Genomic DNA, 288,358 nt, shown 5'->3' on the forward strand with positions numbered 1-288,358 from the left:
CCCTGTACATAGATTATGGGTGCCCAGTATCCAAACATGCATTACTGTCCTTGCACCACACGGTCAGGTCTCTGACCTCCTCCCTATAGGCTGTCTCATCGATCGTTGTCAGTGATCAGGCTGTTGTGCCATCGACAAACTTAATGATGGTGTTGGATTCGTGCCTGGCCGTGCAGTCATGAGTGAACAGGGAGTACACGAGGGGACTTAGCACGCACACCTGACCCCCCATGTTGAGGATCAGCGTGGCGGATGTGTTATTACCTACTCTTACCACCTGGGGGCGGCTCGTCAGATAGTCCAGGATCCAGTTGCAGAGGGAGGTGTTTAGTCCCAGGGTCCTTAGCTTAGTGATGAGCGTTGAGGGAACTATGGTGTTGAATGCTGAGCTGTAGTCTATGAATAGCATTCTCACGTAGGTGTTCCTTTTGTCCAGGTGGGAAAGGGCAGTGTGAAGTGCAATAGAGACTGTGGACCTATTTGGGCGGTATGTGAATTGGAGTGGGAATTGTTGAAATTCTTACACAGGGACACTCAAAGTGAATCTTAAATGAATCATCCTTCATTTGTCAGCGTGCTGGAGGTTCCAACCAACTCAATGCACCGTAGTACACATGTCAATCATGAGCTCTCCATGGGCAGTCCGTCTTATATACGGTGCGGTGTACAGCAGGTCAGCCACCAGGGGGAGACTCATCGAGGCCTGGTGACAGACAGAGTATACATCACGAGGCGATGGCTCCATCTGCTGGACGTGCCAGGTCTCGACGGGCTCTCCGCCCAGGACTAATTGGGGCTGATTGCTCACCAGCTGTACAAGCCCCATAAAGCTGCCAGAAGGGCAGCACACAGGAGAGAACTGGGGGAAGTACGGTGACTTCCGTGTAGTTGGAGACGGTGCCCGAGCTAAGACGAGGGAGTTTGAGTTTGTGTGCCAAACAGGATACAGCAAGACACTGAGCCCAGAAGACGGTATCCCGGAGAGGGTCTCATGGGGGAGACCTATCCTTTTCTTTTGATTTATTATTTAATAAACACCCTTGAAACCTAGCTAATCATACTCTGTCCGTGCCTGATCTGTGTAAACGTCTTGACCCAACCCCCTGGTCTGCCACAAGTGGTGGAGAATGTGGGCATTCTGATAACGTGGTCAGATCAGGGTTGACGTTTACGCAGCATCAGCATGGACGAGTTAATAGCTCAGTTCATCTGGGCCCAACAAGCACAACAGGAAATCAGGAAGCTGCAAGGAGGCGCGTCTCCTGAATCACATCCCAACCAGTTCTTACTCAAACTGACGGAAGACGATGACGTCAAAACCTACCTCTGTACGTTTGAACGGACAGCTCTACGGGAAGCATGGCCAAGGCCGAAGTGGGCCAGTCTGCTAATTACGACGGACTCAAATGGAAGATACTGTGCCGCTACGGGCACAGCCTGGCCCATCAGGCTCAACGGTTCCACGACTGGAGGTTCGTAGCCGACGCATCCCTCCGTGCACAGATGAGTGACCTACTGCGCGTCACCAGGGCATGGCTCCAAACCGACGTATCCACCCTCTCCATCCTTGACAAAGTGGTCCTGGATCGCTTCTTACGGGCGCTACCCTACGACATGAAGAGGGCAGCGAGTCTATGCGCACCCCAGTCCTTGGAGAGCCTCCTGGAAGCAGTGAAGACGCATCATAACATGCAGGCCCTGCTGAGTGGGAGCTGGGATGAGTCGGCGACCCGTCCGAGGGGACGGAAGGACAGCCCCACCGTGGTGTACCCCGAACTGACAGCCGGCAGGGCCAAAGAACCGCAAACCCGTGGAGAAACGGCTGGGGTAGGGCTGACCCGTCCCCAACGATCCCAGGTAGATGGAGACCAAAGGAGGTGTTTTGAGTGTGGCGCCCGGGGGCACATTGCCTGGAATTGCCCAGCTCGAGAGGAGTCGATGGCGGCGAGGTAGTTCACAACGTGACCATGTCACCTCCTGTTGGGCGCACCCCGAATCAACTGCACCCATGGTCCCGGTGAAGGTTGACAGACACGACACGGAAGCGCTATTGGACTCCGGAAGTATGTTTACGCTCGTAACCACGAGCATGCTGAACCAGGAGACCGAAAGGGTTAGGCAGATGTCCATTTCCTGTGTTCACGGTAACACAAAGCGGTATCCAACCGTATGGACCACCATCGTGACGCCACAAGGGAGCTGCCAGATGACAGTGGGTGCAGTGCCAGAGCTGCTGGTACCTCTCCTAGTGGGATGGGATTGTCCACTGTTGCAGGCCCTATGGGGGCATGAGTTGAGGAAGAAGGTACGAGCCGGCCGAAGAAGAGAGCGGGGACGACCAATAGCCTGTGCAGCCCGGAAGCAACCGGCATGGGTCTATGGCTCCGGAGTCGGAGGGGGCGCCGGAACCCGAACCCTCTGGGGAACCCCTGGAGGAGAAGCCCATCCTCCCCCTCCTCGATTTTGAGGGGCCAGTCGAGACCCCCGCTGGGGGCCAACTGAGGGGACAATTCGGGACGACCCAGTGGGAGGATCTGAACTTGAAAGCCGCCCTAGCCCAAGTGATAGCGGTGGATGGACAGCTACTTCCGGGGATGAGTGACTGGCGATACCCCCATTTCCAAATCAAGAATAACCTTTTGTAAACAAAACAGATATGATAGAAAATAGCCTCAAATAAAAGGTGACATTCTGTACTGTCACCTCATAGATGGCTGCAAACTTTCTACTTTTAAACTCGGACAAAACAGAGATGCTTGTTCTAGGTCCCAAGAAACAAAGATCTTCTGTTGAATCTGACAATTAATCTGGATGGTTGTACAGTCGTCTCAAATAAAACTGAAGGACCTCAGCGTTACTCTGGACCCTGAGCTCTCTTTTGAAGAACATATCAAGACTGTTTCAAGGACAGCTTTTTTCCATCTACGTAACATTGCAAAAATCAGAAACTTTCTGTCCAAAAATGATGCAGAAAAATTAATCCATGCTTTTGTTACTTCTAGGCTGGACTACTGCAATGCTCTACTTTCCGGCTACCCGGATAAAGCACCAAACAAACATCAGTTAGTGCTAAATACGGCTGCTAGAATCCTGACTAGAACCAAAAAATTTGATCATATTACTCCAGTGCTAGCCTCCCTACACTGGCTTCCTGTTAAGGCAAGGGCTGATTTCAAGGTTTTACTGCTAACCTACAAAGCATTACATGGGCTTGCTCCTACCTATCTTTCCGATTTGGTCCTGCCGTACATACCTACACGTACGCTACGGTCACAAGACGCAGGCCTCCTAATTGTCCCTAGAATTTCTAAGCAAACGGCTGGAGGTAGGGCTTTCTCCTATAGAGCTCCATTTTTATGGAATGGTCTGCCTACCCATGTGAGAGACGCAGACTCAGTCTCAACCTTTAAGTCTTTACTGAAGACTTATCTCTTCAGTAGGTCCTATGATTAAGTATAGTCTGGCCCAGGAGTGTGAAGGTGAACGGAAAGGCTGGAGCAACGAACCGCCCTTGCTGTCTCTGCCTTGCCGGTTCCCCTCTCTCGACTGGGATTCACTGCCTCTAACCCTATTACAGGGGCTGAGTCACTGGCTTACTGGTGTTCTTCCATGCCATCCATGGGAGGGGTGCGTCACTTGAGTGGGTTGAGTCACTGACGTGGTCTTCCTGTCTGGGTTGGCGCCCCCCCCCCTTGGGTTGTGCCATGGCGGAGATCTTTGTGGGCTATACTCGGCCTTGTCTTAGGACGGTAAGTTGGTGGTTGGAGACATCCCTCTAGTGGTGTGGGGGCTGTGCTTTGGCAAAGTGGGTGGGGTTATATCCTGCCTGTTTGGCCCTGTCCGGGGGTATCATCGGATGGGGCCACAGTGTCTTCTGATCCCTCCTGTCTCAGCCTCCAGTATTTATGCTGCAGTAGTTTATGTGTCGGGGGGCTAGGGTCAGTCTGTTACATCTGGAGTATTTCTCTTGTCTTATCCGGTGTCCTGTGTGAATTTAAATATGCTCTCTCTAATTCTCTCTTTCTGTCTTTCTCTCGGAGGACCTGAGCCCTAGGACCATGCCTCAGGACTACCTGGCATGATGACTCCTTGCTGTCCCCAGTCCACCTGGCCGTGCTGCTGCTCCAGTTTCAACTGTTCTGCCTGCGGCTATGGAACCCTGACCTATAAATACATTTGATTTGATTTGATCAGGTGTCACGCCAATAGGGGGAACTTCTTCGAGAGGTATTGTTGCTGCCTCGACGGTACGTGGGAACCATTCTTCAGCTGGCCCACACCCACCTGTTGGGTGCACACCTGGGAATGGAGAAGACCTGGGAACGAATCGCCGCCCGGTTCCACTGGCCGGGGATGAGGAGGGCCGTGGAAGACTACTGTCGCAGCTACCCAGAGTGTCAACTCACTACCCCGAAAGCCCACTTCCGAAGCCCATTGGTCGCCCTACCGATCATCAGGGTGCCCTTTGAACGCATCGCCATGGACATAGTGGGACCCCTGGTAAAAACAACAAAGTACTTCGACCCCACCAGCAGTACGCAGCGGCCTATTTGGATGACATCATCATCCACGCCAAGGTTGGGAAGAGCACTTGATGCGCCTCCAGGCGGTGCTGGACGCGCTCAGACAAGCCGGGTTGACCGCGAACCCCAAGAAGTGCAAACCACGATTCGAGGAGGTGGAGTACCTGGGGTATTTGATTGGATGTGGGAACGTCAAGCCCCAGGAGAGGAAGGTAAACGCCGTGCGTGACTGGCCCGTTCCACGCACCAAGACACAGGTCAAGTCTTTCCTGGGACTGGCAGGATACTATAGCCGATTTATCCCCAACATTGCGGCTATAGCTTCCCCCCTCACCGATCTAACTAGGGCCCGCCTCCCAAAAACAGTGAAATGGACGAACGAGACAGATAAGGCGTTCAGCCGTCTGAAGGAAGCGCTGTGCTCCCATCCGATTCTCTCCCAATTTCCAGGTGCCGATGGTGGTCCAGACAGATGGGTGTGATAAGGGACTAGGCGCCATTCTGTCCCAGATACACGATGGGGAGGAGCACCCCATCATGTACATCAGCAGAAAGCTGGTTCCTAGAGAGAAAAAGTACTTCATTGTGGAGAAAGAGTGTCTAGCGGTGAAGTGGGCGCTAAACACTCAAGTATTACCTGTTGAGTACCCACTTCACCCTGGTCACGGACCATGGTCCCCTGGTCTGGATTGCCAGGGGAAAGGACACAAATGATCGGGTTACCAGGTGGTTCTTGTCCCTTCAACGCTTCTCTTTTTCTGTTGTGCACAGGTCAGGGGTGAAGCATGGAAACGCGGATGCCCTATCGAGAAGGGAGACACGTCGCACTGACGACAGTCCCCTCCCCAACAGAGCTAAGGGGGGGTGTGGCGTACAGCAGGTCAGCCACCAGTGGGAGACTCGTCGAGGCCTGGTCCGCCACAATATATACTGCTCAAAAAAATGAAAGGAACACTTAAACAACACAATGTAACTCCAAGTCAATCACACTTCTGTGAAATCAAACTGTCCACTTAGGAAGCAACACTGATTGACAATAAATTTCACATGCTGTTGTGCAAGACACCCCCAATAAAGGAGTGGTTCTGCAGGTGGTGACCACAGACCACTTCTCAGTTCCTATGCTTCCTGGCTGATGTTTTGGTCACTTTTGAATGCTGGCGGTGCTTTCACTCTAGTGGTAGCATGAGACGGAGTCTACAACCCACACAAGTGGCTCAGGTAGTGCAGCTCATCCAGGATGGCACATCAATGCGAGCTGTGGCAAGAAGGTTTGCTGTGTCTGTCAGCGTAGTGTCCAGAGCATGCAGGCGCTACCAGGAGACAGGCCAGTACATCAGGAGACGTGGAGGAGGCCGTAGGAGGGCAACAACCCAGCAGCAGGACCGCTACCTCCACCTTTGTGTAAGGAGGACCAGGAGGAGCACTGCCAGAGCCCTGCAAAATGACCTCCAGCAGGCCACAAATGTGCATGTGTCTGCTCAAATGGTCAGAAACAGACTCCATGAGGGTGGTATGATGGCCCGACGTCCACAGGTGGAGGTTGTGCTTACAGCCCAACACCGTGCAGGACGTTTGGCATTTGCCAGAGAACACCAAGATTGGCAAATTCGCCACTGGCGCCCTGTGCTCTTCACAGATGAAAGCAGGTTCACACTGAGCACACGTGACAGTCTGGAGACGCCGTGGAGAACGTTCTACTACCTGCAACATCCTCCAGCATGACCGGTTTGGCGGTGGGACAGTCATGGTGTGGGGTGGCATTTCTTTGGGGGGGCCGCACAGCCCTCCATGTGCTCGCCAGAGGTAGCCTGACTGCCATTAGGTACCGAGATGAGATCCTCAGACCCCTTGTGAGACCATATGCTGGTGCGGTTGGTCCTGGGTTCCTCCTAATGCAAGACAATGCTAGACCTCATGTGGCTGGAGTGTGTCAGCAGTTCCTGCAAGAGGAAGGCATTGATGCTATGGACTGGTCCGCCCGTTCCCCAGACCTGAATCCAATTGAGCACATCTGGGACATCATGTCTCGCTCCATCCACCAACGCCATTTTGCACCACAGACTGTCCAGGAGTTGGCGTCTGCTTTAGTCCAGGTCTGGGAGGAGATCCCTCAGGAGACCACCCGTCACCTCATCAGGAGCATGTCCAGGCGTTGTAGGGAGGTCATACAGGCACATGGAGGCCACACACACTACTGAGCCTCATTTTGACTTGTTTTAAGGACATTACATCAAAGTTGGATCAGCCTGTACTGTGGTTTTCCACTTTAATTTTGAGTGTGACTCCAAATCCAGACCTCCATGGGTTGATAAATTGGATTTCCATTGATTATTTTTGTGTGATTTTGTTGTCAGCACATTCAACTATGTAAAGAAAAAAGTATTTAATAAGATTATTTCATTCATTCAGATCTAGGATGTGTTATTTTAGTGTTCCCTTTATTTTTTTGAGCAGTGTATATATTTTACCTTTATTTAACTAGGCAAGTCAGTTAAGAACAAAATCATATTTTCAATGACGGCCTAGGAACAGTGGGTTAACTGCCTTGTTCGGGGGTAGAATGACAGATTTTTATCTTGTCAGCTCGGGGATTTGATCTTGCAACCTTTTGGTTATAAGTCCAACGCTCTAACCACTAGGCTACCCCTGCCGTCCCAGATTTCTTTGTAGGTGACATTTTTCCTGTTGTCCTTTCGTCATTATATGCAGTAACACTTTATTTGGTTAGTCCATGTTACCTTATATTCTTTAAGTCCTGAATAGTGTTATTCTCTTGTCCTTTCCTTCATGATCGCTGATCTGAAGGGTATCTGATAGTTACAAGCAACATACTAGAACCTATGTCCCTTTCCTTGAATGACCAATCAACAGATCTGGATGAAAGGCCACAAGTTAAAGGACAGGCTTCCATCCTTCTACTGTATGTCCATAACTTGTGTAAAGTCTTGGACGCATCACGGCCCTGTCAGTAACACATAGGCCTACTGGTACACAACTCAGTCTGTCAACAGAATGTCAACGCCACACGGCCAGCTGCGACCTTTTGCTTGTTACTCATCCACCTCCAACCACCCAGTCAGCAGTGTGGGATCCCACCTTCTGTCTCAAACTGGCACCAAATATCAACCGTATCAACTGACATGTATCAGCACCCATGCGTTATTAAATACTACTGGATGATTTGAAATGGGAACCAAGTGCACAGTGTTCGTATTAGGACAGCCTCAGGTTAACATAACGTATATAATAATCTAAGCACCATTTTAAGATTTACAGAGAGCAATCTCCAAAATAAAGAAATAGCACGTCTGAAATGGATGAGCGTCTCAGGTGGACGGCAGTGGATTTGAAAGCAAACATTCTTTGTCACTGACAGGAAACCAGATATTTTGACTCCTGGATGAGAAACTTAGCTTTGGTATATAAAAGACTTTACAATCGCAGTCCATTCTGGGCCACAGTATTCTCATTAGGCAACTGCGTCATGCAAGAATGATTGTCAGAGTTCAGTGTCTCAGCCATCCTCAAATTAAACACAAGCTTTACCTTTGCCATGGTTTAGAAATGTCACCACTGAAACGAGACAGACCCAGATCTCTAATCTCAATAAGTTTACCCTGTTTCTCTGCGAGAGAAAACAAAATCAACACGCAAGCGAGTGGCTTGCCTGCTCGACAGAAGAACCGCGGCTAACACATTGAACAAACTAATTTAAAACAAATCTATTCATGTACTATGAATGCACGAATGTGCAAATTGCAGAAAGAAACAAGTTTGTGTGTATGCCTGGGGGAGGTAATAATTTCAATATCTTCAAATAACAACTGCAAGTGGGACAAAGAGGGCCACATGAAGCCTGTTTTGTTCCAAGTTAGGCCTGTGTCTGAAGAGATGGATTAAATTGGCACTGGCTATAGTCAACGTTGTGTGCTGCTCCTCTGTGATAACATGGAGTTAGAGGGAAGACACATGTTGATAGATATTACCATCCACTGTTGGTTTGAAAGGAAAGGATGGGGTATGAATAACTCTGCAATTCAATCCAAAGAGCTCAACTCTGATGCTAGTGTATGTACTGTATTAGAAATGAAGACTGTACTTCCAACTGTCTCTCTAAATTGCACTCAGTGGAGTCTAACCAACCAAGTGGCAGAGTAAGGTCTTTCAAAAGGTCCCCAAACTACAGGAAATGTCCTCTTTTGGGTTGGCCCTAATGAACTGTGAGTCAATGAGCTTGTGTAAAACTTGAGATTTTGGCGAGTTTCAGTTCCAAAACTCGGTTGGAATAGACTTGAATTTGTCGTAACTTTTACGGTTCCAGGTAACTCTATTTTCCCTGAGTTTTGTTTTTGTATTAGCTTCTACTTTCTATCCAGTCCTTCTAATTTTTCAATGGGTTTGACACTTTGATGCTTGTTTTGAAGTTCCAAGGGTGTCTTAATCACGTCCTACTGTAAATAGGGAGCTGGGCTGATCCCTTTTAAGGGGCCTAGATGGCTGTGTTTAGAATCCTCAAAGTCCTCTTTGGCACTCTCTCCATTGCTGAGGCCAAAAGACGGAAACAGCACTGCTGGAATTAATCAGCAGTGGGAAAATGCTGCCACTTGACCAAGGCTGAACATTATTTGTAGTACAACTAACTGGCAACCTCATTTGGGATGGCTGGAAGTTCTCTTTCCATGCTCTGTGAATTGTCCATCCAAGAGGATTTTATGCTTGATGGTGAGGTAAATTGAGCCAGTAGCTAAATAGTTATGTTTCCCATTTTGAGGCCCAATGACAGTGTAAGAGGTTTTCTCCAAACAGCCCCAAGTCCAGTGTGTCTTCCTGTAAGGGGACAACTACCATGTGTATTCTACTCCCTTCCATACTGAATCATGGTTCGTCACAGAGAGCTCTCCAAGGACATTGCACGTCATTACAAAACCACTCGAGAACCCGACACACTCTAGCTAAAAAGAAATTGAAGACAGGTAATCCTATGCTCAGGGGCATAGCACTGCATGGCCATTTCCAAAGAGCAGGGCCGTTGGGGAATGAATGTGTCAGCGTTATTCAAGATAAGCAACAAGGAAATGGCAATAATACATGCTTCTTCACCTGCAAGGATATAGATATTATGGTGAGAGCGGAGAAACGGCTAGACAGGGCAGAGCCTAGACCGATTGCTATGAGTAAATCTTAAAGGTGAGCGGAGAAAGTCCATCTTTGGGAAAAATACCATCTAATGCCACTGCTAGCACAATGGCCGCCGATGGCAAATCCCCTTGAAATGGGCTGAGAAAAGGTATCTTATCACCACAGAGACAGACATGGCCCAATGACACGAGGGGAAGGAGGGGGAATTATGTCCAGAAAATATATTATTTATTAATTGAAAATCCACAGGAGAGGTCTCAGACCGTCTCAGACACATTGTACTGTGTGTGTATATATATATGTATGTATGTATGTATGTATGTATGTATGTATGTATGTATAGATAGATAGATAGATAGATAGATAGATAGATAGATAGATAGATAGATATAGATTTTTTGTGGACTGATGGCCTGCATCTGATGGGCAGTCTGAGGGGAGGGAGGTAGCAGCGGTGGGGCTGCCTCTCACCTGACAAACCGTCCCTCCGCTCTCCCTCCCTCCATTGAGAAATGGAACACCGGCTGCATTCCAAACACTTAAAAGACACACCCTATCCCCTCAGCCCTGAAATTAAGTGGACACTTCTGATGATGTATCATGACATCTGACGAGTATACACTTGCAGGGAAATTCGTCACTCGTTCATCCCGCGATGATTGTGTTTTCTGCCACCGGTAGCTTGTGGGTGCTTTATATGCGCTACAGTCAATTATGATTGCAGGTCTACTTACATAAACTATATAATTAATAACATACGCCTACTGTATGATAGCTAGAAAATGAATTAGCTAACTAACATTAGCCTGCCTAGCTGGAACTTCTGAAGAAGGAAAATTTTTTTATTTCTACAATTTCCAAAAGCTAACCAAACAAAAACATCATTACTTTTAGGGGATGTGTTTGTGCCGTCATGTACATTAGTAGCACCATTTCTAACCTTTTTACATTAGTTTTGACTTATCCATATTGACATGATTTTAAGTTTCGGCTGACTTTTCTTAGCGGATGTACAATCCTCATAAATTGAATTATGGGGTGTTTCAAGCCCCGAAGTGAACATAATTGTACACGCAAACTCGATCAAAAACGAGGGCTGAGGGGCTTACGTTGCGAACTTCCCTTGTTTGGCTATTCGTTTGGACCGACATCCAAGATGGTGACGGGGATTCCCCCAAGGGCATAAGGCGAGGGTAAGTGGACAAGGTAGTGTCTTTTATGAGTTTGAAACACAGCCACCGTCTTCCAGCTGATGGTGAAGCTCAAGTCGTACTGCATTATTTCTGCCTCAAGCACCAATTCATGTTGTTACTCCTATGATCAGAGAAAGTTAAATATTCCTTGATATTAAAAAAGACACACGCCACTAATAATAACAAGCTTATCGGAACACTTTGCTATACTCATTCATTGCAGCTGCAGTGCTGGTTGTAGGGGGAACACGCATTTTATGGCTTATAAAAGTGTTGAACAAATTGTTGTCAGTGCTGAATAACAACTTAAACATGAACTTACTCATAAAAACAGCAACTCTTTGTGGAATTAGTTGACTCGCTCTCTAGTCATGGTTTTAAAAAATCTTTGAAATCTCACAGTATCAACTTTGATGTGCGTTCGAGGCTTCTTTTTACAGTCTATGGCTCGAGGAAACTGGGCAAACACGGTGATCTGAACTATCTAATTGACCAGCGGTAGGCCTATAGGTGCACTTAATTTGCTCTCTTGGCCTGCCGGGTATGCAGAGTTCTACCTTCAGATACATGAAATGGTTCAAAATGGGAACACTTTGCCTTCCCGGCACTAAGGCTGCTGAACCAAGTGCATCTATAGCCAACAGCGCAAAATGAATACAAAAAATAGAAACGTTAGGCTTTATCGTTTTTTATTGAAATGTTTGATGATCGATTAGGAATGCCTTGGAGATTGACCAGTAGATCAATATCGACAGGTTGGTGAACACTTCTATTGTCATTCACAGCCGACACAGATACTGTACCTATCAGCATTTTGTCTAGTGGTACATGTTAGTCGTTATCCCTTCGTATAGTGTCCCATATAAGACAGTCCCCTGACATGTTTGAAGAATACACAGGGTATCACCACAGGGTATCAAGTATTTTAGGCAGGGGACTCCATGACAAACCATCTCTCCTGTCCTCCATCTGTAGAAAATCAAGGTTGATACACACAGCACTGTTTACATTATCAATGGTTGTTAGGTGAATTCCAAGACTATGACCAGATCAAATGTGACCAACCTGAAGTGGGACTGGTGGCTGGCCACATACTGCCTCTGCCTTCTGCTCCTGATTGTAGGAGGGTTCCCACAATGCTGCTGAACAACAAATCCACCAGGTTTTGTAAGTATCCTGTGAATTGTACTGAACAAAAATATAAATGCAACATGTAAAATGTTGGTGCCATGTTTCATGAGATGAAATAAAAGATCCATACACACAAATTTTGTTGACAGATTTGTTTATATCCCTGTTATTGAGCATTTCTCCTTTGCCAATATAATCCATCCACCGGACCGGTGTGGCACATCAAGAAGCTGATTAAACAGCATGATCATTACACAGGTGCACCTTGTGCTAGAAACAACAAAAAGCCACTCTAAAATGTGCAGTTTTGTCACACAACACAATCTTACAGATGTCTCAAGTTTTGAGAGAGCGTGCAATTGGCACGCCAGGGCCTGAGTTATCGAGAGCAAGTGCTAAGTAACCCAAACAACATGCCTATTCTCATAAAAGTAGCTTGCTACCAAACTTGCAAATCAGCAATAGTTATCAATTTCTGTCATTTCAATTTTTTTCCGAGTTGAAATTAATTGGCTAGCTAGTTAACGTTAGCTCGCAGAAATTTTCTTAGCAAGCCAGTTCGAGTTGAAACATTATCGATAGCAAGCTGGGTAACGTTACATCTTATCAAACCTTCTCGTCAGGTGCAACGTTAGCTATACAAATCTTCGTCTCTATCACATTCCATCTCATTACACATTAGGGAGAGGATACAATATGTATTTATCTAGTTGCATCACAGTATCATAGTATCATAGCTAGCTAACTAGCTAGCTACTCAACACACACCAGTCACAGCCATCATGTCATATGTTTATTGTATGTAATCCATTCCTTGCCATCTTGCACAATATTGTTGAAGCCCATTTTCACTCCTATACCAAGCAAGTGTGCGTGCGTTGCAGACGGGACAACATGTTCACAGCACATGGCAGCTGGGGGCAGGCCACATCTTTTTCTCTGGGCATTCGTACGTCATTGGCAAAGTGGGCATGTAAGTAATCCATACCCAACCCATCCATACCCATCGTGACGCACGCATACTCACTCGTTTTGGACGAGACTAACTTTATGACAGACATTTTTCTATTAAACTGAGCAAAAATATACACGCAACATGTAAAGTGTTGGTCCCATGTTCATGAGCTGAAATAAAAGATCCCAGAAATGTTGCAGTTCGGCGTCGTAACCATCTTCAGTGGACAAATCCATACCCAACCTTCGATGGCCACGCCCCTTCGATGGCCACTGGCATTCTGGAGAAGAGTGATATCTTCACGGATGAATACTGGTTTCAACAATCCTGGTTTCACATGAGTGCCCCATGGTGGAAATGGGATTATGATATGGGCAGGCATAAGCTACGGACAACGAACAAAGTTGCATTTTATCGATGCCTATTTGAATGCACAGAGATACCATGACGAGATCCTGAGGCCCATTGTCGTGCCATTCATCCAGCAACATCACCTCATGTTTTAGCATGATAATGCACGGCCCCATGTTGCAAGGATCTGTACACAATTCCTGGATGCTGAAAATGTACCTAGCCTGCATAATAACCAGGCCTGTCACCCATTGAGCATGTTTGGGATGCTCTGGATCGACGTGTACGACAGCATGTTCCAGTTCCTGCTAATATCAAGCAACTTCGCACAGCCATTGAAAATGATGGGGACAACATTCCACAGGCCACAATCAACAGCCTGATCAACTCTATATGAAGGAGATGAGTCTCGCTGTATGAGGCAAATGGTGGTCACACCAGATACTGACTGGTTTTCTGATTCACGCCCCTACTTTTTTTTAAAGGTATTTGTGACCCACATATGCATATTTGTATTCCCAGTCATGTGAAATCCATAGATGAAGGCTTAATGAATATATTTAAATTGACTGATTTCCTTATATGAACTGTATAACTCAGTATAATCTTTGAAATTGTTTCATGTTGAGTTTATATTTTTGTTCAGTGTAGCACTTCGTACTCAATTTTGACACAAATTCATGTTTCTGACTCATAACGATGCCACATAGGGTGTTTATAACCAGAGAAGTTGGCTCAAGGAGGCAGTTTCCATTGAAGGGTTCAGTTTCTCATGTATTCAATCAGTATAGAAAGTTGTAAAAACGTCACTTATCCGATATGTAGCTGGCTTCTGTGCTTTGGCAGTAAGGCCAATTCACTTTGCCTGTAAATTCAGCTTATTCTTGCACTGCAGTCCCTTGAATTCAGCCCCACTATAGGCATATTCACTGATCATTCCTTTGTGATGAAACCATTTGAAAGGCAATGCAGTATTTCATACATCCTCTGCTGGCACAGCCAAGCAATTACACTGCTGTAGTGATGGAGGGGAAAATACATTGGGGAATAGGAATACATACAGAGCATAGAGTGCCTTCGGGAAAGTATTCAGACCCCTTGACTTTTTCCACATTTTGTTATGTTAATCCCTTACTCTAAAATCGATTAAATTGATTTTCTTTCTCAGCAATCTACACACAATACCTCATAATGACAAAGAGAAAACCGGTTTTTAGATTATTTTTTGTTTGTTGCATTATTTACCATAAATTAGTGTGGAAGTACCAGGTTTGTCCACTAGATGACACTGTTCCTGTTACTGCCGCTACACCCTTTTACACAGAGACACACATACACAGACACAGCCACAAGGCAGTGCACAGACTTCAGGCGGCAGGTGCCAAACATATATATAAAAAATAAAGAGTACCCACCATTTTTGAACATAGGCCTATTTATTTCTGCAACAACACACTCATCACTGATTGTGATCTACGATGCTCTTAAATACAAGTTTCATAATATAGTATTCTGAATCTTCTAACTCATTATACAGAGCCTTTGGAAAGTATTCAGACCCCTTGACTTTTTCCCCACCAAGTTTGCCCACGACTGGTGCTTTGGGCCTCATCAAGCAGAGCTTTAGAAAGACCAGAGTGAACACTTTGTCTGAGATTGCTGGTGTTGTGAAAGACAGCCCTGTGACAGGGGTCAACATCCCACAGCTGATTTGACTGGAGAATGGTATGGTGCTGGTGGAAAGCTATGGCTGGCAACAACACCTGACTCCGTATTTCAGGCCGCTGCCACAATTCAAGCAGTACCAGCACTTCAAGTGAAAATCATTTTCATTGCATTGTATGAGGGTATTTTGCTTATCTAAACTTGGGAGGTGAATTGATGTTGTGCAAGGTTGTAATGTCTTAATTTTTTGCGTTATTTCCTGTTTTACAGCTTCGAGCCTGGTGTTGTTGCCGCCAGGAAGCGTTCGGACACAGTCGGGACCAAGTTTCAGCTGCTGCGCATCGCTGACATCCTTCATCCCATAGATGGTCTGCCGGTACAAGCACCGCCTGGACTGAACACAGCTAGACAGAATTATGTTTTTGAGAAGGTCAGGGAGTTTTGTAACGACGAGGCTATGGACATCACATGCCCTGCACCAAAGTAAAGCGCTCTCCGAATATAGATTCCCTTGTTCATGCATGCTTCAGACAGACCAGTCATCAGCACTATCTGCAGTGCCTCTTTTCAAATGACTCTCTTCTAACACACACCCCACACATTGCTGCTACTTTTTTTTATCCTGCTGCTCAGCTAATTTACCCCTGATTGTATGCATATAACTACCTCATCTTTCACTGACAGTGTTATTGATATTGTTCTTGTACATGCTGTATATTATTTTATTTATATTGACACTATCTATTTCTGATATTGCTACTATGCAAGTAATCATTTGGCGGTACTGTTTTCACCTTCTTTAGAGACCCATCCACTAAGCAATATATGATTGGGGGTTATAGCGTTTCTTTCACATGACCCATGTCACAGGTGTCAAAGTGAGTAGACCAAGGTGCAGCGTGGAATATGTTCATCTTACCGTTTAATGCAAAAGAATGAACACTTTACAAATTAAACAGAAAATGACAGCAGACAGTTCCGTCAGGTACTTACAACTAAAAGGAAAATAACTACCCACAAAAAACAAAGGAAAAACAGGCTGCCTAAGTATGGCTTCCAATCAGAGACAACGAAAAACACCTGCCTCTGATTGGAAACCATACCCGGCACCAACATAGAACAACAATCTAGACCACCCACATAGAAAACAGAAAACCCAAAATACACGCCCTGACCAATCTACTATAGAAGAATGACCTCATACTAAGGTCAGAACGTGACAACCCACCATTTTACATTTTAGTAGATGCTCTTATCCAGAGCGACTTACAGTAGTGAATGCATACATTTCATGCATTTTAATTTTTTTATTGTACTGGCCCCCCGTGGGAATCGAACCCACAACCCTGGCGTTGCACACACCATGCTCTACCAACTGAGCCACAGGGAAGGCCGAGTTTAGACAAGTGTGTCTGTGTAAGCGTCATATAATATTTATAGAATAATTTTTCTGGACACTTTCTGTTTAGCTGGAATTTTTCCTTATTGTAGGCTACTACTTTTACCACTTTTAGTCTTAATCTTTACTACACTACTCACTGTTTAGCACATGACCTCACATGTGAATCCTTAACTAGATGGGTGGGCTGGCTTAAGAGGGTGTGAACAATGCTGAATGTGTGTAGACAAAGGAGAGCGCACCAGTAGGTAACAAAACATTCGAAGGCGATTTTCTCAAAAGTGAGTTTACAAGTTTGTCACCTTTCAAAGCAGAATTACTTTCCCATTATTCCTCAAATGCAGTGCATGATATATCATTTTGTAGCTCTGAGTCTCTACTTTTATCCAATGTTAAAAACACAATTTCTAATTTTGGTACATAAGACCGATTTGAGCAGGTCGGTCACATTTTGTTACGTTAAAGCCTCATTCTAAAATTGATTAAATCCAAAAATATCCTCGGCAATCTACACACAATACCACAGAATGACAAAGAGAACAAAGGTTTTTAGAATGTTTGCACATTTATTAAAACATAAAAAACAGAATTACCTCATTTGCATAAGTATTCAGACCCTTTGCTATGAGACTCAAAATTGAGCTCAGGTGCATCCTGTTTCCATTGATCATCCTTGAGATGTTTCTACAACTTGATTGGAGTCCACCTGTGGTAAATTCAATTGATTGGACATGATTTGGAAAGGCACACACCTGTCTATATAAGGTCCCACAGTTGACAGTGCATGTCAGAACAAAAATCAAGCCATGAGGTTGAAGGAATTGTCCGTGGAGCTCCAAGACAGGATTGTGTTGAGGCACAGATCTGGGGAAGGGTAGCAAAACATTTCTGCAGCATTGAAGGTCCCCAAGAACACAGTGGCCTCCATCATTCTTAAATGGAAAAAGTTTGGAACCACCAAGACTCTTCCTAGAGCTGGCCGCCCAGCCAAACTGAGCAATCGGGGGAGAAGGGCCTTGGTCAGGGAGGTGACCAAGAACCCGATGGTCACTCTGACAGAGCTCTAGAGTTCCTCTGTGGAGATGGGAGAATCTTCCAGAAGGACAACCATCTCTGCAGCACTCCACCAATCAGGCCTTTATGGTAGTGGCCAGATGGAAGCCACTCCTCAGTAAAAGGCAGCCTGCTTAGAGTTTGCCAAAAGGCACCTAAATACTATCAGACCATGAGAAACAAGATTCTCTGGTCTGATGAAACCAAGATTGAACTCTTTGGCCTGAATGCCAAGCGTCACGTCTGGAGGAAACCTGGCAAAATCCCTACAGTGGAGCATGGTGGAGGCAGCGTCATGCTGTGGGGATGTTTTTCAGCGGCAGGGACTGGGAGACTAGTCAGGATCGAGGCAAAGATGAACGGAGCAAAGTACAGAGAGATCCTTGATGAAACCTGCTCCAGAGCGCTCAGGACTTCAGACTGGGGTAAAGGTTCACCTTCCAACAGGACAACAACCCTAAGCACACAACCAAGACAGCGCAGGGGAGGCTTTGGGACAAGTCTCTGAACGGCCTTGAGTGGCTCAGCCAGAGACTTGAACCCATTCAAACATCTCTGAAGAGACCTGAAAAGAGCTTGAGAGGATCTGCAGAGAGGAATGGAAGAAACTCCCCAAATACAAGTGTGCCAAGCTTGCAGCGTCATACCCAAGAACACTTGATGCTGTAATCGCTGCCAAAGGTGCTTTAACAAAGTGTTGCGTAAAAGGCCTGAATTCTTATGTAAATGTGATATTGCCGTTTAAGTTGAATAAATTAGCCAACATTTCTACAAACCTGTTTTTGCTTTGTCATTATTGGGTAATGTGTGTAGATTAATGAGGAAAAAATCTATTTAATACATTTCAGAATAAGGCTGTAACTTAACATTTTTGGGAAAAAGTCAAGGGGTCTGAATACTTTCCGAAGGCACTGTATAGTAGGCCTATGTACAGTGAAGAGGGAGTAGAGGACATGGTTGGATATCTGTTACCCTATGCATGTAGCACGGAGGCAGTTGAGACTCAACATAGACCTATGACAGTTTGAGATTGCCATACATTTGTATATCCTCTCATGAGCTCCTCAAGCCAGAATGTTGAATACAATTTAATTTCAACTTACTCTACCAGTTTTCTGTGCAGTTTGTCCTTTTGTGGGTAGGAATCTGAGAATAAATATCCACAGGAAAGTATTGTCAAACCGACTTTGCATGCATTCCATGTATGTACCCCCGTCTTGTGTGTGTGTGTGCTTCAGGTGATGAGCAAACAAATCATGACAGTCACACACAGAGAACCGCGTTTTGAAGAGGTTTAATAATACTTTCCTATGTCAAATGTCTACCCACAAAAGGGCTAAATCAGCTGACAACCGATAAAGTCAGTTCAAATGGAATTTGGGGTTTTCGTCAATACAAATTAAAGTGATTATGTTGTCCAAGGGGCAATGCAGGCTAGCCTCGACGTACCTATGTTATGAGCAGGTGTAACATCAAAATCATATGCATTTTATGCATTCTTGAGTTATCCCTTATGGTTACTGCGCCAATGTTAAAAAGTATGTTGACTAGTATGGCCTTATTACAAGACATCCCTCTCTGTCAATCTCAAAGACAGCTCTATTTAAAAAAGGTATTGGGGTTGGAAACTTAAGCATTAAATACATTGTTGATACTGACACACATATTTCTAGCTGAGTGGAGAGAATTCCAATCTTCCGTGCAGATATTGGCTTTCCTCCTGTTCAAACAGAGAGAGATATTATTGTCACGATCGTTATATAAATAATCAGACCAAGGCGCAGCGTGAGTAGAGTTCCACATATTTATTACAGTGAAACTTCAAAACAACACAGAATTAACGAATGTGCAATACGTAGCGCACATAGGCACTCATAAAAACAATATCCCACAACAACGCAGGTGGGAAAAGGGACACACTAAGTATGATCCCCAATTAGAGGCAACGATATTCAGCGGCCTCCAATTGGGAACCATACTCACACACTGACATAGAACTATAATAACTAGAAACCCCCCCTAGTCACGCTCTGACCTATTACACCATAGAGAACCCTGAGGGCTCTCTATGGTCAGGGCGTGACAGTGGGTACCGGTGCAGAGGAAAGCTCCAGCCATGGAGCAGGACTGGATGCCGTGCCTAGACTGGGTACCGGCGCAGAGGAAGGCTCCAGCCATGGAGCGGGACTGGACGCCGTGCCTGGACTGAGCACCGGCACAGAGGAAGGCTCCAGCCATGGAGCGGGACTGGACGCCGTGCCTAGACTGGGTACCGGCGCAGAGGAAGGCTCCAGCCATGGAGCGGGACTGGATGCCGTGCCTGGACTGGGCAACTCCCAGACTCCCAGACGGTCTCTGGCTCTCTCCTCTCCTCGGCCGACTGCCCCTTGTGCCCCCCCGCAAAAAAAAATCTTGGGGTTGCCCTTGGGCTGTTTGTGGCCGTGGACCCCGGCGTCGTCGCTGTCCTCCTATACTCCTTGGCGACTCCCGCCAAGGAAGGGTCTCGCATCCACCCAGTCTTTCCTCCCATGTCCAACTCTCCTTTGCCTCCTGGGCACGCTGCTTGGTCCTGTAATGGTGGGATATTCTGTTGGGAATTGGGAACCATACTCACACACCAACATAGAACTATAATAACTAGAAAAAAACCCTGGTCACGCTCTGACCTATTACACCATAGAGAACCCCGAGGGCTCTCTATGGTCAGGCTGTGACAATTATAAACAATTAACAAGGAGACATCACTTTGTCATGCACTTGGATAAAATTATCTAATAAAGTCCAACGACAGCTTTACATTAGGTTTACCCCTCCACCCCAAAATAGAAAGCTTAAATCCTCTTTCAGCGTGTTTCAACAGCTTTTTATGATCACTGATATTTGCCAAGTGATAGATCACGACCCAGGCTTACCAGTGCTAACCTCCCTACCCATGATTCCCCAGATTACTGCTTTCTAATATTCTGCAGTAAACATAAAGAAGCCCTTTAACTCTGATGGGGGAGAAGGTTGGGGTGGCCGTTTTTTTCCAGTTGTCCTTTTTGGAGAAGTGCTTGAAGCCAAAAAAGACAGAGTCAGGCTCTCTACACTGTTGTTTTGGCTTCTCTGGGTATGATGAACGAGGTAGAGATCAATGTATTTGTTAGACTGATTCTTTGAGGGAATTACCACTGACAATAGAGTGCACCTAGTTGCAATATTCATGATACTATATCCCATCCAAAGGCATCTCAACATAGTCAGAAATATCATGAGTAGCCTACAATGTTACAAATAAATAGACCTACTCTCTATAGACGGGTTGGTTGTGCCCAACTATAGGGAAACACAGACTGGGTTGGCTTAGATTGTTGACAACATGTAAGCTATATTTTGTCTCCAAATGTTTATTGAAAACATAAATACATTTGCACAATGAGCGCTTGTCTCTCAAATACATTGTTACATTTGTTTGATAGTTAGGTAGCACATTTTTGCCATATTAGCATAGACGTGACATGAGTCAAAACAATTCAAGCAAGGCCTTGTGATCAATTACACAATGTAATTTCTGAAACTAGCCACCTACTAATCAAATCAAATTGAATGAATCACATGCTTCGTAAACAACAGGCTTGGACTAAGAGTGAAATGCTTACTTATGGGCCCTTCCCAACAATGCAGAGCGAAAGAAAATAGAGAAATAATAGAAAAGTAAAACCCGAAATAATAAAGGTAATTACAGATAAACAATTACTAATGATAACTTGGAAATAAACAAGGGGTACCAGTACCAAGTTGATGTGAAGGGGTACGAGCTAATTGAGATAGTATTCATATCCCTTGACTTATTCCACACATTGTTGTTCAAAATTGATTAAATATATTTATTTCTCACCCATCTACACACAATACCCCATTATGACAAAGTGAAAACATGTTTTTAGAAATATTCCAAATGAGTCAATACTTTATTGAAGCACCTTTGGCTGCGATTACAGCTTTGAGTCATATTGTGTTGGAAGTTGGATGGGGAGTGGCGGTGAAGCGCAATCTTCAGGTCTTTCCACAGATTTTAAATGGGATTCAAGTCCGGGCTTTGGCTGGGCCACTCAAGGACCTTCACATTTTTGTTCTGAAGCCATTCCAGCGTTGCTTTGGCTGCATGTTTAGGGTCATTGTCCTGTTGGAATGTATATCTTCCCCCCAGTCTGTAGTTTGCACTGTAAAGCAGGTTCTCATCAAGGATCTCTCTGTACTTTGCTGCTTTCATTTTTCCCTTGATCCTGACTAGTCTCCCAGTCCCTCCATCTGAAAAACATACCCACAGCATGATGTTGCCACCACCATGCTTCACTGGTGCCAGGTTTCCTCCAGACGTGACTCTTGGCATTCAGGCCAAAGAGTTCAATCTTGGTTTCATCACACCAGAGAATCTTGTTTCTGATGGTCTGAGAGTCCTTTAGGTGCCTTTTGGCAAACTCCAAGTGGGCTGTCATGTGCCCTTTACTGAGGAGAGGCTTCCGTTGGCCACTCTACCATAAAGGCCCTTTTGGTGGAGTGCTGCAGAAATGGTTGTCCTTCTGGAAAGTTCTCCCATCTCCACAGAGGAACTCTGGAGCTCTGTAAAAGTGACCAAGGCCCTTCTCCCCCGATTGCTCAGTTTGGCCGGCAACCAGCTCTAGGAGGAATCTTGGTTGTTCCAAACTTCTTCCATTTAAGAATGATGGAGGCCGCTGTGTTCTTGGGGACCTTCAATGCTGCAGAAATGTTTTGGTACCCTTCCCCAGATCTGTGCCTCAACACAATCCTGTCTCGGAGCTCTACAGACAATTCCTTCGACCGCATCGCTTGGTTTTTGCTCTGACATGCACTGTCAACTGTGGGACCTTATATAGACAGGTGTGTGCCTTTCCAAATCATGTCCAATCAATTACATTTACCACAGGTGGACTCTAATCAAGTTGTAGAAACATCTCAAGGACTATCAATGGAAACAGGATGCACCTGAGCTCAATTTCAATTCCCATAGGAAAGTGTCTGAATACTTATGCAAATATGATATTTCAGTTTTTTATATTTTTTATATTTCAGTTTTTTATATATAGAAAATAAATTTCTAAACCTTTCTAAACACCTGTTCTCGCTTTGTCATTTGAGGGTAATGTGTGTAGATACATTTTCGAATAAGGCTGTGACATAACAAAACGTGGAAAAATATACTTTCCGAATGCACTGTACATATGACTAGTAATAATGTGACAGTAAACAGTAGCAGCAGCAAATGAGATGAGTCAAAGTTAGTGCAAAAAGGGTCAATGCAAATAGTCTGGGTAACTATTTGGTTAACTATTTAACTTACTATTTAGCAGTCTTATGGCTTGGGGGTAGAAGCTGTTCAGGGTCCTGTTGGTTCCATACTTGATGCATCGGTACCGTGCGGTAACAGAGAGAACAGTCTATAGCTAGGTTTTCCTCAAATTGGTGACAGATTTTTATGCAAATGTTTTAATATCTGCGTAATATCTGTGCATTTTCCTACCAGCGGTGAGTTTACATTAAATTGACTTGTTGCGGATAAATGGCTGTGCGTGACGACATAGTGCACATAGAAATTCCTAGCGCGGTTAAATTCCCATCTGCTGAATAAAAAATTGTTACAGAAAAAATAATTAGTTAAAGTTAAATGGGTTTCCATTGTATTTTCAACTATAATGATGGTTTTCTCACTAAATAAATGGTGTTATACATCTGCTCTTTCCATGACATAGACTGACCAGGTGAATCCAGGTGAAAGCTGTGATCCCTTATTGATGTCACTTGTTAAATCCACGTTTGAGTGTGTCAAGAACTGCAAAGCTGCTGGGGTTTTCACTCTTAACAGTTTCCCGTGTGTATCAAGAATGGTCCACCGCCCAAAGGACATCCAGCCAACTTGATGCAACTGTGGGAAGCATTGGAGTCAACATGGGCCAGCATCCCTGTGGAACGCTTTTGACACCTTGTAGAGTCCATACCCCGACGCATTGAGGCTGTTCTGAAGACAAAAGGGAATACAACTCAATATGTTTTGTCCATTCAGTGTCTAGCGGGTGTGCCCACTCTGGTATTGGCACATGCACTCTAGCTAACAGCTCGCATATACAGTGTGGGTATAGCCTACATTAGAATATTATGGACAAAAGCAAGATTATTTTATTTGTCAAATGGCAGCCAAGCATCGATGATCATGTCACCAGAATAAGACCCTCGAAATTTATTGGAGCATCAAGCTCATCACCTTGCACTTTCACCACCCTGTGAAGTTCATCATAACTTATTCCACCTGTAGCCTAATGAACGAGTCCTAGTCAGAGGACCACACAACATGTCATCACGTAACTCCAAGTTTACGTCAATATGATGGTTATTATATCAATATTTGCGCATAAAAGCATTTCCACCGACATTTCTTGCATAACTAATTTTATAGAAACCTAAAGATCCCACCTTATCTTGCATAATTCGTTTTGACAACATTGGGAAAGTTTACAGACACATCTTCTGTTTCCATCCGGCCTGTCATGACATGTACTTTACTTGCATAAAAAGGATAGATGGAAACCTGGTTGGTGATATGGCAGTTTCTTGTCATTATTGCTAGCTATCTGACCATTCAGAATCATAACACCACACATCCTTCTGCCTCATCGATGCACGCATATCATTTTTGTGATGATGTCAGCCAACCCAAAATACCCCACGTTAACATATGTAGCTTAAGAAACAAGGTTCATGAAATTAATAACTTGCTAGTAACAGATGACATTCATATTCTGACTATCTCTGAAACTCACTTAGATAATAACTATGATACAGTGGTAGCAATACAATGTTATAACATTTACAGACAAGACAAAAATGCCAATGGTGGAGGTGTTTCTGTTTATATTCAGAACCACATTCCTGTAAAGATTAGAGAGGATCTCATGTTAAATACTGTTAAAGTAATATGGCTACAGGTTCATCTGCTTCACCTAAAGCCCGTTCTGGTGGGAAGCTGCTATAGACCACCAAGTGCTAACAGTCAGTATCTGGATAACATATGTGAAATGCTTGATAATGTATGTGATATCAACAGAGAGGTATATTTTCTGGGTGATTAAAATATTGACTAGCTTTCTTCAAGCTGCCCACTCAAGAAAAAGTTTCAAACTGTAGTGCCAGCAACCAGTGCCTGCAACCTGGTTCAGGTTATCAGTCAACCTACCAGGGAAGTTAAAAACAGCACAGGAATTAAATCATCAACATGTATTGATCACATCTTTACTAATACACAGAAATTAGCTTGAAAGCAGTATCTAGATCCATTGGATGTAGTGATCACAATATAGTAGCCATATCTAGGAAAACCAAAGTTCCAAAGGCTGGACCTAATATAGTGTATAAGAGGTCATACAATAAGTTTTGTAGTGAATCCTATGTTGTTTTTGTTAAGAATATGTGTTGGTCCGTGGTGTGTAATCAGGAGCAAACAGATGCTGCACTTGACACATTTATAAAATTGCTTATCCCAGTTACTAATAAGCATGCACCCATTAAGAAAATTACTGAAACAACTGTTAAATCCCTGTGGATTGATGAGGAATTGAAAAATGGTATGGTTGAGAAGGATGAGGCAAAAGGAATGGCAAATAAGTTTGGCTGCACAACCGATTGGCAAACATACTGCAAATTGAGAAATCATGTGACTAAACTGAATAAAAAGAAGAAGAAACTACACTATGAAACAAAGATAAATGACAAAGAAAGACAGTAAAAATCTTTGGAGCACCTTAAATGAAATTTTGGGGAAAAAGGAAAACTCAGCTCCATCATTCATTGAATCAATGGCTCATTCATCACAAAACCCACTGATATTGTAACTACTTGAATTATTTTTTCTTTGGCAAGATTAGTAAGTTTAGGCATGACATTCCAGCAACAAACGCTGACACTACACATCCAAGTATATCGGACCAAATTATGAAAGACAGGCCTTGTACTTTTGAATTCTGTAAAGTGAGTGTGGAAGCGATGAACAAATTATTGTTGTCTATCAATAATGACAAGCCACCGGGGTCTGACAACTTGGATGGGAAACTACTGTGGATAATAGCGAACAATATTGCCACTCCTATTTGCTATATCTTCAATTTAAGCCTGCTAGAAAGTGTGTGCCCTCAGGCCTGGAAGGAAGTAAAAGTCATTCCGCTACCTAAGAATAGTAAAGCCCCCTTTACTGGCTCAAATAGCCGACCAATAAGCCTGTTGCCAACCATTAGTAAACTTCTGGAAAAAATTGTGTTTGACCAGATACAATGCTATTTTAGTGTAAACGAATTGACAAGACTTTCAGCACGCTTATAGGGAAGGACATTCAATAAGCACAGCACTTACACAAATGACTGATGATTGGCTGAGAGAAATTGATGATAAAATTGTGGGGGCTGTTTTGTTAGACTTCAGTGCAGCTTTTGACATTATCGATCATAGTCTGCTGCTGGAAAAACATATGTGTTATGGCTTTACACCCCCTGCTATATTGTGGATAAAGAGTTACCTGTCGAACATAACACAGAGGGTGTTCTTTAATGGAAACCTCTCCAACATTATCCATGTTGAATCAGGAATTCCCCCGGGCAGCTGTGTATGCCCCTTGCTTTTTTCCATCTTTACTAACAACATGCCACTGACTTTGAGTAAAGCCAGTGTGTATGCGGATGACTCAACACTATACATATCAGCTACTACTCAACACTTAACAAAGAGCTGCAGTTAGTTTCAGAATGGGTGGCAAGGAATAAGTTAGTTGTCACAGGAGTCGAAAGGATGAGACCAAGGCGCAGCGTGTTGAGTGCTCATTCTTTACTTTTAATGAGTAACACTTCACAAGAAAAAACAAACGACAGCCAACAGTTCCGTAAGGTACACAGACTATGCGGAAAACAACCACCCACAAAACCCAAAGGAAAACAGGCTGCCTAAGTATGGCTTGGGGTATACTTAGGCAGACAATGAAAGACACCTGCCTCTGATTGGAAACCATACTCGGCCAAACCTGGAAAACGAAACATAGAAAATGAAAACTAGAACACATTCCCCTAGAAACTAACAAACCCCAAAACACACAAAACAACCCCCCTGCCACGCCCTGACCATACTACTATGGCAAATGACCCTTTTCACTGGTCAGGACGTGACATTAGTCCTAAATATTTCAAAAAATAAAACCATTGTATTTGGAACAAATCATTCACTAAACCCTAAACCTCAAGTAAATCTTGTAATAAGTAATGTGGAATTTGAGCAAGTTGAGGTGACTAAACTGCTTGGAGTAAGCCTGGATTGTAAACTGTCATGATCAAAACATGTTGATACAACAGTAGCTAAGATGAGAAGTCTGTCCATAATAAAGTGCTGCTCTGCCATCTTAACAACACTATCAACAAGGCAGGTCCTACAGACCCTAGTTTTGTAGCACCTGGACTACTGTTCAGTCGTGTGGTTAGGTGCCACAAAGAGGGACTTTTCATTTGTCTCAAAACAGGGCAGCACGGCTCGCCTGTGGATGTAAACAGAGAGCTAACATTAATAGTAAGCATGTCAATCTCTCCTGACTCAAAGTGGAAGAGAGATTGACTTCATCACTACTTGTATTTGTGAGAGGTATTGACATGTTGAATGCACTGAGCTGTCTGTTTGAACTACTGGCACACAGCTCACCCATGCATACCCCACAAGATATGCTACCAGAGGTCTCTTCACAGTCCCCAAATCCAGAACAGACAATGGGAGGCACACAGTACTACATAGAGCCATGAATACATGGAACTCTATTCTACATCAAGTAACTGATGCATGCAGTAAAATTTGATTTAAAAAAAACAGATCAAATACACCTTATGGAACAGCGGGCAATGCAAACATAGGCACAGACACATGCATACACACAAATGATAACATACGCACTATACACACACGTACACACAGCTTTTGTGTTGTAGGTATGTGGTAGTGGAGTAGGGGCCAGAGGGCACACTTAGTGTGTTGTGAAATCTGTTGTGAATGTATTGTAATGTTTTTAAAATTGTATAACTGCCTTAATTTTGCCGGACCCCAGGAAGAGTAGCTGCTGCCTTGGCATGGGGATCCATAATGATTACAAATAAAAATACAAACCTGTCTATGTATTGTTACATGTTTAGCAGAAGGCAGTGAAACGTGCATACACCGCCACGCCGTATTCAAATTACCACAAAATGAATGTCCATGTAAATGGACAATAAAATATATTGTATCGTATTACACTTTAAATCTATCGTGGCCTCTATTCATTCGATTTATTTTGTTAACGTTGCTCCCATTGATTTTCCAACAGCCCTGCTAAAGAGCTCTCCTCTGGTGTTAAAAGAGATGAGGGGAGCGTTCACATTTCTATTTCATAGGCCTTTTTCTCCTTGGTGTGAGGTCACAAGAGAGATGTTATCATGTTCTGCCCCAGATTCCGCGCTTTAGGCTTTCATGAGGTAATCGCACTGCTTTATGCTTGCCAACCCCCTTCCTCTCTCTTTATGCCCTCTCTCTCTCCCTCTCGCTCACTTTCTGTCTCTGTCCTCTCCCTCCCCCTCTCTCCCTCTCTGTCTCTGACTTTTCTTCCCCCTTTCTCTCTTGCTCTATATTGCAGCCTCCCACGCACGTGTGCTCTCTATCTCAGCCCCCAACTCTCGCTCTCCTCTCTTTGTCCCCTCTCTCTCTCTTTCCTCTCTCAGCCCCCCTCTCTGTTCCCCCCTCTCTCTTTCTGCGTCTGACTTTTTATCCCCTTCAATGTGTCTACAGGCCCCTCTCTCTCACTTCCCCTCTTTCATGTTTCTGTGGCTCAGCATTTTTTGCGTTTAAAGATCCCTTCCTAAATAAACTCCAATTAGTGGTGCCTCCTCCAATAAATATATATAGGCCAGTGAGCTGGGAACCACCCATTAATCTTGGACTGGTGACAGCTCACTTCGTCCTGCAGCTGCTTCGTATAGTGCTCAGGCCAGGGGTGGGGAGTGGAAGTGTGGGTGGGGTGGGAAGTGTGTGTGTGGCGGTTATGGGTGGGAGTGTCAACAGAGAGACTAACGCTGCACTTCTCTAGCACAATGGCCACAAAAACAGGGAGGGACTACCTGGACTTGTCCAATAAGAAACACTAATTTCCGTTTCCTTTTGCAAAACGCTTTTAATCATTTTCCGTTGCTTGTCCTAATGAACATGACCCTGGTCTACTCTCCATCATGACCACTGATCTGAAAGCACCTGATGACTGACAGCTCTATGGTTAAAACCTATCTGCTTCTTTCATTTAACAGTGGATTTGATATCAGTGGATTCAATACAAGGAGAGCAGGATTGTCCAGAGGATTAATTTTACATTGGGTTATTCTCTAGAGTCTCCTGTTGTGCTATTCCCTGATACAGTAACAAGCTAGCTGAGAATTTGTAGGGTAAATAACAGCTTGCTTTTCCCATAAGGGTAAGAGACTGCCGAGATATACTTTTCCAAAGGCTTCTGTCACGCAGTGTATTATTTCCATGTGAGCAGGTAAAGGAGGCCTGTGCAGAAGTGACATTGACATCCCTCCCTGTGCACTTTATCTCCCCTGAGCCATCATGTACAGTGCCTTCAGAAAGTATTCACACCCCTTGACTTTTTACACATTTTGTTGTTACAGCCTGAATTTAAAATTTATAACATTTAGATTGTGTGTCACTAGCCTACACACAATACCCCATAATGTCAAAGGGGAATTATGTTTTTATAAAATTTTATAAATTAATAAAAAATAAAAGCTGAAATGTCTTGAGTCAAGTATTCAACCCCTTTGTTATGGCAAGCCTAAATAAGTTCAAGAGGAAAACTTTGCTTAACAAGTCACGTAAGTTGCATGGACTCTGTGTGCAGTAATAGGTTTTCCAATGCCTAGCAAAGAAGGCACCTATTGGTAGATGGGCATGGTGAAGTTATTAATTACACTTTGGATGGTGTATCAATACACCCAGTCACTACAAAGATACAGGCGTCCTTCATAGCTCAGTTGCTGGAGAGGAAGGAAACCGCTCAGGGATTTCACCATGAGGCCAATTGTGACGTTAAAACAGTTACAGAGTTTAACTTGTTATGGATAGGGGGCAGTATTTTCACGGCCGGATCAAAAACGTACCCGATTTAATCTGGTTATTACTCCTGCCCAGAAACTAGAATATGCATATAATTAGTAGCTTTGGATAGAAAACACTCCAATGTTTCTAAAACTGTTTGAATGGTGTCTGTGAGTATAACAGAACTCAAATGGCAGGCCAAAACCTGAGAAGATTCTGTACAGGAAGTACCCTGTCTGACCATTTCTTGGCCTTCTTTGTCATTTCTATCCAAAACAGAGGATCTCTGCTGTAACGTGACACTTTCTAAGGCTCCCATAGGCTCTCAGAAGGCGCCAGAACGTTGAATGATGACTCTGCAGTCTCTGGCTGAAAAACAGTAGCGCATTTGGATAGTGGTCGATCTGAGAACAATGAGACGAGCGCGCGTGCACGTGAAGAGGCCATTTTACATTTTCAGTCTTTGAACAAAAACAACGACTCCCGGTCGGAATATTATCGCTTTATTACAAGAAAAATCGCATAAAAATTGATTTTAAACAGCGTTTGACATGCTTCGAAGTACGGTAATGGAATATTTTGACATTTTTTGTCACGAAACGCGCCGGCGCGTCACCCTTCGTTACCCTTCGGATAGTGTCTTGAACGCAATAACAAAACGCTGCTATTTGGATATAATTATGGATTATTTGGAACCAAACCAACATTTGTTGTTGAAGTAGAAGTCCTGGGAGTGCATTCTGATGAAGAACAGCAAAGGTAATCCAATTTTTCTTATAGTAAATCTGAGTTTGGTGAGTACTAAACTTGGTGGGTGTCAAAATAGCTAGCCTGTGATGGCCGGGCTAAAAACTCAGAATATTGCAAAATGCGCTTTCACCGAAAAGCAATTTTAAAATCGGACACCGCGATTGCATAAAGGAGTTCTGTATCTATAATTCTTAAAATAATTGTTATGTTTTTTGTGAACGTTTATCGTGAGTAATTTAGTAAATTCACCGGAAGTGTTCGGTGGGAATGCTAGTTCTGAACGTCACATGCTAATGTAAAAAGCTGGTTTTTGATATAAATATGAACTTGATTGAACAAAACATGCATGTATTGTATAACATAATGTCCTAGGTGTGTCATCTGATGAAGATCATCAAAGGTTGGTGCTGCATTTAGCTGTGGTTTTGTTTTTTGTGACATTATATGCTAGCTTGAAAAATGGGTGTCTGATTATTTCTGGCTGGGTACTCTGCTGACATAATCTAATGTTTTGCTTTCGTTGTAAAGCCTTTTTGAAATCGGACAGTGTGGTTAGATAAAGGAGAGTCTTGTCTTTAAAATGGTGTAAAATAGTCATATGTTTGAAAAATTGAAGTTTTCGGATTTTCGAGGAGTTTGTATTTCGCGCCACGCCCTATCATTGGATATTGGAGTGGTGTTCCGCTAGCGGAACGTCTAGATGTAATTAAGGAGAAAACTGAGGATAGATCAACATTGTAGTTACTTCACAAAACTAACCTAATTGTCAGAGTGAAAAGAAGGAAGCCTGTATAAAATACACACATTCCAAAACTTGCATTCTGTTTGCAATAAGGCATTAAAGTAAAACTGCAAAAAATGTGGCAGAGAAATTAACTTTATGTCCTGTATTCCGCCATAAGCAAATCAAGACAAAGGAGATGATTGTGGACTACAGGAAAAAGAGGACCGAGCACACACCCATTCTCATCGACGGGGCTGCAGTGGAGCAGGTTGAGAGTTTCAAGTTCCTTGGTGTCCATATCACCAACACATGAACATGGTCCAAGCACACCAAGACAGTTGTGAAGAGGGCACGACAAAACCCTTTCCCCCTCAGGAGACTGAAAACATTTGGCATGGGTCCTCAGATCCTCAAAAGGTTCTATAGCTGCACCTTTGAGAGCATCCTGACTGGTTGCATCACCGCCTGGTATGGCAACTGCTCGGCCTCTGACCGCAAGGCACTCTAGAGGGTTGTGCAAACGGCCCAGTACATCACTGGGGCCAAGCTTCCTGCCATCCAGGAACTCTATACCAGGTGGTGTCAGAGGAAGGCCCTAAAAATTGTCAAAGACTCCAGCCACCCTAGTCACAGACTGTTCTCTCTGCTACCACATGCCAAGCGGTACCAGAGCGCCAAGTCTAGGTCCAAGAGGCTTCTAAACAGCTTCTACCCCTAAGCCATAAGACTGCTGAACATCTAGTCAAATGGTTACCCAGACAATTTTCAGTGCCCCTCATCCCCTCTAACCCCCTCTTTACACCACTGCTACTCTCTGTTGTCATCTATGCATAGTCACTTTAATAACTCTACCTACATGTACATACTACCTCAAATAACCGGTGCCCCCGCACATTGACTGTATCGGTACTGTTATTTCACTGCTGCTCTTTAATTACTTGTTACTTTTATCTCTTATTTGTATCTGTATTTTTTAGAAACTGCATTGTTGGTTAGGGGCTCATAAGTAAGCATTTCACCTTAAGGTCTACACCTGTTGTATTCGGCACATGTGACCAATAACATTTCATTTGATTTGAATACAAAGCGTTATGTTTGGGGCAAATCCAACAGTACACATCACTGAGTACTACTCTTCATATTTTCAAGCATAGTGGAGGCTGCATCATGTTATGGCTATGCTTGTAATCGTTAGGGACTGGGGAGTTTTTCAGGATAAAAAAGAAACGGAATGGAGCTAAGCATAGGCAAAATCCTAGAGGAAAACCTGGTTCAGTCTGCTTTCCACCAGACACTGACATATTCACCTTTCAGCAGGGCAATTACCTAAAACACAAGGCCAAATCTACTCTGGAGTTGCTTACCAAGACGACATTGAATGTTCCTGAGTGGCCTAGTTACAGTTTTGAATAAGTCAAGGGGTATGAATACTTTCTGAAGGCACTGTATATGGTTTGTATACTGTATGTATACTCACATACAGCTTTCTCACTCTGTCTCTCACACACACACACACACACACACACGAGAGAGACACTCAAGGCTGTTAAGCAGTTTATACTCTGTCACGATACGTGTTCCCACGCACGCACACACACGCAAGCACACACACACAAACACACACTAAGAACATGCACCCAAGCATATGCGAACAGTCATGCAATACCCACACGACAACCCTCTATTCCAGTCATCTGCTTGTACAGTAATGGCTTGGCCCACAATCTGTTGTCACGAACAGATAGTCCTCTTTTCACTTGTCATTGTGACTTAACACAACATGATGCAGTGATGCTCAGGAAACCTCCAGCCCACATAAAACAAACCTGGGTCAAAATACTATTCACCCCATTTCACAAGAACCAAGCATTTTTACAGAATCCTTTGGGCCGTTTTCCCAGACACATGGTCTAGTCCTGGACTAAGAAGAGCTTGCTTTTTAGTCCAGGACTAAGCTTAATCTCTGTCCAGGAAACCGGCCCACTATGTCTTTCTTGTTCACTATCTGTAGCTGGCTTCTGTGCTTTAGCCAACTCCTGTGACTATTGTGGCTAAAGCACACACGGTTCTAGGACCAGTGGTGTCCTAATAGCTCTGCCTTGGATGGTCTTCGGGACATAATATCTGTTCTGTCAGGTTGCGGGAGAGTGATGAGACCAGGGTGTTGTTTTTATGTCTAGACTGATGAAAATAGATTTTTGTCATATCTAGACTAAGTTTGTGCTGTTCCAACATGGTCTTTTAGCATTTTGCATTATTCTGTAAGTAAATCCGAGACACTCCACTCAGTATGATATGTTAGGTTTCATATGGTATGTATTCATTTGTGAATGTCCATCACTCATTTCGTACGATATGTTACGAATTACAATTAATATTATATGTTACAAATATGCAAAACGTACAATATCGCAAAACGTATATGTTACGAGTAAGTAACCACCTGTCTTATGTAACCATACCAAACGTAACATATGATACTAATTTGACTGTGATAGATTTACATGTACTATGTTACGTCTAGTCTATGAGACCAGGCTGGCTGTTCTACATTGTGGATTACTTTTGACTGGGACCAAAGGGCTCTGTTCCAAAGGAGTGCACTATATAGGGGATAGGGTGCCATTTGGTATGCCGACACTGTTGTAAAAACAGACAGTAGTGTCTGTGAGAAGGGATAGGAGGCCTTTTTGACAGAACACTGGGTTCTATGATCACTAAGCACACAGACAGACACCAAGATGGACACACTAGATCCATTCCTTCTGTTCATCCATACATTTGCATTTGTAGAAATTCATGCATCATTTCAAAGAGCCGGGCATGCATAGTGAGTGGACATGCATATGTAAACTGTACACGCTAGGTTTGAATATTTTTCCGGTATTTTACAAATGTCCCATCCCGATAATAAATCACTTTTCTCCCAGGTAACCCAATATTTCCCGCCAAAACCGTAAGTGTCATTCAAAAGCATTATAAAGCATATAAATATGTCCGGATTTGATGCAGAGCTTTGATCAGCATGAAAATTCTAACCTAATGCTACCTGAGCCTGATGAGCCATATATTAAATACATTTTATGTGCCCTACATTAACAACATTTATTGAGCCCAAGCCCAAAAAAGCCCAAATGATTGTGCTGTTATCCAATACATATATGATATAGGTTACTGCACATTATGCACAACAGAAATAGCTACAGATAGCTACATGCTCTCTTTGGGTAAATGAATGAAACTAGCTCTGGTAAGCTAATCTTTTTGAGTATGAACTGTATTACTGTACTGTATTTTATTATACTCGTTCAAACCATGATAAAGCAGAAGAGAACATGTGATTCTGGTGTAGAATGTGCGGCCTACAAAGTTACAAGTATAGGCTATTTTATTTTAATTTTGAAATATAACACGACTTATTTGTATAGGCTATTTAGTAGGCTGACACATATATCCCTTTCATAATATTTCCCCTAATGTTATTAGCCTACTGTCACAACGTCCACAGAAGGTGGCGCCTCTCCTCGGTCGGGCGGTGCTCACCGTTCGTCGTCGCCGGCCTACTAGCTGCCACCGATCTGTGTTTCAGTGTCTGTTAGTTATGTCTGTTTTTTGATTGCACCTGTTTCGTGTTTGTCATTAGTGGGGGGGTATTTAGTCTGTCTGTGTTTAGTTAGGATTCGTGCGGGATTGTTCTTTGTTACGTGTGGTGTTGTTCTTTGTTACTTGTGGTGTTATAGTGTTTGGGTTACGACTTATTGTATAGGCATTAGGGTTGCCGGGCTGCGCCCCGTCTGCCCTTTTTGAGCGGAGCTTCTTTTAGTCTTTTTGACTGTTGTGCTCCCAGCCGTATATGGATTTTGCCTTTGGATTTATTAAATCAAGTTTGTTCCAACGGACCTCAGTCTCCTGCGCTTGACTCACCCTAAACAGTTCAATCCGCTCGTGACACCTACCTCATCTTTCTCTCTCTATTGTTGCTATCATTCCTTCCTAGCTTTCAACAGTTAAATGAAATACGTTTCATTGTCCTTATCTATTAGCTAAATATAAGGCTAAATATTAGGATAATAAGGCTAATACGGCATTGCATTTATTTTCTGAAAGAGATAGGCTAGGACATATATATATATATATATATTAGAGTATATATCAATCTAGAACAGGATTATCTATTTTGGATGCAAGTTGAAGGGAATTGATGGAGAGAGAAAGACTGTGAGAGTGCTCGTGTGTGCACCGATTTAAAGAAATGATATTCAAGTGATAGGCTGTTTTAAAACTCTGCAGCTGCAATTAAAAACCGAGGTGACCCCAAAAAGCCAAATGAAGATGGGTAAATTTGACACTTATTCGTTTTTCATATTACTGTAGCATAGGCTGTGCTGCAGCAAATGTAAGCCTACCTGTCACAAGAAGAAAAAAAGTTACCATCTTGAGAAGATACTGTAGGTCTACATGCATTGTGAACTGCGCTCCATACTGAGATGGGCTGTCTGTCCCCAACCTGAGCAGTAGTGCACCGGGAACATTTGCATTATGGACAAATGACATAGATAAGAGAAAAATAGACAAATCACCTTGGATGCTGTGGCCTTGAATGGCTGTCTCTTATTCGCTGGTGTGTTGAGTCAATTGAGTGATATCAGCAGTGTTCTGAGTGACAGCTTGTGGATTGGGAAGTGACGTGGATACATTTTACAGCTTTGGGCCTTTGATTGATTTGTCAATGCACACAATCAATAGTGTCAATCAATTGATTGTGTGTGGTTGCACCATTGACTGAATATAGTTTGTGTCTTGTGATTTAAGTCACATAAGGAGCCATCGAATGAGACTAAAGTGATTAATTGGCCTTCACCTTGGCTCAGCATGGCTCGGGGTATAAAGTAGTTCAAAATGTGCAAATGATTATAAGATCTAGGATGTTATTGATCCCGGCCATTGGTTGCATGCATCGGCAATATTATCAGATGTCATAATCAACCAATGCTAGTTAATTACAACAGAGTTCAGCTTGTGAGTTAGCCGACCTTCTAGCTATGAGCTAGCTTGCCAACTGCTGAATTTGACCATATCAGTGTAAGTAGTCCATTTGACCTATGCTGACACGGTTATGATATGACATCTGTTTTCTCTGTAAGCTTATGACCGCGTAAAGAAGACAAAGGATTCAAAACAAGTGAACAGCCTATTTGGATATGGTAGGTGGAGGATAGAGAGAAGTTCCCCTTTGGCATGGTGCCTGTCCGAAAGCCCAGTGGCTTGGATGTCTGGAGCTCAGTGAGACTGAAGGAGAGTGATAGATGGAGAAAGAGGCCAATGTTTGGTGCTTGTATTTGTTGCTCTTTCACTCCTAGTTTCTTTAGTTCTGTCTTTGTTTCTTGTTCTCTTTTTTAAATTATTTTCCTAAACTATTCAATTGTCACGCATCGTGCTGACAGAAACAAGCATCTCCTGGTTTTGTCAGGAAAATAACCTCACACTAAATGTCAACAAAACAAAGGAGATGATCGTGGACTTCAGGAAACAGCAGAGGGAGCAGACCCCTATCCACATCGACGGGACAGTAGTGGAGAGGGTGGAAAGTTTTAAGTTCCTCGGCGTACACATCACGGACAAACTGAAATGGCGCGTGGTGAAGAAGGCGCAGCAGCGCCTCTTCAACCTCAGGAGGCTTAAGAAATTTGTCTCGTCACCAAAAACACTCACAACCTTTTACAGATGCACAATCGAGAGCATCCTGTCGGGCTGTATCACCGCCTGGTACGGTAACTGCTCCGCCCACAACCATAAGGCTCTCCAGAGGGTAGTGAGGTCTGCACAACGCATCACCGGGGGCAAACTACCTGCCCTCCAGGACACCTACACCACCCGATGTCACAGGAAGGCCAAAAAGATCATCAAGGACAACAACCACCCGAGCCACTGCCTGTTCACCCCGCTATCATCCAGAAGGCGAGGTCAGTACATGTGCATCAAAGTACAGGTGCATCAAAGCGGGGAACAGACACTGAAAAACAGCTTATATCTCAAGGCCATCAGACTGTTAAACAGCCCTCACTAACATTGAGTGGCTACTGCCAACATACTGACTCAACTCTAGCCACTTTATTAATGGAAAAATTGCTGTAATACATGTATCACTAGCCACTTTAAACAATGCCACTTTATATAATGTTTTCATACCCTACATCGCTCATCTCATATGTATATACTGTACTCTATACCATCTACTGCATCTTGCCTATGCCGTTCAGCCATCACTCATTCATATATTTTTATGTACATATTCTTATTCATTCCTTTACACTTGTGTGTATAAGGTAGTTGTTGTGAAATTGTTAGGTTAGATTACTTGTTAGATACTACTGCATGGTCGGAACTAGAAGCACAAGCGTTTCGCTTAAAATTTGATTCTCTCTCTCTCTCTCTCTCTCTCTCTCTCTCTCTCTCTCTCGCTCTCTCTCAATGCAGCACGAGACGCATCAGTCAGCCAAGACTAGGAACTAACCGACACGTCAAAACATGGCATGTCAAATGCTGACAGAGAAATCAGAGCTTTAAATGTAGCTTTGCACCCCACACAGTGCTCCAAGACCAATCTGGCTCACTTCAGAGCCCAGTAGACAGACAGATAGTCATGGAGCACTGTTAAAAAACAGGACTCTCAATGTTTCCTAACAGACATAGCCGTGTACTGTACTAAATTCCTAAATGCAGTGGCTTGGATTGTTGATTGTTGACGTGTACTAAACCAGACTATGTGGATGTCCCAATCAATTCAGATTTGAATTGGTTGAACTGGTGAACTGAACTGATGAACTAAGTTGCACTTGTCCAATGTGCACTTATCAGGAGTGGAGTCATTGTGCTCAAAGCACTGAATTCCCAATGTTTCCCAACAGAGTGTATTAATCCAAAAGCTTCATTGGTGGGTAGGTGGCACACACACTCACCACCCCCACACCTCTCGACCCAGGCAACCCAGAGGGGGTAGGAGTGTGAGCCTAGCCCACTCTCTATTTGACCTATTTAACTCACTCCCCCCCTAAAACAATCCAGTGCCACACAATGAGTGTTTCATGCCAGTCTATCCCTGGGTACAAAGAAAAGGGGGGTTGGGGGGGTGCAGCTGTGCCAGGCGAATGCAGAGCAAAGTCAGCCATCAGCTATGCAATTATTTGTTCAGCCCCAGACAGAATGAAGGGGGATTACTCAGGTTTGGCTTGTTCGTTTGAAAAGTTTCTAAAAGGTGCCCTTTGTGTTTTCGGACAGAGCAAGAGATACCTGTTGAAAAGTCACAAGGCGTGACAGTACATCAACTGACACCCTGAGATTTTCAGATTTATTACAATAAATCTTTAAAGGGTTACATGTATTTTAAATTTTTTTACCCCCTTTTTCTCCCTAATTCTGTGAATACTGTCTTGTGTCATCACTGCAACTCCCCAACGGGCTCGGAAGAGGAAACGGTCAAGTCAAGCGTCCTCCGGAACATGACCTGCCAAGCCACGCTTCTTAACACCCGCTCGCTGACCCAGAAGTCAGCTGCACCAATGTGTCGGAGGAAACACCTTTCAACTGATGACCGAAGTCAGCCTGCAGGCGCAAGGGTTACATTTTTGCAATTAAAAAGGTTACGTGGCAGGACATAATCTCCCCAAATGTCTCCCCTAAAAAGACGTCCTTACGTCCTTGCAAAACGTCCTTACACAACAGCTGTATACAACTAGTATACAACCAGACCATCGTGTCATAAAATAAGTCATAATGGCATCATTGCAACCAGTTTTTCCCACTTTAGCATGGGAATAAACTTTGTTCATCGCAAACATTGCATTGGGCCTTCTTGGAATACATGTGTTTATTGTGAGCTCCCTGCTGTGAGAAGTGGCTAGTGGAAGCAGCTTTAACATACGGCTAGAAGCACGCATTCCAGAAAAAGATCAATGTTCTTTCCCCCCCAGCAGAATTTCTGCTGCATTTTGTCAATACGCTCCTAAAATGGTGCCAACACAGCACTCTCAAATTCCACAGCTCCTGTCTTCTCACAACAGTTTCCCCAGTAGTCCAAAATGCTAGACATTGAACTTGTGATTTTGCTGAAAGAGGTAGGTGAGGGTAAAAACATTTGAAAGCACAACTGTAATATGGCTTGGCTGTGATGCCTGTGTGGATGTTATTTAATTAAGCAATAAGGCACAAGAGGCAGTGCTGTATCATGAGTAGCGGAGTGCCAGTCAACCCATTTGCCTGTGACTGTATTCATGATACAAGGGCCTGTTCAGAGTACAAACAATGGCACCTGTAGCGTAATGACTCATTCAATAAGAGAAAGTCCTCCAAAAATTACATTTATAATGGTCCAATGTCATATTATGTAATCCTGAAATTCAAGAAGTCTTCCTCTCTAACACACAAGGTGTACACAAGGTACCAGCTGAACTCGAAAAATGTCAGAATGAGAATTGTATTTGTTTTCTTTATCACAGATCAATGCCGTCAGCCACGTGGGCTGGTTTAGATCAATTTGTCATTTTTCTCTCTGAACGGTGCTGGGATTGTTGAGGAGTAACTCAAATAGAATGTTAACAGACATAGAGAGAGAACAGACAGGCTGAACTGAAGGTAGAGACAGTCTGGACTGTAGGCAAACTTCATTGCATCAGAACCCAAACTGCAGGGATTCAGGGAACCCCATCTACCTCAATCAGAGGAATGCTGTTGTATTCCTGTTGTAACAGATTCCCTTGTAGCCAAGGAAGCACTGGGCTTAGCTTCAACCAGCTAGCCGGCAAGCTGTTTATGGCCCTCCCTTTATACAGTGCATTCGGAAAGTATTCAGACCCCTTGACCTTTTCCACATTTTGAAACGTTACAGCCTTATTCTAAAATGGATTAAATCATCAATCTACACACAATATCCCATAATGACAAAGCACTTTTGGCAGCAATTATTGCCGTGAGTATTCTTGGGTAAGACTCTACAAGCTTGTGTCGTGACTTGACTTTCATTAATCTGATGACTGTTATTTATTTAATCCACTAACTATGTTTAATTGTTACCTGATGTAACGGCTGTCTGAAGAGAGAGTAGACCAAGGTGCAGCGGAGGATGTGTTCATCTTTAATTTTAATTGAAAAAGAGAACACTACAAAAATAAACAAAAGACGACAGCAAAACAGTCCTGTCAGGATACACACTAAACAGAAAACAATCACCCACAAAAACCCAAAGGAAAACCAGGCTACTTATGTGTGACTCCCAATCAGCAACAACAAACTACAGCTGTGCCTGATTGGGAGCCACACACACACGGCCCAAAACAAAGAAATACAAAAACATAGAAAAATGAACATAGAACACCCACCCAATGTAACACCCTGGCCTAACCAAAATAAAGAACAAAAACCCCTCTCTATGGCCAGGGCGTTACACCTGATTAAATGAATCATGTAACAATTAACTCATTAGGAATTTGGGGCACCACGGAAGAAGTTGTTTAATGGGTTACCATCTCCCGAATTAAACTCTAGAAGATATATATATATATATACCCGATAACAGTCACTTATTAATCAATACCTCGTATCAGTCTCATTCTGAACAGTCGTAACCTTCTTGGATCTGCAAGAACCCCAACTGTTACTCATCATTCAGTACTACACAAATTGATTCAATTATTTATTTACTAACTAACTAAATAATAACACAGAATACACATACACACTTACATGAGACAAAAGTCCCTAGTGGACTGACAAGATATGACGGCTTATTACACAGAGATGGAGAAGGGTGTGGGGAAAATAGAGAGAGAGAAAAAGGGACATTTATCAAGGATACATTATATAACTATTCTCACATTAATAATATACCATGCACATAAACCACCGCCCGTTTGGGGTAAGAAAATAACGAATGTATTTACGTGTTGAATGCTTTCGTTTGTCGTCTATCTCGGTCAGAACCAAACCCTCTCGGAAGGTTGTTTCAGGGGGCTCTCCCACGGGTTTAAGGCTCTGATTGTCCGCCAGAGGTCACACTGTTTTCAGAGCAGATATTCAGATGCACCAACGATTATCTGAGATGGGATTTTCTCCTTCCCACCTCGTGTCTTTAATCACTTTGAAGCACTTTAAATGCACAGCTGCAGACTGGCAATGTTCAGGTCTAGTCTGGGAGTTATCACCTCGGGTTGAGGTTAAGTTCTACTTATAATCATTTCCAAAATGTAGCTAATGCTCCACGCTTTCCTGGTCTGGTATGTTAATTCTTAGCGAGTCCTTTTAAGCACTCTGGACAAAGGGGGTGTTCCGTCATGCTGACACAAACTCTGAACTCACGCAGGGCTTGGCTAGTCACTGTGCATAGTTTACATGAAAAACAATTATCTCATTAGAAACTAAAATCACATTCCTATCTGGTTTAATCCATTTTCATATCACATAGACAACGTATTGGATGGAAACTTGACGGATAAAATGTGTACACTTTCCGAGTAACAGTATTTTCTTGATACCATTCTTAATGATGTCACAAAATAATAAACAATGTGACATGATTATTCTTTAGATCCCCACTGACCATTCCAAACATTCGGATGTTAGAAATATTGTGCCAGTGTTTACTTTTTGGACGTTATAGTTTTGGCGGCAAAGGTCTTCTGTAGACAAAGGAACATTCCTTTACCAATACTGAGGAGCAAGAGGGAGATTCCCCTCCTGCCTAATTTATGGCAGAGTGTTAACCTCTCTAGGACCAGTGGGACGATTTCGTCCCACCTACGTAACAGCCAGTGGAATCCCGTGGCGCTTTATTCAAATACCTTAGAAATGCTATTACTTCAATTTCTCAAACATATGACTATTTTACACCATTTTAAAGACAAGACTCTCGTTAATCTAACCACACTGTCCGATTTCAAAAGCATATAATGTCACATAAACCCAAACCACAGCTAAATGCAGCACTAACCTTTGATGATCTTCATCAGATGACACACCTAGGACATTATGTTATACAATACATGCATGTTTTGTTCAATCAAGTTCATATTTATATCAAAAACCAGCTTTTTACATTAGCATGTGACGTTCAGAACTAGCATATCCCCCGCAAACTTCCGGTGAATTTACTAAATTACTCACGATAAACGTTCACAAAAAACATAACAATTATTTTAAGAATTATAGATACAGAACTCCTCTATGCACTCGCTATGTCCGATTTTAAAATAGCTTTTCGGTGAAAGCACATTTTGCAATTGTCACGTCCTGGCCAGTATAAGGGTTAATTGTCATTGTAGTTTGGTCAGGACGTGCCAGAGGGTATTTGGTTTATGTGGTTAGGGGTGGTGTTTTTGTAGTAAGGGCATTTGATTGAAGTATTCCGGGGTTTTTGGGCACTGTTTGAGATTCATGTAATTCTATGTTTAGTCTAGGTAGTCTGGTTCTATGTTTAGTTAATTGGGGTGGGGACTCTCAATTGAAGGCAGGTGTGGTCTATTTGCCTTTGATTGAGAGTCCCATATATTAGGGTGTGTTTGTGTTTGTCATTTGTGGGAGATTGTTTCTTGTCTAGCGTATGTGAGCCTGAGAAGACTGTCTGTAAATCATGAGTTCGTTTTGTATGTTTATTTTGAGTTTATTAAATGTTCAAGATGAACAATCTCAAACCTGCTGCATATTGGTCCTCCTTTACCGACGATAACCGTGACAGCAATATTCTGAGTAGATAGCCCGGCATCACAGGGCTAGCTATTTAGACACCCACCAAGTTTAGCCCTCACCAAAGTCAGATTTACTATAAGAAAAATGTTATTACCTTTGATGTTCTTCGTCAGAATGCACTCCCAGGACTTCTACTTCAATAACAAATGTTGGTTTGGTTCAAAATAATCCATAGTTATATCCAAATAGCGGCGTTTTGTTCGTGCGTTCAAGACACTATCCGAAAGGGTAAAGAAGGGTGATGCGCCCGACGCGTTTCGTGACAAAAAAAAATCTAAATATTCCATTACCGTACTTCGAAGCATGTCAACCGCTGTTTAAAATCAATTTTTATGCCATTTTTCTCGTAAAAAAGCGATCATATTCCGACCGGGAAACCGTGTTTTAGTACAAAGAGAGAGAAAATAAAAACATGGGGTCGCCTCGTGCACGCGCCTCAGTCTCATTGTCCTCTGATAGACCACTTACCAAAGGCGCTAATGTTTTTCAGCTAGGGGCTGCCTCGACATCATTCAGCTTTTTCCTGGGTTCTGAGAGCCTATGGGAGCCGTAGGAAGTGTCACGTTACAGCAAAGATCCTAAGTTTTCAATAAAAAGAGTCAAGAAGCCCAAGGAATGGTCAGAGAGGGCACTTCCTGTACAGAATCTTCTCAGGTTTTTGCCTGCCATATGAGTTCTGTTATACTCACAGACACCATTCAAACAGTTTTAGAAACTTTAGGGTATTTTCTATCCAAAGCCAATAATTATATGCATATTCTAGTTTCTGGGTAGTATTAATAACCAGATTAAATCGGGTACGTTTTTTATCCGGCCGTGCAAATACTGCCCCCTACCCTCAACAGGTTAAGGTGTCAAAACTGGGACCACACCCCCTTCCCCTCTTTTGTGGGTAAGAGGGTCTGGTTGTTTACCAAGCTGATCTGAGGCCATTGATCCTCACCCAGGAGAGTCATGGCACTTGGCACACCTGTATTTGGAGAGTTTCTCCCACTCTTCTCTACAGATCCTCTCAAGCTCTGTCAGGTTGGATGGGGAGCATCACTGCACAGCTATTTTCAGGTCTCTCCAGAGATGTTGGATCGGATTCAAGTCCTGGCTCTGGATGGGCCACTCAAGGACATTCAGAGACTTGTCCCGAAGACACTCCTGTGTTGTCTTGGCTGTGTGCTTAGGATCATTGTCCTGTTGGTAGGTGAACCATTGCCACCCTCTAGAGCAGGTTTTCATCAAGGTTCTCTCTATACTTTGCTCAGTTCATCTTTCCATCTGGCCACTAGCATAAAGGCCTGATTGGTGGAGTGCTGCAGAGATGGTTATCCTTCTGGAAGGTTCTCCCATCACCACAGAGGAACTCTGGAACTCTGTCAGAGTGACTATCAGGTTCTTGGTCACCTCCCTGACCTAGGCCCTTCTCCCCCGATTTCTTAGTTTGTCCGGGTGGCCAGCTCTAGGAAGAGTCTTGGTGGTTCCAAACTTCCATTTAAGAATGATGGAGGCCACTGTGTTCTTGGGGACCGTCAATGCTGCAGCCATTATTTGGTACCCTTCCCCAGATCTGTGCCTCGACACAATCCTGTCTCGGAGCTCTAAGGACAATTCCTTCAACCTAATGGCTTCGTTTTTGCTCTGACCTTATATAGACAGGTGTGTGCCTTTCCAAATCATGTCCAATCAATTGAATTTACCACAGGTGGACTCCAATCAAGTTGTAGAAACATCTCAAGGATGATCAATGGGAACAGGATGCACCTGAGCTCAATTTCGAGTCTGATAGTAAAGGGTCTGAATACTTATAGTACCAGTCAAAAATTTGGACAGGGTTTTTCTTTATTTGATGAAGACATCAAAACTATGAAATAACACATATGGAATCACGTAGTAACCAAAAAAAGTGTGAAACAAATCAAAATAGATTTTAGATTTTTCAAAGTCTCTCAACCAGCTTCATATGGAATGCTTTTGCAACAGTCTTGAAGGAGTTCCCACATACGCTGAGCACTTTTTGGCTGCTTTTCCTTCACTCTGCGGTCCAACTCATCCCAAACCATCTCAATTGGGTTGAGGTCGGGGGATTGTGGAGGCCAGGTCATCTGATGCAGCACTCCATCACTCTCCTTCTTGGTCAAATATCCCTTACACAGTCTAGAGGTGTCCTGTTGAGGTGTCCTGTTGAAAAACAAATGATAGTCCCACTAAGCACAAACCAAATGGGATGGTGTGTTGTTGCAGAATGTAATGGTAGCATGAAAGAGAGGAGGATGGCATTGGCGTTTCTCTTCAAGTAGGGTGAGTCAACACTTTTTTCTACTTGCACGAACGTGCGAGCACACACACAAGCATGCAAACCGAAATCAAAATCATAGATAGCCACATCATATTTAGCTTATATTGATTGAACACATTTTTGGGGGGTATCTTTTAGTTGTTAGTTGTCACTGTAATAGACTAAGCAGAGTTGATTTGATGATGATGAAATGTTGAAGTTGAAATGGTGGTGGAATAGAGGAGGCAGCTCCTGTTTTCTTCGCGACTTGCTGTAACTCTCTGTGGTTCTAAATCAATAGTTGTTTAGTCGCGTGGACTTCACCGGACAGAGGTTGCTATCCAGTTTTGTGACAAAACAAAGGTGTGGTTTAATTTATTCTGCCACTGTCTTCTTGTCTTTGACTTTAGGCCTATATATCACTGGCTTCCCCAGCGATTTTACCCACACACCGCTACTGCATTTCGCGAGGCACAGGTCGGCCCAAATGGATCCCTTAGCATGGATAAGTGACGGAGTCGTGCAAGAGACTCATTTGCTGTCATTTTGAAATATGAAAATCCTCTCATAGTGCGGAAAAACACAGAACTTCGATCTATTGTACATGAAGAGACAAACGTTTTTTACATCTCCTCCTCCGTCACTTCTGAATTGGCCCATTACCCGTGGGGGCTTCGTAGATCTGTATTTGTGATGTATGTACGTATTAAAGCCTTAACTTATTTTATCGTAATGCTAACATGAAGGTCATCGTTATAGGTTTATGTTTGGAGTACTCATTTTACCAACATGAGAAAATACTATGGCGAAATGCTAAAGCAGTATGAGAATGTTTAAGCTCCAACTGTCACGACTTCCGCCGAAGTTGGCTTGACGAATTGTCACGAATTGTCCCTGCTGTATGACACAGAGGAGCGGCCCCTGGTTCCCACTCCCATACTCCCCGCCTCCTGCCTGGTGGCGCCGGTAGTGTGGGAGCTGGACACGGACATTGAGCAGGCGTTACGTGCAGAGCCCGCTCCCGTCCAGTGTCCTGCTGGGCGTCTGTACGTCCCGTCTGCTGTCCGTGACTGGTTGATCTATTGGGCCCACACGTCAGCCTCCTCTGGTCATCCTGGGATCGGTCGGACAGTGCGCTGTTTGAGCGGGAGGTACTGGTGGCCTACCTTGGCTAAGGACGTGAGGGTTTATGTTTCCTCCTGCGCAGTGTGCGCCCAGTGTAAGGCTCCTAGGCACCTGCCCAGAGGTAAGCTACACCCCTTGCCTGTTCCACAGCGGCCTTGGTCACACCTGTTGGTGGATTTTCTTACTGACCTTCCACTCTCACAGGGTAACACCGCGATCCTGGTCGTTGTGGATCGTTTCTCTAAGTCCTGTCGTCTACTCCCTCTGCCCGGTCTCCCTACGGCCCTACAGACTGCGGAGGCCTTGTTTACACACGTCTTCCGGCACAACGGGGTGCCTGAGGATATAGTGTCTGATCGGGGTCCCCAGTTCACGTCTAGGGTCTAGAAGGCGTTCATGGAACGTCTGGGGGTCTCGATCAGCCTTACTTCAGGGTTTCACCCCGAGAGTAATGGGCAGGTGGAGAGAGTGAACCAGGATGTGGGCAGGTTTCTGCGGTCCTATTGCCAGGACCGGCCGGTGGAGTGGGCGGAGTTCATGCCCTGGGCCGAGATGGCACAGAACTTGCTCCGCCACTCCTCCACTAACATCTCTCCCTTCCAGTGCATACTGGGGTACCAGCCGGTTCTGGCGCCTTGGCATCAGGGTCAGACCGATTCCTGCGGTGGATGACTGGTTCAGGCGCGTACTACGGCGTACTACGTTCGCTCCATACTGGATTCGAGGCGCCGGGCGAGGGGCCTTCAGTATCTCGTAGAGTGGGAGGGGTACGGTCCGGAGGAGAGGTGCTGGGTTCCGGTCGAGGACGTGTTGGACCCATCCATTCTGCAGGAGTTCCACCGTCTTCGTCCGGATCGCCCTGCGCCTCGCCCTCCGGGTCGTCCCCGAGGCCGGTGTCGATGCGCTGCTGGAGCCGCACGTCAGGGGCGATACTGTCACGACTTCCGCCGAAGTTGGTCCCTCTCCTTGTTCGGGCGGCGTTTGGCGGTCGAGGTCGCCAACCTTCTAGCCATCGCTGATCCTCTTTTAATTTTCCTTTGGTTTTGTCTTGTCTTGTATCACACCTGGTTCCAATCCCATTCATTACATGTTGTGTATTTAACCCTCTGTTCCCCCCCATTGTCCTTGTCGGTGATTGTTTGTTTGTAAGCTATGTTCTGGTGTGCGACGGGTTTTGTACCCACTTGTATTATTTTGTATATTTTGGTTTCCTGAGTTTTTGAGCACTTATTAAACTGCTCCGTTTTATACCAAGTTCGATCTCCTGCGCCTGACTTCCCTGCCACCAGCACGCACCCTTACACCAACAGACATATTATGTTATGCAGGGCGAATATATCCAATACCTTGAAATCACAGTTATGTATTTTTTTTTAAAGACAAACCTTTGTATAAATTGACCTGAAAAAGGTATCCCCTCTCAAGGGCAAAGTACTATACGCTTCTCTTTCTTATGGGCCTCCCATGTGCGTGAAACTCCAGATTGGGGTTGAGGTGAGCAATCTGGATTGTCTGCTGGCTCTCTCCCCCTGGCCAGCCCAAAACCCAGGAGAGCAGAGGATCCAGCTGGCAAGAGGCCGCGGCGAGGTACCCCCACTCCCCTATGGCCCACTGCGGTGAGAGCACAGACTGAACAGCAGCTAACGCACACACGCACACAAACACACACACAGACACATACACAGATTCCAGGTCACACACACACAAACACACACAGACACACAGATTCCAGGTCACACACAAACACAACTATGGCATGGTGACACATTCCTATGACAGACACAGGGATTAATTTCCACTCAGCCTCCCTATGTTGAGAGCAAACATAAGACATGGCCTGATTTCACATCCTCTGAACCTAGAGCCATATACAGTATATGGCTCATGGCTGAAGCTTGAGTTTATGAGCAAGTACAAAACCTGGTCTGTGGATCCTGTTTTGTAAGGGAGTAAACATTATTTATAATAAGGGTTACATGGAGATAATAAGGGTTACCATTTACCTTCACTTCTTGGACAGACCAGAGCCTTAGATATGCAGTTTTAGAAACTGTCCTTCGTCCTGTAAGCATTACATGGCAACAAAGGAATTTTGATAGCACACAGGGCTACGGGACAGAAGGTTGTGGGTTCGCAGACCACCTTGGACACATCGATATACTATATAGCCTAATAAGCAACTAATTCTAAAACAGCGAGAAATATTTAATTTCATCAATTTCAAATTACATGACCCTCCCCTGAACTAGATAAAAAAAATTACATTAAACCCTGCCCTTGACTAAAATTGAAAAAGTATGACCCTCAGCCATTTTCCTCCAGGTCCCCATAATGTTCATTTCAATCCATCCCAAATGATGACAGAGTATTGGTCCACACATATTTGTTGTCTCCCATGTTCTGTCTCGTACATTTACACACAAGGCTAAGCAGTCAGGCTGTAGTTACAGTCCCATTTGAAGACAATGGCTCAGCTCACAGTCAAGCACTTTGTAAGGAACACAATCTCCAAAATATGACCGTTGAACTAGTGTCTGTTGAAGCGGCTCATATGTTTTGGGTCTTTTTGGCATTCCATTTTCAACACGCTCAGCTACGGCTGAATAGACTTGGATGTGAAGTTAGGACTTATTTGTCTGGCACCTGGGAGGTGGGGACGTGAGCTGTGTTGTCCTGATGAATTGTGTCAATGTTTCAGACTCTGTGTCTAGAGTTCTTGTTAACCATAATGTACTGGGGGTTTGGGCTCACGGAGATGAAATTAAGGGCTGTAATATTACTGCCATTACCTACAGGGTTGTCAGGGGAACGAGATTGTAGAGCGCCACTCAAAAAGAAAAAAGGAAATGCTTTTTGCAAGTACTCTCCCACTTCAACTGCATGCAGATACAGTACAGAGACTTAGGCATGGGTGGAATAGCAAGAATTGTGTTTTCATGGACTCCTATGTTTTTCAGGCTGTGTAACTGTACATCCTGATGTTGAGTCATTTTCAACTGTGTAAACCCATCCCCAAAACAATGCTTTTTAACCTTGGCTATTGCGATATCCCTAATGAACTGTTGGAATTTACCATCTCTCACTTTGGCAAATGCCAACCATGTCACTGTGCATATTTATTATGACTATTCATATTATTATCTATGTCATCTATTTGTATAGCATACAATGATAAATAATGAGTATGACTGTTAATAGAGGTGGGATGCAAAAACATCAAGTGAACAGTTGAAGCCAAACTCATGACTTTAAAAAATGTAAATTAAGGACAAGTTACAGATGTAGAATCTTAATCTGAACTCACTGTTGCAGGAGCACTTTCCTGCAATACAGGACTTTTTAAACAATTGTACAATTGTACAACCAACTGTGCTATTTTGTTAGTTTTTTCACATTGTTTGTAACTTATTTTGTACATAATGTTGCTGCTACCAACTCTTATGACCGAAAAGAGCTTCTTGACATCAGAACAGCGATTACTCACCTCGAACTGGACAAAGATTTCTTCTTTAACCTGTTATGGCTAGGGGGCAGTACTTTCACGGCCGGATAAAAAACGTACCCGATTTAATCTGATTATTACTCCTGCCCAGAAACTAGAATATGCATATAATTATTAGCTTTGGATAGAAAACACTCCAAAGATTCTAAAACTGTTTGAATGGTGTCTGTGAGTATAACAGAACTCATTTGGCAGGCCAAAACCTGAGAAGATTCCATGCAGGAAGTGCCCTGTCTGACAATTTCTTGCCCTTCTTAATTATCTCTATCCAATACAGGGGATCTCTGCTGTTACGTGACACTTCCTACGGCTCCCATGGGCTCTCAGAAGGCGGCAAAAAGCTGAATCGTGGCTTTGCAGGCTCTGGCTGAAAAAAAGTAGCGCGTTTGGATAGTGGCTGGTCACAGTACTGTGAGACTCAGGCTCGTGCACGAGGGGATCCCATGCTTTTATTTTCTCTCTCTTTGTACGTATACACGCTTTCCCGGTCGGAATATTATCGCTTTTTTACGAGAAAAATGGCATAAAAATTGATTTTAAACAGCGGTTGACATGCTTCGAAGTACGGTAATGGAACATTTAGAAATCTTTTGTCACGAAATGCGCCATGCTCGTGACCCTTATTTACACTTCGGATAGTGTCTTGAACGCACGAACAAAACACCGCTATTTGGATATAACAATGGATAATTTTGAACCAAACCAACATTTGTTATTGAAGTAGCAGTCCTGGGAGTGCATTCTGACGAAGAACACCAAAGGTAATCAAACTTTTCTAATACTAAATCGGAGTTTGGTCAGGGCTAAACTTGGTGGGTGTCTAAATAGCTAGCCGTGATGGCTGGGCTATCTACTCAGAATATTGCAAAATGTGCTTTCACCGAAAAGCTATTTTAAAATCGGACACCTCGATTGCACAAAGGAGTTCTGTATCTATAATTCTTAAAATAATTGTTATGTATTTTGTGAACGTTTATCATGAGTAATTTAGTAAATTCACCGGAAGTTTGCGGTGGGTATGCTAGTTCTGAACATCACATGCTAATGTAAAAAGCTGTTTTTTGATATAAATATGAACTTGATTGAACAAAACATGCATGTATTGTATAACATAATGTCCTAGGTGTGTCATCTGATGAAGATCATCAAAGGTTGGTGCTGCATTTAGCTGTGGTTTTGTTTTTTGTGACATTATATGCTAGCTTGAAAAATGGGTGTCTGATAATTTCTGGCTGGGTACTCTGCTGACATAATCTAATGTTTTGCTTTTGCTGTAAAGCCTTTTTGAAATCGGACAGTGTGGTTAGATAAAGGAGAGTCTTGTCTTTAAAATGCTGTAAAATAGTCATATGTTTGAAAAATTGAAGTTTTTGTATTTTTGAGGAATTTGTAATTCGCGCCACGCCTATCATTGGATATTGGAGCAGGTGTTCCGCTAGCGGAACGTCTAGATGTAAGAGGTTAATGAATCCGACCCAAAATATATACTGCTTTCCCGAGCAGGCACAAATCCCCATCATTTACATGTAGAAAATACAGATACCGTGGGGGGGTGCCTTGTGAAAATTTCTTGGTTAGCGGGTAAACCGCCACTACCCTCTGTACTATTAGCCAACTTGCAATCACTGGAAAATAAACTGGATGATCTACGATCAAGACTATCCTACCAACGGGACTTTAAAAACTGTAATGGCTTATGTTTCACAAGTCGTGGCTGAATGACGACACAGATAATATAGAGCTGGCTGGCTTCTCCGTGGGGCGGGGGTGTGTGTCTATTTGTCAATACAGCTGGTGCGCGATGTCTAAAAAGTCTCAAGGTATTACTCACCTGAGGTAGAGTACCTCATGATAAACTGTAGACCACACTATCTACCGAGAGATCTGTATTATTCGTAGCTGTCTATTTACCACCACAAACCGATGCTGGCACTAGGACCGCACTCAACGAGCTGTATAAGGCCATAATCAAACAAGAAAATGCTTATCCAGAAGCGGCGCTCCTAGTGGCCGGGGACTTTAATGCAGGCAAACTTAAATCCATTTTACCTCATTTTTACCAGCATGTTACATGTGCAACCACAGGGGAAAAAAACTCTAGACCACATTTACTCCACACACAGACGCACACCATTTGGCAAATCTGACCATAATTCTATCCTCCTGATTCCTGCTTACAAGCAAAAACTAAAGCAAGAAGTATCAGTGTCTCGCTCAATACGGAAGTGGTCAGATGACACGGATGCTACGCTACAGTACTGATTTGCTAGCACAGGCTGGAATATCTTCCGGGATTCATCCAATGGCATTGAGGAGTATACCACCTCAGTCACTAATCCGGACGCTTATTAGTAATTCCGCTATGCCCTCCAACGAACTATCAAACAGGCAAAGCATCAATACAGGACTAAGATTGAATCCTACTACACCGGCTTGTGGCAGGGCTTGCAAACTATTACAGACTACAAAGGGAAACCCAGCCGCGAGCTGTCCAATGACGCGAGCCTACAAGACAAGCTAAATCCCTTTTATGCTTGCTTCAAGGCAAGCAACACTGAAGCATGCATGAGAGCACCAGCTGTTCCAGACGACTGTGTGATCACGCTCTCTGTTGCCGATGTGAGCAAGACTTTTAAACAGGTCAACATTCATAAGGCTGCGGAGCCAGATGGATTACCAGGACGTGTACTCAGAGTATGCGTGAACCAACTGGCAAGTGTCTTCACTGACGTTTTCAACTTCTCTCTGACCGAGTCTGTAATACCTACATGTTTCAAGCAGATCACCATAGTCCCTGTGCCCAAGAACACTAAGGTAACCTGCCTAAATGACTACCGACCCGTAGCACTCACATCAGTAGCCATGAAGTGCTTTGAAAGGCTGGTCATAGCTCACATCAACACCATCATCCCGGAAACCCTGGACCCACTCCAATTTGCATACCGCCCCAACAGACCCACAGATGATGCAATCTCAATCGCACTCCCCACTGCCCTTTCCCACCTGGACAAAATGAACACTTATGTGAGAATGCTGTTCATTGACTACAGCTCAGCGTTCAACACCATATTGCCCACAAAGCTCATCACTAAGCTAAGGACCCTGGGACTTAACACCTCCCTCTGCAACTGGATCTTGGACTTCCTGACGGGCCGCCCCCAGGTGGTAAAGGTAGGCAACAACACATCTGCCATGCTGATCCTCAACACTGGGGCCCCTCAGGGGTGTGTACTTAGTCCCCGCCTGTACTCCCTGTTCCCCCACAACTGCGTGGCCAAGCACGACTCCAACACCATCGTTATGTTTGCCTGACGACACAACAGTGGTAGGCCTGATCACCGACAACGATGAAACAGCCTATAGGGAGGAGGTCAGCATGGTGCCAAGACAACAACCTCACTCTCAATGTGAGCAAGACAAAGGAGCTGATTGTGGACTACAGGAAAAGGAGAGCCGAACAGGCCCCCATTAACATCGACTGGGCTGTACTGGAGTGGGTCGAGAGTTTCAAGTTCCTTGGTGCCCACATCACCAACAAACTATCATGGTCCAAACACACCAGGCACGACAACACCGTTTCCCCCTCAGGAGACTGAAAAGATTTGGCATGGATCCCCAGATACTCAAGAAGTTATACAGCTGCACCCTCGAGAGCATCCTGACCGGTTGCATCACCACCTGGTAAGGCAACTGCTCGGCATTCGGCCTTAAGGCGTTGTAGAGGGTAGTGTGTGCGGCCCAGTACATCACAGGACCTATATACAAGGCTACCGCACAGCATACCGGAGCGCCAAATCTAGGTCCAAAAGGCTCCTTAATAGCTTTTACCCCCAAGCTATAAGACTGCTGAACAATAAATCAAATGGCCACCTGGACTATTTACATTGACACTCCCCCCCTTTGTTTTTACACTGCTGCTACTCACTGTTTATTATCTATGCATAGTCACTTTACCCCTACTTACAGGTACAAATTACTTCGACTAACCTGTACCTCTGCACATTGACTCAGTACCGGTACCCCCTCTAGAAAACCTTGTTATTGTTATTTAATTGTGTTACTTTTTATTAAATTGTTTACTTTAGTTTATTTAGTCAATATTTTCTTAACTCTATTTCTTGAATTGCATTGTTGGTTAAGGGCTTGTAAGGTTGTATTCAGCGCATGTGACAAATACAATTTAATTTGATTTAAACGTGTAGTGTAATTAAGGTATTAAAAGGCTTAATTTTCCCTTACGAAAAATCTATCAACCCTACAACAATGTCTATTCATTATAATCCACATAATAATTCACATTTCCTGCTGTTGCAGGATTATTTTCCTGGTGTAGCAAACTGGCTCAAATTAAGATCCGTCATCTTTAGACGTAGCTCATTAGGCTACCAGCAGAGTATGAATCATTCCTTTAAAAGTTATGGCTTTGTATCTTGAGCTTGTTAAATGGCTATATACTGTATAATCAATCACGTTCGGCTAACAGTGTGCGAAAATAAATCTTACATTATGACATGTTTACATTGATTAGGCAAAATATTTAGTTTTGAAAGGGCTGTAGTTGTATAGGCCAATACAAATGTATTATATATTGTTATGCATTCAACTTTATTTGCAGAGTGCATTTTGATGCCAAATAACTCTTGGGCCCAGCTCGTAGAAATAAACATTGAAGATGAGAGATACAGTGCATCTTAAGTGTCACCTGAGTGCTGCCCAGCTGTAAAATGTCATATAGAGGCTGGCATATTGAGCGTCAGAAAGCATTGGCAGTCCACCACTACTTCCATTAAAAACATTGGCTGAAATGGATTGCATAGCAAACCATTCCCACTGTAGGCCTAGTAGCCATGGAAGAAAGATGCCACAATTACCACTGAAGTAATGTGTATTTAGGGATGATTTTTTATTGTTGTTTCCACAGAACTCCTTTGCAAATTATACACAAGTTACTTTCCTACTTATTGTTTTAACAACTGTTAAATCCCAATTGTTTTTAAATGGTCTATTTTGTGGTTTAAAATCCATCCAGTGAACTAAACAAATATCCTTTACATTCTCTTATGATGGTATTTAAACCCTCACGAGTTAAAAAAAGACAATTACTTCAGATTAGTTGGCACGTGCTAACGTTTCAAAGTGTGTTCTGCATGTAGGCTACATTAAAGCCTTGTACACACTGCAGGCCTTAATGCTCAAATCTGTTAGTAAACAATTAAAAAGCTAATTAGCTACCACATGTTCTTGTCAAACTGTCAACGGAGTAGCTAGCAAGCAACACTTGAGGGCAAATACATTTGTTTTGACCATTCAGACACAAGTCACATGGCCAGGAACCAGATTTGTATCTGACTTTAAATCAACTACTAAGGTGGTTTGAAATGTGGCTTGAAATATCCTATTCCATGTGCTTTTTGACTGTTCAGACTGCAGGGAAAAGAACAGATTCTAATCGGATATGCAAATAAGATTTGAGTCACTTCAAACTGCCAATGTGAACATGATTTAAGACTCCTGAAATCTTCTCTCCACTTTGTGAACACATTAGGCTAGGTATGCATTCATAAAGCCTTTCTAACTGCCTACATAGGACATTAACCAATCATATTGTACACACTATAGTGCCTATACATAACACTATCAAAATCTCATCGAATACATGTTGTTATTGCACCAATGGTTAATAACTTATTACACAAGCTAATACTATGCCTGGTGGGATAAATATTAATAGATATAATAACTATTATCTTGTCAACGATGTATGGTTGGGCGCAATGACAATTCGAACAATGGAAAAGAGAACTATCCTCAGAAAACATAAACCTACGAGATCAACTATAGAGACTCTTCTTCACGGACGTGAGGGCAGCCAGCATCGTCGGACGTCGGTTTATTATTGACACTAACATTAAGGCTAGATCAGGATGACGGATGTCGCATTTCGTTTGATGGCAATATTGAATGTGTAGGTCCATGTTGGAAATAATCAATATTCCTGAACGCCAAGTATCATTAGAAACTATTTCAATTAAATCTGTCAATAACGGATTACCGGTAGGTTAATATTATAAAGTACCCTATGCAGGATCGCTCACGTACACGAGTGTATGCGCGCGCGCTCAGGTTGCACCTGCAAGATGCTCAAAGTGTTTTTGCATAAAGTCCTGTGAAGATAGAATACATATTTGATAATCCTAATATGTGACTGCAATTTGGGTTTGAGATGGTTCCTTGTAACGAAGATGTCATTGCGGCTCCGATGCAACTTCACGCTCCAACTCACCTTGAAACAGGGCTTGTCTGGTTGTGCGTCCAAAGCGACAGTGGAGAAACCAATCCACGCCCCAAAGCCTCCTACACTCACCAATGAAAAGAGTGCGGAGGCGGATCTAAAATCTAAAGTGTCATGCCTGGTTTCATGTTGGATTTACCATCTGACGTCATCTGCTCTCCTCTCACTGGTGCAGGTGCTCTGTCTCAGCGAGAGAGGATGCGAAGGAGAGCAGGGGAGGGATAAAGCGAAGGGCGCCGGTGAAAAAGTGTGCAGGGCATGATTTAAAGGATATCAACCGCAACAGATTGCGCGTTTATCGACCCGGGGACTCAGTAATGAAAGGTTTATTGAAAGGGGCACTTTGAGATATGATGAGGTTTCTTTCTGGTTGGCAATAGTACTATGATTTGGTATGTGGCCACTTTGATAGCAAGTGTATTCAGCACCCGAGGAACGGCAGCTCAAGGTGAGTTGAAGTGCAATATTTTATACTGCTTCCTGCTGAAGTTTTATTGTGGCTATGTTTACTAGGCTATATGGCTTTCGGATCATTGGTTGTTTGCCTGTCCACAAATGTCTGACAAAAGTAGGCAAAATTGAGTTTATTCAATTCGGTATCCATTGTGTTTGAATTGCTTGCACCTGTTTCAAAGTGTAATGATAAGACGAGCACAAATTAGGAGGAAAAGTAATAAAAATGCATTTTATTATGAAGAATATCCACCCCATGCCCTGTATGTACATTGGCATAAGGGGGTGGATAATAAGAAATTAAGAGCACTAATCCTGATTTACTACTGTATCTAATAATACGGTTTGGGAATGGATTGTCATGCTGCTATAAACTAATTTGAATAACCTTTAGGTAGCTGCAGAGGCGCGTGCAAAACACCATCCTGATTCTCAGTAGTGCTGTTAGCTATATTCGTGACTCGACAATAGCGTTTTGTATGTTTAAAAACGCAACTGAAATTCTTAGTGGTTTTGTAAATGGTTTGTTCGTGTTTTACCTTAAAAAACACTTGTCGTAGAGTTTTCTTTTGACACTTTACTTTCTTAATCGCGAAAGGCAGGCCTACTTATATGTTTGTGCCACCAACTATGGTTATACATAGTGTCTTGCAATACAGGTGCGGTGATAAACATACGTTTTCATCCCAATTTAAAACTGTCTCATATTATGGATTCAGTTAGCCCATACTTCCATCTATGTCCACTGGGTGGAGTTTATTATTATTTTTTTTTAATAGTGTCACTGCTGCAACATGGTACAGTATGTTCAAGAATGGTCAAATATGCTCAGTTAAGTTTATACTGCATATATCCATTGATAGTTCATTTGGATTGATAATCAAGGGGTTGAGTTTACATTGATAGTTAGTCTTTGCTGCTATGTGCAGAATAGTTGTGCGTAGCCTACAGTATATACTACAGTAGTAGTACAAAAATTCTTATTTTTCCACATTTTGTTGTGTTACAGCCTGAATATAAAATGGTTTAAATATAGATTAATTTTTACAAATGGGAAAAAAAGGAAAAGCTGAAATCTCTTGAGTAAATAAGTATTCAATCCCTTTGTTATGGCAGCCTAAATGTGTTCAGGTGTAAGAATTTGCTAAACAAGTCACATAAGTTTCATGGACTCACTCTGTGTGCAATAATACTGTTTTTGAGTGACAACCTCATCTCTGTACCCCACACATACAATTATCTGTAAGGTCCCTCATTTGAGCAGTGAATTTCAAACATAGATTCAACCACAAAGACCAGGGAGGTTTTCCAATGCCTCAGAAAGAAGGGCCCTTATTGGTAGAAGGGTAAAAAAAAAAAGCAGACATTGAATATCCCTTTGAGCATGCTGATGTTATTAATTACACTTTGGATGGTGTATCAATACACCCAGTTACTACAAAGATACAGGCGTCCTTCCTAACTCATTTGCCAGAGAGGAAGGAAACCGCTCAGGGATTTCACCATGAGGCCAACGGTAACTTTAAAACAGTTATAGAGTGTAATGGCTGTGATAGGAGGTAACTGAGGATGGATCAACAACATTGTAGTTACTCCACAATACTAACCTAATTGACAGAGTGAAAAGAAGGAAGCCTGTACCGAATACAAATATTCCCAAACATGCATCCTGTTTGCAACCAGGCACTAAAGTTATACTGCAAAAAATGTGGCAAAGCAATTAACATTTTGTCCTGAATATCAAATAAAATTGTATTTGTCACATGCTCCGAATAGAACATGTGTAGACCTTACAGTGAAATGCTTACTTCCAAGCCCTTAGCCAACAATGCATTTTAAAGAAAAATAAGTGTTACGTAAAAAATAGATAAATTAAAAATAACATAGTTAAAGAGCAGCAGTAAAATAACAGTAGCAAGTCTATATACAGGGGATACCGGTACAGAGTCAATGTGCGGGGGCACAGGTTAGTTGAGGTAATTGAGGTAATATGTACATGTAGGTAGAGTTATTAAAGTGACTATGCATAGATGATAACCAAAGAGTAGCAGCAGCGTTCTGGGGTGGGGGGGTGGCAATGATTAGCTGTTCAGGAGTCTGATGGCTTGGGGGTAGAAGCTGTTCAGAAGCCTTTTTGACCTAGACTTGGCGCTCCTGTACCGCTTGCTGTGCGGTAGCAGAGAGAACAGTCTATGACTTGGGTGGCTGGAATCTTTGACAATTTCCAGGGCCTTCTTCTGACAACACCTGGTATAGAGGTCCTGGATGGCAGGAACCTTGGCCCCAGTGATGTACTGGGCTGTATGCACTACCCTCTGTTGTGCCTTGCGGTCGGATTTTTCCATACCAGGCAGTGATACAACCAGTCAGGATGCTCTTGATGGTACAGCTGTAGAACATTTTGAGCATCTGAGGACCCATGCCAAATCTTTTCAGTCTCCTACGTGTGGATAGGCTTTGTCGTGCCCTTCACAACTGTCTTGGTGTGTTTGTTGGTGATGTGGAGACCAAGGAACTTGAAGCTCACAACCTGCTCCACTACAGCCCTGTCGATGAGAATGGGGGTTGACTCGGTCCTCCTTTTCCTGTAGTCCACAATCATCTCCTTTGTCTTGATCACATTGAGGGAGAGGTTGTTATCCTGGCACCACACAGCCAGGTCTCTGACCTCCTCCGCATAGGCTTCCTCATCATTGTCATTGATTAGACACTTTTATGTCGTCGGCAAACTTAATGATGGTGTTGGAGTTGTACCTGGCTATGCAGTCATGGGTGAACAGGGAGTACAGGAGGGGACTGAGCACTCACCCCTGAGGGGCCCCCTTGTATTGAGGAATAGTGTGGCAGATGTGTTGTTACCTACCCTTACCACCTGGGGGCGGGCCATCAGGAAGTCCAGGATCCAGTTGCAGAGGGAGGTGTTTAGTCCCTGGGTCCGTAGCTTAGTGATGAGCTCATCTCATATGTATACACTGTATTTTTACCATCTATTGCATCTTGCCTATGCCGCTCGGTATTCCATTCCTTTACTTAGATTTGTGTGTATTAGGTAGGTGTTGTGGAATTGTTAGATTACTTGTTAGATATTGCTGCACTGTCGGAACTAGAAGCACAAGCATTTCGCTACACTCACAATAATGTCTGCTAACCATGTGTATTTGACCAATAAAATTTGATTTCATTTGAGCTTTGAGGGCACTATGGTGTTGAACGCTGAGCTGTAGTCAATGAATAGTGTTCTCACATAGGTGTTCCTTTAGTCTAGGTGGGAAAGGGCAGTGTGAAGTGCAATAGAGATTGCATCATATGTGGATCTGTCGGGGTGGTATTCGAATTGGAGTGGGTCTAGGGTTTCTGGGATAATGGTGTTGATGTGAGCCATGAACATCCTTTCAAAGCACTTCATGGCTACAGAGGTGAGTGCTACGGGTTGATAGTCATTTAGGCCGGTTACCTTAGTGTTCTTGGGCACAGGGACTATGGTGGTCTGCTTGAAACATGTTAGTATTACAGACTCCGTCAGGGACAGGTTGAAAATGTCAGTGAAGACACTTGCCAGTTGGTCAGCGCATGCTCAGAGTACATGTCCTGGTAATCCATCTGGCCCCGAGGCCTTGTGAATGTTGAACGAGCTGCAACAAACACACACTGGACAGTTTTATCTCAATCTCTTCATTCAAAGACTCAATCATGGACACTCGTACTGACAGTTGTGACTGCTTTGCGTGATGTATTGTTGTCTCTACCTTCTTGCCCTTTGTGCTGTTGTCTGTGCCCAATAATGTTTGTACTATGTTTTGTGCTGCTACCATGTTGTTGTCATGTTCATGCTGTTTTCAACTCTCTAGAGACAGCAGGAGCGGTAGAGATACTCTCAAAGATCGGCTATGAAAAAGCCAACTGACACTTACTCTTGTGTTACTGACTTGTTGCACCCTCGACAACTACTATGATTATTATTATTTGACAATGCTGGTCATTTATGAACATTTGAACATCTAGGCCATGTGCTGTTATAATCTCCACCCGGCACAGCCAGAAGAGGACTGGCCACCCCTCATAGCCTGGTTCCTCTCTAGGTTTCTTCCTAGGTTTTGGCTTTTCTAGGGAGTTTTTCCTAGCCACCGTGCTTCTACACCTGCATTGCTGGCTGTTTGGGGTTTTAGGCTGGGTTTCTGTACAGCACTTTGTGATATCAGCTGATGTAAGAAGGGCTCTGCCCGAGGGAGATATCCAACTGGCCCCTCCGTCGCGACGTAACCTGAACGCCCATCTGCGGCCCGCTAATCGTTAGCTGTCTTATCGGCTGCCATCTGAATAGGTCTATCGGACAATTTTCTTGGGCCACTAGAACTATTTTGCCAATTGGACTGGTCCCCCCCTACCACACGGAACCCCACTAATCTACAGACGGAAACGCACGAGGTGGCTAAATACAGACCTTCCTCCATCTTCTGCCAGCTTGCTACCTATGGCCCGGCTAGCTGTCTGAATCTCACTGGACCCTTATGATCACTCGGCTAAGCATGCCTCTCCTTAATGTCAATATGCCTTGTCCATTGCTGTTCTGGTTAGTGTTTATTGGCTTATTTCACTGTAGAGCCTCTAGCCCTGCTCATTATACCTTATCCAACCTTTCAGTTCCACCACCCACACATGCTATGACATCTTCTGGTTTCAATGATGTTTCTAGAGATAATATCTCTCTCATTATCACTCAATGCCTAGGTTTACCTCCACTGTATTCACATCCTACCATACCTTTGTCTGTACATTATACCTTGAAGCTATTTTATCGCCCCCAGAAACCTGCTCCTTTTACTCTCTATTCCGGACGTCATAGACGACCAATTCTCATAGCTTTTAGCCATACCCTTATCCTACTCCTCCTCTGTTCCTCTGGTGATGTAGAGGTGAATCCAGGCCCTGCAGTGCCTAGCTCCACTCCTATTCCTCAGGCGCTCTCTTTTGATGACTTCTGTAACAGTAATAGCCTTGGTTTCATTCATGTTAACATTAGAAGCCTCCTCCTTAAGTTTGTTTTATTCACTGCTTTAGCACACTCTGCCAACCCGGATGTCCTAGCCGTGTCTGAATCCTGGCTTAGGAAGTCCACAAAAACTCTGAAATCTTCATCCCTAACTATAACATTTTCAGACAAGATAGAACGGCCAAAGGGGGTGGTGTAGCCTGCAGAGTTATGTCCTATTATCCAGGTCTGTACCCAAACTATTTGAACTTCTACTTTTAAAAATCCATCTCTCTAAAAACAAGTCTCTCACCGTTGCCGCCTGCTATAGACCACCCTCTGCCCCCAGCTGTGCTCTTGACACCATATGTGAACTGATTGCCCCCCATCTATCTTCAGAGCTTGTGCTGCTAGGTGACCTAAACTGGGACATGCTTAACTTCTATGGGCTATGTGGGACACAGCCAGTGAAATTTCAAAACAACAAAATGTCATAATTCAGATTTCCTCAAACATACAACTATTTTACACCATTTTAAAGATACACCTCTCCTTATTCCAACCACATTGTCTGATTTCAAAAAGGCTTTACGGCGAAAGCATAAAGTTAGATTATGTTAGGACAGTACCAACACAAGAAAAACCACACAGCCATTTTCCAAGCAGGAGAGGGGTCACAAAAACCAGAAATACAGCTAAAATTATGCACTAACCTTTGACGATCTTCATCAGATGACACTCCTAGGACGTCATGTTACACAATACATGTATGTTTTGTTCGATAAAGTTCATATTTATATCCAAAAACCCCATTTTACTTTGGCGCGTGATGTTCAGAAAATATTTTGCCTCCAAAACTGCCGGTGAATCAGCACAACAATTTACAAAAAATACTCATCATAAACGTTGATAAAATATTAAACGGTTATTCAAAGAATTATAGATAAACATCTCCTTAACCTCTCTAGGGGAGGTGGGATGATATCGTCCCACACTATTCAACAGCCAGTGACAAATCAGAGCGCCAAATTTAAAACCACAAAATGTCATAATTCAAAGTTCTCAAACATAGGACTATTTTACACCATTTTATAGATACACTTCTCCTGAATCGAACCACGTTGTCCGATTACCAAAAGGCTTTACAGCGAAAGCAAAACATTAGATTATGTTAGGAGAGTACATGGACACAAAAAAACACACAGCCATTTCCAAGCAACTAGCATGCATCACAAATACCCAAAACACAGCTAAATGCAGCACTAACCTTTGATCTTCATCACCCCCACCCCTTGTCTTACCGGAGGCAGCTGTTCTATCTTGCCGATGCAGCATAAAACCTGGCAGCTGTATTTTATCCATGTCGTCGTTCAGTCACGACTCCGTGAAACACGATATTACAATTTAATGTCCGGTTGGTAGGATATTCGTGATCGTAGCTCGACTATTTTGTTATCCAATGATTGTATGTTGGCTAATAGGACTGATGGTAGATGCAGATCACCCACTCGCTGTCGGATCCTTACAAGACACCCCGACATCCATCCCCGATATCTCTGTCTCTTTCTCCTGCGAATGACGGGGATGTTGGCTTTGTCAGGTGTCTGTAATAAATCCTTCGCTTCCGACTCGTTATAGAAAAATTCTTCGTCCAGTACGAGGTGAGTAATCACTATCCTGATATCCAGAAGCTCTTTTCGTTCATAAGAGATGATGACAGAAACACACACATTAGCGCAATTGGTTAAGAATCCATAAAACGGCAGCCATCTCTTCCGGCGCCATTCAATCAATACACTTCAATATGAAGTGTATTGGATTTGCCCCAAACATAACAACACATTACTGAGTACCATTCTCCATATTTTCAAGCATAGTGTAGGCTGCAACATGTTATGGGTATGCTTGTAATCGTTAGGGACTGGTTAGTTTTTCAGGATAAAAAAGAAACAGAATGGAGCTAAGCGTAGGCAAAATCCTAAAGGAAAACCTGGTTTGGCTGTTTAGCAATGATCAACAGCCAATTTGACAGAGCTTGAAGAATTTAAAAAAGAATAATGTGCAAATATTGTACAATCCAGGTGTGCAAAGCTCTTAGAGACTTACCCAGATATACTCACAGCTGTAATTGATGCCAAAGGTGATTCTGACATGTATTGACTCAGGGGTGTGAATGCTTATGTAAATGAGATATTTCTGTATTCTAAATAAATTTGCTAACATTTCTAAAAACATGTTTTCACTTCGTCAGTATGGGGTATTGTGTGTAAATGTGTGAGAAACAACATATATGTAACCAATTTAGAATTCAGGCTGTAACACACCAAAATGTGCAATACGTCAAGGGGTATGAATACTTTCCAAAGGCACTGTATATCCTCCTCAAAATATGTAGTCCCATTCAGCCAGGAGGGCAGCAGACTGTTGTTATTGCCAAGGAGACGAGGACAGTACACTGAGTGATGCTGTGATGCTGGTGTCATATGCCTCTGGGCGACTGAGAACTGACTGTCACCTTGCTCTGCCACTCATGTGCTCCTCTGCATATGTTCCCTATCTCCGACGTTACGGACGGACATCACAGAGCTCTAGAGCCCATATACACACACACCCACAGAAACTGCTCTGTACTCTGTCCTCCTGCCTGAATGCTGCTGTCTCAAGCTGTCAGCTGGCAAACGCCTCGACTCTGGCCAGCGATAACCCTGGACACGAGCCAGAGTGCTCTCTGTTCTTGTCTCGGTCTCTCTCTCTCTCTGCCCTCTGTCTTCCCTCTCTCCCCGTCTTAACTCTCATCTTCTGTTTTTGTCTGCTTCTCTTTCTGTGTGTGCATCCTCTTTCTACCCTCCATCTCTCTCCGACCTTTGGTCTCAGGTCCTTTCTCTAATGTCTTGCTCGCCACACAAACTCAACACCCCCACCACCATTTAAATTGGCTCTTAGCAATATGGGATAGCAGAGTGGGGGGCATGGGAGCATGGAGAGCGACGTTAATGGAGGCCTGGAGGGGTGCGCGGCAACCGTCTGCTCCCATCCACACTCCACTTGTTACACCCCCCCCTCCCCCGGGAATAGTGCGTCTTTAAACATGATATGAGCATATGCCCACTAACAGGAAGGCGCTCTCCCCCTGTTAAACTGATTATGACTAAGCTGTGCGTTAAATGCCACTCTGGTGCCTGACCGTAATGCACATGGCACGGGTACAGAGCGGGCAGGTTGTGTTGGGGCAAGGGGTGGGTTTTAACATCATTGCCCCCCAGGATAGTTTGTCAGGACTGTGTGTCTGTGCGTGTGGGCGTGTGTGCATGTATGTGCGAGTGCATGAGTACGCTATATGTTTTTTGTGTGTGGATCGTGGAGGGAAAATAATGAAAACAACAAGGAAAATATTTAGTTAAAGGCATAGAGATTTCAGTAATACTTTTTCTGCCTCAAAACATTTTGGTGGTATACATATTACAAAAGAGCAGGTTGGCGACTGTTGATGACCACACTGAAACCTGCAGAGTAGTTACTAACTAACCACAGATAGGAATGCTGAGACAGCCAATTCAAAGCAATCGATTTCATTGTCAAGGTTCCAAGTATTTGTGGTGTGTGTGTGTGAGAGAGAGTGTGAATTTGTGTTTGCATGTGTGATTGTGTGTGTGTGTGTGTCTGTGTCTGTGTGCGCACATTTAGTACATTCTACATAAAGATGAACACTGCTGACTGGTCTTAATCATAATATTTTTGGTGTGGGTCACTTTGTCAGTGGTCCACATACACACAACAAATCACATAACATACATTGTATTTCATACTGCTGTATTTTTTTGTATAATTAACTAATATGTATATAGTCCAGCAGTATAGCTTCTTCCCCATTAGTATATGGCAGCACAGCTCCTCACTTTGTAATATGTTGGATGGGCTAGGCTATCTTGTCTGGCCCCAATTCCATTTCTATGCTCTCAGCACTTCAAAGATGGCTTCCTGTCTGCAATGTACTTCCTACAGAATGCTCTCTCTAGCCCTCAGACTGGTATCATTGCCAGGAGTGTGTGTGTGTGTGCATGTCAGAGAGTGAGGATCCTTACTGGATATGAGGGTGGGAAATTGGGATGAGGAAAAGTGTCTCAGAAGTGTCCCTGTTGCCTCAGATAAAGTATTCCTCTAATACCTTCCTTCAACTGCCCTGGTTTTGAGGTCACACTTAACAGTAGCTCTCAAAGAGTGAGATCTTGGCCAGTATTTGAACCTGCATAGGTTTATAGGTTATTCAAACCTTTTATTACAGTCATTTTTGCATGTGGTTCTTTATTATGCTATCTAATGGGTGTCTTTTCTAGTAGTTAACCAGTACACTGTTAAAAAAAAAGGTGCAATCTAGAACCTAAAAGGGTTCTTCTGTTGTCCCCATAGGATAACCCTTTTTGGCTCCAGGTTGAACCTTTTTGGTGCCAGTTTGAACCTTTCCACAGAGTGTTCTACATGGACCCAAAAAGGGTTCTACATGGAACCAAAAATGGTGCTCCTATGGGGACAGCCGAATGATAAAGAAGTCAGTTATGGAGAGACGTGTGTCACTGCTCATTAAGATATTCTTGAAATTGTTCTTAAATAAAATGCATTAAGTAAGACGTAAAGCTTTAGTTTTAATCTGTCCTCTGCTTCATGGTGTGCTCGTCGGCATGGTAATCTTCTCGCCCGGGGCAAATGGCACGCTCCATAAGTCACCAACCTTCATACGTCAATCAGCTGGTATTTGGACTAGGAAGGATTGACTCAGGGGTCCATCTTTCACCAGGGCTCTGATGCGAGAGAACGCTGGTGAAAGATGCTCCAGATATACATGGATGGGGGCCTTGTTGAACATCTTCAATTATGCATTCTACTCCACAAAGCTTTAGTTTAGAAGTAAGGTCAGTGTGTTACTATTTCAGTCTTGTCAACACTGAAAAATACCCAGTTCATGTTGGCAACATAGTAAATGGCTGTTTTATTCATGTTGCAGGAGTTGATACCACCCCCTTTTTCCTGTCTGTTTAGTCTCTACATGTCTGCTTAGATGTCTAACCATTTTGAGTAGAAAATTGCTAATTGATCGATCTAGTACCCAGTGGGGATTTTTATGTATATCTTGGCGGGGCAAACTCCCCCAATTTGTTTTAGATGCAGGCCAGCAAAGCCACAACACTAAACAATACATGAATTGCACTATAACAGTGACAAACAGTGCCCACAAACTGTTAGGGCCTATATAAAGCTGTCCCAACAGCAGTCCCAACACCTTACCACTGCTACACCTGGTTATCAGCGGAGCCTTGTCTTGCAGCGAAATAGTTAATTCAGCCTCATTTACAGCTCTAGAAAGAGGCCAGAGTTCCAGACTTGGAATTCAGAGTTGGATGACCGTTCAAAATGTATTTTCCCAGTCGGAGCTCGTTTTTTCATAGTTCCCAGTTGTCTTGAACTCAATGAAGTCTGAGTTTCCAGTTCTTTTGAAAGCGGCAGAAATCATGCTGGATTGACAGCATGGCCAATGTTGAATGTTTATCCTTTAAGCTTGGAAAAGAGACCCTTAAACCCAGACTTGGACCAAACATACACTCCACTGAATAGCAGGCTAGTGATTGCTTTGCAATGCTTGTAGTTAAATCAAATCAAATTTTATTTGTTACATACGCCAAAAACAACAGACCTTACAGTAGACCTTATAATGAAATGCTTACTTACAAGCCCTTAACCAACCATGCTTTAAGAAGTAAAGATGTTTTTTAAATAAGTGTTAATTAAAAAATGTAAAATAAAAGTAACATAAATAAACAGCAGCAGTAAAATAACAAGCGAGGGTATATACGCAACAACACGTCTGCCACGCTGATCCTCAACACTGGGTCCCTCAGGGGTGTGTACTTAGTCCCCTCCTGTACTCCCTGTTCACCCACGACTCTGTGGCCAAACACGACTCCAACACCATCATTAAGTTTGCTGATGACACAACAGTGGTAGACCTGATCACCGACAACGATGAGACAGCCTATAGGGAGGAGGTCAGAGAACTGGCAGTGTGGTGCCAGGACAACAACCTCTCCCTCAATGTAAGCAAGACAAAGGAGCTGATCGTGGACTACAGGAAAAGGCGGGCCGAACAGGCCCCCATTAACATCGACGGGGCTATAGTGGAGCAGGTTGAGAGTTTCAAATTCCTTGCTGTCCACATGATCAACGAACTATCATGGTCCAAACACACCAAGACAGTCGTGAAGCGGGCACGACAAAACCTATTCCCCCTCAGGAGACTGAATAGATTTGGCATGGTCCCCAGATCCTCAAAAAGTTCTACAGCTGCATCATTGAGAGCATCCTGACAGGTTGCATCACCGCCTGGTATAGAAACTGCTCGGCATCTGACCATAAAGCACTACAGAGGGTAGTGCGTATGGCCCAGTACATCACTGGGGCCAAGCTTCCTGCCATCCAGGACCTATATAATAGGCAGTGTCAGAGGAAAGCCCATAAAATTTTCAGACACTCCAGTCACCCTAGTCATAGACGGTTTTCTCTGCTACCGCACAGCAAGCAGTACCGGAGCGCCAAGTCTAGCACCAAAAGGCTCCTACCCCCAGGAGCAGCTTCTACCCCCAAGCCATAAGACTGCTGGCCCACCCCCCTCCATTTGTTTTGTACACTGCTGATACTCGCTATTTATTATCTATGCATAGTCACTTCACCCCTACATACATGTACAAATTACCTCAACTAACCTGTACCGCTGCATGCTGACTCGGTACCCCCTGTATATAGCCTTGTTATTGTGTTTAAAAAATATATATATATATTATTTTTTCTTTTATTTGGTCAAATATTCCTAACTCTTCTTGAACTGCACTGTTGGTTAAGGGCTTGTAAGTAAGCATTTCACGGTATCGTCTACACTTGTTGTATTCAACGCATGTGACAAAGTTTGATTTGATATACAGGGGGTACCGGTACAGAGTCATTGTAGGCACTATGGTGTTGAACGCTGAGCTGTTGTCAATGAATAGCGTTCTCACATAGGTGTTCCTTTTGTCCAGGTGGGAAAGGGCAGAGTGGAGTGCAATACAGATTGCATCATCTGTGGATCTGTTGGGGCGGTATGTAAATTGGTGTGGGTTGAGGGTTTCTGCGATAATGGTGTTGATGTGAGTCATGACTAGCCTTTCAAAGCACTTAATGGCTACAGACGTGAGTGCTACAGGTCTGTAGTCATTTAGGCAGGTTACCTTAGTGTTCTTGGGCACAGGGACTATGGTGGTCTGCTTGAAACATGTTGGTATTACAGACTCCGTCAGGGACGGGCTGAAAATGTCAGTGAAGACACTTGCCAGTGGCGGTTCTAGCTTGTATGGCCAATGGACCCCCCCCCCAAAAAAGCTCCATTCTGCACTACCTGTTATTTTTATTCCGACATTCGGAACAACACAAATAAATAATCTTAACATTTAAAACTATAGAAAAATATATAGAAAAATAAGACTCAGAAATTTCAAAAAGGAAGTAACAAATAGAAACAAATTGTAGTATATAAATACAATTAAAAGATAATGGAATTATTACAATATTACCCTATTGCTAACAAAAAACACATATAAAACCAAATTGCACAAATCCTATATCACAAAAACATACAAATAGAATAACACACTTATAAAGAAGAGAACGTGATTATTACACTATTGTACTTCAAACAAGAAACACACAAACTAAATTGCACAACTTATTGCATTACTAATTGCATTAGTTCTGTACAAAGTCACAGAACTATTTGATAGATTCCCCTGCTACCCCTACCTTGGGCTTCCAGTTGGGGAGACCTGAGGTCAACCTACCCACGCCCCCCTCCCCATCTTGTCCTTCTGAGTGAGATACCTTCCCAAGCAGTAGCCTGTCCAGCTCACAAGCTACAATCAGGTCGCCCACTCCGACAAGGTTAGTTGACACACAGTCTCACACGGTGACATGATATCATTGATGCGACGTGCAAATGAGCGATTGAAAACTGATTGCGCAAATGTCACTATTCCGAATCGTTTGTTTTATTTTTTGTTTTTTGTGCGGGTGCACCATTCCACCCCTGGCAAGATGCCGCCCTGGGCGGCTGCCCATGTCGCCTATGCCTAAATCCGCCACTGCTCGGAGTACACGTTCTGGTAATCCGTCTGGCCCTGCGGCCTTGTGAATGTTGACCTGTTTAAAGGTCTTACTCACATAGGCTACGGAAAGCGGGATCACACAGTCGTCCGGAACAGCTGGCGCTCTCATGCATGTTTCAGTGTTACTTGCCTCGAAGCGAGCTTAAAGTAATTTAGCTCATCTGGTAGGTTTGTGTCACTGGGCAGCTCATGGTTGTGCTTCCCTTTTGTAGTCTAATAGTTTGCAAACCCTGCCACATCCGACGAACGTCGGAGCCGGTGTAGTACGATTCGATCTTAGTCCTGTGTTGACGCTTTGCTTGTTTGATGGTTCGTCGGAGGGCATAGCGGGATTTCTTATAAGTTTCCGGGTTAGTCCCACTCTTTGAAAAAGGCAGCTCTACCCTTTAGCTCAATGCAGATGTTGCCTGTAATCAATGGCTTCTGGTTGGGGTGTGTACGTACAGTCACTGTGGGGACGATGTCACAGATGCACTTATTGATGAAGCCAGTGACTGATGTGGTGTACTCCTCAATGCCATCGGAAGAATCCTGGAACATATTCCAGTCTGTGCTAGCAAAACAGTCCTGTAGCTTAGCATCTGCTTCATCTGACCAGTTTCTTATTGACCGAGTTACTGATGCATCCTGCTTTACTTTTTGCTTGTAAGCCGCCTCTGTATGAGCGTTTTCCTGTTTGCTTATGGCCGTATACAGCTCATTGAGTGCGGTCTTAGTGCCAGCATCGGTCTGCAGTGGTATATAGACAGCTACGGAAAATATAGATGTAAACTCTCTTGGTAAATAGTGTGGTCTACAGCTTATCATGAGATACTCAACCTCAGGCAAATATGCATAGGCCACCACCCCTTGTCTTACCAGAGGCCGCTGTTCTATCCTGCGAAAAAGCTTAAAACCCGTCAGCTGTATGTTAATCATGTCATCGTTCAGTTATGACTCGGTGAAGCATAAGATATTACCGTTTTTAATGTCCCATTGGTAGAATATATGTGCTCGTAGTTAGTCTATTTTATTATCGATTGATTGTACGTTGGCTAATAGGACCGATGGTAAAGGTAGATTACCCTCTCGGTGACCGATCCTTACAAGGCACCCGGACTGTCGTCCACGATACCTCCGTCTTTTCCTCCTGTGAATGATGGGAATGAGGGCCTTGTCAGGTGTCTGGACTAAATCCTTCCCATCTGACTCATTGAAGAAGAATACCTTCAGTGCGGGACGTGTAATTGCTGTCCTGATATCAAGAAGCTCTTTTCGGGTCATAAGACACGGTGGCAGAAACATTATGTACAAAATACGTTACAAATAACGCAAGAAAACATGCACAATTGGTAGCCATGCTGGTTGCTGGTTAAGTGTGCCTTGAATTCTAAGTAAATCACAGACAGCGTCACCAGCAAAGCATCCCCACACCATCACACCTCCTTCTCCATGCTTCACGGTCGTAACTACACATGCGGAGAGCATCCGTTAACCTACTCTGCGTCTCACAAAGACACAGCGGTTGCAACCAAAAATCGCAAATTTGGACTCATCAGACCAAAGGACAGATTTCCACCGGTCTAATGTCCATTGCTTGTGGTTCTTGGCTCAAGCATGTCTCTTCTTCTTATTGGCGTCCTTTAGTAGTGGTTTCTTTGCAGCAATTCGACCATGAATGCCTGATTCACGCAGTCTCCTCTGAACAGTTGATGTTGAGATGTGTCTGTTACTTGAGCTCTGTGAAGCATTTATTTGGGCTGCAATTTCTGAGGCTGGTAACTCTAATGAACTTATCCTCTGCAGCAGAGGTAACTCTGGGTCTTCCTTTCCTGTGGCGGTCCTCATGAGAACCAGTTTCATCATAGGCCTTGATGCTTTTTGCGACTGCACTTGAAGAAACTTTCCGTTATTGAAATTCTCTGCATTGACTGACTTTCATGTCTTAAAGTAATGGCGAACTGTCATTTCTCTCTGCTTATTTGAGCTGTTCTTGCCATAATATGGACTTAGCCCTATTTGGTAAAAGACCATCTTCTGTATACCACCCCTTTCTTGTCAGAACACAACTTATTGGCTCAAACGCATTAAGGAAAGAAATTCCACAAATTAACTTTTAACAAGGCACACCTGTTAATTGAAATGCATTCCAGATGACTACCTCATAAAGCTGGTTGAGAGAATGCCACGAGTGTGCAAAGCTGTCATCAAGGCTACTTTGAAGAATCTCAAATAAAATATATGTTTGATTTGTTTAACACTTTTATACAGTACCGGTCAAAAGTTTGGACACACCTACTTATCCAAGGGACTTTCTTAATTTTTACTATTTTCTACATCGTAGAATAATAGTGAAGACATCAAAACTATGAAATAACATATATGGAATCATGTAGTAACCAAAAAAGTGTTAAACAAGTGAAAATATATTTGAGATTCTTCAAAGTAGCCACCCTTTGCATTTGCCCACTGAAGTCAGTTACGATGCCGAACCTCAGTCAGGTTAAGACTGGTGAGGACAACGAGCACACAGATGCGCTTCCTTGAAGGTTTCTGATAGTTTGTTCAGAAATTCTTCACTTGAACAAGCCCACAGGTGGTGGATATTCCTGCAGTATGCATGCCAATTGCACACTCCCTCAAAACTTGAGACATCAGTGGCCTCCCAGACAGACTAAACAACTTCTTTGCTCGCTTTGAGGACAATGCAGTGCCACTGACACGGCCCGCAACCAAAACCTGCGGGCTCTCCTTCACTGCAGCCGACGTGAGCAAAACATTTAAAATTGTCAACCCTCGCAAGGCTGCAGGCCCAGACGGCATCCCCAGCCGCGTCCTCAGAGCATGCGCAGACCTAAATGACTACCGCCCCGTAGCACTCACTTCCGTCATCATGAAGTGCTTTGAGAGACTAGTCAAGGACCATATCACCTCCACCCTACCTGACACCCTAGACCCATTCCAATTTGCTTACTGCCTCAATAGGTCCACAGACGATGCAATCACACTGCCCTAACCCATCTGGACAAGAGGAATACCTATGTAAGAATGCTGTTCATCGACTACAGCTCAGCATTTAACACATTAGTACCCTCCAAACTCGTCTTAAGCTCGAGACCCTGGGTCTCGACCCCGCCCTGTGCAACTGGGTCCTGGACTTCCTGATGGGCCGCCCCCAGGTGGTGAGGGTAGGTAACAACATCTCCACCCCGCTGATCCTCAACACTTGGGCCCCACAAGGGTGCGTTCTCAGCCCTCTCCTGTACTCCCTGTTCACCCACGACTGCGTGGCCATGCACGCCTCCAACTCAATCATCAAGTTTGCAGACGACACTACAGTGGTAGGCTTGATTACCAACAACGACAAGACGGCCTACAGGGAGGAGGTGAGCGCCCTCGGAGTGTGGTGTCAGCAAAATAACCTCACACTCAACGTCAACAAAACAAAGGAGATGATCGTGGACTTCAGGAAACAGCAGAGGTAGCAGCCCCCTATCTACATTGACGGGAGTAGTGGAGAGGGTAGAAAGTTTTAAGTTCCTCTTCGTACACATCATGGACAAACTGAAATGGTCCAACCACACAGACAGCGTGGTAAAGAAGGCGCAGCAGCGCCTCTTCAACCTCAGGAGGCTTGTCACCAAAAACACTCACACACTTTTACAGATGCACAATCGAGAGCATCCTGTCGGGCAGTATCACCGCCTGGTACGGCAGCTGCTCCACCCATAACCGTAAGGCTCTCCAGAGGGTAGTGAGGTCTGCACAACGCATCACCGGGGGCAAACTATCTGCCGTCCAGGACACCTACACCACCCGATGTCACAGGGAGGCCAAAAAGATCATCAAGGACAACAACCATCCGAGCCACTGCCTGTTTACCCCGCTATCATCCAGAAAGCGAGGTCAGTACAGGTGCATCAAAGCAGGGACCGAGAGACTGAAAAGCAGCTTCTATCTCAAGAAGATCAGACTGTTAAACAGCCATCACTAACATTGAGTGGCTGCTGCCAACATACTGACTCAACTCCAGCCACTTTAATAATGGAAAAATTGATGTAATAAATGTATCACTAGCCACTTTAAACAATGCCACTTCATATAATGTTTACATACCCTACATTACTCATCTCATATGTATATACTGTACTCTATACCATCTACTGCATCTTGCCATCTTGATGTAATGTATCACTAGCCACTTTAAACAATGCCACTTTTATATGTTTACAGATCCTACATTACTCATCTCATATGTATATACTGTACTCTATACCATCCACTGCATCTTGCCTATGCCGTTCTTGTAACGGTCGTCGTAGTGAATGGACCAAGGCGCAATGGGTTGAGTGCTCATCTTAACTTTTATTGTGAACACGACTAATAAGCAAAACAATAAACAAACGAACAGTCTTGTAGGCTCACACAGCAGTACAAAGAACAACTTCCCACAAACCCCAAACAAAACACACCCCTCTATATAGGACCTTCAATCAGAGCCAACGTGGAGTAGCTGCCTCCAATTGAAGGCCAAATCAATAAACTAAACATAGAACTACAAAGACTAGACTAGAACATAGAAATATACTAACATAGAACAAAGCCCAAAAACCCCGGAAAACACTAACCAAACACCCCTCTACATAAACACACACCCCGAACCACATAAAACAAATACCCCCCTGCCACGTCCTGAGCAAACTATAATAAAAAATGACCCCTTTACTGGTCAGAACGTGACAGTTCTATACCATCACTCATTCATATATTTTTTTTATGTACATATTCTTATTCATTCCTTTACACTTGTGTGTATTAGGTAATTGTTGTGAAATTGTTAGGTTAGATTACTCTTTGGATATTACTGCATTGTCGGAACTAGAAGCACAAGCATTTCGCTACACTCGCATTAACATCTGCTAACATGTGTATTTGACCTGTCAGGTGGATGGATTATCTTGGCAAAGGAGAAATGCTTACTAACAGGGATGTAAACAAACTTCTGCACAAAATTTGAGAGGAATACGTTTTTGTGCGTATGGAACATTTCTGGGATCCTTTATTTCATCTCATGAAACATGGGCCTGACACTTTACATGCTCCAATTATATTTTTGTTTAGTATAGTTACCACCACAACCGAAGCCCGGAGTAAACGAAGCACACAGGCCAATTAGGTAGAGAACACTAGCGTGAAATTCCAAACACGGCCCTTCAAATCGCGGGCATGGAGGATAAGATGTCTTAATCTCCTTATTCAGCGTGTGGACAGCTGCCGCAGAGTTGGCCCAAGCTGCCAAATAACCCCAGGCTAGAGGTACTGGTGGTGCTTGGCTGCACATACAGTGCCGTGAAAAAGTGTTTGCCTCCTTTTTGATTTTTCTCTATTTTTGCATATTTTTTTACACTGAATGTTTTCAGATCTTCAACCAAAACCTAATATTAGTTAATGGGAACGAATAACAAACATTGGATACTTATTTAATTGTTTGAATAAACAACGTTATGCAACACCCAATGTCCCTGTGTTGAAAAGTAATTGCCTTCTTACATTCAATAACTGCTTGTGCCACCTTTAGCTGCAATGACTGCAACCAAACACTTCCTGTAGTTGTTGATCAGTCTCTCACATCACTGTGGAGGAATTTTGGCCCACACTTCAATGCAGAAGTGATTTAACATTAGTTGGTGTAAGAGCATGAACTGCTTGTTTCAGGTCCTGCCACAACATCTTAAATCAGGTTTAGGTCTGGACTTTGATTAGACCATTCCTCCACAGCGATGTTAGAGACTGATCAACAACTACAGGAAGTGTTTGGTTACAGTCATTGCAGCAAAAGGTGGTGAAAACAGTTATTGAGTGTAAGGGGCCAAACACTTTTTTACACAGGGGAAATTGGTGTTATAAACAAAGTTTTGTAAAAAAATCTAAATTGTTGTATTATTTGTTCAATCAGGTTCCCTTTATCTAATATTCGTTTTTGGTTAAGGATCTGATAACATTCAGTGTAAAAAATATCCACAAATGGAGAAAATCAGAAAGAGGGCAAATACTTTTTCACAGCACTGTACATACTCCCAAAAACAGGTAGTGTGTGGAAATGCATGTACAGTATTACGAGTAATACATGGTTCTGGATAGAGGCGAGGCCGCTGCCAAAGAGGTGTAGATTACAGGCAGTTAGTGGGCTGCCATGCTTGGGGCCCTGGATTTCTATCTGTGGTGCATATGCCAGCCTCCACAAAATGCAGATGGAGGCTTAAAGTTGAGGCTTTCCATCGCCATGGATGCATATGAACCCTCACACATATGCTCTAAAACACATGCTTCACGAAGGCATATGCAATACAAACAAATCTACAACAGTCACTCCTCCACACACAAACCCAGGTACCCACTTTCGCATATACCAACACTCATGTACACATTTTTGTATGCACACGTCATAAAAACACATGCACACACCAACCGAAACACATTGGGACAAGTGCACACACAGTCAACACATTCTTGCAATCCCTGGACTGTGTCCTCTATTATTCATCCAATACGGCAGATCATAGACAAAGAACTTGGCTGAGGGACCGACGGACAGAATATAGAGAACTAGGCTTATCAGTTACTGGCCAGACATTTCAGCTATATTACATCCAGCTCCATTACCTAGACTATTTGCTTGTATTAAATACTTTAGTCTTAATCAGCAGATGTGCTTTTGACACTAAATGGGTCCAATTCATCCCAGCTGTTCCTGCCAGGTACTATTAATCATTTTCACCTATCTTTTTGAGTGGGTTATAGCACTGATCAATGGCATATTGTAATTCATTTAACATATTGGAATGAATCTAACATTAAAGGGATACTTTGGGATTTTGGAAAATCTACTTCCCCAGAGTCAGATGAACTTGTGGATCCCATTGTTATGTATCTGTGTCCAGTATGAAGGAAGTTAGAGGTAGTTTTGTGAGACAATGCTAACTAGCGTTAGCCAATGGCTGGAAGTCAGCAGATACCATAGACATCCAGTCATTGCGCTAGCACTAGATATTAACTACCTTCAAAACTTGTATCCACGAGTTCATCTGACTCTGGGGAAGTAGATAAAGGGCATTGCCAAAATTCCTAAATATCCTTTTAACAGGACTATAAACGGTAATTTATGCCATTAAACACATTGCAGTACAGTGATGAAACTCAAGATGTGGTCTATTTTGATCTCTGCTGGAGAACATCTCAATATTTTAACCCATGCACTTCTCTGACACTCAGTTTCTGGTACTGTGTAGGCAAATACTATTCACTTGGGTCTATGGCACCAACAGAGACAATGAATCAATTATCACCTTTGTGTAATCGACAAGTCAGTCAGACGAGCGGTACCCTACCAACCTGGCCCTCAATGGGAGCCCTGGGGGCCTGGGGAGTAATCTCATGGGTCAAACAAATCACTACAGCACAGGCAGGATGGCCAACCACCAGCGGGCATGGCGTTTAACCGCATCAAGCTTGTGTCCATCAAGACAGGGCAGTTCAGCAGGAGTGGAGAGCCATCCTCACGCCATCAACAGCCAAGCTGTGAACTGAAAAGCTAGGAAAGACGTTTAGTTCAAACAGCGTGTGGGACTTCTCACCATTGGAAAAAGCCTCTGCCACAACAATTGATATTCTGGACAATCTGCCTGATTTGTATTCTCCCTTTGCAGCCTTTGACCCAAGTGATTACAAGCTTGGACAGCTCAAAGGTGACTGAGCTGTGACAAGAGGACATGCTTCGCAAACATATGAGGGCACAATTGCTCCTCTAAACAACACCTTTACAGTCGACTGCGAGTCAGGTAATAGGCCGGAAGCAACCGTGGCTCAGAGTGTGATCCTTCCGCAGGTATCGGTGGGCTATGCAACAGGCCGGTTGATGCGTATTAGGACAAGTATAGCGTGAACACGCTGATCAATGGCTACAAACTGTCTCCATCCTTTAGGAGATCAGAGTGGCTGCAGCTGTGGGGGTGTTCCACTGTGGCAGAGTAGGAAGCAGACATGTTGTTTGTACACAGGCCAATAGACTACTCGAACACTACCGCGTCTCCCTCCACACAAAAAAAGGCCAGCAAAGGGCTGAGCGATATGGCCAAATTATCATATCACAATATTTTTCACATTTTGGACAGTAGGACTGTATTTAACAGTATAAAAGTTCTAAATGTGCTTTATGAGTAGTTAATGACCCTAAGGTGGAAACACAAATTATAAGTGATTTAAATGGGGCTTTCACCATTCTGAATGTTTTATACTGTTCAATCCAACTTAATTTTCAGCGTTTTCATACATTTCTGCGTTTCTACAATGTGCCGCATAGAGCTACATAATATGGGCAAAATATCTAGGCCTAGGTAATTGGTGAACTGTTGGAATCATGGAAATAGAATAGAAGTCATTGCAAAATGTTAGAATTGCTGCAGAAAATTCAAGCTTTTTGGGCCGCAACCATCACAACATAATGCTGCGGAATCCTGGAAGGACTGAAAATGATATCGGATAACTAAGGTATCTGATGGACAAGTCAGTAACGTCCCATAGAACACTGGTCCTGGGTGCCGCAACAGTCAAATGTACTGCACCGCAGTGCTGAGGCACCACTACCCCAGGCTGTGTCACAACTGGCCGTGACCGGCAGCCCCATAGGACGGGCCACAATTGGCCCAGTGCCGTCTGGGGTAGGGAAGGGTTTAGCCAGTGGGGCTTTCATTGGCTCATCGTGCTTTAGCAACAACTTGTGGCAGGCCCGGGCGCCTGCAAGCTGACTCCGGTTGTCAGTCGAACAGTGTTTCCTTTGACCCATTGGTGCGGCTGACATCCGGGTTAAGCGAGCAGTGTGATAAGAAGTATGCAGCTAGGCGGGTCATGTTTTGGAGGATGCATGACTCGACCTTTGCCTCTCCCGAGCCCATTGAGGAGTTGCAGAGATGAGCCAAGGGACGTATTTCGGGGAGAAAAATTGTGTAACATCTTTTTGGGGGCCATACCACCCTGAACACGCCTGGTTAGTACTGGGACGGGAGACTGCCTGGGAATACCAGGTGCCGTAAGCTAAAAAAAAAAAAAGGGCACTGTTACTGGTCCATGTACAGGAGGGTTTAGAAACACTGTCATAATTATAAAAAATAGAATATTTTGTATTTATTTTCCAGTTTTATTGATAGGGATACCCTAGACAGAAATGAACTGGGAGAAAGAGGGAACATAGTGTAAAGACCAAAGGACGGGGATCATATTAGCCTCAACCAACCTCAGGCATGACGCTGTCATGATTTTAGACATTTGTCATTCAACACTCCAGACTGTGACTCCAGACTGTGAATCTCCTCAATGCTGAACTTTTGTCAGTGGGAAGCAGACAGTTTGTTCCTCAATACACGGTGTCCTCCTTTGAAAGGTTGACAGATGCTGGAGGCTTCTGTCTCAAGCACTTTTTTGCTCAGAGGAAGCACTTTGCCTGGGTTGTCAGTGTTCTTGTTCCCATCAGAGCCCTGGCCAGACACAAGGAGAGAACACTGCAACGCTGCTTGCTCTGTCATCACTCTATGAGCCCAGCCACTGTCAGTCACTCACAGAGACAGAAACACAGGCAGGCAAAGCGGTTAGAAGGGCCTCTGAACTGCCTTGCACTCACTCACACTCCGATAAATGCTCGAATCCATTTGTTAGGCAGAGCAATGCACAGTCTTTGGTGTGTGTGTGTGTGTGTGTGTGTGTGTGTGTGTGTGTGTGTGTGTGTGTGTGTGTGTGTGTGAGCCCTGAGTGTATCTGCATGTTTGCACTGTAAACTATCTGTGCTAGTTTGTAGCTTGCACAGTGCATTTTGGTACTGTGTCTTCCCATAGGCAGAGCGTGTGCTTGCACAGAGTGCTGTGCCTCCCCCTCTGCACCTAACCCCCCTCTGGCGGGCCCACTTCCTCCCCCGTCTCATCTTACAGCCGGCCACTGATGCAGTGCAGTCAGCTTCCTCCGCGCCGGCTCCTCCAGCCCCATTAAACATTCATGGGACCCAGGCCATGAGATACTGTGGCCCATCCCAGCTGCACCGCACTCAGCCCGAGAAATTAGCTCCCCTCCCTCCCATCAGCAAAGTACCGGAACCAATCCACCCGTAGACACAGTCTGGATTGAAGAGACGGTTCTGTGTTCCAGAAAGAGACACTATTTGATGGGCCATCGTAGAATTTGGCCCACAGGTGGTTTTATTTAGCCCACCAAGTTTTCTGAGCCAGAAAATCAGCTCCAATTGATTAAAATTTTGGAAATGTATTCCCACGCATTATAGAGAGACACGTGATCGTATACAAATATAAGCAAGTTTGAAATTATTGTTTTAGTCAATAATTATATCTATTTGTAGTTATGTTCCGGCCCCCGATCATCTGCTCAAGAAAAAAATGACCCGCGGCTGAATCTACACTGAACAAAAATATATACGCAACATGTGAAGTGTTGGTCCCATGTTTCATGAGCTGAAATAAAATATCCCAGAAATGTTCCAAATGTTCAAAAAGCTTATTTCTCTCAAATTTGGTTTACATCCCTGTTAGTGAGCATTTCTCCTTTGCCAAGATAATCCATCCACCTGACAGGTGTGGCAAATCAAGAAGCTGATTAAACAGCATGATCATTACACAGGGGAACCTTGTGCTGGGGACAATAAAAGGCTGCTCTAAAATGTCTCAAGTTTTGAGGAAGTATGCAATTGGCATGCTGTCTGCAGGAATGTCCACCAGAGCTGTTGCCAGAAAATTTAATGTTAATTTATCTACCATAAGCCACCTCCAATGCCGTTTTAGAGAATTTGGCAGTATGTCCAACCGGCCTCACAACCGCAGAGCACTTGTATGGAGCAGTTTGCTGATGTCAACATTGTGAACAGAGTGCCCCATGGTGGCAGTGGGGTTATGGTATGGGCAAGCATAAGCTACGGACAATGAACACAATTGCATTTTATCTATGGCAATTTGAATGCACAGAGATACCGTGATGAGATCCTGCAGCCCATTGTCGTGCCGTTCATCTGCCGCCATCACCTCATGTTTCATCGTGATAAATAACGGCCCCATGCCGCAAGGATCTTTACACATTTCCTGGAAGCTGAAAATGTCCCAGTTCTTCTATGTTCTGCATACTCAACAGATGCATATCTGTATTCCCAGTCATGTAAAATCCATAGATTAGGGCCTAATTTATTTATTTAAATTGACTGATTTCCTTATATGAACTATAACTCAGTAAAATCTTTGAAATTGTTGCATGTTGCGTTTTATATTTTTGTTCAGTATATTTGTTGATCCCTGTTCTACAGTTTAGAAGCTGTAGTAGAATAGCACTTAGATTGATTCACCTTGCAGCGCATTGGTGAATTAATGTGTGCAGTAAGCAATGCACATCTTCATTTCATCCATCCGTGCTATAGGCTCAGTAGTTGAATGCAGAGCCTCCTCTGGTCCACGTGCTGAATGAGAGTGAGAGTACACAATAACATCATCAGTCGTTCCCAGCCCCGTCACCGGCCGTGACGCACTCCAGACGCTCCCCGTCACTCGCAGAAGGGCACCGCTGATAGATCAGCCCCTCACATCCTGTCTATCCCTCCTCTTCTCCCTCCCTCCCTCCCTCCCTCCCTCCCTCCCTCCCTCCCTCCCTCCCTCCCTCCCTCCCTCCTTTGTCTTTCTTTGCTTCCTCTGTCCATTTCAATCTCCTCTCTTGACTTCACCATCTCTGCTCTCTGTATTGAAAGCACTACGTCTGTGGCCAGCTGTCTGTCTGTCTGTCTGTCTGTCTGTCTGTCTGTCTGTCTGTCTGTCTGTCTGTCTGTCTGTCTGTCTGTCTGTCTGTCTGTCTGTCTGTCTGTCTGTCTGTCTGTCTGTCTGTCTGTCTGTCTGTCTGTCTGTCTGTCTGTCTGTCTGTCTGTCTGTCTGTCTGTCTGTCTGTCTGTCTGTCGTCTTCTCAGGTCCCTAACCTCTTTGGCACATCGCTTAACTGGACCTAACTGCACACACATACACCATAGCTTTTGGACACGCGAGCACGCGCACACACACACCACACACACCCCTGTGGAAGTGCAGGTTGGCTTTTGGATACATGAGCTACTCTATCACACTGCGATAAGTCCCAGAGCACCAACAGGAGCAGACCTCTCATTCTGTTTACACGGACCCTCAACAAGCTCACAGCTAGGGTCAGAGCCAAAGTTAGAGGAGTATGTGTATGTTGGGCTTGGTTTTATGGGTGCCGTTGGACATGGCCAGTTATCGTTTTATTTCAGAGTGCTTTACTTAGTCAAAATCCAGGGCAACCTTTTCATGGTAAGGTCTACATCTGTTCTGTTCAGCGCATGTGACAAATAAAATGTATTTCATTTGCTCCGGCCTTGAGTATAACAATGTAAGGCAACTTTTAGAATGATAGGCTGATGTCTGGTTTGTGGTGCTGATTTTGATTGCTTTAATTGGGATGCTATCCTCAGTACTAGTATCAGTTTGCCTTAATCGTTTTGATTACCCTGAACCAAAAAGGTGGAGAATGATCGGCCCGAATCCAAATGAACCTTAGATCCTACGCCCTATGCGCTTATGGAGATCAGAGAGGTTTTGATTGGTAGAGGCAATATGGTGGAACTTCCACTTACCCTATCAGAGAGCAAGGTGGAGCTATTACCATATTGATTACACCTGTCAAATCACAGGTGCATAGGGCCCCGGCTTAGGGGTGTATTTGGGATTGGGCCAAAGAGTTCCACGCCTACTCAGAGACATCCCTTCCCCTAGCAGTAGAAGGGAAACTTAGTGGCGGCTAACAGAAGAAAACAATGTGCCACTGGAGGTATGGGCACACCAGTAAGTGCTGCTACGAGATGGCTGGAGCCAGCTCCATATCACTGAGCAGCTGCAATGGCCTAAAGGCTAAATAACAGCCGTTTGAAATAAAGATATGGAGAGGGCAAGAGAGATAATCCTTTGCCATGTTAGTTAGGGCTGGGAATTGCCAGGGATATCCCAATATTTACGTGCCGATACACTATGTACTGGGCTTCTCAACATTCTCCATGTATTGCGATTCGATACTGCGATTGTATTGTCTTTTGACGTTTCAAACATATTGCACACTATATACACTGAGTGTACAAAACATTAGGAACACCTTCCTAATATTAAATTGCACCCCTTCTGCCCTCAGAACAGCCTCAATTTGTCGGGGCATGGACTCTACAAGGTATCAAAAGTGTTCCACAGAGATGCTTGCCCATGTTGACCTGATTGCTTCCCACAGTTGTGTCAAGTTGGCTGGATGTCCTTTGGGTGGTGGACCATTCTTGATACACACGGGAAACTGTTGAGTGTGAAAACACAGCAGCATTGCAGTTCTAGACACAAACCGGTGCGCTTGGCACCTACTACAATACCCCGTTCATAGGCACTCAAATCTTTTGTCTTGCCCATTCACCCTCTGAATGGCACACACACAATCCATGTCTCAATTGTCTCGAGGTTTAAAAATCCTTCTTTAATTAACCAGTCTCCTCCCCTTCATCTACACTGATTTGAAGTGGATTTAACAAGTGACATCAATAAGGGATCGTAGCTTTCATCTGGATTCACCTGGTCAGTCTGTCATGGAAAGAGCAGGTGTTCCTAATGTTTTTTACACTCAGTGTATGTCTGCTGCAGAGAGACGAGAGCGCATGAGAAAATGTGTTTTGATCAGTCATGGAAATAAAAATGCTGAAAAATGATATCCAAAATGATATCACAATATGTAACTGTATTGATTTTCTCCCCTATTAACATTAGTGATGTAGTCCAGCCAATGCGCTTAAAGGCCATTTTTACTTCCTGGATGATTATTATATTTTGATAAAGCCATGGTCAGACTGGGTGAATCAGGGTTGCACAGTAAAAAGGTGGAACTGAGGCAAACGAGGGAATAACTGTCAGTTATAAATAGGGAGATGTATTACCTGGAAAGGAAACTGCAACTTTCGGACATATGGACTTTACTGAGAGTTTGGGTTTTTGAATCACAGCTATTTAGGATTATACAGCAGTGCTCTATCTACCAGAACCAAAGAGTGTATATTACTGATGTGAAATGACACACATTCTTCACAAGTTGCTAGTACCTGATATTACATATTGTACCCCCATGTTGCTCTAGTACTGCAGTTGGCCTGCTATATGACCGTATGGAGTGGCAGACCATCAGTAACACTTTAGATTCAAATAACAAAGATAGAGGAGAGTTCGCCATAGAAAAGGAGGGGGTTGGGAGGGGTAATAGTTATGATTGGGTTCTACTTCTTTTATTACAGACAACCAGTAACACATCAGCTTCATGATGTTCTTTTCTCTCCAGAACCCTCCTCTATCCTCTATCATTGTTTCTGTCTGTCCATCTCTGGGCGGTGTTGTCTGACCTCAGGCGTGCTGATTATGTGGTCCATGTATCTGCAGGGCCTACTGCTATTGCTGCCGAGCTAAAGTTAGAAAAGTTGTGGCCGTGGGCCACGTGGGGGGAGGATTAAGAACGAGCTCCTCTTCCTCCAAGCAAAAGTTGCAGACTAAGAGGATTGGACACTGTCAACATTTTGCGAGCAATAATGTATTTGTGTTTTTCGTCTGACATAGATGTTTTACAATCTCATTTATGAGATCGTGTTTTATCTCTGCCGTTGTGAGGTTTGCAATCCCCTCCTCCCTTGACGCTGGCCGAGAGTGCATGCTGATGAGGCACACTTTTAGCTGTTTATGACTGGGAAGTAGGCTCGGCGTGTGACATGGTGTGTGCGTATCGACTGAGTTTTTGACTTGAAGTGAAAGAGATGAAGCCAGCGAGGAAGAGTCTGAAATGAACAGAGAGAGTTAGAGAATGAAGTCACGCTTCAACCGGGCTCTCCATTTAGGCTCCCACTGTTTCCAGACTGCCTCTCTTCCCGCGTCTCGTTCCGCCCACTGACGTGACCTTCACAAAGGCGCAACAGGTACTCCATTATGGCCCAATCAAAAGCCGTGACCAGCCAAGCTCATGTCCTTGAGTGGGAGACCCCTTTCGCTATCGTTACGGAGACCGCTGGCCACGGGCAGCGTGATTGATATGACCCGTGTGTCCCTGCTGCCCGCTCTTGCAACGCCATGTCTTGATATACTGTCTAGATTCTGGGCTGAACAAATACTAGTGATTTCTGAAGAGAAGGGTTGCACTTGGGTTGCCATACAGATTAATATTTTCCCTCTTCCCTTACAGTAGAAACGCTCAGCCAGCAAATTTTGTGGTTGACCACCTAAATTGCTCAAATGGCTTGTTAGAAGGGTATTGCTGTTAAATTACAGGTTTTTGATGGTGATGTATTAGCATGGCAACCACAATTTATGTGGTGCCCCTCTCTCTATATTGACAGTCATATGCACTTCCGTGGTTGACAGTGACAGTGCAATATTTGAAATTCCTTTTCATGTTTTTCTAAGAAAAATTATTTCCTCACTAAACTCATCTGCTAATCAATTGACCATTTGACATGAAAAACATGTGTACCCTTCAAAATGGTTGAACAGTAATGTTGGAATACTGGCCTTGTCTCTAAATTTGTTGATGACTTCATGCACAAGGCCTTGCGTTACTCTTTAATACAGTGAACTCAAGGGACACATGTCCATTGGTTTCCAATTGCATCGACATCAATTCAGCATCTGTTACCTCCATTCGCACAGGCCTGGTCCTTTTAATTAAGCACAGTGCAATGCACTCGTACAAGAACCACATCTGTCCTGGATGAGCTTATAGCAACTGATTGATTCTGAAAAGCAAATTACATTGCATGAGTACTAAGAATGTTGCTGTTCTGTTCTGGATTTCTTAACTGCTAACAGGAGTTGACTCTTATCTATGATTACAGAAGGAAGTGTAATTGAATTAGAGAAAGGATACACTGGGAACAGGCTCCTCTTTCTGATAACTACTTTTCTCTTATGTAACGCAGTGCAAACTCTCTCTACTGTACATCTTTTGCATTTTGGCAAGAACATCAGGACATGCTGTCTTTTTTTGTCTTAATTGAGTATCAGTTACCAGACAACAATTAAAAAGAAATTTAGACCCGGCACAAAAGCTATAAGTGAAATCCAATATTTTTGTTTCTCTCTAACATCATTCGTGAATCGAACCATTACGGCATGTGCAACGGCGCACTACAATATGAGGCAATAAGATTGCGGCCTGTGAAGCTGCATCTTAATCATAATGCACAGTCCCCCATCTGGAGCCAAGATTAACCTCTGGAGTCTCGAAGACAGAGGCACACAACAGCTGGAGGGAAGACCGTGATGGCATTGAGATATGAAAATGTGGCTATCCAGAGCGTATAGCGATATACAGGGAATGTTTTCTTTCATAATTTCTCCATATTTTCTGTGAAGTGTACTTGCTTCAAGTTAAATGTTTTTGTCACGTGCACAAGTACAGTGAAATGTGTTGCTTGCTTGCTCTTTCCCAACAAAGCAGTAATCAATATCAGTAGTACTATATCAAAAGTAAATAAAGTGAGGTAGAACAAAAACACACGAGAAATAGAAATAAGAACACAAGAAAGTAAGTAAGCTACACTACTGTCACGAGAATTTTCAATCCCAATGATGATAACTAAACAATCATTTAAGCTTTGACCAATTCCCGAGGTTTGTAAGACCCTGGGTTTAATAATAATTAGGCAAAGACTCAGATTCTGCAAAAGGTTCGTTGTTCTTTATTCAGAGAGCGCTGAAGTAAAAAATGCATACACAGTCCATTTTATAACTCCCACTCTCACCTACACACACATACACACAGTTTATCACTTTTCTACCAGCCTAACCCTCCCTAGAATAGAGGGGCCTTGGAAAGGCCCTCTTTCCTGTTGTCAGTTTTTCAGAGTTACAACCAGGTCATGTTTAGTTCAATTGTCCTTTGTTTTCTCAACCATACATTTCTCACCCTTAACTTGTCTCACACATACATTATTGGATTATAGTCTTATAATTCTAATACATGTCACATAGTCTTATACGTTTCAGGGTGGAATTCTTTAGTCATTACTTTCAAGATATAAATTCCTTTATCAACTACCTTTCAAAAGTTTTAGAACACCTACTCATTCAATGGTTTTTCTTTTATTTGTACTATTTTTTACATTGTATAATAGTAGCGAAGACATCCAAACTATGAAATAACCCATATGGAATCATGTAGTAACCAAAAGTGTTAAGAAATTCGACAAATTCACTTTTAAGAAGGCACACCTGTTAATTGAAATGCATTCCAGGTGACTACCACATGAAGCTGGTTGAGAGAATGCCAAGAGTGTGCAAAGCTGTCAAGGCAAAGGGTGGCTATTTGAAGAATCTCAAATATAAAATATATTTTGATTTGTTAAACACTTTTTTGGTTACTACATGATTCCATATGTGTTTTTCATAGTTTTGATGTCTTCATTATTATTCTATAATGTAGAAAATAGTACAAATAAAGAAAAACCCTTGAATGAGGTAAGTGTTTGAAAACTTTTGATCGGTAGTACAGTGGGGGGAAAATTATTTGATCCCCTGCTGATTTTGTACGTTTGCCCACTTACAAAGAAATGATCAGTCTACAATTTAAATGGTAGGTTTATATGAACAGTGAGAGACAGAATAACAACAACAAAATCCAGAAAAACGCATGTCAAAAATGTTATAAAATTATTTGCATTTTAATGAGGGAAATAAGTATTTGACCCCTCTGCAAAACATGACTTAGTACTTGGTGACAAAACCCTTGTTGGCAATCAGAGGTCAGACGTTTATTGTAGTTGGCCACCAGGTTTGCACACATCTCAGGAGGGATTTTGTCCCACTCTTCTTTGCAGATCTTCTCCAAGTCATTAAGGTTTCGAGGCTGACGTTTGGCAACTCGAACCTTCAGCTCCCTCCACAGATTTTCTATGGGATTAAGGTCTGGAGACTGGCTAGGCCACTCCAGGACCTTAATGTGCTTCTTCTTGAGCCACTCCTTTGTTGCCTTGGCCGTGTGTTTTGGGTCATTGTCATGCTGGAATACCCATCCACGACCCATTTTCAATGCCCTGGCTGAGGGAAGGAGGTTCTCACCCAAGATTTGACAGTACATGGCCCCGTCAAATGATGCGGTGAAGTTGTCCTGTCCCCTTAAAAGAAAAACACCCCCAAAGTATAATGTTTCCACCTCCATGTTTGACGTTCTTGGGGTCATAGGCAGCATTCCTCCTCCTCCAAACATGGCGAGTTGAGTTGATGCCAAAGAGCTCCATTTTGGTCTCATCTGACCACATCACTTTCACCAGTTGTCCTCTGAATCATTCAGATGTTCATTGGTAAACTTCAGACAGGCATGTATATGTATTCTTGAGCAGGGGGACCTTGCGGGCGCTGCAGGATTTCAGTCCTTCACGGCGTAGTGTGTTACCAATTGTTTTCTTGGTGACTATGGTCCCAGCTGCCTTGAGATCATTGACAAGATCCTCCCGTGTAGTTCTGGGCTGATTCCTCACCGTTCTCATGATCATTGCAACTCCACGAGGTGAGATCTTGCATGGAGCCCCAGGCCGAGGGATATTGACATTTCTTTTGTGTTTCATCCATTTGCAATAATCGCACCAAATGTTGTCACCTTCTCACCAAGCTGCTTGGCGATGGTCTTGTAGCCCATTCGAGCCTTGTGTAGGTCTACAATCTTGTCCCTGACATCCTTGGAGAGCTCTTTGGTCTTGGCCATGGTGGAGAGTTTGGAATCTGATTGATTGATTGCTTCTGTGGACAGGTGTCTTTCATACAGGTAACAAACTGAGATTAGGAGCTCTCCTTTTAAGAGTGTGCTCCTAATCTCAGCTCGTTACCTGTATAAAAGACACCTGGGAGCCAGAAATCTTTCTGATTGAGAGGGGGTCAAATACTTATTTCCCTCATTAAAATGCAAATCAATTTATAACATTTTTGACATGCATTTTTCTCTATATTTTTGTTGTTATTCTGTTTCTCAATGTTCAAATAAACCTACCATTAAAATTATAGACTGATCATTTCTTTGTAAGTGGGCAAACATACAAAATCAGCAGGGGATCAAATACTTTTTTCCCCCACTATATCACATATACAGGTCAGTTCCAGGGCCAATAACATATTTACATTGTTCAGGAATACTGGAGTGATAGGGTTAGGTATGTATAGAGGTAAGGTGACTACGCATCAGGATATATGATAAACAGAGTAGCATCAGTGTACAGTATAGGATGGTCATATGTGAATGTGTGAAGGACTGTTGTCGTGACTGTATTACCGCCACACTGATAGTCATGAGTCTTGACTGCAGTAAAATTCCACGTGACCGTTGAGTCATAATAATCTCCTCTTATGCACTCTGGACATGCTTTGGTAGTACCCAACTCGCTAACGATCATCAGGTCCTAATGGACTGGTACTCAGGGCTCTATTGTCCCTCTAACCACTCTGACATCAATGCAATGCAATCGAAAATCACATCAAAATCAGTTATCTAAACAGTATGCTTTTAAAACTCACCTCACTGTGATTGATCAATTTGAAGAAAGAAGTTCAACAGATTGAAACTGAGTGGAAAACATGTTCGTTGTGGATGTTTTTTCAAAGCCTAACACAATGAAATGGACAGTGCTTTCCAAGTTGATTAATTCAAAACACCCATACGCATATGCCTATGAGCCCAGCCCCCCCCCCCCCCCCCCCAAAAAAAAAACGTATTAAAATAATGATTGTTCCGTTATACAACACATAACCTACCGAATATTACGTACGTCAGAAAAACATAAATAACTGATTTAAGATGTCTTTGGTACATAATTGGTCTAGCAGATACTCCAGAATTAAAGAAATTCTAGTAAACACCTTTGAGTGTGGACTGTACCATTATTCATACTGGATGGACTGGTTACATTATACTACACTCCAAACATTATATCCATGAGTCTGGGATAGAACGTTTAGGCCTAGGCAATGCTGTTGGTTCATTGATTGTGCAGGGCGGCTAAGCCTACAATTATAGTGAATTCGATTTTGAATAGCCGAGTAATAGGACATTTCAAAAAATATTTTCATAATTAATAGGCTGACCCTTTTATCTTTAGCTACAGAATATCTCACCACTGTCTCGTTTCCATCTCCTCTTTCTCCTTCATTCCTTTCTCGAGCGTGCAGACAGAAGGGCTTTCAACAGTTTAATGAAATATGTTTGGTTGTGAAAACATGGTACTATCGATGTTCCCGAACAGATTTCACTTGGTTTCCCAAATTTAAGCAGGAACAGATTTGGAGAGCCCATGGCATGCAGAGTTTGGTCGGAATATCACCTGTTGCTCAGCGAAGTTCTCTATCCGAGTGCATACGGATGGCATGTTTTTTTTCCCCTGCCCCTGTTCCTACCCATTTGATAATGGGCCATTCTAAATCAAAACTAATTTGACATATTAGTAAAGACAAGATTAAATTGAGAATATTTTCACTTGATGAGAGAACAGCTGTGCAGCCTGAGGCAAGGAACAAAGCGCAAGCTTTTTTGCGACATTCTCAAATCATCAATAGCTTAAAGTCGCATCATGCACCTCATATATGTTTTGATTTCTAAGACATTCTAAGGTTTGTATCATTCACAAATAAAGTCCCCAAATAACTCTAAACCAAGTGTATAGGACCTGTTTCAAATTATCTCTTTTACACACAACATAGCCACTTCATATGTACATGCACACTAGCTGCGGAATGGGAAAAATATCCTTTCTATTTTATTCAGCTAAGTTCAATTATATTCCTCTTATTATAAAATCATATAAGATAATGGAATGTAGGTGTTCCAAAGGCGCGACCCAGAGGCTTGTATGTGTGGAGGCCTGGAGATGCTAAACTTATTTATGTTAATTAACGGTCAATTACCGTGAGACCGGCAATCTTTTGCATGACAATAACCAGCTGACAAAAGTTAATGACCGCCACAGCCCTAGTGTGTGCGTGTAGAGTCCGTGCGTGTAGAGTCCGTGCGTGTAGAGTCCGTGCGTGTAGAGTCCGTGCGGGTGTGTGTGTGTGTGTGTGTGCGTGTGTGCGCACGCTCGCAGACTCAGTGCAAAAATAAAATAGAAGGGTCAATGCAGATATTCCATGTAGCCATTTTGTTAGCTATTTAGCAGTCCTATGGCATGGGGATAGAAGCTGTTCAGGAGGCCGTTGGTGTCAAACTTGTGTTCCCCCCTGGAGCAAGTCTATGGGTTGGGTAGCTGGAGTCTTTAACAATTTTCCGGGCCTTCCTTTTACACCACCTGTTATAGAGGTCCTGGATGGCAGGGAGCTCAGCCCCGGTGATGTACTGAGCTGTCCGCTTCACCCTCTGTAGCGACATGCGATCGAGGGTGGTGCAGTTGCCATAGCAAGCAGTGATGCAGCCTGTCAAGATGCTCTCAATGGTGCAGCTGTATTACTTTTTGAGAATTTGCGTGCCAATGCCAAAGTTGTTCAACCTCCTTGCGCGGAAGAGGTGCCGTCGCGCCTTCTTCACGACTGTTTGCGTGTGTGTGGACCATTTTAAGTTGTTAGTGATTTGGACACCAAGGAACTTGAAGCTCTCGACCCGCTCTACTGCAGCCCCGTCAATGTGGATGGCGGTGTGCTCACCCCAATGTTTCCTGTAGTCCACGATCAGCTCCTTGGTCTTAGTGATGTTGAAGGAGAGGTTGTTGTCCTGGCACCACACTGCCAGGTCACTGACCTCCTCCCTGTAGGCTGTCTCATTGTCGCCAGTGATCAGGCTTACCACTGTTGTGTTGTCAGCAAACTTGATTATGGTACTGGAGTCCTGAGTGGCCACGCAGTCGTGGGTGAACAGAGAGTACAGGAGGGGACTAAGCACACACCCCTGTGTGGCTCACATGTTGAGGGTCAGAGTGGCGGAGGTGATGTTGCCTACTCTCAACACCTGGGGTTGGCCCATCAGGAAGTCCAGGATCCAGTTGCAGAGGGAGACTATCAGTTCCAGGGTCCCAAGCTTGGTGACAAGCTTGGAGGGGACTGTGGTGTTGAACACTGAGCTGTAGTCAATTAACAGCATTCTCACATTGGTATTTATTTTATCTAGGTGGGTGAGGGCAGTTGGAGTACAATTGAGATTGCGTCGCCTATGAATCTGTTGGGGCGGTATGCAAATTGGAGTGGGTCTAGGGCAGGGGTCTCCAACATTTTCTAGCATGAAAGCTACTTTTAAAAATTGAAAAATGTTGTGAGCTACTCATTTGTGTTTAGCTTTCAAAGAGGCACATTCTTCTCTTCTCTCCCGTTCAACTCTCAGGTCCTTAGTGCACTACTTTATCTTGTTCACTATGTTTTCTGTAAATTTACCTGGTAAAATAATGGTTAATTAACAACTATAAAAGCATATTTTCTTTCTCCCAAATTCTGTTTTATATTTTTCCAAATTATGTTATATTTTTCCTGGATTTAGATTTGTTTAGTTTTTCACTCTCAAAATTGCAGTTGTTCCCATCGAAACAACGAAATTGGATGTTCTGTAGATTTTTGAGTGTAATTGCCCTTTTAATTGTGCATCTAGCGAGTGAGGAATGTGCAGTCTGTGCCAGTCTAGCAAGGTTGGTTCTGTACAGCTGCTGCTCATTTGATGGCAAAGTTTGCAAATAATAGATATAAATGACATACTTACTCATGATAGACTTCTGCCAGGTAAGCCTACTTTGCAGTTAACATTTAATTGAGAAGGTTTTGGGGAAAGTATTTATTTGGCAACCCACAAGATGTTTATCACATCAACTGGCTAAAGTTATCACATAAACTGAGTGATAGAAAAACACACGCAAACATATTGCTGAAAATTAATTGCCAGATATTATGTTAGGTTTGGCTTTTTAAGCCAATAGTGGCTATCCAGGGGTGGGATAATGTCAATGTTGCGTTTGATTAGATATTAACTGGGAGCTTGCTGTGTCTGATACTTGTAAGATTTGATAATGACAGTTTGCAATGAAACATACGAAAAATTACGGCAAGTTACCCACGTCGGCCTCGGCGAGTGAGATCACCCACTCCCCTGAGTCAGCGGGCGCCCTCATGCACGGCTCAGTGTGATTTTTGTCGACGCGCTCATAAAATGTATTGAGTTCGTCTTGTAGAGAGGCATCGTTGGGCAGATCACGTATGAGCCTTCCTTTGTAATCCATAATGGACTGTAGCCCCTGCCACATGCGACGGGCGTCGGCGCTTGTTTATTAGGATTCCACCTTGTTCCTATATTGTCCTTTTGCTTGTTTGATGGCTCTGCAGAGGTCGTAGCGGGACTACTTGTTCATGTCCTCAGCCGTAGCATCGGGATTGGCTGCGAAAGGCTTGTTTGCGGTAGCCTTGTTCTTTACTTAGCGCCAACTTCCGTGTTAATCCAGGGCTTTTGATTGGGGAAAGAGCGAACCTTCCCTGTGAGGACAACGTCAGCGATGCATTTCCTAATGAAACCGGTGACTGAGGGGGTTAGCTCATTGACGCTATCGTCGTAGTCCCGGAACATATTCCATTCCGTGCGCTCCGTTGAGAAATAGTCTATGCTACAAGCCTCCGATTCGGAGAACCATTTTCCAACGGAGTGTGTCAGAGGTACTTCATTTTTGAGCTTCTGTTTGTAGACAGAAAGCAGGAGTATAGAGTCATAATCTGCTTTGCCTTGTATGCTTGCTTGTGGGTAGAGTAATAATGGTCTAGGACTTTATCGCCCCAAGTGGTGAAGGAGACGTGTTGATGGATGGAAGTTGGGCATTAAGTGTCCTAGTGACGGGGAATTAAAATCACGGCAACAAGGAAAGCAGCCTCTGGGTGCATAGCGTTGTACAGTTTAAGTGCCAGCTTGTTGTTTTTCTTGTCCTGTGGTGGAATATATACAGCAGTCACAATAACAGCTGAAAAGTCTGTCAGGCAGTAGAAGGGTCGGCATTTGACCATCAGGTATTCCAAGACGGATAGGTTGAGACTTCCACTGCGTTACAGTCAGCACACCATTTGCTGTTGATGAAGAGGCATACCCCTCCACCTCTCGATTTCACTGAATTCAATGTCCTGTCTGCTCTGTGTTTTGGCAGCAACGGGCAAACTCCTTTTCCTAGGCTTACCTTTGCCATTTATTTATTTGATACTTTAGACTAGTCAGTAGAGAGGAAATGATAATCCTTTGCTTTCCTCTTCTTGTTTGTGTGTGTGGATATCCTCTGGGCTCTCTCTCCATTGAGGGTCATGGCATGTAGGCCTTTGGTCCCATGGAGAGGTCCCAGTGATGATGCCCTCCAGAACACAATGTACACACAGTATTAGTTACACGTACTACTCCAGGCCTGGAGGAAGCACCAAATTAAGTAATTTCCTCTCATTATACTTTGAGTGCTAGGTCTTTAGTGGTTGTTGTTAGCATGTAATGATCAAGAAAAGCAGCATTTTGCCTTTGTAAGAGTTTAGTAAATATAACCCAGGATGCCAGTCCTAGAGATGCCAAGGAGAATACGATACGACTGTTAACCAAAATGCACTTCGTAATTGCACTCTAAGTCATTGTTGTAGGCAGTTAGGCCAACATTTCTCTCATGCCTTGTGTTCCAAGCCTAATACTTCAGTGAGACAGTAGATCTGTTCATTATATTTGAAGCCATCTCTTTGTTGTTAGTTACAGTTTAGGATTCATGTTTGTCCTCACAGATTTTGGTCCAGATTAGGCTAACATTTTGTTGTCGAATGCTAAAATGCTAAGCTAGCTTCTTCAGAAAATAGAGTACTCTAGTCAACTGAACTCTGGTACATTTTCAAGGATTTTCCAAAGCATGCGATTGATTGCATCTGTTCTCTTTCAGTCCGAAAAGTGTGCATGCTTAATCAATTAAAGTGGATTAAGTCCCCCGCATAATAAAGCGGCTTTAAGTGGTAGACACAGACGCTAACTGTGCCCACCAGTCTACCAGTCGCTATCCTGTGCCAAAAATCACAGGTCCATTTGAATGTAGAGACAAAAGCCTAACAATAACCGTCACAAGCCTAGTAATCCCACAGACATATTTCCAGACATAACATACAGTGTTTTACCTCTGCATGATTGAATTGAATGTAGTAGATAGTATCACTGTTTTCGGTGAAGCAAGAGATTCCTCGCCACCTATTTTCGGACGTTTGCGGATTACGTTTTTCATTAAACCTCAAATACCAACAAACCATCTGGATTAGCTGTACTCACCCTAAACCCTCTGCTGTGTTGTCTTTGAAGAGAGCATATGCAGATATAGTTTCTGTTTGGCCATGGAGTTGCACTGACTGTGCTGGTTCTCCACCATTTTTCAGAAGTGTCCACTTGCACACTCATCATGGATTTAAAAGCATAGGAATTCTGTAAGCATTTTTGTAAAAAGCTATGCAAGAAAGTTTGAGTGCACACTTCGGGAGAATGGTGGAGAATCGAGACTTAGCCACTGTCCTGTGAGTATCCAACCTTAGTGGAGTAGAGGCCTGCTGATCCACCCTTCGCCATCTGCCCTTAATTCTGGCCAGACACCAGGGGGTAAGAGGCTCAAAATCAGACCCAGTTTCTTTGACCTCTTCAAAGACATTCCATGGTGGGATCTTAAATGGAAGCTGGCAACAAGTTCAAATACCACTTTCTCCAAAATCTCTGCATGCAAGTTCCCTGTTGCCTCATGAATACAGTGCCTCATTTTAGATACAGTGCCTACAGAAAATATTCACACCATTAGATTTTTTTCCACATTTTGTTGTGTTACAGCCGCAATTTAAAATGGTTTACATTAAGATTTTTTGGTCACTGGCATACACACAATACCCCATAAATGGAAATATGTTTTTCAAATTTTTTACAAATTAATTTAAAAATGAAATGCTGAGATGTCAATCTCCTCTTTGTTATGGCAAGCCTAAAAAAAGTTCAGGAGTAAACATTTTCTTAACAAGTCACATAAGTTAGACTGATAATATCAATAATAATAGTGTTACATTTTTTTTTAGGTCTAATCCTACCTCATCGCTGTACCCCACCAATACAACACATAATTATCTGTAAGGTCCTTCAGATTCAACCACAATGACCAGGGTTTTCCAATCCCCTGCAAAGAAGAGCACCGATTGGTAGATTGGTAAAACAAACCAAAAAAGCAGACATTGGATATCGCTTTGAGCATGATAAAGTTATTAATTACACTCTGGATGGTGTATCAATAAACCCAGTCACTACAAAGATACAGGCGTCCTTCCAAACTCAGTTGCCGGAGAGGATGGAAAGTGCTTAGGGATTTCACCGTGAGGCCAGTGGTGACTTTAAAACAGTTACAGAGTTTAATGGCTGAGATAGGAGATAGCTGAGGATGGATCTACAACATTGTAGTTAGGAAAGGGGGATACCTAGTCAGTTGTACAACTGAATGCATTCAACTGAAATATGTCTTCTGCATTTAACCCAACCCCTCTGAATCAGAGAGGTTCGAGGGGCTGTCATCATCAACATCCACTTCTTCAGCTCCCGGGAAACAGTGGGTTAACTGCCTTGCTCAGAATGACAGATTTTTACCTTGTCAGCTCAGGGATTTGATCCAGCAACCTTTCAGTTACTGGCCCCATGCTCTAACCGCTAGGCTACTAACCTAATTGACAGTAGAGGTCGACCAATTAATCGGAATGGCCGATTTAATTAGGGCCGATTTCAAGTTTTCATAACAATCGGAAATCGGTATTTTTGGATGCCGATTTGTCCCCCCCAAAAATTGAAATTGTTTTACTTTTTTTATTTTTTATTATTATTATTGTTGTTATTATTATTATTATTATTATTATTTATTTTTTTAGACCTTTATTTAACTAGGCAAGTCAGTTAAGAACACATTCTTATTTTCAATGATGGCCTAGGAACGGTGGGTTAACTGCCTTGTTCAGAGACAGAACGACAGATTTTTATCTTGTCAGCTCGGGGATTCAATCTTGCAACCTTACGGTTAACTAGTCCAACGCTCTAACCACCTGCTTTACATTGCACTCCACGAGGAGCCTGCCTGTTACGCGAATGCAGCAAGAAGCCAAGGTAAGTTGCTAGCTAGCATTAAACTTATCTTATAAAAAACAATCAATCAATCATAATCACTAGTTAACTACACATGGTTGATGATATTACTAGTTTATCTAGCCTGTCCTGCGTTGCATATAATCGCTTAGGTACACGTTGCTCTAACCATAAACATCAATGCCTTTCTTAAAATCAATACACAAGTATATGTTTTTAAACCTGCATATTTAGTTAATATTGCCTGCTAACATGAATTTCTTTTAACTAGGGAAAATGTGTCACTTCTCTTGCAAACAGAGTCAGGGTATATGCAGCAGTTTGGGCCGCCTGGCTCGTTGCGAACTGTGAAGACTATTTCTTCCTAACAAAGACAGCCGACTTCGCCAAACGGGGGATGATTTAACAAAAGCGCATTTGCGAAAAAAGCACAATCGTTGCACGACTGTACCTAACCATAAACATCAATCCCTTTCTTAAAATCAATACACATAAGTATATATTTTTAAACCTGCATATTTAGCTTTAAGAAATCCAGGTTAGCAGGCAGTATTAACCAGGTGAAATTGTGTCATTTTGCGTTCATTGCACGCAGAGTCAGGGTATATGCAACAGTTTGGGCCGCCTGGCTCGTTGCGAACTAATTTGCCAGAATTTTACGTAATGATGACATAACATTGAAGGTTTTGCAATGTAACAGGAATATTTAGACTTAGGGATGCCACCCATTAGATAAAATACGGAACGGTTCCGTATTTCACTGACAGGAAAAACGTTTTGTTTTCGAGATGATAGTTTCCGGATTCCACCATATTAATGACCTAAGGCTCGTATTTCTGTGTGTTATTATGTTATAATTAAGTCTATGATTTGATAGAGCAGTCTGACTGAGTGGTGGTACGCAGCAGCATGCTCGTAAGCATTCATTCAAACAGCACTTTTGTGCGTTTTGCCAGCAGCTCTTCGCTGTGCTTCAAGCATTGCACTGTTTGACTTCAAGCCTATCAACTCCCAAGATTAGGCTGGTGTAACCGATGTGAAATGGCTAGCTAGTTAGTGGGTGCGCGCTAATAGCGTTTCAAACGTCACTCGCTCTGAGACTTGGAGTAGTTGTATCCCTTGCTCTGCATGGGTAACGCTGCTTCGAGGGTGGCTGTTGTCGATGTGTTCCTGGTTCGAGCCGAGGTAGGAGCGAGGAGAGGGACGGAAGCTATACTGTTACACAGGCAATACTAAAGTGCCTATAAGAACATCCAATAGTCAAAGGTATATCAAATACAAATCGTATAGAGAGAAATAGTCCTATAGTTCCTATAATAACTACAACCTAAAACTTCTTACCTGGGAATATTGAAGACTCATGTTAAAAGGAACCACCAGCTTTCATATGTTCTCATGTTCTGAGCAAGGAATGTTCTGAGCTTTTTTACATGGCACATATTGCACTTTTACTTTCTTCTCCAAAACTTTGTTTTTGCATTATTTAAACCAAATTGAACCTGTGTCATTATTTATTTGAGGCTAAATTGATTTTATTGATGTATTATATTAAGTTAAAATAAGTGTTCATTCAGTATTGTTGTAATTGTCATTATTACAAATAAATAAATGGGAAAAATCAGCCGATTAATCGGTATCGACCTTTTGGGTCCTCCAATAATCGGTATCGGTATCGGCGCCGAAAAATCATAATCGTTCGACCTCTAATTGACCGAGTGAAAAGAAGGAAGCCTGAACAAAAATATAAACACAACATGTACAGTTTTGGTCTCATGCTTCATGAGCTGAAATAAAATATCCCAGAAATGTTCCATACACACAAAAGCTTATTTCTCTCAGATTTTGTTCACAAATTTGTTTATATATCTGTTAGTGAGCATTTCTCCTTTGCCAAGACAATCCATCCACCTGTCAGATTTGGCATATCAAGAAGCTGATTAAACAGCACGATCATTACACAGGTGCACCTCGTGCTGGGGACAATAAAAGGCCACTCTGAAATGTGCAGTTTTGTCACACAATACCACAGATGTTTTGAGGGAGCGTGCATCCGCCGCCATCACCTCATGTTTCAGCATTGTAATATACGGCCCCATGTTGGAAGGATCTGTACACAATTCCTGGAAGCTGTAAATGTCCCAGTTCTTCCATGACCTGCGTACTCACCAGACATGTCACCGATTGAGCAAGTTTGGGATGCTCTGGATCGGCTTGTATGACAGGGTGTTCCAGTTTCTGCCAATATCCAGCAACTTTGCACAGCCATTGATGAGGAGTGGGATAACGTTCAACAGGCCACAATCAATAGCCTGGTCAACTTTCTGTGAAGGAGATGTGTCATGCTGCATGAGGCAAATGGTGGTCACACTAGATACTGACTGGTTTTCTGAACCACGCCTTACCTTTTTTTAAAGGTACCTGTGACCAACAGATGCATATCTGTATTCACAGTCATGTGAAATCCATAGATTAGGGCCTCGTGAATACATTTACATTTACTTATTTCCTTATATGAACTGTAACTCAATAAAATATTTGAAATTGTTCCATGTTGTGTTTATATTTTTGTTCAGTATAATATTGCAAGAAAAATGTCGCAAAGCAATTCACTTTTTATCCTCAATACAAAGTGTTATGTTTGGGGCAAATCCAATACAACACATTACTGATGATCATTTTCATATTTTCAAGCATAGTAGTGGCTGCATTATGTTATGGGTATGCTTGTAATCATTAAGGACTGGGGAGTTTTTCAGGATAAAGAAACATAATGGGGCTAAGCACAGGCAAAATGCTAGAGGAAAACCTGGTTGTCTGTTTTCTACCAGACACTGGGAGATTAATTCCCCTTTCATCAGGACAATAACCTGAGGGAAAAAGGAAACCGCACACTGCTCTTGATAGTATCGCTGATCTTTAATAAGCTTACATATCGGCCTCACGGCCTTCGTCGGAGCTTTTGTGAGTTGAAAAAAAATTAACACCCTTATTTAGACCTAGCCCCACCCACATCCGTTCCACGCATCAAAAGGGGTTGGAGGCAAAGGAAAAACAAATAAGTGCTACCAAATATAACAATATGCATTTCATAAATATTCTAATAAAGTATGTAAATAAGACGCTCCACCACCCATGTTAATTACATTATTTAATGTTCATGTGGGCTGTGCTATGTAGGTAAAACCTCTCGTTCTCTCAAACAGAGAATCAGTGAACATAAAAGTTCAATCAGGAGAAACGACAGGGATTATCCAGTCGCAGTACATTTTAATGACCTAAAGCATGACATTTCTACCTTTTTTAGATTTTGTGGCATAGAGAAAGTTAAGATATTAACAATACTCTGACTAAAAGAGAATGTTTTGGGATTTTCACCCTCCAGACATTATTTCCTAAAGGTCTTAATGATGAAATGCCTATGTATGTTATGAGTTTCAACATGAATTATGCCCCTATTTCAGATTACTCTGATGTTTTTCGTACGATGTACCCACTGATTTATGAAAACTTGCCCGGTAGGTCTATGTCCTCATTGTGGTTTTACAGACGTGTTCAATACGTCTTATTTACACACTTTATTCGAATATTTATGAAATGCATATTGTTATATTTGGTAGCACTTATTTGTTTTTTCTTCGCCTCCAACCCCCTTCGATGCGTGGAACGGATGTGGGTGGGGCTAGGTCTACGTCAGGGTGCTAATTTAAAAAACCTCACAAAAGCTCTGATGAAGCCGTGAGGCCAATACGTACGCTTATTAAAGATCAGTGATACTATCAAGAGCAGTGTGCGGTTTCCTTTTCCCCTCATCTTGTCCAACTATTACCATGCACCTGCAAAAAGTTTGCTCAGATGTGCGAGTGCCTTTTGAATTTTGAATCGGGACAATAACCAAAAACACCAGGCCTAGTTACAGTTTTGACTTAAATTGGCTTGAAAATCTATGGCAAGACTTGGAAACAGATGTCTAGCACTGATCAACAGTGATTACAGACTCAGAGCTTTAAATCGCTGCCAAAGGTGTTCTACAAAGTATTGACTCGGGTGTGAATGCTTATGTAATTTAGATATTTATGTATTTCATTTTCAATCAATTTGCTAACATTTATAAAAACATGTTTTCAATGTTTTATTATGGGGTATTGTGTGTGTGTGTGTGTGTGTGTGTGTGTGTGTGTGTGTGTGTGTGTGTGTGTGTGTGTGTGTGTGTGTGGGGGGGGGGGGGGGGGTGGGGTAAAAAAATATATAGATTTTGAATTCAGGCTATAACACAAAAAAATGTGGAATTCCTTTACAGCCAAAAAGAGAAAGAAATTGCCAGAATGAAAAACGAACATATCTCCTGAGTCTTCTTTTTCTCTGTGTAAAACTGTGTAAAATACTTTATTATCTGTAGTGAGTGTCACGTCTGCTCCCGCTCTTCCCCCCCTGTCGCTTGAGGGCGCCAGGCTGCCCTGCATCACTCACTCCTATCATCTATTACGCACACCTGCCTTCCCTCGTCACGCGCATCAGCGATATTGGACTCACCTGGACTCACTCATCACCTGTTATTACCTCCCCAATATTTGTCAGTTCCCTAGCTCTGTTCCCCGCTTCTGCATTAATTGTTTTTTGTTTGTGTTACTCGTTTGCTGACGCTGTTCCTGTCTCATTCCATGTCCGTTATTTATTAAATGTTTTACTACCCGTACCTGCTTCGTCTCTCCAGCGTCATCCCATGTGACAGTGGGATCACCTGCCCGGGAACTTACATCTGTTTAATAGCAATACAGTTTTCTAGTTTATTTACAGTCTTTTTAATTGCTCCTTATAACTGGATGCTTTGGTATTGTGCATGCTGTCTCAACTGTCCCAAGCCTTAACATTCATCTGCAGTTTATGGTATACTGTTCACTGCCTGCAATTTCCAAAGTTTGATTGTGATAAATAGCACTGTATGCAAATTCGAGTCGGGAGTAAGATTACTATTTTACTGTCAAACTTTTTCAACACACTATTTATCTCAATTCAATTCTCCTTTGCTGCAGTGTTTTCTGACCTGCTGACTTTACTGTAAAGTTTCAGATGGTCAGTAAAGCTTAGAAACCAGCCCAAGCTGTCACGGCTGTCGAAAGGAGCGGACCAAAGTGCAGTGTGGTTGTAGTTCCACATTTTATTAAATCCGTGAAACTTTGCAATACACAAATAACTGAAAATGACAAAGCAACAAACCGTGACGCAGAGAGAAACAAACACTACTCAAAATATAATAACCCACAAAACCCATGAAGAAAAACCCCTACTTAAATATGATCTCCAATTAGAGACAACGAGGACCAGCTGCCTCCAATTGGAGATCAACCCAAAAAAAACAACATAGAAATAGAAAACTAGAACTAAACATAGATATAGAAAACATAACACAAAACACCCCCTGTCACGCCCAGACCTACTCTACCATAGAAAATAACATCTTACTATGGTCAGGACGTGACACAAGCACCCTTTCCTGAACTATTAACAACCCCTTTGTCTGACCTTAGTCCAATTACATAGTTTATTTTACTCAGTATCAACAGAGTGACCAAGGTCCTCTGAGAATTGTAGGCCACCATGAATCAACAGGGCAACTGCAAAGTCATGCACACCATATAAAAGCATTATAGTGGAATGAGATGGCAGGGGCGATGTGGAGGGAAGAGGGCCAAGGAGATAGCATTAACAGAGCTGTCAGAAGAAATATCCATCATAAAGGATGCCCCTGCAGAAGCGGTGAACTGGTTAAGGTGAAGCAATCAAGCCGCACAAACGACAAACGAGCAGCCGCTCATTGGGCGCTAAAATGCTAATCGACGCTGAGTGGCTGAGTTGTGCACTGCTTCCTCCTCTCCTTCGTAATTTGAGGTCCATCAACGCTAACATGCTACTCGGCGGTTATTACTATGGTTATTTATAGGCACTTATGTGAGATACGATCTGTCCACATTCGAGGAGCACTGAAAAAGAGTGTCAATTATTATTAGTGAAGTTGTTAGGGCAGAGATAATGAGTATCAATACCATCAATACCACCCTAGTCATAGAACAGTCTATGACTAGGATGGCTGGAGTCTTTGACAATTTTTAGGGCCTTCCTCTGACACCGCCTGGTATAGAGGTCCTGGATTGCAGGAAGCTTGGCCCCAGTGATGTACTGTTCGCACTACCCTCTGTAGTGCCTTGCGGTCGGAGGCCGAGCAGTTGCCATACCAGGCAGTGATGCAACCAGTCATGATGCTCTCGATGGTGCAGCTGTAGAAGCTTTTGAGGATCTGAGGACCCATGCCAAATCTTTTTAGTCTCCTGAGGGGGAATAGGTTTTGTCGTGCCCGCTTCACGACTGTCATGGTGTGCTTGGACCATTTCAGTTTGTTGGTGATGTGGACACCAAGGAACTTGAAGCTCTCAACCTGCTCCACTTCAGCCCCGTTGATGAGAATGGTGGAGTGCTCGGTCCTCTTTTTCGTGTAGTCCACAATCATCTCCTTTGTCTTGATCACGTTGAGGGAGAGGTTGTTGTCATTGCACCACACGACCAGGTCTCTGACCTACTCCCTATAGGCTGTCTCGTTGTTGTCGGTGATCAGGCTTACCACTGTTGTGTCATCTGCAAATTTAATGATGGTGTTGGAGTCGTGCCAGGCCAGTCATGAGTCAACAGGGAGTACAGGAGGGGCTGAGCACGCACCCCTGAGGGGCCCCTGTGTTGAGGATCAGCATGACGGATGTGTTGTGTACCTACCCTTACCACCTGTGGCGGCCCGTCAGGAATTCCAGGATCCAGTTGCAGAGGGAGGTATTTAGTTCCTGGGTCCTTAGCTTATTGATGAGCTTTGAGGGCACTATGGTGTTAAACGCTGAGCTGTAGTCAATGAATAGCATTCTCACATAGGTGTTCATTTTTGTCCAGGTGGGGAAAGGCAGTGTGGAGTCCACTAGAGACTGCATCATCTGTGGATCTGTTGGGGCGGTATGCAAATTGGAGAGGGTCTAGGGTTTCTGGGATGATGGTGTTGATGTGAGCCATGACCAGTCTTTCAAAGCACTTCATGACTATAGATGTGAGTGCTACGGGTCGGTAGTCATTTAGGCTGGTTACCTTAGTGTTCTTGGGCACAGGCACTATGGTGGTCTGCTTAAAACATGTTGGTATTACAGACTCGGACAGGGAGAGGTTGAAAATGTCAGTGAAGACACTTGCTAGTTGGTCAGCGCATACTTGCAGTACACGTCCTGGTAATCCGTCTGGACCTGCGGCCTTGTGAATGTTGACCTGCCTAAAGGTCTTACTCACATCGGGTGCGGAGAGTGTGATCACACAGTCTTCCGGTACAGCTGGTGCTCTCATGCATGTTTCAGTGTTACTTACCTCGAAGCGAGCCTAGAAGTAGTTTAGCTTGTCTAGTAGGCTCGTTTCAATGGGCAGCTCTCGGCTGTGCTTCCCTTTGTACTCTGTAATGGTTTGCAGGCCCTGGCACATCCGACGAACGTAAGAGCCGGTGTAGTTTGACTCGATCTTAGTCCTGTATTGACGCTTTGCCTGTTTGATGGTTCGTCTGAGGGCATAGCGGGATTTCTTCTAAGCTTCCGGGTTAGAGTCCCGCTCCTTGAAAGCGGCAGCTCTAGCCTTCAGCTCAGTGAGGATGCTGCCTGTAATTCATGGCTTCTGGTTGGGGTATGTACGTACGGTCACTGTGGGGACGACATCATCAATGTACTTATTGATGAAGCCAATGACAGATGTGGTGTACTCCTCAATGCCATTCGAGGATTCCCGGAACATATTCCAGTCTGTGCTAGCGAAACAGTCCTGTAGTTTAGCATCTGCTTCATCTGACCACTTTTTTATTGATCTAGTCACTGGTGCTTCCTGCTTAAATTTTTGCTTGTAAGCAGGAATCAGGAGGATGGAATGATGGTCAGATTTGCCAAATGGAGGGTGAGGGAGAGCTTTGTATGCATCTCTGTGTGTGGAGTATAGGTGGTCCAGAGTTCTTTTCCCTCTGGTTGCACATTTGACACGATGATAGAAATTTGGTAAAACTGATTTAAGTTTCCCTGCATTAAAGTCCCCGGCCACTAGGAGCGCCGCCTCTGGGTGAGCGTTTTCTTGTTTGCTTATGGCGGAATACTGTGGTGGTATGTAAACAGCTACAAAGAATAAAGATGAAAAGTCTCTCGGTAGGTAATGTGGTCTGCAGCTTATCATGAGAAACTCTACCTCAGGCCGAGACTTCCTTGGATATCGTGCACCAACTGTTGTGTACAGAAATACATAGACTGCCGCCCCTTGTCTTACCTGATGCCGCTGTTCTATCCTACCAGTGGTTGAAAAACGAGTTTTAATGACTCCAACCTAAGTGTATGTAATCTTCCGACTTCAACTGTATGAACTGGGGCTATCCATTCTGGGTTAGAGGGCAACGGGGCAGAGCCAGTGTAGCAGGGGTGAAGCTCTGCAGAGAGACCGACTGCTAGCAAGCCGTGTACACAAGACAGACTCAACTCAAGGTTTCCTCTAAGGTACTATCAAACCGTAACTCAAATAACAATTTCCCACTTGGCCCTGTGAATGTATCTCACAGGTATCATAACTCACTGTGATGTTACAAGCAGCACATTACCGTTTCCTTTAGCTATGTAGACTTGGATAGGCATAAATGCATAGCATGATAATATGGCCATGACTACACTGCAGCAGTAATGGTGGAGGGATTAGACGCTCTCTGTGCATCCCGGCAGGGTCTCCTTTGAATTGAAAATGAGTGAGTGATACTCGTTTGAGGGCATGTGAGCCGAAGTAGATCAAATCATGCCCTTCCCGCTATGCTTCATTAGTTTCTCAAGCCACCATGATATTTTGGTTTTCGATAGTGATCTTGTAAAAGGCAATTTATGCTTGATCCGAAAATGTGTTCAGAGGCTTCGTATGGAGGGTGTGACGTAATTGCGTTGCCTACGGAGGCATGCAGAGGCCAAATCGAGCTCCGTACCGCCTCGCCATGAACCTCACAAATTTTGTAACAATGTGGAGGGCTCCGTATAACTCCGAATTGACATGATTGTCACGGTAGGTGTATAAACAAACTCACTTCCTTGACAACTTCCTTCACAATAGCTCTGCTCCGCTAAGCACAAGAAGTATGAAATCCCTGACATCTGTGGAGGCTGCATCGCAGTAAATGCTGTACGGATTGACCAGGCAGAGCCTTCAATTTGACAAAGACCGATGAGCCGCCAAGGCGAAGCAATTGCGTATTAAATTGCACAGTTTCCTTCCCATTTGATGAACTGGACAAATTCAACACCGCAAACGGACTGTTTCACGTCTGATTCTCTTTCATGGCGTGTCCCGCTGGATTCCTTCTCCCTGCAAGTGATAATCGGACAGTCAGACACAATGAATCCAGTGTGCGTGGTTTTGCACATTTTCCCTTTATTGATCTAAAACTGCTTCGTGCTGTATTTGATATTCAAGTGCTCAGCCTGTAAAAAGTAGCTCTTTATTGGCTGGCACGACTCCTCCGGCAGTTTTGGGTTTGGTAATAAGGAAGCCATTTTTAATAAGTTTTACTACCCTTTGGGTTATTCTAGATGAATAGATTTTGACTGTGCTCCATCATCAAATTAGTTGAACATTTTTAAGTTAATACATACTTAATTTTATTTCTTTTTGAAACATCCAAACCAAAGTATTTTCTGTAGATTGTAGAGTTTACATTTCAGCTCAACTTCTCTGCAATCTACGATTTATTTCGGCTTCCTGAAATGAATCATTCTTTATATTCAGTGCAAACTAGCTAATGGACTTTAATATTCGACTATGGTATCTCTCAGTGAGTTTGGAAAGTCTTGCATGACAGGGTCAGGATTAAAGGGATGGGCACAGGTGTGCTCGATCAGCATGGTAACCTGAAAATAACCAGACAAACATCAGTCCCAGAGCACATTCAACACAGTAGCAACACTTAAAATGACTTACTTCTTGTAACAGGGCAATCCTGACCCTGTTACACTTGCTGCATATTTAATATATACTTCTAATCTCTCGAGGAGTGTGATTGAGGGTGCTTAAAACGTCAGGCACAGTTCAGAAGCAGAGCATGTGAGTTGAGCGGTTGGAAATCCCGCTCATCGCTCATGGAGCGTTTCCGGTGCTCCAGGTCCTTCCCTACCGCTCTGCACTCACAGGAAAAAAAACTCCCACTGCAAATTCGCTCCATTCATTAAAATCACAATTTAACCAACGCCCATCTATTTTTGTGACTACCTGGACCTACCAATTGGTTTTTAAGTTTTGAAACAAAACCATACGGATTTGAATGAAAAGTATTTGAATAAACATGAAAAGGTGAATGTAAGAACCAAACATCATTTCAAATAAGCTACATCTCATATTAAACGGCATATAAACGCTCTAAATAGGTCAGGAGCCAGACAGGGAGGCTATATTACTTCAATTATTTCAAAGCTATAGCCTAAAACGAAATACATTGTGAAGCATTTGCGAATGCGACACAATACGCTGGTAGAGACGAAGTGCTCAGCATTTAAACATTTTCGTTGTATTAAATCATTATAGTTTATAAATTGCGCATATAGGCTGACTTAGAATGAAATACAAATTAAACAAAACATTACTTGTTACTGACTTTTGAATTCATTTTTAGAATTCTTACAGCTTACTGATGTATAGCCTACAGCAGGGGCATGCCCTGAGCTCGTGAAGTGAGCGCTACTGGAGTGCTACTGGAGCGAAATTGGAGTGGGCGAGAAGGCCGACACTCCAGCCTTTGGGAATCTCGCTCCACGCTCCAGTCAAATTGGGCACGCTCCGCTCACATGCTCTGTTCAGAAGTGAATGGTGTGCTGGATAAATAGTTATTGATATAATGACATAATGTACTCAAAAAATGGTTAGACACTGATAAAGAACATTTGGGTTGCCTCATTGACTTCAAACAGAGACACCGTTGATTGACCGCTGTCCAAATGTCGACCTTACAGCCGAGAGTGATAGAACGTTGGAATAACAAAAATGAGTGGCTTGTCATTTAGATTAGTAATTTTTGTGGTACATGATGCCCCAGTAATCCTTGAATTTGTGTGCTAAAGTCACTGATGATATGCATGAATTTTTTTGCAGCTTTAAATGGATGATTGCAGGACTGGCTCATCTGTTCTCACAGATCGGTGAATCTTCTTGAAGACAGACTGCGCCATGCTCAAACATTAGAGCCCCCTCTATATGCGGTCTGTGAACATCTTTGGAAGGATATGCAGTAGTCTCCCCTCCTGCAGCTCAGAGATGAAAGCATTTGACCATTCCACTGTATCTTTCTTTGTAAAATCCTGGGGATTTTGCTTACTGAGGAGATGATTACGTCTCGTTTTCCTCCCTCTCTCCCTCCCTCTAATCAGTATAAACAGTGAAGTCATACCTTCCAGGGGCCTGTTTTCGCTCTCTGGTGATGTCACCAGCAGCCAATCAACACATAGCGCTGGGCTAGGTAGAGGAGGCAGGGAGAGTCTCTTTCTAGGCCCTGGGTATATGTGTGGGGACACACTGCTGGGAGCAGTGCTTTCCCTCGGCCCCCATTTATTATCTGCCTCTGCCGCCGCCAAGCAATGAAGAATACACACACACAGATCCATATAGCAAACCACCATCCAACATTACAGCAATGTTTTGGTAACTGTAAATATGACTGTTGTAATGTTAATAGTGTTCAATGTAAGTGCCTGATTTCTCTGTACTGTAGTACAGGGGTTTGAACATCCTCCGACTGCCCAAAATGAAGCTGTTTTGCTTTCAATGTAGAATTAGACAAATGCAACGTAATTATATGATAACCATCCTCTGTTGAGTGCAAAGTGAGGTAATTAAGCCAATTAAGCTATTATTTCATGTTGACCTCCAGCCAAGGTGACTGTTGAAGCTTTTCATGAGTCTGAATAGGGGCTTAATATGCACTTGAAAAGCTTGTGCAGTTTTCCTTTGCTTCACACCCATGAAATTGCGCCTCTTGCTGTGAACGTGAGTTAAGTAATTGTAACGTATATCTTTTGAGTACATATTCCTGAGTGGCCGAGTTACAATTTTGACTTAAATCTGTTTGAAATTCTATGGCATGACTTGAAAATGTTGGTCTATCATTGATCTACAACCAATTTGACAGAGCTTGAAGAATTTAGAAAAGAATAATGTGCAAATATTGTACAATCCAGGTGTGCAAAGCTCTTAAAGACTAACACAACAAAGTGGAATAAGTCAAGGGGGATGAATACTTTCTGAAGGCACTGTATATACAATATATCTGGTGTTAGGATTGATTTGCCAAGAATATCTCTTCTCAACAAGTGTCCTTCACTTAGTTTTCCTGGTTGCTGGCATTCTTTCACCCTACTGTTTGCATGCAGTAGTGCAGAATGTGATGTGTGAAGGTTTACAAGCGTCACTGTCTCTGCTGCTCGCTGACAGAGACGGAAGAGGAAGCGAGACACTCCACATTTTTTCAACGGTAAAAGGCCTGACTGAGTGAACTATCTTCATTTAACCACAATCTTTGTCTTTGATTTGTCCTATTCACAAAGGTTCTTGCTAGGCCCCTGACTATAGGCGTATCTACTCTAGCCTGACAGTTCATTTCCCCCCTCCCAGTAGCGGAAATTAAGAGTTGGTGAGACATTGATCAGTTATTGTAACTTAATGATCAAGTATCAGGGCGAAACAAAAACCAGCATACAACGGCTGGAGGGCACCATGGACGTAGCACATTCCTATAGCAGTACACTGACAGTGGGTCATCCTCATAAAGACAAACCCAATAATCCCAAGCATCCCTATGGGCCACGGGGGTGAGCAGAGCACCATTTAATTAGCTGTATTGACTGGTAAAATGAAAGCACACTTCTCTTCCGGTTGTAAAGACAAGCCATGCGTGAATTAGTAGAGGATCAATGCTCTGGTAGAACGGATAGCCCTGTGGTCAACATGTGGACACACAGCTTCATCGTAGTAAACCAACAACATCAAGTCCTCAGTCTGTGTCTGCAGAATTATGTATTGTCAATAAGGCAGTTGAGATATGTTCCATCAAAGTCTAGGACATGTAAAGAAAGTGCAGTAAATAAACCTAAAGACTGTCTGACTCGTGGTAAGCCTCATGTCACGGCAGCTAGGGAATATTGTGTCCAGACAAAGTGCGCTGTTTTTGTTTGCTTTCCACTCAAAGAGTTAGGACCCTTATCTTTCATTCCTCGTACTATTGGTCTTGGCTCAGGATGGAATTTGTTGTCGCCAACTTGAATAATGACACCTGTAGTTCATGATTCTTTGTCATCAGAAACAGGCTGCTCTATGTGAGAGAAAAGTAAACCAGGGTGGTGGAAGAGGCTACTAAAATGGATGCTATTCCAACTGAAAAGAAGGCGTGGTTGAATGTGGCTCCGTAATCCTTCAAGTGTTATTTAGGTTGGGTCCTCTGTTTTTTGGTTTCAAGATGTACCACTGTATATCATGTTGTGTTTTGTAATTATTGTACTTCATTAACATTTTTCAAGAAGGCTTTCGAATCTTACATTTCTCTATGGGAAAAACAAACAACATGTTTGTGGTTGATGCTGGCACTCTAAGACACAATGGAGATGATATGCTAATGAAAGATGACTCTCTTGCTTCTAGGTTGCTTTCGGTTGGTTATTTCACCACAATTAAGTAACGTCCCTAGCTGTTCACTAGATACTCACAATTCACTCCCCCTCTCCGTTTCCCAGGTGCCCACGGCGTGCGAGAGGAGCCCCAGTTTGTGACGGTGCGCGCTGGAGAGAATGTCATCCTGGGATGCGATGTGGCCTACCCGCTGAATGGCCAGCCCTACGTGGTGGAGTGGTTCAAGTTCGGAGTGCCCATCCCCTTCTTCATTAACTTCCGCTTCTACCCGCCTCATGTGGGCCCGGAGTATGCCGGTAATAGGACACCTCTCCCTCTTTATTAGCCCAAACCATGGGTGTCAAAGTCGTTTTGGCATTGACAAAACCAATGTAATTTTGTACACCTACAGTTGAAGTCGGAAGTTTACATACACTTAAGTTGGAGTCATTAAAACTAGATTTTCAACCACTCCACACATTTCTTGTTAACAAGATATAGTTTTGGCAAGTCGGTTAGGACATCTACTTTGTGCATGACACAAGTAATTTTTCCAACAATTGTTTACAGACAGATTATTTCACTTATAATTCACTGTATCACAATTCCAGTGGGTCAGAAGTTTACATACACTAAGTTGACTGTGACTTTAAACAGCTTGGAAAATTCCAGAAAATGACGTCATGGCTTTAGAAGCTTCTGATAGGCTAATTGACATCATTTGAGTCATTTGGAGGTGTACGTGTGGATGTATTTCAAGGCCTACCTTCAAACTCAGTGCTTCTTTGCTTGACATCATGGAAAAATCAAAAGAAATCCTCCAAGACCTCTGCATTTTTTTTTAGACCTCCATAAGTTCGGTTCATCCTTGGGAGCAATTTCCAAACGCCTGAAGGTACCATGTTCATCTGTACAAACAATAGTACGCAAGTATAAACACCACGCAGCCGTCATACCGCTCAGGAAGGAGGTGCGTTCTGTCTCCCAGAGATGAACATACTTTGGTGTGAAAAGTGCAAATCAATCCCAAAACAACAGCAAAGGACCGTGTGAGGATGCTGGAGGAAACAGGTACAAAAGTATCTATATCCACAGTAAAACGAGTCCTTTATCGACATAACCTGAAAGGCCGCTCAGCAAGGAAGAAGCCACTGCTCCAAAACCGCCATAAAAAAGCCAGACTACGGTTTACAACTGCACATGGGGACAAAGATCATACTTTTTGGAGAAATGTCCTCTGGTCTGATGAAACAAAAATAGAACTGTTTGGCCATAATGACCATCATTATGTTTGGAGGGAAAAGGGGGAGGCTTGCAAGCCGAAGTACACCATCCCAACCGTGAAGGACGGGGGTGGAAGTATCATGTTGTGGGGGTGCTTTACTGTAGGAGGGACTGGTGCACTTCACAAAATAGATGGCATGATGAGGAAGGAACATGATGTGGATATATTGAAGCAACATCTCAAGACATCAGTCATAAAGTTAAAGCTTGGTCGCAAATGGGTCTTCCAAATGGACAATGACCCCAATCATACTTCCAAAGTTATGGCAAAATGGCTTAAGGACAACAAAGTCAAGGTATTGGAGTGGCCATCACAAAGCCCTGACCTCAATCCTATAGAAAATTTGTGGGCAGAACTGAAAAAGTGTGTGCGAGCAAGGAGGCCGACAAACCTGACTCAGTTACACCAGCTCTGTCAGGAGGAATGGGCCAAAGTTCACCCAACTTATTGTGGGAAGCTTGAAACTGAAACATTTGACCCAAGTTAAACAATTTAAAGGCAATGCTACCAAATACTAATTGAGTGTATGTAAACTTCTGACCCACTGGGAATGTAATGAAAGAAATAAAAGCTAAAATAAATAATTCTCTCTACTATTATTCTGACATTTCACATTCTTAAAATAAAGTGGCGATCCTAACTGACCTAAAACGGGGAAGGTTTACTCGGATTAAATGTCAGGAATTGTAAAAACGGAGTTTAAATGTATTTGGCTAAGGTGTATGTAAACTTCCGACCTCAACTGTATGTAGCCTCTTTATTTACAGTAGTAATTGCCTAAAATCTTTACTCTGAAGTTGTGCCCAAGGCTGGTCTAGCAGGTAACACCTCCACCTGCAATATTCAGACCCTTTGACTTTTATTTTACCATAAATGCCTATTAAAAAAATGTATTAAATACATGTTTTTCCTTATCAATCTACACGCAATACCCCATAATGACGAAGCAAAAATTGTTTGGGGGAAATGTTTGCAGATTTATTAAAAATATAAAACATCAATACCTTATTTACGTAAGTATTCAGAGCCTTTGCTATGAGACTCGAAATTTAGCTCGTGCATCCTGTTTCCATTGATCAACCTTGAGATGTTTCTACAACTTAATTGGAGTCCACCTGTGATAAATTCAATTGATTGGACATGATTTGGAAAGGCACACACCTGTCTATATAAGGTCCCACAGTTGACAGGCCAAGTCAGAGCAAAATCCATGCCGTGAGGTTAAAGGAATTGTCCGTAGAGCTCCGAGACAGGATTGTGTCGAGGCACAGATCTGGGGAAGGGCACCAAAAATGTCTGCATCATTGAAGGTCCCCAACAACACAGTGACCTTTTTTTTATTTTATTTAACCTTTATTTATCTAGGCAAGTCAGTTAAGAACACATTTTATTTACAATGACAGCCTACTGGGGAACTGTGGGTTACCTGCCTTGTTCAGGGCCATAACTACAGATTTTTACTTTGTCAGCTCGGGGTTTCGATCCAGCAAACTTTCGGTTACTGGCCCAACACTCTAACCGCTAGGCTACCTGCCGCCCCCATTCTTAAATGGAAGAAGTTTGGAACCACCAAGACTCTTCCTAGAGCTGGCTGCTCGGCCTACCTGAGCAATTGGGGGAGAAGGGCCTTGTTCAGGGAGGTGACTAAGAACCCAATGGTCACTCTGACTGAGCTCCAGAGTTCCTCTGTGGAAATGGGAGAACCTTCCAGAAGGACAACCATCTCTGCAGCATTCCACGAATAAGACCTTTATGGTAGAGTGGCCAGACGGAAGCCACTCACCAGTAAAAGGCATATGACAGCCTGCTTGGAGTTTTCCAAAAGGCACGTAAAGGACTCTGACAATGAGGAACAAGATGAAACCAAGATTGAACTCTTTGGCCTGAATGCCAAGCATCACGTCTGGAGGATACCTGGCACCCTCCCTACCGTGAAGCGTGGTGGTGGCAGCATTATGCTGTGGGGATGTTTTTCAGCGGCAGGGACTGGGAGACTAGTCAGGATTGAGGGAAAGATGAACGGCGCAAAGTACAGAGATCCTTGATGAAAACCTGCTCCAGAGCGCTCACGACCTCAGACTGGGTCGGGGTTCACCTTCCAACAGGACAACGACCCTAAGCACACAGCCAAGCAAACGTAGGAGAGCCTTCGGGACAAGTCTCTGAATGTCCTTGAGTGGCCGAGCCAGAGCCCGGACTTGAACCCAATTGAACATCCTCTGGAGAGAACTGAAAATGGCTGTGCAGCGATGCTCCCCATCCAACCTGACAGATCTTGAGAGGATGGGGGAAAACTCCACAAATACAGGTGTGCCAAGCTTGTAGCGTCATACCCAAGAAGACTCGAGGCTCTAATCGCTGCCAAAGGTGCTTCAATAAAGTGCTGAGTAAAGGGTCTGAATACTTGTGTAAATGTGATATTTCAGTTTTTTGGGGGGCCAAAATGTTGTTAAAAAACTGCTTTTGCTTTGTCATTATGGGGTATTGTGTGTAAATTGATGAGATGGAAAGCAATTTAATCCAGTTTAGAATACGGCTGTAATGAAAGAAAATGTGGAGAAGGTGAAGGGATCTGAATTCTTTCCAAATGCACTATATATCCCGGCCCCACCGCTACTCTGCATTTCCCTCCCATCTCCCTTATCATTCATATGTCAATAAACATTGACATATGCGGTTGGAAGACCAATGTTCTTTCAGATTCACAAGGTCAAGTGTGTGTAAGGAGGGAGCACGTTTTGGATTTTCACTGCAGTCCAGGGGAGGTTGTCTCCCCTCCCCTAACACCCACAGTGCGAAACAAATGTTTGGTAACAAATGTGCCTTCAGGTGCGGGAAGTGTGATTCTGCTTGTGAAACACTTAACTGACTGCCACAGGAGCTTTAACTATGCGACCAAGCACACTAACAGTAATGGATAACATAATAAAGTTGTTCTTTGACAGGTGTAAATAGATATAATGAATGGGAATTAAATATGTTTCAATTCCTGTTGATAAAATGGATTGATGTATCATGATGGTAAAGAAATAAGGGTGTCTTCCTTTAAAACTGGATAATAAACAACTCTAGGTGACCTCTTTAACTATAAAATGTATCCTGGAATGATCACAGTACATGTTCACAGTGGATCAGAAAACAGTCCGCTTCCCTTTGAGTTATGTCCTGTAGAAATGACATCACTCCCATTAAGATGCATTATACTGTTAATATGCCATATATAATTAGCGCACTATAATCCCTATTTGGTCAATAGATTAGCTGCAGTCTGCATCAGATAAAGAGGCTCCTGTTAAAGCGTCTTTGCAATGCAGAGCCGGGCTCCCACAGCAAAAGCTTTTGGATTTGGAGTTGGAGGCAGTTGCTATGAATGTCCTCTTTATAATGTATTATAAAGGAAAGGAATCCATAATCATGAGAAACATGCGAGAAACGTGTTCCCTCAATTTTTATTTGTCTGAATCATGTATATAAGAAAAATATTCTGTTTAACTACTTTTATTTATTTGTATTAAGCCATTGAAACTCATCAATAGCCTTCAGACAACCACTGGCCTTTGGGAAAAGAACAGACAGTCTCTCAGAATAGCTGTGCTGACTTGAATAAACTGTGGATAATCAGTTGTGGGAGAATACCCACCCAGGTGTTATGCCATTGCACTTCAAAAACAGAAGCTGAAGTTGAAAGGCAACCTCCAGACCAAAGGTGCGTATCGGTAGAGGTGACGGGTCAAAAGTGCTTTGGACTTTTTTCCCCCCTTCTAAATCTGGAACATTACAGCATAGATACGGAGCGGAGACAGAAGGGGGATGTGGTAATTTTACTGAGCATGTCAGTTTAAAAAAAAAAAAAAAAAGAAACCCTAAAAATGTATCAGACGTCGCCAGGAGCAGGATATGCAATTGTTATGGTCGGTCCTGACAGTGAATGTTAATTAGAGAGCGGCTGAGGATTTCTACATCTGGCCAGTCAGAGCAGTTCTGTCGGTTAGGTTACATCAGCATCTACTGTACAGCAGGGTACACCGCACTCTGGAGACACAGCATGGATCATATGTATTGCTCCTTATTTTATTAGCTTGAAGCTGCAAACTAAATCACCATTTAGACAATCATAATCAACAAAAGTATTATTATATGGGTAATTCATTCCCCAAGGGATTGTTTCAAGTTTGATCAAGTTTAAAGTTGTATTTGTCACATGCACAAGTACAGTGAAATGCTTAACTTGCAAGCCCTACCGAACAGTGTATTATTCAATATAAAAAATACATTTATTGTATTTTTTTTTACACAAGAAATAAGGCATGTAGGCAGGGATTAGGAGAAAGTGACTGGTAGCAGGATAAATATAATAACAGTAAACAGTATGGGAGCAGCATAAGTGGTGTGTGGATGTGTGCATTGTGGTGAGTTTGTGTGTGTGCAACAGTGTCAGTGCAGGCGTGATAGTTGGATTTACATGTAGACAGGGCTGAAAGTTGACTGGTAGCAGGAATATATAAATACTTATGGTAATATACTAATAAACAGGAGTAATAGTGTAGTGGGATAAATGGATGGATACTAATGGTAATGGGAATCAATAATCATTTTAGCAGCAGCGTAGGTGTGAGGGGGGGCAGTAGTTGTTAGCCATTTAACAGTCTTATGGCCAGGGGATAGAAGCTTTCTAAGAGTCTGTTGGTCTGAGCCTTGATGCACCGGTACTGCCTGCCAGATGGGAGCATGGAGAACAGTCCATGTCTCGGGTGGCTGAAGTCTTTGGCAATTTTTTATTCCTTTCTCAGACACCGCCTAGCATGTACGTCCTGGATGGCTGGCAGCTCACCCCCAGTGATGCCCTGAGCCGTCCCCACCACCCTCTGTAGGACATTCCGGTCGAGGGCGGTGCAGTTGCCATACCAGACGGTGATACAACCAGTCAGGATGCTCTCGATGGTGCAGCTGTAAAAGTTCCTAAGGATCTGAGGGGCGGTGCCAAGTTATTTCAGCCTCCTGAGGGAGAAGACGCACTGCTGAGCCTTCTTCACGACTGTGCTGGCATGAGAAGACCATGTTAAGTCCTCAGTGATGTAGACACCGAAGAACTTGAAGCTCTTGACCCTCTCCCCTGCATCCCCGTCGAATGTGGTTGTGATTAAAAGCATTTTACTCGATCAAAGATGCCAATCATGTGGACAGTGTTTACTGCGCCAAGGGACAAAGAATTGAAGGTGGTAAAACCATTTTCAATCTTCTAAAATAGCTTCCAGCCTTTATCTCTAGATGGTAGGTGTCTTTTTTGTTTGGAATACCTTTCAAGGGATATATGCTGCTCCTTTAAAATCTTCCCTGGTGCTGTTTTTAGACTGCTCCTCGTACCCCGGTACAAATTACATTTGACAGTCCTCACTACCGCCAATTTCTCCCTGCTGCGCTACAGTAGCTACAGAACAGGGACCTTTTTCAATTTGTGCTACTGCGAAGCTCTAGTCGTCACTCGCTAACTGACGGCCACCTCCCATGGTGAGGATGGAACATCGCCAGAACAGATTGATGGTCAGTGTCAAGGCTAGGGTTCAATACCATTTCTTATTCACATAGTGGCCTGAGTTGTGCCCGTTGTAGATTGGGCTGGTGCTTTTTTTGCCACAGTGAACACTGAGGAGGCACTGCTTCCTCTGGTTGAGGGGCTGCCCTCCGTCTGTCGTGCCAGCAGAGTGAGTCTTTGTTTCGGGGTTGTGCCGTTTAGCCACCCCAAGCCAATGAAAAGGGTGTGTGTACTGGCAACATGGCATTTCCACTTTGTCCGAGAGTGGAACATTAATCACTGTTGTTTGGCTTGTCCCATTAGGAGCTACAGAGTCTGTTTGTCACACGCCGTACTCTGGGCCTAAATGAGACCTCAATTCAAACACCATCAACTTGGGTCATGTCTGCATTTGACTGTCTTCATAAACAATGTGATACACTGCCTGCCTTTGACTGCAAATGGATTAAGATTGCTTCTGAATGGTACTTTGTCGTTGCTGATGGTTAATGTAGCAGAAAAAAAACAGATCCCCAAAATAACCCAACATATGGAATATTCCAACCTTCATCCCCTTCAATTCCTGAGAACTTTGCTGTCGAAGATTGCACATAGTAACCTTAGAAAAACATTGACCCTGGTCTATCAGAATATTAATGGGAACTCCAAACTGATGACTTTCCTTACACTTGCCCTAATACCAAGCCAAACCCCATAGTCCTGATAGCTCTCCATAGACTCTGTGTTTCTGTAAAAACAAACTCTCATTTTTGGATCAGGCATCTTTTGCTGAATACAAAAGATTGTATTACTCTTGTTTCAATCAAAAAGAGCCACAGTAACGGTTACATTTACTGTAGAAAAGAACCAAGCCAGTCCACCGAGCAAAGGGCTGTATTTACCTGTACCTACTCTTCCAGCATGTCCCCCAAACTTGTTACTATCTTTAACCTAAGTGTCTGTGTAGTTTCCCCTCTCCCTTCCCCCCTTTATCACCCAGATAAAAATACAGCTGAATTTTAAAGCTCTCCTTCCTTTCTAATGGACCGGCAGGCTGCGGCCAGTTCTCCTTCTGCAGTATCGATCTCCAACACTGAACAAATATTTTCTCCTTTGCTCAGAGGAGGGAGCCAACCCGCAACCACAGCCACGCTTCCTTATCTACAAGGAGAATCTCCAAGTTACATCCGCATTTCCCCTCTTCCGTCAAAGTTCTTTAGCAGAGAGGCCTCCAGAGTGTCGCAGCGGTTTAAGGCACATCATCACAGTGCTAGAGGCGTCACTACAGATCCAAGTTCGATCTTGGGCTGTCACAGCCTGCAGTGACCGGGAGACCCATCAGGTGGCGCACAATTGGCCAAGCGTCGACCGGGTTAATGGAGGGTTTGGCCGGCCGGGATGTCCATGTCCCATCACGCCCCAGCGACTCCTGTGGTGAGCCGGGCGCATGCACACTGACACGGTCGCCAGTTGGACGGTGTTTCCTCCGACACATTGGTGCGGCTGGCTTCCGGGTTAAGTGAGCAGTGTGTCAAGAAGCAGTGCGGCTCGACAGGGTTGTGTTTCGGGGGATGCATGGCTCTCAACCATCGACTCTCCCGAATCCGTACGGAAGTTGAAGCGATGGGACAAGACTGTAACTACCAATTTGCATATCACAAAATTGGGGAGAAAAAGGGGTAACAAGTTTAAATGTATTTAAAAAAAAAGTTATTTAGCAGAACATGTTAGGAGTCATTGGAGCTAGTGTGAATCATAGATGGCTCCTTTCACGATATCACCCCGTATGACAATCACTAGGTGTGTCAGATTACCTCACATCTGTCAGTGCATGGCAATGAGAGGAGAGAAGCGGGTAAGGGGAGTGTAACAGCTGGACTTGTCATCATTAGCTCAGAGAAGAGGGCCCACTTGAGTGGTATTCTAGACCTGAGGCTTCATGATGCTGCCCTACTTGTACACACACAGTTAAATAAAGATAAACCGATATATACATTTAGACATACGGTAGATACAGATATAAACATATGCATGTACAGACACTGATAAACAGACATGAGTACAGACGGACACGTGGTATTATGATGACAAAAACTGATGAATAGACACTGCATACTTGCACACAGGCTAGGAAGAAAGTCAGTGGTTCTATTAATAATTATTTCCTATTCACCCTGTTTCCCATTTTACTTCACTTGATATAACCTGATGTGTTGCATACAGGGGATATAGTCGGCCCAAATGGATGTCACTGAAAAACATTGACTCTGGGGACCGCGTAGTGAGCCGTGGAGGGCTTTGATAATGTTGCTGTTGTGGGCCGTTGTGCCCTCAAAGCCCTTTGTTTTGCCCATATTGTCGGCCACCATCTGTTATGAGCGGTTGCCAGATTGCCGAGAGCAAAATCATAAATCCCCCTCCCCCTCCCTTTCACTGCTTGACCCGTAAAGAGTGAAAGCTGCTGTGACACTCTGGGCTGCTACTCAACTCCTGTAGTCTTAAGGCTTGGACCCACAAAGTTTACTGACTGCCAAGAGGTACTTGGCACCTCTGCCTAGAGTGTCGGCAGTCAACTGCTGTTCACATAGCACAGATTTCCCACCGATCAGCCTTGTTAAAATACTCCAGACCACAAGGTGGCAGTAGCTTTAAGACACTGGTTTGTTTGGCTTGTACCTGCTGTAGATAGCTAATGCTAGCTAACTAGCAAGCTGCACTAATGTTGTTTCTAGCGAACTAGAATGTGTACCAAGCCCTTGTTGATTCTATCCAGATGGCCACAACTACACTACAGTATGTGGACACTTGCTTGTCAAACACTTTTTTTCCCAAAATCCTGTGCATTGTTATGGAGTTGGTCCCCCTTTTGCTGCTATAACAGTTTGCACTATTCTGGGAAGTCTTTCCATTAGATGTTGGGACATTGCTGCAGGGACTTGCTTTTTCCTTGTCACTCCTGTCAACTCTCCCAGGTTTGTCGGTACCAGGTCGGTACACAGCATGTGCATCTTTTGTTCTAGCAAGATAAGGAACGGCCTTCTATTCAGGGCCGATGCCAGAACGAATCAGTTGGATGGTCATTTGATTTCCATAGAGGGGCACATTTCTTAAACGTTTCTGTGTTTTTTTTATGGGTTTTATAGTAAAGACGTAATTTACCTGTATAAAATATATTACCTTTTAATGTGGCATTAACACAACCAATCATGATGTTTTCATCTGATTGTCAAACAAATCACAAGATGTAGGTTACATTCGCATGTTCGTCCCAAAAAATCTACCATCCAAACAAACTGTGCCCCCGCTGACTTTCCTTTCATTCGCAAGTGGCTGAAACACACCGGAGAAAGCATCCGAGTGAGCGAAACCGCACCCCTCTGTCTTACTATATGTATCACCTGTATTTGATGCTGTCTGGCCAAAAAGGCTTACTCTTTTTGGACAGACAGCATCAGATACATGGGCTACATATACTGAGACAGAGGGGCGCTGTTTAGCTGAGATTGATGCATCTTTCTGTCAGCGGGCGTCTCGGTCAAATAAATTACCAATATTCAAATATTTTTGTTGGATGGGTAAGGAGGTACGGTAGGGCGGGCCAGGCCCCCTAAGGCTGACCCATAATGCTTGCCTGCTCCTACTTTGCTAAGTACCTATTGGCAGTCAGATTTCTCGTGTGTCTGACCTCTTAGTGTTATGATGGATTCAGATGGGGCAGGCTCTCGTGGCTCTGTGCTCTGTTTCTATGGGTCTGGTAGGGTGTTGGGGTTCGGAACCGCACCCTGCTTGCGCGACCCAAAATAAAACAAGTCCATCTAATGATATTCCTTCTGATTTTATAGACCAAAATGGTATATACCGGGTCACTTCTTTTCATCTGGCATGCAAACCTAATTGCTATCTAGCAGGCAACTTCACTTGGGAGAATACTAAAATCATTTAATCTCGCCAATCTTGGATCCCTGGGAGCTATGCCTTATGCTAGCTGGCTGAATAATGAGGGGCTTTTATTATTAGCCTAGTTATTTCACCAAAGGCTATTTACTCACTTCACTTCTGTTCATACTTCTCATGTAAATCGGGGTTAGTCCGTGTGCTAAAATGGCTGTTATTATTACATACCATGTCCATGTACGCTTGCTACTGTAACTACATAGGGTGCTCTCGGACTGGCATTGAAAAGTTTGTGGCTACTGTCATAATATCAGAGATGCCCGTCCAGTCCATCCAGTCGTGTACTTTTTTCACAAAAATGCTTCAGTGAGTAAGAGATGCCCTACTGGCTGAGTTAAGTTAACTGAGTTAACTGATTACCCATCCTTGCGCTAGGAAAAATAAAATATATATATATATATATATATATATATATATATATATATATATATATATATATTTTTTTTTTTTTATGCCAAGCCCAGTGGCCCGGTAACAAATAATACTGTATACTAGCTATGTTTCCTGGTTTGACCCCTCTTATTAATCTCTCCCTCCTTCCTTCCCGTCCTTCCCCCAGGCAGAGCCAGTCTGCATGGCAAATCTTCTCTGCGGATTGAGAAGGTGCGTTCAGACGACCAGGGCTGGTATGAGTGTAAGGTCCTGATGCTGGAGCAGCAGTACCACACCTTTCACAACGGCAGCTGGGTGCACCTCACAGTCAACGGTGAGTTAGGTGGATGTCACACACTCACACACACACACACTTGCATGCACACACGCCCCCACACACACGCACACCCACACACTCTTTCTCTTTGTCTCTCTCCATCATTCACTCATACACACACTACATCACTCTCTCATACACGCACATGCAACCCCCCCCCCCCCCCCCCCCCCCCCCACATGCAGACACCTGTTGCTGTGGCAACAGACACCACAGACAGACACACGGCCTCCCCCGGTCCCTGGTCACAGCACATTGGCTCAGTGTCATCAGTGCTCTATGACTTACCCGGAGCTCTGGAGAGGAGCCAGTCATTTTGGCCCCGGGCCCCTCTGCTTTGCCACTGTCACGCCTCTGCTAGACTAACCAAAATGGATTCACTGCAGCAGCTGTTGGACTGGCTGGACACCCCAGCCCTGACTGCTTTGTTTGGGATGAAGGTCCTATAATGAGACTGTAGTTATCAACATAGCAAGTCAGTTTGGCTTCGTCAATGGGTCTTTGATGCAGCTGATTCGGTTTTTTTTTAGGGTGGTTTCATTCGGTACAATGGATTCAGTCATGGGCTGTTTTGTCTACAGAGTAGATTTACTTGTGTGGGACAGGCTTGGGTTGTATACTTATTCCAAGTATTATTTGAGAAAGTTGAGGGGCACTTGAGTTAGTTTGCCTGGCCTGCAGAGTTGCACTTTTTGGACTCCATTGCTTCAAGTCCACCTCAAGTACATGTAATATTTGCAATACGTATTCGACTTGGTAATATGTCTGACATGTGATAGCTTTAGGAGTCCTACTTAGTCATACATGGTAGCTGGGTTGCTGAGATAAGTAAAATCATTGTTGTCTACTACCAGAATGCACGTTGAGGATTTGTGTGCTCAATAAAGTGTCGCACTGTGTGAAACAAAAAATAAACTGTCAGTTCAATCATGCCTCCTCTGTGTGCTGGAAGCATGGTGTTTTTAACTGATCCAGGAAACCAGTTTTGATAGAACAGAGCCCTTGACTATTGTGGCTGTCCTTGAATTCTGTGTTTGTCTAAAGCAAAACTTACCTGAGCATAAAGTCCTCTGACCCTGATCAGTAAGATTAGTTCCAAGATCGAATCAATGGATTAAATCTGGACACTGCCCTAACCGCAACTGTAGCCAGCCACTGTGTGTGTGTGTTTGTCTGGGCATGCACTGTATGTGTACGCACGTGCCTGTGCCTGTTTGCAGTGACGGCATGCCTATTTGTGTACGTGGAGGCTCCTCTTAAATCTGTCTCCTTAGCATAGACATAGTGGATTGTTGCCAGGTCAGTTTACCAGCTGAGTCCCTTTTGACTAGGCACTGATAGCAGGGGCTCCGTTTAGCCCTGGCAGCAGGTTTAGAGCGCCTCACCTTATTAAGAGTGAGAAGATGTCGATTGGTTAAGCCGACGTCACACCTCTGCAACTTTATGCTAACGCTAACCCACGCTGGTGAAGTTCATGTGAAATCTGGTAGTTGGTCCAACTAGTTGGCTAACCTGTCAGTGGATAATGTATATCACTTTCAAATGCACTTTCTGTTTCTTGAAGTGCTATTAGCATTTCATTAGAAATCACGTGTGTCAAATGCAAAATCCTCAAAGAAGATACTAACCAACCCAAAGGAGTCGTGTAGTCGAGCAGCATTCTCGAGTCCCATGTTTGATATCATTGGGACTAGACAGAGATGTCAATCTTCAAGTAGGTAAACGGAATCAACTCCAAGCCCTTCAACCGGCACCGTGGCGACGGCACTGTGTTTTAGAATTCTTTATGAGATGCCACTCAAACAACTCATTACCATCCCTTCCAACATTGTGACTGCTTGCCTCCTGCCTCCTGCCTGCCTCTTGCCTTCAAATAACACAGCAAAATGCCTTATGTAATGCCATGAATATATTTATGGCGCCTCGTGCTGCCAGAACTCTCTCAGGGTTTGGGCCAGGCGCATAATGATGATGGATAAAGCAGCAACCTTTGCTTGTTGTGCCCTGGTCGTCTCGGTTGTCAGGACGCTATTTGGGGAACGTTGTTAATTAGCAGTTAGCTTCAGTAGCGTTGAGGGAGTGAGTTGCAATAGGTTGGGCTATGGTTGAGCCTGTTGTGATGCTGATGTAGACGCTGCTGTTCAAGTTCCTGTGATATTCCTCGCCCCTCCCGCACCCTGTCAACCAAGGTGTGAGCCACGTGACATATGAGGGAAGGGGAGAGTGGTTGGTAGGAATGATGTCATGGCTAGCTTCTCTGTGTAGAGTTTAGGATTTTAGGATCCAGATAAGCTGATCCTAGAACTGTGCTTGCTGTGTGCATACATGGGGGACATGGGGGGACTTGAAGGACATAGGCTTCACTTCAGTCACATTGAGTCTGATACAGTATATGCATAACCCTACAGTGCTGTTCAGTGATCTGAAGCTCCACCGGTGCCTCTCTTTCTCTGACAGTGCAGCCTCCTATGCCCTTTAGGTGATTCTCTCTGGTTCAGATCCCCAAGGCTTGGTCCCTACACCCCTTAAAATAGCTCTCATCCCTCCATCCCTCCTTTGCAGCAGAGATCTGCAGTGCATATAAGCTGCACAGCTTCTCTATATCTTGTCTCTCTCCATCGCTCCATTGCTCGCTTTCTCTTTCTCGCTCTCTCACGTGCGCTCTCACTCTATCGCTCTCGCTCTATTTCTCTCTCTGTTGTGTTCACTTTATCTCTAGTTCTCTCTCTCACACAGCACTCTAGAAAAAAGGAAAAGGGGATGAAATGTTTAAAAAAATGTCTCCACTCGTGCTCTGAAAACAGATTTACACATGACCCCTAGTCACTGTTTATCCCTATAGGATTAAATAAACAGCCCAGACTGGAGGAGCAATGGCCCAATAATATGCATAATGTTCCTTGCAACTTTGATGCAAAGTATGAAGACTGAGGAATCCAAAATGATGATAATAACCTACTTTATTTCAGTAGCACTCGTCCTATACTAGAGGGGACGTATTCACTTTGGTACAAGCGACATGTGAGGAGCTTTTGCAATGAACATGGACCAACTGCACAAAAAAAACATAACTTTTCAAATGTGTAGAACAACTTGAAAGGAAGGATGAAAAGGAAAGAGGAGGAATGAAAAGTAACAGGTATTGGAGGGGGCTTGGAGCAGTGCTGCCACATCAGAACATGATGCCTCGCACAGAGTGGGAGGTTTTTCAGTACTGTCATGCTTCAAAGTGGAAGGGACCATTACTCACAACAACCCACTTGCATCAGTTCCCCAGGCACACTCAACAAACTACCCCTCTCATCCAAACAAATGGTTCCTTCCTTCCTCCTCTGCAGCTTAATTATGAAAGCATTACAGCAGCACACTTCGAGACTGTAGCACCCTCAAACTACCTCTTAAAGGGGTAGTTCACCCAATTCAAAATTTGTCCAATTTTTCTATTGTATTTGGTGAACTATCCTTTCAATTAAGAGATCTGGGAATAGATCTGAGAGAGTACACTTTTTTTGCTTCTCGGGCAAATAGAGGAGTTCTGTGCCTCCGCATTAGACTGGAAGTTCAGTCATGCATATGCGGCAAAGGAACAGTGAAATATTTCATGTCTATGCTGTACGATGAATGAAAAATATTTCCGGGTTTGATCTCGTAGAGTTAACATGCCAAAGTTTCTTCCCTTTTTCTTTGGTTGCACCCCTTCCATACTACGAAATAAGGAACTGGCTGTTCTGTTCCGGGAGGACATCCTTCATGTATAGCTCCTCTAGTAGTTATATTTATACTTCTAGCAAACATTGAGAATCAACAGTGGAATTCTAGTGTAACAAAACAGTTTTTCCTACTATATTCTACACTTGTGTTTCTCGGTTACCTATCATAGCCTATCATATTGTAGTAGAGCTTTTTTCAATTATGTTTGTGATGGTCCTTGATTCTTCCTGTGCAGACTTTTTTTTATCGGCCCGAGTCCAGTTGAGAGTGCTCTTTTTCTCCACAAGGCTATTTGAATCCAGAGGCGTCATGCCCACAGGGGGCATGTGATTTTTTTGTGTTAAGAAAATAAATAAAACAATTATTTTATGAAGTTGACTTTAGGTAACCCAGATAGGTTCCCAATCTCCCAACCTTATAACTAGCTACCAAGAACCCATTTCAGGCTAGAGTAGCAATCAAAGTAGATTAGCTAGCTTGTCTAACTATCTCAACTGGCATGCCTGCTGGCAAGGTTGGTAGACCTTAGAAAAACAATCAATAACTAAATGTACTGAATAAGACTCACGTTCCTTTCAATATTTTACCCAGATTTTAGCAGAGATGCAGAGAAGCATATTTAGTTTCTTTAGAAATAGAACCACCAGTCAGGAGGATACAGAAAGCTTTTACGTGTAATTAGGCATAATGATTATGACTCTAGATTGCAGAAAAAACATGTGTTTGAAAAATTATAAAATTCTACAACTTAAGGATGCGGAGCCCCTCCGGACCACCCCACAGCTATCTTCATCTACTTTGTGCCCCCTCAGAACTTGAGGGTGCATGACGCCCGTGTTTGAATCCCTCTTTATTGTGCCTTTGTGGTTTTCAATGCGATACAGTCATTCAGAGCATTGAGTTATTGAGTACCACAATCAAAACACATTTTATTCGTCACATGCTTTGTAAAGTGTGGACTAACAGTGATATGCTTACTTACGGGCCCTTACCAATAATGCAGAGAGAAAGAAAATAGAGAAATAATAGAAAATTAATAACATGTAATAATAAATATAAAGGGTACCAATACCGAGTGTTCCTAGACATTTCCACTTCATAATAACAACAATTGAATTGACCGGGGCAGCTCCATCCAGCAGGGCAGAAATTTGACGAACTGACTTGTTGGAAAGATGGCATCCTATGACGGTGCCACATTGAAAGTCACTGAGCTCTTCAGTAAGGCCATTCTACTGCCAATGTTTGTCTGTGGAGATTGCATGGCGGTGTGCATGATTTTATACACCTGTCAGTAACGGGTGTGGCTGAAATTTCTGTATCCACTCATTTGGAGGGGTGTCTACATACTGTTGTATACAGTTGAAGTCGGAAGTTGACATACACTTTAGCCAAAAACATTTAAACTCAGTTGAATTTTGGCCCATTCCTCCTGACAGAGCTGGTGTAACTGGTCAGGTTTGTAGGCCTCCTTGCTCGCACACACTTTTTCAGTTCTGCCCACAAATATTCTATAGGATTGAGGTCGGGGCTTTGTGATGGCCACTCCAATACCTTGACTTTGTTGTCCTTAAGACGTTTTGCCACAACTTTGGAAGTTTGCTTGGGGTCATTGTCCATTTGGAAGACCCATTTGCGACCAAGTTTTAACTTCCTGACTGATGTCTTGAGATGTTGCTTCAATATATCCACATAATTCTCCATCCTCATGACGCCATCTATTTTGTGAAGTGCACCAGTCCGTCCTGCAGCAAAGCACCCTCACAACATGATGCTGCCACCTCTGTGCTTCACGGTTGGGATGGTGTTCTTCAGCTTGCAGGCGTCCCCCTTTTTCCTCCAAACATAACGATGGTCATTATGGCCAAACAGTTCTATTTTTGTTTCATCAGGCCAGAGGATATTTCTCCAAAAAGTACGATCATTGTCCCCATGTGCAGTTGCAAACAGTAGTCTGGCTTTTTTATGCCGGTTTTGGAGCAGTGGCTTCTTCCTTGCTGAGCGGCCTTTCAGGTTTTGTCAATATAGGACTCATTTTACTGTGGATATCGGTACTTTTGTACCTGTTTCTTCCAGCATCTTCACAAGGTCCTTTGCGTGTTCTGGGATTGATTTGCACTTTTCGCACCAAAGTACGTTCATCTCTGGGAGACAGAACGCGTCTCCTTCCTGAGCGGTATGACGGCTGTGAGGTCACATGGTGTTTATACTTGCGTACTATTGTTTGTACAGATGAACGTGGTACGTTCAGGCGTTTGGAAATTGCTCCCAAGGATGAACCAGACTTGTGGAGGTCTACAATTTTTTATTTTTTTTTGGTCTTGGCTGATTTCTTTTGATTTTCTCATAATGTCAAGCAAAGAGGCACTGAGTTTGAAGTTAGGCCTTGAAATGCATCCACAGGTACGCCTCCAATTGACTCCATGTATGTCAATTAGACGATCAGAAGCTTCTGAAGCCATGACATCATTTTCTGGAATTTTCCAAGCTGTTTAAAGGCACAGTCAACTTAGTGTATGTACACTTCTGACCCACTGGAATTGTGATGCAGTGAATTATAAGTGAAATAATCTGTCTGTAAACAATTGCTGGAAAAATTACTTGTGTCATGCAAAGTAGATGTCCTAACCGACTTGCCAAAACTATAGTTTGTTAACAAGACATTTGTGGAGTGGTTGAAAAACGAGTTTTAATGACTCCAACCTAAGTGTATGTAAACTTCCGACTTCAACTGTACATAATGCCCAAGCACTGAAACGACTTGGAATTCCAGGAATTTCCAGTGTATGTTAATAATTTTCAATATGAACTGTTACATGTTGTCTTTCGCTGTTAGCAGCTGCCCACTGTTATTCCTTTACAATACGCCAACGCTTGACAGAGTGGCAGTGTGGAATAATCTAGAGTCTTCTGTGTATGAAGTGAACGTACAAGTTGGCAGTTTCCAGATAGACGGAACACCACTTGTCGCCTAACCATGTCTACTTCATACACACACCTAATCTGATAAAGAGCATTTAGTTTGACCATCGGTTCAGTCACACTGCCTCAATTGCTGGCTACAAATATAAAGGACGCGTCACACGTCAGCCGAGGTAAAAGGTTGTCGACAAGTGAACAGTTTTCGCAGCCCCAATTCTTACTTTTCTCCCCAGACCCTGTGTCAAAGGGAGATACAGATCACAGTTAAACCCAGCACTGTAAGCCAGGACTAAAGAGCTTGTCAGGGAAACCGCTAGATTGGATGCTGCTGTTGTGATGTGGCTGTAGTCTAGAGACTAGACACAGATAGAAAGTGGAAGAGACCATTTTCTAGCCTGGTCTCAGATCTGTTTTTGCTCTTGCCAACTCCTTATCACTCATTGACACAGCAGACATGCCAATTCCGTAAGGATTTGTCAAGAAAGCAGAAACAGACTGGCAGCCAGGCAAACCATTTCCATCAAATAACAGACACAACTCTGTGAGCGAAGTGCAATGGGGGTAAAATGCCACAGGACAGGTGAATGATATCCGCTCATATATGTTTGAAGGGCAGCATCATACTTATTGTCAAGTTATGTTTGGCATAGAACTAGAACTACCAAAGACATAATCAAACATGGCTAAGACATTTTGACATTTATGGCCTGCCATGCTAATCCTTACGATCCCACCAGATTAGCACAATAGGATGACACTCAAACATGAATTGTAGCATTCTTTCTCCCTGAGCACTCTAACCTCACTGTGTGATGTCATAGTCAGTGCAGAGAGGTGCTAAATGACTGGTAGACTGCTGAGGGCATATTAGAGACGGTGTTGTTGGGATGTCAGTGTCGGTTCATTCTGCTATCGACGACAGGTAAAATGAAGAACCTTTTTTAGCACATCACGGGGAGGCTGTGAAGTTCTTGAGGATGACATAATTGTTTTAATATAGTGCATTTCAAGGCTTGCTATAAGCACTTATTAGAGCTCATATGTAAGGCATACAGACATTCCTAATGTATTCGATGCAGTTGTTTCAGAGTGTTGTTTTAGAGTGTTGCCCTAAAGGTTAGTGTGTGTTTTCAGATGGACACAGTGTGCCATAGTATAGCAGCAGTGAGCGGTGGTGTATGCAGCACAGGAGCTGTCCATGGCTCTAACCAACTCTCGCTCTGCTAGTGTTGGTGCTGGAAAAACAGGGACTTCAGAAGCACAGGGTAGCACAGACTTCATCATTAGCCAGCAACTGAAGGATAGCTAAATGCACAACCCAATTGGTTGGAGAGACTCTGCAACACAACCCTATCGCAGTGTTTCCCCAGGATTTGTTTCAGAAGCAGTGGCAAAGTGACCTTGGGGGGGTTGCGTGGTAGTGGGCATGGCCAATGGCACGGTCCCCGACCTAAGATTTTAGAGGCCCTCCTCTTGGCCGCAGAGTCAAAATGTTGCTGTTTTAAAGATAGTTTCCTGCTGCAATTCTACACGTTTTGCCTTGGGTCAGAGAGAAAATGTGCAGTTTTAAAGCAAATGTTTTGCAATTCTACACATTTTGTCATGGATTATGTATGTATTGCATAGTTTCACAGTGAAAATAAAATGTGGAACGACACACACGCTGCACTTTGGTCCGCTCCATCCTACGACAACCATGACACCATGCTTGTACATTTTTTGAATTTTCGATTCTCCCCGACTGTCTAGTTTGTTAATTCTCAAAGATGATCTTATTAAAACCAATATATAGCTCCATTATCTTTTCTACATACTTTATATAAGCTTTTAGTCATTTAAGTTTACACTAAAAACATTTTACCATCCTGAACATTATTTAAAAAAAGCATTATTATAATAATGTTGTCATTTTAATTCTGTCATATTTTTTGGAGTGGTGGCCCGCCACTCCTAAATGAATATAGGGGAATCACTGCTATAGGTTGTAGAGACTTTTAAGCATTTGAATAGATTAAATGGAAGGACTTTGGTCTGCTTGTATGGAGGGGGGGTAGAGACCACAAGATCCATCTCTAATGCAGTGACTTACTGATCATTCAAGCTAAGGCTGAGAGTGACAGTGAAGTATTCATACCCCTTGACTTGTTCCACATTTTGTTGTTAGCCTGAATTAAAAATTTATGAAATAGATTTTTCTCACCCATTTACACACAATACCCCATAATCTCTTGGTATAAACATGTTTTTATACATTTTTGCAAATTGATTGAAAATGAAATAGACATATACGGCCGATTTACAGTGTCTTCAGGAAAGTATTCAGATCCCTTGAAATAGTTTTTTCCCCTCCTCAATCTACACACAATACCCCATAATGACAAAGAAGAAATAGGTTTTAAGAAATGCTTGCTAATTTATCCACAAAAAAAAACAGATATATTGCATTTACATTTACTCAGTACTTTGTTGAAGCACCTTTGGCAGCGATTACAGCCTCTAGTCTTCTTGGGTATGACGCTACAAGCTTGGCACACCTGTATTTGGGGAGTTTCTCCCATTCTTCTCAGCAGATCCTCTCAAGTTCTGTCAGGTTGGATGGGGAGTATCGCTGCACAGATATTTTCAGGTCTATCCAAAGATGTTCGATCCGGTTCAAGTCCGGGCTCTGTCTGGGCCACTCAAGGACATTCAGAGACTTATCCCGAAGCCACTCCTGCGTTGTTTTGGCTGTGTGCTTAGGGTCGTTGTCCTGTTGGAAGGTGAACCTTCACCCCAGTCTGAGGTCGTGAGCGCTCTGGAGCAAGTTTTCATCAAGGATCTCTCTGTACTTTTCTCTGTTCATCTTTGCCTCGATCCTGACTAGTCTCCCAGTCTCTGCCGCTGAAAAACATCCCCACAGTATGATGCTGCCACCACCATGCTTCACTGTAAGGCCAAAGAGTTCAATCTTGGTTTCATCAGACTAGAGAATCTTGTTTCTCATGGTCTGAGAGTCCTTTAGATGCCTTTTGGCAAAGTCCAAGCAGGCTGTGATGTGCCTTTTACTGAGGAGTGGCTTCCGTCTGGCCACTCTATCATAAAGGCCTGATTGGTGGAGTGCTGCAGAGATGGTTGTCCTTCTGGAAGGTTCTCCCATCTCCACAGAGGAACTCTGGAGCTCTGTCAGAGAGACCATCAGGTTCTTGGTCACCTCCCTGACCAAGGCCCTTCTCCCCCAATTGCTCAGTTTGGCCAGTTGGCCAGCTCTAAGTAGAGTCTTGGTGGTTCCAAACTCCCTTTTAAGAATGATGGAGGCCACAGTGTTCTTTTGAACTTTCAATGCTGCATAAATGTTTTGAGACCCTTCCCTAGATCTGTGCTTCAACACAATCGTGTCTTGGAGCTCTACGGACAATTCCTTTGACCTCATGGCTTGGTTTTTATTTCATGCACTGTCAATTGTGGGACCTTATATAGACAGGTGTGTGCTTTTACAAATCATGTCCAATCAATTGAATTTCTTCAATCAAATCACTCCAATCAAGTTGTAGAAACATCTCAAGGATGATCAATGGAAACAGGATGCTTTGTCATTATGGGGTATTGTGTATAGATTGATGAGAATATTTTTATATTTAATCCATTTTAGAATAAGTCTGTAATGTAACAAAATGTGTAGAAAGTCAAGGGGTCTGAATACTTTCCGAATGCACTGTATATACAGTATATATATTTTTCTATATAAAGTCAGCAAAAAAAGAAACTCCCTTTTTCAGGACCCTGTCTTTCAAAGATAATTCGTAACAATCCAAATAACTTCACAGATCTTCATTGTAAAGGGTTTAAACACTGTTTCCCATGCTTGTTCAATTAACCATAAACAATTAATGAACATGCACCTGTGGAACGGTCGTTAAGACACTAACAGCTTACAGATGGTAGGCAATTTAGGTCATAGTTATTAAAACATAGGACATTAAAGAGGCCTTTCTACTGACTCTGAAAAACACCAAAAGAAAGATGCCCAGGGTCCCTGCTCATCTGCGTGAACGTGCCTTACGCATGCTGCAAGTAGGCATGAGGACTGCAGATGTGGCCAGGGCAATAAATTGCAATGTCCGTACAGTGAGACGCTTAATACAGCGCTACAGGGAGACAGGACGGACAGCTGATTGTCCTCGCAGTTGCAGACCACGCGTAACAACACCTGCACAGGATCGGTACATCTGAACATCACACCTGCGGGACAGGTTCAGGATGGCAACAACAACTGCCCGAGTTACACCAGGAACGCACAATCCCTCCAAAAAAATAAAATATGTATGAAATGTATGCATTCACTACTGTAAGTCACTCTGAGCGTCTGCTAAATGACTTAAATGTAAATGTAAATGAGTGCTCAGACTGTCCGCAATAGGCTGAAAGAGGCTGGACTGAGGGCTTGTAGGCCTGTTGTAAGGCAGGTCCTCACCAGACATCACCGGCAACAACTTCACCTATGGGCACAAACCCACCGTTGCTGGACCAGACAGGACTGGCAAAAAGTGCTCTTCACTGATGAGTCGCGGTTTTGTCTCACCAGGGGTGATGGTCAGATTCGCGTTTATCGTCGAAGGAATGAGCGCGGTACACCGAGGCCTGTACTCTGGAGCGGGATCAATTTGGAGTTGGAGGGTCCTCCATGGTCTGGGGCGGTGTGTCACAGCATCATCAGACTGAGCTTGTTGTCATTGCAGGCAATCTCAATGCTGTGCGTTACAGGGAAGACATCCTCCTCCCTCATGTGGTACCCTTCCTGCAGGCTCATCCTGACATGACCCTCCAGCTTGACACTGCCACCAGCCATACTGCTCGTTCTGTGCATGATTTCCTGCAAGACAGGAATGCCAGTGTTCTGCCATGGCAGCGAAGAGCCCGGATCTCAATCCCATTGAGCACGTCTGGGACCTGTTGGACCCCCAGAAATGTCCGGGAACTTGCAGGTGCCTTGGTGAAAGAGTGGGGGTAACATCTCACAGCAAGAACTGGCAAATCTGGTGAAGTCAATGAGGAGGAGATGCACTGCAGTACTTAATGCAGCTGGTGGCCGCACCAGATACTGACTGTTACTTTTGATTTTGTTCAGGGACACGTTATTCCATTTCTGTTAGTCACATGTCTGTGGAACTTGTTCAGTTTATGTCTCATTTGTTGAATCTTGTTATGTTCATACAAATATTTACACATGTTAAGTTTGCTGAAAATTAACACAGTTTACAGTGAGAGGATGTTTATTTTTTTGCTGAGTTTATATAATTTTCGGTGTGGAAAAATGTTTAAGTGTAAATATAAATTACTAAAACCAGATATAAAGTACGTAGAACCCATAATGGACCTTTATATTTTTTTTAAATAAGATCATCTTTGAGATCTAACAATCACCAAAATAAAAGCTAGACAGTCAGGTAGAATATAAAATTCCAAAAATGATGCATTCAGGAGTATTTTTGTCGTGGCATGGGGCCCCCAATGATTTTGTTATAATATTTGAGTCACTCTGATAGCATGAGCCATGGCAAAATGTGTAGAATTGTAGGAAATTAGCTATAAATCTGCAGATTTTCTCCCAACCCCATGGCAAGGTGTGTAGAATTGCAGGATATGTGCTTTAAAACAGCAAAATGGTGTCACTGCGGCCAACAAAAGAGCCTCAAATTTTTCAGGACGGCGACTTCACCATTGGCCTCGCCCATGGCCTCACCCCCGCCATGATCAACACCTAAGCCCAATTTTGATTTTGAAAAAACCCTGCTTCCTATTCAACACATGGAGCAGACAAGAAGCAGTTGATGAGGTTAATCTGCTGTTCTGTCGCTCTCTGTCTGTGGTTCAGTCTAAAGTTTGTGTGTACACTGCAATACAGTACTCAGCATCTTTCTGCAATGTAGTGCCTACAAGTAAATCATTTTATATTCCTTTGAATGAATCAATCTTTACCCCCTTTGCCAAGGGTGTGCAAAGCTGTAATCAAGGCAAAGGGTGGCTACTTTGAAGAATCTCAAATATAAAATAGATTTTGATTTGTTTAACACTTTTTTGGTTGCTACATGATTCCATATGTGTTATTTCATAGTTTTGATGTCTTCACTATTATTCTACAATGTAGAAAATAGTAAAATGAAGGAAAACCCTTGAATGAGTCGGTGTTCTAAAACTTTTGACCGGTAGTGTAAATATATTTGTTGATTCGGACACTGTGTTGTGTCCTTATATGTGTGCCTTTATGCATGAATCAATCTTGTCTTCTCTTTATGATTTGGGTCCACAGTCAGCACACAGCTTCTGAGTTTTGTGTGAGCAAGTTCTTCAAACAAATCGTTTGCACAGTTTTCAAGGGTCTTGTTTCGTGTGCACCTGCCGAGGTTGTTGTAAAATCGGTCTGAGGCGATCGCGTGGCATGGCCTCTGCGAAAAAGTCCACCCCATACCTACCAAACCAAAATGACTCCACATCCATACTCTTTCTACCGTATGCCCCGCAGACATGCAAAAAGTGCAATAAATTATTTGATTTCATCCTTAGACATGTCCCACGTACTGTTTCCTTTTCTGTGTGCATGAGCAAGAGTACAATCTCTGATGTGCTGCAACGTCTGCATTTTACATAAACTCGTCATAGAAACTGAAATTGTGTTTATCTGATTTCTATCGCCCATTCATCCATTGGCGACAGAATAGCATATTTTTGTTTTAAGTTCATTATGTTACTAGTTTTTGCTTAGTAGCCAGAGCAATGCTGCCATGCGAGTGGTCATGTGCCGAATGCATGGACAGCAGAGATATTCTTGGAAAAAGTGCAATTTGTAAATAGAGCTGCACCTCTTGAATTTGACAAAGGATATTTTTTTTTACCCTTATTTTACCAGGTAAGTTGACTGAGAATACATTCACATTTACAGCAACAACCTGGGGAAGAGTTACAGGGGAGAGGAGGGGGGATAAATGAGCCAATTGGAAGCTGTCATAAAAAGTGTCATAGAAGCTGCCGAATATTATTTTTCTGATACTATATAGAAATAAAATGTGACTGAAGGAATATTTGATAAAGTGATTCTCCTTTCCCTGCATCTGTCAATTACAAGATGTCCCAATCTCTTCATGTACAATTTGACAATTGATACCCTAATATTGTCACTCATCAGATTGTGAATTTAATCTAGTCTCCAGGCTTACTTTTATGTGTGGAATTAGTTTTGGTGTAGGTGTAGTTTCGATGGGCCGCTATGCAGGCTGACTGGCACCGTTTGTTTCCTGCTCATCAACTTGGATAGAGTAAAGGATATGTTTTGTATTATTCTAAAGGCCTACTGCAACACATAGCATGTTTCTGTTTCCAGTACAATACATTTGATTAGTAAAATAGTTACAGTAAGTAAAACAGTCCCATAACAGCTTCTTTTTACAAAGTAAAATGTAAAAGAGAAAAAAACTGGTAAAAAGGCTCAATACTTTTTTTGTTTGTGATTTCAAATGTCTCACAAATGATCAGTGTAAAATACAAACATTTTAGAAAAAGTCAGGGAAGGAGCAGGACGTAGATTTTCTTTTTGCAGATTTTTTTCAATTGACAAAATCAAACGTCAGTTGGCGTATGGCACTTCTATTGTTAACCGAAAGGAAACTCCACCAGGGCTGTACAGCAGCTTGACCTCATGAGCCAGGAACTAGCTGGACTGGACCAAGATAGTGTCACGTCCTGACCAGTGAAATTTGCCATAGTAGAATGGTCAGGGCGTGGCAGGGGGGTTGTTTTGTGTGTTTTGGGTTTTTTTGTTTCTAGGGGATTTGTTCTAGTTTTCTATTTCTATGTTTTGTTTTCCATGTTTGGCTGAGTATGGTTTCCAATCAGAGGCAGTTGCCTTTCGTTGTCTCTGATTGGAAACCATACTTAGGCAGCATGTTTTCCTTTGGGTTTTGTGGGTCGTTATTTTCCGTTTAGTTGTTGTACCTGACGGAACTGTTGAGCGTTTGTTATTTTGTTGTTTGAAGTGCATTCATTAAAATCTAAAGAGGAACACTAAAAACGCTGTGCCTTGGTCTAATCCTTTCAACGGCTGTGACAGATAGCCTATCTTGATGTTTTTATTGTTATGTACACTGGATAGGTGCAGTGAAATGGGTTGTTTTACAGGTTCACCCATATTTGTTCAGATTCAGATCAACTTTATTTTCCCACCAGGGGGAAATTCATTTGGTCATGTGTATAAAAACACAGTACATAAAACATGGAAGCACAGAAACGACACAATATAATTCATTCAGTGCTATAGCTACACATTTAAAGTGAAAGTTCAATATGCTGTATACTCGAGGGACCAACAGACTATCTATTACACAGCCTTATGGCTGTTGGAATAAAGGAGTTCCCATATCTATCTGTTTTGATTTTCTTTTGAAGAAGTCTATTTCCTCTGCTGCTGTGACTGAGTTTTGAGTAAAGGGGATGAGTACTGTCATGTAAAATGGATTTTTGTTCCTTCTGAAATCAATTTCCATTTTGTTTGTTTTCTTAATGTTTATTTCAAGAAAGTCATCTGCGCACCACTGGATGAATTTTGCAGTTTCTCTGTCAAAACCTTGAAAAGAGGCTCGGTCTGGGTGGAGGAAACCCACAACAGAGGTGTCATCTTTAAATAATTTATGGGCTGAGTCAGAGGCTTGACAATCGTTTGTCTACAGTGTGTACAGTACCGGTGAAAGTACGCAGCCTTGAGGGGCTCCGTGTTAACCGTTCTAGATGTAGGGATGAGTTAAACTTCACTTGTTGAGTACGGTTCACAAGGTAACTATTAATCCACTTGATCAGTAGAGAGTTGACACCCATATTCACCAGCTTATCCACCAGTAGGTGGGATTGGAGGGTGTTAAACGCACTACTGAAGTCAATGACTGCAATTTTCACTAGGTTATTTGCCTTTTCTAAATGTTTGGAGATATTGTTCAACATCATCAGTAATGCATCATCAACACTCCTGGAGGCACGGTGGGTGAATTGGATAGGATCTAATTGGGATGAGAGACCAGATTAGAATTTGTTTTTAAATAATTTTTTCAAAACATTGAATAGGTACAGATGTCAAGGCTACAGGGCGTAAATCGTTATTTTATTTTGGCCTGTTGTTTGTATGTACTGGGACAATCAGCGACTTCTTCCATAAGTCTAAAATGATCCCACTTTTCAGTGACCGCTGGAACAGCTTCTGGAACGGTAATGCGAGCTGGTCTGCGCATGCCTGAACTGCCTTGCTGCTGACTCCTTCTGGACCATATGATTTTCGTGGGTTGACACGTTGAAAGTATTGTTTGATGTCATTCACAGAGATCTGTATATCAACAGCTGGTATGCTGTCTATACTGTCCAAGGCCGCTTTCTGCTGCGATGTAAAATCACACATCATATTTACAATAGAAACTGTTCAAATCATTTGCAAAAGCAAGGTCATTTTCGACGGTCATACAATGTCTCTTTGGTTTGTAGCCCGTGATGGTTTGTGGCCCTTGCCAGGCTTTCCTACTGTCCATGTCTTTGTATGCTGCCTTGTACTACTTGATTTTACTTTTGAGTCCTCTGAAATTTTACTGCCACCTGATTTAAGCACTTGTTTTTTTCTGGTTGAGGAGCTCTTTTAATTCCCGAGTTACCCACGGTTTATTATTGGGGAAGATGTTGACTTTCTTTTTGGGAAAACGGATGTACTCAGGAACAGTATCTGCTGCCTGTTCCAGGCTCCCTGGAGCAAATGAGGGTTAAATGCCTTGCTCAAGGACACATCAACATATTTTTCACCTCATTGGTTATTGGCCCAATGCTCTAGACGTTAGGCTACCTGCCACCCATAGGCTATGCTAACTCTAGACAGGCTAGCTTGGCTAACTCAATCACAGGCTAGCTAGGCTAACTTTAAATGGGCTTGTAAGACTAGTACCGGTAAGTCAAAGTGACAGTGGGCTGCTATGTCAGCTGCTAAACTGTCATAGCTTTGACTGTGCTGGGTTTATGTACTGGACTGTGTTTGACTCAGTTCTGCTACAGTTAGCTGTGCTATATTTTACCTGGCAGGGTTAGTTAGATTCTCCAGGACAGGGCAAAACAGAACTGGGGATTGAAACCGGACACTGTGTGTGTGTGTGTGTGTGTGTGTGTGTGTGTGTGTGTGTGGTGTGTGCGCGCTGTAGGACCAAGGGCTCTCTGCCAAGCATCCACAGTATTCCTGCCAAATTAGATCTCACCTGTGTGTGTGTGTGTGTGTGTGTGTGTGTGAGAACATCTGCACCTACTTTGCAGGGCTCATAGCTACAAAGGCTTGTTATAGCATGCCTCCTCTCATGCTGTTTATTAATCCAACCTTGCGACACAAGCTTGCGATTTTATCACTCCCTCACACACAGCACACACACACACACTTTCTCTGTCACACTTGTTCTTCCTCTCGCACAAAGATGGTGTCATTCCTCCCTGCTGCCATTGAAATTGTAGTGACAATCCACATGCAGCATTGATATAGGGCAAGTGTGTGAAGCTGTTCTTTAAAACACATGCCTATTTTCATGAGGGGGGGGGGGTGTGTGTGTGTGTGTGTGTGTGTGTGTGTGTGTGTGGTGTCCCTAGTTTTCAAATGTACAATTTACATTTACATTTTAGTCTTAGCTCTTATCCAGAGCGACTTACAGTAGTGAGTGCATATTTTTCATATGTAGCTTTAGAGAAGAAGAGGGAGAGCGAGAAAGCAAGTGATGGTAAAATGAGGTCAGAGCTCTTAGAAAGTCCCTTGCTGTGCTGGGATCAGGCCTTAACTCCCCAATCAGAAATACTCCTAGCTCCCGGTGCAGTGTGGGGCCCCTAGAAGCTCTCGGTGCAGTGTAGGGCCCCTAGAAGCTCCCGTTGCAGTGTGGGGCCCCTATGACTAGCCAGGGCGCACTAACTAACACACACATACCAGGCTCCCTGAGCTCCAAGGACCTCCTTCCACAAAGGGGGCTTTGATTCCTACCCACTGCCTGGGCTCATCAAATGGGAAGATGAGACAGTGATGTTCCCCTTACCTCCAGCAGCCATGTCAGGTGTTCCAAGTCTGAACACTGACAGAGAGAGTAGATGGTAAGGCCTGCTGTGGGCCAGACTATACAGCTCGCCGTTATCCTGCTACAGACCAGACCATGAAGCTAGCCTTTAGAGTCCCATTTAAAACCATTTTGGGGATCCAACTAATCAACTACTCATTCAATTTAGACTTAAATCAGGCTAGTTAGTACTGGGCTGGAACAAAAACCTGAATGCACCCTAGTCCTCCAGGACCGGAGTTGCTCACTATAAAACCAGTTGTAGGGGTAAAGTGGTAAAGCCATGGTATTGTTCCAAACCCTCCGTATGCAGCAGGCTAGTGGAGATGCAGTGGATGGACAGATGCTGAGCATTCTTAATTACTTGCTTTGATAGCGCAGGGCCAGGTGCTGTTGGTTGTATTAGAACATTAGAACACAACAACACAAGTCCTGCAGGGACAGTGGGATCCAAATGATGTAATGGAATTGAGCTCTGTCTGAATAATAATATAGCTAATAGCTGTGATACTACAGCTACAGTACCTGTGATGTGGACTGCCTAAAATGAGTCATTCACAGATGTGTAACGTGTCTAAAGCTGTGTTGTCATCGGCGAAATGGTATGATTACAACACAATACTGAGATATATGGGCAGTAGCCTGCTGTATAACGGACAGCTCCTGGGCCGCCTTAAGCTTGATTAAGACTCCATCTTCCCGTGCCTTTCTGTCCTTTTGTTGACCCACATGGCATCCATTTTGTCTTTGATACCTGCAAACCTGAAAGTTACCTCATGGTACATCTAAAAGTGTGATCACTGGGAGAAACTGTCACAAGTGTTCCCGAGCAGTAGAGTCAAGGTCAGATGAGGGTTTCAACAAATGCATTATTGAACCAAGATTTTGACTAGTGTCAGGCCCTGAAGTACACTGCGTCCGATCCCATAGCGGTATACTGACAACTGTTTTTCCTCGAGCGCACTCGCCTCTCGTCTAATGAAGACTGCAGTCTTTCTGTAGGAGAGTGCATTGCACTTTGACTGTTTTTCTGTAAATATTTAACTATGTTGAGGCCCCAGATATTTCCTTCCCCTGTCCCGTTTTCATCGACTGTGCTTTTTAGGTATTTGTTACTTAGCCAATATCAGGAAGACTTTCCTTTTTTTGTGCAATATAAATCTTTCAAATACACAGTGAAGTTGGGCTTTTCCGAAATGTCAGTGGATGAAACATTCCTCCCAAAATGTTGTGCATGTTTTAGACTTTGGCCTGGAAATGATCTAATTTCAACCATGAAATATTTTGAACAGAATTGCGTTGACCACTAAAATACACAGTAAACATGCTAATTCTAGTCATAGTGTAATTGAAATTGAGCTTTTCACACAATGTTATGTGTTTCCATCCTCAGTTCGCCTGTTATTGGGTATTAGAGAAACCCTGTGCCAAATAATGCTCAATGCTGTAGTTGCTAGTTCAATTAACAATTTATGTTTGAAGCTGCAGCACAGGAAACTGAACCATCTCATCCAAAAAGTTGACTCAAGTTTGCCAAAAAGCACCTGGAAACTCCTGGATGATCATCAAGACTCTTGGAAGAATGTTTTATGGACAGATGAGTCAAAAGTATAACTTTTTGGACAACATGGGTCCCATTATGCCTGGCAAAAACCAAACACTGCATTCCACATTAAGAACAACGGTCAAGCAAGGTGGTGGTGGGTGATGGTTTGGGTATGCTTTGCTGCCTCAGGACCCGGACGACATGCCTTAAAAGAAGGAACCATGAATTCTGCTCTGTGTCAGAGAATTCTACCGGAGAATGTCAGGCCATCTGTCTGTGAGTGTGCTAAAGCTGAAGTGCACCTAGGTCATGCCGCAAGACGATCCAAAACCCACAATCAAATCTACATGAAAATGGCTAAAAAGCCTCCCGAGTGGCGCAGCGCTCTAAGGCATTGCATCGCAATGCTTGAGGTGTCACTACAGACCCGGGTTTGATCCCAGGCTGTGTCACAGCCGGCCGTGATCAGGAGGCCCATGAGGTGGCGCACCAAATGATCAATGAACCTACCAGGTACAACCGTAAACACGGGCAACCTCATAGATATCATGCTAACTAACTTGCCCTCCAAATACATCTCTACTGTTTTCAACCAAGATCTCAGCGATCACTGCCTCATTTCCTGCATCCATAATGGGTCTGCAGTCAAACGACCACCTCTCATCACTGTCAAACGCTCCCTAAAACACTTCAGTGAGCAGGCCTTTCTAATCGACCTGGCCCGGGTATCCTGGAAGGATATTGACCTCATCCCGTCAGTAGAGGATGCCTGGTTATTCTTTAAAAGTGCCTTCCTCACCATCTTAAATAAGCATGCTCCATTCAAAAAATGTAGAACCAAAAACAGATATAGCCCTTGGTTCACTCCAGACCTGACTGCCCTTGACCAGCACAAAAACATCCTGTGGCGTACTGCATTAGCATCGAATAGCCCCCGTGATATGCAACTTTTCAGGGAAGTTAGGAACCAATATACACAGGCAGTTAGGAAAGCATAGCTTTTTCAAACAGAAAATTGCATCATGTAGCACAAACTCTAAAAAGTTCTGGGACACTGTAAAGTCCATGGAGAATAAGAGCACCTCCTCCTAGCTGCCCAATGCACTGAGGCTAGGAAACACTGTCACCACCGATAAATCCACTATAATTGAGAATTTCAATAAGCATTTTTCTACGGCTGGCCATGCTTTCCTCCTGGCTACCCCTACCCTGGTCAACTGCCCTGCACCCCCCACAGCGACTCGCCCAAGCCTTCCCCATTTCTCCTTCACCCAAATCTAGATAGCTGATGTTCTGAAAGAGCTACATAACCTGGACCCCTACAAATCAGCCGGGCTAGACAATCTGGACCCTCTCTTTCTAAAATGATCTGCCGAAATTGTTGCAACCCCTATTACTATCCTGTTCAACCTCTCTTTCGTATCGTCTGAGATTTCCAAAGATTGGAAAGCTGCCGCAATCATCCCCCTCTTCAAAGGTAGAGACACTCTAGACCCAAACTGCTACAGACCTATATCTATCCTACCCTGCCTATCTAAGGTCTTCGAAAGCCAAGTTAACAAACAGATTACCGACCATTTTGAATCCCACCATACCTTCTCTGCTATGCAATCTGGTTTCCAAGCTGGTTATGGGTGCACCTCAGCCACGCTCAAGGTCCAAAATGATATCATTACCGCCATCGATAGGAGACAATACTGTGCAGCCGTATTCATCGACCTGGCCAAGGCTTTCGACTCTGTCAATCACCACATTCTTATAGGCAGACTCAACAGCCTTGGTTTCTCAAATGAATGCCTCGCCTGGTTCACCAACTACTTCTCAGATAGAGTTCAGTGTGTCAAATTGGGGGGCATGTTGTCCGGACCTCTGGCAGTCTCTATGGGGGTGCCACAGGGTTCAGTTCTCGGACCGACTCTCTTCTCTGTATACATCAATAATGTCGCTCTTGCTGCTGGTGATTCTCTGATCCACCTCTACGCAGACGACACCATTCTGTATACTTCTGGCCCTTCTTTGGACACTGTGTCAACTAACCTCCAGATGAGCTTCAATGCCACACAACACTCTTTCCGTGGCCTCCAACTGCTCTTAAATGCAAGTAAAATGAAATGTATGCTCTTCAACCGATCACTGCCCGCCTGTCCAGCATCACTACTCTGGACGGTTCTGACTTAGAATATGTGGACAACTACAAATACCTAGGTGTCTGGCTAGACTGTAAACTCTCCTTCCAGACTCACATTAAGCATCTCCAATCCAAAATTAAATCTAGAATCGGCTTCTTATTTCTCAACAAAGCATCCTTCACTCATGTTGCCAAACATACCCTCGTAAAACTGACCATCCTACCAATCCTCGACTTCGGCGATGTCATTTACAAAATAGCCTCCAACACTCTACTCAACAAATTCGATGCAGTCTATAACAGTGCCATCCGTTTTGTCACCAAAGCCCCATATACTACCCACCACTGCGACCTGCACTGGCCCTAGCTTCATACTCTTCGCCAAACCCACTGGCTCCAGGTCATCTATAAGACTCTCCTAGGTAAAGCCCCGCGTTGTCTCAGGTCACTGGTCACCATAGCAGCACCCACCCATAGCACGCGCTCCAGCAGGTATATCTCACTGGTCAACCCCAAAGCCAATTCCTCCTTTGGCCGTCTTTCCTTCCAGTTCTCTGCTGCCAATGACTGGAACGAACTGCAAAATTCACTGAAGTTGGAGACTCATATCTCCCTCAGTAGCTTTAAGAACCAGCTGTCAGAGCAGCTCACAGATCACTGCACCTGTACATAGCCCATCTGTAAATAGCCCATCTATCAGCGTGTGTAAAAGAGGCGAAGTCAGGTGCAGGAGAGTAGCGTGATGTAAACAGGCGCTCTTTATTAAAGTTCCTAAACGAGAGCACAACATAAATCAAATGCGCTCAAAAACACGGAACATAACAAAAGTAAAGGGCATTAAAAAGACACCACAGCAACATGGAACAATTACACACAAAACATGATGGGAAACAGAGGGTTAAATACAAGTAGCTTAATTGGGGAAACGAAAACCAGGTGTGTATGGAAACAAGACAAGACAAATGGATATATGAAAAATGGAGCGGCGATGGCTAGAAAGCCGGTGACATTGATCGCCGAACGCCGCCTGAACAAGGAGAGGAGCTGACTTCGGCGGAAGTCGTGACACCATCCAACTACCTCATCCCCATACTGGATTTATTTATTTATCTTGCTCCTTTGCACCCCAGTATCTCTACTTGCACATTCATCTTCTGCACATCTATCACTCCAGTGTTTAATTGGTACATTGTAATTACTTCGCCACCATGGCCTATTTATTGCCTTACCTCCATTATCGTACCTCATTTGCACACACTGTATATAGACTTTTTCTACTGTATTATTGACTGTATGTTTATTTATTCCATGTGTAACTTAATGTTGTTGTATGTGTCGAACTGCTTTGCTTTATCTTGGTTCAGGTTGCAGTTGTAAATGAGAACTTGTTCTCAACTAGCCAACCTGGTTAAATAAAGGTGAAATAAAAAACTATTGGGCCAGCATCGTCCGGGTTAGGGGAGGGATCTGATAACATTCCTTATCAAAAATATGCAAAAGGAGATTAAATTAGAAAGGGGGCAAATACTTTTTCACAGCACTGTAATTGATTTCCTAGGAGTCCTCTCACTCTCGCTCTCTCTCGCTCTCGCTCTCGCTCTCGCTCTCTCTCTCTCGCTCTCTCGCTCTCTCGCTCTCGCTCTCTCAGCAAATTAAGGCAGCTTGTACAAGCACCTTGAGAGAGTTGAGGAGGGGAAGCTAACCCATAGAACTAATGAAAACCTATGAGAAAGTGTTATATCCCAATACTATCGTAGTGACAAAAGCAGAATATAAGCCCTGTAGCATGACCCACCTCCATAGTGACAATATTAACGTTATAACTAGGGCGTAACCGACTTCTCATTCCGTAAATGATCACAAAAGAAATGAGCCGGTGGGAGATTTGGGTTCCGTCTAGGCCATGGTGTTGGTCCTAAATCAGAAGCAAGGAGTAGGCCCTGGAGAAATGCAGAGAGGAGTAGAGAGGAGAGAGGGAAGAGGGAGATCAATTATTCACACTTAAAACGGCCCAGAGGAGTGGAGGATGGGGAAAGTGAGTGGAAGTGGCTAGCGGTAGCGGCTCATATGCAGTACACTTAGAGGCTATAAATGCCTGGAGATGGTGTACACAGAGGATTCATTGATGATTGAATGAGTGGCTCTTTGGCACCATGTAACTAAGCACAACTGCCATAGATTCCAGCAGTACATGATTCTCCTTAAAGTGGAACTGACTGCGTGTTAACTACTTTACAGATATGAAACGAACAGAATAATATCAGTCAAAAATATCAAATTGCCAGTGTATGCTTCAAAACCAACTTTATAAGAGGTTTATATTTTACTCGTGACGTACAGTAACGCATTGTTGGCAGAATAGATGGATGCAGTTCAATGCATTACTAATATAATTCTCCAATACATTTCTTGGTAGTCCCCAAAATATTGCTATCAGGTTGTAAATCACAGCTGGTGTGGTACATTGTTTGCTGCCTCCACCACTTTGGGATGAACTGTTTCAGTTTCAATGACTGTAACTTAGGCAGGGATTGTCAACACAATCCAATTAGCAAGGGCAATGATCACAAGTCAGTCATAACATGGCTAATAGGCTAGCTCACATGTGTCATACATAAAGGCGAGTATAAATTAGTCAATAGTTGCTAGATGGTGCACAAGCGAGTATAAATGAGTCAACAGTAGAAATTTGCTTGTGCATCAGCATTTTTTACTCTTGTTATGTCAGTCACTGATAGTCAGTAAATTAGCCCATGTCAGCTAAATGTTTTTAGATTGCTAAGTTAGTTTAGCGGCCAGTTATCTAAACTTGTTATCATGGTGAAATTACTGTTCGTCGGGCCCCTATTAAAAGCTGCAAAAATGTCTTTCCACCCTATGGCAAAATGTGTAGAATTGCAGCAAATTAGCTTTAAAACTGTAAAATTGTATTTTCACCCCAATGTATAGAATTGCACGAAATTAACTCTAAAATGAATTGCTGTCAAGAGGGGGGCCACACATTTTTTTGCTCGCAATGTGGGGGAGATGGATGTGTGTACACACACCCGTGAGCTAACTTCGGCCCCTCATGATGGGTTCAGATTCTTTGTTGCCCACACCTGTCACGATCGTCATAAGAACATTCAGACCAAAGCGCAGCGTGAAATCGGTTCGACATTTTATTATAAGTGAACCGCACAAAAAAAACAATAAAGAACAAACGAAAACGTGACGTTCTGGAGTGCACACAGGCAGCTACACAAAAACATAACAAGATCCCACAAAACACAGTGGGGAAATGGCTGCCTAAATATGATCCCCAATCAGAGACAATGATAAACGGCTGCCTCTGATTGGGAACCATACCAGGCCAACAGAGAAATAAAACAACCTAGATTACCCACCCTAGTCACACCCCGACCTAACCAACATAGAGAATAAAAGGCTCTCTATTGTCAGGGCGTGACAACACCCTCATCAAAGTTGCCCATCCCTGGCCTAGAGTAACATAAACAAATAAAAATGCTATTATGTTCTTTTAAAGTAAAAAAATATATATTCTAACGTTACTACCTAAGACATTCGTAAACACAACCAAATGATTATTCTTCCGATAGCATATATGAAATGTATTTATTAGACTGTTAGAATGTTGACCTGTCATTGGCTAGAAGGGGAGTTACATCGAGGCCAGCCGTATGCTAATGGCGCCGTTCGACAACGATCTCTAGTGGATACTTCTAGGCTGAAAGGCCCGGTGGTTCAAGTGTTAACTTCTCAAAATGACCTAGATAAAACATATCAGTGTTAACATAATAACCACACAACACAAGATGTTTAATATAATGATCATTTTATACAAATGTGTGAATAACTATCTTACTAACATTTACAAATAATGGGAGTGATGATTAAATGGTGAGCAAACTGTTTTTAAATACTACAAATGGTTTATTATTACTGAATGTTAATATAAAGTGATACCCTGGTTTGGCCATATTTTGGTATAAGCTTCAAGTTGAAGTAGTTTATTTGCTATTTGCAGATATTGAAGGTAATACATGCATTGAAATTCTTTTTTGGAGCTCTCTCACATATACTACAGTACATACACAGTAAAATGAACAGAAAACACGTTACTTGTGTGTGGTAATGGATACATTGTCCAAGCAAAGTTCGTAAACATTCACTTGACTATGCACTTTTCCCAGCGACACATCTCAGGTTTTCTAGCTAGAACTTGTAATAGTGGATCCCAGGATTCATTGATATTAAACAGAATAGGACAAACTTTGTCCACATAACAGCTTCACACAATGACAGATAGACAGACATATAAATGCAAATATCACACAAAAGCACAGACATCGGAACATTAGAGACATTGCATCAGAGTTCCCTTTTGACATTTGACAAATACATTTTACTCACCATTTCTTTTCATCGTCCTTTCCACAGCTCCCCCCAATTTCACAGACACGCCACCGCAGTATGTTGAGGCCAAGGAAGGCGGCAGCATCACCCTGAGCTGTGTGGCGTCCGGCAACCCCAAACCTTCCGTCAGCTGGATCCGGGAGGGCAAGCCTGTGGAGGACAGCGACAAGTACAAGGTAGACCCCCGCATCACCATTTCCTGTGTTTGCCCCACCCACTTGGTATTCACGCGATAATGGCCCAATGAAGTCCAAGTAGTTATACTAAGCACAGTGGGGATGGCCATGCTAGAAAGGACAGCATTGGCTATAACTGTTGAGCAAGTCCAGGAGCGGTTCACCTTATATGTGGGGATAATGTTAGAAGATAGATTACTGGTAAACATTACTGGTAAACATTTGACCTGCCCCATCTGTTGTCTAGTCTATGGCTCTATTCATGGGATTGCGTAGTCTGCTAGTTATCTGGAGACGTTCTATCCCTCTCCATTTACAACTTTAAAGGGGAATTTCACCCTGGGGGACCCATGGTTTGTTTTGATCATGTCCGAGGGATTTCTAGGTCAGTGAGATGTGTTTCACACATAATTGGCCACGAAAAGGGCAGGACTGGGCTTCGCGTGCCGAACGATACACCCTATGGCGACTTACGGTGTATTGAGGGGGTGGTGCGAGATCTGAAAATAAATGTAGTCCTGCTTTGAGGCATTTAACGAAGCTGTCTATGTTATACCGATCACACTATACATTTTTTTGTGTGTAGATATGGTTGTCCTTGTTTGATAGAGCCAACGGGCATCTTTCAGCGATGTTCCTATTGGTGGATTCATTGCTAAATATACAATGTGACACATTTTTTCCAGTCTCTGAAAGTCTACAACGGCGGTGCTTCCTGCTCTGGCCCCGTCTCTTCCCCAAGATGGGCTTTTTTGAAAGGGAGGTGGACACAACACAAAATACTCTTGGCAAAACTGAAAGAACTGATCAGACCGCAATAGCTTCAAGGGATTCAACACAAATTTAACAATGGAGCATTTTTTTATCTTCTATTAGCTACATGGTGACATTCAACCATGCATGTTTCAGCCGGGAATATAGCAAAGAGGATTTGAAACAAAGAGTTCGATTTAGCTCAGCTACAGCTGAAGCCAGCACCAAGAGTAGGGTGTTAGGTTACGCGACAAACAATGGACACTATAAGAGAATTCTACAAAAAATCGCAGTAAACGATTTCGCAGTTTTCACTAAATGTCAATAATGTTTTTGTGAGAATACATTTTAAATAATTTGAAAACATTAATGTGGCAGTTGTTACCAATGTCTAAAAAAACTGTACGTTATGATATTTACGCGATATGAGCCCAAAGGTAAAGCAAGTGCCGTGCTAAGAATGTTCAAATCTATGGGACAACCCTTTTTGTGAAACCAGTAAAATAGCTGTGTTCATATTTGCTCTTTGCGATGGGTATTCCTCAACCTATCAGAGTAAAATCAATGTGACATTGTATTGCCAAAAAGTATGGGAAAGTCCTGAGTGTTTTTCACGGTCATCGGAGGTCTTTTGACTTAAATATAAGGTAAAACGTTTTTCCTTCGCTTCTGTCATTCAGATGTTTTCCGAGACACCAGAAAGCATAGCATGTTACAAAGTAGGGCTTCTTAGCTACGTTTTGATGTATGGGTTGTCAGGGATTCACGTTTCACCACCCCCATTTCCATGACGAGTGCTAGCTTGCTAGCTGTGTGGGAGTGCGTGACCCCGTTCGCTGAGCCGGGTGAGAGGCAGTGCTGTGCGGCATTGGCTGAATTGCGCAAGCAGCAAATTTTGTGATTGATGGTTTTATTCTTTCAAGTAAAAACTACCAGAATTCAGTGGCTACAGCCCTACAATCAATAAAAACATAGCTAAATACCAGTGAATTGAACATGTGCCCCATCGATCTTTCTGGCTCACAGGCAGGTCACTCTCCTAGACTAATTATTTGCTGCAGGTTATATTCCCATCACCAGAGTAACCAAAAAATAACATTATAATGTAACCCATCTCACGTGTAGGCCTACCTTAGAAGTAATCTATGTTGAATAGTATCGGTCTGTGTTACAGTTAAGACTTAGCGAGAAGTGTGAGTCTGTGTTAGGCTGTGTGTTTCTGTTAGGCTATGTGTGTGAGGGTGCTGTGTTGGGATGCTGAAAAGTGTCATTCTGTGTTAGGCTGTGTGTTGGTGGGGGTGCTGTGTGTGAGTGTGTTGGTGGGGGTGCTGTGCGTGAGTGTGTTGGTGGGGGTGCTGTGTGTGAGTGTGTTGGTGGGGGTGCTGTGTGTGAGTGTGTTGGTGAGGGTGCTGTGTGTGAGTGTGTTGGTGGGGGTGCTGCGTGTGAGTGTGTTGGTGGGGGTGCTGCGTGTGAGTGTGTTGGTGGGGGTGCTGCGTGTGAGGGGTGCTCACTCTATCCATTCATAGCAGTAGGATCAAGTCACAACCTGCCCATTTCTTGACAGATAGCTGAACTAGCCTGTGGCTCAGTTGGTAGAGCATGGTGTTTGCAACGCCAGCATGGTGTGTGCAACGCCAGGGTTGTGGGTTCGATTCCCACGGGGGGCCAGTACAAAAGAAAAAAGAAAAAAACGGCGTGAAATGAAATGTATGAAATGTTTGCATTCACTACTGTAAGTCGCTCTGGATAAGAGCGTCTGCTAAATGACTAAAATGTAATGTAAATGTAGCCTATTGAGTTATTTCAAATGTCATCATGGCAGTGGAATTGTTTAGTCAACTGAATGTATTTTTTTCCCGGCCACAGAAAATGACTACCAATTCTAGTTTCGTAAGGATCCATGATCACAAATCATGACGTTACGTTGGACCCATTTGCATTGAATAGGTGTTATTTTATATTCTCAAACTAACAGCAGTGCCTATATGATGTTCTTCCATACAGGCGTGACATGCTGGAGTGATGCTTCTATGCAAATGTTGTTGATCAGTAGGCTAATATAAGTCCCAAATGGAAGGCAAACAGAGTGTTTGTCATCTGTAGCACCATACTCCACTGATCAGCCAAAACAAGCTCAATAACTCAATGCATGCACACACTCCTATTGAATATGCATTCACATGTATTGTGAGTAGGCCTATGCCATCTTAATATACCCAGTTTGTCAAGAGATTTATCATTCAAATACAATTATTACCATTATGTTATGTAATTAGATTGGTTAAAAACAGTCAAATGTATTATTTGATTTTAGAATAGATGCATGAATGCATACATAATATTGAATATCGGCCTCCATGACCACCAAAAATCAGTATCGGCCCTAAAAAGTCCATATCGGTCGTTCTCTGAAGCAAAGTATCCAACATCTATTGCTTACACACGTCCTGTTTTTTCCATATCAGTGCAAATCAGCTGCCACTCTCCGCTACCGTGATCCGTTGCAAGAGAAGAGACAGCTTACTACCTTGTTTGTCCTCCTTCTCCCCTCAGGGCTACGTAGCCATCCTCCCTTTCCACTCTTTCATCCTGTTTCCATTTCATCCTCCCTTCCACTCTTTAGCGATTTGGAATCTGTACCATATTGCGTACACCCATCACCCATCCAATCCTTTGATGTACAGTACGATAAATTGCCTAGAGCAGTGGTCACCAACCGGTCGATCATGATCGAATGGTCATTCTCCAAGGCATTTCTAGTCAATCACCAAACATTTCTGTAAAAAAAACAACGATATAGCCTTGCGTTCCTATGTTTGGGGGGTTTTACGCTGTTGGAGGTAGGTGCACTTGATTCAGCAGCCCTAGGGCTGGGAAGGCAAAGTGTTCCCATTTTGAACCATTTCATGTGTCTGAAGGTAGAACGCATAATATTAGGCTTGTCTGGTAGGCTCGCGTCACTCGGCAGCTCGCGGCTGGGTTTCCCTTTGTAGTCTGTAATAGTTTTCATGCCCTGCCACATCCGACAAGCGTCAAAGCCAGTGTAGTAGGTTTCCATTTTAGTCCTGTATTGACCCTTTGCCTGTTTGGTGGTTTGTCTGAGGGCATAGCGGGATTTTTTATAAGCGTCCGGATTAGTGTCCCTTTCCTTGAAAGTGTCAGCTCTAGCCTTTATCTCGGTGCTGATGTTGCCTGTAATCCATGGCTTCTGGTTGGGATATGTACGTACGGTCACTGTAGGGACGACGTTGTCAATGCACTTATTGATGAAGCCAGTGACTGAGGTGGTATACTCCTCAATGCCATTGGATGAATCCCGGAACATATTCCAGTATGTGCTAGCAAAACAGTCCTGTAGCGTAGCATCCGCATCATCTGACCACTAGGAGCGCCACTTATGGATGAGAATTTTCTTGTTTGCTCATGGCCTTATACAGCTTGTTAACTGTGGTCTTGGTGTCAGCATTGGTTTGTGGTGGTAAATAGACAGCTACGAATAATATAGATGAGAACTCTCTCTGTAGATAGTATGGTCTACAGCTTATCATGAGGTATTCTACCTCAGGCGAGCAATACCTCGAGACTTCTTTAATATTAGACATCGCACATCAGCAGTTATTGACAAACAGACACACACCCCCACCCCTCGTCTTACCAGATGTAGCTGCTCTGTCCTGCCAATGCACGGAAATCCCAGCCAGCGCTATATTATCCGCGTCGTCGTCCATCCACGTCTCGGTGAAACATAAGATGTTACAGTTTTTAATGTTCTGTTGGTAGGATAGTCATGATCGTCCAGTTTGTTTTCAAATGATTGCACATTGGCCAATAATACGGAGGGTAGTGGTGGTTTACCTACTCGCCGGCAAATTCCTACAAGGCACCCCGCACTCCTCCCCCTTTTTCTCCGTCTTTTCTTCACGTGGATGATGGGGATTTGGGACTTGTCGCGATAAAGCAGTATATCCTTCGAGTCGGATATCTTTGTTCAGTTCGAGGTGAGTAATCGCTGTTCTGATGTCCAGAAGCTATTTTCGGTCATAAGAGACAATAGCAGTAACATTATGCACAAAATTAGTTACTAACTTATGAAAAAACTAATAAAATAGCACAGTTGGTAAGGAGCCCGTAAAACGGCAGCCATCCCCTCCGGCACCATTATAGGTGAGACTAGAGAGAGACTCAACGAATACAGCAATGAGCTGCTGTTATGTGTAAGTTCTTGTTTAAGTTGTTATACAGCACTATCAACACTTTTATAAGCCATAAAATGTTCATTCTTTCTATTTCCACTCAGCGCTACAACAAACACTGCAGCAGTAATGAATGAGTAGGAAGGTGTATCGATAGGCTTGTGTTGTTATAATTAGCGGCTTGGGTCTTTTTTTAATATTGAGGAATATTTAACTTTCTCTGTTCATAGGAGTAACGACATGAATTAATGCGGTGTGACTCAAGTTTCGCCATCAGCTGGAAGACGGTGTCCTTTCTGGTCAGTCTGCTGCTCTCTCCCTCGCTGAGACTGACCATCAGATGCAGGCACCATTAGCCCAGTAAAATAAAAAGCTAATTATTTAAACATATGCTACCTCAGCTGTGTCTCACAACTAATGAAACAACGGATCTATTACTAGTGTGATCACATAGCCTACCTCAAAAATGTTTTTAAAATGGCCCGAACAACGATGCATTGGCAGGGCAATTCAAGCAAAGCCAATATGCAGTGATAATGTATTGTACCTACAACTTACTGCACAAACCTCATTGCTAAAGTACAGTTGTTAATTGGCTAATGTTGCATAGGCTTACGTTCTTAGTCATGTTAAAAAAAAAATCATCTGAGCGGCTTGCATTTTGACGAATCAACCCGTACTCTACACAGACCGGTGCGGCATAAGCAGAGCTGCAGTAGGCATACACCAAATAGACCATTGCCATATATGGATCTGTGCCATTTTCATTGAACTGGACTGTGTTAACAGCATGAGCAGTCGTGAGTAGATGCGCTTGTTTTGAGATCAAAGTGAGAGCTGCATGAAGCCACGTGTGTACATTTTGTTCATATCCTTTGCTAGTTAGTGAGTTATTAGTCCAGTTATAAATAATTTGTTGTCAGCAATAGGGGAGTGATTGCCTCCTACAAGAGCACAAAACGTTTACATTTCTAGACAGCTTTGAAAAGCAAGTCATGTAAAGAGCTTTAATTTGTCTTAAAGGGGAAGTATTGTATTTTGAGACGGGCTTGAACAATCTAAGTAGCCAATATGCAGAGGGTAGCATAATTTGTCTGATTCTCTGTAATAATGGTATGGGAATAATAATTGATTTAATTTTGTAAAGTGGTTTCTAGCGTCAAACAACACAACAATATTTTCAGGCACCTCCTTGTCTGAAGGACAAGTGGATAAACAGGTTAATTGTCACGGTTGTCTAAAGGATCGGACCAAAATGCAGCGTGTGTTTCGTTCCACATATTTATTAGACTGTGAAACTTTATGCAATACAAAATAAACTGAAGGACAAAACAACAAACCGTGACGCAGAGGAGAAACAAACACTACTCACAAAATATAATCACCCACAAAAACAGGTGGGACAAACATCAGCTTAAATATGACCTCCAATTAGAGGCAACGACGACCAGCTGCCTCTAATCGGAGATCATACCAAACAACATCAACATAGAAATACAAAACATAGACAAACACCCCCTGTCACACCCTGACCTACTCTACCATAGAAAATAACAACATACTATGGTCAGGACGTGACATTAATGTCAAGCTCTGCATGTTTTTTCCAAAAGTCTCATGGAATGTAGGCCTACATTGAGCACCACACATTGACTGCTACTGTAGGCTGAATGATAGAATAGCTATTTCCAGGTTAGAATGTTATGGGATGCATTTTCTCCATTGTGTTTGATGGTAGACCACTCTGGTAGGCCTGCATCATGATCAAATAGCCACAGTTAAAACAGCAACTTAAAGCAGATACAGACTCAGTGTTCACAGTAAATGCGCGCTGGAAGTTGCACAGAATTTTCTGAACGTTCAAGTTTGCACTCAGCAGATCTGAAATTTGCTCAGTGCCCAACATTTTTTGAGGGAACATTGCATAGGAATAACAACATGAATTGGTGCATGAGGCAGAAATAATGCAGTGTGACTTGAGTTTCGCCATCAGCTGGAAGACTGTCCCCTTTTCTTAGTGGAGAGAAGGTGGGCGGAGGGACGGGGAGTTGGGTGAGGGAATAGCCTCACCGCTGCTCCGTCCCTCCCCTCAGACTGACCATCAGATGCAGGTCATCAGTCCAGTTTTCCAAAAAAATTAAGTAATACAACAAATTACCCATTACCAGTGTGATCATATACCAATACATGAAACATTTTTTTAATATATTTCAAAATGCAGGGCAATTCAAGCAAAGACAATATGCAGTGATACTGTATTGGGCCTCATTGCTGCATAACTGTTTTTAATTGGTTAATGTTGCATAGGCTTTCGTTTTTTAATTCATGTTTTTAAAAAAATCTGGGTAATCCCTGCACACCTTAGAATGGGTTACTCGTAGTAAGTCCTGTTGAAACATAACATTTTTTCAGCTCATCTTCTGTAGTTAGATGCACTTTGCAGAAATTGTCCTGCCATTTCCTGGTTGCTAAAATTCTAATAGTTTGCTTTATTTCAGTTTACAGAGCATTCGGAAAGTATTCAGACCCCACATTTTGTTAGGTTACAGCCTTATTCCAAAATGTATTAAATAAATAAAAATCCTCAGCTATCTACACACAATACCCCAGAATGGCACAGCGAAAACAGGTTTTTAGAAATGTTTGCAAATGTATTAAAAATAAAAATCAGAAATACCTTATTTATATACGTTTTCAGACCCTTTGCTATGAGACTTGAAATTGAGCTCAGCTGCATCCTGTTCTCATTGATCATCCTTGAGATGTTTCTACAACTTGATTGGAGTCCACCTGTGGTAAATTCAATTGATTAAACATGATTTGGAAAGGCACACAGCTGTCTATATAAGGTCCCACAGTTGACAGGGCATGTCAGAGCAAAAACCAAGCCATGAGGTCAAAGGATTTGTCCGTAGAGCTCCGAGACAGGATTGTGTCGAGGCACAGATCTGAGGAAGGGCACCAAAAGATTTTTGCAGCAACTGAAGGTCCCCAAGAACAAAGTGGCCTCCATCATTCTTAAATGGGAGAAGTTTGGAACCACCAAGATCTCTTCCTAGAGCTGGCCGCCCGGCATAACTGAGCAATCGGTGGAGAAGGGCCTTGGTCAGGGAGGTGACCAAGAACCCGATGGTCACTCTGACAGAGCTCCAGAGTTCCTCTGTGGAGATGGGAGCACCTTCCAGAAGGACAACTATCTCTGCAGCACTCCACCATCAGGCCTTTATGGTAGAGTGGCCAGACCGGAAGCCACTCCTCAGTAAGAGGCACATGACAGCCTGCTTGGACTTTGCCAAAAGCAACCTAAAGGACTCTGACCATGAGAAACAAGATTCTCTGGTCTGATGAAACCAAGATTGAACTCTTTGGTCTGAATGCCAAACGTCACGTCTGGAGGAAACCTGGCACCATCTCTACGGTGAAGCATGGGGGTGGCAGCATCATCCTGTGGTAATGTTTTTCAGCGGCAGGGACTGGGAGACTAGTCAGGATCGAGGGAAAGATGAACAGAGCAAAGTATTGAGAGATCCTTGATGAAAAACCTGCTCCGGAGTGCTCAGGACTTCAGACTGGGTCAAAGGTTCACCTTCCAACAGGACAACGACCCTAAGCACACAGCCAAGAGAACAGATGAGTGGCTTCGGGACATGTATCTGAATGTCCTTGAGTGGCCCAGCCAGAGCCCGGACTTGAACCCGATCGAACATCTCTGGAGAGACCTGAAATGCTCTCCATCCAACCTGACAGAGCTTGAGAGGATTTGCATAGAAGAATGGGAGAAACTCCCCAAATACAGGTGTGCCAAGCTTGTAGCGTCATACCCAAGAAGAGTCGATGCTGTAATCACTGCCACAGGTGCTTCAACAAAGTACTGAGTAAAGGATCTGAATACTTATGTAAATGTGGTATCCAATTGGTATTTACAGTCTTGTCCCATCACTGCAACTCCCGTACGGACTAGGGAGAGGCAAAAGTATAAAGCCGAGCGTCCTCCGGAACACAACCCAACCAGGCCCGCACTGCTTCTTGACACAATGCCCACTTAACCCGGAAGCCAGCCGCACCAATGTGTTGGCGGAAACACCATACACCTGGCGATTGTGTCAGCGAGCATTGCTCCCGGCCCACGACAGGAGTTGCTAGAGTGCGATGGGACAAGAACATCCTTGCCGGCCAAACCTGGACGACGCTGGGCCAATTGTGCGCTGCCCTCTGGGTCTCCCGGTCATGGCAGGCTGCCTGGACTCGAAGCAGGTTCAAACCAGGATCTCTAGTGGCACATGAGACCACTGCGCCACTCGGGAGGCCATTAACAAACATTTCTAAAAACTTGTTTTTGCTTTGTCATTATGGGGTATTGTGTGTAGATTGATGAGGGGGAAAATCTATTTCATCCATTTTAGAATAAAGCTGTAACGTAACAAAATATGAAATAAATCAAGGGGTCTAAATACTTTCCGAAGGCACTGTATGTGACCAAACAAGCAAGTATAGTGTAGATAATCATTGTGCCATCTTAAGTGTTGTGAAATATCTTTTCCATAACCAAAAATATTGTAATTTCAGCTGTTTGAAGCTGGTGTACAAAATCGAAAGTAAAAGATGCAAAAACTAAACTTAAAAACAGGAAGCATAGGAATAGCGCAAATAGAACAGATCTACCTCTTCTTAGACTTGGTTTCAATGAGAATGACAGATCGATAACACACATTTCTATGTGAATTTGGTCAGGTCGCCAAAAAAACGTACATATTGCAGCTTTAAAGTTGGAGCTAATTGCCATAATGTTTTCCTTCACACGCTATTTACTCCTGCAGTATGTGCTGTTCATCATCCAAATGGATAACACCTAGAGTCAGACTTCTTCACTGCGTATGATGAAGTTGTATATTCACTTTATATCATCACTTTAAACTCGTATTATTCATATCCTTTGAGCATGAAAAGAGACCAGTGTGTTTATAATATTAATAGATATGGATATTTCTATAGTCCCTTGAAGACAAAGCACATCATAATATGCCGAAGTGACAAGCCTCAGCTGTCAAGATAGCACATTTCAAATGCAGCACGTCAAACAGAGCTTTCATTGGCTCAATACATCAATTGGTAGCTTTCAGTATGTGACGCATGCAGAGGATGCAGCTCTACACTTCTGCTTGTGTACATGTTGTGTGCATGTGTGCTTGCCCCTGTGTGCGTCTGTGTGGATCAAAAAGGGGCAGGGGGCACGGTTGGCCCTCTGGCTCTGCTGAATTCCAGATACATTTTTTTAGAGGCCCCCATTTTGGTGGTGTAGTAGGGCTGTCCCCAACAAAAAAAAAGCTTAGTCGACCGAAAGTCATCTGTTTTGGTCAAAATATTTTCACGTCTATGTTTCCATATATAGACACACCCTTATGTGTTTTAATAAAATCAACTATATATGCATTAAGCGTCCAGTTTGATGAAATAAGACAGATGACTCAAGAGGGCACCAGAGATCTAGATCACCGGAAGAAAAAAAATCTTATCCTGACCCAACTATTCTCCTCCCGCTCCTGCTGGCTTTCGCATATTCTGCCATTACGCTCCTGAAGATGCCGGTAATAGGCTACATCATGGGTCAGCAACCTTTCTCATGTGGAATGACAATTTATTTGACCATTTCTACCGATCTACATGACAGTTATGGTTTTCATATGTACATTTTCGTGAAACACTTCTTCGTATCTCAAAATCATTGTAATGTGGTTAATCAAAATTCGATCCAAATCTAAATGAAAATGATACAAACCTAAAAAGTAAATTCTATTGCCAACTATGTAAAATAGCCTACATAAAGCCAACAAATAGAAACATTGTGGCCTGCAGGTAGAAAATATCCTGATAAAAATAAATATCCCCGAAATCACATTGGCTACACATGGCCTGTCTGCAACGAACTTGAAACATTGTATCAACTATTAACTTGGGTCCGGCCCTAAGCTTGTGCTAGCGAATTTGCGACATTATATAAAATAGTCTGGGCAGTTTCCCACGCCAGTGAGCTCGAGACACACAGCTGTAGGCTATTTACGCAACAGATAAGAAGCAGTGCTTGACTTGGGCAGGAGCTCACCGGACCTGAGTACCGACACCTGAAATGTTCTACTGCTTGAGCTCTTGTTCCTCTTATAGAATATTAGCTCAAAAGTATTGTGGACCTCCTGGACCTAAATATAAACAATAGCAGCACCCAAAATGAGTACCGGAACATATTTCAGTCCAAGTCAAGCACTGTTAAGAAGTAATCAGGTAGGCCTATTTTATGACGTTTCCACTGGATCAGAGCATGGCGTCTTTCCTTTTCACGCTGAGTGGTTATCAAAAGAGAGAGAGCTGGTGCGTTAAACCAATCAGAAATACTATCAGATCCCCAAATGGGAACATTTATATGCCTACATTTAGGCACAGGCCAGGTAGCCTATAGGACTACTTCTATGCGTGCGCGTCCTAACTCAACATTGACAGGAGCACTGCAAACAAAAGACAATGACTAACTTGACTAAACTTGTAAACGTAATGAAATAAACAGTGTGTCCACTACGACAATGATAACGTGAAGACTGAAATAATAATATTGAATGCATTAACAGAAATTACCGTAACCAAAGTAACAAACGTAGATTAGAAAATATAGGAATTAATGGTAAATGTACTACTGGTGACATATGTAATGGGGAATTGATATATACTAACAATCAAACGCAAACAATTCACACAATGACGTTCCCAGCTAGCAACGAGGAAGCGGCCCTCTTCCGGGGGCGGAACTGATTGAATCGGCCCGGAATCGTGTGTCGGACTCAAAATGAATGACTGCCCAGAATCGGCTCAAGTACATCGGGTCGTTTCTGTCTACCAGAATTCAGCCGACTTTGCCGGCATCTTACCAGAATCTCCCCAGAAGCGGCCCGATATTAAATTAACCGATTTAGTCATTTTAAATTTTACTATTATACATACAAATTATACCCATCCACAAAAAAAAAAGTTGTCTCAGAGGAAACACCATACACGTGGTGACCGTGTTAGCGTGCATGCGCCTAGCCTGCCACAGGAGTCGCTACAGCACAATGGGACAAGGACATCCCAACCGGACAAACCCTCCCCTAACTTGGGACGGCGCTGGGCCAATTGTGCATCGCCTCATGGGTCTCCCGGTCGCGGCCGGCACGGGTCTTGAACCAGCATCTGTAGCAACGCAGTTTGCACTCAAACCCTCCCCTAACTCGGACGACGCTGGGCCAATTGTGCGTCACCTCATTGGTCTCCCGGTCGCGGCCGGCACACGTCTTGAACCTGCATTTGTAGAAACAGAGTTTGCACTGCAATGCAGTGTCTTTGACCGCTGCGCCACTCGGGAAGTTCCATCCACAAGGTTTTTAATGCTTATCAATTGCCTTCCACAAAGTAGCAAAATACTAAAATACTACACAGGACTCTTAAAGAATTTCATTTAAATTTTAATTTTTTGATCACAGAAACAATGTGGAAAATATGGGAAAATAAATAAATAATGAAATGTTAGTTATATAAAGCAGCCCGTGTAATCATCTGCCAGAGAGTAGTCCCAATCGGCCCGAGCCCCAAGTAATATATACATTTGGGCCAGATAACTCACACTGGAATCGGCCCGAGCTCAATCCCCGCATCCTAGCCATAAGTAATACTGCCGAAGGCGGCCCAGACTCGGGCCACATGACGTCGGCCGAGTCTGACACTCAGCCGAGTGCCCCGACTCTCAGCCGGAATTGGCCCAGATCCACTGTGATAGCTGGGTTATGAAACAATGAATGTGCACAAATTGGCGGGAGAGAGCGCCTTTTGGAGAGAGAAGTGTATTGGTCATCTGGGCGCATGGTCAATCAGTCGTCTGCATTGGCCATGCAGCATTTACGATGATATATTTTAAATAAAATTGGGATTGTTAACGTTAGGAAAAAAATCCCTAACCGAAAAACTGTTTTTTTGTCCCCCTTATAAAATTTTAATCACAGTGCAGTTATCACAAAACTACCACTAACAGGTTGCGATCATCATCATCATGAAGGGAAAGCCAATTTTTGTTGCTACGTTATTAACTGGAGCTGTAATGCACAAGGGAGAGAGAAGCAAAGCAGCAGCTCAAGCAGGGAGTAGCGGAGTGGCTGTGCATCTGTGAGTGACAAGCACTGGAGTAAAGTACTTAAGTGTTTTTTGGGGGTATCTGTACTTTACTATTCATATTTTGGACTTTTTACTTTTACGTCACTACATTCCTCAAGAAAAGAATGTACTTTTTAATCCATACATTTTCCCTGACACGCAAAAGTACTAGTTACGAAAGTAATTTTCGAATGCTTAGCAGGACAGGAAAATGGTCCAATTTAGCACTTATCAAGAGAACATCCCTGGTCAACAACAAGCTACACGCCCCACTCCCGTGACAAGCAAAAGCAGCAGTAGCATAAATTAAACAATTGTTTTTCTCTCTCCGCGGGAAGCACGATGTAGACCATCTGCATTGTAAATTCACATGGAACTTTATTCATTTTTCTTGTTGTTTAAACGGAACTCCCCCCTCACTTTTTCTATGTCGTCCTCTCCCTCCCCAGGTGTCTGATGGGAGTCTGACGGTGCTGTCGGTCAGCCGCAAGGACAGAGGGGCGTACACCTGCCGAGCCTACAGCATCCAGGGGGAGGTGGTTCACACCACACGCCTGCTTGTCCAAGGTAGCCCTGTCACAACTCAGCATCTGTGTGAGTGAGCGAGTGCATGTGTACATGTGTGCAGCAGTAGAGTTGTGTGTCTTTGTGTTCGTTTTCTGCAGGGTGAATGTTTTAGTAGGCAGGTGTACATACAGTTGAAGTCGGAAGTTTACATACACTTAGGTTGGAGTCATTAAAACTCGTTTTTCAAACACTCCACAAATGTCTTGTTAACAAACTATAGTTTTGGCAAGTCGGTTAGGACATCTACTTTGTGCATGATACAAGTAATTTTTCCACCAATTGTCTACAGACAGATTATTTCACTTATAATTCACTGTATCACAATTCCAGTGGGTCAGAAGTTTACATACACTAAGATGACTGTGCCTTTAAACAGATTGGAAATTACAGAAAATTATGTAATTGCTTTAGAAGCTTCTGATAGGCTAATTGACATCATAAGAGTCAATTGGAGGTGCACATGTGGATGTATTTCAAGGACTACCTTCAAACTCAGTGCCTCTTTGCTTGACATCATGGGAAAATCAAATGAAATTGTAGACCTCCACAAGTCTGGTTCATCCTTGGGAGCAATTTCCATACGCCTGAAGGTACCACGTTCATCTGTACAAACAATAGTACGCAAGTATAAACACCATGAGCCGTCTTACCGCTCAGGAAGGAGACGCGTTCTGTCTCCTAGAGATGAACATACTTTGGTGTGAAAAGTGCAAATCAATCCCAGAACAACAGCAAAGGACCTTGTGAAAATGCTGGAGGAAACAGGTACAAAAAGTATCTATATCCACGGTAAAACGAGTCCTATATCGACATAACCTGAAAGGCCGCTCAGCAAGGAAGAAGCCACTGCTCCAAAACTGTCATAAAAAAGCCAGACCACGGTTTGCAACTGCACATGGGGACAAAGATCGTACTTTTTGGAGAAATGTCTTCTGGTCTGTTGAAACAAAAATAGAACGGTTTGGCCATAATGACCATTGTTATGTTTGGAGGAAATAGGGGGAGGCTTGCAAGCCGAGGAACACCATCCCAACCGTGAAGGTATGGGGTGGCAGCATCATGTTGTAGGGTGCTTTGCTGCAGGAGGGACTGGTGCGCTTCACAAAATAGATGGCATCATGAGGGAGGAAATATTGAAGCAACATCTCAAGACATCAGTCAGGAAGTTAAAGCTTGGTCGCAAATGGGTCTTCCAAATGGACAATGACCACATGCATACTTCCAAAGTTGTGGCAAAATGGCTTAAGGACAACAAAGTCAAGGTATTGGAGTGGCCATCACAAAGCCCTGACCTCAATCCCATAGAAAATTTGTGGGCAGAACTGAAAAAGTGTGTGCGAGCAAGGAGGCCTACAAACCTGACTTAGTTACACCAGCTCTGTCAGGAGGAATGGGCCAAAATTCACCCAACTTATTGTGGGAAGCTTGTGGAAGGCTACCCAAAACATTTGACCCAAGTGAAACAATTTAAAGGCAATGCTACCAAATACTAATTGAGTATATGTAAAGTTCTGACCCACTGGGAATGTGATGAAAGAAATAAAAGCTGAAATAAATCATTCTCTCTACTATTATTCTGACATTTCACATTCCTAAAATAAACTGGTGATCCAAACTGACCTAAGAAGGGGCATTTTTACTAGGATTAAATGTCAGGAATTGTGAAAAACTGAGTTTAAATGCATTTGGCTAAGGTGTATGTAAACTTCCGACTTCAACTGTATGTGTGTGTGTATGCGCGAGTGTGTGTGTGTGTGTGTGTGTGTGTGTGTGTGTGTGTGTGTGTGTGTGTGTGTGTGTGTGTGTGTGTGTGTGCCTATGAGGTCTTTGACTATAGAAAAATATTCAGGCAATAATAGACAGACATGCCAGGTCCAAAAACTGCCCTTTATCCATACTGTCTAGTCTAGCCCCTTTGGTGCTGGTAGATCTAATGGAGCCGAGTAGGTGGAAGCAACAGGGTCATCACTAAAGATGGAATACATTTTCCTTTCTGTTATGGCAAATACTGAGTGCAGACCTTCCTAATTTTTCTGTTCATGATAGATTGAGCCATCACCATATTGCCTTGCACTTATCCAATCCCTTCAGATCTATCAGGAAACACCACAGGAGTCGAAGCTAGCTAGAGCATGGACTAGGAGTTATTTGAGAGAGAGTGAGGATTGGTTTGATTTCCAGTTTTTAAGTATACGTTTTTTCAAGATGATTGACGATAAAAGTACCATCTCATCCATTGTGTAATTCACTGCACCCTCATATGCCATCTCTTGAAATAGGCAGACAGACGGATTAAAAATAAGTTTACATTGTAATACTTCTGACAGACAACTTTGTAACTCCAACCATAACTTTTGGACTTCATAGCATTCCCACAAGGCATGTATTACTGAGTAATTTATAGTTTTACACTTAAGACATGACTTGCCGTTGTGCTGTGGAATTTGTGTATTTTGTCTGTTGTGTAAAAAATTCTACACATTAGTTTATGCTGGATTAAGTGTACATTTTAATTACCGTAAATTCCGGACTATAAGCCGCAACCTTTTTCCCAGCTTTGAACCTCACGGCTTTAACAATGACTCGGCTAATATATGGATTTTTCCCGCTTTCAATTTTTTTTCTCCAAAAAAACACATTCTGTGACGTGCTCAGTTTTTTGGCGGCATGAAGCTTTCATTAGACCAATGAAATTGCCGAACGGGTTAAGGTCAAACAACTTTTTTGTTTACTGTTTAGATTAAATCGAGCGCTCTCAAACTTCCCATCATTCTGATTACGGTAGTCATTTTGTCACCGTCATCATGGCAAAGACACGGAGAAATGCATATGCTTTCATGTTGAAGGCGATTGATCTGGCTGTTGGAAAAGGAAATAGAGCTGCTGCACGGGAGCTTTGTCTTAATGAGTCGATGATAAGACGTTGGAAACAGCAGCGTGAGGAATTGACAGCGTGAGGAAAGACAACTAAAGCTTACTGCTAATTTTTAATTTTTTTGTTACAAGCCGTGTTTCGTTAAAGCCTATTTATTTTTGTTACAAGCCGTGTTTCGTTAAAGCCTGTGTAAAGTTCATTTGTTTCAATGTACCGGTAGGCACCTGCGGCTTATAGACATGTGCGGCTTATTTATGTTCAAAATTAAAATTAAATTCAGTGGGTGCGGCTTATATTCAGGTGCGCTTAATAGTCCGGAAATTACGGTAACTGTCATTTTGTTAGTTATGTTCCAACATTCCCTCCATCTTGTGCTAACATCAATTATTTTTAAGTCTTGGTTCCAGTAGTTGATATTTTTTTCTAAGAGATTGTCAGTTGGATAGACTTTCTTGCAGGTTTTGTATATCTTACCTATCATATGAACATCCTTTTCAACTCACATAAAATTCCCTCAAGGTTGCTCTGATGTCCAAAATATTTCAAATCCAAATTTAGTTATATGTATCTTTTGAAGTTGCATGTATTTGTAAATATCTACATTGGTCAGTCTAAAATTGCTTTTTAATTCTGTCATGGACAGTGGTGTAAAGTACTTAAGCAAAAATACTTTAAAGTGCTACTTAAGTCGTTTTGGGGGGTATCTGTACTTTACAGTACTATTTATATTTTTGACTACTTTTACTTATACTTCACTACATTCCTAAAGAAAATAATGTACTTTTAACTCCATACATTTTCCCTGACACCCAAAAGTACTTGTTACATTTTGAGTGCTTAGCAGGACAGGAAAATGGAAAATCACGCACTTATCAGGAGAACATCCCTGGTCAAACCTACTGCCTCTGATCTGGTGGACTCACTAAACACAAATGCTTCATTGCTTCATGAATGATGTCTGAGTGTTGGAGTGTGCCCCTGGCTATCTGTAAATTAAAAAATACTTATACTTTGACTTGCAATTACATTTACTTTTGATACTTAAGTATATTTAAAACCAAACACTTTTAGACTTTTACTCACGTAGTATTTTACTGGGTGACTTTTACTTTTACCTGAGTCATTTTCTATTAAGTTATCTTTACTTTCACTCAAGTATGACAATTGGATACTTTTTCCACTGGCCATGGAAATACATTTATTTCCTGTTGCCAAGTCCATGCCTTTAGTTTTCAATGTGACCAATTTATCGGTGAATTCAGAAAATCTATCCAAAGATTGTTCCCTATGGTTTTTAGGGAGTGATATTGGTTCTTGTAGAATACGTTTCATTTTGTTATAGTGTTCTTAACTATGAAGTTGTTAATGTTCTTAGCTTTGACAACCATTGTTTCCATTTGGACCTTTGTCGGTTTCTCTGTTGGTGCGTGTTTAAAAAGTGGTAGCTTTTGATTGGCAGATGTCGCTGGGGTTAAGTATTATGGTAATTCAGTGTCCCTGTTGGTAAGCCACTGAATCCGATCGTCACCAGATCAACTAAGTAAATCTGCAGCGGGCAGTGTTTCCAGCTGTGCCAATGCTACACACGCTCTCACACGGACACATGCACACACACACCACACACACACTGGGTTTCCAGATAAGAACTCTCCTACTGTTAGAGGCTCAGGCCCTGGGCTCTGGATCAGAACTACTATACTGCCAGTCAATATCACCAAGCTGGCTAAAGGAGGGGGATGGACTCTGTGGGTGGGTGGGTGTGTTTGTGTGGCTTCTGTTATGCGATCAGCTCAAAATTGTGTGTGCGCATCTGCTAAATGATTAAAATGTGTGAGTGTGTTTGTGTGCACACGTTATGACGTGTTTACGAGGATTTCCCACCATTGGTGCAGACAGATTAAATGAGTTGATATGACTGATAAAATGTCATAGACTGAAAAAGAGAAAGATGGCCCATCTTTCCTTCTCTCTTCACTCGCCACTATTGCACCAAAGCTCACTTAAACCACTTCCCAACCGCTTACCCATGTTAACATACATGCGTCCTTACCTGTAGGTGCATACCCCATTTATTCCTCGTAGTGACATAGAGCACATCTCTCTCCCTATACTTAGTCATGTCCATGAAACATTATCCTATTATTATCCCAGACATCAAAGTTCCCGGAACGTTTCTATGACATATTATCATGCCTGATTCCCAGACAAAAGCGTTCCCAGAACGTTCCGGTTGGGCAGTCTCCTCCTCTCATTGCAGGGGATGGCAGGCAACAGTTAAGCACATTAGGCTGTGGAGAAGAACTGGAGGGACATGAAAAGAATAGGAAATTAAGACTGAGGCATAAATTTATCTGCACTTATGTAATCCACACAGACCCAGACTTGTACTTTTTTACTTTGCGTCGTTGTGCATTTTTTAAATGTTTTTCTTCTGGACTGGCACTGTAATCGTGATGGGTGCTGTCGCTTCCGTCTCATCTGTTTTGTCTATTTACATGTTTTTGTAATGTTTTTTTCATATTTCATGGACGAAATGCCTGGAGAGTATCCAAATGGTTGATGTAACTAATTGGAGGGGCCGCAATGTTTGCCCACTCTATAGACGGCTATATCTGTCCCCTAATACAGGACTAGTAAAGGCCCAGTTCACTACTTTTAGGAAAAAGTAATTATTTCCAAAAATATATATATTTATTATATATATTTATAATTAAGATTTTCAGGAGGTAGTGCAGAACCCTCAGCACCCCTACTATGCTGGTATCCATGGAGACCTAGGTTGCAACTGCCAGCCAGTCGAATGGAGAGCCTAGCAGCTAGTTAGCTACTTCTATCAAGAGGGCAGATGGGCAATGACAAGAACTGCCAGCTGCCAAGAGGGCATAACAACAGGCGGGGTAGGAAGCAAGAATGTATTTGTCACATGCACCGAATACAACAGTGAGATGCTTACTTACAAGCCCTTAACCAACAATGCAGTTTTAAGAAAATACCAACAAAAAAGTAAGAGATAAGAATAACAAATAATTAAAGAGAAGCAGTAAATAACAATAGAGGGGCTATATACAAGGGGTACCAGTACAGAGTCAATGTGCGGGGGCACCGGTGTCGAGGTAATTGAGGTAATACGTACATGTAGGTAGAGTTATTAAAGTGACTATGCATAGATAATAACAGAGAGTAGCAGCAGCATAGAAAGGGAGGGCAATGCAAGTAGTCTGGGTTGCCATTTGATTAGCTGTTCAGGAGTCTTATGGCTTGTGGGTAGAAGCTGTTTAGAAGCCTCTCGGACAATGTTTTAATGTTTTTTTTATTTATTGTTGAACCACACCAGACAAATCCCCTCACGGGAAAGTAAAGACAGGTGGTCAGTCAACCCTACCGGGAGAGCTACTGTGGGTAAATAATAGATATTGTGGTTTCACAATAAAATAAAACTGCGAGAGCATTCATCAGTGTGCAGGTATTCTTCATTAGTTTAGTTTTGATACTGTAGGTCTGGATGTGCGTACACTGCTTCAGCGATACTGTGTGTGCAGGCTTTTGCTCCAGCACTACTCTAAGACCTGTTGGTCAGCTGCTCCTCGGGACCTTAATTAGCTGAATCATGTGTGTCAACATGATCTCTGCTCCACCTGCCTTAATGAACTCATTGCGCGGTGGTGGTGTGTGAGACTGTATCTGTGTGTATCACCGTATCACCACTGTGTGTGTCCACTGTGTCAATCTTCACTGTGTGTGCGCACAGCTGGGAGTGCGCGTCCACGGTGTGTGTTCACTATGTGCATACGTTCCTCATGGCCCCTGCACCATGGGCAGGGTAATTCTTCCAAATCTACAGCCTGTGTGCCATTATGATGTGACGTGGTCAGGTCGGAAGTTGTGATATCTGTGGGAAGCCTCCTCTTTCTGTGTCTCTCTCTCTCTCTCTCTCTCTCTCTCTCTCTCTCTCTCTCTCACACAGACACAGACACAGACACAGCACACACACACACACACACACACACACACACACACACACACACACACACACTGACCCACTTCCCCTGTTGTCATCTTATGTCATAACGTGCCCCAGCTTAACACAGAGATTGCGCTAGCATTAGCTAGTGTTGCACAGTATACCAAAGCTTCTGTACTTTTTTGATAATCGAACATGAAAAACTGTTTGTTTATAAGATTTTTGTTACTCTCTGAACTTCTGTCAAATATGTCTCACGTTTTATACTGATTGAGGATCAAGTCTGTCTATCTACGCAACCGATGGCCCCTTTATTCGCTGAGTGCAATGTGCATACTTCGTGCCTGCTTCACTTACTCATTGCTAGAATTTGCTCCCCACTCATGCTGCACAGAAGTTAACACACTTGAATAATGCAACACGGCATGTAGAAAGGTTGAAACTGTTAATTACTGTTCACAAAACAATGTCCACACAGGCTAGAACACTTTACAGTGTAAGACGATACCGATAGCTTCCAGCTTTGTACGCTAACTTTCCTTGCTAACTAACAGCTGAACGTCAATTCACAAAATTGTCACCACTTAATTCTTGCCCTCGAACTGACAGCGTATGCATGTGCCTCGTTAATTACATCATTACTGGGTCTTAACAGCGCACACTTCTATTAAGTAAGAGATTGCTACTTCTATGCAAATGTTGTTGATCAGTACAATAAAATAAGTTCCAAATGGAAGGGAAAGAGATTTTTTGTAACCTGTAGCCCCATGAAATGAGCCTAAACAACCTCAACTCAATGGATGCACACACTCCTATTCAATATGTATTCACCTGTATTGTGAATAGGCCAAGGCTACATATTGATTAACCCAGTTTATCAATAGAGATTTACCATTCAAATAAATTATCATTATGTTGTTACGTTGTTATATTCGTAAAACAAAGTGTTATTGATTGTATGATTGTATAATTGATTTATTAATTCATGGCTGATGATATTGAACTCAAAAGATGCCCAACGATTGAACAGAGCAGTAGCTTAGTTTATCTGTCTGAATAAAGTGCCATTCTGTGACTTTAGCTAATACTTTTTTTTTTTTTTTGCTGTTGGCTTGCTTTGGTATCGAGTATCGTGATGGTATCGTGTATCGTGATGGTATCGTTTATCATGATACTAAACCTGGTATCGGTATTGAAGTCGAAATTCTGCTATCTTGACAACACTAGCTAGCATGTCACCTTATTTCTGCTTAATAAGAAATTGGCTATTATGTTAATTAGAAAACTTGTGAAATTTGTTTAATTTGAAAGTGAATTTACCTACCAATCAGGTGAGGTTTTCATACAAGCCTGCTTTGGGTTTTCCACCTCACACTTTTGCATGTACTTCCAATGTAGTCTACTTATATTCTGTCAATTCTTTTCTCATATCTTCTCCTATTAAATTCAAGTCAATGTGTTTTGAGTACATGCAAATAAAGTGAATGTAACTAATTGCCATTGTTTTTTGCTTTCTGTTCTCCCAGGGCCACCGTTCATTGTGTCCCCTCCCCAGAACCTGACGGTGAACATATCCCAAGACGCCAAGCTGGACTGCCTAGCTGAGGCCTACCCCGGCAACCTCACATACACCTGGTTCTGGGAGGATGACAACGTCTTCTTCAAGAAGTAAAGTTATGATCGGGTTCATTACTGTTCCATCCCCCATCCCCCCTACACACTGTACAACCGCTGGCCACATTGAATAGGCTCCCGGGCAGCATTTGGCTTGCGTGCCTGTAGTTTGAGACCCCTGCTATACATGGTCGGAGTTTTATGATGCATTGTTGCTATGAAATGTGTTATCATCATATATACTGTACCATCCCACCACTTTCATCATTGTTTGTAATGTGGACTGTTTTGGGGCATTTTGTCTAATGTAGAATATATTGAGGAGATTATGTCAGGGATATAATGTGTGTGCCGGTGTGCATGTGCGCATCCATGCATGCATTTAGCGTGCGTGCGTGATCCTCAGGCCACAGGGTCTTGAACAAGAGCCTGTAATCTGATTGGGCCCATCACTGTCTGACCATATTCAAGGGATGTGTGTGTTTTAAATGTGTATTTTTTTTTTACCTTTATTTAACCAGGAAGGGCTCATTGATATTTGAAATCTCTTTTTCAAGAGCGTCCTGGCCAAGATAGGCAGTACCAAGTCATTACACAATTACAGACAGACAACATGAAAAACTACAGGTAATCTAGTAAAAAACCACAGAATTCACAAGAGTATAACAAAATCATAAAACAGCAAATTGAAAACATTGACATGTCAGGGAATCGGCCTCAAAATCCTTCATCAATGATTTAAAAACATCAATCGGGACAAGTTCTTCCAGTGTGTGTGTGTGTGTGTGTTCCACTAAAAAGGTCTTTCAGGATAGGCACATCTCCCGCTACAGGCCATGACATCTTCATTGTCTATCACAAAGTGCTTCAGACAAAGAAAATGTAGTTGACAGTTTATTTTAAGCATGTTCCATAGCTAGCACAACAAGGAACAGCAGCAACCATTAATGGACTGTGTTCAAAACTCTATAAGGATATGTCAAAATGTGTTGTTGTCATGTCAATGTGGACATCCTCTAATACAGTAGCTTACATTTATGGGTCCATGTATACATTACAGTGTGTTTGGTCATCATTGTCCTCCTTGTGCAGGCACGCAGTAACATTTGAGAGACATTGAAGTACTCTGAAATAAAATCCTGCCCTAACTCACATACACAATAAATATGGAATGCGCAACGCATTCAAGTTCTCTCATTTTAGACCCATACACAGAGAAGGTGTTACGAGTTCTTGTGTTACCCGCGTTATTGTGCTTTTCTTCCTCTTCACCTGAAGTGATGATGCAGTGGCATAACACCAGCAGTGCCTGAAATAGTGTCTAACAGAAAAGCTTAAATGCAAGGGAAGCTTGCCATCAATACTTAATAATGCTGTTTCCCCTACATGCCCCTTGCTCAATGTATCTTCTCTCTAGGACAGAAGGATAGAAGTAGTAGTCTTCAATAGCGCATACACTGGAACACTTTCATTCAGTTTCTTCAGATCCACCATGCTTAGGGGATGGGCCCAGACGCTTAGCAAAAATATATCCACAGGGAAAAGCGCGCACAGAATATAAAAGGTATATGCTTCGAATTTTCATTTATTTAGAGCCAGCACATAAACACCCAATGTTTCGACTAGGTCATTTGTTTTGCCCCACATCAGAGATCAATTCCAGGGTGGGTTGTCCCCTTACAGCCTTAGCTCTGGTACCCCCTGATCTAGTAGGAAGGGAATAAGGATGGGGGGTGTTAGGGAGAAGAGAGGTATTGAAAAATATTGAAAGGGAGGAAGGTAAAGAGGTGCATGCACAGTGTAGCTTATGTAAGCAAAGTAGGGAATGAGGGGAGAAAGTCAGAGGGAAACGAGTTAGACTGAAGTGGAGGGAGGTCGGGAAGGAGTAAAGATGGGACGAAAATTACTGACACTAGCATTCCCTTCCTCTTACCAAAGCATTTTGCTTACTTCTGTAATTTTCAGTGATTTTGCTATACAAAGTTCCTGTAGATTGTTCTAAAACCATTATTTGGTTAATAGTAATAGCCTATGCATTATGTTGATTCCTGCTATGAAAGTATCTGCCTGTCCCTGTTTCGCTGTGGGCTGCTGACCCTCACTCTCTCTTCCAAATGTTCACGTGGAGGAGGGCTGCTGTGGGCTGTTGACACTCACTCTCTCTTCCAAATGTGCACGTGGAGGAGGGAAAGATGCATTCTGAGAAGCACAAGCACATGACCGTTGCTCAAAATGCTATTGCGGGAAAAATACATTTTTTAAAAGCAACTACTGTTGTTTTAGTTACAGAGAGGAGAGTCAAAGCTTTCTGTGAGTATGTCGTGTATTTCTCATGTTCAATACACCACTTTACAACCGGAGGAGGCTGTGTTTAGTATGGTTTTGAGCTGAGCGGAGCGCGCCATTTGCAGTGAATAGGCCTACGGTATATCAAGTAGCCTAGGCCAAGCGCTGGGAAGTTTTTGTAGGACATTAAACTACATTTACTGATAGCCATGTAGGCAAATTGATGAATCTATCTAACAACACTATCATATTTAGAGTTAACAATATAGCTTAGTGTTTTGAGTTCTCACTTCCTCAGGTGGTGAATAATATAACCTATAGGCCATTATGCACAAAGATGTGGGCAGATTCTCGGAAGAGCCAAAAAGAAATGTGATCATTCTGCATCCTATTTTGACAGGTTGCATACCAAAATATCAATCAAGCATTTCCTGGATATGTTTGATGAAATGGCTTACTTTTTGAATCGTAGGCTACCATCTCAGTTGTTTTACTTGACACTGGAAAAAGATTGTCTAGAGCCCTGCCGAAAATGTAAAGTAACCTTCAGCTCTAGCACCTCACGAAAAAAAAGTATTTAATGTAATTTAGCGCTTATTTATCGTTATCGCAGAAGAATGGGTAAATTTATCGCAAAATTGATTTTTGTCTATCTCGCCCAGCTCTAGGAAGGAGGTAGAGCGACACGAGAGAAGGAAAATAGAGAAAATAAGAGAGTCATTCAGGGAAGGTGGAAGAGGATTGGATGGCGTCACCATAATGTAGACAGAAACACAGTGAGCAGATAAAGATAGAGATAGAAAAAAGTAGAACAACACACTGGCTCTACGTACTCACACACATACACACACACACGCACACACACACGCATACACACGCACACACACACACACACACACACACACACACACACACACACACACACACACACGCATACACACACACACGCACAGTGCCTTCAGAAGGTATTCACACCCCTTGACTTTTTCTACATTTTAGAGTTTGTCACTGGCTTACACACAATACCCCATAATATTGTTTTTAGACATTTTTACAAATTAATAAAAAGCTGAAATGTATTGACTCAATAAAGATTCAAACCCTTTGTTATTGCAAGCCTAAATAAGTTCAGGAATAAACATTTGCTTAACATGTCCCATAATAAGTAGCATGCAATAATAGTGTTTAACACGATTTTTCAATGAGTACCTCATCTCTGGACCCCACAAATATAATTATCTGTAAGGTCCCTCAGTCGAGCAGTGAATTTCAAACACAGGTTCAACCACAAAGTCCAGAGAGGTTTTCCAATGCCTCGTAAAGAAGAGCACCTATTGGTAGATGGGTAAAAAAAAAGAAGCAGACACTAAATATCCCTTTGACCATAGTGAAGTTATTAATTACACTTTGGATGGTGTATCAATACACCCAGTCACTACAAAGATACAGGCACCCTTCCTAACTCAGTTGCCGGAAAGGAAGGAAACCGCTCAGCGATTTCACCATGAGACCAATGGTGAATTTAAAAAAGTTACAGAGTTCAATGCCTGTGATAGAAGAAAACAGAGGATGGATCAACAACATTGTAGTTACTCCACAATACTAACCTAAATGACAGAATGAAAAGAAGGAAGCCTGTACAGAATAACAAATATTCCAAAACATGAATCCTGTTTGCAACAAGGCACTAAAGAAATACTGCAAAAAAATGTGGCAAAGCAATTAACTTTATGTCCTAAATACAAAGTGTTATGTTTGGGGCAAATTCAATACAACACATTACTGGGTGCCACTATCCATATTTTCAAGCATAATGGTGGCTGTATCATGTTATGGGTATGCTTGTAGTCGTCAAGGATTTGTTTTATACATAATGGCGCCAAGCACAGGCAAAGTCCTAGAGAAAAACCTGGTTGTCTGCTTTCCATCAGACACTAGGAATGATGAATTCACCTTTCAGCAGGACAATAACATAAAACACAAATATACACTGGAGTTGCTTACCAAGACGATATTGAATGTTCTTGAGTGGCCTAGTTCCAGTATTGAAATAAAATAGGCTTGAAAATCAATGGCAAGATTTGAAAAGGGCTGTCTAGCAACTTTTAACAACCATCTTGACAGAGCTTGAAAATGTTTTAAAAAATCCAGGTGTGCAAAGCTCTTAGACTTACCCAGAACAACTCACAGCTGTAATCGCTGCCAACAGTGTACATGTATTGAATCGGGTGTGATTTGCAAAAGTGTCTGAAAACATATTCTCACTTTCATTATGGGATATTGTGTGTAGAAAAGTGAGATTTCTTTTTAATCCATTTTGAGTTCAGGCTGTAACACAACAAAATGTGGAATAAGTCAATTGTTATGAATACTTTCTGAAGGAACTGTACATTTATGCTACACACGCATCACAACTGCTGCTACCAGACTCTTATTTACTATTGCTAATACTGCACAATTGAAACACTTGCCAAACCCCCAATCCCACCTTCCCTGATACATGTGTAAATATTGGAATATAAATTGTGCCTTCCTGTATTATACTGATGCTAAAATGTTTATTCAATTCTACTGAGCTATTTACTTTATGTTCGTATTCTTATCTTTTATTATTTGTTATTGTTGTTGCATTGTCCAGAAGGAACCTGCAAGTAAGCATTTAGTTGGACAGTGTGTATCCATGTGTATCCTCCAGTACATATGATACGGCTATTGAAACTTGAAACTTGATAGAAGACCCCCCTCACCACCACCACCTCTTGTCCCTAGAGACAGGAATATCAAGTGACACAGTGTTTGTGTCATTCCACGCTCCACTAGCTGTGATTATGGGCCACCCACTGAGCCCCCAGTCATCCCACATCCACTCATGCGTGGCCTGTACACTCTATAGAACAAAATAGGATCTTATGGGCTTTTTCAACCCTCACGCTCCCAGAGAAGGAACTTCCTAAGTGGAAGGGAGATGAGGAGAGACAATGGAAGAGCCCTCATTTGGCTATAAGGAGACGGTTTCTCTGTTATTGTAGCACAGGGAAACCAGGAATTATAGGTAAAATGTCCTTATTTCGACAAAACAAAATACGCAAGGGTGGATAATTATTTTGTCTTTGAAATTGATTATGCGACAATTTTGGTGGAAACGCCTTTATGTGCAAATATTGATATAATTACCATCATATTGAAGTAAACGTGGAGTAGCACGGTGACACGTTGTAGGACTACCATCATGACTTGGAAAAGCATTGAGTTTATGGGTAGATGAAATAAGTCATGATGAACTTCAAATGGTGGTTAAGTGCACGATGATCATTGAAATTTCCTGAATGCTGGTGACATGATGATTGGAGCTTTGCTGCCAATTATCAGGTAAAATGATCTTGCTCTTATTCATATCTCATCATATAACCTACCCTGTCCACTTTATCAGCAAACTCTTGTCTAGAGAGAAACCGTTTTTATGACAAAACCATCGGTAGAGTTGAAAATGCAATACAAACACATTGAACTTCTGTTTTTTGTATTCAGTACATGGGAATTAAAGCGCAAAAGTGTTGTTTATGTGCACCAGTCATCACCTTTTTATCCGTAACAAGTCAGTTTGATGGAAACACACCTCTGGTAGGAAAATGTGCATATTGTTTTTATGCATATTTTAGAATAGTCAGGTTAAATCTGTCGCCAATTGGATGGAAACCTAGCTATTTGGGCATATCTTAACTTCCACTTAAATGGAATTTTCACCTAATCTCCCATTGCCGTTAATGCATGATAAAGTGAAAACTGCACTTGTGGAAGTGGTTATAGGCTCTGTATTGATGCTCTTCCCTCCCTCCTCTGCAGTGGCCTGAGGGACAGAGTCAGTATTCTGGTGGACGGCTCGCTCATCATCGGCGGCGTGAAGCCTGAAGATGCTGGGAGATTCACCTGCAGCCCCAGCAACAGCCTGGGCCAGCCCCCGTCCGCCTGGGCCCAGCTCACAGTGCAATGTGAGTGTCTGGCCCTATCCTCTACAGTCAACCCCTACCCCCTACCCCTTATGTACTTGTGTTCATTAGAACACACAGAGCTACTGGGTGTACACTACAGCAAGATCCAGCCTAACGAACATGCCTAATTCTGCTCATCAGCCATACAAAGGCTGATCCTAGATCTGTACCTATAAGAGCAACTTGAACCCGCAGCTGTGCTGTAGAGCGGTCCCACTGCAACTGAGTACACTCAGTCCTTCTGATGCTGTTCTCTACTTAATGAGTGTTATACTTTACCTAACCACCCCAATGAGCCGCAATGAGAGCTTGGGACTATAAAATTCTATCTGCATTTTTGTCCAAATGTTGTTATTGACATAGCCTTGTTTTGTTCAATGTTCTCTACCTATATAGTAGTCTAAATACCCCAATTCATGTTGTTCTGTGCAAAAGAATACAATAAAAATAATTGCTGACATTTTGGTTTTAGAAGTGGGGGGGGGCATAAACTGCCGGGGGTCTTGTTGGGCATCTAAAGCTCATTTCCTGCATTTTTACACAATCCAATATGCCGTCTCGAATTTAGAACAAAAAGTAAGCAAAAATGCCCAAAGTCATCAAGCTAGGTAAGAGATCATTATTAAATATGTTTAAGTGATTCATAAGACTGAACTAGATCAAAGGTAATTCAATAATAAATATTGTGTTGTACCTTTAACCAATACCCCAACAAAATAAGAACTCTTGAAAAAATACAAAGACTTTTGATTGTTTATTAAGACATCCTCTATATCAAATTTCAGTCAGACCGACCAGCCAGCTCGAGCCGCCTGCATGACCGACCCCCACCAGTTTAATCAATAATAACTCAAAACAAAAACAGCAAATCCTCCTTATAATTAATATCATAGGACTAATAGTACTGTAGAGCACTTTTTACTTGCACACAATAAAGCTGGGTTGCCCCGTCATGTCCTTAGTGGTCGACTACCCTGCAGCGCCCTGTTAGGTTCTTATTTTTCAGAGTAAATAATTCATGGACACTAGAGAAGCTTAACCAAGTTTAATTCTTCCCAAAGGGTCATTACAGCTGTAATTCAGACAAAAAATTATAATTTGCACAAGCACTGATATTTAACCCTTTCTCCTAGGCTGAGTCTCCTCCTCCTCCACAGCTGAACATCCAATACATCTCTGTTGCTAGACAGAACCTTAGTGATATCTGTTCTTCCTCACTTCATCTAACTTGACCTCTACCCCAAAGTGCTCACTCCTCCCCAACTCAAGGCTGTCATGGTTATTGATACAAGACTGTCTCCTCTCCTCCCAGAGTATCCCTGATGGCTAACAATAACATGTCCTGACAATGTAAATGTTATACATTACCTAGTCTCTCTCAGTGACATTGTTAGTTTCCAAGATCTCCACCCAACACATTCCAAAGCCATCTCTTTCCACAGAAAACCATTAACTTCTGACATAAAACCCAGTCTCTTTCACTCCTTATGCTTCTGATCTATCATGTATTTAATATCTCAATGTTTAAAGTGTAGCCCGAATCCAACAGTCCCTCCTCTTGAACAATAGCGTCCTAATGTTCAATTTATTTAAACTTGGAAATTACTTCTAGATGGACAAACAATGATAATAAAACATGAATTTAAAAAACGAACAAAGGATTATAAATGAACAAACAATGATAACAAACATTCACAGTGAGGTTTACAAACTCAGAGACTTATGGCCTCAGTACTATGATCACATCATACACACTTTTATTTCCATCTCTCATCACACAACAAAATGCCATTCCAGCTGAATCTGCTGTCTTGTTCCATGTCAGATGGAACACTTTTTGGTTCTCCACTTTCTCCTTCTGGTTGCTAAACGAGTGATAGCATAAGACTTGGACAGCAACAAAAAACATAACGGTATTAACAATGTGATAAGCTATGCATAATTATATATGCATGACAACCCAAAGTTTGAAAACGTGACAATTCCCACTCTCTCTTAGCCTGACTATGTCTTCAGGATACTTTTCTGCTGAGGTTGGAAAAAATGAATGCTTTAAAAAAGCTTCCTCATGCTTTCACCCAGTCTTCCCCGTCAGACTACAGGATCCAAGAGGTGTTCCCAAGCTATGTCATTCTCACTTTGCTCCCCATCATCTTTCTCCATAGCCACCCGGAAGTTTACATACACCTTAGCCAAATACTTTTAAACACAGTTTTTCACAATTCCTGACATTTAATCCTAGTAAAAAGTCCCTGTCTTAGATCAGTTATGATCACCACTTTATTTTAAGAATGTGTAATGTCAGAATAATAGTAGAGAGAATGATTGATTTATTTCAGCTTTTATTTCTTTCATCACATTCCCAGTGGGTCAGAAGTTTACATACACTCAATTAGTATTTGGTAGCATTGCCTTTAAATTGTTTAACTTGGGTCAAATGTTTCGGGTAGCCTTCCACAAGCTTCCCACAATAAGTTGGGTGCATTTTGGCCCATTCTTCCTGACAGAGCTGGTGTAACTGAGTCAGGTTTGTAGGCCTCCTTGCTCGCACACACTTTTTCAGTTCTGCCCACAGATTTTCTATAGGATTGAGGTCAGGGCTTTGTGATGGCCACTCCAACACCTTGACTTTGTTGTCCTTAGGCCATTTTGCCACAGCTTTGGAAGTATGCTTGTGGTCATTGTCCATTTGGAAGACCCATTTGTGAACAAGCTTTAACTTCCTGACTGATGTCTTGAGATGTTGCTTCAATATATCCACATCATTTTCCTTTTCATGATGCCATCTATTTTGTGAAGTGCACCAGTCCCTCCTGCAGTAAAGCACCCCCACAACATGATGCTGCCACCCCCGTGCTTCACGGTTGGGATGGTGTACTTCGGCTTGCAAGCCTCCCCCTTTTTCCACCAAACATAACAACGTCATTATGGCCAAACAGTTCTATTTTTGTTTCATCAGACCAGAGGACATTTCTCCAAAAAGTATGATCTTTGTCCCCATGTGCAGTTGCAAACCATAGTCTGGCTTTTTTATGGCGGTTTTGGAGCAGTGACTTCTTCCTTGCTGAGCGGCCTTTCAGGTTATGTCGATATAGGACTCGTTTTACTGTGGATATAGATACTTTTGTACCTGTTTCCTCCAGCATCTTCACAAGGTCCTTTACTGTTGTTCTGTTATTGATTTGCACTTTTCGCACCAAAGTACGTTCATCTCTAGAAGAGAGAGCGCGTCTCCCTCCTGAGAGGTATGACGGCTGCATGGTCCCATGGTGTTTATACTTGCATACTATTGTTTGTACAGATGAACGTGGTACCTTCAGGCGTTGCTCCCAAGAATGAACCAGACTTGTGGAGGTCTAAAATGTCTTTTGATTTTCCCATGAAGTCAAGCAAAGAGGCACTGAGTTTGAAGGTAGGCCTTGAAATACATCCACAACTACATCTCCAATTGACTCAAATGATGTCAATTAGCCTATCAGAAGCTTCTAAAGCCATGACATAATTTTATGGAACTTTCCAAGCTGTTTAAAGGCAGTCAACTTAGTGTATGTAAACTTCTGACCCACTGGAATTGTGATACAGTGAATTATACGTGAAATAATCTGTCTGTAAACAATTGTTGGGAAAATGACTTGTGCCATGCACAAAGTAGATGTCCTTACCGACTTGCCAAAACTATAGTTTGTTAACAAGAAATTGGTGGAGTGGTTGAAGTACGAGTTTTAATGACTCCAACCTAAGTGTATATAAACTTCCGACTGCAACTGTACATCAGCAATGTTCTGCTCTGCTTGCTTTTACAAAGAGCTCAACTCATACACACTGAAGTAATGCACAACCCCTCCCCCCCTTATCCCCAGTTTAAGTTATGCCACTGGCTAACACCATTCAAACCAGTAACGGTTTGGAACTTTAAGTCCAATTATCTCAGAATCATCTTTTGCAGATATAACCTTATAGTCAGTCCCAAGCTCTCAACAAGCCAAAGACAATTTTCCATCTTACTGTATGTACATTTCATGTAAGCTAAAGCATTTTCAATCTGAATACAGGAAATATGGCACTATATCTGGCCATGGTATAGAGTAGGTTAGATAGAAACCCTCTCTCTCTATCCACTGCACTGTGTAATTGATTGGAGGTTACATTGGACTCCAAGCCAATCCCAGACCACCCAAGCTCGGCCAAGCGGTCATATTAGCCCCAACCCTGATCCCACTACACACATTCTGTGTCTCTTAACCCCAACACACGCACACCAATGCCGGGAGCCGTGCGGGTTAGAATTGAAACGGTGACCTTGAAGTCACTCTTCTTCCAGGTCACTCGAGTCACTTTCACATTCAGCAATATTCTCCTAGCATGATACGCTCTATTTAGTTTTCGGTCACACTGGCATTGATTAATCGATATTATTCGCAGCCCGCCTTTCATTTATGAGTCGTGACTTTCAAGTATGCCAGCCTAGTCGTTCCCCTGAGGTGAATCAGCTATATTGTATTCCAAATGAATGGAGGCAAGGATGAGCGTTGAGCACCAGTAATATCCATCCACCGGCGAGAAATGTGGCCCCGCGTCTGCGGGTAGTGATGACTCGTTTGGGTAGCCAAGGCAACAGACATTTTGCATTCCCCCACTCTCCTCCTCTACGGCTCCAAATTGGATATTTATTTTCTCATGCGCCTGAGGAAGGGCAGGAGGGGCAGGCAGCACCAGTCAGGAGGGAGGGTAGCGAGCATTACATCATCGCTTGCAGAGACCAGACACTTTTTTGACACAGGCTGCAGAGAGAGAAGGGGCTTTTTTTCTCTCAAGTAGCGACCAATTTCCCAAAGCAAGTCACTGCCTGAGCCAGAATGCAGAGAGGGAGAGACATTTCTAGCTAGCCAATGCTGTTCTATTTTTAGAATTTAAATGATATTCTTGTTTTCTGCCTGTCACTGAGGTCTTTGACAGCTAACGGACTGCTGAGTGATTGTTGACAATTAGGGCTGCGTAGTAGGTGTATAGTGTGATTATAGTAGGTGTATAGTGTGATTATAGTAGGTGTATAGTGTGATTATAGTAGGTGTATAGTGTGATTATAGTAGGTGTATAGTGTGACTCTGGTTTCTGGGGGCGTGGTGATGTACAGCCGCTAGTGAAAGTCTATACACCCCTTTCACAGGTTTCTCGTTTTGCTGCCTTAAAATTACATCTAAAAAGGGATTAAACCATTTTTAAAAACAACGATGTCTAGATTGCATATGTATTCACACCCCAGAGTACATTTTTGGTGGAAGCACCTTTGACAGCCATTACAGCTGTGAATAATTTTTAACAAGATTATACCAACTTTGCACAACTCTTAGGGCTACAAATATACATTGTTTTTGTCAAAATTCCTCAAGCTCAATAAACTTGGTTGAGAATCATTGATAGACAGTAATATTCATACCTTGTTTCTGATTTTCAAGCATATTTAATTCAGGACCGAGACTGGACCATTCAGGAACACTTAACACCTCTTGGAAAGCCATTCTGGTGTGTCTTTGGCATTGAAATTTATGTTATTGTCCTGCAGAAAAGAAAACTCTATCCCAGGGTTAGGTTTTCAGAAGACTGAAGGCTTTCATAATCATTTTTATCCTAACAAACTCCCCATTCCCTGCCGATGACAAGCATACCCATAACATAATGCTGCGACCACAATACTTGAAAATACAAAGGGATCAACAACATTGCATGCACTTCACATTACTGGCCTTCATGACAAAATTAAAAGAAGGAAGTCTGTGTTAAAAAAATCCACTCCAAATCAACCATTCTGTTTGCAGCAAGGCCTTTAAGTAATCCTGCAAGACAACACGTCAAAGACATTAAGATACAGTGCATTCAGAAAGTATTTAGACCCCTCAACTTTTTTTAGACCCCTCAACATTTCAGCTTTACTCTAAAATGTATTAAATAATTTTTTTCCTCATCAATCTACACACAATACCCCATAATGACAAAGCGAAAACAGGTTTTTATACATTTTTGCAAATGTATTACAAATAAAAATCAGATAGTATTCTCAGACCCTTTGCTATGAGACTCGAATTTGAGCTCAGGTGCATCCTGTTTCCATTGGCCATCCTTGAGATGTTTCTACAACTTGATTGGAGTCCACCTGTGGTAAGTTCAATTGATTGGACATGATTTGGAAAGGCACACACCTGTTTATATAAGGTCCCACAGTTGACAGTGCATGTCAGAGCAAAAACCAATCCATGAGGTCGAAGGAATTGTCTGTAGAGCTCCGAGAAAAGATTGTGTCGAGGCACAGATCTGGGGAAGGGTCCCAAAAAAGTTTCCCAAAAGGAAACCTGGCAACATCCATACGGTGAAGCATGGTTGTGGGAGAATCATGCTGTGAGGTGTTTTTACGCAGCAGGGAGACTAGTCAGGATCGAGGGAAAGATGAACGGAGCAACGTGCACAGAGATCCTTGATGAAAACCTGTTCCAGAGCGCTCAGGACCTCAGACTGGGGTGAAGGTTCACCTTCCAACAGGACAACGACCCTAAGCACAAAGCCAAGACAACACAGGAGTGGCTTCGGGATAAGTCTCTGAATGTCCTTGAGTGGCCCAGCCAGAGCCCGGACTTGAACCCGATCGAACATCTCTGAAGAGACCTGCAAATAGCTGAGCAGCGATGCTCCCCATTGAACCTGAGAGAGCTTGAGAGGATCTGCAGAGAAGAATGGGAAAACTCCCCAAATACAGGTGTGCCAAGCTTGTAACGTCATACCCATGAAGACTCGAGGTTGTAGTCAATGCCAAAGTTGCTTCAGCAAAGCACTGAGTAAAGGGTCTGAATGCATATGTAAATGTGATATTTCCATTTTTTATTTTTAATACATTTTCTGAAACCTGTTTTTCCTTTGTCATTATGGGGTATTGTGTGTAGATTGATGAGGGGGAAAAACGATTTAATCAATTTTAGAATAAGGCTGTAACCTAACAAAATGTGGAAAAAGTCAAGGTGTCTGAATACTTTCCGAATGCACTGTATACTGCATAGGCACTGCATTGTCTGAGGTACCCGGACACTCTTTCACTCTCTGTCTCTTCCTCCTCTCTCTTCATATTTATTTCTGTCTATTCCTATCATCTCATCATCTTATGCCTTTCTGAAGCCAAATTGTTAACTCCATCTCTTTCTCTCTCTCCTTCCATTGCTCCTGTTCTCACTCTTCCCCCTCCCTCTTCCTTTCTCTTCTTCCGCCTCTCTCAGGTGTATCCCCCATCTCTGTGCCTTCTCTGGGTTGGTTGGGCTGGGTTGGTTGGGCTACAGGCTGCCGTGCTTCCATACCTGCCCCAGGAGAGCAGCCACACACACACTCAAACCCTTATGTCACCACACGCACTCACACTCAAACACACACAAAATTAGATTGGCGCGACCGTGACTGGTTGTTCCGGTACTGTGTGCGTGTGTGACAGGTGCTGCAAAAGTGAGGGAAAGGGAGAGCAAAAGAGGGAGGAGGGGGAGAGGTGACATCATTCTCTGTGGAAACCCTTTCCTCTGCAGTGACGTCAGCTACAGACGGTCGGCGGCCTAGGCAGCGTGGGCGATAGCGGCCCCACTAGTCTACTGATTGCAGTGCAGCACTACGCCAAGATATCAGGCTGTGTGTGTGTGTGTGTGTGTGTGTGTGTGTGTGTGTGTGTGTGTGTGTGTGTGTGTGTGTGTGTGTGTGTGTGTGTGTGTGTGTGTGTGTGTGTGTGTGTGTGTGTGTGTGTGTGTGTGTGTGTGTGTGTGTGTGTGTGTGTGTGTGTGTGAGAAAGAGAGCGAGAGAGAGCAAACACCTCTGCCCAAGCCAGTACAACTGTTCCTATTTCAATTTCAGTCTTCTTCCCTTTCACTGGTGAGTTACGCATAATAATCAGCTTTGGTACATGTGGTAAAGCGAGACCAGACATGAAAATAAAGACGTGTGGATATGTGCATGTTAGAGAAAGTGTGTATGCGAGCTATAGCGAGACTGGCATTACCCCACCTCCTCTCTCCCCTTCTATAAATAGACTGTGGCACTTCGCCAAAGATTAAGATGTTGAGAGGGATTTTTTTCCAAACCGCTTCTTTCCAAGCAGCACCGGCCGTCTCTTGCAGCCATTTTCACCTGTCTCTGACTAGATAACAAAGTCTGAATCTGTCCTTTATTATTCACATCAGACCTGACACACTGAGACCTGTCTGGTTAAAAGGTTAGACAACACAGAGGAAATGAATGGGGAGTGCAGACAAGTTTGTTGGTTTGTGCCATTGTGGTGTAATGTAAGGTCTAGTGGCAAATCTGTCATCTCTACCACATAGTGACACTAAACAAGATACCATGGACACTCTCACAGAATACACTACTGAGCCAAATCAAGTTGGACTGAGCTGACCGGCTTACACATCCACCAATTTGTGAAAATATGTGTAAAAAAATATGCAAGCCAGCACCGTTTTCTTCGGGTTGGCAAGACATCGCACAAACATCTCTTTGAAACAACCTACTTTGACCTTACTTCGCTAAGCAGCCCTACTATTCTCCTGCTTCCGAGCTTGTTCAAAGTTATAGGCTAGGGCATTGACTTTAGTGCCAACACCTCTTTCCTCTCTTCTATCCGTGCTGCCAGATAAAGTTATATCAGCCGTGACTCCACTCAGCCATGGAAGCCTCTGTCTGAATACTGAAGAGGTCATCCTGCTCTGTACTAATTTTAATCCACACAATACCATTCTATATATTTGGCTAGGATTCTCCTTCCTTGGAAAATTAATTGACATACTCAAAACGTATTTCTCCGTTTACTAGTCAGTGTTTACCCATCCACTCCAAACACACACACAACCTCCACAGCTACTGCTCTCAGACCAGCTGCTACCGAAGCACAGTTTATCATGTAACGACACCCCGTGCTCATAAAACCTGTTATTTCCCCTGCCTCCTGCTGCAGTACTGGTCCCATAATCACTACCAATGTTACTCCACCATAAAGATAATGTTTTAATATATTTATCTCGTGGCCTGGGCGATCTAGCTAGCGGTTAGTGCCGCTGTCTACACCTTGTACAAAACTCTTTCCATAATAGACCAGATGAATCCAGGTGAAAGCTATGATCCCTTATTGATGTCACCTGTTAAATCCACTTCAATCAGTGTAGATGAAGGGGAGGAGACAGGTTAAAGAAGGATTTTTAAGCCTAGAGACAATTGAGACATGGATTGTGTGTGGCATACAGAGGGTGAATGGGCAAGACAAAAGATTTAAGTGTCTTTGAACAGGGTATGGTAGTAGGTGCCAGGTGCACCGGTTTGTGTCAAGAACTGCAATGCTGCTGGGTTTTCCACACTCAACAGTTTCCTGTGTAACAAGAATGGTCCACCACCCAAAGGACATCCAGCCAACTTGACAAAACTGTGGGAAGCATTGGAGTCAACATGGGCCAGCATCCCTGGGGAACGCTTTGGACACCTTGTAGAGTCCATGCCCTGACGAATTGAAGCTGTTCTGAGGGCCAAAGCGGGTGCAGCTCAATATTAGGAAGGTTTTCCTAATGTGTTGTACACTCAGTGTATATTTGCCCATGTTGGTTTGGGTTCGAATCTAGCCCACTGTCTTTGTGGCAAACTCTCTACTTTTCCCACCATCTCTCCTTTGTCCAATAAATACAGAAATAAATACAATACAAATTACCTGTATTTCTCTCTCTCGCCCCAGACCCTGCCCGTGTCAAAGACATGCCACCTGCCATCTACGTGGCCATTGGCCTGCCAGGCTTCATCCGTTGCCCTGTAGACGCCAACCCGCCTGTCATGCTGGTCAAGTGGACAAAAGATGGCAACCCCCTCCGGATAGAGAAGGTGAATCAAGGGTCATATTCATTAGAACACACTGTAGCAAAAAGTTTTGCAATGGAAAACGAAAATGTGCATTTTGTTATTGGACACGCTCAGGAAGCCCCTCCTGGTTTAAGTCCCTTTTCTTATGCCTAATGAATATGACCCATAACATTCAGAGATAAATGCATTGTGTAAAACCAATATGATTGTCTGTTAGGTAGGAATAGGGAATGGTATCAGCTCTCTTTGTTCTATTTCTATTGGCATTGTTCAGAACGTTTCACATCACTGAAACCTGTTTGACATCACTGAATCCAAAATCTCTCATGGACAGAAGCACGTAACATAAGATGGTATCGTAGCGTCTGTCAACAGATTGTGGGATGCGACGTGTAACGAGGAACTTTGTTCTGCGCTCAGATTTTTCGTCAATGATCATTTGGACAATTCACGATTTCGCATCTTTTGAATTTCGGAAGAGGAGGGGACATTTAGCCCATAGACTTGCCCGAAACTTCCATTTAGGGGGGTGGAGACTTTACTAGTCTTTAGTATATTTTCTTATACTTATATCTTCCCCCAGAACTGAATTCTTAGTGGAGTAGGGTGAAGTTGCCCCGTCTAGACATTGATCTAAAGTCAGTTTTGTGTTTTTCCCCCCTAATGGTTAAGTTTAGGGCTAAGGGGTAGGCTGATCGTAGATCTGTGCCTAGAAGGGCAACTTCTACCTGAGTTTGGATGACAGACTGTGAAATCTCCTCAGGCTTGGAACTGCGACAAAGGTGATGAACTAAGCTCTTCACATGTGCATTAAAGAGGACGTCCTAGTGGCTAAGTTTCCTAGTTTAAGGCTTCTAGGGGTGGATCAATTGTTGTGTATATCCCAGACAAAATTTAGCTGTTCTTTCTGTTTCCTTCCCCTACTTTTTGCCCTTGCTTTCAGTCCCTTTTGATTCAGAACTTTTAACTACTGAGAACAATTGGGGACTGATCGCACCTCTCACTTCCTTGAAGCCACAGTCTCATCAGCTCTATGCAGGATGACGGGATAGTGCTGTGCCACTGGTGAGCCCAGCCATACAAACATTGCGATGTCATAGCGTTAGCTCCTCTTTGTTCCCACAGTACCCTGGTTGGAGCCAAATGGAGGACGGGAGCATCCACGTGGCCGAGGTGACGGAGGACTCTCTGGGCACCTACACCTGCATGCCTTACAATGCCCTGGGCTCCGAGGGATGGTCCGCTCCCACTCCTCTGGTGCTAAAGGTACGCAGGCTGATACTAACAGTAATTAGCGTAGCGTGCTAGTTAGTATATCAATCAATATGCATTTTACATGGAAAGACTATCATGCTTCGAGTTAGCCTAAAGGCTACACCCATCTCGGTCTCTGTTACTCTAATCGCACCCCCGTTGGGGAACACTCTCTCTGGGCAGGATCCCCCTAAGTTCTCAATTGTTCCCGGAGGGGAATACAGGCAGGAGGCTGGGAGAGAGCTGGTCATCCCCTGTGCAGCCGAGAGAGAATTTCCCTATCCCAATATCACATGGCGGAAGGTAAGTGAAGCGAACCTCCCACCATCCAAAGGACTCATGCTGTGGCCTGGTCTACCAGTCTTTACTTTATAATCGGACAGAACTACAGCTCCTCTTCTCCATCCTTTCACTCTAAAGGGAAACGTTGCTGTACACTCACACAGTCTATTTGACAAAGCTACTCGCTGCTAGTAAATCCCCAAATGATGTAATGTTAAGTGATAACGGGTGGTTATTACTACCATGACATTTCTAAACCAGACACCGCCAAATGTGGTTCGATGGTGATGTTTATATTGGAGTCATCTTTTCCATCTTTTCCACAAGGAATGAGATGAGGTTGCAATCAAACTGGCTCCTAGAAATCACAATGTTTTAATTGCATTTTAATGGTGGCGTTATCAGTTGGAACAATCAAGGGAAACGCATTAGCGTTAGCCTTCAATTGTCTCTTGATTATGGAGCTTCTTAATCTCTCCCAATGAAAACAATGTGATTTGCGGTTGTTTGTCTCCCTTTACCGTCGCCGTGATGCCGATGCCGAAATGTTTTGTTATATGAGTAGCTGAGGAAGGATAGTCTCTTCCAACAGCCACAGTTTTAGTCTTTAGTGCTAGTCTTTCTGTTTTTCCTGTCTGTCCGTCTACTAATCTACCTGTCTGTGTGTGTCTCTGTCTGCCTTCGTTTTTGTCTATCTTCCTTGTTGTCTACCTGTCTCTGTCTGTCTGCCTTCTATTTGTCTACCAGTTTGTCTATCTGTCCTGTTCTCGGTCTCTGTCTGTCTCTGTCTATCTACTAATCTACTGTCTGTCTGGAGGCTATGTGGGTGGGTGATAATTACCTTCCTTGCCAGAACCAATACAGTATTTGCTGTTCTGTGAGATGTGACTCCTCTCTCTTTCCCTCTGTCTTTTTAAGGTAGGGAAGCCCAGTAAAAGCAAGCACAACGTCCTTCCCACCGGCAGCTTACAGTTCAAGTCCCTGGGCAAGGAAGACCACGGGGAGTGGGAGTGTGTCGCCACCAACGTTGCCACGAGCATCACTGCCAGCACACACCTCCAAGTTTTTGGTACAAGCCACTCCGCCGTACACATGCACAGGAAGAGGCATAAACACTCATGCACAGACACATCAAACACACACAGGAACAGGTACATACACACACACACGCAAAGGAACACGTAATCAAATACAAGTAATAGGAAGCTGAGTAGTACTGGGTTGTATTCATTATGCGACAAACGGAGGAAAACAGACTGAAAGAGACAGGGACAACCTGGTCTTGTCCAATCAGAAATGGGAATTTTCATGATCTGTTGCAAAATGTTTTAAAATGGTTTCCGTTGCATGCCTTAATGAATAGGACCCTTGTGTGATCTAAGGATAGTGAAGAGAGGCAGGGCTGTGCAGAGCAGCGTCAACAGCTGACAGTTTGCCAAAGCTCGACGCGTCAGCCAAAGCACCTGGGGGACATGTGCAATGAGCATTTTGCAAGGTCAATGAAGTCGCGCCAGCATTCGCAAATCACAGATGAGCGAACTGGGCTGGGCTCGCAGCATTGGGGAGGTAGACACAGAGACTGTTTCCACTGCTGAAAGCTCTACAGTCGTGGCCAAAATTTGAGAATGATACAAATATTAATTTCCACAAAGTTTGCTGCTTCAGTGTCTTTAGATATTTTTGTCAGATGTTACTATGGAATACTGAAGTATAATTACAAGCATTTCATAAGTGTCAAAGGCTTTTATTGACAATGGGATTAAGGTCTGGGGAGTTTCCTGGCCATGGACCCAAAATATCAATGTTTTGTTCCCCGAGCCACTTAGTTATCACTTTTGCCTTATGGCAAGGTGCTCCATCATGCTGGAAAAGGCATTGTTCGTCACCAAACTGTTCCAGGATGGTTGGGAGAAGTTGCTCTCGGAGGATGTGTTGGTACCATTCTTTATTCATGGCTGTGTTCTTAGGCAAAATTGTGAGTGAGCCCACTCCCTTGGCTGAGAAGCAACCCCACACATGAATGGTCTCAGGATGCTTTACTGTTGGCATGACACAGGACTGATGGTAGTGCTCACCTTGTCTTCTCCGGACAAGCTTTTTTCCGAATGCCCCAAACAATCGGAAAGGGGATTCATCAGAGAAAATGACTTTACCCCAGTCCTCAGCAGTCCAATCCCTGTACCTTTTGCAGAATATCAGTCTGTCCCTGATGTTTTTCCTCGAGAGAAGTGGCTTCTTTGCTGCCCTTCTTGACACCAGGCCATCCTCCAAAAGTCTTCGCCTCACTGTGCGTGCAGATGTACTCACACCTGCCTGCTGCCATACCTGAGCAAGCTCTGTACTGGTGGTGCCCCGATCCCACAGCTGAATCAACTTTAGGAGATGGTCCTGGCGCTTGCTGGACTTTCTTGGGCGCCCTGAAGCCTTCTTCACAACAATTGAACCGCTCTCCTTGAAGTTCTTGATGATCCGATAAATGGTTGATTTAGGTGCAATCTTACTGGCAGCAATATCCTTGCCTGTGAAGCCCTTTTTGTGTAAAGCAATGATGCCAGCACGTGTTTCCTTGCAGGTAACCATGGTTGACATAGGAAGAACAATGATTCCAAGCACCACCCTCCTTTTGAAGCTTCCAGTCTGTTATTCAAACTCAATAAGCATGACAGAGTGATCTCCATCCTTGTCCTCGTCAACACTCACACCTGTGTTAATGAGAGAATCATTGACATGATGTCAGCTAGTCCTTTTGTGGCAGGGCTGAAATGCAGTGGAAATGTTTTTGGGGGATTCAGTTCATTTGCATGGCAAAGAGGGACTTTGCAATTAATTGAAATTCATCTGATCGCTCTTCATAACATTCTGGAGTATATGCAAATTGCCATCATACAAACTGAGGCAGCAGACTTTGTGAAAATTAATATTTGTGTTATTCTCAAAACTTTTGGCCACGACTGTCTAGTTTGTTTGATAAATAAGGACAACCGATAGATAAACTGGCTTGTTGTGTATAGGCCGTCCAGTTCCGATTATGCTTTTTTGGAGTAGTGTTAGTGTCCATAGCTACAGCTGGCTATGGAAAAAGACCACTTAGTCTTCAGTTAGCTGTCTGCTATTATTGCTTGTATGGAGGTCTTTGTGCGTGGGGGCAAGATTCACAGACGGGGGTATTCGGGACACTGTTAAGCTGTGTCTTCTGTCTGGCATTTAACAATTTGCAGGCGTTTCATTTGCCAATGAATTTCTCTCTCACATCCAATTGGATGATTGTGTTAATGTATACTGAACAAAAATATAAATGCAACATGCAATAATTTCAATGGTTTTACTGAGTTACAGTTCATATAAGGAAATCAGTCAATTGAAATTAATTCATTAAGGCCCTAATCTATGGATTTCACATGACTGGGCAGGGACGCAGCCACCCACTGAGGAGCCAGGTCCAGCCAATCAGAATAAGTTTTTCCCCACAAAGGGCCTTTATTACAGACAGAAATACTCCTCAGTTTCATCAGCTATCCGGGTGGCTGGTCTCAGACGATCCCGCAGGTGAAGAAGCCGGATGTGGAGGTCCTGGGCTGGCGTGGTTACACATGGTCTGCGGTTGTGAGGCCAGTTGGACATACTACCAAATTCTCTAAAATGATGTTGGAGGTGGCTTATGGTAGAGAATTAAACATTAAATTATCTGGCAACAGCTCTGGTGGACATTCCTGCAGTCAGCATGCCAATTGCACGCTCCCTCAAAGCTTGAGACATCTGTGGTATTGTGTTGAGACAAAACTGCACATTTTAGAGTGGCCTTTTATTGTCCCCAGCACAAGGTGCACCTGTGTAATTTTTACATTTTAATTTAAAATTTGTAGCGTTATTTTACCAGGTAAGTTGACTGAGAACACATTCTCATTTACAGCAACGACCTGGGGAATAGTTTCAGGGGAGAGGAGGGGGATGAATGAGCCAATTGTAAGCTGGGGATGATTAGGTGGCCGTGATGGTATGAGGGCCAGATTGGGAATTTAGCCAGGACACCGGGGTTAACACCCCTACTCTTACGATAAGTGTAATGGGATCTTTAATGATCTCAGAGAGTCAGGACACCCGTTTAACGTCCCATCCGAAAGACGGCACCCTACACAGGGCAGTGTAGGGTAATGAGCATGCTGTTTAATCAGCTTCTTGATACCGCATACCGCTAGCGGGACACCTGTCGACAACATCCAGTGAAATTGGAGGGCACGCAATTCAAATAAATAATCATAATATTAAACATACAAGTTTCTTATATTGTTTAAAAGCTTACATTCTTGTTAATCTAACTGCATTGTCCGATTTACAATAGGCTTTACAGCGAAAGCATACCATGCGATTGTTTGAGGACGGCGCCCCATATCAACATATTTTTCAACCAGTACAGGCTTCATAAAATCACAAATAGCGATTAAATAAATCACTTACTTTTGAAAATCTTTCTCTGTTTGCAATCCCAAGGGTCCCAGCTACAACATGAATGGTCGTTTTGTTAGATAAAATCCTTCTTTATATCCCAAAAGTCTGTTTAGTTGGCGCCATCGATATCAGTAATCCACTCGTTCAACATGCAGACAAAGGAGTCCAAAAAGCTACCACTAAACTTTGTTCAAACAAGTCAAACTACATTTCTATTAAATCCTCAGGTATCCTAAAATGTAAATAAACTATCATATTTAATACGGAAAGAAGTATGTTCAATAGAAAAGTAAAATTAACAGATGCGCCTTTGTCGCGCGCCGACAGACTGATTTTCCACTGGGACTCTTTGTACCATAACTCCAACTTATTACTAGTTTTGGAAGAAACAAGCCTGAAACCTTAAACAAAGATTGTTGACACCTAGTGGAATCCATAGAAATTGCAATCTGGGAGCTTGAATTGCATAGGACCCATAGCTTTCCATTATAAGAGCCTGGGACCTCCAAAAGATAATTTAGGTTGGTTTTTCTTTGGATTTTGTCCTACCATATCAATTGTGTTATAGTCTCATACATCATTTTAACACTTCTACAAACTTCAAAGTGTTTTCTATCCAATGCTGCCAATTATATGTATGCTACAGTATAATCTCTATCAGAGAAAGGTTCTCACACAGAGTCACCTATATGGAGTTGTAAAGAAGTTGGACACACTCACACACACACAGACAGTGCGGCTCTGATCAGGTCTAGTCCAGCTGGCTCAGAGGCCTAAGCTTGTTCTTTAGACACCATGCCAAGAGTTGCTATGACCCATAATCTCAATGCACATAGATACACAGATTGAAGACCACTCTAATGAAACTCAGGCCTACCACCTTAGCATAGTCCTAACACAACCACACAAAGCCTACACATATGAGCAAGAGCTGACTTCCTTCAAGGCCAACGTGTGTGTGTGTGTGTGTGTGTGTGTGTGTGTGTGTGTGTGTGTGTGTGTGTGTGTGTGTGTGTGTGTGTGTGTGTGTGTGTGTCTGTGTCTGTGTCTGTGTGTGTGTGTGTGTGTGTGTGTGTGATTTAAGTACATGTGTGGTTTATGCTTCATGCTTTACTCTCTCTTTCATTCTCACTATCCCCATTCCCCACATGACTCCCCCTCCCCAGGCACAAGCCCCCACGCCCCAGCCAACGTCCACGCAGCGGTCTCCACCACCTGGGTCAACATGTCGTGGGAGGCAGGCTACGACGGTGGCTTCGAGCAGACATTCTCAGTCTGGTATGGCCATGTGTGAGTCATCCCAGCATGCTTTGCTTCCTGCTTCTTCCTTCTTCAAGCGTTTTTCCCTCTGAGGCTACGTCCCAATTCTTCAGCATTCTCCCTCCAGTCAATTCTTCCACACCAATCCAGTGTTTTCAAATAAGTGATAAGGAGGAGTGTACACGTGCGTACTTCTTGAATAGGGTGGAGAATGGGGATGCAGCCCGAATGTTTTTTTGGAAACCTTAGCCCCTCTCTGCCCCCTTCTGTGCTTTTATTCCTAGGGGAGGCTGCTGCACTTTTGCTGGGGAGGAGGGTGCTTGGATGGGGTAGTGGAGTAGAAGTTGCCACTTGACACTGGTCTGAGTTCAGTCTCAAGTTTTAAGGTTAGGTTTTGGGGAAGGGTGGGCTGTTCCTCAATTCAAACCAAAGTTTATTGGTCACGTTCACAGATTTGCAGATGTTGTCGCAAGTGCTGCGAAATGCTTATGTTTCTAGCTCCAACAATGCAGCAATATCTAGCAATACAATAACAATACACACATAATCCAGAAGTAAAAAAAATAACAAGAAATGAAGACATTTCAGAACGAGCAATGTCAAAGTCTGGAATATAAAAATATATGTATATACAGTCAAAGTCGGAAGTTTAACATACACTTAGGTTGGAGTCATTAAAACTCGTTTTTCATCCAGTCCACAAATGTCTTGTTAACAAACTATAGTTGTGGCAAGTCGGTTAGGACATCTACTTTGTGCATGACGCAAGTCATTTTTCCAACAATTGTTTACAGACAGATTATTTCACTTCTAATTCACACTATCACAATTCCAGTGGGTCAGAAGTTTACATACACTAAGTTGACTGTGCCTTTAAACAGATTGGAAAATTCCAGAAAATTATGTCATGGCTTTAGAAGCTTCTGATAGTCTAATTGACATAATTTGAGTCAATTGGAGGTGTACCTGTGGATGTATTTCAAGGCCTACCTTCAAACTCAGTGCCTCTTTGCTTGACATCATGGGAAAATCAAAAGAAATCAGCCAAGACCTCAGAAGAAAATTGTAGACCTCTTCAAGTCTGGTTCATCCTTGGGAGCAATTTCCAAACGCCTGAAGGTACCACGTTCATCTGTACAAACAATAGTACACAAGTATAAACACCATGGGACCACGCAGCCGTCATACCGCTCAGGAAGGTGACGCATTCTGTCTCCTAGAGATGAACGTACTTTGGTGCGAAAAGTGCAAATCAATCCCAGAACAACAGCAAAGGACCTTGTGAAGTTGCTGGAGGAAACAGGTACAAAAGTATCTATATCCACAGTAAAACGAGTCCTATATCGACATAACCTGAAAGGCCGCTCAGCAAAGAAGAAGCCACTGCTCCAAAACCGCCATAAAATAGTCAGACTACGGTTTGCAACTGCACATGGGGACAATGATCGTACTTTTTGGAGAAATATCCTCTGGCCTGATGAAACAAAAATAGAACTGTTTGGCCATAATGACCATCGTTATGTTTGGAGGAAAAAGGTGGGAGGCTTGCAAGCCAAAGAACACCATCCCAACCGTGAAGCATGGGGATAGCAGTATCATGTTGTGGGGGTGCTTTACTGCAGGAGGGACTGGTGCACTTCACAAAATAGATGGCATCATGAGAGGGGAAAATTATGTGGATATATTGACGCAACATCTCAAGACATCAGTCAGGAAGTTAAAGCTTGGTCACAAATTGGTCTTCCAAATGGACAATGACCCCAAGCATACTTCAAAAGTTGTGGCAAAATGTCTTAAGGACAACAAAGTCAAGGTGTTGGAGTGGCCATCACAAAGCCCTGACCTCAATCTCATAGCAAATTTGTGGGCAGAACTGAAAAAGCATGTGCGAGCAAAGAGGCCTACAAACCTGACTCAGTTACACCAGCTCTGTCAGGTGGAATGGGCCAAAATTCACCCAACTTATTGTGGGAAGCTTGTGGAAGGCTACCCAAAACATTTGACCCAAGTTAAACATTTTAAAGGCAATGCTACCAAATACTAATTGAGTGTATGTAAAGTTCTGACCCACTGGGAATGTGATGAAAGAAATAAAAGCTGAAATAAATCATTCTCTCATCTATTATTCTGACATTTCACATTCTTAAAATAAAGTGGTGATCCTAACTGACCTAAGACAGGGACCTTTTACTAGGATTAAATGTCAGGAATTGTGAAAAACTGAGTTTAAATGTATTTGGCTAAGGTGTATGTAAACTTCCGACTTCAACTGTATATGGTGAATAGACAGTGTGGAAAGTAAATGAATCGAAAAGGTGTGTACAGCAGTAGTTATATAGAATGAGCCGTGACTAGAATACAGTTTATACATATAAAGTGGGTAAAAACAGTATGGAAACATTATTAGACCAGAATGGTCAAAACCGGGAAAGCTAGAAACAGACAGGAGCAAGGGGAAAAACGCTGGTAGGCTTGACGAACAAAACGAACTGGCAACAGACAAATAGAGAACACAGGTATAAATGCACAGGGGATAATGAGGGGAGATGGGAGACACCTGGTGGGGGGTGGAGACAGAGACAGGTGAAACAGATCAGGGTGTGACACACTCTGAGATGCTTTGTGAATACAGACCCTAAAGCATCATCCACTGAGCTCCTTATAGACCACCACCACCACATCACTCACAATCCAGACCAGACCTGTCGCGGCTCATCATCCCACTCCCAAACAGACACACAGCCAATGGGATCGCCCCTTAACGACCCCAGATAAAAACCAGCGAGAAGAACTGTATCAGACTGTAACAATCCCTAAACGGGGTAGTTGTTATTACGAAGTGAATATAAATCACCTTATTAAGAACGAGGAGAACAATTAGTGAGAAGAGCACGGCACAATTAGTCCGCTCTTTAAGCAATCCGGGCCTCAAAAAAAAAGTTATGCTTTATTAATGTGCTTTAAAAACTGTGTCGTGCCCACTCCCTATGCCCCCTTATGCCACGCCAACAGGCGCGTCATTAGACAACTCGGGTTTGATTCGGAGACTCCACAGCACCCTTCCTCGCCCACTTCCAAAGGCACTTACCATATCAAGTAGATTTTATTAATAGAATGCTGTACTACTTAAGTGGTTAGTAACTAAGTTAATTCATATGCCTGTGCTTCACACTATTTTGCGGTATTATCAATCAAATCATCATACTTTTTGAAAATGTTCTTTTCAGTTTGAGATGACTGATTCCTTTAGAGGTGCTGTCTTTTAGTTCCTATATTAGCACCAGGCAAGGTGTGCGATCAGATCTATTTATAACACACTGGAATTACTGCCACAGATCTCTGTGGCATCGTCTGGCCCCCATCGACAACACAACTAAATCAGTTCAGTACGCTGCTGTACGTGTCATTCACGAGTTTGCTGATCACACATAAGACAATCCTGATCACTCACAGAAGTCAACACATACTTCTGCTTTTTCAATGGATGTGTCCCAAATGACACCCTATTGGCTATATATTGCACTACATAGGGAAAAGGGCGCTATTTTGGGGGGGACACAATGAGTAGGCTACAACCTGTCCTGTAAGAGGATAGGCGTCATACTGTACTTAAGAAAACGTGTTAAAGGAAAGTAATGGTGGGTTAGAGATAATTGTTCTCTAAAAGCACCTCTGGCGGTTTCTAGGGTTTCTATTTTGCCAAGCAAGAGTGAACAGAGCTTCTCCTCCACACTGTCCAGCCAACTGTCCCCCTTTACCCTCTCTCTCTCTCTCTCTCTCTCTCTCTCTCTCTGTCTCTCTGTCTCTCTCTCTCTCTCTCTCTCTCTCTCTCTCTCTCTCTCTCTCTCTCTCTCTCTCTCTCTCTCTCTGTCTCTCTGTCTCTCTCTCTCTCTCTCTCTCTCTCTCTCTCTCTCTCTCTCTCTCTCTCTCTCTCTCTCTCTCTCTGTCTCTCTGTCTCTGTCTCTGTGCGTATACCTCCTCCTAGTTGCTCTCCCTAACACTGATGCAATGCTAGCAAGTAGCAACCTTCCACTTCTAATATTCCTGCCAAATATCACTATTTTATGGCCCCTGCTGCTCTTAGCTCTATAGAAAGCCTGCTGGGTCACTGTTGTTTGTTCATTGGTTTTTATTTGTTTGATTATGTTTCAGGTGTGAAGGACTGATATTCTATCGAAACTTGGATCATGAAAATTGTGGCGACAAATATGCCACAAACTCAGTGAACACCAGCCTCATATAACATTGCTTATTCTAACTCTGTCAGGTGATGAGGCTGTTATAACAGGTCACAAGCTCCATTCATAACCCTATGTATTCTGTATATAGGCCCAGACCACTAATTCTAACCCCATGTCAGGACATTAGGTGGTTATAGCAGGTTGTAAGCCCCATTGATAGCCCTATGTTTTGGATGCAGTCATTGACTCTAACCATCAGGTCAGTTGGACTGCTTTAACACCTTAAGTCAGGTCACTATGGTGTTATAACAGGTTGTAAGCTACTCTCCAGAGTATAAAAGCATGGCGTGTGAGACTGGCAGGTCACTGTGTGATGCAGAGCGTGCAGACGTTGTCACGGTTATTGCGGTGACTCGACAGGCAGCTGATGTTGGACCGCATCTTAAATTACGGCATCCCTATTCCCTATATAGTGAACTGCTTTTGACCAGGGCCTGCACCCTATTCCCTAAGTGCACTACTTTTGACCAGAGCCATATGTCTTTGAGCATTAGGGAGGGAGAGGCTGGTTTTGGAGGACAGTGTCAGTATGCAGGGAGCACGGCCAAAAAGCTCCCTGCTGCCGGCCGGGAGATCAACAATTCTCATTACAAGGTCCTCTAGCAAACATGATGGTCAGGCCTCCACCGTGATGCGTTTACTCATGCGTGCACACACACACACATAGTCGCAGACACACAGCCATAGAACACACACACACACACACACTCTCAAAAGCTTTAATAAGCATTAAAACACGTTAATGTGCTCACACAAGACACCCGCACACACATTTCCACACACTTGCGTGGACTGACACGTAAACACGGTCTGGCACATGTGTGATTGACCTGTTATCGAACTAGTGTTTAGTTCCGCTCACCCACCTAAGATGACAGCGTTAACTCGCTGCGCTAAAGGTTAGCCTCAGTCAACAAAAGCAATATCACACAGGTTCCATCTCTTTCAGTTTTTTTTTCAGTATGTCATTATCAGCACTCAAATCATTGTTCTTGGAAGTCTGCTTTATATCAAATAAAAACAACTATTTCCCCAGAGACCACTCTCAAGTGCTGTTCAATTAAAAGCCCATTGAGTTGACTTATGGGAATTATTACAGGATGTATCAGAATCGGTTAAAACTTAAATGTATGAAATATTCATAATACCCTAAGTAGAGGTGCCCCACTTCTTGAAATCCCAAATAAAAATCCCAAATCCAGACTAAAATACTCTGCATGGTCAATCCGCTGTCTTCAGTGGCCTTACGATCATGTCAATATTGCTAAATGGAGCCCTCCGCATTGTTACAACATTTGGGAAGCGCCCAGCGATGCGGTGCAGAGCTCAATTTTGCCTCTACAAGCCTCTGGAGGCTCCGCAATTGTGTCAAACCCTCCGTACGGAGCCTTCCGATCGCATTCCCCGGAGCAAGCATAAATTGGCTTTTTGCCTCAGCAGGTAGGATGTACCGTCTTTATTTGTTTCATCTGTCAATCAAAGACGGTATCATGACACAAGGCGCGGCCCAGATGCAGACACAGGAGGCAGATGGTTGGAGTCTTAGATGTTTAATAATCCAAAAAGGCGTAGGCAAGAGAATGGTCGTGGACAGGCATAAGGTCAAAACCAGTTCAGAGTCCAGGAGGCACAGAGTGGCAGGCAGGCTCAAGGTCAAGGCAGGCAGAATGGTCAGGCAGGTGGGCACAGAGTCCAGAACAGGCAAGGGCCAAAACTGGGAGGACTAGAAAAAGGAGAATAGCAAAGGCAGGAGTACGGGAAAAACGTTGACTTGGAACATACAAGACGAACTGGCACAGAGAGACAGGAAACACAGGTTTAAATACACTGGGGAAAACAAGCGACACCTGGAGGGGGTGGAGACAATAACAAGGACAGGTGAAACAGATCAGGGTGTGACAGATGGAACCTCCACCAATCAGCACCCCGTGACCACAGTGCGAACGCACCGATAGGCTAGCCACCATATCCTATTGCAATGACACCCACCATATGATTTACTCACTGACAGCCAATGCACCGTGATATACACTGACAATTAAAATATTGTGCTATATAGCTACATTTCAACTGAGAAGATCATATGCACCAAAAGTGAATATACGGTAATATATTCACTGACAAGCATAACAGCCAACCTAGCACAATAAACCCATTGACGGTGAAGTAATATACACAACCTCATAGTGAATGCATCATAATATACACACCCTCATAGTGAATGCATCATAATATACACACCCTCATAGTGAATGCATCATAGTAAACACACCCTCATAGTGAATGCATCATAGTAAACACACCCTCATAGTGAATGCATCATAATATACACACCCTCATAGTGAATGCATCATAATATACACACCCTCATAGTGAATGCATCATAATACACACACCCTCATAGTGAATGCATCATAGTAAACACACCCTCATAGTGAATGCATCATAATATACACACCCTCATAGTGAATGCATCATAATACACACACCCTCATAGTGAATGCATCATAATACACACACCCTCATAGTGAATGCATCATAGTAAACACACCCTCATAGGGAATGCATCATAATGCACACACCCTCATAGTGAATGCATCATAATACACACCCTCATAGCGAATGCATCATAATATACACACCCTCATAGTGAATGCATCATAATACACACACCCTCATAGTGAATGCATCATAATATACACACCCTCATAGTGAATGCATCATAATATACACACCCTCATAGTGAATGCATCATAATACACACCCTCATAGTGAATGCATCATAATATACACACTCTCATAGTGAATGCATCATAATACACACACCCTCATAGTGAATGCATCATAATATACACACTCTCATAGTGAATGCATCATAATACACACACCCTCATAGTGAATGCATCATAATATACACACTCTCATAGTGAATGCATCATAATATACACACCCTCATAGTGAATGCATCATAATATACACACTCTCATAGTGAATGCATCATAATACACACACCCTCATAGTGAATGCATCATAATATACACACCCTCATAGTGAATGCATCATAATACACACCCTCATAGTGAATGCATCATAGTAAACACACCCTCATAGTGAATGCATCATAATACACACCCTCATAGTGAATGCATCATAATATACACACCCTCATAGTGAATGCATCATAATATACACACCCTCATAGTGAATGCATCATAATATACACACCCTCATAGTGAATGCATCATAATATACACACCCTCATAGTGAATGCATCATAATACACACACCCTCATAGTGAAGGCATCATAATACACACCCTCATAGTGAATGCATCATAATATACACACCCTCATAGGTGCACATGCCACCCTCAGTGAATGCACACACACCCTCATAGGTGCCCCCCCCAAGGGCATCATAATACACACCCTCATAGTGAATGCATCATAATATACACACCCTCATAGTGAATGCCCCACCTCGGATGCACATATCCCACCCCGGAGGCACTCCCCCTCATAGTGAATGCCCCCCCCAGTGCGATAATATACACACCCTCATAGTGAATGCATCATAATATACACACCCTCATAGTGAACGTATTATAATATACACACCCTGACAGCTGCCATGTCACTTAACATACATACGCACAATGGCGAAGACGAGAGAGTCACTAGACGTCACCTCTGACGCCGCTGCACAATGATTTGCCGGGATTGGGAACGGCGGAAAAACCGTCTGCGCTTGGCGTGTGCTGTAAATCACTGGGAGGCTTGTTGACAGACAGTCAGCTCACAGTAAGCACGTTGTGATTTTTCCCAGTCCCTATCATGTACACCATCACGCTATTCATGCATGTCTGTCAGGGGAAGTTATGCCTATGTATCACATGGCACAGGGACATGCTATATGAGGATTATGACGCCCCCCTTAGTGCATAGTGTTATCATTCTGGCCCATTTACATAAACCCATGGTTATCTATTAAGGCCTACACTATGCTACAATACGAATGGAGATCGATGCCATGCATACTGACTGGAAAGTATAACATGGATGCAGACACGAGTATAGAACTCGTTCCCCAAAAAGATTTTGTTGGGGGAGATTTGTTGCATTCAACTTCACAAAAGTTGTGTTGTACCGAAAGCATGGCCCATCTTTGGCTTCCATGGGAATTTGCACGGCTGAGCGCAGCATGGGCTTGCCTCCATCAGCTGTATGACTGTAAAATGATTTGACTGAAATACTGTGAAATTACATTCTGTAAATGAAATGCTGTAACAGAAATGATTTTACTGAAATGACACGGTCATAATGACGTCACTGAATTGACTGGACTGCAATGGTATTCCTGAAATGACATTATAGAAATCCTGTTACAAGTGGTGTTCCTGAAATGACATTACAGAAATCCTGTTACAAGTGGTGTTACTGAAATGACATACTATAAAGCCTGTTAATGAGATAATGAGGCAGAAATCTTGTTACAGAACTGTCCAGACAGAAATCTTGTTACAGAACTGACAGGACTGAAATGTCTGTTACTAAAAAGACTGGGTGCATTGACTAAAAGTCTAGGTCCTCCACTTCGATTCCTATGTGTATTTTTCTCATCCCCCTCTCCCATGCCCATTCTCCTCTCTCCTTCCTTGCATGCTCCTCTTACTCGCAGGGTGAAGAGGGAACAGCTGGGCCCACACGACTGGTTGTCTATGCCCGTGCCCGCTGGCCAGACGTGGCTGGTAGTGCCCGGCCTGGAGCCCCAGACGGCCTACCAGTTCAGTGTCCTTGCGCAGAACAAGTTGGGCACGGGCCCCTTCAGCGAGGTCGTCACTGTGAACACACTGGGTGGGTATTACGGTATTCACCTCTGACTTATGACCTATTGGACTGGGGAAGAGAGCCAAGCATAAGTGACATTACCTGGCGGGCACATGACACAACTGTGTGGTGTGATTGCAAGATGCATTGAGAATGAATTGAATGATGTGTGGTTTTGTTGTTAATAGTGATGTAGGTACTGGTGTTGGTTGCAGCAGCTGTAGTAGTAATGTTTTGTGGTTTTAAAAGTTGCCTAGACTTTCGAAATAACTAATACCAACAATTGCAGTTACATTGTGGGCCACTACTACTGCATTTAAATACAGCTCTCTAACCCCTCATCTGTTTCCATCGCTCCCTCTCTCTTGCACTTTTTCTCTCTCTCTATCCAGTATTTCCTATAAGTACCCCTGAACCATTGGTGCTGCTTACCCCACCGCGGTGCCTCACAGCCAATCGGACGCAGCAGGGTGTCCTGCTCATGTGGATTCCGCCGGCCAACCACACTGCTCCGATCGAGCGCTACGTCATGGAGTTCCGCCTGGGGGAGAGGTGGGACATCCTTGATGACGCCATCCCTGCCGGAGAGACCGAGCTGCTAGCCAGAGACCTCATTCAGGTAACTAGCCTAATGTATATACACTGCTTCATACGGAGACAGAGCTGCTAGCCAGAGACCTCATTCAGGTAACTAGCCTAATGTATATACACTGCTTCATACGGAGACAGAGCTGCTAGCCAGAGACCTCATTCAGGTAACTAGCCTAATGTATATACACTGCTTCATACGGAGACAGAGCTGCTAGCCAGAGACCTCATTCAGGTAACTAGCCTAATGTATATACACTGCTTCATACGGAGACAGAGCTGCTAGCCAGAGACCTCATTCAGGTAACTAGCCTAATGTATATACACTGCTTCATATGGAGACAGAGCTGCTAGCCAGAGACCTCATTCAGGTAACTAGCCTAATGTATATACACTGCTTCATATGGAGACAGAGCTGCTAGCCAGAGACCTCATTCAGATAACTAGCCTAATGTATATACACTGCTTCATATGGAGACAGAGCTGCTAGCCAGAGACCTCATTCAGGTAACTAGCCTAATGTATATACACTGCTTCATACGGAGACAGAGCTGCTAGCCAGAGACCTCATTCAGGTAACTAGCCTAATGTATATACACTGCTTCATATAGAGACAGAGCTGCTAGCCAGAGACCTCATTCAGGTAACTAGCCTAATGTATATACACTGCTTCATACGGAGGCAGAGCTGCTAGCCAGAGACCTCATTCATCTAGCTTACTGTATATACACTGTTTTATGCAAAATGGCAGATGGCCAGTTATCCACGGGGCTGGTGTGGGCGCACGCTTTGGTTCCAGCCAAGCTCATTAACACACCTTGATCCAAGACTATGGTTATGACTATGATGATTGGGGATGGGAGTCAGTTGTAGAAAGAAGTATGTTCTTCAAAGAAAACAACTATTTAACATTATATTACAACAATAATTGTGTCTTCCTTGTCAGACCCGAGTCTGTCTGATATCTCAATGAAGTCATAAAAAGTTTTAGGATGCATCTCCAATGGTACCCTATTCCCTATTTGTAGTCCACTACTTTTGACCAGTGGCCTATAGGGCTCTGATCAAACGTTGTGCACTATATAGGGAATAGGGTGCCATTTGGGACATATCCTGAGTCTTATGTAAGCACACCATCTGGGGAGAGTTATATGTTAAAGTATAGACATTTATGTTCCCACCAACATTGAAAAAAATCCATGTTCTTTTGTTGTAGGTCGGATTGCGCTCCTGGCGTGAAGTGTTTACTCTCATTCTAACCATCAGTAACAGAGTGCATCCCAAATTGCACCCTATTTCCTTTATAGTCCACTACTTTTGTCCAGGGCCCAAGTAGTATACTTTATACCATATCAGCACTATAAATATAATAGGGTGCCATTTGGGACGCAATCACATTCTATGCAGGTACATTATTCTAGCTTGACTCCCAACACCCACACACACTTCTCTATCACGTGTTTCACATTTAGCAGCACAATTCACATTTAGCAGCACAATGTAGCACAATTCTGAAGCTCGCTTTTTACTCCAGCTATTGAGGTAATTGGACCCCAAGGGACCGTCTATTTGGGGCTCTGTCTTCCTCTTCTTCAGTAACATACTGTTAGAGATGTGACACGTTTTCTTGTCCACTTTGACAGGTCGATTTCCTTGTGGTTTTCCTCCTAAAACAAACAAACTTTGATTTCTTTTTTGTGAACAATAGTTTTTATTGACTGTAAGAAGTCTTACATGAATGACAGTGTACAACTTGAAACAGATGTTGTACACACACTTCTTTAAAAGCATTTATCTATATTTTATTGCATGAAATGTATCCGCTATCATTTCCTATGATCAACAATAACGTTTGAACATCAGATCGTCAGTTACTAACTATCAAAGGGACTATCGTTACTGCAATATTCTCTGTTTCCTGAAATTTTGCCTTTCGGACAAGATACCCTCATGGCTATCCAACTCGATGGACTCTCTATTTACCGAGCGGACAGGACATCGGATTCAGAGAACTCCAGAGGGGGAGGAGTTTGTCTCTTCATCAACAGCAAATGGTGTGCAGACTCGGAAGTCTCTACCTAATTGTTTACCCATCTTGGAATACCTGATGGTCAAATGCAGACCCTTCTACTGCCAGAGAGTTTTCAGCTGTTATTGTGAGTGCTGTATATATTCCACCTCAGGACAACAACAACAACAACAAGTTGGCACTTAACAAACTGTACGAGGCTATAAATAAGCAGAAAGCCATGCACCAGTAGGCTGCTTTTCTTGTTGCCAGTGATTTTAATTTCTGCATCACCAAGACACGCAGTGGCGTAGTGCAATGTTTTTGATGTAATGGAGCACCATCATTTCTCAAAGTTTGTAGCCTACTGACAGATCTAGCGTATTGACTATCATTGTACAATAGGCCTATGCATGAAATGCATCATCCAATTGCGACGTCTGCCTAATGCCCACACATATTGTCTCAAGAAAATGCTATATTTTGAATATCCTCAAACACCAATTTAGGCATACTTAATCTCAAAATAGGCCGTCATCGCTGTCAATCGTGAATGATAATTCTTCACGTTTTACCTGTGAAAGGTCAAACTGTATCTGCAAGCCAATCATTTGATCTAAATCAGTTTCATGAGGATATGCATTTAGATCTTCTTGAATGCGAATTAAAGCAGATGGTGTTAACAAACTAATAGCCTTTCTTGTAGGCTTATTTTGTTTCAATCAAAACATATATCCTGCCTAATATAATAATGAATAATGAATCATAATGAATCATTATGTGATCTTGCAAGACAGACATTGATCCCGCTCTGATCTAACTTTACTAAACATGCACCATTGTAAGAAGTGATAATCTTCTATTTGTAGTAATAATACAATAGTTGAACCGTTTTGAACGAATACATTTCTTCCAGAATGAAAGAAAAGCAAGAGAGAGAGAGAACGAGAGAGAAAGGTGGTCATTTTTTTTAAGTTTCACTGACTTAGCTAGGAAATGCAGCTAGTTTTGGCTACTCAAAACACCCTGCTCAACCAGAGGGATGCTATGTTATCTAGCTGGCTATGACGATCCAACACAACACTGGAACTCTTCCAATACAAGGTATGCTTTTGGTTTTACTCATTTATTGCCACTGGGCCCTGCCTGTGTAAGTGCTAAACTGCTTTCTGACTGTAAACTCGAACATTACTGCATGATTGTAGCGAGTTTACTAACGCGAAGACAAGGAAGAAACCACCTTTTATCTACCTATAGGCTGCTATAGCGTACATATTTATTTACTTTGTCATTCTATCGTTTTCATGGAATTTTTGTGGTAATTAAATCGAATGTATTTAGAATTTATCAGAATACATTTAGATGCATCACTGACGTTGTCCCCACAATGAAGGTTTGCTGCTTCCTCAATCAAAAGACCTGGATTAACATGACGTGTACACTAAGCTTAAGAAGGACAGAGCTACTGCTCCCAGGGTTATCACAGCCAACCCCGAGGCTATGGCTGAGGACACAAACGCGTAAAGAAGTCCCGCTCCGACCACTACAGAGCCATCAAACAGGTAAAAGGACAATATTGGAACAAGGTGGAATCCTATTATACTGGCTCTGGCACTCAACCCACGTGGCAGAGGCTACAGTACAATAAGGACTACAAGGAATCCCTAGCCGTGATCTGCCCAATGATACCTCTCTACCAGTCGAACTCCATGCCTTTTATGCACACTTCGACGAAAACAACACAGAGCCCTTCTTGAGGGCCCCCGCTGATTCAGATGATCTCTCTGGGTGATCTCTTTTTCCTAAGTTGATGTAAGGTTTTTAAACGGGTAAATACTCGTAAGGCCGCAAGGCCAGACATTATTCCAGGGCGTGTCCTCAGGGCTTGTGCAGACCAGCTGGCAGGGGTCTTCACTGACATTTTCAACCTCTCCTTGTCCCAGTCTGTAATCCCCACATTTCAAAGTGACCACCATCATTCCAATTCCCCAAATCTCTAAAGCATTCTGCCATCCTAGCACTTGCATCTGTAATAATGAAGTGCTTTGAAAGGCTGGTCATGGCTAGGGTTGCAAAATTATGTGAACTTTCAATAAATTCTGTGGTTTTCCTGAAATCCTGTTTGGAGGATTCTGGATTTCCTGCTTATTCCCTACTGATTCTGGGAATCTTCCAACTGGGATTTAGGGAAGACCAGGGAATTTTTTTGAAAGTTCCCTGATTTTGCAACCCTAGTCATGGCACACATCAACTCCATCCTCCCAGACAACCCACTCCAATTTGATCCACAGATGATGCACTCAATACTGCCCTCTCCCACCTAGAAAATAGTCATATCTATGTGAGTATGCTGTTTATCGACAGCTCAGCGTTCAACACCGTAGTGTCCTTCAAGCTCATCACCAATCTCGGGACCATTGGACTGAACACCCAGCTCTGCAACTGGATCCTAGACTTCCTGATAGGCCAACCCCAGATGGTAAGAGTAGTCAACAACACCTCCACCACGTTAACCCTCAACTAGGGGGCTCCCAGGGGTGTGTGCTTAGCCCCCACCTTTACTCTCTGTTCACTCACAACTGTGAGGCCGAGCACGACTCCAACTCCATCATCAAGTTTGCTGACGACACGACAGTGGTCGTCCTGATTATTGATTATATTTATTTCTGCCACCATGCTGCTGTTAATTGATTACTGATTTCCATTGACATTAGTATCTATCTATTTTTCAGATACTGGTCACAAAAACTCCTGTTTACATGCATATATCACCATTAGTATATTACCATAAGCATTTATATATCACCGCTACCAGTCACTTTTCAGCCCTACTCACACCCCTTGACTTTTCCCACATTTTGTTGTGTTGAGGAGTCCGCATGCTTTCCCTACGGAACTGTTTGTGCATACAGTACCAGTCAAAAGTTTGGACACACCTACTCAATCCAGGGTTTTTCTTTATTTGTACTATTTTCTACATTGTAGAATAATAGTGAAGACATCATAACTATGAAATAACATATGTAATCATGTAGTATCCAAAAAAGTGTTAAATCAAAATATATTTTATATTTGAGAATCTTCAAATAGCCACCATTTGCCTTGATGACAGCTTTGCACACTCTTGGCATTATCTCAACCAGCCTCATGAGGTAGTCACCTGGAATGCATTTAAATTAACATGTGTGCCTTGTTAATTTGTGGAATTTCTTTCCTTCTTAAATGTGTTTGAGCCAATCAGTTGTGTTGTGACAAGGTAGGGGTGGTATACAGAAGATAGCCCTATTTGGTAAAAGATCAAGTCCATATTTTGGCAAGAACAGCTCAAATAAGCAAAGAGAAACAACAGTCCATCATTACATGAAGGTCAGTCAATCCGGAAAATTTCAAGAACTTTGAAAGTTTCTTCAGTCGCAAAAACCATCAAGCGCTATGATGAAACTGGCTCTTATGAGCACTGCCACAGGAAAGGAAGACCCAGAGTTACCTCTGCTGCAGAGGATATGTTCATTAGAGTTACCAGCCTCAGATTGCAGCCCAAATAAATGCTTCACAGAGCTCAAGTAACAGACACATCTCAACATCAAATGTTCAGAGGAGACTACGTGAATCAGGCCTTCATGGTGGAATTGCAGCAAAGAAACCACTTCAAAAGGACACCAATAAGAAGAAGAACTTGCTTGGGCCAAGAAACACGAGCAATGGACATTAGACCGGTGGAAATCTGTTCTTTGGTCTGATGAGTCCAAATTTGAGATTTTTGGTTCAAACCGCCATGTCTTTGTGAGATGCAGAGTAGGTGATGGAATGATCTCCGCATGTGTGGTTCCCACCGTGAAACATGGAGGAGGAGGTGTGATGGTGTGGGGGTGCTTTACTGGTGACACTGTCAGTGATTTATTTAGAATTCAAGGCACACTTAACCAGCATGGCTACCACAGCATCTGCAGCAATACGCCATCCCATCTGGTTTGCGCTTAGTGGGACTATCATTTGTTTTTCAACAGGACAATAACCCAATACACCTCCAGGCTGTGTAAGGGCTATTTTACCAAGAAGGAGAGTGATGGAGTGCCGTATCAGATGACCTGGCCTCCACAATCACCCAACCTTAACCCAATTGAGATGGTTTGGGATGAGTTGGACCGCAGAATGAAGGAAAAGCAGCCAACAAGTGCTCAGCATATGTGGGAACTCCTTCAAGACTGTTGGAAAAGCCTTCCGGGTAAAGCTGGTTGAAAGAATGCCAAGAGTGTGCAAAACTGTCATCAAGGTGGCTACTTTGAAGAATCTAAAATATCAAATCTATCTTGATTTAACACTTTTTTGGTTTCTACATGATTCCATATGTGTTGTTTAATAATTTTGATGTCTTCACTATTGTTCTACAATGTACAAAATAGTATAAAATAAAATGAAAAACCCTTGAATGAGTAGATGTGTCCAAACTTTTGACTGGTACTGTATATTATGACAAAATGTTGTAATGTTTTTGTTCGTTTTGGTCTTCTGCAAGGGTTTTTTCGTCTGTTCGTGTACACAACATTTTTTCTCAAGGCAAGCCGAAGTTCGGAGCCGAAGTCTACGCCCCTTCGTCATAGAGATTCTTCAATTAAGTGTTTGTTGTCATTCAACGATAGACAACTTGTTTTCATGCATATAAAATATTTGAGAAATACTGCACCAAACATCTTTGTTAGATATAAAATTGTGTGACTTAGATCTCCTCTTCAAAAACATAAATTAATGACATACTTCTTGAGTTAGTTTAGATTCATTCTGACTATTTTGAGGAAGTGTATACTGGCTACAGCGTCTCAAGATGGACAAACAGTACTATTGCCGCTTTTTCAAAATTTTCAAGCAAAGGTCTTTCAAGGGAATTTTTTTGTCAACGATCTACACAAAATACTTGAATGTCAATGTGGAATAAAATATCGAACGAGTTTCATTTTTTCATTTATGGAAAATAAAACACATATCATGATTAGATAAGTATTAAAACCCCCTGAGTTTGAATGTTAGAATAATATTTGGCAGCGATTACAGCTGTGAATCTTTCTGGGTAAGTCTCTAAGTACTTTGCACACCTGGATTGTACAATATTTGCCCATTATTCTTTAAAGAATTCTTCAAGCTCTGTCAAGTTGGTTGTTGATCTTTGCTAGACAGTCATTTTCAAGTCTTGCCATAGATTTTCAAGCCGATTTTAAGTCAAAAGTGTGACTAGGCCCCTCTGGAACATTCAATGTCGTTTTGGTAATAACTCCTGTGTATATTTGGCCTTGTGTTTTAGGTAATTGTCCTGTTGAAAGGTGAATTTGTCTTCCAGTGTCTGGTGGAAAGCAGACTGAACCTCTAGGATTTTGTCTGTGCTTAGCTCTGTTCTGTTTCTTTAATTTAAAAAAAGAACTCCTTAGGCCTTGCAGATGTCAAGCATGCTCAAAACATGATGCAGCCACCACCATGCTAGAAAATATGAAGTGGTACTCAGTGATGTGTTATGTTGAATCTTCCCAAAACATAACACTTTGTATTCAGGACAATTTTTTTTTACAGTATTACTTTAGTACCTTATTGCAAACAGGATGCATGTTTTGGAATATTTTTATTCTGTACAGGCTTCCTTTTTACTCTGTAATTTACAGTGCCTTCGGAAAGTATTCAGACCCCTTGACTTTTTCCACTTTTTGTTGGGTTACAGCCTTATTCTAAAATGTATTCAGTTGTTTTTTCCCTCTCATCAATCTACACACAATACCCCATAATGACAGGTGTGACTCTCTGTCTTAGGAGGCATGGTATGAGTTCCGGGTCATGGCGGTCATGGAGGAGCTGGTCAGCGAGCCCAGTAACACAGTTGGAGTATCCAGTACAGGTGAGTGAACAACACACCTCTGCATACACATACAAGTCTATGGACACCCCTTCATCACACAGAACATGTCTAAAATGAGAGAGAAACAGGCATGGGGCAAGTTGCAGACTAAAATGTTGATATGGCAGACTTGTAAAGCTTTAAAACAAAACAAAGCAAATCAGAAATAATTTTAAGGGTCCATCATGTTTCAAAAAAATTACTTAAATATAAATCAGTATTGCCCAATGCAGGCATACTTCTAGTCTGGTCCCAGAACTGTTTATACTGTCTTGCCAACCCTTATGTGTCAACACAGCACAAACACATCTGGGACCAGAGATTGGGACTGTGAGCAACTGTGAAGGCATCACCAGAATTCACGAGAGCAGCAAAAAATTCACTAGAGCTTACTTCCTAATATTGGAAGTACTTTGCTGCCCCCTCCTGATGAAGTAGTTGCACTACAGCATCAGATTGTTTTAAACAGTATTTGGACAGTCATTTAAAAAAAAATATATTTCACCTTTCTTTAACCAGGTAGGCTAGTTGAGAACAACTTCTCATTTACAACTGTGACCTGGCCAAGATAAAGCAAAGCAGTGTGACACAAACAACACAGAGTTAGACATGGAATAAACAAACCTACAGTCAATAATACAATAGAAAAAGTCTATATACAGTGTGTCCAAATGAGGTAGGATAAGGGAGGTATGGCAATAAATAGCCCATAGTGGCGAAATAATTACAATATAGCAATTCAACACTGGAGTGATAGATGTGCAGAAGATGAGTGTGCAAGTGGAGATACTGGGGTGCAAAGGAGCAAAATAAATAAAATAAATAACAGTATGGGATGAGGTAGTTGGATGGGCTATTTACAGATGGGCTATGAACAGGTGCAGCGATCTGTGAGCTGCTCTGACAGCTGGTGCTTAAAGTTAGTGAGGGAGATATGAGTCTCCAGCTTCAGTGATTTTTGCAGTTCATTCCAGTAATTGGCAGCAGAGAACTGGAAGGAAAGGCGGCCGAAAGAGGAACTGGCTTTGGGGGTGACCAGTGAAATATACCTGCTGGTGCGCCTGGTACAGGTGGGTGCTGCTATGGTGAAAAGTGAGCTGAGATAAGGTGGGGCTTTACCTAGCAAAGACTTATAGATGACCTGGAGCCAGTGGGTTTGGCGACAAATATGAAGCGGTGACAAAACGGATGGCACTGTGATAGACTGCATCCAATTTGCCAAGTAGAGTGTTGGAGGCTATTTTGTAAATGACATCGCTGAAGTCAAGGATCGGTAGGATAGTAAGTTTTACGAGGGTATGTTTGGCAGCATGAGTGAAGGATGCTTTGTTGCGAAATAGGAAGCCGATTCTAAATTTAATTTTGGATTGGAGATGCTTAATGTGAGTCTGAAAGGAGAGTTTACAGTCTAACCAGACACCTAGGTATTTGTAGTTTTCCACATATTCTAAATCAGAACCGTCTAGAGTAGTGCTGGACGGGCGGGCAGGTGCAGGCAGCGATCGGTTAAAGATCATGCATTTAGTTTTCTTGCATTTAAGAGCAGTTGGAGGCCACGGAAGGAGAGTTGTGTGGCATTGAAGCTCGTCTGGAGGTTAGTTAACACAGTGTCCAAAGAAGGGCCAGAGGTATACAGAATCGTGTCGTCTGCGTAGAGGTGGATCAGAGAATCACCAGCAGCAAGAGCGACATCATTGATGTATACACAGAAAAGAGTCAGCCCAAGGCTTGAACCCTGTGGCAGAGACTGCCAGAGGTCCGGACAACAGGCCCTCCGATTTGACACACTGAACTCTGTCTGAGAAGTAGTTGGTGAACCAGGCGAGGCAGTCATTTGAGAAATCAAGGCTGTTGAATCTGTCGATAAGAATGTGGTGATTGATAGAGTCGAAAGTCTTGGCCAGGTCGATGAATACAGCTGCACAGTATTGTCTCCTATCGATGGCAGTTATGATATCGTTTAGGACCTTGAGCGTGGCTGAGGTGCACCCATGACCAGCTCGGAAACCAGATTGCATAGCGGAGAAGGTACGGTGGGATTCGAAATGGTCGGTGATCTGTTTGTTAACTTGGCTTTCGAAGACCTTAGATAGGCAGGGTAGGATAGATATAGGTCTGTAGCAGTTTGGGTCTAGAGTGTCTCCCCCTTTGAAGAGGGGGATGACTGCGGCAGCTTTCCAATCTTTGGGGATCTCAGACGATACGAAAGAGAGGTTGAACAGGCTAGTAATAGGGTTTGCAACAATTTTGGCGGATACATTTTGAAAGAGAGGGTCCAGATTGTCTAGCCTGGCTGATTTGTAGGGGTCTAGATTTTGTAGTTCTTTCAGAACATCAGCTGTCTGGATTTGGGTGAAGGAGAAATGGGGTAGGCTTGGGCATGTTGCTGTGGGGGGTGGAAAGCATGGCCAGCCGTAGAAAAATGCTTATTGAAATTCTCAATTATCGCGGATTTATCAGTGGTGACAGTGTTTCCTAGCCTCAGTGCAGTGGGCAGCTGGAAGGAGGTGCTCTTATTCTCCATGGACTTTAGTGTCCTAGAACTTTTTGGAGTTTGTGCTACAGGATGCAAATTTCTGTTTGAAAAAGCTAGCCTTTGCTTTCCTAACTGCCTGTGTATATTGGTTCCTAGTCATGCTGAAGGATGTTATTTCAAATGTATTTATTTTATTTATTTATTTCACCTTTATTTAACCAGGTAGGCAAGTTGAGAACAAGTTCTCATTTACAATTGCGACCTGGCCAAGATAAAGCAAAGCAATTCGACAACATATAACAACACAGAGTTACACATGGAGTAAAACAAACATACAGTCAATAATACAGTAGAAAAATAAGTCTATATACAATGTGAGCAAATGAGGTGAGATAAGGGAGGTAAAGGCAAAAAAGGTCATGGTGGCGAAGTAAATACAATATAGCAAGTAAAACACTGGAATGGTGGATTTGTAGTAGAAGAAAGTGCAAAGTAGAAATAGAAATAATGGGGTGCAAAGGAGCAAAATAAATAAATAAATACAGTAGGGAAATACAGTGATATAGAAAAAAAAGTACAATTCTCCCCAAGATAAAATGAGGAGGGTGGGAACATATCCTCTATCGAGTCCTCTCGAGTCTCTGTTCACGAAAGGAAAGTAGATAAGGAAAGGAAATGAGGAAAGGAATTGACTCATGAGTTTTGGAATGCATTCCCTTGACTCAGTCAGGTCCTATGGGGAGCTGCATCAATCCAGCAGAGTTTCCAAATCCATTTCCATTAAGTGTGTTTGGGTGTATCGATCACTATAGGGCCATAAATGATGAATCGCAGAATCAAGTGAATTGGACAGCCAGTTGCTGTGGTGATTGGCAGGGGCCTGCCAGGGACACACACATACGCAAATACAGAACACACACAGTTAGTGTGATGACTGGCAGTAGCCTGCCAGATACGACCTGCCCTGTAGATGTGGCATTACCATGGCATTTTTTTGCCTTTACCTCCCTTATCTCACATCATTTGCTCACATTGTATATAGTCTTATTTTTTTTTATTATTATTTTTTTTTATTCTACTGCATCATTGATTGTATGTTGTTTTACTCCATGTGTAACTCTGTGTTTTTGTATGTTGTCGAACTGCTTTGCTTTATCTTGGCCAGGTCGCAATTGTAAATGAGAACTTGTTCTCAACTTGCCTACCTGGTTAAATAAAGGTGAAATAAATAAATAAATAAAGATGTAAGGCCCTCCCTTTCGTAATCAGCTACAAGCCTAGTTCAAAGGCTATGTAGAGTTACTTGAGTAATTTGCACATAATGTAATGTTTTTTGCTCACAATAATGCAGGTTTAAAGGCTAGCCTGGAAATATTTGTTTTCTAACATACCTATATACTTATTATTGTGTGTTGATATCGGTCACAGTATTGTTTTGAGTCAAACACCTCTGTCCAAGCCTACAGTCTACTGGCAGACAAGTCATTTAATGTCTCCCCCCCCATATCTCTCTCACTCGCCTCCATCCTCTGCCTCAGACTTCTTCCCTCCCCCGGAGATGGTAGATGAGGGTGGACTGACGCGGCCGGTGGTGGCTGGCATCGTGGCCACGGTCTGTTTTCTGGCGGCCGCCGTCCTCTTCAGCACACTGGCAGCCTGCTTCGTCAACAAACAGCGCCGACGCAAGCTCAAGAGGAGGAGAGGTGAGACACACAGTATAGACACACACATGGATTCACAGACAGACACACGAGCATGATTTGATAGCTCTCTATCGACATCTCATTGAACTGACATTGATGGCATTGATACATTAAGGATGTCTTATTTTGTGTGTCCCCCACCTCTTTTTCAGACCCCCCTCTCTCGATAACACACTGCAGAAAAAGCATGGAAACTCCGTAAGTAACCCAAGCCAACAATGCTTTTATTTTTTTTCCCTCCTTCGCTGCAAATGATGCAAATCAAGGCTAGGGTGCACTGCATCACAATTTAATGCTTCTGACAGACACACCCATCAAATAGAGAAAGCCTATTGGAATGACCACCAATTACTGGCCAGCGATTGGCCAAATATTGATGGACAGGGGGCTGTCACTGTTTAACTAGCTATTACCCATAGTTCATCTCAGCAAAGCCAATACTTGGTCTTTAACAGTCAAATTTTGAACCAACATATTCTCAATTTTAATCTGAGATATTTATCGTGTACAGTAAAATTTCAGTATGATATTGAAAAATAAAACTCGTATTCTAACAAAATTGACCAAATGAAAAATAAATGTTGCAGACCCTGGAGAAAACATATTCGTCTACCTGTTTTCTATAATGTAATTTTAATAGACTAGTAACTAGTAGAGTTCAGCTTGTACACAAGCGTGCGTATGTCACGGCCCAGAAACTTAAATCCATCGTTATTGACCTTGTTTTCCTAATTACAGTTGGATTGAACGATCAATACTCCTGGGTCACAGAAAGGTTTTCACGACCGTGTTCACAAACATTGACTACCAAGTCTTTGTGTGCGACCGAAATGACACCCTATTCCCGATATAGTGCATTACTTTTAACCAGAGTCATATGGGGGCTCTGGTCAAAAGTAGTGCACTATAAAGGGAATGTGGTGCCATGTGAGACACAGGCCAAGTCTTTTAGTAGCAAAACAAAACAACCCTACATGGACACATCAATAAAAAAAATCCCTCACATGAAATGCAGAACATTTGATCATTATTTGAGGGTGGTGCTTCAGATATCTGACAGAATATTGGATTGGAGAAATGGTTCTTGCTCAGTTCTCTCAAGGTCTCATTTGGCTCATGTGGCCTCATTAAAATAGCATCTTAATTGCCACACAGATTCTCTCTCTTTCTCACACTCATTGCTTCTCTGGGCTTTGAGGACTGAACAAGCGTACACCATAGAGCTCCATTCCAATCTATATCTGTTTTGCTCCACTCACTGTTTTTACAGAGCATGTTTTGTTGATCTCCTGGTGTGACGGTACAAACATTGCAACACGATGGACCACCACATTTTAGGAGAAGATCATATTTTATGTCTGTAAAGTTATGTTGTTTTGAGTGTCATTTGAGAGGTAAAAACAAAAACAAAGGTAGGTATCCGATTTGTCACCATAGCCTGTTATTTTCCCAAAAGCTTCCACTTGATTCCGATGTCTGTCTTTAGTCCTCGTCTTGGGGCTCCTTTTGACCCTTTTCTCACTAAAGTGCCAACCCGAACGGTACTGTCCTGGCTTGGCCTATCCAGCACAGGTTCAGCAACTATGGTGGGTGTGTAACCAGGCAAGCCCAGTAGAGCATGGCTCGGGTTGACATGGCTCGGCTCAGTAGTAGTGTGAAAAGGGCAATAGGGTATAAAGTCCAACGTTTTAGCAACATCAAACCAGTTTTAGGATATTTTGTATAATCCACCCTAGATGTTGTGCAATGATAAATCAGACCACTAGGGGACACACAAGAGCTAACATGGTATAGCAAATCCATATCTGAAGTCCATGGATAAAATATGACCTCCTGTGAAAGCTATGATCAGAGACCAGCTTCAGATACTGAAAGGGGTTAAATCCCTCTCACTCTCTCTGTGTTAGAATTGGTTTAGGGTGAAATTTCCCGTAGACACTGATCTTGGGTCAGTTTTGCATTTACCCCACCAATGGTTAAAGTTAGGATTGGGGAAGGGGAAGTTGATGCTAGATCTGTACCAACAGGAAACTTCACCCCGGAACGTAAGTATTCAGCCAGGACTATGTTCTGTTCTGTCCCCTATCTCCTCTATGCTCACTTTGTCAATGACTATAGGTTAGCAGAGGCTGTGGCTGAAAGGCTGCGGTTGAAAAGTGGCTCACTGGCAAAGTACAGCTGGTACATGTGAGTTTTTATGGCAACGTGCCCCCGGGGGGAAGGTCTTGATATTGTTTTTGCCTGATGTGCGGCACCAGTGGCGAAACGCGCCGCATCATGTGTACAGGTGCACATTTACCGTATGGTGAATGTTGCGCTTACACATGGAGCTAACCCCTCCTCCTCTCCCCCTTTCCCATGATGCAGTATTAAAGGCACAACTACGGCAAGGATGATTTCGACCTGCCGTGTGTTGATTTGTCTTCTCAGTAGACAAAAATATCTGGAGGAGAATTCCCTGACTTTTTCATTATTCCTCTTTTCTACCCTGACAGCGATGTTGTTCTTTGATCTTTGTCGAGAATACTTTTTTGGCGCTGGCAGGAACTTGAGCTGTAAACAAATCCAATTGAAGTTTACCATGGTAAAAAACATGCATGCTGTGAATGATGTTTCCTAGCTGGCTATTTTCATTTGGACCCAGGGGCCTCCCTCATGCTTCTGCACCTGGCTTTACTACCCATGCTTCTGTGGCAGGCACTAACTTTACTCTGCTCAGCAGTTTACCATGGTACACTAAAACAGTTTACTTATCAATGTTATCATGGAGAGTTTTTTCAACTTTTCCCATCACTTCTAAAGAACAACAGACCAAACTGCTGACTGAGCCTAATTCATTTTTTATTTTTTATCTCTTATTCTTGAATGATTTATTATTTAATTAACCCCTCTTTTTTGTCTGTTTTCTTCCCCCAGTTCTAATAACTGCAACCTTTGATGACTTTTGGATATGGCTTTTAATGGTTAACACACCGTGTCAAACAGCAGCACTCTCTTGTATTGGATGATCCTATTAGTTTTGCAATATGCAGTACTCATCATCAACAACATTGCATACTTTCCAACCACTTGTCAATAAAGTGAAGGAGTTTGCATTGACTGACTATGGTTATGCACTTGAACGTTATCCTCCAAATCTCTTTTGTCACCGTTGAACCATGTAAGACTTGAACATAGTCACAGCAAATAGAGAACAGAAGTACAAAAACATCAATGCTTAATGTATTGTTTTCAGTGTGGTATTTTTATCCAATACCACATTTTACATGGAGGCCAAGCTGTCATTATTGGTTTCTGTAAATGTTGACCCAAGCCAATTGCACTCCAGCTCACTACATATCACGTTAGAGTAATAGAACGTACTTCAATGACAGAGCCTCCCAACGGTGTTGCACTAAAAGTGATGTTAACCTTTTCTGACTCTAAGAATAGAGCATAGGTGCTAAGACATGCAACTAAGAAATTGCTGATATGGTTTTGGTACCACTTTATCGTATGTGTCTGTTCTACAGTTAAATCAATTACTAAACTACCTCCTACTACTAACTAGTAAATTGTGTCAGCAGTTACATGTACACACCATGCTGATTTTAACGTAACAGCTGTATCCTTTCCACTTGCTCTTAATCAGTTAAATATACTATTTTGCTTACTCTCCATCCCACCAATATGAACTAGTAACTGCCGATAGGTTTAGGGTTGAAAGTACAAAAGGGGAATGTCTCCCAGAAGTCATAGGAACAAAGGTGTGCATGTGCTGCTACCACAGCCAGACAGAGGGTAGGGATACCCCCGTTCCCTCTGAAATGCATGACTTCCACAGTACTCAGTATTTCTTCCTGTCATGTGTGGGTTTCTAATTGTACGCTGTATGACTGTGCCTAATAAATGGAGAACTTGTCAGACGTGCACCGGCCAAATCTCTTCTTGTATCTCTCGCTCCTTCCCTGTCTTCTCTTTTCCCCTCTGTTTGTTTCTGGCTCTTGCTCTATATTTCTCTCTGTCCTCTCCTCCCCTTTCTCTGTCTTGCTTACACCCTTTTGCTTTCTACTTCTGTTTCTCTGACTCAGCTTCTCGCCATCGTTCTCCTTCCTTTTCTTAGTATCTTCCTCATGCCCCTGTTTCTCTGACTCTCTTTCTCCACCTTTCTTTGTCTTTGTATCTCTCTCCATCTTTCTCTCCAGCCTTTTATTTTGGACTCTCTCACACCCTCTTTATCTCCCTGTTTCTCTTACTCTCTTTCCCTCCTCTTTCTTCTTTCTCTCTCTTTCTGTGTTTGGACATGTGGAAGCTCTGGAGCCTCATTGACAGCATTCCTCCTCCTCCCTCTTCTCCCCTCTTTCTCTTCCTTCTCTTCCCGTCTCTGTTGTTTTTCCCACCGCAGGACTCCTCTTAGCCCCTTGCCCGGCATAGAGCCCTACTGCGAGGGGCAAGACGCCAGCAGCTACCGGCCCCCACCCTCCAGCCCTCAGTGAGTGTGGCTACCTGCACCTTGTTCAGCCTGCCCCTCAGTCAGTATGCTGCTGGCTGGCTTGGCCGCATGCTTCATGTGCTGGGCACGGTCACACGCCGGTTCAAGCAATTGGGGCCCTAAGCACCCTCGCGGTCCACTCACAGGAGATGCAACCTACCTGGGGTCATAGTGTTTTATAGTCTCCAGAGATGACATAGTCTTAGGTGTCCAGCTGGGGGTGATGTGTGTACAGCATTGTCGGGTACAAAGTGCCCTTCTTTGAGAAACCTGTTTAGCTGAATTTAAATACATTCAAATTGGGATGAAAGCCCTAGATCCCGATATCTCTGAATTTTTCCCGAAATTGATCAAATAGCAATTTTTTACCAGTACGATTAATGGTGTCCCCTGAGGTGTGCACAAACGTAGCGTGATATTAGCCGGGACTGACAAGGATTTTCAGATTCAGGAAAAAAAAAGGCATCTGACTTGCGATCAGACTGCTCCAAACTCTAATTGACATATAAGACACGGTATGTGGTGTACCTACAGTCAATATAAATAGTAATAAAAGTGACTGACTCGACATTGCACAGGAGGCAATGTATTCAGTTTTCCAGAGATGGTCAAAATTGCCCCCGATGTTGACCGCCATGCTGAACATGTAAGATGAAACCACTCCAGTGTTGAGAATGATCCAAAATCCCATTTTGCCTATAATTTGAGTTGACAGTCAACCTCGTCCCATTAAAGGTTTCCACTGGGCGTACATACCCAGAATCCTCCTCTCTCTCTTCCCATCTTGTGGGGTTCATTGGTCGGGCTGCTGCTGCTTCTTCTCACGCCCCACTGCTAACTGCCCTCCTGTGCCATGCACCGGGAATAGCCCGGCTCGCCATGCTACCAGCCTGACCTGTTTAAAACCTAGCACAGGTGGATCAATGGCATTTTAAGTCTGGGATGCATTTGGAAGTCACCATATGGCATGGCTATACAAAGGGAACAGGTCTGGTGTACAACAACTGGAAAGCAATTGATTTGGTTTGTTGCTAACATTTAACATTTATTGATAACATCGGCGAGATCGATATTCAAGAGAAGCTGACAGTTATTCAGTAATTAGGACAATGTGTTATTACTGCCCCATTATCTGTAACTTTCTTTCCCTGTCAAAAGTGCAAATTACTCCCAGAGTTATTTGAAGTCTGGGCTATCCGGCTCCTAAACCACAGTTTTAACACATAATTCAAATAACTCTGTGGCAGTTACATTTGCCAAGACCCACCCACACAGTTTACAAAGAAATGCAGGGACAACACTTTTGACTGGGAATGAGGCTTGTGGCTTTAAACAGAGATTGTGGCTTTAAACATAGCAAATATGTTTCCATAAAAATGTCATCATTCAGTACCGGTAACAATTTACTTAAACCGTGCAGGTGTAATGCATTATGCTGTTATAATGCATCATAGGACTTGTCATAAGAATGTATGGCCCCCATTATTACCTTGTCATAATTACTCTAATAATCATCCTTACTAAATAACAGCCATTTTGAATCACTTTTGAGAAAATGTCCTGAATTTCTTTCATAGCTAGACTTATTATAAGCGTATTATAAGACAAAGGTTCATACATGCTTATAACAAACATGCATGTTTTCAGTAAAGTGTTACCAAAGTACATAAATTATTATTTTTTACAGCATAAATTTTAGACTTTTGGAAATGTTCATGTGGCTGTCAGTAGTACGTAGTCACACAATGCATAGTGGTTATACACTGAGTGTACAAAACATTAAGAACAGCTTCCTAATATTGATTTGCATCCCCCCTTTTGCCCTGAGAAGAGCCTCGATTCGTCGGGGGATTGACTCTACAAGGTGTCAAAAGCATTCTACAGTGATGATGGCCCATGTTGACTCCAATGCTTCCCACGGTTGTGTCAAGTTGGCTGGATGTCTTTTGGGTGGTGGACCATTCTTGATACACACGGGAAACTGTTGAGTGTGAAAAACCCAGCAGCATTGCAGTTCTTGACACAAACCGGTGCACCTGACACCTACTACCATACCCTGTTCAAAGGGACTTAAATCTTTTGCCTTGCCCATTCACCCTCTGAATGGCGCACATACCCAATCCATGTCTCAAGGCTTAAAAACCCTTCTTTAACCTGTCTCCTCCCCTTCATCTACACTGATTGAAGTGGATTTAACAAGATACATCAATAAGGGATCGTAGCTTTCACCTGGTCATTATGTCATGGACAGAACAGGTGTTCCTAATGTTTTGTACACTTAGTGTATGTCAGTTCTAACATAAATATTTAATCCCAGGTCATTTCGCTGTGGTCTCACTAGTTTGTCTTCAGACAAGCAAGTTTTTTCACTGTTCCTTTGTTGTCATTAACGATAACTGTTTTTGAGGCAGAACGGACAACATACTGTAGAAATCTCCCTCAGGTTGGTATGTCACAACAAGTCTTAGCTGAATGTACCTTGTGTCCTTCCAGATTGTTTGCAGCCAAGCAGCCCCTGAATCTCTTTGAGACGACCCCACCCCTGCACACCTGATTTTCTCCTGGCAGTTACGTTGTCACATCCTTGTAGAAAAGTTTCCCTCTTTTCTATGCTTTGCTGTTTTACTCTCAGCTATTCTGTTAGATTCCTTGAAAAGTAGAGTATTTAACGTTAAGTTTAGTAGTGTATGTGTAATAGTAAGCACACAGCGATGGTGCCAAATGGTGCTCGTGGTACTGTATACAAGCTCATGGCACAGTACAGAACATACAGTAACATACTAGATGTATAATGTTTTATTCGTAAGCACCTGTAATTTTACAGCATTGTATTCAAACCAGAGATGATCAAGAGAACCCTCATGAGGTTGTCACTTTTACATGCATGTATTGTCCTCATTGCTTTACTGCTAAAATTCATTCTATAACCAGTGTTAATTAATCTTTGTCTCATAATAATTTGAGCGGTGAAAATCTTACCATGAAAAATGGCACGTTCAGCAAATGCCAAATACTGTATTCAAAAGTGATTTTTATAGAAACAAATAAACAAGCCAGCACACAGTATAACATTTTATAGCTGTGGCGAGTTCTATCTAGACTGAACTATGTGTATAGATAGCACTGCTTCTAATAGCTATTTTCTATGTATTGAACTTTGTTGATATAGTTTTAGATATTATGAACCACATGAGTAGTAGATATTGAATATTTAGCTGGAAGTGTCTTGAATGTAGGTGTGCACTGTGTCCAGTGGAGGCAGATGTGTTTGCCTATGTCACGCACTATAGTTATAGAGCCTGCACCACGACAGACGGTGCCTTCTGCAGCTTTCCATACGTAGCAGAGAGCGAGAACGTCATTGTTTTTCAATACGGGTCATCGACTGTCAGTTGCCTTGGAAACTCAGCCCCTCCATTGTCACCGCAGCCATTACAAGCACAGCTAAGCCTTAGTGAAATACTAAAAAGCCTCAGCCTTGCATTGTATTTTGGTACTCAGAATAAAGTATTATTAAAACGTCCTGATGTTGCTCTCTTGTTTTCTGGAAAATGCTTGTTATTCCTCATTTCTTGGTGTAACATAAATACTCTCTCGACTAAATGGTATTTCACATTTCTTCCAAATGAATAAAACCCATACTAATAAAATACATATAGTCTGATTTCTACAATGAGGACCTTAGAATTTACTGTATTCTAAGTTGATATTCTGAAAAGTTTGCCTTATATTCAAAGCACAATTTGAAATTCAGATGACATGTAAATATAGCCACAATAAATACATATAGTGAGATTGAGGCTCGAGAGTATGTGGTCCAGGGAAGTTGGAGTAATGACAAGACTTTTCCAGAAAAAAGGATGGAAAAAGGGACGGATGCCCACTGCTAAAGATGGTCAACTGAGTCCTAAGGATGGCGGTGTCTGGGCAATGGGAATGTGTGGATGGGGTGAGGGCATGTTAGTCATTGCCGCTGGTTGGCTCTATCATAGGTTTATGAAAAGTCAATGGAAATGTCAGGTGATACAGAAAACACATTAAGCATTGTTATTCCACTGAAATACACTTTATTATTATGACTGACTTCACATCAATTACACTACCATGACTGAGAAAAATATACTGTACAATGGAAATGTATTACTCAATCAGACATGATTCATGATCAGCACAGTCTCCTCATGAGCTGTTCAAGTGATGCAGTTGAGCACATGGAATGTTAATAGACAACATAGTCTGTTAACCATGTACACCAAGGAGACTTTACTCAGTGTATCTTCTGACTCCCTACCAAGACCATGCACCTACAGTATAACTCAATAGTGTCTGCTTATCAAGTAATGTATGACGTTGCGTAGGAGAGCAGTCCAAAACCCTAAAGTTGCAGCTGCACATGGTCCCTCCATATCCATCCTCTATTCATAACCAAATGATAAACATCCAATCCCTGCTTTGTCAGATCAAATCATTGGTGCATGGTAGCAGTGTCTGAAATCCCCAATTGAACTTCAGGCTCAAACTAAACTTGTAGCTGCACATAATCTGATATTTATTTTGTTACCTAAAGCATGGCTCTTTGAAAAGCCTTTTTTTGTGGATGAATGGCATGTCATCTCTTACTGGAGACTTTATTTCATATATTTGATTGTAATTTTCAGCTAAAATGATGCCTGACAGTAAAAGCATCGACTGAGGGGCTTAATTTGGGTGTTTGCCGAGTCAAGTTGAAGGAGGTCGTTGAGCAAACATTGACTGGCCTTCTGTCTTTCCATTGTTTCTCAGGTCCTCCTCTGGTAAGTTGAGTCCGGAGAGTATGCTTTCCATGGAACCACCATCGGAGGGTTCAGAGGATGGCCATGGCATGAGCATGAAGAAAATCCCTCAGAGTCCTGCGAAGAAGGAAGAACTCTCCCTGTACAAGAAAACCAAGCGAGCAATAACAAGCAAAAAGTACAGTGTCTCCAAGTACGAAGCGGAGGCAACCACACCCATCGAGCTGATCAGCCGAGGCCCCGACGGACGCTTCGTCATGGACCCCAGCGACATGGAGATGATGTCCATCAAGCCCAGGCGAATCGAGGGCTTCCCCTTTGTCGAAGAGTCGGACCTATATCCCGAATTCCGCCAGTCGGACGAGGAGAACGACGATCCCGGGCCCATGCCCCCTGTCATGGCAACCCTTCGACCTCACCAGATCTCCCCAATCTCCAGCCAGGAGTCTTACCTGCAACCACCGGCCTACAGCCCCCGCTTCCAGAGGCCCATGGAAGGTATGACCATCATGGAGAGCAGTCGGCTCCAGGCCACAGGGCAGATCCGAGGCTCCCTGCACCACAGAGCCTTCTCCCATGGCCACGGTCACTTCTACGGTTACCTTAGCAGCCCTGGGGAACCCGAGCCTCCACCCCCTTTCTACATGCCTGACACCAGCCCTCTGAGCTCTGTCATGTCATCCCCCCCTTACCACCCTGAAGGGCCCTTTGGTCACCCCTGCATCCCTGAGGAGATGGGGGAAGGAGATATTCTACACTATGGCGTCTCAAGCTTCCCTCTTCCCCTGACGCTCACCTCTTCCTCTCGCTCCCCGGAGATCTGGCACAGACCCGATTTCCCCTTTGCGAGTCTGGAAGGGCCCCACTTCATTTTTCCACCCCACCACCCTTTGCATCTCCACCGGGAACCCTTCTTTCCTCCTCCCCATGTTCTTCCCCCTGTTGCTTTCCAGCCCTCCTCCCTCCAGGTGCCCTCATACCCCAGTGTCCTGCAGCTTGAGGCCCCAAAGAGCCGTCCAGGCAAGTCTCCCAGCACGGTCAAGTCTCGGGGCCTTCCAGCCAAGCGTTTAGCTATGCAAGAGGCGCAGAGTCTAGGGCAGCTAAGACACACAAGCCACGGTATGGGTGTGCCAGTTTTGCCTTACCTCGACCCAGCAGCCCACATGGGTGGCCCTAGCACATTCAGTAGCTTGGACACCCGGTGGTTCGAGCCCACCCCCCGGCTCAGCCCCAGGCAGGCTCGTAGGATGGAGCCTAGCATCATGGTTCTCCAACCTTCCCGCCTCTCGCCCCTCACCCAGAATCCCCTTAGTTCCCACGAGGGCTCCCCAGAGATTGTAGTGCGACCCCGTCCCCGTCCCAGCATCGTCCAGCCCTCCATACCTCCAGAGATGTCTGAGATTACCCTGCTTCCCCCCTCTTCAGCCAGCTTCTCCTGGAGGTCCTCTCCCTCATCCTCTCCCGCCCATGGCCAGGGTAGCAGAAGGGCAAGTCCCAGCTACCGCTCCCACATGGCCTTTGCCACCTCCGCCACAAGCTACCCGTCCCAGTCCCCATCACCCCCCGTGGAAAGCAGCAACATGTTTGGGCAGATGCCATCCCAGAGGAGAACTGAGGAGGAGGTCCTTCCGTGTGAGCCCTCTCCACCCCAGTTGTCAGCTTCAGGGTAGGTGCACTAGGCCTTCAGGGAGGGATTTACTTATCTGCGCCAGTATACATTTATTTAAAATGTTAGGTTGCTTTGTGTTCTGAACACAGTGACATTGAGGACCATTATGGTTCAACTAAATGCACTTGTCAGGACAATTGGGGTAATTAGGGTCAAATTGGGGTTGGACTTTATATCAATGTAAAAAAAAATTAAGTAAAGATTGATTGCTTCTTGTTTTTAGACTTGAGATATGATTTCATCAAGGGATCGAGTTCTTGACGACAAATTGACTGGGGACTCTTACATTATTTCTTGCAATGGCATTTTGCTGTATAGATTTATTTGATGGGCTTAGGAGTTCTGTCACTCTCAAATCGATTAACGCTGCTTTTCATATCAGAAATCAACTTTCAAATATCCATCCATGGAATCTGTGAAGCAAGTACTGTACCAAACTTGTCTTTTAACAAATCACGATTTGCACATTTTCCTCTAAATTCTGACTTGGTGGAATAACCACTTTGTGACCTGAGAAGTTAAATGTTTTGCTTCACAGATTGATTACCTTACAGACCTTTCAGGGCTATAGTAAGTCTTTGGAGAAAATGCCATTATTATCTAAATCATTTCAAATGCATTGTGCAGTTTGTTTGATACAAGCCCCTAAAAGCCTGGAATAAGAGAGACATCACCACAGGATCCCTGGTTTTCCATTTGTTTCATGCTTTACCCTGCTTTCACCCAACAGGAGGAATCCCATATGTGCATCCCAATTGACTCTCAGACAAAACAAACGCCATTGCTGTGTCTAACTCTTAGGCCTTTTAGGACTCCTTATTTATAATGCAGAGGGTGCTTTTAGGAGAGTCCATCTCAGCAGGCACAGGGGGGCCCATCATCATCCTTAGTAACTTGACTGCATGAACCGCCTCTTCCCTGAACCTTTCACCCCAACCCCACCCCTCCATTGCCCCAAGGACACCCCAGGTCTGACTGCCAGGGGAGGCTTGTTGGGCGAAGTGTGTTGCAGGGATCTGTCCGCTTTCATGTGTTGCAATGTCTCCATCATTATTGATTAGGGGCAGTTGGTCGTTCTTGATGGCTCCTGGAGTCTTACCTGCTTTGTTTTTTATTGATCTCAGCTATCTGGGCAGCGTTGTTGTGACCAGGTCCTCTACACCACAATAGGTAAGGGTTGGATCCATGTCTGAAAGGGGGGGGGCAGCAGGTGGGGCTTTGAATCACCTCGTCCTTTAAAGGGGAATACGAGTCATTGGGTCTTGCTTTCTTAAGTTTGTTACTCCAGTCAAGTTCATTTTTTTTCAAAGTAGCTATGCATTTTGAGTTCTGCAGTATTCAATAATGTATGCATTCTGACATAAGTATGCATATGTCACCTTTTATGATAATTGATTTGGAGATTAGACACGTATCCCTGACGCAACTTCATGCTTGAGAGATGTATGCTAACAACACTTGTCATTTTTTGATGAGGAGTGTTTTGATTTACTACCATGACAGCTGACGTGTACACAAAAAAAGCTGCAAGAAAGTTCTTGCACAAGCAAGCCCCAGACAAAATGTTTGTCTGTTCTTTTGACTATAGAAGCATTATGATGTACTGTATGATGGTGTTACCTTGGCAGCTTAGCTGCACTTATCCTTCTTTTTTTGTTCCTTCTTTTGTGTCTTCAGTAAGAATGAGTAGTAGATATCAGAGGAAAACAATATTTATCTGACAAATATGATGACAATTGTAACAGCCCTTTTCTAAGCCTACCCAAGTGTATATTATAGGTTGTCCAGGCTGTACACACTTAGAAAAAAGGGTTCCAAAAGGAGAACCCTTTTTGGCTCCAGGTAGAACTGTTTTTGGTTTCAGATAGAACCCTTTTGGGTTCCATGTAGAACCCTCTGTGGAAAGGGTTCTTCATGGAATCCAAAAGGGTTCTACCTGGAACTAAAATGGTTCTATCTGGAACCAAATAAGGTTCTTCATATGTTTTCCCTATGGAGACAGCCAAATAACCCTTTTAGGTTCTAGATAGCACCTTTTTTCTAAGAGTGTTGTAGTGTAACTCTCTCGTCTGGTCTTATGGCAATGGGCACTCTGTTAGGTCCTCTTTAACGTATTAAGTCTTAGCATTCCTCTCAAGCAGGAGACATATTATCCTTTCTTACTCAAGGTGTTTCTGTATGATGACACCAAATGAAAATATTTTGGATCTATACTCTTAGGAAATATTTTATGTGATTAGCCGTCTGAACTCCCTTCGCTCCAGTCAGTATGAAACAAAGCACGCAAATAACCTAATTACACTTGTAAGCTTGGACTACAGAACAGTTCTCACTACCAGGTGAAGCAAGTGTCCTTCCAAAACTGTTGATGCACTTCCTTGATATTGTGGGGAAAGTAGAATTTTTAGGTCCACACCACAGCCCTATGAAGTGCTTTTCACAGTATTCCCCTTTAAAGTCCTGTTCCATGTGCAAACTGCCATGCATGCCATCGCTAAATATTGCTATACATTATTTTATTTTTAAGAACAAATATCTGAATAATCTCTTGTTACATTTGTTGTCCGAGTGCTTAGTTTTGGTTTTGGCTTACTTTTCGTTATGTGACTGTTCCCAAGTAGCCATTTCCCCTCCCGCCATCTCTCCCCCTGTCAGCATGGTGAAGCCCATTGTAGACAGTATCCATGTCTATGAATACATATTGATGATGCTTTGTCGTTCAGCTGTGATTTCCCCCCTCCACTAACAGCCTTCAATTTCTCTCTGCAGCCACAGCTGGAGGACAACCCCTTTTGTAATGCTATTTGTTTTCCGTGCCTTGTGAGAACCTGTTGTGTTTGTGGCAGAATCTGTGGGCTGCCGTTTTAAAGTGCCTCAGTATCTGGATAGGAAGACTGCAGACGGAAGAGATGGCTGAGAATACTCATTCATGTTCTCCAAATTGCAATATTCTTTCAAATTTGCACCTGTTATTTTCAGATTCAACAAATCATAGAACAGATTGTGTAAAATACAGTAACACTGTAGATTCAAGTCACACAAACATTCCTCTTGATTTTGTTTGACCAAACTATTAGCTTGGTTCAGTCAAAAACCTCAGGTGTGTCACATTGCTCCAAACTTTAGGTAATGTGAAGCTGACTTCAGAAGGTTTGGTTCTCGAACTTTTAGAGCCTCATGTAGAAGGAAAGGCCCACTCGACAGAAGTTCCTCAGGGTTACATGTGTTCTCCCTCCTTTTTTTGTTCAGAAGTCGTCGAGGTGCGCCGAGTGCCCCTGCGGGGTCTGAGAGGTTTGATGCACTGAGATACCAACGTATTAAAAAGGCCAAGAAGATGATGGTGGTCAACAACAACAACTCCAAGTCCAGAAGAAAAACAGGTGAGGCCTCTGACATTTTGGACGTATGATCCTGACGTAAGACACTGGTTGATTAATGTGTACATTTTGAGGCATACCACGTATTTGACAGATATTGTGTCTGGCAGACTCAAATTTGTTTTCACTAGCCATCTATGTTTTGAGAGACTTGATCACAACAGGATTATCAAGGACTTCCTCTTTCACAGGCGTCAATCAGATTACATATATGCATCATACTGTGCTATCTACTCAGCGGCACGTCACTATGGTGTGATAAGGTAGTATGGTGTGATACTTTCCTCATCTCTATTACTCTGCCGTAGTGGTGGGAACACCAAGGTAGTTCCCTAATGAGTTCTGCAATTCTCCAGAAACCTAACTTTGACACCAACTTTCTCCATAATCATGACAGAAATTATAGTAATACTTACACCGGTATCAAATGACTGTAGATGATCAGTTAACAGCATTTATCTTTTGATTCATACAATTCAATGTCTCACTTATTCATGTTGCATTTCCAACTCATGAACTTAGTTGAACCCTCCTAAGATAAGTATCCACTTTCCAAGGGTATTGTGCACAAACAACCATACATGGCGGTATGGTATGGGGAGTGGTACAGTGTAAAGTATTTACCCTGGATTGGAACTGAGCTCATTTTCTAACTCAACCACCCTGTCTTTTGACCCATTGTTTCCTGTGTGTTTTGCATTCCTTACCTTCCCGCCCAATGTCTGTCCGATAGCACCCAGGACCCTTATTCTCTACCTCTGCCCTCTTATCCTGACCTAAGGCTCTCTCACCTCTGACCTGCCTGTCGCTATCCCCCTCCCATCCTCCAGGTGTCTCCACCTCTCAGACCCAGCAGGACTACACCTCTCAGGTACTCCAGCCCGAAGAAGTTCTCTACCTCCGCAAGAAGAAGAAACGGCCCATCAGACAGGACCCGTATGCCCGCTTCTCCGCTCTGCTGTTCCGCCGCCCGCCCCGGGAGGACCAGAAGGCCATTTTGGCCAGCATGGACAACATGGACCCAGACCATGTCACTTTCCTCTGAGCCTGTGGTGGAGTCAGGTTACACTCTTCCCCAAAATGCCACAAAACCCCACCTGGAAAATGACCCCTCATTCTAAAATGTTGCTCATTTCCCAGCATCAATCAATGGTTTAATTTTTTTTTTTAAGAATTTGAAATTAAAACGGTGGCTATCCAATGTCTTCAAAAGTTTTACTCCAGTGCAAAACATTTAATTTGAGGAAAGCAATACTGTGTGCTTCAACATTTATTATTTTCAAACACATTTTCTAACCATTTAGAAAAGGATGCATGTGTCTGAGGTTTTCATTTTCTATCTCATCTTTATACTACAGTATTACTTTGTTGTTTGCAGAAGAGGCTTAGCTCATGGCCCCAGTGTCAAAACAGCCCATGAAGCCTAGTTAGGTCTCAGTTTACAGCACCTTGCTCACCCTAATCTCCTCACCTGCCTCACTCTGCCAGCCCTCTATCACTTCCCAGAGACTCATCCCATCCACACAAGGTTCTCACTTACGTCCTACAAAATATACCTCAGAGCACAGGACATGGCATCGCAATGACAAGGCTCAGCTAGCTGAACACAACTGTACTGGCATATGTTTTTATTATTCTTATGACTTATTTAAGCATTTTTTTGTTCCAATTTGAATAATTCTGAATGTAAAAATCCAACTGGTCACAATATATATACCATAATATGGTTGGGTTGATGTAGGTCTACTTACAGTTGTAGAATGATATCATGCTAATCAAAAATCTGTCTCTGGTCTTTTGACACACCATAAATGAGGTGTTCATAATGGCTATGAGGGAAATGGAGCATGTTATGCTTTACATACAGTATATGATATATTGTGGACAAACAGTTTCCGCCATCAATCATTCTCTTGGAATCATTTAGAAGTTGATTTGTACATTTTAGTTATTCTGTATAAACATCAATTCCATTTCATTATTACTTAACCCCATAAAGGAATGGTCAGTAATTCCGCTTGTGAGGAAGATCTGTCGTAAAACTAAGCACATAGGCTCATAGATCTATTCTGAATAGGGCGAGGGGAAGGGATTAAGTTGGGATTAGGCTCCATTTAAACAGAAGTGTACTGTACTGTATGCCACTCAAGGCATGCAACCACACACATGCAACCTCACACATTCTATACAACACATGCTACTGCCCTAGTTACTATTCAGGTTGGACTTTGGGTGTGTCTCATTGTCTGGGAAAGGATTTTGCACTGGAGAAAAATCTTGGCTTTTACTACTCTTTATTTGATGCCATCTTCACTTATACTAGCACACTTACTGTAGCCTTGTGTAGTAGTTCTGAGGGCTCCATCTCCTATTTAAAAAGTACTATAGTAATGCCAAAAATACTACAACTTCCTTAATCAATAAAAACAACGTGTACTGTACTGAGAGGAGGATAGGATTTTGTGCCATAGTATACTATAGTATTTTTTTCATTCATATGGGAGGGCCTGATTCAATGAACGAAAGGCTTATGATGGCCTTTGTAGGGCATCTTCTGGTTGCCTGCTTCGGTTTAGTTTTTTTTTCATTATTTTTTCTATTTGTTTATGAAAGTAACTGCCTTTGTTGGCCATTTCCTGTATTTGTAGCCTTGGCATTTTTTCTCTTCGTGTGCTTGTATTAATGTTGTCTATTCCCCTATAGAAAGATCAATGGAGGGGCTTCTTGTGGCATAACAGGGCTACGCAGAGCTGTTCAAGTTTTTATTTTCTAAAATGTGTTTTTCTGTCATTGAAGGGTGCTTCTTTTTTATAAATCGACATGTTTCATTATCATGTAGATATAGACATATCTGGCCTCATTAAAGCTGAACCATGTGTGTCATGACAATGGGGGGGGGGGGGGGTGATCTGGTGATGGTCAGAGAAGGAGAGGGGTGTTAGGAATGGTTTCACCCATACATGTAGGAACACAGGTGCTGCTGTGCACCTGAGACCTATTGTTCATATGTTTTGGTTCAACCGTTTGGTTCACTGTTGGTTTGAAATGTCTCTGAATTATGGAAAGCTAGCACTTAGATTCGGGTATATTAACAAATCTCCAGCAAGCCGATACTTTCCAGCAAAGTCTCTCATTGGGTATCTTATTGATACTGTACAATAAAGGCACTTTAGAGTTGCAACTTCAGGTGCTAACAAGATCATTGAATCTGAAAGTGGTATTGCTACTTTCAGAGAGATGAGCAATTTCAGAGGAATGACAGCTATACCACCAATCTGAAATGATACTGTAATTGATCATACTTGATGTTTTAAGGTTGGTGCAGTATAACCATTAAACAACATGCTCTGTACATACGCCTTTCAACATCCATCTTGGTGCTTTTTAAGCAGGATGTGTAGATTGAGTCTGAATCATGGATGACACTGCTCATGTTTAATTTATGTTTTGGTGTGTTGAACTTTTATACTTTGTTTGCGTATGTATTTTACAGCATAAACATATTACATATTGTGGAGGGCTAGATGCCAAGTCGTGTACCTTAAACATTTAAATGAAGACAAAAACTTAGCTAAAGAGGAAAGTCTCAAAGTTATACTGTGGTTTTATGGAGCCAGGTTAGTGTGTTCGGTTGGACTTTTTTTGTGTCAAATGGCCACCATTTCTTGATTTTTAGTTTGACAGTACAGGACTTGGCTGGTTTATTACCAATTTGTGGCTAAACTGAACCCTAAAGTTACGTTTGGTGCAGACAGCATGATCAGGATATTCTAATAATCAGTTAATCCCCAACATTGCACCTGTAAACACAATGACACTGTTGTCAGTATAGGATGATACTTTCAATAATTAGCATACTAATCTCTTCTGAGTCTGGTGATCTTGAAATCTTCCTTAATTTGTGTTGATCCAACAGGATTTATCGAAGCTGTAAAGATTTAATCAATTCAACTGTTTGAAAGGTAGATATTCAACAGAAATTGTACACGTGAAGTCAAAATCAAGGTGATTTGTTATGGCTGTAGCGTTCAGAAATATGTCAAATGTTTTGCAAGAAAATATGTATCTTCTTATTATGGCACGGCCATTTATTTTCAAACCCTCCGTCAGAAGAATTATATCAAAATGAAGATCCAAAATGCAAGGAACATGTTCTATAATATGAAATATATTTATATATATTGTACATACAATTATAGCATATATTGTCCAATGTATTATGAAATTATCTATTTTAAATAAATTGGACAATATATGCATGCAGTTACATAATATTTTGGATTTCATAAATGAAAATCGTATTTATGTAGAACACTTTTTCCACAAGGGTGACTACTTGCGCCAAAGCAATTGGCAGTGGTTCAGATAAGGAACAATTAATATCATTGTCGAGGTAACTCACACTTTAAAGAGTATCATCTCTCAACTATTGTCCAGTTCTAGTAAGAATATGTAATATTAAATGCTACATGCAATGTTTGTTTTAAGATGCTTTTGTTGTGAAAATGGCCAAGCTATTATTTAATGTAATACTTTCAAAGGGAATATTATTATAGTTTAATTCCTATTCTGGCTATGAATCCTTATTATTATCACAATTTGACAAGTTTGTTAGGTCTAGTTGGGCTGTGTGATTTTGATACTGGAAGCTTATGGCAGATTTGATCACCCATTGACTTAGTATTGACTGTATTTCTAACTTGCAGTGTCACAGTACTGTCATCAGTATCAGAGAACTACTCCGGGCAAGTCATTAATTCTGGTGAAATAACAGCGTTGATATTGGTGCTGAATTTAGTGGCTGGTGAGGGCCAAGGGACATGTGAATAATTAGGACTCGCAACAAAAAGAAAACATTTTGTTTCATGCAAGAAAATAGGACACTCTGTGGGCTCTTTGTTAGCCTGTGCCAGGTTCAATGGAAATCTTTGAAAACGAAGCCTTGATTTTTAAAGAAAAGCACATTTTTTGTCCCTTAAAATAACATCAAATTGATCAGAAATACAGTGTAGACATTGTTCATGTTGTAAATGACTATTGTAGCTGGAAACAGATGTTTTTTTTAAATGGAATATCTACATAGGCGTACAGAGGCCCGTTATCGGCAACCATCACTCCTGTATTCCAATGGCACGTTGTGTTAGCTAATCCAAGTTTATCATTTAAAAGGCTAATTGATCCTTAGAAAACCCTTTTTCAGTTATGTTACATAGTTGAAAACGGTTGTTCTGATTAAAGAAGCAATAAAACTGGCCTTCTTTAGACGAGTTGAGTATCTGGAGCATCAGCATTTGTGGGTTCGCTTACAGGCTCAAAATGGCCAGAAACAAATAACTTTCTTCTGAAACTCGTCAGTCTATTCTTGTTCTGAGAAATGAAGGCTATTCCATGCGAGAAATTGCCAAGAAACTGAAGATCCCGTACAACGCTGTGTATTACTCCCTTCACAGAACAGCGCAAACTGGCTCTAACCAGAATAGAAAGAGGAGTGGGATGCCCCGGTGCACAACTGAGCAAGAGGACAAATACATTAGAGTGTCTAGTTTGAGAAACAGACGCCAACTGGCAGCTTCATTAAATAGTACCCGCAAAATACCAGTCTCAACGTCAACAGTGAAGAGGCGACTCCGGGATGCTGGCCTTCTAGGCAAAGTTCCTCTGTCCAGTGTCTGTGTTCTTTTGCCCATCTTAATCTTTTCTTTTTATTGGCCAATCTGAGATATGGCCAGCATCCCGGAGTCCCCTCTTCACTGTTGACTTTGAGACTGGGGTTTTGCGGGTACTATTTAATGAAGCTGCCAGTTGAGGACTTGTGAGGCGTAATAGCCTTCATTTCTCAGAACAAGAATAGACTGACGAGTTTCAGAAGAAAGTCTTTGTTTCTGGCCATTTTGAGCCTGTAATCGAACCCACAAATGCTGATGCTCCAGATACTAATCTAGTCTAAAGAAGGACCGTTTTATTGCTTCTTTAATCAGAACAACAGTTTTCAGCTGTGCTAACATAATTGCAAAATGGTTTTCTATTGATCAATTAGCCTTTTAAAATGATAAACTTGGATTAGCTAACACAACATGCCCTTGGAACACAGGCGTGATGGTTGCTGATAGTGGGCTTCTGTACACCTATGTAGAAATTCCATTTAAAAAATCAGCCATTTCCAGCTACAATAGTCATTTACAACATTAACAATGTCTACACTGTATTTCTGATCAATTTGATGTTATTTTAATGGGGGAAAAATGTTATTTTCTTTAAAAAACAAGGACATTTCAAAGTGACCCCAAACCTTTGAACGGTAGTGAATATTATTGAAAATTAGCTTTGTTTCTGAGAGAAACCAAGTCCCATTTAAAATGGTACAATTCTATCACTGAATTGAACCGTCATCCCAGTCAAAATCTTTGTCAGCCAAAAGAAACCTATTGAATGACCATGGTCATTTTAGATATTTGCCTATATTGAAACATGAACCACAGCAAATATATTGATACATTGTTGCATTATTTAAACAGTAACTCTACAATACATTGTGGCCCTTAAAGTACTAGCAGAATAATGTAGAAATCAGACGAAAATGCAAACTGGCCTTTTGCAGATATTTGTAGAATATCCCCCTAAGGCTAGCAAGGGCTCTGTGTGTCATATTCTGTTGTTTCTGTACATGTGTCTGCTATGTTAGTAGCTGACTAAACTCAACGGTGAGGGAGGTTTCTGAGGACAAACACTGGTATAAGGCAAGTGTTTCAGCATTGACTTTGGGAAAATCAATGTAATCAGAGCTGAATTCCACAAATCCTGGTCTCTGCTCAACACCGTTGGTGGAGTTCATCAAAATCTTCCTTCGCCAAGGAATTGAGTTCAGTCAGCTACTATGTTAGCTGAATGTAGAGAAGATGGTAGAAACCTCTCCAAAGTTAATAAAGCGGACACAACTAAAGTGTCGAATAACATTAGTGTTTTTGCTTTCAGCAAGCACACAAAAAATCACCAACATTCAAAACATTTAAAATGTTTCAATATTGACCATAATTATCCAGATAGGGGAATAACCCTATTTCTTTTTTTCAGAATGTAGTCATTTAATCATTAATGGCTTTCCCAAGAGATTTCCACAGAGTCAAATTCTTTTGAAGTTTAACATTAAGAATATACTGTAAAGCATGAGGGAAGGGGAGCAGTAGAATGTCCCTCTTGAAAATACAAATATATACAATTTAATGTGCAATGTATATGGATAAACATGTACATAGTGTATAGCAGAGAGATCATTGCATGGTGAAGTGTCTGTCTGAATGTTGCTGTGGAAAGAGAAAGAATGCATATACGATACTGATAATATATATAATGTGTATATATATATGTGTATATATATATGTGTGTATACATATATATATATATATATGTGTGTATATATATATATATATATATATATATATATATATATATATATATATATATATGTATGTGTGTGTGTGTATATATATATATGTATATATATACACATATATATACACAGATATGTATATGTATATGTGTGGAAGAGAAGAGAGGATGTGTAAAAACAAACACTCATTTAGAGGTCATTATAATCAATATTTTGGGGAATATTATACATTTGCCCATATACTGAGTCACTGGATATAAGACAGCTTTTGATATTGAGTATGGAATTCTGTCGCTATCACAAAACTGACAAACCTGAACATTTGAATGAAATAATAGCTTTTTGCTAACATTAAGATGCAATCAAAGCACATACATTGATCCACCTCTCCCACAGTTGGGATTTGAAGCAGAGCCTGCTATTGTATATCACAATGGATAGGGTCACTTCCCATTCAAGGGAATGTGGACAAATGATTGGTTGTCTTAGGCGAAAATATGATGCTTGCCTAATATTTTTGCTTTAATAATGAGTTCAGTGATTCAGACAAAACGAGTTGCTGCCTAATCATGCCACGGACTAAAGCAGTGGAATGTATTGTACCATTTATAATGCTGAAATAAGTTATTTAAGTTCAAGTGAAGTCTAAATATTTTAATAATAATATATAGATATAGTTTTTGAAATTTCAAGACAATGCACTGAATATCACATGTAATAACCAAGCTCTGTGTGTTGTGTGTGTGAATACACTCCGATTTGACTATCATAATAATAATAATAATATAATATATTACATTTAGCAGACGCATTTATCCAAAGCGACTTAGTCATGTCAAAAACAAAAAAATTTGTGGTCCCGGGAATCGAATCCACTATCCTGGCATTGCAAGCTCCATGCGCTACCAACTGAGCTACAGAGGACTGTATTATTTCACCCACTTTATCATGTGTAACTGGGATTGTCCTTTATTTTTTTTAAGATATTTGGGGCATTTGTGTACATGACTTTAGTCACAAAGGAGATATACAAGCTATTATATGATATAGTGGCGCACAGCCGAACTGTACAGTTGAAAATTGTACAGTTAATGACATGGTACTCTCTGTCATTAGCAATAGCTATTTTTCTGGTGTATCTGGACCATTCTCAGAGGTCGTCTGATATCAGTCATATTGGGTTGGTAAAATAACTCCTGTAACACTTTACTTGACACCCAGCGTCATAACACAATATGACACGGTCATAATGTCATAATATGTCATAACAGCTGACATAACTTGTCATAACACTGTCATAACCCATATATTTACACCTGTTGTGACATATATTACATTATCTTATGGCTGGTTATGACACCTACATAAGTGTCATAACCCACATTTATTCAAATGTGTTTTTTCCCTGCCAACAACTTTCCTTTTATTTGAAAGTTTAAGTAATTTGTTGTTATTGTAATTCATTCTTAAGTCATGTTTTTTTTCATCATCTTTTAAATAACTTGCAGAAAATACCCTTTATGACACTGTCAAGAAGCATTATGACCCTCCTGTGTCCCTTTACTTGGAATAAGAAAATACACTTTATGACACTGTCAAAGGCATTATGACCGTCATAAGCCCAGTCATCAGAAACAGAGCATTGGGGTAGGTGCAGGTCTGACATCAATTTGTGCGCAATTGCAATAATTGAATATGGTCAATTTCAGAAAATGTAATATAACATAAAATACTGTTGACAAGTAGGCTATGGTGTAATGGAATGTTTTGCCTTGTGTGATAGGTTTTGTGGGTTTTGACACTTATGTAGGTGTCATAAACAGCCATAAAAAAATGCAATACTGTATATGTCACAACAGGTGACAAGTTAATGTCAGCTGTTATGACATACAATATGACATGATTATGACTGTGTCATAACGTGTTGTGACGCTGGGTGTCAAGTAAAGCATTACCATCACTCTATGTAACAGGAACTGTCATCATAATTGTTTGCTCTATGGAAGAGGATTTGTTCGGTCCTTATTTCTTATAGTACTGGCTTGGTTGGTTTGAACTTAGATATGAGCGCAATTGTGGTTTGCTGTCCCCAAGGATTGATGTTACTACTTCATAGCAAAACATATACTATTAGAGAGCATTGTAAAGCTATGTCTTTTGATACTTGTTGTATGCCTAATTCATTAAATAAGTCTGAAGAGTAAGAACATCTGGTGCTAAAACACAAGTTTTCAAGGACTGTTATTTGAGTAATTATTTTTGTCATTTTACTTCATCTGGTAAAGCACACTTTGTTGTTGTTTTGAATATATATATTGCTGGTGCTCTCCCATACTCCAGTCACTTTGTTGTTGTTTTGAATATATATATTGCTGGTGCTCTCCCATACTCCAGTCTCTTGAGTTCCACACTACATTTTGTAAAACCAAAACATAGCTGTATAACAAAATGCCAAACCGTTATGCCTCCCCAAGAAAATGACAGTATGAGGAATTTGAAGACACTGTACACAGTCAAGTCGAGGCCTAACAAGATATACGGTATACGATTATACGATTATACCTTGTGGGTCACTAGTAAACAAGTAAACACAAATGTGCTAATGTGCTAATACTCAAAAGACTACAGAAGATGCAAGTGAAAGCATACACTTTTGTCACACAGTATAAATAATGTTTTAAAAAAGTATACCTTGTCATATTTTTGTTGTATATGAGAATATGATGCACACCGAGTATATTGCTGAGTGAGTAGGAAGTGAATAGTGTATGGTCTGTTTCAGTGGTACATTGTGACATGAAGCAGACCAATAGATCTCTGTGAGTGACTGAATTCTTCTAAATGCTACAAATTAGTTTAATATTTAATGTTATAAATCAAACCAATATAGAATACAAAAATATTAAATATAGTATTATGTACCAAAGTGGATGGTCAAATCTACATTTGGGGTTAATTGTGTTCATTGTGTATCATTTTGTTCTTTTATTTTTTTTTATACCCATTTGTTTCTTTTTTAGCAAAACAGAATCATACAAGTAGAGAATATTTATATTCCACTGACTCATAAATGCCTTTGAGACAAACCATTTCAGTTCTGTACAAAATAAATAACAAAAAAATTGTGCAAGTGTCATCAGTTTATTACAGACTACGATAAAGATACAGAGTTTTACATCTTGAAGCATAACTGGAAAGCACCAGAATTAGTTATTCACTTAATTTTACCCACAATGAATCGTTCCTGTCAAGTTGGGATATGGGATATGCTAACATGGCTAGCTTGGCCAATGGGGATCATGTAGGACTATGTGGCTCTACAATAGATCCATCATTATACCAGTCAGTTCCCAAGACTACCACAGATCCTCAGCTCCAAATGTTGCTGATAGCCTGCTCAATAACCCTGTATGTTGTCTTAGACTCAATTGTCTTTTGGAAAGAGGGAGAGTACAATGGTTTTCATGCAGGTGCTCCTTTGCATTCTGTATAGCAGCAGAGTACAAACAATTTGTAATCTATATTCCTCTAGTCAACAGACTGTGCAAGTAAGGTATTTTACAGTGCACGTGTACATATTTTCAATGCTGCTTTGAAAAACAATTTTTGTTTTGTTTCCAACTTAGCCACATTGTTTATTGTGTAATGTATATTTGTGTGCCTCTAACTCTCAATAGTTGCAAAGATTTGATATGTGAAGTTGCAGCAGACTATAAAGATGCTCTGGAATTTGGAGACAGTACATGACAGTAACATTTTCGAGAGATCCATAAGTGGAGCATATTGACTTTGCGATTCCATCATGACAACAACTGGTGCTATTATCAATCCATTCTGTGGTGCTTTAAGTAGTGAGTTAACTCCTTGCTTCGCACACATTGTGAGCACCCTGCTTATTTACCAACAAATGATGTTGTAGTCTATTGTAGAACCGTCCTGAAATGGTATATTGTGGTTAGACCTTTGGGCAGTAAACAAACCTTTATTGGTGTTGTACTGGAATTATATTTGATATGGTATTTGACATACAAAAATAGCAATTTCATTGAAAGTTTAGTAAGGTATCAAATGAGGTAAACCTTTAGATAAATTACTTTGCGTCATAGTTATTTGGCAAAGATTCATTGTTTTTGTGTGTGCTGTATGTAATGGATATTACTGTGTCAGAAAAATTAGTGTTGATGCATCAGGGAATAATCAGATGAGATGAACTTACATCCTCAGCGTCCATTTTATGACAAGGCAAATTGATGTGGCATAAATTTGAATCACATTTCACTATTATGACCCCATGGTGTTCTTGGTACAGAGTACATGGGTGTTAATGCTGGACAAAATTAGACATTGATTGCTCTGTTCTACATGTCAAAGTATTGGTCGTCATTATAAAGGTTTTACATGTTTGTACAACACTGCTTGACAAGTCAGTTGACAAGCACTCAACTGCAGTAATGTTAACCCTTTCGGTGTAGCCTCTGTGTATGATTTAAGTCCACGCCATTCCATCCATCTTTTCTCAACATTATACCTCACTAAATGCAATACGAGCATTCAAAGGACTGTTCAGATGTACTTTGCTAAATATTGTTCCATCCTCATTTGGTCTTCCTTATAGCTCTCTGGATTTTTGGGTAATGTTCAATTCTATCTTCTTAAAAAAAGCCGGAGACAACTCAGCACCTCAGAATGCCTCATCGTGGATATCTTCACGTTACTATCAAATGTTCACCTTCATCTGGCCATTTGAGAGCATTGTGTACTCACAATCATCATGCTGCACACTTTTTACATCTGCCGGCACAGACACAACAACCAGAATGTATTGTCATCTACTTCTTTCTCCCTTCTGGTCATTGTAGACGTTCTAAAGCTTTCCATAAACTGGCACAAAGAAATACTAATTCTAATGTACTGGTATGTTTGGTGTTGAAATTTGCAGTAGGTTTACTGACCACTTTTTTTTCTTATTGTTTTGTGTTATATAAAATCATTTTTGAGTAATTTCTGAGCAAATGGATCAATGTCATTTAATGCACCTGTCCATTCAGAAAATATTTTATAGACCATTTTTATATTTATTTTCAAAGTGACTCAAATCAAACCATTTCAATGATTTTCTTTTTTCTTTTAACAACAACTTTTTTCTTTGCTTTTCTACATAAATAATTTACAAATACAAGAGGCACCACCCAGGGGGTTAATTGTTCACCATTTTCTGGTATTATTGTTGTATGAGAAGAAGAAACATGTATATGGTGCTGAACTAAAGCCTTATGTGTCATACTGTTTTTCAGTTTTTCCCACCATTTCACCCGTGCTCTCTGGGCAGACCAATACCTCCCCCAGGAATTTATGTGAAGCCTTAGAAAGGGCATTCTACTAACACATGCCGTCGCAAATGACAACTTGTCATCCTGCTTCACTGACTTTTACATGAATTGTGATGAATCAATCAGTTGTGTTCAGAAATGCACAGAGTGAAAGAAGTCATTCTTTTGGTGTGAAACTATGATTCAGTCACTAAGGAACGAGACAAAAAAATCTAGACTGTGTAACAGCCCATTCAGCATTACAGGGGATGCTTATGTACTGTAAAGGGGAAATGTGACCATGCAAACAAACATGTTTCCTGTTATCTGTGGTTGATAGTGGAGCAGTATGGCGAGGAATCTCATCCAATCTCACGTCAACCTCTAGCCCTTTATCCCCACCTGGCACTTGTGTAGATATCAAAGGATTGGATAGGTGCAAGCAGGCGCAGAGCTTGGGTTTCGCAACAGGGGGGATGAAAAACATTTGGTAGGAACACTAACCCTAACGTTATAAAGGCGTGTATCAATTTAACATTTTTTTTAATTATTATTTATTTTTTGCTGATATGAAGGATAAGGTCCTTATGCTTCCAAAACCATACCGCAAGTGATGCATGTTAATGTTCAGACCGAGGTTCAGGGCTCTTAACAAAACTCCCCCGTACAGAAGACGCCTTCGTCCAATGACTCTTACAGTATGTGTAATGTAATGGAACTTATGGTCATGATTAAGGGCTACAGTTCAACCTAATCATTCGATATAGAACTGCCTACTTTTTCTTTCTCATGCCATTCAAAAACAAGTTTTTAGTTTCCTAATGTTAAGACCTGCCTCAATACAAACAATGGATTATTTATGTTATGGTATACAGTGCCTTGGGAAAGTTTTCAGAGCCCTTGACTTTTTCAAAATTTTCAGAAAAAACACAGTGGCCTCCATTATTCTTAAATGGAAGACGTTTGGAACCACCAAGACTCTTCTTAGAGCTGGCCGCCCGGCCAAACTGAGCAATTGGGGGAGAAGAACCTTGGTGACGGAGGGGAATAATCAGATGATCACTCTGATGGAGCTCCAGAGTTCCTCTATGGAGATGGGAGAACCTTCCACAAGGACAACCATCTCTGCAACACTCCACCAATCAAGCCTTTATGGTAGAGTGGCCAAACGGAAGCCACTTCTCGGTAAAAGGCACATGAAAGCCTGCTTGGAGTTTGCGAAAGGCACCTAAAGACTCTCAGACCATGAGAAACAAGATTCTCTGGTCTGATGAAACCAAGATTGAACTCTTTGGCCTGAATACCAACTGTAACGTCTGGAGGAAATCTGGCACCATCCCTACGGTGAAGCATGGTGGTGGCAGCATCATGCTTTGGGGATGTTTTTCAGTGTTAGGGACTGGGAGACTAGGACAACGACCCTAAGCACACAGCCAAGACAATGCAGGAGTGGGACAAGTCTCTGAATGTCCTTGAGTGGCCCAGCAAAAGCCCGGACTTGAACCCGATCGAACATCTCTGGACCTGAAAACAGCTGTGCAGCAACGCTTCCCATCCAACCTGACAGAATTTGAGAGGATCTGCAGAGATGAATGGGAGAAATTCCCCAAATACAGGTGTGCCAAGCTTGTAGCGTTATACCCAAGAAGACTCGAGACTGTTATCGCTGCCAAAGGTGCTTCAACAAAGTACTGAGTAAAGGGTCTGAATTCTTATGTAAACCTGTTTTTTTCTTTGTCATTATGGGGTATTGTGTGTAAATTGATGGGGGGAAAAGTATTTAATCAATTTTAGAATAAGGTTGTAACGTAACAAAATGTGGAAAAAGTAAAGGGGTCTGAATACTTTCTGAAGGCACTGTATTTTACATTGATTTGTTAGCTGTTTAAAATGTAGACAAAAGGTGTCATTTGGCTGTTCCTTGTATAGGTCTATCTCAAGTCCCGGCAGTGTGTTAACTAAATTGAAACTATTAAAAGTACTAAATAACTTAAAACATTTTTTTATGAACAATAATTTTGAAGACCCTGGTTCCTTCGGCAGCCGTCAGGCCGAGGCCAGGAGGCCCTCAACGGGGAATAGCGACAGACAAAGCTGTACATAGATTTATAAAATAAGCAACACTAGGTCGGACCAATTCCAGAATTGAATGAAATCATATTATATATAAATGTAGCCTTGTTTTATAGTGTTAAATGTTTTTTCTTTGGTACATCATCATTGAAATTATTATTTAAAGATTTTTTAAGGTGGGCCCTCTAGGTGCCACACCCTTCGCCCCCCTGCATTGGCTCCGTTTCTGGCAAAATGTCCAACTAGCCCATCAGAGAACAAGGTAGAGCTGTTACCATGTTGCTGTAGCTATCTGATGCTTTCAGACTTACACAGGTGCCAGGAGGTAGGGCCAAGGGCTCGATTTGGGATTGGCGTCTGTTTTCAGTCCGTTGAATCGCCAGAGAGGCTCATGAGAAATAGCAAATCATGTCTACTGAGATGTTTGTTCTGCTGTCCAAGGTACTGTAGCGTTGTATTGGATAATAGTATCTACTAAAGGCCCCTTGCCTTCTCACCTACATACATACACATTTCATGATGGTTCTGCTGAACTTATTGAGTTGACATTTTCAGATGCTAAAGTCTCATGTAACCTTTACTCTGCTTCAGATATGTTTTGTATTTTGATATAATAAAATTTGACAAAAAAATTACATTTTGTTTTTGTCATTTGTACAGTAGCTCAGCTCTTATTTGCCCCAGGCACCAAAATGCTACTGTACTGCCTTTGGGGACACAGACGAAGCCAAGCCTTTCCTGAGGCAATTTGGTGTGGTGGCCAAAACAATGTGTGGCACTCTTGACGTTTAGGTAGAGTGCAAGACAGCGTTTACCCATTACCTCGTGACAGATGTAGGCCTAGTTGAAGGCTCATCTACTGTCAATGGAAAGCATTGGCAAGTCCATATAGGCAAGCGGGTGCATCATGCACCCCAAAAATCTGTTGGGGCACAAAGTACGTGAGGATGGCTAGGCCCCCCTGTCTGGAAGTTGGAGTATTGTGCATTTTTCAAACACCCCAAACAGCTTTTCCTGCAATCTAGAGGCATAATCATTATGATTAATTCTATGTAAAATGTCAATTTTTCTGCATATCTAAGCATACCTCTTGAGTTGTCTAGCCTCCTGACTGAATGGTGGTTCTATTTCTAAAGAAACTAAATAGGCTTTTCTGCATCTCTGCTAATATAAGGGTAAAAGATTGAAAGGAATGTGAGTCTTATTCAGTACATTTAGTTATTTCTTGCTTTTCTAAAGTCTATCAACCTTGCCAGCAGGCATGCCAGCTAAGATATAGACAAGATAACTACTCTAACTTGATTGATAGCCTGAAATTGCTTCTTGGTAGCTAGTTATGGGGAGATTGGGAACCTATCTGGTCTAGCTAAATCCAACTTCATAAAATTGCTAGGTGGCTTGTAATATTACAGAGAAACAACATCCATTTAAAAATATATACTGTACCAGTCAAAGTTTGCATACACCTACTCATTCAATGTTTTTTCTTTATTTTTGACTATTTTCTACATTGTAGAATAATAGTGAAGATATCAAAACTATGAAATAACACATATGGAATCATGTAATAACCAAAAAAGTGTTAAACAAATCAAAATATATTATAGATTCTTCAATGTAGCCAGATCACCCTTTGCCTTGATGACAACTTTGCACACGCTTGGAATTTTCTCAACCAGCTTCATGAGGTAGTCAGCTGGAATGCATTTCAATTAACAGGTGTGCCTTGTTAAGTTCCTTTGTGGAGTTTCTTTCCTTCTTAATGCGTTTGAGCCATTCAATTATGTTGTGACACGGTAGGGGTGGTATACAGAAGATAGCACTATTTGGTAGAAGACCAAGTCCATATCATGGCAAGAACAGCTCAAATAAGCAAAGAGAAACGGCAGTCCATCATTACTTTAAGACATGAAGGTCAGTCAATCCGGAAAATATCAAAAGCTTTGAAAGCTTCTTCAAGTGCAGTCGCAAAAAGCATCAAGCGTTATGATGAAACTGTCTCTTATGAGGACCTCCACAGGAAAGGAAGACCCAGAGTTACCTCTGCTGCAGAGGCTACGTTCATTAGGGTTAACTCCACCTCAGATTGCAGCCAAAATGTAGAAAACAGTCAAAATAAAGAAAACCCCTTGAATGAGTAGATGTGTCCACATTTTTGACAGGTACTGTATATTATTATTATTATTTATTTTTTAAACAGGACAAATCTTAGTGTGCATGTGTCCCTGTGCCTCCTATGGGCAATATACCTCTGTGGGCAAGCCTCTTCAGTCATTTTGAAGCAAACTATGAAAGGAGACTTTCCTCTCACAGTCATATCTGACATTTTTCTGACTTTTTATGGTTTATGTTTCAACTCAATTCAAGTAAATTTGGGTTATTCTCCAAGGCAACATCTACAGTAACTACCAGTGTAAATGATGGTAATCTAGATGATGCCATTTAGACAAGCTCCAGAGGATGGCAGAGTTGTCGGGTAAAAATACACTACAAAGATGATAATTTCAGAGCTGGGTTTCCAACCTAATTAGTCTATACAGTGCATAATAAAGAATGCATAAAATGTAGCCAACCAGATTTTCCCAACATATTATGAAGGAGTATCCTTGAGGATTATATATTTTTCATTTAAACAAACGTCTTCAGTTCATACAATATTTAGCCTACACCTTGCAGCCAAGTAAAATATAAATTACCTTTTTATTTCTCATTTTGTGTATTAGTGTTTTACAAAATTGCAATCTGATTGATGCGCAATGTCTTGAGACCGAGCATGCTGGTCGACATACACTCATTCCACGAGAGCGCGCACACGGTCACGAACTGTACACCTCTGCGCGTTCTCAATCACGATTCACTCCGCAGCAGATTCTCTCTTGGAAGTGGCGTTACAAATCGTTTAGCGAGAGGCTCCAGTTTGATAGCAAATGTAGCTATAAAACTGCCCTTAAAATAGCTGTAAAGGGAATTTCAGTCAACGTTTTCTCAATGAAGGGACTGTGAAGTACCATCACATTTTAAGGAAGTTTAGATTTACTTACAAAACACGATAACAGCTGCTTGAACATTGCCCAAGAGTCGTGTCCAGCGGGAGTTTTTGAACACACGGACAGCGAGTTTGAGGCGATTTGGTTTATGGAACGTGCCAGTTCAGGAAAAAATGTAGCTAGCTAGCTTAACGTTAGCTATTAGGCTATACACATATCGCGTGTCCTTTTGTTTTAGCTCGGAAGGATCAAGCTGTGTTTATGCAGCTGGCGTGGAAGACACCGGCAGGAGGAGAAAACAGTGGTGAAAAGCGACAGTGATAACCCGAAAAACATCTCATCTCCAGACACCGGTAAACAGACATTTCTCTCACTTCAGTTAAGGCTATGTGTGTGGTTCCATAATCTGATAGATAACATTACGTGCATCAAAACTAGCAATAAGAAAAACGCATACACATGCGCTAACACATCATGACTTGCATGTAGGTTCTAGTCAACCACTGGCTATGGGGCTAATACTATGCCGCTCAACATAACGACTTGCCCAGCGTTTCCCAAAGTCTGTACAGTGGTTAACGATTAACTCATTGAATCAGCTCAACACGGTGTAGTGCTAGGGCAAAACCATGGCTGTGTTTTGGAAACGCTGGTCTTGTTTATCCAGAAATGGCATTACGCTACAGCCTAGCTAACTAACCAAGAATATACGATGTTAGGATGCTAACTAGTAGGGGGTTTGATTGGTAATGGCTAGCTAACGTTACCTCCTTTGCTGGAGCCTAAGTTAACAGAAATATTTACAAAAATGACAAGACAGGGAGGTAACTAAATTGATAATGCAATGCAGTTTATCCTAGCTAGCGTACAGCATAATTGGTAGGGATTTGAAATCGTTCTCAGGAAAACAGATAAATTATAGCCTAATCCAGTCCCAATCCTTAGGTGCGGCAGGTAACCTAGTGGTTAGAGTGTTGGGCCAGTAACCGAAAGGTTGCTAGATCGAATCCCCGAGCTGACAAGATGTCTGTTGTTCTGCCCCTGAACAAGGCTGTTAACCCACTGCTCCTAGGCCGTCATTGTAGATAAGAATTTGTTCTTAACTGACTTGCCTAGTTAAATAAAGGTTAAATAAAAAACGGCTCAAGCCACATAACTAGCTGTTCACAAGACCAGATAGACTAGCCAACTGGAATATTCACAAAAATGATAGTTGATTTAGCTAGGTCCATAGCCTAAGCCTAGAGTAGACGTAGTTGATCATACAATTATTTCTTACTGCACATCTCTTGCCCTGCTTTGTTATCCGTCAAGTTTACATTTGACGCAAAGATGTAAAACAATTGTCAAGTTATTCAATAACAAAACCATGGCGATCTAACAGGGTACCAACATAAGTCTAAGAAGCGGTCACTCTCCAAACTGTCAAGCAAGGCCAGTCTCACCCCCGTAGTAATTTTATGCTCGCATCAGAATGATTTTCCTGGAATTTCCCGCTGACAGATAACATTTGTCTGTTTTACCTATATGCAAAGTTCCATTAATCATCCAAAACACCTCTGCTAAATCGAGGTAATGAATATAAAGTACACTTTTTGCTCATGGTCAACCTTTGATTTATATGGTGGTGTATATTCCCTTATTGCCACTGTATACCTCTTTTGATATTACTAAGGGCTTCCATCTATAGCCTACAGTTTCAGCTAGTCCATGGCACCAATCTGTCTAACCCTAAAAGCATGTCAGCCTTTAAAGCACTTGAGAGTAGCCCATCAATGTTTTACAGAGTAAAACTATATTCGTTCACAATGTAATGAAAAGGTTCAGGCTCTCCAACGTGTGCCTTCATTGACAGAATTTTAAGCAGACAAGTGCATGAGAAATGGTAAGAGAATCCTTGCATTTCTATGATTAACGTGTGCACAAAAACAGCCTGAGTCTAATGGCCCACATTAAGATTGTTACATGATGCACTAAAGTCTCCAAGGCTTCCCTAACCTTTGACCCTAACTAACAAGGAGTTCCTTACTCTTGAAAGATCAGATCATGTTATCACTACCAAGGGACATGACTGACTCTAGTCAATCTTTGTTGGATTTTCCAGTGCCACATCATCTCGGCCTATATCAGCCATCATGGCTAAGAAAATACCGGCCCGGAATTTCCATTCCAGCTGTGCATTCCTACAAACGAGCACAGTTGGGTAGTTCCTGTCTTCCCCTCCCTCCAACTATGGATACTTCTTAGGAGGGTTATCTGTGACCATGTTTCATCGAGGACACAATTAATTAAGGCAATGTTTATCACAGCTGTTATGTACTAAATTATCTTTTGATGTGCCCGTTTCTCTCTAATACAGGAGTCTGGCTGCTGTAAATTAGCGGACACAGTGTGCAGGGCACTGCCGCAGTATTAGGTGTGAAATTAGAAACTGTTCAACGTAGGGCTACATCATAAAACAACTGTGCAGTCTAGTGGAAACGGATATGAAATCTAATGTGGTCCTATAAATTGTTTTCAAATTGTTTATAGCCCATAATTTACACTCTATGAAGCTAGAGATAAAATGAGTTACTTACAGTGCTTTAAAGTATTCACACCCCTTCACTTCTTCCACATTTTGTTGTTATAGCCTAACTTTAAAATAGATTGCATTTAGATTTTGTCACTGATCTCCACACAGTACCCCATAATGTAAAAGTTTTAGAAATGTTTACAAATGCATAAAACATGTGAAGCTGAAATGTCTTGAGTCAATAAGTATTCAACCATTCTGTTATGGCAAGCCTAAATAAATTCAAGAGTAAAAATGTGCTTAACAAGTCACATGCAGTGCGTTCCGAAGTATTCAGACCCCTTGACTTGTTCCACATTTTGTTTCGTTACAGCCTTATTTTAAAATGTATTAAATAAAAAAATGTCCTCATCAATCTACCCCATAATGACAAAGCACATTTTTGCAAATGTATTAAAAACAGAAATTCCTTATTTACATCAGATCCTTTGCTATGTTCTATGAGACTCAAAATTGATCTCAGGTGCATCCTGTTTTCAATGAGCATCCTTGAGATGTTTGGCGTCCAACAGGATTGGTGTCCACCTATGGTAAATTCAATCGATTGGACATGATTTGGAAAGGCACACACCTGTCTATATAAGGTCCCACAGTTGACAGTGCATGTCAGAGCAAAAACCAATTCATGAGGTCGAAGGAATTGTCCGTAGAGTTCCGAGACAGGATTGTGTCGGCACAGATCTGGGGAAGGGTACCAAAACATTTCTGCAGCATTGAAGGCCCCGAAGAACACAGTGGCCTCCATCATTCTTAAATGGAAGTAGTTTGGATCCACCAAGACTCTTCCTAGAGCTGGCTGCCCACCCAAACTAAGCAATCGGGTGAGAAGGGCCTTGGTCAGGGAGATGACCAAGATCCCGATGGTCACTCTGACAGAGCTCCAGAGGTCCTCTTTGGAGATGGGAGAACCTTCCAGAAGTACAACCATCTCTGCAGCACTCCGCCAATCAGGCCTTTATGCTAGAGTGGCCAGACGGAAGCCACTCCTCGGTAAAAGGCACATGACAGTAGGCTTGGAGTTTGCTGAAAGGCACCTAAACGACTCCATATCATGAGAAACAAGATTCTCTGGTCTGATGAAACCAAGATTGAACTCTTTGGCCTGAATGTCATGTCTGGATGAAACCTGGCACCATCCCTACGGTGAAGCATGGTGGTGGCAGCATCATACTGTGGGGATATTTTTCAGTGGCAGAGACTGGGAGACTAGTCAGGATCGAGGGAAAGATGAAAGGAGCAAAGTACAGAGATCCTTGATGAAAACCTGCTCCGGAGCGCTCAGAACCCCAGGCTTGTCCTTCCAACAGGGCAACGACCCTAAGCACACAGCCAAGACAACGCAGGAGTGGCTTCTGGACAGGTTTCTGAATGTCCTCGAATCCGGACTTGAACCCGATCAAACATCTCTGGAGAGACCTGAAAATGGCTATGCAGCGACGCTCCCCATCCAACCTGACAGAGCTTGAGAGGATCTGCAGAGAAGAATGGGAGGAACTCTCCAAATACAGGTGTGCCAAGCTTGTAGTGTCATACCTGAGAAGACTTAAGGCTGTTATTGCTGCCAAAGGTGCTTCAACCAAGTATTGAGTAAAGGGTCAGAATACTTATGTAAATAAGGTATTTCAGTTTTATTTTTAATACATTTGCAAAAGTGAATCTATTTTTTTGCTTTGTCGTTATGGGATATTGTATGTAGATTGATGAGGGGGAAAAAAGTATTTAATACATTTAGAATAAGACTGTAACGATATATGATGAAAAGGTCAAGGGGTCTTTTTTTTGTGTGCAGTAAGTGTTTAACATGATTTTTGAATGACGGTCTCACCTCTGTATCCACAAACATACAATTATCTGTAAAGTCACTCAGTCGAGCAGGGAATTTCCAACACAGATTCAACCACAAAGACCAGGGAGGTTTTACAATGCCTCGCAAAGAAGGGCACCTATTGGTAGATGGGTAAAAATAAAAAGAGTAGACATTGAATATCCCTTTAAAAATTGTGACGTTATTAATTACACTTTGGATGGTGTATCAATACACCCAGTCACTACAAAGATACAGGCGTTTTTCCTAACTCATTTGCCGAAGAGGGATTTCACAATGATGCCAATGGTGACTTTAAAACAGTTATAGAGTGTAATGGCTGTGATAGAACTGAGGATGGATCAACAACATTGTAGTTACTACATAATACTAACCTAATTGACAGTGAAAAGGAAGCCTGTACAGAATACAAATATTCCAAAACATGCCTTGTGTTTGCAAAAAGGCACTAAAGTAAAATTGCAAGAAATGTGGCAAAGAAATTAACTTTATGTCCTGAATACAAAGTGTTATGTTTGGGGCACCACTCTTCATATTTTCAAGCTTGGTGGTGGCTGCATGTTATGGGTATGCTTGTCATTGGCAAGGATGAAAGGAAACGGAGTAGTGCTCATCACAGGCAAACTCTTAGAGGAAAACCTGGTTCACCTTTCAGCAGGACAATGACCTGAAACACAAGGCCAAATATACACTGGAGTTGCTTACAAAGAGCTTGAAGAAAGTTAAAAAGAATAATGTGCAAGTGTTGTACAATACAGGTGTGCAAAGCTCTTAGACTTACCCAGAAAGACTTGCTGCCAAAGGTGATTAGTATTTTTTTGACTCTGGTGTGAATACTTATGTAAACTAGATTTCTGTATTTCTGGGCTCCTGAGTGGCGTAGTGGACTAAGGCACTGCATCTCAGTGCAAGAGGCGTCACTACAGTCCCTGGTTCGAATCCAGGCTGTATCACATGTATCGACGGGGTTGGCCGTCATTTGTAATTAGGAATTTGTTAACTGACTCGCCAAGTTAAATAAAGGTAAAAAATATATAATTTTCAATAAATTTGCACACATTTCTTAATATGTTTTCACTGTCATTATGTGTTGAGGGTTAAGAAGAACATTGAATTCAATTGAATTCATTTTGAATTCAGGATGTAATACAGCAAAATGTGGAGTAAGTCGAGGTATGAATACTTTTGGAAGGCACTGTTTCTAACTGCAAAAACAAGGGAGGCCATCTTTCCAATTCCTGTTTTCCACACAGACTGAGTCATGCCAAATAGCTGCCACTGTGCTAATGACAAAGCAGAAACCTTTAGTCACCATACTCATTTTAGTGGGATTTATGTATTCATTAGTGTTGTGTGGTTTGACTCATAACCGTGGGGCGGGCGAGTTTAGGGTAGGGATGGGCACGAGTACTCGAACGGTCGTCAAAACTCTATCTTTAATCAGAGATTACATAATTTTTCTTAAATACTGTAGTACTACATTTTGTTGTCCCCCTTAAAATGTAAATGTTGTCTTGAAGATGTTATTTTGCTTTGACTCTAGTGTTCTATTTGTGCATTTGCAGGGCACAACATAAAAGCAACCATGCCAAGCATCTGTTTTTCCTGAAGTCCCTTTCCCCGCAATGTCGCACACAGTCAATTGCGTTCCGACTGCTCCCTCTACACACACATGCTGTGTGCACACAAGCTAGTGTTAAATGTGTTAATCAATTTAGAAAATTCCAAAACAGGCAGAATAAAGTATATTGAACATCTGTATATCGAAAAGAGATTTAGTTTTGTAACCCTGAAAAAATGATTTCAACTCTACAAATTGAGCCACAGATGATCACTTTTTGAGGTCAACGGTAACAGATGCAAGATGCGTGTCACTTCGCACTGGCAACTTTATTTGCCAGAATCAAACAAAAATATTCTGTTTGATTCTATTGTTATATTCATTACTAGGTGTGTCTTGACTCATAAGGGCTTGGGAGAAGCAGTGTCTTGTCGGCTTTTTTTGTTGTTGAAGTGTGTGTGTGGACACCTACTCATCGAATGTCTCATTCCAAAATCATGGGCATTATAATGGAGTTGGTCCCCCATTTACCGCTATAACAGCCTCCACTCTTCTGGGAAGGCGTTCCACTAGATGTTGGAACATTGCTACGGGGACTTCCTTTCAGCCACAAGCATTAGTGAGGTCGGGCGCTGATGTTGGGTGATTAGGGCTGGCTCGCAGTCGGTGTTCCAATTCATCCCAGAGGTGATTGATGGGGTTGAGGTCAGGGCTCTGTGCAGGCCAGTCAAGTTCTTCCATACCGATCTCGACAACAATTTCTGTATGGACCTCGCTTTTTAGCGTTGTCTGCACGTTAACTTATAGCCTATACTGCTACTTTTTCCCCCAGTGTTCTCCTTTCTCTCACTGTGACTGGATTGCGTCATCACAGAAAAATCTACTGTGGTTGTGGAATGTGAGACTTGTAGTTTTTAAGCAATTAGCAGCGGGGGAAAAATAGATTATGGTTGGTTGTAGTCTTTACTTGCACGCTGTGCTTGTAAATAACTTATGGTTCGGCATATCTATTTTTAGGGGCAAATGCTATTGAAATACTCGCACTGTAGAGCCCTGCTGTATTTGGGGAGTTTCTCCCATTTCTTCTATACAGATCCTCTCAAGCTCTGTCAGGTTGGATGGGGAGCGTCGCTGCACAGCTTTTTTCAGGTCTCTCCAGAGATGTTTGATCAGGTTCAAGTCCGGGCTCTGGTTGGTTCACTCAAGGACATTCAGAGACTTGTCTCGAAGCCACTCCTGCGTTGTCTTGGCTGTGTGCTTAGGGTTGTTGTCCTGTTGGAAGGTGATCCTTGGACCCATTTTGGAGGTCCTAACCTGCTCCAGAGCGCTTTTCATCAAGGATCTCTCTGTACTTTGCTCCGTTTCCCAGCCCCCGCTGCTGAAAAACATCCCTACAGCGTGATGCTGCCATCACGTGCTTCGTCTTAGGGATGTTATTGGACAGGTGATAAGTGGTGCCTGGTTTCATCCAGATGTGACGCTTGACATTTAGGCCAAACAGTTTAATCTTGGTTTCATCTGACCATAGAATCTTGTTTCTCATTGTCTGAGAGTTGTTTAGGTGCCTTTGGCAAACTCCAAGCTCCATGTGTCTTTTATTGAGGAGTGGCTTCCGTCTGGCCACTCTAGCATAAAGTCCTGATTGGCGGAGTGCTGCAGAGATGGTTGTACTTCTGGAAGGTTCAGAGTGACCGTCGTGTTCTTGGTTACCTCCCTGACCAAGGCCCTTCTCCCTCGATTGCTCAGTTTGGCCGTGCGGCCAGCTCTAGGAAGAGTCTTGGTGGTTCCAAACTTCCATTTAAGAATGATGGAGGCCACTGTGTTCTTGTGGACCTTCAATGCTGCTGACATGTTTTGTTACCCTTCCCCAGATCTGTGCCTTCGCACAATTCTGTCTCTGAGCTTTACAGACAATTCCTTCAACCTCATGGCTTGTTTTTTTGCGCTGACATGTACTGTTAACTGTGGATCCTTATAAAGATTGCGTGCCTTTCCAAATCATGCCCAATCAATTGAATTTACCACAGGTGGACTACAAGTTGTAGAAAAATCTCAAGGATGATGAATGGAAACAGGATGCACCTGAGCTCAATTTCGAGTCTCACAGCAGGATCTGAATACTTAAGTAAATAAGGTATTTCTGTTTGTTTTTTTCTAAACCTATTTTTTGCATTGTCATTATGGGATATTGTGAGGTAGGTTGATGAAAAACATTTTAAAAATCCATTTTAGAAAAAGGCAGTAACGTAACAAAATGTCTGAATACTTTCTGAATGCACTGTATGTTCTCAATTTCAAAACGACACCAGTAGACAAGGTATATGAGCCTAATCATTATACAAGATTTTGTACATGCCTTGTGCTGACATTACATTTTTGGGTGCAAATAAAACCCTTGTTTCCCGAGGTGGTGAAATGTCTGGAAGTAGGTAATTAGATCCTTAGCTTGAAACATACACGCAACTACCACTAACAAGTTCAATGCCAGAAGGTCTGATTGGCATTTGGAAATATAGTTAATTGCCTGCATTGACTGGCCAATGAAACCAGTGGTAAGTACACCGCAGACTTCTCATTATTATTGGCCAACAACTATGAATGTCAATGGTTAACCGTCAGATCTCACGGAGTTGGATACTGAGTAGAGGTATCGCCTCCGCTTTTATATCAGGGCCAGTGTAGTGTGCCTCTTGTGTCTCAAGTCATTATGGCTATTGGTCCTTTTCCCATTACCAGAATCTGCCTCCCAGACTTGTCATCTTGGCCTCATTTACCCATTGCAAAGTGCTCTATTTGACCTCCCCGATAGTTAGCTCTTGTGCCTAGCGTAGCGTTAGCCCCCTGGCCATCGGTCAGATCTTCAGCTGTAATAAGGACTCCAGTTAAGTCCGTTTCAAACACTTGCTTGGTGATTAAGGACATCTTAGCAGACATTGAACTCAGCGGTCGCATTACTGGTTACAATTTAAATCACTGGTGCATAATTAGCATAGGATATTCGTTGATGGTTCCACAACTGGATCTATCACTACTCAAGTCGTTGCACTCTACCCGATGATGTGAAATCAAGTGTTTTTTACATGCTTAATTCAACATGCGTATGAATAGCAGACGCTGCAGCAAAGATAACCCTATTGTGCTGAGAGAGTGTGAGAAGAATCAAATCCTCTGGGACGAGTGTGATGAGTTTAGCTAGTATTGTAAAGTCCAGTCTATGTTCCTCCACCACCTAATTAAGAAGACGAGTGTTTTAAAGAACAGTTATTCAGATATATGTGAGTTATGGACCATGCGTTGTCATGTTACTTTGTATCAAGAGTTTTGTTTAGACATTGCTGTCATTGTAGCAGATGTCTGACTATTTCCATAAGCTTGAAGCATTTAGTCAGTTTGCATTTCTTGTTTACCTGGGAAAAGCTCCCTGACTGTAGCATGGCTCTGTCGCCAGTGTAGACCATGTCTAGAATGTAGAAACTGAGAACACTAAGCCACACTTGCCTGTCTTGCCTTTTAATTTTTTTTAGACATAGGCTACTAAATGTTAAGCTTCCTTTTTGAATGCAGCCAAATAGAAAACGTAGTCAGCCAGGTGCCTCTGGGCAGAACTCTTTAGCAGAATGAGCTCTATTTTGGTGGCTCCCTTTTGTACATTCCAATGTCTTGATTCCATGCGAAATACTTTGAAGACTTTATCGAGTTTACCTCCCATATTGGAAACATTAGATGTGGTGTTGTGTAGAAAGATATGTTTACCATTTGAATGACTGAAAATGTACGAACTCTGTGTTATTTTGGATATCGTCTAGGCATACAGTTGAAGTTGGAAGTTTACATACACCTTAGCCAAATATATTTAAACTCAGTTTTCAAAATTTCTGACGTTTAATCCTAGTTTAAATTCCCTGTCTTAGGTCAGTTAGGATCACCACTTTATTTTAAGAATGTGAAATGTCAGAATAATAGTAGAGAGAATGATTTATTTCAGCTTTTATTTCTTTCATCACATTCCCAGTGGGTCAGAAGTGTACATACACTCAATTAGTATTTCGTAGCGTTGCCTTCAAATTGTTTAACTTGGGTCAAATGTTTCGGGTAGCCTTCCACAAGCTTCCCACAATAAGTTGGGTGAATTTTGGCCCATTCCTCCTGACAGAGCTGGTGTAACTGACTCAGGTTTGTAGGCCTCCTTGCTCGCACACGCTTTTTCAGTTCTGCCCACAAATTTTCTATGGGATTGAGGGCGTGGCTTTGTGATGGCCACTCCAATACCTTGACTTTGTTGTCCTTAAGCCATTTTGCCACAACTTTGGAAGTATGCTTGGGGTCATTGTCCATTTGGAAGACCCGTTTGCGACCAAGCTTTAACTTTATGACTGATGTCTTGAGATGTTGCTTCAATATATCCACATAATTTTCTATCTTCATGATGCCATCTATTTTGTGAAGTGCACCAGTCCCTCCTGCAGCAAAGCACCCCCACAACATGATGCTGCCACCCCCGTGCTTCACGTTTGGGATGGTGTTCTTCGGCTTGCAAGATTCCCCCTTTTTCCTCCAAACATAACGATGGTCATTATGGCCAAATGGTTATGTTTTTGTTTCATCAGACCCAGAGGAGATTTCTCCAGAAAGTATGATCTTTGTCCATGTGCAGTTGCAAACCATAGTCTGACTTTTTTATGACGGTTTTGGAGCAGTGGCTTCTTCCTTGCTGAGCGGCCTTTCAGGTTATGTCGACATAAGACTCATTTTACTGTGGATATACACTGCTCAAAAAATAAAGGGAACACTTAAACAACACAATGTAACTCCAAGTCAATCACACTTCTGTGAAATCAAACTGTCCACTTAGGAAGTAACACTGATTGACAATAAATTTCACATGCTGTTGTGCAAATGGCATAGACAACAGGTGGAAATTATAGGCAATTAGCAAGACACCCCCAATAAAGGAGTGGTTCTGCAGGTGGGGACCACAGACCACTTCTCAGTTCCTATGCTTCCTGGCTGATGTTTTGGTCACTTTTGAATACTGGCGGTGCTTTCACTCTAGTGGTAGCATGAGACGGAGTCTACAACCCACACAAGTGGCTCAGGTAGTGCAGCTCATCCAGGATGGCACATCAATGCGAGCTGTGGCAAGAAGGTTTGCTGTGTCTGTCAGCGTAGTGTCCAGAGCATGGAGGCGCTACCAGGAGACAGGCCAGTACATCAGGAGACGTGGAGGAGGCCGTAGGAGGGCAACAACCCAGCGGCAGGACCGCTACCTCCGCCTTTGTGCAAGGAGGAGCAGGAGGAGCACTGCCAGAGCCCTGGAAAATGACCTCCAGCAGGCCACAAATGTGCATGTGTCTGCTCAAACGGTCAGAAACAGACTCCATGAGGGTGGTATGAGGGCCTGACGTCCACAGGTGGGGTTGTGCTTACAGCCCAACACCGTGCAGGACGTTTGGCATTTGCCAGAGAACACCAAGATTTGCAAATTCGCCACTGGCGCCCTGTGCTCTTCACAGATGAAAGCAGGTTCACACTGAGCACATGTGACAGACGTGACAGAGTCTGGAGACGCCGTGGAGAACGTTCTGCTGCCTGCAACATCCTCCAGCATGACCGGTTTGGCGGTGGGTCAGTCGTGGTGTGGGGTGGCATGTCTTTGGGGGGCCGCACAGCCCTCCATGTGCTCGCCAGAGGTAGCCTGACAGTCATTAGGTACCGAGATGAGATCCTCAGACCCCTTGTGAGACCATATGCTGGTGCGGTTGGCCCTGGGTTCCTCCTAATGCAAGACAATGCTAGACCTCATGTTGCTGGAGTGTGTCAGCAGTTCCTGCAAGAGGAAGGCATTGATGCTATGGACTGGCCTGCCCGTTCCCCAGACCTGAATCCAATTGAGCACATCTGGGACATCATGTCTCGCTCCATCCACCAACATTGCACCCCAGATTGTCCAGGAGTTGGCGGATGCTTTGGTCCAGGTCTGGGAGGAGATCCCTCAGGAGACCATCCGCCACCTCATCAGGAGCATGCCCAGGCGTTGTAGGGCGGTCATACAGGCACGTGGAGGCCACACACACTACTGAGCCTCATTTTGACTTGTTTTAAGGACGTTACATCAAAGTTGGATCAGCCTGTAGTGTGGTTTTCCACTTTAATTTTGAGTGTGACTCCAAATCCAGACCTCCATGGGTTGATAAATTGGATTTCCATTGATTATTTTTGTGTGATTTTGTTGTCAGCACATTCAACTATGTAAAGAAAAAAGTATTTAATAAGATTATTTCTTTCATTCAGATCTAGGATGTGTTATTTAAGTGTTCCCTTTATTTTTTTGAGCAGTATAGATACTTTTGTACCTGTTTCCTCCAGCATCTTCACAAGGTCCTTTGCTGTTGTTCTGGGATTGATTTGCACTTTTCGCACCAGAGTACATTCATTTCTAGGAGACAGAACGCGTCTCCTTCCTGAGCGGTATGACGGCTGCGTGGTCCCATGGTGTTTATACTTGTGTAATATTGTTTGTACAGATGAACGTGGTACTTTCAGGTGTTTGGAAATTGCTCCCAAGGATGAACCAGACTTGTAGAGGTCTACAATTCTTTTCTGAGGTCTTGGCTGATTTCTTTTGATTTTCCCATGATGTCAAGCAAAGAGGCACTGCGTTTGAAGGTATGCCTTGAAATACATCCACAGTTACAACACCAATTGACTCAAATTATGTCAATTAGCCTATCAGATGCTTCTAAAGCCATGACATCATTTTCTGGAATTTTCCAATCTATTTTAAGGCACAGTCAACTTAGTGTATGTAAACTTCTAACCCACTGGAATTGTGATTTAAGTGAAATAATCTGTCTGCAAACAATTGTTGGAAAAATTACTTGCCATGCACAAAGTAGATGTCCTAACCGACTTGCCAAAGCTATAGTTTAACAAGACATTTGTGGAGTGTTTGAAAAACGAGTTTTAATGACTCCAACCTAAGTGTATGTAAACCTCCGACTTCAACTGTATATGATCAGGACAATTGTTATTGAGATTAGTCTTATTTACGCTTTTACTGCAAGATATGAATGGCCACAATGTTTGTTCTTAATAAAATAAAAAGTAAATAGCCCACATTATGTTGAAGATTTCTTTTTTAAGGTTAAATATAGAAAGGGTTCAGTCTTAATTATTATTTAGTTCTCATTTTATATAGCTTAAATTAATTTAGAATTGTCATTAGGTAGGGCCCTATAAACTCATCTGTTTTATACTTTGGCTTTTTTTTTTAAATAGAAAAACATCAACATTAGATGTTCTTAAGTCCACAACATTACTTAAACCACATCAGTAGACCAGTTTTTGAGGTCTGGGAAAAGTCTGAGAAGTAGATTTTTGGGTGTATTTACCCTTTTAATTCAAGTGACTACTTAGCAAGGGGCTTTTGTTTAGCTGTGTTTGTGTAGTGCACGCGATGGTAGAATTTGCTAAACAAATACCCACTGGATTGATGACTAGTTAACATTTCATTGTGAGTTTTTTTCGGAAAGCCTTTCCATCTAGCGTCACTAATGGCTACAGCGGTAAACGCGCACACCGTACACACGCAGAAGAGGGTGTTCTCGTTGTCTATTCAGAAAGTTGCTGGAAATACGAATCTCATGTATTCTGTTCATGTCTTATGATAACGTTATGCAAATTAATACGTTGTCAATACATTTTTGAATTGTTGAATTCTGTTTTAATGCCTGGATTCCATGAGGGCCCTAATTGATTGTATTTGGACCAGAGTGAGGCTCTCCACTAATTATTGTTCCTGCAGTGATGATTCTTCATTGAATGTTTTCGTATTTTTTTCTGCAGATATTCGGCGAAACGTCTAGGCCTACCAGTAGCCTATGCAAATTAGGGAGCCCAATGAACAGCTCTCTCAAGATTTGGTATGCTACACTGACTGAGGAGACGAGTCACTCACTTTAGTGTCACTGTCTGGCAAGCCCCGACGTCCTAGGAAAGGAAACCTTGGGAAATCCTTTGGTTTACTTGTCCAGATGCAAAACCATGGACACAACCACATTGTGTGATTTTATGAATGGCAATGGGATATATGAGATCGACTTTATTCAATAATTTCGACTCATCGTAGCCACTTAATTTACACTGAAGAAAAATATAAACCATATTTTCCATATGCACGAAAAGCTTATTTCTCAAAAATGTTCTGCACAAATTTGTTTACGTACCTGTTAGTGAGCATTTCTTCTTTGCTAAAATAATCCATCCACCTGACAGGTTTGGCATATCAAGAAGCTGATTAAACAACATGATCATTACACAGGTGCACCTTGTGTTGGGGGCAATAAGTTCACTTTAAAATGTACAGTTTTGTCACAACACAATGCCGCAGACGTCTCAAGTTGAGGGAGCGAGCAATTAGCGTACTGACTACAGGAATGTCCACCAGAGCTATTTCCATATAATTTAATATTCATTTCTCTACCATAAGCCACATGTTTTAGAGAATTAGGCAATACGTCCATCCAGCCTGACACGCAGACCACGTGTGTGGCGCCATGTTGGTTTACTGGTTTACTGATGTCGACGCTGTGAACAGAGTACCCCATGGTGACGTGGAGGGGTTATGGTATGGGCAGGCGTAAGCTACAGACAACCAACATAAGTGCCTTTTATAGATGGCAATTTGAATGATCAGAGATGCCGTGACGAAGTCCTGAGGCCCATTGTCGTGCCGTTCATCCGCCGCCATCACGTTTCGGCATGATATTGCGCAGCCACATGTCGCAAGGATCTGTACACAATTCCTGGAAGCTGAAAATGTCCCATTTCCCATGGCCTGCATACTCACCAGACATGTAACCCATTGAGCATGTTTGGGATGCTCTGGATTGACATGTTCGACAGAGTGTTCCAGTCCCCGCCAATATCCAGCAACTTGACACAACCATTGAGGAGTGGGACAACATTCCATAGGCCACAATCAACAGCCTGATCATCTCTATGCAAAAAGTGTCGTGCTGCCTGAGGCAAATGGTGGTCACACCAGACACTGATTGTTTTTTTTGATCCGCGCCCCTGCCTTTTCTTTAAGGTATCTGTGACCAACAGATGCATATCTGTGTTCCCAGTCATGTGAAATCCATAGATTAGGGCCTAATGAATTCATTTAAATTGACTGATTTCCTTATGAACTATAACTCAGTAAAATCTTTGAAATTGTCGCATGCTGCATTTATCTTTTTGTTCATTGTACATGGTACGTGGAAATTCACGATCATCATGCTCTTTCCATCCTCTAAAGAAATGTGACTGAAACCAACCAACGTGCGCACAAATTCTACCTTAAGGTGGGAACGACGGCGGACTGTTTCCCTGTCATCGCTCGCTTTGTGACTGACATGCACCTATCCTATCAATAGTTTGCTAGAATATGCATGTTAATTATAGTGGGAGAGGGCTCAACGGAATAGCGACTTGAAACTTTCAAATGGAAAGTTGTCTAGTTAATATGAAGTGGAAAGCGTTTCAGGCAATAATTTGGCTGTTACCGGCTGATTAGCCTTCCCACTAGCGGATATCACTATAGTTGTTTGGTTAGATAATCACTCCATGATTCCTCAATCTAGGCCTGATGCAAATATGAATGTGAAACCTAATCTTTAGCATTTTATGTAACTCATTCTGAAAATTCTGGGTTAGGTTGGACAAATCTTACTTCCTACCCCTTCATATAGTTCAGGTTTCTCTCAAACAACCAGTAGGCCTACACAAACTAAGCTTTGTGGAAATGACAATACTTTAGATGGGAATGGATGTTGCATTTTGGAGCATTGCATGCTTGAAATTCCACATGCTAGTCGAAGCTCATCACATTTTGTGAGAAAAGACACAAGTGGGTGATTTTACACATTGCTCTACGTTTAGTAGCAGCATGTCATTGACAGCTGCAGTTCTGTAGACCTAGATAAAAGTCAACTGGTACTAATCCTAGGAACTGAACACATTTCCATGACGTATCGTAGATGCCATGTTTGTGTAGCGGATGAATGCTCCTCATTTAAAAGTGCTGCTAGCGTTAGATGGATCTAAATAATTAGTGTAATGAGAACAGGCCATTCAGCTCATCTAGCCTTCCCATATACCTATCTCTAAGTGACAGTCCCTAATGAACATGGAAACAAATGTGATTTCAGGTTTAGGGCAATATCAGGATGGTCACGTGATCTTTATAGGACAGTCATTGTGGTGTCTATGTCATGGTTAGGTAGACCAGTGACTGGCTGTTACTCATCAGTTAGGGTGTGCAGAGGGTCTGCTGGCTCCTCATTAGCTGCCACTCCAGGCAGGGTTGCCAGGGCTAGCAAAAATGTGTAGCCCAAAGACCACTCAACCTGTTCACAAGGCCTGAAAACTAGCTCCCCAAAAAATTGCAGCAAGAGAGGATTTAACATATATTTATCCACTAAACTCTTTTTCCATAACGTTATCGAGCAAATTAAGGAATATTGACCTTACTTGTAACGACGTATGAAAAATATAATTAAGTTTTCTATCAAAATAACAATTATTGCGAGCTAACGTGATGTCATTTTACTGTTGCGAGAAAAAAGAATTTGCCATTTAACTCGGCAGATAAATCGACATCCATTAATGAAAATGAACTAATTTAACTGTTATGAATGTAAATAAATCCCTTTTGCGCATGCGCATATCTATAGATAAATCTGTCAGGAGAGTGATGAAAGTTGGACAGAGGATCTCAATCTCTGCGCAAGAAACACATGGAAAACTTCAAAAAATGAAGGTTAGGCTATTTTCTGGCAGTTCATTTGTGCCAGATGTTAAGACTACAAACTGTTATTAATGGCCTATTTGCGAGATTGACTTGTCATTTCAATAGGCTAGTATATGTATATATATATATATATATATATATATGACACACCCTATGTTTGAATAAAATAAACTATATGTAGGCTACTGAGCTTGTCAGATGTTTAAGCGCTGCGATTAAAAATGAAGACGCACAAATTACTAAAGAGGGAGCCAGAGATCAATATTGCCTAACTGGAAGAATAACCCTTTTTCCCTTTTCATGCTGAGTGATTATTGAAAGGGAGAGGGCTGTAAATATTTTTCAGAGTCTACGTTGAGGAGCTACTGTCATTCTCAATGGATGTAAAAACCGACTTTGTTTACTTGCTGTTTGAGGCAAGGAAAAAAATACTTTGAGAAGCTCTGCAGTGATGGTGAGTTAAGAGTATCAGATCTCCAAATGGGCACATTTATAAGCCTACGTTTGTGCAGGCCAGGTAGCCTAGGCCTAGTGCTATGCGTAATCAATTGTGTGTCTTTACACAAGATTGACAGGAGCGCTGGAAACAAAAGACAATGGAACTCGTAAATGGAATCAAACCTTTTTCTCACAAATGTAGCCTAGGTTGTGCGCTCTGCAAACGTGTCCACTCCTACAATGATAACGGTAGGACTGTATTAATAATATATTGAATGCATTCACAGAAATGACCATAACCAAACAAACACAGATGAGAAATAATGGTAATTAACAGTAATTGTACTACTGGTGTGCCATCCCCGCAGCCTCCACAATGGATTAGTCCACTCAGACAGGCGTAAATCAGACAGGTGTCTCGTGTGCCATATTTTTTTAAAATATAAACTCAGCAAAAAAAGAAACAACTGAAAAAAAAAGATTCAACAAGTGAGCATAAACTGAACAAGTTCCACAGATGTGACTAACAGAAATGGAAAAATGTGTCTCTGAACAAAGGGGGGATCAAAAGTAACAGTCAGTATCTGGTGTGGCCACCAGCTGCATTAAGTACTGCAGTGCATCTCCTCCTCATGGACTGCACCAGATTTGCTAGTTCTTGCTGTGAGATGTTACCCCACTCTTCCACCAAGACACCTGCAAGTTCCCGGACATTTCTGGGGGGAATGGCCCTAGACCTCACCCTCCAATCCAACAGGTCCCAGATGTGTTCGATGGGATTGAGATCCGGGCTCTTCGCTGGCCATGGCAGAACACTGACATTCCTGTCTTGCAGGAAATCACGCACAGAACGAGCAGTATGGCTGGTGGCATTGTCATGCTGGAGGGTCATGTCAGGATGAGCCTGCAGGAAGGGTACAACATGAGGGAGGAGGATGTCTTCCCTGTAACACACAGCGTTGAGATTGCCTGCAATGATTGCCTGCAACAAGCTCAGTCCAATGATGCTGTGACACACCGCCCCAGACCATGACGGACCCTCCACCTCCAAATCGATCCCGCCCCAGAGTACAGGCCTCGGTGTAACGCTCATTCCTTCGACGATAATAGGGAATCCGACCATCACCCCTGGTGAGACACAACCGCGACTTGTCAGTGAAGAGCACTTTTTTCCAGTCCTGTCTGGTCCAGCGACGGTGGGTTTGTGCCCGTAGGCAATGTTGTTGCCGGTGATGTCTGGTGAGGACCTGCCTTACAGCAGGCCTATAAGCCCTCAATCCAGCCTCTCTCAGCCTATTGCGGACAGTCTGAGCACTGATGGAGGGATTGTGCATTCCTGGTGTAACTCGGGCAGTTGATGTTGCCATCCTGTACCTGTCCGGCAGGTGTGATGTTCAGATGTACCAATCCTGTGCAGGTGTTGTTACACGTGGTCTGCCACTGCGAGGATGATCAGCTGTCCGTCCTGTCTCCCAGTAGCGCTGTCTTAGGCGTCTCACAGTACGAACATTGCAATTTATTGCCCTGGCCACATCTGCAGTCCTCATGCCTTCTTGCAGAATGCCTAAGGCACGTTAATGCAAATGAGCAGGGACCCTGGGCATCTTTCTTTTGGTGTTTTTCAGAGTCCGTATAAAGGCCTCTTTAGTGTCCTAAGTTTTCATAGTTGTGACCTTAATTGCCTACCGTCTGTAAGCTGTTAATGTCTTAACCTCTATGGGCTAGGTGGGACGCTAGCGTGCCACCCGTGGTGCACTCCATCAACAGCAGGTGCATTTCAAGAGCGGCAAATTTGAATCCAAATAAATGTCAAAATTCAAATTTTTCAAACATACAACTATTTTACACCCTTTGAAAGATAAACATCTCCTTAATCTAACCACGTTTTACGATTTCAAAAAGGTTTTACGGCGAAAGCATAAATTTAGAGTATGTTAGGACAGTACATTTACAAGAGTTGTGTGTAATGTTTTGTCAATTCAAAGACAGGGTCACCAAAACCATAAAACCAGCTAAAATGATGCACTAACCTTTTACCATCTCCATCAGATGACACTCCTAGGACATTATGTTAGACAATGCATGCATTTTTAGTTCTATCAAGTTCATATTTATATCCAAAAACAGCGTTTTACTATGGCATTGATGTTGAGGAAATCGTTTCCCTCCAATACCCGGCGTCAAGTCAGCGTCACAAATTAAATAATTAAAATTAGAAAACATTGGTAAAATATTATATTGTCATTTAAAGAATTATAGATGTACATCTCTTGAACGCAATCAACTTGCCAGATTTAAAAATAACCTTACTGGGAAATCACACTTTGCAATAATCTGAGCACTGCGCCCAGAATAATACGCGTTGCGATACAGACTAGACGTCATGTTGGGGAGATCTAAAATCGAAAATACTATGTAAATAATCCATTACCTTTGATTCTCTTCATCAGATGTCACTTCCAGGTATCACAGGTCCATAACGAATGTAGTTTTGTTCAAAAAAGCTCATCATTTATGTCCAAAAATCTCCGTCTTGTTAGCACATGATCTAAGCCAGCCGGACTTCTCGTCATGAACGAGGGGAAAAAATATATTTACGTTCGTTCAAACATGTCAAACGTTGTATAGCATAAATCATTAGGGCCTTTTTTAACCAGAACATGAATAATATTCAAGGTGGACGAATGCATACTCTTTTATAACGTATTGGAACGAGGGTACCCAACATGAACTCGCGCGCCAGGTGTCTAATGGGCCATCATCGTTCCATGGCTCTTGTTCGGTCAGATCTCCCTCCAGAAGACTCAAAACACTTTGTAAAGGCTGGTGACATCTAGTGGAAGCAATAGGAAGTGCCAAAATATTCCTCAGCCCCTGTGTTTTTCAATGGGATAGGTTTAAAGGTAATACAACACATCAGGTATCCACTTCCTGTCAGAAAATGTCTCAGGGTTTTGCCTGCCAAATGAGTTCTGTTATACTCAGACACCATTCAAACAGTTTTAGAAAATTTAGGGTGTTTTCTATCCATATGTAATAAGTATATGCATATTCTAGTTACTGGGTAGGAGTGGTAACCAGATTAAATCGGGTATGTTTTTTTATCCAGCCGTGTCAATACTGCCCCCTAGCCCTAACAGGTTAAGGACCGTTCCACAGGTGCATGTTTTTAACCCTTTACAATGATCTGTGAAGTGATTTGGACTTTTACTAATTATCTTTGAAAGACAGGGTCCTGAAAAAGGGACGTTTCTTTTTTTTGCTGAGATAAATGCCACGGTGCAATTTAGAAGTTGCCCAAAAACCTGCGACCAACACATATTCATCCGCGACATCGTTTTCGAAGCAGCCAAATTTTGCAGGAAAACCCCTGACTTCGTAACCCTGACTCTAGGGTTCCTGTAGGCCCCAGGAGGGAGGGATATATTGTGCATTGCCGCCGAGACACAAGGAGCACCTTGGTCGTCTGGATAGTAGAGGCTTTATCGACGGATTCTTGAGTCAGCCTGTCGCATTGCAGCCTGGACCTCAGAGACTGGGCAGACGAGCAGAGAAAGAGAGTAAGGAGTCTTATGGGAAGGAGAGTGAAAGATCGAGAGAACAATAAGGCAATATATCTGCACCCCAACAAGAGGAGCTCACCTCAGCCAAATCACTCGAGGGACTTTACATCGGCTTTGTGTTTCAGTGCCTTGTGGTGTCAGCAATTAGGCTAGCTTTTGTCTGGTGTCGTAATGACCGATGTGCTCGACTTTTGGAAACGTTTCGGCAAGAGCAGCATTCTAAACACACCCTACAGGGCACTTTTTCAAAGACTACGTCAGCGCTTCGCTCAGAATAGTGGGACACAAGGACGCTGATTCATTAGCTGATGTGCTTTGAAGGCAGACTTCTGTTCTGTTCTGGTAGTGCTCTCTGTCCAAACGTTTTCCATTTGATATGTTTTCCTGGCCTTGAAAAGGGATGCTATTAGCTAACTAAGTGCAACCACCCTATCTTATTTAAACATATCCCGTGGCTTTTTAATTGGTCTGCTTTTTGCAAGCTGACACTAGAGGACATTTCTGTAAATAAAGACCTACTATTGGGATAAAAGGCCAACTTCTCATTTATAAAAATGTAAATGTTGCCATCGCATGTGTTAACCTGACTAGGTAGTTTGGCAACCACCAAGGCAAATAAACAAATGAATGTGTTAACGAGCAAAACAAGCATAAATCTAGATATTCAAAATGAAATGTCTCAACAGCCCTGCAGTCATATTATGCAACTGACCCCACCCTCCTTTGTACACTTGTTATGTACGTGAGTGCTCATAAACTCTCAAAGGGCTCCTTGTTTGTCTTCATCCTCTGCTGCTGCACACAAAGGCAGACGTGACCCCTGACCTTGGCCCTGGATGCTGGAGGAACATTGTGTGTTCATTATTTACACAACTGGCATAGCCCAGTGTCCCGGGCCCTGACCCCACACATTAAGAGCTGCTAACTCGCTCTCGCCCCACAGCTTGAAAAGCATCTCCCCTCAGCCCCCCAGGCCGCACATACACCGGCTTCTGAGGATGCCATGGAATTCCCTATCAGGATTCCATTCCCCCATAAACAATTCCTGCATTGATAGGGGAGGTTGGAAAGCTGCCAGGGTATTCCTACAATGGAGAGGAGGGATAATGAGGCAGCAGCATTGACAAAGGGAATTCTCATTCAGGGCCTGGATTGGCAACATGGTGTGTGTGAAATTGTGCGGCAGCACTTAGGGAGCCACAGAGCAGATACCTGAGCAGGATCTCCCACCAACACACTCACAATCCCAGCCATTGTGCTCCCTGTGCATGGGAGGGCATCCGGTCATGGTGTAGGCTCTCAACGCCACTCGTTCCAGAAAGAGGAATTTCAACTTGCTTTTTAGTAGGGCTTGAGAAACATTCACACTCCCGTCAGTTTTGCGTTTTTTTTTTTATAATGAGTGTAAATATATAGACGCTAGAATAACTGAGAATTGGTATTGTTAATTGTCTTCTGTATCATTAGTGATGGGGGTAACATGGACAGTTGCTTCATAGTATTTTTGGAAGATATTGATATTTGACTCCAAGTATCTATTTGTTTCCATCTCCTTTCTCTCTTGTCTCTCTGCAGTAGACATATTGTGAGCAATATGTTTGGAACATCAAATCGCAATAAAATTACAATGCATATAGAATTGTGAGAATTGCAATACTTATCGTATTGTCACCTAAGTAAGCATTGTGATATTGTATCGTGAGGTCCCGGCAATTCCCAGCCCTAGTTTTAATGCTAATGTTGTGTGTTTTCAGTTAAAAATCCCATCAGCATGCTCTTGTCCCACTAGTTCTGTTTAGCCTTGTATAGGAAGCCATTTACCGTTGCGTTTTACCCAGTCACAGAATTAATACACTGGAGTCCAAAAATGTGGAGGGCACAAGTGAAAAAATGTCAAGTGCACCAGCTCTTTACATTTGGAAGAGTTGTTGAGTGGCTAAGTGAGGAGTTAAGTGAAGTTGGGTGAGAGAAATAGGTGCTCTGAGTGAAACTGAAGTGTCTGTGTGTGTTAGTGGAGCACGAGTCAGCTGTTTGTTCACCCGCACCGCCCTCAATTGCTAATAACCCACCCGCAACCGCCCAACCTATACAGTGGTTCCTCCTTTAAAAGTTATGAGCTTACGCTGTGGAACTTAAGAGGTAATTTGTGGTTTAGAACGGTACCCTGCATCACCACTGCATTGCACCAGACCAGCGCAAGGGGGAGTTGGAGCACGGATTATGCTTTTGGGTCCTACTGTGTCTCTAACTGACAATGAATGGGCGACATAAACCTACATAGAAACGGATAATTGTGCACAACTTCAGTATTACTTACTAAAACTGTTGTTACACTAAGGTTTTTATTTTATTTTGTTAGGATTATTTTGCTCTTACTGTAGTAGTGTAGTGTAGCCCACTCCCGACCGGTCATGTTGTACAGCGCCTGAGTGGCGCAGCCATTTTTAATTTGACCCTTATTTTACAAGGTAAGTTGACTATTTTCTACATTATAGAATAGTAGTGAAAACACCACAACTGTGAAATAACACACATGGAATCAGTAAACAAATAATTTTTTACAAGGACAGCCTACTCCTTCCTCCCCGTCGGGGAATTGAACCCCGGTCTCCCGCGTGCCCGCATTCTCTAGTACAGCCATTATTGAAGGCAATCAAATGCTTCTCAAAGATGCCCTCTGGTGGTCAAACTAGCACTAACTAGCATTAATGGTACCAGTGGTTAACACTTCAATAACGTGCCATAGAATTCTGTGGCACCATGCAAGCTGTGCCGCAGTACGCTGCAACTTTTAAATGAGGAATTACTATGTGATAAAGTTAATCTTAGGCCCGCACCTGACCCTAACCCGCTAGTATAGAAAATGCGCTGTAGGCTACAGTCAGACCGCTGAATGATTTTTTTTGACAGAAGGTGCAGGATTTATTTTGCCAGATTTTTAGATATGTTTCTGCTTATTTCTGCCATTTTCGTAGGCTATTTGTCTACTTGTCTAATTATAATGAACGAAAATGTAAACACAACATGCGGCGATTTTACTGAGTTACAGTTCATATAAAGAAATCAGTCAATTGAAATAAATTAATTAGGCCCTAATCTATGGATTTCACGACTGGGCAGGGGAGCTAGGTCCAGCCAATCAGAATATGTTTTCTCCCCAAAAATGTGCTTTATTACAGCCAGCATTCCGGATCGCCTCTTCACTGTTGATGTTGAGACTGGTGTTTTGTGGGTACTATTTAATGAAGCTGCCAGTTGAAGACTTGTGAGGCGTTGTCCTCTTGCTCACTTGTGCACCGGGGCCTCTCACTCTTTCTATTCTGGTTAGAGCCAGTTTGAGCTGTTCTATGAAGGTAGTAGTACACACAGCATTGTCCGAGATCTTAAGTTTCTTGGCAGTTTCTTGCATGGAAAGAGCCTTAATTTCGCAGAACAAGAATAGACTGATGAGTTTCAGAAGAAAGATCTTTGTTTCTGGACATTTTGAGCCTGTAATCGAACACACAAATGCTGATGCTCCAGATACTCAACTAGTCTAAAAAAGGCCAGTTTTAATGCTGCTTTAATCAGAACAATACTTTTCAGCTGTGCTAACATAGTTGCAAAAGGGTTTTCTAATGATCAATTAGCCTTTTAAAATGATAAACTTGGGTTAGCTAACACAATGTGCTATTGGAACACAGGAGTGATGGTTGCTGATAATGGGCCTCTGTACGCCAATGTAGAAATTCCATAAAAAATCTGCCATTTCCATCTACAATGGTCATTTACAACATTAATGTCTACACTGTATTTCTGATCAATTTGATGTTATTTTAATGGACATTTTTGCTTTTCTACATTTCTAAGTGATCCTAAACTTTTGAACAGTAGTGTATGTAAATGTGATATTTCAGGTGGTTTAATATAAACTCAGAAAAAAAGAAATATCCTCTCACTGTCAACTGTGTTTATTTTCAGCAAACTTAACGTGTAAATATTTGTATGAACATAAGATTCAACAACTGAGACATAAACTGAACAAGTTTCATAGACATGTGACTAACAGAAATGGAATAATGTATCCCTGAACGGGGGGGGTTCAAAATCAAAACTAACAGTCCGTATCTGGTGTGGCCACCAGCTGCATTAAGTACTGCAGTGCATCTCCTCCTCATGGATTGCACCAGATTTGCCAGTTCTTGCTGTGAGATGTTACCCCACTCTTCCACCAAGGCACCTGCAAGTTCCCGGACATTTCTGGGGGGAATGGCCCTAGCCCTCATCCTCCAATCCAACAGGTCTCAGACGTGCTCAATGGGATTGAGATCCGGGCTCTTCGCTGGCCTTGGCAGAACACTGACATTCCTGTCTTGTAGGAAATCGGTGTTGCCGGTGAGGACCTGCCTTACATCAGGCCTACAAGCCCTCAGTCCAGCCTCTCTCAGCCTATTGCGGACAGTCTGAGCACTGATGTAGGGATTGTGCATTCCTGGTGTAACTCGAGCAGTTGTTGTTGCCATTCTGTACCTGTCCCGCAGTTGTGATGTTCGGATGTACCGATCCTGTGCAGGTGTTACACGTGGTCTGCCACTGCGAGGACGATCAGCTGTCCGTTCTGTCTCCCTCTAGCGCTGTCTTAGGCGTCTCACAGAACGGACATTTCAATTTATTGGTGTGGCCACATCTGCAGTCCTCATGCCTTCTGCAGCATGCCTAATGCACGTTCACGCAGATGAGCAGGGACCCTGGGCATCTTTCTTTAGATGTTTTTCAGTCAGTAGAAAGGCCTCTTTAGTGTCCTAAGTTTTCATAACTGTGACCTTAATTGCTTACCGGCTGTTAGTGTCTTAACGACCATTCCACAGGTGCATGTTAATTAATCGTTTATGGTTAATTGAACAAGCATGGGGAAACAGTGTTTAAACCCTTTACAATGAAGATCTGTGAAGTTATTTGGACTTTTACGAATTATCATTGAAAGACAGGGTCCTGAAAATGGACGTTTCTTTTTTTTTGCTGTTTACCTTTGCAAAAATGTCTAAACCTGTTCTTGCTTTGTCATTGTGGGATATTGTTTGTAGATTGAGGTGGGAGAAAAATACATTTTAAATGAGGCTGTAACGTAACCCTTTGGAAAACATCAAGGTTTCTGAATACTTTCCGAATTTACTGTAGCCTAAATATTTTAGAACCTTTAGAATGTACTACCTTTTATGTATAGCATAAACACAACTAGTCACAATGTTTGTTTGAATTAGAGGTCGACCGATAACGGTTTTTCAACGCCTATACCGATTATTGATGGACCAAATAAAGACGATACCGATTAATCGGACGATTTTTATATATATTTGTAATAATGACAATTGCAACAATACTGAATGAACAATGAACCCTTTTATTTTAACTTAATATAATACATAAAATGTATTTAGTTTCAAATAGATAATGAATCTGTTTCAATTTGGTTTAAATAATGCAAAAACAGTGTTGGAGAAGAAAGTAAAAGTGCAATATGTGCCATGTAAAAAAGCTAACGTTTAAGTTCCTTGCTCAGAACATGGAAACATGTGAAAAGCTGGTTGTTCAATATTCCCAGTTCTTCAATATTCCCAGTTAAGAAGTTTTAGGTTGTAGTTATTATAGGAATTATTACGCGTCAGCTATTTTTCTCTATACCATTTGTATTTCATATACCTTTGACTATTGGATGTTCTTATAGGCACAATTGTATTGCCAGCCTAATCTCGGGAGTTGATAGGCTTGAAGTCATAAACAGCGCTTGCAGTAAAGTGCTGTTTGAATGAATGCTTACGAACGTGCTGCGGCCTACCACCGCTCAGACTGCTCTATCAAATCATAGACTTAATTATAATAAACACACAGAAATAGTAGCCTTTGGTCATTAATATGGTCAAATCCGTAAACTATCATTTTGAAAACAAAACGTTTGTTCTTTCAGTGAAATACGGAACCGTTCCATATTTTATCGAACGGGTGGCAACCCTAAGTCTAAATATTGCTGTTACATTGCACAACCTTAAATGTTATGGCATAATTATATAAAATTATGACAAATATTAATTAAGGTCTTTGTTAGGAAGAAACACAGTTCGCAACGAGCCAGGCGGCCCAAACTGTTGCATATACCCTGACTCTGCTTGCACTGAACGCAAGAGAAGTGACACAATTTCCCTAGTTAATATTGCCTGCTAACATGCATTTATGTTTAACTAAATATGCAGGTTTATAATTTTTTTTACATCTGTGTATTGATTTTCAGAAAGGCATTGATGTTTATGGTTAGGTATATTTTTTGCAACGAATGTGCTTTTTTTCGCAAATGCGCTTTTGTTAAATCATCACCCGTTGGGCGAAGTTGAAGTAGGCTGTGATTCGATGATAAATTAACAGGCACCGCATTGATTACCGTAATTTCCGGACTATTGAGTGCACCTGAATATAAGCCGCACCCACTGAATAAAAAAAAAAAATATATAGATGTATATATTATTTTGAACATAAATAAGCCGCACGTCTATAAGCCGCAGGTGTCTTCCGGTACATTGAAACAAATGAACTTTACACAGGCTTTAACAAAACACAGCTTGTAACATATATAAATAGGCTTTAACGAAACACGGCTTATAACAAAAATAAATAGGCTTTAACGAAACACGGCTTGTAACAAAAAATAAAAAATCTGCAGTAAGCTTTAGTTGTCTTTTCAATTCCTCCCGCTGCTGTTTCCAACGTCTTATCATCGACTCATTAAGACCAAGCTCCCGTGCAGCAGCTCTATTTCCTTTTCCAACAGCCAGATAAATCGCCTTCAACTTGAAAGCTGCATCATATGCATTTCTCCGTGTCTTTGCCATGATGAGGGTGACAAAATGACTACCGTAATCAGAATGATGGGAAGTTTGAGAGCGCTCGATTTAATCTAAACAGTAAACAAAAAGTTGTTTGACCTTAACCCGTTCGGCAATTTCATTGGTCTAATGAAAGCTTCATGCCGCCAAAAAACTGAGCACGTCACAGAATGTGTTTTTTTTGCAAAAAAAAATTGAAAGCAGGAAAAATCCATATATTAGTCGCGTCATTGTTTAAGCCGCGACGTTCAAAGCGTGGGAAAAAAGTTGCGGCTTATAGTCCGGAAATTACAGTATATGCAACACAGGACAAGCTAGTTAACTACACATGGTTGATGCTATTACTAGGTTAACTAGTCATTATGTGAAGATTGATTTTTTTTTTTTACAAGATAAGTTTAATGCTAGCTAGCAACTTACCTTGGCTCATTGCATCCACAAGGTCCTTTTGACGCTGCACTTGCGTAACAGGTGGTCAGCCTGCCACGCAGTTTCCTCATGGATTGCAATGTAATCGGCCATAATCGGCATCCAAAAAGGCCAATTACCGATTGTTATGAACTTGAAATCGGCATTAATTAATCGGCCATGCCGAATCTGATTAGGCTACTTCAAAAGTGTCCTGTAGATTACCTGCTCATGTTCATCCACTCCACTCTAATATAATTCAAGCATCCAAACTGCGCAACGGCCATTCGATTTAATGGAAACAGACTTATGTTACAAAACACAAAAGCTTAATGACATTCGGAGATTGGATTGACAATCATTCACTACTAAGTAGGGAGGGATGTATTTTCTGTTTGTCGAGATGATCATCAAACCGTGATAAGAGCTCCAAGTCGGTAATCCGTATGCAGTTATGCGTTGCCTATTGGTTGTGTGTGGTGCATTGGCACAGAAACCTGTTGGTGGGAAATTTTGTTGCGTATATTTTATATAAATATAGCATCAAAATGTTAAATCTGATTTCCCCCTAGCTGCTCATTGACTGTAGCCGGCTCTGATCGTAGTGTAATGACACAGGCAGGGAGCGTGAACTTAGCTTTGGTGGTCGCCAAACCCTCAACCTTCTGGCCTGTTAGACCTGCGTGGCATTGACTTTGCCACTAAACCATGCTGACGTGGTAAAACCGTTGTCCACATTTATAAAAACGGTTGCTAGTTATTTATGGTGGTAGTCATTATTTTTGAGTCCAGCTTTTGAGGGTGGGAAGGTGTGCATTTTTTTTACAGTACGAAGGGAAGCAGGATTTCTGTTTGGAAAATGTGGTGCCGGATAAAGTGACAGGGAAGATTTTAGTTTACCTGTCTGATAAATTTACCGGATCCATATTCATTGGGTGCATAATCCATAAGGGTGTCCACCCAGTGTTCAGAATGACAGAAAACACATGTAGATTATGGTAATTCATCTTAACAGAACATGCAACTCCTCTACTGAAGCAGCCCATAAAACAATTTTCAAACATTTACCAAAATGCAATTCATGGGAGAACACCATTATTAACAGCGTATCTGATGCAAGCGGTATATGGCAGATGAAAATCTCTGTTAGAAACTAGAAAGAGGGTGAATCTGAAGATGCAACAGCTATGGGTTGCTAATATGACTTGGAGTGTGCCTTTGGCTTCTGGACAGCCAGAAAAAGTTGATATGAAAACCAATAGAACAGGAGAGAAATGGCTTAAAGTTTTTCATAGGCAGTGTGTGTGGCAATCGGCCTAGCTGATTATTGAGTTTTGGCTATCAGTTAAAAGTATCAAAAATATGTGTGAAGATAATGTCATTCTGTTTTTTGTAATTAAAGTTTGTTTCCTGTCACGATATAACAATGCAATTGAATTACATTTAGCACTAAACAATAACTTGACAGACATTAAAAAACACACACACACACACACACACACACACACAATGAAGATAGAAAAAAGGAAACAAAAGATAATGTGTCTTGAGTATCATTTTTTTATGTTGAGACAAGAACGGGAGGGGTGTTTAGACAATAGGCGCGTCTCTCCAGAATGCACTCTCACCCCCCCCCCCAAAAAAATGTCTTCCGCCAATTAATGCGCAATTATTGTGTGAATTGTTTGCCCTTTGATTGTGTGTTTGTCCCGTTAACGTCATTTGGTTACATTAACTTCTATTACTTATTAGGCGTACAGCCATTTACCGTTTTCATTCTCGAAGTGGAAACGTTGTTTGCAGAGTTCACAATTTGACACACTTGTGAGAAACAAGTTTTTGTTTATTTCATAACCATAATTTACGAATTTTGTAAATTGTTCATTGTCTTTTTGTTTGGTGTTCTCCATATGAGCATGGTTTATCTGTCTTGTTGAGGGAGTGTGCACGGCTGAGCATGCATAGAAGTAGCCTACCTGGCCTGCTGCGGGCAAATGTGGGAAAATGCCCATTTGGGCTTGTCTGATTTCTGGTTGTCTTAACTCACCACACTGATGGAATAAGTCTGTCATTTATTTATGTTCCCTTTTTTTCTTCATTAATATCTGCCAGGATATTAGTAATCCCTCTGTCTGAAGGCGTTCTGTCTCTGGTTTGGACTCCATCCCACTCCCTTCTAAAGGGTCAACTGTGGGACAGCAACACCTTCAGGTAATGCCTTCATCACTCACACACTTAGAGGTGAATGGGGATAGGAGGATGCTACGACATTTGTCCTAAGCTCTGGCAAGTGTTTAGAAAGTCAAGTCTCCTGTGAAAATCATTGGAAAATGGTCTCTTCCTCTCCAGTATTTCCCTTTCACCAGACTCACTTGCTTATGTCTCTTTTTAGAACTATCATACCAGCTTGACCCAGTGTACTCCTGTGTGATGTTAGACAAGGTCTCTAATGCTAACAGAAACATGTATTTTCTTGGTGACCTGACCAGTGACCGGTTATCATCTAGTTGTGCTCTCAAGAGGAAGCTTCTTAATTTGACTCATGCCTGTAACATGGCCCAGGGTATCACTCAACCAACTAGTCTATACCAAAAGTGTTGGATCTGTGAAATCTACTTGTATTGATTATATCTTCACTAATGCTGCAGGGCTTTGCTCCAAAGCAATATCTGTTCCCATTGGCTATAGTGACCATAACATTGTGGCAATAACAAGGAAAGCCAAAGTACCAAAGGCAGGACCTAAAGTTTATTTATAAGAGATCATACAAAATGTTTTCTCAAGACTCTTTTGTTGAATATGTAAAATTATTCTTGCCAATTGGTGACAAACATGCATCTGTTAAGAAACAAACTATTTTGTACATAATGTTGCTGCTTCCGTCTCTTATGACTGAAAAGAGTTTCTGGACATCAGAACAGCGATTACTCACCCGAACAGGCACTCATCCCCGTCATTCGCAGGAGAAAGAGACGGAGAGTTCGCCGAAGGAGATCGGGGTGGCTTGTGAGGATCAGGCAAAGAGTGGCTTATCTGCCTTTACCATCCGTACTGTTAGCCAATGTACACTCGCTTGAAAATAAATGGGACGAACTAAAAGCACATATCCTACCAACGGGACCTTAAAAACTGTAATATCTTATGATTCACCGAGTCGTGGCTGAACAATGGCATTAATTATTAGGAATGCACGATATATCGGTGAACATATCGGAATCGGACGATATTAGCTAAAAATGCCAACATCGGTATCGGCCCGATGTCTAGTTTAACGCCGACGTGCATATCTGTATAACGTAGGTACATGATGTAATGATGCCACGTAAAATGTTGCACTACACGTGCAACACAGCATTCCTAACCTAGCCCATAATGTCTGCTGTGTGGATCGAGCAGTCATTTGGAAGAGAGAGAATTTCAGCGAGAGAACTCAAAGGCGAAATACATTAACGCCAAGATAATGGAATTCATTGCCCTTGACAATCAACTGTTCTCTGTCGTGGTTGATGTTTTGCAACTGGTCAAGCACCGGTACACACTAAAGTTGCCAAGTGCGCTATTGTTCAGATGTTTCCCTGCTGGAGTTATTCAGTAATAGTGTCACTGCTATTAGCTTCACGACATACTATGGAACGCCATTTGGGTCTTTGCGTGTCAAAAAAGGTACATGTCAAATAACACTTTGACAATAACACTATTTGACGTGTTAAATAAGCTTTTAATTTGGCAAGTCAAATAACACAGTTCTATTATAGAATGTTGTGTGTTCTGAATTTGCATGTGCAAGTCAAGCGCCGCCACTACTATCAGTAGCACTGTCAAAGCTGTACAAAAAAGTTTGCAAACACCGGCCACACACGGTGTTACAATACCGCGTTGGTAATAAAGCATTATTTGTTCGACCGCAGCTTCTGGGGTAGCTAGCTAGCTTTAGCTTGGTACCTAGCTACCACCAATACAACCAGCCCGAAAACAATGACCAGTAGAAACAGCAGTCATTTTCATTATTCTTAGCAATGATTTAGGAATCCGTGTGCGTAAGTATTAGCTAGGTTGCCACTTGTTGATCACCTATTGAAATTGAACTTCAGTTCATGAAAATAAATAACTAGCCAGCTGCTTAACCCTGTTGCCCAAAGCTAACCTTATAAGCAGCCAGCTAGCTTCATCTGGCTGGTGAGGTTCGACCTGACCGGGTTATGTGTTGTGAAGCTAGCCACAATAAGGACAAAAGTGGAATTTGCGGGTTGCCTTCAAAATAAAAGTACCTATTTGAAAGTGATGCAGGTTACAATTGGTGGAATCATGCCATATTTAGACTAGATAATGTTAAACAAGGTTGGAATGTGATGCAATGAAATGGGTTATCAGTCTACTCGGTGACAACCACAGAATACAACTGTGAAGAGTTTACACAAATATTAGCGTTGTAGCTCTTATCGCGGGACTGTGACTGTGTGAAATCACCTCCCCAGTCAACCTATTGTGTTTATTGGCATTCATATTGCACTGTACAGCTTTACCTAAGGATTGGGGATCAATGAAATGTGGTAACAGTCTACTCAATACCCAATATATTTGTTTCCCAACGTTGTCCTCAGAGTTATCAGACTCCAAAACATCCACGCAGTATTGTTTTTCCTCAGGAATACTGTTCAATACACATAAATTGACAAAATGTGGCACAATTCACAGTTTCAGAGTCCCGCAATAAGAGCTACTATGTTAAAGTTCTCTGGGTGTCACTGAGTAGACTGATACCCCATGTCATTGATCCACAATCAATAGGTAAGGCTGTACAGTGAAATAAGTATGCCCCCAATGCAATTCTAAAGTATAATACACCGGTGTGATTTAAACAGATTTGTCAAATTAACAAATAATTGTCTTGTTGATTTTTTTTTTATAACGTTCCAACCTCATTTAGCATGATCTATTCAATTATGACACAATTCTGCTATTTTTATGAATTTGCATCACTGTCAATGACACTTTTATTTTGAAGGCTGTCCTCAAAGTCCAGCATTGTGGCTAATCCTTATTGTGGCTAGCTTCACATAGATGGGTCCGACCGCCATTAATCAAATAAGAACTGTCTTATAAATTAGGGTTATTTTAGATTATGACACCTAGCTATATAGTTAGCTAGCTAATGATAGCAAACCAACAATCTGTTTTAGAAGCTATGTTTTTGGTGAAGAACATTGTTTGCATCCACGAGCTAGCTATCTTTTATGACCAGCACTGAATTATTATGTGACGTGCAGTCATATTCAGGTCCTGATTGGTCAACAAGCTTATTTGACATGTCAAACAGTGTTATTTGACATGCAAAGACCCAAACTGCGTTCCATAGAAATCCTGGTTGAGAATGAAATGAGTGAACAAATGAACAACGAAACAGCACACCAAGTAAGTGAAAGAAATGGGTTTTACTGGTAATGAGGACATTACCAGTAAGATTTGTCATGGGTCCTCCGATCCTCAAAAGGTTCTACAGCTGCACCATTGAGGGCATCCTGATGGGTTGCATCACTTCCTGGTATGGCAACTGCTCTGCCTGCGACCGCAAGGTAGTACAGAGGGTAGTGTGTGTACAGCCCCTCACCGCGGCCGTGCTTCCTGCCATCCAGGACCTATATTTGTATTTATGAATTCCCATTACTCTTCCTGGGGTCCAGCAAAATTAAGGCAGTTTTATACAATTTTAAAAATATTACAATATATTCACAAATTTCACGACACACTGTGTGCCCTCAGGCCCCTACTCCACCACTACCGCATATCTACAGTACTAAATCCATGTGTATGTTATCGTGTGTGTGCATGTGTCTGTGCCAATGTTTGTGTTCCTTCACAGTCCCTGCTGTTCCATAAGGTGTTTTTTTTAAATGTTTTTTTAAATCTAATTTTACTGATTGCGTCAGTTACTTGATGTGGAATAGAGTTCCATGTAGTCATAGCTCTATGTAGTACTGTGTGCCTCACATAGTCTGTTCTGGACTTGGGGACTGTGAAGAGACCTCTTGTGGGGTTTGCATGGGTGTCCGAGCTGTGTGCCAGTAGTTTAGACAGACAGCTCGGTGCATTCAACATGTCAATACCTCTCATAAATAAAAGTAGGGATGAAGTCAATCTCTCCTCCACTTTCAGCCAGGAGAGATTGACATGTATGTTAGCCGTGCTGCCCTGTTCTGAGCCAATTGCAATTTTCCTAAGTCCTTTTTTTGTGGCACCTGACCACACGGCTGAACAGTAGTCAAGGTGTGACAAAACTAGGGCCTGTAGGCAGGGGCGAAAATCTGATATCAACTTTGGAGGGGACAATTACATGAAATTTTCTCAAGAGCAATTCCTGAGGGGGACACCAAAAGTAGTGCTGTAACACATAGCCTACATTGTAATATGGTAAATGTATATTGAGGAACCAAATAAATAAGGTGTTTGCCGTACTCCTAACTACCGGTACCCAAAACTACACAACTAATCACAACAGCAATACCATTGCCTTTAACAAATCTTAGTTCAGGTCACCAGTTTAAGTTGAGTGTGGGGGTATCCATGGCATTTTCCAATTATGTTCCTATTTTACAAGTCAAAAAAATTGAACCTTTCATAATGTTGCCAAACAAAGACTCAACAAACTTACCTGAGACTCCCTGTCTCTGCCAGTCTGTCCCTGCATATCTGTCCCCAACTCTGCTGTCTGTGTGCCATCTGTTGCCTGCTCTGCCCAATGACATCATTGTGTAACATTTCCATTAGAATTTCATTTCTTTCTTATGAACATTTTATCAACTAGTCTTTGAGATATTAGGCTACTAGGGTTCTTACTATGCGTTTTGGTGTATTGAAAAATACTCTGATGTGCGTCTTTTATTTTTCTGCCATTTTTGTAGCTGGCTGGCTGGCTACACACACACACACACACACACACACACACACACACACACACACACACACACACACACACACAGTGTGTAGGTCATTTACAGTAGGAGATGGGCTTCTATCATATCTTTTATCATTCTATTTGGGCTTCGATCTAAAAGGTAGCTAGCAAATGTGAAAATGATTAAAATGACAAGAGTTGACAGCTGTATGAGTTCACCATTTACACAACATAGGCTGCAACCTTTTGTAATTTTAATAGTTTGTTTCATATTGGCTGGCTTTCAACAATAGCCAAATTTGCAAAGCTAGCGAGCACCAATTCAGTTTCAGTGGTGTTTGCTATAATCTATGCTACCCGGGTTAAATAAAGGTGAAATAAAATAAATTAAAAGTTCACTTGCGACAATTTAGCTTTTGCAACGAGACCATTAAATATATTTAAGACAATGGTAGAAGAGAGTGTAGTTCTGTTCAGTTTGGACTTCAGTTTATCGCTAACCTTATCACAGGGACTTTGAAGCACTAACTTACATCATCTGCATGCTGATTCCATCTTTGACAACGCCACATAAATGGAATAGGTACTAGCTAGCTTAATAGTTAATATTTGCGCGCTAGCTCTGCATATTCAGCTAGTGTGTGTGTGCGCGATTGACTGGATGAACCTCACGGCAGTTATGTGCAAGCTAAGGAACTGGCAGTGGATCAAACCATTGTGAGGCAAAGGGTGGGGGGGGTTGCAATCTTTTGAAACTTAAAAACGCGCTATTAAGTGTCTATAATCAGCACAATTGCTTTCATTGCATATTATTAATATTATTTAAATTACATAGTTATGTTTCAGTGATATATTGGGGGGGACAAATCATATTTTTCCCAGGGTGGGGGGGTCGTGTGTCCCCCGGGATTTCCGCCCCTGCCTGAAGGACCTGCCTTGTTGATAGTGTTGTTAAGAAGGCAGAGCATCGCTTTATTATAGACAGACTTCTCCCCATTTTAGCGACTACTGCATCAATATGTTTTGACCATGACAGTTTACAATCTAGGGTTACTCCAAGTAGTTTAGTCATCTCAACTTGCTCAATTTCCACATGATTTATTACAAGATTTAGTTGAGGTTTAGTTGAGTGTTTTTCCAAATACAATGCTTTTAGTTTTAGAAATATTTAGGGCTAACTTATTCCTTGCCACCCACTCTGAAACTAACTGCAGCTCTTTGTTGAGTGGTGCAGTCATTTCAGTCGCTGGAGTAGCTGACGTGTATAGTGTTGAGTCATCTGCATACATACACACTCTGGCTTTACTCAGTTAGTGGCATGTCGTTAGTAAAAGTTGGAGAAAAGCAATGGGTCTAAACAGCTGCCCTGGGGAATTCCTGATTCTAACTGGATTATATTTGAGAGGCTTCCATTAAAGAACACCCTCTGTGTTCTGTTTGACAAGTAACTCTTCATCCACATTATAGCCAGGGGTGTAAAGCCATAACACAAGTTTTTCCAGCAGCAGACTGATCGATAATGTCAAAAGCTGCACTGAAGTCTAACAAGACAGCCCCCACAATCATTTTATCAATCAATTTCTCTCAGCTGATCATCAGTCATTTGTGTAAGTGCTGTGCTTGTTGAGTGTCCTTCCCTATAAGCATACTGAAATTCTGTCAATTTGTTTACTGTGAAATAGCATTGTATCTGGTCAAACACAATTTTTTCCAGAAGTTTACTAAGAGTTGGTAACCGGCTGATTGGTTGGCTATTTGAGCCAGTAAAGGGGGCTTTACTATTCTTGGGTAGCGGAATGACTTTAGCTTCCTCCAGGCCTGAGGGCACACGCTCTCTAGCAGGCTTAAATTGAAGATATAGCAAATAGGAGTGGCAATATTGTTCGCTATTATCCACAGTAGTTTCCCATCCAAGTTGTCAGACCCCGGTGGCTTGTCATTGTTGATAGACAACAACAAGTAGTTTCTTCTTTTTATTTAGTTTAGTCACATGCTTTCTTAATTTACAGTACGTTTGCCAATCAGTTGTGCTGCCAGACTTAATTGCCAGACATTTTGCCTCATCCCTCTCAGCCATACAGTTTTTCAATTCCTCATCAATCCAAGGAGGTTTAATCAGTTTACATTTTCTTAATGGGTGCGTGCTTATTAGTAACTGGAATAAGTAGTTTCATAAATGCTTCAAGTGCAGTGTCTGGTTGCTCCTCATTACACACCACAGACCAGCAAATATTCTTTACATCATCAACGTATGAATCACTACAAAACTTATTGTGACTTCTTATACACTATATTAGGCCTAACCTTTGAAACTTTGGTTTTCCTAGATATGACTTTTATATTGTGATCACTACATCCTATGGATTTGGATACTGCTTTAAAGCAAATATCTGCAGCGTTAGTAAAGATGTTTAAAAATAATAATAATTATGTCACCTTTATTTAACCAGATAGGTTCTCATTTGCGACTGCGACCTGGCCAAGATAAAGCAAAGCAGTTTGACCCAAGCAACAACACAGAGTTACACATGAAATAAACAAACATACAGTAGAAAAAGTCTATATACAGTATGTGCAAATGAGGGAGGTAAGGCAATAAATAGGTCATGGTGGCGAAGTAATTACAATATAGCAATTAAACACTGGAATGGTGGAATGTGCAGAAGATGAATGTGCAAGTAGAGATACTGGGGTGCAAAGGAGCGAGATAATTAAATAAATACAGTATGGGGATGAGGTAGTTGGATGGGCTATTTACAGATGGGCTATGTACAGGTGCAGTGATCTGCGAGCTGCTCTGACAGCTGGGGCTTAAAGCTACTGAGGGAGTTATGAGTCTCCAACAGTGATTTTTGCAGTTCATTCCAGTCATTGGCAGCAGAGAGCTGGAAGGAAAGGCAGCCAAAGGAAGAACTGACTTTGGGGGTGACCAGTGAGAGATACCTGCTGGATCGCGTGCTACAGGTGGGTGCTGCTATGGTGACCAGTGAGCTAAGGCGGGGCTTTACCTAGCAGAGACTTGTAGATGCCCTGGAGCAAGTGGGTTTGGCGACGAGTATGAAGCGAGGGCCAGCCAACGAGAGCGCACAGGTCGCAGTGGTGGGTAGTATATGGGGCTTTGGTGACAAAATGGATGGCACTGTGATAGTCTGCATCTAATTTGTTGAGTAGAGTGTTCGAGGCTATTTTATAGATGACATCGCCGAAGTCGAGGATCGGTAGGAGGGTCAGTTTTACGAGGGTATGTTTGGCAGCATGAGTGAAGGATGCTTTGTTGCGAAATAGGAAGCCGATTCTAGATTTTATTTTAGATTGGAGATGCTTAATGTGAGTCTGGAAGGGGGGTTTACAATCTAACCAGACACCTAGGTATTTGTAGTTGTCCACATATTCTAGGTCAGAACCATCCAGAGTAGTGATACTAGTCGGGCGGGCAGGAGCGGGCAGCGATCGGTTGAAGAGCATGCATTTAGTTTTACTTGCATTTAAGAGCAGTTGGAAGCCACGGAAAGAGAGTTGTGTGGCATTGAAGGTCGTCTGGAGGTTAGTTGACACAGTGTCCAAAGAAGGGCCAGAGGTATACAGAAGGAGAAATACGGGAGGCTTGGGCGAGTTGCTGTGGGGGGTGGAGGGCTGTTGATCGGGGTAGCCAGGTGGAAAGCATGGCCAGCCGTTGAGAAATGCTTATTGAAATTCTCAATTATAGTGGATTTATCGGCGGTGACAGTGTTTCCTAGCCTCAGTGCAGTGGGCAGCTGGGAGGAGGTGCTCCTATTCTCCATGGATTTTAGTGTCCCAGAACATTTTTGAGTTTGTGCTACAGGATGCAAATTTCTGCTTGAAATAGCTAGCCTTAGCTTTCCTAACTGCCTGTGTATATTGGTTCCTAACTAACCTGAAAAGTTGCATATCATGGGGGCTATTTGATGCTAATGCAGAACGCCACAGGATGTTTTTGTGCTGGTCAAGGGCGGAGGTCTGGTCTGGAGAGAACCAAGGGCTATATCTGTTCCTGGTTCTACATTTTTTTGAATGGGGCATGCTTATTTAACCACGCATTCTCTACTGACGGGATGAGATCAATATCCTTCCAGGATACCCGGGCCAGGTCGAATAGAACGGCCTGCTCGCTGAAGTGTTTTAGGGAGCGTTTGACAGTGATGAGGGGTGTTCGTTTGACCCCAGACCAATTACAGATGCAGGCAATGAGGCAGTGATCGCTGAGATCTTGGTTGAAACAGCAGAGGTGTATTTAGAAGGCAAATTGGTTAGGATGATATCATTGATAATTTGTTTGAGATTGAGGGCATCAAGCTTAGATTGTAGGATGGCTGGGGTGTTAAGCATGTCCCAGTTTAGGTCACCTAGCAGCACGAGCTCTGAAGATAGATGGGGGGCAATGAGTTCACATATGGTGTCCAGAGCACAGCTGGGGGCAGACGGTGGTCTATAGCAAGCAGCAACAGTGAGACTTGTTTCTGAAAAAATTATTAAAAAAGTAGAAGCTCGAATTGTTTGGGTACAGACCTGGATAGTAATACAGAACTCTGCAGGCTATCTCTGCAGTAGATTTCAACACCGCCCCCTTTGGCATTTCTTGTCAGAAAATGTTACAGTTAGGGATGGACTTTTCAGTTTTTTTTTTTGTCTTCCTAAGCCAGAATTCAGACACGGCTAAGACATCCAGGTTGGCTTAGTGTGCTAAAGCAGTGAATAAAACAAACTTAGGGAGAAAGCTTCTAATGTTAACTTCTTGGGGCTATGTGAGACGCTAGCGTGCCACCCGTGGTGCACCCTATCAACAGCAGGTGCATTTCAAGAGCGGCAAATTTGAAACCAAATAAATATCAAAATTCAAATTTTTCAAACATACAACTATCTTACACCCTTTGAAAGATAAACATCTCCTTAATCTAACCACGTTGTCCGATTTCAAAAAGGTTTTACGGCGAAAGCATAAAGTTAGATTATGTTAGGAGAGTACATTGACAATAGCTGTGTGTAATGTTTTGTCAATTCAAAGACGGGCGTCACCAAACCATAAAACCAGCTAAAATGATGCACTAACCTTTTACCATCTCCATCAGATGACACTCCTAGGACATTATGTTAGACAATGCATGCATTTTTAGTTCTATCAAGTTCATATTTATATCCAAAAACAGCGTTTTACTATGGCATTGATGTTGAGGAAATCGTTTCCCTCCAATAACCGGCAGTCAAGTCAGCACCACAAATTAAATAATTAAAATTAGAAAACATTGGTAAAATATTATATTGTCATTTAAAGAATTATAGATTTACATCTCTTGAACGCAATCAACTTGCCAGATTTAAAAATAACCTTACTGGGAAATCACACTTTGCAATAATCTGAGCACTGCGCCCAGAAAAATATGCTTTGCTATACAGACAAACGGCCATGTTGGAGAGATCTAAAATCGAAAATACTATGTAAATAATCCATTACCTTTGATTCTCTTCATCAGATGTCACTTCCAGGAATCCCAGGTCCATAACGAATGTAGTTTTGTTCAAAAAAGCTCATCATTTATATCCAAAAAGCTCCGTGTTGTTAGCACATGATCTAAGCCAGCCGGACTTCTCGTCATGAACGAGGGGGAAAAATATATTTACGTTCGTTCAAACATGTCAAACGTTGTATAGCATAAATCATTAGTGCCTTTTTTAACCAGAACATGAATAATATTCAAGGTGGACGAATGCATTCTCTTTTATAACGTATTGGAACGAGGGTACCCAACATGAACTCGCGCGCCAGAGTCTAATCGGCCATCACCGTTCCATGGCTCTTGTTCGGTCAGATCTCACAGTAAAAGACTCAAAACACTTTGTAAAGGCTGGTGACATCTAGTGGAAGCAATAGGAAGTGCCAAAACATTAATCAACCCCTGTGTGTTTCAATGGCATAGGCTTAAAGGTCATTCAACACATCAGGTATCCACTTCCTGTCAGAAAATGTCTCAGGGTTTTGCCTGCCAAATGAGTTCTGTTATACTCACAGACACCATTCAAACAGTTTTAGAAACTTTAGGGTGTTTTCTATCCATATATAATAAGTATATGCATATTCTAGTTACTGGGTAGGATTAGTAACCAGATGAAATCGGGTACGTTTTTTTTATCCAGCCGTGAAAATACTGCCCCCTAGCCCCAACAGGTTAACATGCATGATACCAAGGCTTTTACGGTTACAGAAATCAACAAATGAGAGCACCTGGGGAGTAGGAGTGGAGCTAGGCACTGCAGGGCCTGGATTAACCTCTACATCACCAGAGGAACAGAGGAGGAGTAGGATAAGGGTACGGCTAAAGGCTATCAGAACTAGTCGTCTAGTACGTTCGGAACATAGAGTAAAAGGAGCAGGTTT

General features: G+C 42.5%; 2 protein-coding genes across 5 annotated transcripts in view; both read left to right on the top strand.

Annotated features, from left to right (window-relative positions):
• Window positions 1–56,135: 56,135 nt before the first annotated feature.
• On the top strand, window positions 56,136–232,652 carry LOC106567733 (protein turtle homolog B). The gene is made up of 20 exons (XM_014137396.3): window positions 56,136–56,393; window positions 110,473–110,664; window positions 121,658–121,804; window positions 147,633–147,784; window positions 161,349–161,466; window positions 169,829–169,970; window positions 176,046–176,191; window positions 185,928–186,070; window positions 187,175–187,315; window positions 187,487–187,606; window positions 188,504–188,654; window positions 193,198–193,321; window positions 202,210–202,385; window positions 202,751–202,977; window positions 210,748–210,832; window positions 214,847–215,011; window positions 215,164–215,209; window positions 224,265–225,920; window positions 229,173–229,303; window positions 230,131–232,652. Exons 1-20 carry the CDS (start codon window positions 56,330–56,332, stop codon window positions 230,343–230,345), a joined length of 4,341 nt encoding a protein of 1,446 aa, XP_013992871.1. The 5' UTR covers window positions 56,136–56,329; the 3' UTR covers window positions 230,346–232,652.
• A 14,271-nt stretch (window positions 232,653–246,923) lies between these two features.
• Window positions 246,924–288,358, top strand: part of arhgap32b (Rho GTPase activating protein 32b) — a 246,867-nt gene continuing 205,432 nt past the window's right edge. For 3 of the 4 annotated variants that reach the window (XM_082960292.1, XM_082960294.1, XM_082960295.1), the window contains exon 1: window positions 246,924–247,409. The gene's annotated coding sequence lies outside the window, so the exon portion shown is untranslated. Of the gene's footprint in view, window positions 247,410–277,187; window positions 277,287–288,358 lie in introns of all 4 variants that reach the window. The other variant, XM_082960293.1, reaches the window with a different exon arrangement.

Source organism: Salmo salar, chromosome 13 (assembly GCF_965601325.2).
Source record: "Salmo salar chromosome 13, fSalSal1, whole genome shotgun sequence".
Taxonomy (NCBI): domain Eukaryota; kingdom Metazoa; phylum Chordata; class Actinopteri; order Salmoniformes; family Salmonidae; genus Salmo; species Salmo salar.

Bases quoted from the DNA above. Each gene is read 5' to 3' on its own strand.
- LOC106567733 (XM_014137396.3), top strand. From the start codon at position 56,330: ATGATTTGGTATGTGGCCACTTTGATAGCAAGTGTATTCAGCACCCGA. The intron at 169,971-176,045 runs GTAAAGTTATGA...CCTCCTCTGCAG, and splicing joins GACAACGTCTTCTTCAAGAA to TGGCCTGAGGGACAGAGTCA. The intron at 202,386-202,750 runs GTGGGTATTACG...CTCTCTATCCAG, and splicing joins CGTCACTGTGAACACACTGG to TATTTCCTATAAGTACCCCT.